Here is a 270,992-nt window from a genome sequence, read left to right as displayed (position 1 = left end):
CCTGGATCTTCCCGTAAGTCTCAACGGATTGATTGACTTGGCTCTGCAAGTGGACGCTCGCCTGCATCGTCTGGAGCAGCGCAACCGTTCCATTCCGATTCCCAGAGATTATGGTTTCCACCAAACTAGTGGTCGTGATGCGGTCAGCCCCGCCAACGATCCGGAGCCCATGCAGGTGGGTCGAGCCCGGCTCTCCCGGGAGGAGAGGGAGAGAAGGAGATCCCGGGGATTATGCCTCTATTGCGGAGGTTCGGGGCACTTCATCAATAACTGCCCCGTAAAAGAGCGAGCCCGGCAGTAGAGAAGAGGATTCTGTCGGGCGGGGTCTCCATCCAGAAACCCTCTTCCACCCTCCTTCCGGTGAGATTGCAGTGGGCAACTCAGACTCATCACTGCCAAGCCCTTATCGACTCCGGAGCGGAAGGTAACTTTATGGACTACACCTTAGCACACAGACTTCAGATACCCACCATACCCCTCACCAATAAGATTTCTGTCAACGCACTCAATGGACAAGAATTACCCACTATATCTCACTCCACGGTTCAGATAACACTCATCACTTCTGGCAATCATTCCGAAGATCTATCTTTTCTGCTCCTTGACTCCCCTACCATTCCTATTGTCCTCGGTCATCCCTGGCTCGTGCAGCATAACCCCAGGGTTAACTGGGGACATAACTCCATTTCCGCCTGGAGTACTGAGTGTTATGCGTCTTGTTTAATGTCTGCTGGTTCGTCTCTGTCCAGTTCTGTCTTGCAGGAGGAGCCGGTGAATTTGTCAAACGTGCCCGCTGAGTACCTCGACCTGAAGGAAGTGTTCAGTAAGTCCAGAGCTGCTTCTCTTCCTCCGCATCGTCCCTATGACTGTGCTATAGATCTTCTGCCAGGTACGTCTCCGCCTAAGGGCAAGTTATACTCTCTTTCCATTCCCGAGAGGGAGGCTATGGAGAAATACATTTCTGATTCTCTGACATCCAGGTTCATTCGACCTTCCTCTTCTCCTGCGGGAGCGGGGTTCTTTTTTGTGGGGAAGAAGGACGGTTCCCTGCGACCGTGTATTGATTACCGGGGGCTGAACAACATCACGGTAAAGAATACCTATCCTTTGCCGTTGATGTCTTCAGCCTTCGAGCGGTTGCAGGGAGCCTCGGTCTTCACTAAATTGGATCTACGTAATGCTTATCATTTGGTCCGCATCAGGAAGGGAGATGAATGGAAAACCGCTTTTAACACCCCCAGGGGGCATTTTGAATATTTGGTCATGCCGTTCGGGCTGTCCAACTCCCCAGCGGTTTTTCAGGCACTCGTCAATGATGTGCTGAGAGACATGGTAGACCAGTTCATATATGTCTACCTGGATGACATATTGATTTTTTCTTCGTCTCTCCAGGAACACGTTCAGCACGTCAGACGAGTGCTTCAGAGGTTGTTAGAGAATGGGCTTTTTGTCAAGGCGGAGAAATGCGCGTTTCATGCACAGTCTGTTCCTTTCTTAGGTCACATCGTCTCGTCTGAGGGAATGCGTATGGATCCCGACAAGATTAAGGCCGTGGTGGATTGGCCAAGTCCAGATTCCCGTAAGGCCCTACTGAGGTTTCTGGGGTTTGCCAATTTTTACCGACGTTTCATTCGTAATTTCGGCCAACTAGCCGCGCCTCTGACAGCCTTGACCTCCTCCAGAACGACGTTCAGGTGGTCCGATGTAGCCGAGACTGCATTCGCTAACCTCAAGAGCCGCTTTGTTTCCGCTCCCATTTTGATAGCCCCTGATCCTTCACGTCAGTTCGTGGTGGAGGTCGATGCGTCAGAGGTGGGGATAGGTGCGGTACTCTCCCAACGCTCTTCCTCAGACGACAAGATGCACCCTTGCGCGTTTTTTTCTCATCGCTTATCGCCTACCGAACGCAACTATGAAATTGGTAACAGGGAGTTGTTGGCGGTCAAGCTAGCGTTGGAGGAATGGCGACATTGGTTAGAAGGGTCGGGGGTACCTTTTATAGTCTGGACTGACCACAAGAATCTGGAATACATTCAATCTGCTAAAAGACTCAACTCCAGGCAGGCTCGGTGGGCCCTTTTTTTCGGTCGTTTTGATTTTACTCTCTCGTACCGCCCGGGTTCCAAAAACATCAAACCCGACTCTTTATCTCGTATTTTTGACCCATCCGCACGCCCGTCTACTCCCGAGTGCATTTTACCCGAGACTCTATTCATCTCCACACTCACATGGGAGGTCGAATCGAAGGTCAAGACGGCCTTAGAAGGGGTAACGCCTCCGCCCGGAGGTCCACCGAATCGTTTATTTGTGCCGGAGGGGTTGCGGTCCGACGTTATCCAGTGGGGTCATTGTTCCAACGTGGCATTCCACCCAGGAGTAAACCGCACTAGTTTTTTGGTCAAGCAACGATTTTGGTGGCCATTGATGGCTCGCGACATTCGAGATTTTGTTTTGGCTTGTTCGATCTGTGCCATTGGTAAGACTTCCAATCGACCCCCAGATGGGTTACTCCAACCGCTGTCTGTCCCTTCGAGACCCTGGTCCCAAATTTCGCTAGATTTTATCACCGCCCTCCCGCCCTCTCAAGGTAAGACGGTTGTTTTGACCGCAGTGGACCGGTTCTCGAAGGCGGCTCATTTCATTCCCTTGGCCAAATTACCTTCTGCCAAGGAGACAGCGGTGACTGTCATTGATCACGTCTTTCGTCTACATGGCCTCCCGACGGACGTGGTCTCTGACAGGGGGTCTCAATTTGTGTCCAAATTCTGGCAAGAATTTTGTAAATTACTGGGGGCCACTGTTAGTCTGTCCTCGGGTTACCACCCCCAGAGCAATGGTCAGACCGAGAGAGCCAACCAAGATTTGGAGAGAATGTTGCGATGTGTGGTATCCAAGAATCCTTCCTCCTGGGGTCAACAGCTTTCCATGGTGGAGTACGCACACAACTCGTTACCAGTGTCATCTACGGGCCTATCACCGTTTGAGTGTAGTTTAGGGTACCAGCCACCTATTTTTCCCAGCCTGGAATCCGAAGTCGCGGTCCCCTCCGCTCACGCCTTCGTCCAGAGGTGTCACCGTACATGGACCAGAGCCCGTGAGACTCTGCTCCAGGTAAGGGCGCGCACCAAGGTTAAGGCCGATCGCCACCGGTCAAGACCTCCCGTCTACGTCGTCGGTTCCAAAGTGTGGCTTTCTACTAAGAATATTCCTCTCCGTTCCGTGTCGAATAAATTAGCTCCTAAATTCATTGGCCCGTTTCCTGTCACCAAAGTCATTAGTCCGGTGACAGTTCGACTCAAACTGCATCCTGCGTACAGGAGAATTCATCCCGTGTTCCATGTGTCCAAATTAAAGCCCGTATTTTATTCTCCCATTAATCCGCCGGTCCCGGTTCCCCCACCGCCGCGACTCGTAGATGGGGAACCTACTTATTCGGTAAATCGTATTCTGGACTCAAGGCGGAGGGGACGCGGATTTCAGTATCTGGTGGACTGGGAAGGTTACGGTCCGGAGGAGAGAAGTTGGGTCCCTGCTAGGGACATCCTGGATCAGTCCCTTATTGATGATTACAATCAACGGGTAGGTTCTCCTGGGAGCTCCAGGAGGCGCTCCTAGGGGGAGGGGTACTGTCACGGTTGAGGAATTCACTGACTGTTCCTTGCGCTGTGTTTATGTTTGTGTGTGTGCACGTGTGTGGGCGTGGTCGCTGATTATCCTCCTGGAGATCAGCGACAGGTGATACTCATTTCCAGTGCCTATTTATACTCACCTCATCCGTCTTGTGTTTGTCAGATCGTTGTTTTGTGGATGTGTATTGCCTGTTCCTGTTCCTTGGGTCCCAGTCTGTTCTTCGTGGATGTCCGGTTCGTCTCATCGTCTCATGTCTCGTCTCCACGGAGGATTTGCCACACACACTGACCGTGCTTCGCTGAGTTGTCCACGCAAGCCTGCGCTGCCAACGCTTCTGTTCCTGCACTGATTCCTTTTGGGTCTGTGAGTTCGTGAGATCGACTTCATCGGACTGAGACTTTGTTCCTGTCTTATTTCTCCACGTTTCTGTGGCTGGCTTATCTGTTTGTTCAATAAAGCCCAGTTTTGCTTGCATTTGTCTCCTCTGTTCACTCCCCGTAACAGCAGTCCCTTACCCTTACTAAGGGCATCCATTTTTTTACCAAGCCCTGAACACAAAGAATAAGTCAAGTCAAGTCAAGTCATCTTCATTTATATAGCGCTTTTAACAATGAATTGTTTCAAAGCAGCTTTACAGAGATAAACATATAATTTAAGGTAACAGATTGTTTTGGCGTTATAGCGGTTCTTGAATAATGTTACTTCCAGCTAAAGTTAACTTAATAATAAAATCAATTACTGTAATCAGTGTTTCCCGCAGCACTGTATAGACCAAGGTGGTGGACTAACATTCAGTATAGGCTATATGATAAAAATCAGTTTATGTGACAAATTTGGGGGCATCTTAAAAAGTTCACTTTGTGCAATCTTCACATACATGTTATAGTTATGTCTGTCCTGTATCTGTTTTCCTGAGTCTCCCCCCGTCATTGTGCATTTGGTTCAGTCCTGTTCCCAGTTTTCCCGCTCCTCGTTAGTGTTCAGTTTATTCACCTGTGTTGAGTTGATTTGCCCCAGCTGTGCCTTGTTTCCCTATTCTATTCTTCTGTGTATTTTTTCCCTGTGTTCTTCCTCATTCCTGGTCGGTTCTCGTTTGTATATGGTGCGTTAATGTTATACTGTGTTAAAGTGAGTGTTCTCCTGAGTTTTCGATTAAATCCTGTTTATTCCTATTCTCCGGCTTCATCGTCAACCACAATCGTCTACCACTTTAACTGACAATATTTCTGTTAGAAATACTGGTTCTGTTTTCGTTCAATTGAAAATACTAACATTTTCCCATATGCCAAGGGTCGAAGAAGTGTCTAATGTCCTTTTTTTTGCTCCCTCATAAACTTCTGTACCCCTGTGTGACGGTCAGTCACCAAAGACTGGACCACAACACCTCTTTCCTCGAGAAGAGACAGGCTTCTTTCAAATCCCTCCTTCTCCATCCGTTAGCTGTTTCCAACTTCATTGCTCTGCAAACACAACAGAGATCAAGGAAAAAGATCGATCCTTTATGCTAGATGCACCTATCGATCCTTCTGGCCTCTTCGGCGACGCAGTTAATTCTGTTATCGAGAGGTTCCAGGAGGCTAAGAAGTAGGGGTGGGAGAAAAGCTCGATGGATCGATGCATCGCGATTCATTAACTAACGATTCAGAATCGATTCTCAAAAATTCAGAATCGATTCTGTGTTCAATTCAAACTGCCACTTCACCACTATGCGCGCGCGGTCACTGGCCAAACAGAAAAACCCGTTGATAGACGAACGTTTGTATGCTGGTGAATTTTCGTTTAAGATAAAATGGACAAACTACGACCTGCTCCATCAAATTTGAAATCGACTGTGTGGCAACATTTTGAATTTTCTGAAGACAGTGAAAAAGGTGTCGTTGATAAAAGCCATACTGTGTGCAAAGTCTGTGGCATCAAATTCAAATATTTCGGCAACACGACTAATATGAAGAAACATATTACGAGGTTCCACTCAGAGCTGGAGAAACAGCATTCTGTTCCAATCACGAACACTCCCGGTTACAGTCAAAGAACCCTCGAGCAAGTAGCAAAGCTTCCACCGAATTCTGAAAAGGCGAAACGAATTACCCGGTCAGTGGCGGGTTTTATTGCCAAAGATTTGCGCCCTTACTCCGTTGTGGATAACGTACTCGGTTACTAACGTAACCTCGGTTCTCTCTAGAGAGGGAACGAGTACTGCGTAATAGCTTACGCTATGGGGAAAACCTCTTTTCCACGAGATATTGAAGCCAAAAATTATCCTTAATTTTTTATTAATGTAAAACGCTTTGCAGCAGCAAGCAGACACAGGCGAGACAGCTCGCGCGCCTATTGGCTGCTCTTGCGGCAAATGCAGCAGCCTATCGAGAGAGACTCTGCGTGACGTAATGACCAATGGGGGCAATTCGCGCCCATATCGTCACGTCCCGCCAGAAAGGGCGTGGTCTCGCTCTATAAATATGCTCGTTAGGCTGGTACAAGCTGGTTTTCATCGCCGAAGCGAACCAGAGCGTATTCCAAGCACGGCAAGATACGCAGTACTCGTTCCCTCTCTAGAGAGAACCGAGGTTACGTTAGTAACCGAGTACGTTCTCTTACGAGAGTATCTCTCGTACTGCGTAATAGCTTACGCTATGGGGAACACAATGCAACACGCCGTGCGTACAGGGATCCAACACCAAAGTCCCAGGGGCCGAAGCCCAGGGCTCATACAGTGCATAATCACCATAAACTCACATAGAGTGGAGGAAGAGAGGCTGGAAGCGTCATTCCTTATAAAATAGCACCCAGCGGGGCTATCATATGACAATTAAACGCGCAGCCAGGGTGAAAGCTTTCAGCCTGATCTGGGTGGCCATACGTGTGTCAACACTCATGGGGCTGCAGTAAACTCAGCATCTGGGCCGCACAGCGGGGCAGATAGCACTGAATTCTAGACCGCCAAAAGCTTAGCTTGTAAGGCGGGCACCTCCAGGTTATAGTATTTTATAAATGTAGACGCGAGGCCCACCCCGCGGCCGTACAGATATCTTGCAGGGTAACCCCGCTAGACCATGCCCACGAAGAGGCCACGCCTCTCGTGGAGTGCGCTCTGACACCCAAGGGGCACTGCAGGCCCTTTGCAGTGTAAGCGAGCGCAATGGCATCCACTATCCATCTGGATAGGCTCTGTTTCGAGGCGGCAAGTCCCTTGGAACGCCCGCCAAACAAAACGAAAAGCTGCTCAGTCTGTCTGAAAACAGACGAGCGCGACACATAAGCTCTTAATGCCCTGACGGGGCAAAGGAGACTCGCGTCCTCCTCCTCATTGAGAACCGGAAGGGCGGACAGGGAAATTACCTGGGCCCTAAACAGTGTATTGAGGGATTTCGGCACATACCCGTGCTTAGGTTTGAGAATGACCTTCGAGTCATTAGGCCCAAACTCCATACATGACGCGCTAACTGAAAGCGCCTGCAAGTCCCCTATGCGCTTCACTGAAGCGAGAGCCGTGAGAAACACTGCTTTGAACGACAGGTGTTTCATGTCCACCAGCTGGATTGGCTCGAACGGGGCGCCTTTCATGGCCTCCAGGACCGTGGAAAGGTCCCACGTCGGGACTGAAGGGGGCCTGGGAGGGTTTAGCCTCCGAGCTCCCCTAAGGAAACGCACGACTAAGTCGTTCTTCCCCAGCGACTGGCCAGACACCGGTTTTGCAAACGTTGCTATGGCCGCCACATATACTTTGAGCGTGGATGGGGTCCTGCCCTTATCCAGTAGCTCTTGAAGGAAGGAAAGCACTTCCGAAACCCCGCAGTCCACAGGTGAAAAGCTCTGGGCTTGACACCACGCAGAGAAAACAGACCATTTCGAGGAGTAGAGCCGCCTGGTAGACGGAGCTTTAGCCTGCGCGATCGTGTTTAACACTCCTTCTGGGAGGCTAGCGGCTACCCGTTGATGGCCCATGCGTGCAGGGACCACAGCTCCGGGCGAGGATGCCAAATCGAGCCCTCCGCCTGAGAGAGGAGGTCTCTCCTCAATGGTACAGGCCATGGGGCAGTGCTGGTCAGCTGCATCAGGGCAGGGAACCACGTCTGGTTTGTCCAGAGCGGAGCTACGAGCAGCACTGGGCATCCGTCTTCCCTGATTCGTTCCAACACTTGAGGCAGGAGCGAGACAGGAGGAAAAGCATATAGGGGACAGCGGGGCCAAACATGAGCCAGCGCGTCCTTGCTTTTCGAGAAAAACTTCGGCAATGAGCGTTTTCGTGGGACGCGAATAGGTCCACTAGTGCTCTGCCGAACGTTTTCCACAGCAGCTGGACCGTCTGCGGGTGCAGCGACCACTCCCCAGCTGGAACATTGTTCCTGGACAGTCTGTCTGGTCCCACATTCAGGTGACCAGGCACGTGCGCTGCTCTTAGTGAGAGCAGGTTGTGCTGAGCCAAGACCAGGAGGCGTTCCGTCAGCCTGTGAAGGTTTCGTGACCTGACGCCGCCCTGGCGATTTATGTATGCCACCACTGACATGTTGTCCGACCGGACCAAGACGTGGTGGCCTGTCACCTGGGGACAAAAGCGCCGTAGCGCTTTGTCGACTGCTATCATCTCCAAGCAGTTTATGTGAAGGAGCTTTTCCCGTTCTGACCACAGGCCAGCTAGCGGTCTGCCCTCGAGCAGCGCTCCCCACCCCGAGGTGGAGGCGTCCGTAGACACCACCTTCACACTCGAAGCGGTACCCAGACTCACACCTGACTGATACCAGTCGGTCATTTTCCAAGGTTCCAGAGCTGAAACGCACTGTAGGTCGACCCTGAGGCGAAACAGACCCGCTGTCCATGCCCTGGGTGGAACCCGCGCTTTCAACCACATCTGCAGTGGGCGCATGCGAAGCAAGCCCAACTGGAGTACAGAGGCTGCTGAGGCCATTAGCCCCAGCATTTTCTGAAACCTTTTGAGCGGAACTATCGAGCCGTGGCGGAAGGATTTTGCGACGCGCTGAATATTTAGTCCGCGCTCCGGTGACAGGCGTGCCGTCATGGATAGCGAGTCTAACACTGTTCCCAGAAAGGAAATTTTCTGACTGGGAGACAGTGAGCTTTTCGCCCCATTGACTGTGAGGCCCAGCTCCTCGAGGTGCTCGAGTAATGCGGCCCTGTGTTCTATGAGCTCCGATCGTGATCGAGCTAGAATCAGCCAATCATCCAAGTAGTTCAGGACTCGCATGCCCTGAAGTCTCAGGGGTGCGAGTGCCGCGTCCATGCACTTCGTAAATGTACGAGGTGCTAGAGACAGGCCGAACGGCAGGACTGTGTATTGATACGCCTGGCCCTCGAAAGCGAATCTCAAGAATCGCCTGTGATGGGACGCTATTTGTATTTGGAAATAGGCGTCTTTCAGATCTATTGACATAAACCAGTCCCCGTGGCGCACTTGCGCGAGGATTTTCCTGGTCGTAAGCATTCTGAACTGGCGTTTCACAAGCGCTCTGTTCAGCTGTCGCAGATCTAAAATGGGTCTGAGACCCCCATCTTTTTTCGGTACCAGAAAATATCTGCTGTATAGGCCCCCTTCGCTCTGAGCCTGAGATAAAGGTTCTATAGCCCCTTTGCTCAGTAGTTTCGCTATCTCGGCACGAAGTAGATGAGACACTTCGTTTTTCACCGTAGTTTCGACACGCGCCGTATAACGGCGAGGGCGTCGAGCGAATTGCAGCGAGTAGCCTCTCCTTATAGTGTTCAGCACCCATTCTGATACCCCGGGAAGCTTTGACCACGCATCTGCGTGAATAGCTAGAGGCAGAATGAAATCCGGGCTCTGGCCGCGGCAAAACGGCAGCTCGAGAGCCCTGGTATACTGGGAACACAACACCGTGTTTACAGCGTTCGAGGCGGGGGGCGCGCTGATCACAGCGGGCAGCCTGGCCGCGCTCAGCTTCTCTATGGCAGATTGTGCAGAGAAAGTGAGCGGGGCAGATCCCGTAGGATTCGGCGTGTCTGTGAGAAAATGTGGGCGCGGGACAGCGGGCACATTTACTACACTGAAAACACTGTCGGTTAGAGCCGACTGCATGTGTGTTGGTTTCGTTTTTACAGAAACCAAGGGACACGCAGCGTGCAGTGTAAGCGGGCATTGTGACATGGGCGCGTTCACTACATTGTCTGCACAATCGACCTGAGCCGATTTTATTTGTGCTAGCCCTGCACCGTGGCGGGCCGTGTCTGGGTGTGGGAATGGGCACTGGGGCGTGGGCATTCTTACAACACTCATAACACCATCGGCCGTGGCCGGAACACCAGAAAATGCACTCTTTATTGGATTTATCTGGGTAGCCGTAAAAATCGGGATCTGAACACCGTCGCTTTCCTAGAATGGCTAGGAAGGCTTTGAGGCCTCGGGCTTGATCTCAATCCTCGGCCGGGGCCCGCGCTGAGGGGGGCGGCGTCCAGCAGAGCGAGAGCGCGGTCTTTGGTCTCGGGCGTGGCGGCGCTGTGAAGCGGCGGCGGCGGGCGGTGCAGGTTGCGGCTAAGAGCTGCGAGCAGACGGCTGTTTTGAGCGGCCTGCAGCGGAGCTCCAGCGCTTCGGAAGGAAGTGCTTTATAGCCTGCGAAGTCTTCTGCACCTCCATGAATCTGTCCGTGAAATCTTTGACGGCAGATCCGAAGAGGCCCACTGGTGAAATGGCCGCGTCGAGGAACACAGAGCGCTCGGCTTCCGTCATCTCGGACAGCGTTAGCCATAAGTGTCTCTCAGCCACGGTGAGAGAGGCCATATTCCGTCCTATGGCCTGTGCAGCGGCTTTAGCAGCGCGAAGAGCGAGGTCTGTAGCGCTTCTCAGGTCCGCCACGCAGATCGCTTCGGGTCCTTCCTCGTCCAGTTTAAGGAGAAGGTCGGCCTGGAAGATCTGGAGGATAGCCATAGTGTGCAGCGCTGAAACTGCTTGCCCGGCGGCGGTGTAAGCGCGTCCGTGCATGGCTGACATCACTCGGTAGGCTTTAGATGGGAGCGTCGTGTGAGCGCGCCGTCCAGCGGTGGGCGGGCAGAGATGAGACGCTACAGCTGGTTCCACAGGGGGAACGGAGAGGTACCCTCTGTCCTTCGCGCCATCCACGAGGAGAATGCAGCAGAGGCAGAGGTACGCAGCCTGGCGGAGAAGGGGGCGTTCCACGACTTAGTCACTTCCTCGTGTAGTTCAGGGAGGAAGGGCGCGGGCCTTGACTTTGACGGAGCCTCGTCTTTTCCGTGAAAGCGTCCGTCCAGTCTGTTGCGCGGCGGTTGCGCGGGCGCCTCCCAGTCGAGGCCGATGCTTTCCACGGCCTGAGAGAGCAGACGCATCAGCTCAGTCTCAATGCCTGCTCTCTTACCAGTGGTTTGGCGGGAAACGCTAGTGGAGGGGAGGTCCACGGAGCTCGCCCAATCCTCGCTATCGGATGCCAGAAGAGAACACGCCTCGGTGGGTTCGTCGAACTCGTGGACGGACGCGGCGGCAGGCGGCGGCCGTTGTCCGTCAGTGAGCGACTCGAGCGAAGCCGGCGAAGCTGGCGGGCGAACCGGCGAGCTTTGGCGGGCTGGAGAGAGCTCGGGAGCGCGCTGGGCGCGGCGCTTCTTGCGGCGCGGCACCACGGCGGGCTGTGGTGAAGGCTCTGAGAATGATGCCAGGCGAGTCCTCAGAGTCACCATAGGCAAAAGCTCGCAATGAGGGCATCCGCCGTCAGCGAGCGCGATAGCCGCGTGATCCTCACCCAGGCAGGACACGCAGATGACATGACGGTCCCCGTCGCTGAGTGGGGCGCGGCACGAGCCACAGGATGGCATCTTTAAAAAGACGCAGCTCTTTTGTGATGAGAAGTGTAAGTCGCGTCACGTAAGCGAGCTAACACTCTCAGCAGAGTAAATATACAAAGGATATAAAGGATATAGAACGCCGGAAAGCGCAGCAGGTACGGCAGTTGAAGGCGGCGAGGCCAGCGACTCCAGGAGCTCGTCCCGCTGAAAGCTTGCTTCGACGGCGCGGCTTCTCACTCCGGATCCAGCGATGCGTGTGCTTCGCTGAAGAGATGAAAATCAGCTTGTACCAGCCTAACGAGCATATTTATAGAGCGAGACCACGCCCTTTCTGGCGGGACGTGACGATATGGGCGCGAATTGCCCCCATTGGTCATTACGTCACGCAGAGTCTCTCTCGATAGGCTGCTGCATTTGCCGCAAGAGCAGCCAATAGGCGCGCGAACTGTCTCGCCTGTGTCTGCTTGCTGCTGCAAAGCGTTTTACATTAATAAAAAATTAAGGATAATTTTTGGCTTCAATATCTCGTGGAAAAGAGGTTTTCCCCATAGCGTAAGCTATTACGCAGTACGAGAGATACTCTCGTAAGAGAACCAAGGATTTCGCACGATGTTACAGGTACTTGAGCCAGGATACAGTTTGCCCTCACGTCGTTATTTTAGTGAGACAGCGGTCCCCACACTCTACAGTGAGTGTAAAGATCACATCTTAGAATCCCTAAGTAATACGGACAGAGTGGCAATAGCATGCGATGCATGGACATCAATTACAACAGAATCGTTTGTCACTATTACGGCACACTACATTACAGATGAGTGGAAGCTTGCGGCTTGTGTTCTGCAAACGCGTGCTATGAGCGAAAGTCACACAGGGGCGAATATTGCTGAACTACTGCACTACTGCAAACGATTCTGAACTACTGCACAATGTTTCAAACGAATGGAAAATTCTGGACAAAGACTTAGTTTTGGTGAGTGACAATGCCTCTAACATGGTCGTTGCAGCACAGCTCGGCAAGTTTTCACATGTGAGATGTTATGCGCACACACTGAATTTGGCTTCTCAGCGAGTGCTAAAGTTGCCGTCAGTGTCAAGGTTGTTGGGGAGGGTGAGGCGGATCATGACTTTTTTCCACCGCAGCACAATTGCAAACCATCAGTTGAAGGAGAAGCAAAAACAACTTAATCTTCCGTGTCACAAACTGAAATCAGACGTCATCACTAGATGGAACAGCGCATACGAGATGCTTGAAAGATTACTTGAACAACAGCCGGCTGTCTGTGCTGCGTTACTATCACAGGAGGTGAGAAAAGGCGCGGCTGAACGCCGGAATGCTTCAGATACACCACATCATCATCAGTCAGCCTGTGCCTTGGTTGAAGAGGAGATGACCAGATATTCCAGTACCCCACCACTCCCTCTAACAGAGGACCCCCTCAACTGGTGGCATGTCAACAAGGTGTCATTTCCTTTGCTCTCCAAAATGGCAAAGAGATACTTATGCATTCCTGCAACCAGTGTCTCTGCAGAGAGAGTCTTCTCCACTGCAGGAGATATTGTTACAGCACAGCGAAGCACACTTACTTCTGAACATGTGGATCAACTGCTGTTCCTACACAAAAACTTAAAAGTATAATATAAGATAAACTATGGTATAGGCCTAGATGTTGAATATTTAAGTTTGTATTTAATTTGTCCCCTGACGTTTTTTCTTCTGCATTAGCCTATGTTTTAAAGATTTTTTTTTTTGTGGCTCTAACCAAAGTAAACTTTTTTTTGCTTTAAAGACAATTTTTTGTTAAAATGTTCTTAAGAAACTGAAAAATTGTCACACTTAGTTGTAAATTGAGAACTGTTTATTCTTAATGATTGTTCTGGCTTACCATGTTTCATTCAGAGCTTGTTAATCCTGAATATAACTTTGTTAATAAAATAAAAGTATTGAAAGAAATCTTCATAATCATTTTTAATATGGCAATACTATAAACAAAAAGCATAGTAACTCCAATTTTGGTTAAAATGTAAAGTTCATGTTTTTGCACAGCAGGATTATTAGTTACCAAAAATGTATGTTAAGAATCGTTTTGGGAATCAAATCGTTACTCCCAAAATCGGAATCGGATCGGATCGTTAAGTGCCTTAAGATTCCCACCCCTACTAAGAAGCAGCCAGTAGTGTTGAAAAAATGTCTCCCTCGCCGTGTCCAACCCCCTGTCGTACCGAGCACAGCAAAAAGACTCTCAGCCGAAGCCTTCGAAGCAGAAGCCGGATCTGAGGACCGTTCTTCAGGCTAAGAAGGCTTTGGCTCAAAAGAAAAGGTCCTGACGCAGACCAGTGGAGCAGTGTACACCTCAGTATACGGTGCCCGTTCTATCTCGGTGCCCTCAGGGGACCGTTCTGCCAACCCTGCCACCCTAGGTGCTTCGGGACGCAGTGGCCTCCAGCAAGCTTCTGGCACATTGTCAACTCGACATTGCGTCAGACTCGCGCCCTCTGAGGGGGGTTCAAAAACAGTCAGTTCGTGTTTCAATTACACCAGAGGCCAGCCTCGAGAGACTGGTTCCCTTAGTAGATTTTCTGACAGAATGGAAGAATCTGCCAAATACACTACCGTTCAAAAGTTTGGGGTCGGTACGATTTTAAATACTTTTAAAAGAATTCTCTTCTGCTAACCATGGCTGCGCTTATTTGATTAAAAATACAACAAAAATCAGTTATAGTATTAAATATTATTCCAGTGTAAATCAGCTGTTTTCTGTGTGAATATATAGTAAAGTGTAATTTATTCCTGTGATCAAAGCTGAATTTTCAGCATCACCAGTGTCAGTGTCTTCAGTGTCAAATGATCCTTCACAAATCAGTATAATATGAGGATTTGATGCTCAAGAAACATTTATTATTATTATCAATGTTGAAACAGTTGTTGGTCTGTCAGTTGTACAGTTTTTTTTTTTTTTTTGGATTCTTTGATGAATAGGAAGTTCAAAAGACTTTTGTAACATTATAAATGTCTTTACTGTCACTTTCGATCAAATTTATTATTCCTTGATAAATAAAAGTATTGATTTCTTTCCTCCAAAAAATAAAAATAAAATTCTCACTGACCCCAAACTTTTGAACGGTAGTGTACACTCACCGGCCACTTTATTAGGTACCCCATGCTAGTAACGGGTTGGACCCCCTTTTGCCTTCAGAACTGCCTCAATTCTTCGTGGCATAGATTCAACAAGGTGCTGGAAGCATTCCTCAGGGAGTTTGGTCCATATTGACATGATGGCATCACACAGTTGCCGCAGATTTGTCGGCTGCACATCCATGATGCGAATCTCCCGTTCCACCACATCCCAAAGATGCTCTATTGGGTTGAGATCTGGTGACTGTGGAGGCCATTTTAGTACAGTGAACTCATTGTCATGTTCAAGAAACCAATTTGAAATGATTAGAGCTTTGTGACATGGTGGAAGTAGCCATCAGAGGATGGGTACATGGTGGCCATAAAGGGATGGACATGGTCAGAAACAATGCTCAGGTAGGCCGTGGCATTTAAACGATGCCCAATTGGCACTAAGGGGCCTAAAGTGTGCCAGGAAAACATCCCCCACACCATTACACCACCACCACCAGCCTGCACAGTGGTAACAAGGCATGATGGTTCCATGTTCTCATTCTGTTTACGCCAAATTCTGACTCTAACATCTGAATGTCTCAACAGAAATCGAGACTCATCAGACCAGGCAACATTTTTCCAGTCTTCAACTGTTCAATTTTGGTGAGCTCTTGCAAATTGTAGCCTCTTTTTCCTATTTGTAGTGGAGATGAGTGGTACCCGGTGGAGTCTTCTGCTGTTGTAGCCCATCCGCCTCAAGGTTGTGCGTGTTGTGGCTTCACAAATGCTTTGCTGCATACCTCGGTTGTAACGAGTGGTTATTTCAGTCACTGTTGCCCTTCTATCAGCTCGAACCAGTCTGGCCATTCTCCTCTGACCTCTGGCATCAACAAGGCATTTCCGCCCACAGAACTGCCGCTCACTGGATGTTTTTTTCTTTTTCGGACCATTCTCTGTAAACCCTAGAGATGGTTGTGCGTGAAAATCCCAGTAGATTAGCAGTTTCTGAAATACTCAGACCAGCCCTTCTGGCACCAACAATCATGCCACGTTCAAAGTCACTCAAATCAACTTTCTTCCCCATACTGATGCTCGGTTTGAACTGCAGGAGATTGTCTTGACCATGTCTACATGCCTAAATGCACTGAGTTGCCGCCATGTGATTGGCTGCTTAGAAATTAAGTGTTAACGAGCAGTTGGACAGGTGTACCTAATAAAGTGGCCGGTGAGTGTATATCTCAGTGGGTCCTGCAGATAGTAGAAAGAGACTACAGAATTCAGTTTGGTTCTCGTCCTCCACGCTACAACGGGGTGTTGCTCACGTTAGTGCATCCCGAGCAGGCTCTGGTAATGGAGCAAGAGGTGAAAGCTCTGTTCATAAAAGAGGCTATAGAGCAGGTGTACTCACCCGACAGAGAATCGGGTTTTTACAGCCGTTACTTCATTGTTCCAAAAAAGGATGGAGGGTTGCGTCCCATACTAGATCTTCGTCTGTTGAATCGTACAGTACAGAAACTCAAGTTCAAGATGCTGACACTCAAACAGATCGTAACTCAAATCAGGCCCATATAAATTTGTTTGCATATGGGCCCGGGACTGACTTGCTACGCCACTGTATATATATATATATTAGGGGTGTAACGATACACGTATTCGTATTGAACCGTTCGGTACGAGGCTTTCGGTTCGGTTTTCGGTACGCATTTTTGAACCGAACGGTTCGTTGGACCATTTTTCCTGCCGACCAAAATTCGTTATTTCAAATGTAGGCGCTTCACGCGTGGCAAGCGCGCTCATAATGTAAGAGACGCTGGCGTGACCACAACATTGCCCAACATCAAATGGCAAATGTAATGTAAGCGGAACGAAACCACTCGTTATTGTGTGGTTGACGGACCGTTTATCAGTTTGGACCAATGCAGCGCGAGCCGATCTTAATCATCAGCACTGTTAGCCTACTACACAGTGAAATCCAGTAAAGAAAGCATTTGAATTCGTCACTGAAGTAATAACATCGCTGCGAGATCTAGTGAGAAACATTCGCATTTCTCCGTTATTAACGGATCAAACAGCGCTTCCTGGAAACCAGGAAGAAACATTGTGCCATGAATGAATCCCAGTGTCAGTGTCCACAGATCAGCAACATTCACCATGAATTTACTGTAGTAACACTACTAACTGTAACCGTGGAAGTTTGGCAGGAATAGTAGGCTATAATGCTTTCAAGTAACATCACGTCGGTTTTATTTTGACATTAACTATGACATTACTACTACGGCCGTTAACACTTTCTCTGACAAGCGGATGCAATGAGACCCGTTTTCCGGTTTGGTCACGTGACGCTCGGCATAAAGCATTTTCTGTGATTGACCAGATTTTAGCAATAACAAAGATAACTGATAGATCCTTTATGATAATACATATGTTATGGTACAACTATAGTGCACTGCAAATAGTAAATATAACATAAAGTGAGAAGTAATAGTAAATAGTTTAGTCAATAAAATAAACAAATAGTATACAGAAAATAAAATAGTAATGAATAGTATAATTATATAATATCATAAGTACAATAATACAATCATAAAAATATTGATAATAGCATATAGTTTATTAATAATACTATAATAATAGCAATAGAATAAGAAATATCAATTACAGAATATACACAATAAAAAATAAGTTAAATAGTGACTTTAATATTTAACTCTTTTTGTTAAATTTCAGTTTTATTGATCAGTAATAGCCATTATAACAGAAGTAGCTTCAGTCAAACATACAGCAGGATACAACGTTAAAATAGCCTACATATAAAGTTATGAAACTTCACTTTGCCCTCAGCCAAAACGATTTACCAGGGAACCATTTATAGATTAATGAGACCAAAGATCGCCCGTTAGATATACACAAGACGAATTATATCTCATGTTTAACCACTAGACTAGAGACATCCGAGCCAGCGGCAAACGTCAGAAGAACTGGTACGGCTGTTCCAGGCGGGGTAGACGAGCGCTGTCTGAGCCCCCGGTGATGGCATCTTACAACTCCGAAAACGTCAGATACATTTTTTAAATAGGTGCTATCTTTATAAACAAACCACATATTTGAGCTTTAAACAACTACATTGTCGACTGAAAAACTATTAAAACTACATTTCGTGACACAACAGTAGTATTTTTAAATTTAACCTCTGAACGTTACTATTACTAATTAAATCATGACCAAATACAACCAAAAACAAACGTTCAGTTTTGCTTGTGAAAGGTAATTCCTCGAAAGCTGTTCTCTTACGAGAGTATCTCTCGCACTGCGTAATAGCTTTACGCTAGGGGAAAAACTCTTTTCCACGAGATATTGAAGCCAAAAATTATCCTTAATTTTTTATTAATGTAAAACGCTTTGCAGCAGCAAGCAGACATAGGCGAAACAGCTCGCGCGCCTATTGGTTGCTCTTGCGGCAAATGCAGCAGCCTATCGAGAGAGACTCTGCGTGACGTAATGACCAATGGCTCACACTTCTCTTCACAAAAGAGCTGCGTCTTTTTAAAGATGCCATCCTGTGGCTCGTGCCGCGCCCCGCTCAGCGACGGAGACCGGCACGTCATCTGTGTTTCCTGCCTGGGTGAGGATCACGCGGCTCTCGCGCTCGCTGACGGCGGATGCCCTCATTGCGAGTTTTTGCCTATGGTGACTCTGAGGACTCGCCTGGCATCATTCTCCGAGCCTTCACCACACCCCGCCGTGGTGCCGCGCCGCAAGAAGCGCCGCGCCCAGCGCGCTCCCGAGCTTTCTCCAGCCCGCCAAAGCTCGCCGGTTCGCCCGCCAGCTTCGCCGGCTTCGCCGGCTTCGCTCGAGTCGCTCACTGACGGACAACGGCCGCCGCCTGCCGCCGCGTCCGTCCACGAGTTCAACGAACCCACCGAGGCGTGTTCTCTTCTGGCATCCGATAGCGAGGATTGGGCGAGCTCCGTGGACCTCCCCTCCGCTAGCGTTTCCCGCCAGACCACTGGTAAGAGAACCGGCATTGAGACTGAGCTGATGCGTCTGCTCTCTCAGGCCGTGGGAAGCATCGGCCTCGATTGGGAGGCGCCCGCGCAACCGCCGCGCAACAGGCGAGCTCTGTGGACCTCCGCCTTCTGTCCGCGAGTCGTCAAGGAAACGGGCCAGCATCAAGACCGCGAGCCTAAAAACCGCGGCTAGCTTTCTTTACGTTATAAGAAATCTACCCCGCCCCCCATGGGCGTGCGTCACCGGCAAATGAGAAAAGAGTGTGTTTTAGTCCCCGCCGAGGCCGGACTAATCTCCATTTCTCAAACATTTCTCAGCTCCTAGTTTGAGCGGCTGAAAATGTCATTATTGCAGCAATGAGCCTGTTGTATAACACGCACACCTGCATACAAACGCCGACACACACAAAACTGTGATGACGCTCTCTTATCTGCTTGTGCTAGTGTAGTTCTCCCTGTGGCCCAGTGGCGGAACCCGAAGCTTTCACGCGAGAGACCCGTGTTCGATCCCGGCTCTCGCAGCAGATAAAAAATTTAGTCTCGCCGCGGCCAGACTTCCACCGAAACTTTTCGCTCGTTCAGTTCCAGAAAATGCGACTGTTCCAGTGTATTTTGCAGTAAACAAGCTGGTACCACGGCCCGCTTGCCTGCACATAAAGGCCGTTTCCATGGCGACCCAGAAAAATCATGTAATCATTGTATTTCTGGTTTTCCGGCCACAGCCGATGGTGTTATAAGTGTAATAAAATGCTCACAGCCCAGTGTTCATTTCTACACACAAACACAGCCCGCCACGGTACAGGGCTCGCACAAATGAAATCGACGCATGTCAATTGTGCATTAAATGTAGTGAATGTGCCCACAACCCAGTGCCCACAAACACTACCACGGTTTCTGTAAAACGAAACCAACACAAGTCTTCCTAGCCTCCTAGGAAATCGACGGTGTTTCAGTCTCGCCGTGGCCAGACTTCCACTAAAAATTTTCGCTCTTTCAGTTCCAGAAAATGTGACTGTTCCAGTGTATTTTGCAGTAAGCAAGCCAGTACCATGCCCGCTTCCCTGCACACAAATGCTGTTCCCACGGCGACCCAGATAAATCACATAAATGGTGTATTTTCTGGTATTCTGGACACAGCCGATGGTGTTATGAGTGTATTGAAAATGCCTACAACCCAGGGCTCATTTCTACACACAAACACAGCCCGCAAAAATGCAGGGCTCGCACAAACAAAATCGCCTCATGTCGATTGTGCACTAAATGTAGTGAATGTGCCTACGTCTCAGTGCCCACAAACATTACACACCACATGTCCCACGGGTTCTGTGAAAACGAAACCAACACGCATTCAGTCAGCTCAGGCCGACGGTGTTTTTCAGTGCAGTAAATGTGCCCGCTGTCCTGCGCCCACATTCACTCACAGACATGTTAAGCCCCACGGGGCTCGCCCCGCTCTCTCTCCCTCAGCAAACTGCTATAAGGGTTTTGAGCGCGGCCAGGCTGCCCGCCGCGATCGGCGCGCCCCCCGCCTCACACACTGTAAACACAGTGTCTGCGTTACAGCACGCCGGAGCTCTCTTGCCGTCACTATGTCTCAGCCAGAGCCCAGATCTCATTCTACCCCTAGCTATTCACGCGAAAGTGTGGGCACAGCTTTCTGGGGTATCAGAATGGGTGCTGAACACTATAAAAAGAGGCTATTCGCTACAGTTCGCTCGACGTCCCCGCCGTTATACGGCGCGCGTCGAGACGACGGTGGAAAACGAAGTATCTCATCTACTTCGAGCCGAGATAGCGAAACTACTGAGCAAAGGTGCTATAGAACCTTTATCTCAAGCTCAGAGCAAAGGGGGCCTACACAGCAGATATTTTCTGGTACCGAAAAAGATGGAGGTCTCAGACCCATTTTAGATCTGCGACAGCTGAACAGAGCGCTTGTGAAGCGCCAGTTCAGAATGCTTACGACCAGGAAAATCCTCGCGCAAGTGCGCCACGGGGACTGGTTTATGTCAATAGATCTGAAAGACGCCTATTTCCAAATACAAATAGCGTCCCATCACAGGCGATTCTTGAGATTCGCTTTCGAGGGCCAGGCATATCAATACACAGTCCTGCCGTTCGGCCTGTCCCTAGCACCTCGTACATTCACGAAGTGCATGGACGCGGCGCTCGCACCACTGAGACTTCAGGGCATGCGAGTCCTGAACTACTGGGACGATTGGCTGATTCTAGCTCGATCACGATCAGAGCTCATAGAACACAGGGCCGCATTACTCGAGCACCTCGAGGAGCTGGGCCTCACAGTCAATTGGGCGAAAAGCTCACTGTCTCCCAGTCAGAAAATTTCCTTTCTGGGAACAGTGTTAGACTCGCTATCCATGACGGCACGCCTGTCACCAGAGCGCGGACTAAATATTCAGCGCGTCGCGAAATCCTTCCGCCACGGCTCGATAGTTCCGCTCAAAAGGTTTCAGAAAATGCTGGGGCTGATGGCCTCAGCGGCCTCTGTACTCCAGTGGGGCTTGCTTCGCATGCGCCCACTGCAGATGTGGCTGAAAGCGCGGGTTCCACCCAGGGCATGGACAGCAGGTCTGTTTCGCCTCAGGGTCAACCTACAGTGTGTTTCAGCTCTGGAACCTTGGAAAATAACCGACTGGTATCAGTCAGGTGTGAGTCTGGGGACCGCTTCGAGTGTGAAGGTGGTGTCTACGGACGCCTCCACCTCGGGGTGGGGAGCGCTGCTCGAGGGCAGACCGCTAGCTGGCCTGTGGTCAGAACGGGAAAAGCTCCTTCACATAAACTGCTTGGAGATGATAGCAGTCGACAAAGCGCTACGGCGTTTTTGTCCCCAGGTAACAGGCCACCACGTCTTGGTCCGGTCGGACAACATGTCAGTGGTGGCATACATAAATCGCCAGGCCGGCGTCAGGTCACGAAACCTTCACAGGCTGACGGAACGCCTCCTGGTCTGGGCTCAGCACAGCCTGCTCTCACTGAGAGCAGCGCACGTGCCTGGTCACCTGAATGTGGGACCAGACAGACTGTCCAGGAACAATGTTCCAGCAGGGGAATGGTCGCTGCACCCGCAGACGGTCCAGCTGCTGTGGAAAACGTTCGGCAGAGCACAGGTGGACCTATTCCCGTCCCACGAAAACGCTCATTGCCCGGAGTTTTTCTCGAAAAGCAAGGACGCGCTGGCTCATGTTTGGCCCCGCTGCCCCCTATATACTTTTCCTCCTGTCTCGCTCCTGCCTCAGGTGTTGGAACGAATCAGGGAGAACGGATGCCCAGTGCTGCTCGTAGCTCCGCTCTGGACAAACCAGACGTGGTTCCCTGCCCTGATGCAGCTGACCAGCACTGCCCCATGGCCTGTACCATTGAGGAGAGACCTCCTCTCTCAGGCGGAGGGCTCGATTTGGCACCCTCGCCCGGAGTTGTGGTCCCTGCACGCATGGGCCATCAACGGGTACCCGCCAGCCTCCCAGAAGGAGTGTTAAACACGATCGCGCAGGCTAGAGCTCCGTCTACCAGGCGGCTCTCCGTCTACCAGGAGGTCTGTTTTCTCTGCATGGTGTCAAGCCCAGAGCTTTTCACCTGTGGAATGCGGGGTTTCGGAAGTGCTTTCCTTCCTTCAAGAGCTACTGGATAAGGGCAGGACCCCATCCACGCTCAAAGTATATGTGGCGGCCATAGCAACGTTTGCAAAACCAGTGTCTGGCCAGTCGCTGGGGAAAAATGACTTAGTCGTGCGTTTCCTTAGGGGAGCTCGGAGGCTGAACCCTCCCAGGCCCCCTTCAGTCCCGACGTGGGACCTTTCCACGGTCCTGGAGGCCATGAAAGGCGCCCCGTTCGAGCCAATCCAGCTGGTGGACATGAAACACCTGTCGTTCAAAACAGTGTTTCTCATGGCTCTCGCTTCAGTGAAGCGCATAGGGGACTTGCAGGCGCTTTCAGTAAGCGCGTCGTGTATGGAGTTTGGGCCTAATGACTCGAAGGTCATTCTCAAACCTAAGCACGGGTATGTCCCGAAATCCCTCAATACACCGTTTAGGGCCCAGGTAATTTCCCTGTCCGCCCTTCCGGTTCTCAGTGAGGAGGAGGACGCGAGTCTCCTTTGCCCCGTCAGGGCATTGAGAGCTTATGTGTCACGCTCGTCTGTTTTCAGACAGACGGAGCAGCTTTTCGTTTTGTTTGGCGGGCGTTCCAAGGGACTCGCCGCCTCAAAACAGAGCCTATCCAGATGGATAGTGGATGCCATTGCACTCGCTTACTCTGCAAAGGGCCTACAGTGCCCCTTGGGTGTCAGAGCGCACTCCACGAGAGGCGTGGCCTCTTCGTGGGCTTGGTCGAGCGGGGTTTCCCTGCAAGATATCTGTACGGCCGCGGGCTGGGCCTCGCCGTCTACATTTATAAAATACTATAACCTGGAGGTACCCGCCTTACAAGCTAAGCTTTTGGCGGTCTAAAATTCAGTGCTATCTGCCCCGCTGTGCGGCCCAGATGCTGAGTTTACTGCAGCCCCATGAGTGTTGACACACGTATGGCCACCCAGATCAGGCTGAAAGCTTTCACCCTGGCTGCGCGTTTTATTGTCATATGATAGCCCCGCTGGGTGCTTTTTTATAGGGAATGACGCTTCCAGCCTCTCTTCCTCCACTCTATGTGAGTTTATGGTGATTATGCACTACATGAGCCCTGGGCTTCGGCCCTTGGGACTTTGGTGTTGGATCCCTGTACGCACGGCGTGTTGCATTATGTTCCCCTAGCGTAAAGCTATTACGCAGTACGAGAGATACTCTCGTAAGAGAACGTACTCGGTTACTAACGGAACCTCGGTTCTCTCTAGAGAGGGAACGAGTACTGCGCATCTTGCCGTGCTTGGAATACGCTCTGGTTCGCTTCAGAGATAAAAACCAGCTTGTACCAGCCTAACGAGCATATTTATAGGGTGAGACCACGCCCTTTCTGGCGGGACGTGACGATATGGGCGCGAATTGCCCCCATTGGTCATTACGTCACGCAGAGTCTCTCTCGATAGGCTGCTGCATTTGCCGCAAGAGCAACCAATAGGCGCGCGAGCTGTTTCGCCTATGTCTGCTTGCTGCTGCAAAGCGTTTTACATTAATAAAAAATTAAGGATAATTTTTGGCTTCAATATCTCGTGGAAAAGAGTTTTTCCCCTAGCGTAAAGCTATTACGCAGTACTCGTTCCCTCTCTAGAGAGAACCGAGGTTACGTTAGTAACCGAGTACGTTTTCAATTGTGTGGCGATTTGTACAGCCCCAAGCAGCGCACAAAACAGGCATTTTTCTCAATTCCCGGTATGAGAGGTATGGGAAAGTTGCCATCCCCAATATGGCGGCGCCGTTGACGTACGCTCCAGCGGCCAATAGGGCGTCTATGTATTTATTATGTCTATGTGTCACGGGTGACAAAATCGCTCGGCAAGCGGAACCCACTTGAGAGTCCTAAGTTTCCCAGGGGAAGGTATTGTGTGCAACACGCCCCACTCCGGTGATGTAAACATGCCCGCACTGATTAGCGCTAATGCATTGCAGGTGTGAGAGAGAGAGAAGTGGCGCTCACACAGGCTTCCTGTTACGCAAGCCAGGATAAAAAGGGACCATTCAGAGAGTGTTGGTCGTTGATGTTCAGTGGGTTGTTCAGTGGGTTCGTGTTGCTCAGTGAGTTGGAAGTGTTGAAGAGCCTAAAGGGTTGACTTGGAGCAGTGTTGGATACAAGCTTCCTCAGAAAAACCGTTGGGGTGTGGAGATCGCCATTTGAGTTTGCTGGATCAGAGTGATCGTTTGTGGGAAGTCTGCTGGACTGAGCTATCGTCTGGATTGGTGCTGTGGAAGGAGAGGGAAGAGATAAGTGAACTGATTTCATCTTATGAGTGTTTAAATTGCTGGAAGAGGATGCAGTAAATGTGGATCTGATTGTCGGAAGAGCTATGTGTTTCAGAGTGTGTTGAGGAGGAATTGAGAGAGAAATCCCTCGTGGAGCGAGCGCAACAAACGGAGTGGGGCCTCTGACCAGCCTTAATGTGTGAGTGAATTGCAGTGCTTTTGCCTTATTGATACACATTGATTTGTGGCTGTGGAATAGAAGTGAACACAAGTCCGCTGTGCCTTTGCTGAGAAGTGGCCCTAGCCCCATTTACACGTTTGTGGAAAGTTACTATATCTGCTCCCCATTGGAAGTCCAGTGAGATACAGCTGCACTGAAGAGGGTACTCTGTACTGTGAAGGTCCTTAATTGTTATTTACTGTTTTGAGCCCAGAAACCTACTGCATCACTGGAGAAACGATCTTTTAACCCACTGTCTCCTTACTGTGAATTGAAGAGAGTACTGTGCAGATCCTTACCTGTTCCACTTACTGTTGAGTTCAGAGGCATGCAGCATCACTGGTAACATACCCTTTTTAACCCATTGTCTCCTTACTGTGCACTGAAGAGAGTACATTGTACTGTGAAGATTTTTACCCGTTCTACTTACTGTTTGAGCCCAGAAGCCTACAGGATCACTGGTAACGTACCATTTTAATTCATTGTCTTCCTGCTGTGTACCGAAGAGAGTACGTTGTACGGCGGAGATCCTTACCTGCTCTACTTACTGTTGAGTCCAGAAGTACACTGCATCATTTGGGAAGCAACCTTTTAATTCACTGTCTCCTTACTGCGAGCTGAAGAGAGTACTGTGTACTGTGAGGAGCCTTACCTGTTCTACTTACTGTCCGAGTCCAGAGGTATACAGCATCACTGAAGGACGCAGCATCATGGGCGAAGCAAACCTTTAACTCACTGTCTCCCTCCTGTGGACCGAAGAGTACCGCGCACTGCGAGGGATCCTTACCTGCTACACTTACTGCCCGAGTTCGGAAGTCTGCAGCACTGCTGGGAAAAAGTAAGCTTTCAAACCATTGTTCCATTATGGTGTGCCGATGAGAGTTCTCGGTACTGTGAATATCCTTACCTGTTCTACTTACTGTTTGAGTCCAGAAGCATGCAGCACCGCTGGTGAACGGAGTCCCTAAATTGTCGCCCAGGGGACGCCGTGACAGTTGCGACACGCCCGCCCGTGACAGAAGGATATCTAGAGGACAGTGAAGGCTATCCAATTGATGCCCCTTGTTTTATCGTTCAATAAAGATTGTTCCTCCTTTGAAACTTACCTGTGTCTCCGTAGTCCTCTGTTGTGTGCCTGTGGTGTCGGCTCCCCACGGTGGTGGCTCAGTAAGAGAGGGGGGGGCGGTTGGTCATCCGAGCATTCCTCCCCTCGACCTGTGTGACATCAAGTGGCGTAGTCGGCAGGGTACACACCGTGAGTTGTAGCGGCCACAGGTACGCGATGGCGGACGAAGAGGCACCCGCGGCTCGTCCACAAGTCATGCCGATCTTCATGGGAGCTCCTTGGGCGCAGCGCTATGGAGGACCGGGGTCGGAGTTAAGTTTGCAGGATTGTAGGGCGCAGACGGAGTACCTGGCTGGACTACAGGGATTGAGTTCCGCGCAGAGAGTACAGTTTGTGTTAGGGTTATTGGAAGGAGAAGCAAAAAGGGAAGTACTGGCTGCACCGGAAGCCGCACGGGCTACTGCGAAAACTATCTTTGATTTCTTGTTTGGATTGTATGGAGACTCTACCCCAGTGGCCACTCTTCGTGCCCAGTTCTTCAACTATCAACAAGGACCTACGCAGACACTTCGGGCATACTCCTTGAAGTTACGGGAGCAGTTCGGCCGGCTGAAGGGGCGACCGGATCATGGACTGGGTGAAGGGGATGCCTTGCTAAACGAGAGTAATTCGTCTAGGGGCTGCGTGAAGGGCCGGTACGCCAGGGCATACGACTCCAGCTTCGACGAGACCCCACTATGACCTTTGAGGCTCTGCGACAAGAGGCCTTGGCGTTGGAAATAGACCAGGGAGAGGTAACTCGTACCCCAGTTTGTGTGGCAGCAAGTAGTGCTAGTGGACCTGCTCCTGCCGAACCGGACGATTGGAAGCAGAAACTGAGGACCGAGCTGCTAGAGGATGTCAAGGGACAGATGGTGGAATTATCGCGGAACCTGCTGGGTGAACTTCGTCGAGGACGAGTCGAGGGCGGAGCAGTGGCGAGAGGGAGGTCGTATTCAGAGGAGGGGCGAGGCCCTGTGCGCCGCCCCCTACGTCCTGTGGGCCCCCGGTTCCAGTGGGATGATCAAGGAAGGCCCATCTGTATCAATTGCGGAGATCCGGGACATATCAGCCGCCAGTGTGGGCTTCGCCGGGGTTCTCAAGGGGGTTTTTAGTCCCACCAGCCACTGTGGGTCAAGTGGCCGGGACCCATTTGTGTGACCCTCCTTTTCCTGCTGCACGAGATAACTGGGTGGGACATTGCCCCACCGTGGAGGTTCAAGCTAATGGAGTCACGATAGACTGTCTGGTTGATACAGGGTCTCAAGTTACGTTATTCTCAGAGAGCCTGGCCCAGGAGTTGTTCGCAGATCATCGGCTCCAAGCAACAGAAGCTTCCAAGCTGACCTTACGGGGGGCTAATGGTCTGGACATCCCTTATACTGGGTACATCGTGGTAGACTTTCTTGTCCGGGGTCCCCGTCCCACAAAAAGGGGTAGTTATCGTCCGAGATCATTGTTTGGGCATTCATCGAGCACTGTTAGGGATGAACGTTATACTGGATTGCTGGGAAGAATTGTTTCGGGACCGGCCGGCTCGGACGTCTCCGTCACCGGCGAAACAGGACTGGGACCGAATTCTGGCCGATTGCCGAAGAGTGCACACAGCTAATCACATGGAAGAAAGGGAAGACATCGGTCGAGTTACCTGTCGGTATGCTCTGTCTATCCCAGCCCAGAGTGAGACCGTTCTTTGGGTCCGTGTACCCGCGGGACCCCGTGGGTCAGGTACCTGTGTCCTGGTAGAGCCTCATGAAGATTGTCAGCCAGTTGAAGTGGCTCACGGGCTGGCGGTTGTTCGCCGTGGGCGAGTCGCAGTCAAAGTACGGAATACAAACCCTTACCCTGTGCTCCTTCGTCGACACCAACGTCTGGCCCGAGTTTCCTCAGTACGTCCTGTCCAGGTGCATGAGCACCAAGATGTCTGCTTCAGACAGGTGAGCCCTGCGGTGGTGGAAGTTGCTGTCCGTCCCGTCGAGGTAGAACTGGGTTCGGTTGGAAGAGGAGTGCCGGCCCATTTGATGGGAGAGTCCCTGAAGGGTGAGAACCTGGAAGAGGAACAAGTGGTACAGCTTCAGGAGCTGCTGAAGAAGTGGCAACATGTGTTTTCAACACACGAAGAGGATTATGGCTGCACAGGGGTGGTGAAGCATCAAATACCCACTGGTGGGGCGACACCTAGTCGGGAGCGCTACCGTCCGGTGCCCCCCACTCTTTATACCGAGGTCCGCACCCTGTTGAAAGGGATGCTGGAGGGAGGAATCATCCGAGAAAGCAGTAGTCCGTGGGCTGCGCCCATCGTTCTGGTGCAAAAGAAGACGGGAGCTTTGAGGTTCTGCGTTGACTATCGCAAACTCAACAGCGTAACGAAGAAAGATGCATTTCCATTGCCACGGATTGAGGACTCGCTCACCAGTCTCACCCAAGCGGCGTGGTATTCAACATTAGACCTGGCGAGTGGATACTGGCAGGTGCAGGTGGACGACCGAGATAGGGAGAAGACAGCTTTCACCACCCCGTTTGGGTTATTTGAATGGGACCGTATGCCATTCGGTCTGTGCAATGCTCCTGCGACCTTTCAACGCCTGATGCAGCGCTGCCTAGGAGGACAATTAGTCGACTCAACGCTGGTCTACCTAGACGATGTGATCGTTTTCTCCCCTGATTTCCGCACCCATCTGCATCACCTGGAGGAAGTGTTCAGGGCCATGGAGAGATATGGGCTGAAGCTTAGGCCAGACAAGTGCCAGTTGCTGCGGAAGGAGGTGCAGTTCTTGGGACATCGCGTTAGTGCTGCAGGGATCTCCCCTGACCCGGAGAAGGTGGCGGCGGTCCAAGGATGGGAGCCACCCCGGACAGTGAGACAGGTGCGGTCATTCCTGGGGTTCGTGGGATATTATCGGCGCTTCATAAAGGGATTCTCTGGGCTTGCGAAGCCATTGAACCAACTCTTGGCTGGTACTGGACGTGCCCGTGGTAAAGGCTCCCCCTCAGTACACTGGGATTCCACCTGTGAGACCGCCTTCCAGAACCTTAAGCAGGAACTTCTGAAGGCCCCTATCTTAGCCTATGCAGACTTCACCCGGCCGTTCCTCTTGTATACCGACGCCAGCAACGCAGGGTTGGGGGCCGTGTTGGCCCAAGAGCAGCAAGGAGTGGAGAAAGTAATAGCCTACGCAAGTCGAAGTTTACACCCCGCCGAACGAAACACGTCAAATTATAGCTCCTTTAAAATCGAACTGCTGGCGATGAAGTGGGCCATGACGGAGAAGTTTAAAGACTACTTGTGGGGAGCCAAGGTAACGGTGATTACAGACAACAATCCCTTAGTACACTTGCAGACCGCTAAGTTGGGGGCAGTAGAGCAGCGCTGGGTGGCACAGCTAGCAAATTATGATTACCAGCTTAAATATCGTCCCGGCAGAGAACACGTGAACGCAGATGCCCTGTCTAGACTCCCAGCCACCCGGAGAGACGATCAAACACCCCTCTGTACCCCTGGTACTGAAGACGAGTTGTTGGTGGCAGTGGTGGAAGCCCCTGGGGCCCCGGAGCCTGTTCCGTCCAGTTGGGGGTGGGACCCCGGACGGTGGAGAGGGCTGCAGCAGAGAGATGCAGATCTGGGTCAGCTCTTGTTGTACCTCAGACAGGGAAACATGCCGAGGGCAGAGGAAAGGCGGGCTCAGACGGTGGGGGTACGACAGCTTCTGGGGCAGTGGAAGAGGCTGCAACTCCGAGAAGGAGTAATCTGTCGTTCAAGGCGGGATCCTTGCACACAGGAGATCATACATCAGGTTGCTGTACCGGAGGGCCAAGTTTCGGAGCTATTGACTGCATATCACACCCATACGGGCCATCAGGGCCAAGAGAGGACACTGTCCCTGCTGAGGAGGTATTTCTACTGGCCTAGGATGGAAAAGAAAGTTGAGGAGTTTGTTCAGAGTTGCCCACGGTGTACATTGTTCAAGCGCAGGAAGGAAGTCCGAGCTCCATTGGTCCCCCTACGACCTAAAGCACCTCTGCATATTGTAGGGATAGATTTCCTGACTCTGGGTCGGCCGACGGACCGATTCCAAAATATTCTGGTCATGACCGACTTATTCACCAAATATGCTTGGGCTGTCCCCACCGTTGATCAAACGGCAGTTACCACGGCCAGCGCTCTTTGGAGAGCAGTGATACAACCTTTTGGCTGCCCAGAAACTCTACACTCAGACCAAGGTTCAAATTTCGAGTCCCGGGTCATCCAAGAGCTAAGCCACCTTTATGGGTGCCGAAAAACCCATACGACCTCATACCACCCTCAGGGTAACAGGGGGTGCGAAAGATTTAACCAGACCTTGTTGGGGTTATTGGGGACCTTAGAGAGTGAACAACAGGGCCAATGGGCCGAGAATCTTCCCTCGCTGTTGCAAGCCTATAACAATAGTGTGCACAGTGTCACAGGGTATGCTCCTTCCTACCTTATGTTTGGGCGCCATCTCCGTTTGCCTGTGGACTTGCTCCTGGGGACCGAGACTGCAGAAAGAGGGTATAGTACCACTGACTGGGTGAATCGGCACCACCACCAACTGCTCAATGCCTACCGACGAGTCTCAGACCATCTGAGTGCAGCAGCCGCCAAGAATAAGCGGTTATATGACCGGACTGCCCGAGAGGCCCCGTTGTTACCTGGGGAGCGAGTGCTGGTAAGGGACAACCGGCGCCCCGGGAAGGGGAAGCTCAGCGATCGCTGGGAGTCGACGCCATATGTGGTGGAACAACGACAAGGGCCCGATGCTCCCGTTTACTCTGTACGCCCCGAAGGGAAGTCAGGACCAATAAGGGTGCTCCATCGAAACCTGCTCCGTCCATGTCCGAACTATCCGCAGCTAGAGGCTGAGGCTCCAGGCGCGCCACCCACCCCAGAGGTGCCCATGGTAGGGTGGGCTGTGGTCCCGAGGGACCCTGGAGTTGAAGCCAGAGCGGCTCCGCCCTCGCCACCCCGACGATCTCAGCGGGACACCCGAGGACAGCCACCTGCGAGGTATGGCGAATGGGATTGAGGAAACGCCGGTTCTAGGGACTAGAACCGATTGGCAGGGGGGGATGTCACGGGTGACAAAATCGCTCGGCAAGCGGAACCCCCTTGAGAGTCCTAAGTTTCCCAGGGGAAGGTATTGTGTGCAACACGCCCCACTCCGGTGATGTAAACATGCCCGCACTGATTAGCGCTAATGCATTGCAGGTGTGAGAGAGAGAGAAGTGGCGCTCACACAGGCTTCCTGTTACGCAAGCCAGGATAAAAAGGGACCATTCAGAGAGTATTGGTAGTTGATGTTCAGTGGGTTGTTCAGTGGGTTCGCGTTGCTCAGTGAGTTGGAAGTGTTGAAGAGCCTAAAGGGTTGACTTGGAGCAGTGTTGGATACAAGCTTCCTCAGGAAAACCGTTGGGGTGTGGAGATCGCCATTTGAGTTTGCTGGATCAGAGTGATCGTTTGTGGGAAGTCTGCTGGACTGAGCTATCGTCTGGATTGGTGCTGTGGAAGGAGAGGGAAGAGATAAGTGAACTGATTTCATCTTATGAGTGTTTAAATTGCTGGAAGAGGATGCAGTAAATGTGGATCTGATTGTCGGAAGAGCTATGTGTTTCAGAGTGTGTTGAGGAGGAATTGAGAGAGAAATCCCTCGTGGAGCGAGCGCAACAAACGGAGTGGGGCCTCTGACCAGCCTTAATGTGTGAGTGAATTGCAGTGCTTTTGCCTTATTGATACACATTGATTTGTGGCTGTGGAATTGAAGTGAACACAAGTGTGCTGTGCCTTTGCTGAGAAGTGGCCCTAGCCCCATTTACACGTTTGTGGAAATTTACTATATCTGCTCCCCATTGGAAGTCCAGTGAGATACAGCTGCACTGAAGAGGGTACTCTGTACTGTGAAGGTCCTTAATTGTTATTTACTGTTTTGAGCCCAGAAACCTACTGCATCACTGGAGAAACGATCTTTTAACCCACTGTCTCCTTACTGTGAATTGAAGAGAGTACTGTGCAGATCCTTACCTGTTCCACTTACTGTTGAGTTCAGAGGCATGCAGCATCACTGGTAACATACCCTTTTTAACCCAGTGTCTCCTTACTGTGCACTGAAGAGAGTACATTGTACTGTGAAGATTTTTACCCGTTCTACTTACTGTTTGAGCCCAGAAGCCTACAGCATCACTGGTAACGTACCATTTTAATTCATTGTCTTCCTGCTGTGTACCGAAGAGAGTACGTTGTACGGCGGAGATCCTTACCTGCTCTACTTACTGTTGAGTCCAGAAGTACACTGCATCATTTGGGAAGCAACCTTTTAATTCACTGTCTCCTTACTGCGAGCTGAAGAGAGTACTGTGTACTGTGAGGAGCCTTACCTGTTCTATTTACTGTCCGAGTCCAGAGGTATACAGCATCACTGAAGGACGCAGCATCATGGGCGAAGCAAACCTTTAACTCACTGTCTCCCTCCTGTGGACCGAAGAGTACCGCGCACTGCAAGGGATCCTTACCTGCTACACTTACTGCCCGAGTTCGGAAGTCTGCAGCACTGCTGGGAAAAAGTAAGCTTTCAAACCATTGTTCCATTATGGTGTGCCGATGAGAGTTCTCGGTACTGTGAATATCCTTACCTGTTCTACTTACTGTTTGAGTCCAGAAGCATGCAGCACCGCTGGTGAACGGAGTCCCTAAATTGTCGCCCAGGGGACGCCGTGACAGTTGCGACACGCCCGCCCGTGACAGAAGGATATCTAGAGGACAGTGAAGGCTATCCAATTGATGCCCCTTGTTTTATCGTTCAATAAAGATTGTTCCTCCTTTGAAACTTACCTGTGTCTCCGTAGTCCTCTGTTGTGTGCCTGTGGTGTCGGCTCCCCACGGTGGTGGCTCAGTAAGAGAGGGGGGGCGGTTGGTCATCCGAGCATTCCTCCCCTCGACCTGTGTGACATATGGGGATCACGACCGGCTTTTGTACATCACGACGTTGTTGATGATAGGCGCGCCGCGAGTAGATAGTAACAAGTGAATGACAAGTGACGACGTCGACTGGACTGACAGAAAATGATTGGATATTTGTATTTTTCGAGCGTTTTGATTAAAAAATGGCATCTGGAGAGGGAAAAGCAGCTAAAAAGGTGTTCTCTTGCGTTGAAGCAATATTAGAAGAGCTTGAAAGAGAAAGTGACGGTGCATCGTGTAGCGTGCATCTTAGGCCTAACGTTATATACTTTCATATTTCTATAGTCTCTCATTTTTATTTATGTTTCAATTTGTACAAGTGGTGTGTTTTAGACCACATCAATTCTACAAGACAGTTTTTTTTAATTGATTAGTGTCTCCTGAAAGGAGAATACATTTGTTGTGCTTTTATTCACAAAACACAAACAATGTTACTTGGTCTCATTCCTTTATACCATTTTGCGTTTCTCAGATAGAAAGATTAAACCTGAATGAAAATGAAGAAAATCAATCGATAATTAAGTAAAGTGCTTTAGTATGTATTAAAATTAGGATTTTTGGGGTAATATTAGTAAAAAAAAAAAAATTGCATTTGAGTATTAGAAAAATCCAAAGGATACAAATATGCACTAAAAATGATACTTTGCCTCCCTTCGGTTATATTTGAATAACTCTTGCTCAGAATGTGATGGATACTGCCACCTAGTATAGTCAAACAATATAATCAGCAGGTCCCCAGAGCACACAGTACCTGAATCACAGATTTTCAAAGACAGGATTCTATAAAAAAAAATTTTAAGTCCTATTTTTTATGTTTATCGTAATATTTTAAAAGCATACAATGCTATTTATGAAGTTTTGCAATCTGATTTAATAAATCTGAAGGGTTTTCTGTACAATGACACTAGCTTTTTAAATTTCCTACACTGTATGTGTCTAGGGTGAATATTTAAACTTGGGTGTGTTAAATTCAGGCGGAATTCCAAAATATGCCTTAGAGTGGAAGAGGGTTAATAAAAATATAATTAAAAAAATTAAATCAAGGAAATTTCTCTGGCATTTCTTTCTTTTTGGAAACGTATCGGAAACGTACCGAACCGAACCGTGACACAAGTGTATCGTATCGATCCGAACCGTGAATTATGTGAACCGTTACACCCCTAATATATTATATATATATATATATATATATATTCATGTGAAAAAGAAAGGAAACCTTTTAGAATTGTATGGTTTTATGTATCAGAACATAATAAAAACCATCTGGTCATTAGCAGGTCTTAAAGTTAGGTAAATAAAACACAAATACAACAGTTTACCTCAGATAAACAACACCAAGTTACATATTACACCGTGTCAAGGACCAGATGATTATTTATTATGTTGATTATTTTAGTTCAGGACTGAATAGTCCAGGTGTTAGTAGTCTATACTTAATCTGAGTTTCAGAAAGCCATTTTTAAAACTACGATTAACTATTCTAGATTAAGGCCTATTCTTGGTTTAATTTAAACCCTGTCCGGGAAACCACGCCTAAATGTCTATGCTAATTCTGAGAGTTTTTTCCCATGTTTATTTCTCACTTCGGGACCTCGAAATTAACAATTTATGCACTGCACAAACAATTTTAAATTCTTGCATCTATCATAAAATTTAACAATCTGGACCATAAAGAGAGTTGTATTAAAGCATGATGACCAAAAATGCTGTTACTGTTGTATAATACTAATGTTTACTATCATAATTCAGTCAGATCTTTTGGAGCAGACAGCTCTCTCAATTCTGAGTCCTGATTATGTGTTATGCAATAAGGCAAGAGCAGGATTGTCATACTGCCCATGCTTCAGTATGGAATGAGAACTATCTGCTGGAAGGCCCGCCTTTAATGACAATCAAGAAAATCCCAGCCTCCGAGGCTAAGAATTGCACAGACTAAAGCCCCATCACCGTTTACACACAAGTACTCACCCACAGACTTTTGTACACTTTATTCTCATGCATACAGTTCTCCCTCCCCCTTCCATACCATCTTATAGCATTGTGAGAGGTTTGAGTGCTGAACACAGCTAAAATTAGCCTATTGATGTAAGCTGGCGTTCCACTAACACCCGCACACACCCCCACCTCAGTGCAAGTCAATAACAGAGTGCGAGACAAAGACAAATCAGGCGGAATCGATCTATCTAAAGTTAAACTCTTCATTTGTACAGGTAGAACTCAAGACAAACACAGCTTTAACAGGTAAGACGAAGCTGGCCTTCCTTGAGAGAGTGTGTGCGATGTGTGGACATAATGATAACCAACATGTGTTATAACAATATTGGGGGTTGTGTTTTGTGGACAGTCTGACCCTTAAACTATGATAACAAAACATAGGTACAAAGAGATGGTCATTTAGAAGATTGATTATGTATAAATGTGCACTTAATAATGGATTGATGACTAAAACAGAATGAAATTTTGAAATTTGATGTCACAGAAATACAAAGCATGCAAATAGACTAATTTTATAAAATAAACTTGAGTAAGAAAAAAAATATTTAATTAGGAATAACAGTCGACCAAGACGAATCAGTTTAAGCAATACTAGCAATGTTACCAAAAAAAAGAAGAAGAGAGAATTCAGAGATTTTTAAAGTTTTAAAGTTTTTGATGTGAGCAACAAGTAAAGGATGAAATAGCAAGGCTGTGTGAACTGTGCCAAAAAAAAGTTTCTATTGGCTTTGGTCAGCCTCAGTAACCAAATCTACACCCTGGACACAATGTTCTGTCACCAGCTCGTGCATAACCATTGATTTATATCACTTCATGACATAAGATATCTTGTTCTGTATAAAGATCTGGCTTGTGGTCGGTTAGTTTCACCTTTATGCTTTAATGACCGATTATGGAAGGACATTTACAGTGGCTTAGAAAGCCTAAATATGAAATTTAATGCAACTAAAGGATTTGCTTTGGTTCCTATATTCTTAATTATTAAAATTGTATTTTCTGTTTTCTATTAAAATGTTCTGGTTCAAAAACCCCATAGCAATCCTTAACAGTTTTACACAGAAGCCCTAAATTAGAAATTTATATAAATGGATTTTTATTTCAGTTAGGCTATATTACAATGAGATTTTGAATATCCAGACATATCATGAATATTAGCAATAAAAACATACAATATTGTTACAATGATAGATTTATATTTTTTAAAGCTTATAGTCTTTGTATCCTCATGTATAACCTTCTTTTTTCAGACAGGTTCTCTCAGGACTTTTCATCAGGACTTTAGATAGTTCTACTTCAAGTATCTGTGTCCTTTATCTATTGCAGCACTACTGGGATTCTCATTTAAACCAACATGTCACAGTTCAGCACTCTTTCAGTGCGTGAGAGGAAGATGCAGGCAGCTGCCCTTTGCCATGAGGTTCATGGTGGTGCCAATGGTATAACCTTCTATCAAAACCTGCCCTCAGCACTGAATGATTACAGAGCACAGCACAAAACGTAGCTGCCAATCACAGAGAGAAAGGCCAACATTTAGAATGTGGTTCAGGGCCACAGCCTCATTCTAGCCATAAATAATCTTGTATGGATGTTCTGCTGCCTGCCAGTGGATTCACTCTGTCATTGTCATGGGCTATTTCTGCAGAAGCTAAAGTTGGGAGGATGGGGTAGGACAGCTGTGTTGGAGCTGAAATGAGAACAGAATAAAGATCATGTAGAACAAGAGAGATTCTCCTGTTTAAACAAACACTGAAGCTTTTGAATCTTTTTAGATTAGGTGCAATTTTAAATGCTTTAAGTAACATTAAACATTCTCATATTGAAACATCATTCTGTAACAATTAATGATGCACAAAATTAATGCTTTCTATTTTAGATATCATGTTTGGAATCATCATGGTAAATGCTCCTGCAGCAAAAGCACATGACATCCAATTTTCCCTTTAACAAAACTTTCACAATCATCATGTTTTACCTGTTTATAATGAATTTACGATTAAATTGAAATGTTTTTCCCATGTGACCTGTCATAGAATGTGTGTCTAACACAGGCATCCACACTCACACTAAAACCTTTTGTATTCTTGGTATTGTTATATCATGATATATGATGTGCTATTTGAATAGATGATGTATATTATGAAGCAAATGAAGGTTCACATCAAAATAACTTTAATTTCATTTAAGGCATTAACAGACAGACCTTATTACATTATAGTGCTGTAATATTCAGTAGTTAACGTCCATATAAATTGTAATAATGTCATGAGTCATGTATGTTCATATATATATATATATATATATATATATAAGCGTTATCCAAGAATTTAGATTATCCATTTTCCATTCAACTCTGTTGAATTATTTTGTTATAACAAAAATGTTATATTAATGCAGGGTTTACTATGGACCTGGGGAAGAAACTTTCCACTCCAAAAGACATCATGCTGGAGGAACTTTCTCTCTTGTCAAACCGAGGATCACGCCTTTTTAAGATGCGACAGCGAAGATCAGAGAAATACACATTTGAAAGCATTCAGAATGAAGCCAACACCATTTTAAATGTAAGTAGCATCTACACAAATACACTGGCTTGAGACTACATGCATAATGAAGTCTATTTGCTTATATTGTGCACAAATCATTATATGACAGATCAAAGGATGCAAATCAATGTAATAGCTACTGTGGTGCTGATAATAACAATAATATCAATAATAATCAACAATAATAGCCTATACTCCTGATGTGATAAATATGTCTCAAATATCTAATTTGATGTTTAATTTGTCACTTGATCACTAACACTGAGCCTAAGACTAAACTGTTCTGTTATATAATTGTGATTTGCTTGTTTGAACTGTATGTTTTGTTACTTTGTTAGTAAAGCAAGCATGTGCTCAGCTGAATGAATGGCAGACACACATGGAAGATAGCAAATGCCACGTGCCCCGTGTCCTTCCAAATGTTCCTTCTTTAGGGTCAGCAATGCTATGCGTCCCTGACAACCTACTTCATTTATCACTGTTCAAGTGTGTGTGTTTGTGTGTGTGTGCTCATGCTCACCACTGTGTTCCAAAATACATTTATACATAAATTATATCTGTACACTAAAAAGTATACATAACTGTAAATTTACATCTAATCTACGCAAATGGTAAATTCCTGTGATTTGGTAATATTTCAACTTGGATTTTTTTTAAAAGCTACATATGAGTAATTTTCTAAATACCTCACATCATTAGGCACAAAACTCCAACAAATCATATTTTCCCACCACAGGCATTATAGACCTTTTTATTATTTTCAGGTTTTTTTTTCAGATTTAAACACCTCAATCCTGTAACGGATAAAATGGAATTGGTTTAATAAGGATTTTACACAAAACTTGTTATAAAACAAACATCTACCTACTGCTCATGTCCCTCATAACAGTTTAATAACTACAAAAGTAACATTTATGATAATTTTCACATTTTCATGAGACTGAAGTTAAAAATAGACAAATTGTGTGACTGGTCTCTTTATTTTTGTACAAAATGTTTTCAATTTATATTGAAAAACTAAAACCACAATTTTATCATGATAGTCTTTAATATGTCAGGTGGTATGTCATGTCTTTCATTTTTATTTGTCTTCCGTATTTTTTTCCAAAAAAATACAGTATGAATGTGATAAGGATGAGAATAGTGTGACGGGGTGACTGTAACAGGTTTGAAGGAAGACATTGCCTTCAGTTCCCTTTCAGTTGCTCACGTTCGACGTAGTCGACGTGTCGACTGATTGGGATCACGCTTAGAGAGCCTGTCATCTTCGAGTACTATTAAAACGAGCGAATGAATTTGGTGTGTGTGAAATGCATCACACACTCCGCGCCGCAGGTATAAATACGGAAGTGGATGCATCCACTAGTTGTCTTTCGCTTCGGAGCCGATCGTCTTTGATGTCTCTGAAGAGTGCTGTTGTTTCAACGAGCGAGTGTCGGTGTTCTTTTGGAAGACTCTCCCGGTCCTGGTGGTTCTACAGCGCGAGTACAGCGGTGATCGCGAGCTTTGAGCTCTCAACTCCTGTTTTAACAGCAAGCAAATTTAACTATATTTGTGTGTGTGTTGACAGCTGGTTGAGGGCGGAAAAGTGAGTGCTTCACTATTTTCAGTTCGCTGAATTCAGTGTTGCCGCGGTCATTCCCTGTGTGCTCCGGCACTGGTGACGGGTCCCATTTCTGAAAGAGCAACAAGGGTGAGTTTTGTGTCTTTTTCAAGATGCCATTCCATCCGTGCGTTTCTGGGTGCGGTGGGGCTCTGTCCCCCTCTGAGGGTCACAAGAGTTGTGTCACGTGTTTGGGCATAGAGCACGCTGAAGCAGCTCTTGTGGATGATTCATGTTCTCATTGTGGGAACATGATCGTCTTGGTGCTAAGATCAAGACTCGCCTTCGTTCGCGAAGGTGGAGTCCCCTTCCCCAGGCCCCGCTCTACTGTCTCTTCTGGGTTACCTTCCCAGAAAATGCCTGGAGTGCCGTCTGGGCTGGGTGATCTGAAGATTACTGTGAGGGATAATCCACCCGGCAAAGCCCCGTGGATCCCTCACTCCTCTTTTCGTGTCCCGAACCTTCTCGGTTGGATGATTGGTTTATCGGAGCAGGCCAGTCTGGTTCTCACCCCGCCGCTCTGGTACCTTTCTTTCCTGAAGTGCATGAGGAGTTGACAAGGGCATGGATGGCACCTTTCTCTGCCAGAAACCACCTGAGTAGCTCTTCCCCCCTCACAACCCTTGATGAGGGAGCGGCGAAGGGTTACGAGGCTATCCCTCCAGTGGAGCGGTCTGTTGCGATGCAACGGTGTCCGGTGACCGCTACCTCATGGAAGGGGGATCCTCGTCTCCACTCTAAGGCCTGTAAGTTCTTGTCCGTTCTCACAGGCAGAGCTTACAAAGCCTGTGGGCAAGCCGCTTCCTCTCTGCATCCCATGGCGTTGCTTCAGGTCCACCAGGCCCAGGCACTCATGAATATGCACGAGGGTAGCCCAGACCGTGAGCTCGTGGATGAGCTCCGCACTGCAACTGACCTAGCCCTCCGGGGCACAAAGGTTGCAGCTCGCACGGTCGGTCTGGCGATGTCCACTCTGGTGGTCCAGGAGTGCCATCTCTGGCTCAACCTGGCGGACATGAGAGAAGCGGACAAGGTTCGGTTCCTGGACTCTCCCATTTCTCAGGTTGGGCTGTTCGGCGACGCGGTTGAGAACTTTGCCCAGCAGTTCTCGGCCGCCCAAAAGCAGACGGGGGCCATCCGGCACATCCTGCCCCGACGACCTGCTGCTGCCTCCACCCGTTCGTCGGTGGCAGATCCTGCGCCTGCTCGTTGCCGAGGGCGCCCGCCTGCAGCCGCCTCTGCTCCTGCTGGACCATCGCAGTAGCCTTCACCTAGGTCTCAGCTTGGAGCCGGCCGCAGAAGGGGCGCCCCGCCCGCTTTAGGCGCTGCCAATCCAGGTGGCAAGCGACAGCGAAAGCGTTGAACCTGAGGCGGGCCACCCAGGGATGGAGGAAAAGCTCTTGGAGATGGTCACCGGCCACTCCCTTCACTCGTAAGAGGACCGAGTGAAGTTTTTGTTTTTGTGTGTGTATTGTTCCGCCATTGGTTCCCATAAAAGTGTAGCCAGCGGTACCCACATTTTCAAAGAAAGAGCAATTTCTCCCTTCCTGGGCCCCAAGAGGGCTAGTTGGCGGTGTGTGACCCAGCAAAGCCTTGCACCCTTCAGCTCCCTCTTGTTCGCCAGCCGGCACCCTGGTGCGGTTCGACGACCCGGTCATCCGCCTTCTCAAGCATCCCCTGCCGTTCGTGGAGTCAGGTAAGTGCTGCACTGCACACTCAGACCCTCCTTCGGGTCACCTCCGGGCCTCTCGAGTTGGGTCCCTGTTCTCCACCTCGCTGCCCCACCTCGGGTACGTCTGTGGTCTCTCTGGCCCCTGGTATGGTGTGTGTAAGCCTGAAGTGCTTCCTACCGCTCCACTTGGCCCTGAGTTGACCAGCAGACTCGGCTTGCAATTCATTTCGCTTGGTTTCCGCCCTGGCTCAGTGATATTCTTCACACCTAGGTGTTGAGCTAAATGCTCCTAGAATTAGTGATATTTATCACACCTAGGTGTTGAGCGCTGCTCCTGTCCGGTGTGCGCACGTCGCAGTCCTACTGGCGAAGGACGCGATGTAGCCGTTTCCTCAGCCGATATGAAGACCGGTTTCTTTTACCCGTACTTCATTGTACCCTAGATATGTGGTGGGTCATGGCCATCTTGGACCTGTGTCAATTGAAACGGGCGCTTTTTCGAAAGCCTCCATTCAATTACTTACACAGAGATGCATTTTCAAATGCTCTGTCCCCAAGGTTGACCTGCAGTGTTCGACCTGAAGGACAGTACTTCAGATCTCTACCCTTCCGCTCCACAGACCTGTGTTCTTGCGTTCGAAGGTACGAAGTATCAGTACAAGTTCTACCCTTCAAGTGCTCCATAGCTAGTTGGGTCTTCAGGTCAACTGGGAGAGAGTAATCTCGCCCACGGGCTGTGTCTCTCTTTTTCAGTTCAGGAGATGGACTCGGTTCAACACGTCTCTTCAAGAAGAGTGTTAGGCTAGTGTTAGAAGTGAGAAAGGGTCCCACTGAAGAAATTTTTCAGAGGCTCCTGGGGCATATGGCAGACGCAGCCACTTGGCTTCCTCCATATGAAGACCGCTTCAGCAGGGTGATCTTTTACCTGTGTGATAAAAGATCACCCCGGCCTGCCGCCAAACTCTCAGCCCGTGTTCAGACCTTCAGGTCGACTAACACTGACTGAGGGGCCATGTACAAAGGGCATGCTTTAACAGAGGCCTGGACGACCTCCGACTGCATTGGTATTTGTTACCTCGAGTTGGCAGTTCACCTCGCTTTGAGCCACTGCTGCTCAGCGAGCTGGTACTGGTCTGAAAAGACAACATCGCGACCGTTGCGCTAAGCTTCCCTCGCATGTCACAACTCGCCCGTCACCTCCTCTTTGGAGTCAGAAGCTTCTGAGGTCGCTTCATTCCACTATACAAATCTTCCGGCCTGCTCAATCGTGCCGCCAACGAGCCTCACGACAGCTATGGCCAGGGAGAGTGGAGACTCCATACCCTGGCGGTCCAGCTGGGCAGGGACCACTTTGGGGCCGCACAGTTACATCTGTTGCCTCTCCAGACTCGTCCCTCTGCCAGTTGTGTTTCTGTCTGAGCGGACATCCCTTGGATAGACACTGGCTCTCAGCTGACCCCGGGGCCCCGCAGAAATGCGTTCCCCAGTGAGCCTTCTAAGAAAGCGGCTATGCGATTCAACATCGCTTGGCGCTGCTCAAGTTCAGTGAATTTAATCACACTCAGGTGTTGAGCAGAAATACTCCTGAAGCTCAGTGAATTATCACATCTAGTGTTGAGCAGTGCTCCTGTCTTGTGCGTACATGTGGCTTGCACCTACTGTGCTAAGTCAGGAGTGGAACAGGTCTTGATAGTTGCCCCTTTTTGGCCCAACCAGACCTAGTTCCCTCGACAGCCTTCCTGACTTCCCCTGAATACATTTCAGGGACGGGGCATGATGGCACCCTCGTTCAAAGAACTGGACGGGGAGGTTCAGGTCGCTATCACAAGGATATGTGGTATTGACCATCACTTCTGCAAGCACCCCCTTAAGATAAGGCAGTTGTGCTTCGCTAGTTAGAAGTGGAACCTATTCGTTGAATGAGTCTTCTCTCCGTGAGGAGATCCTGAGAGCGTTCGGTCATTTCAGTGCTCTCTTTCCTGCAAGTTGGGTTGGAGTAGGCTGTTCCTTCACCTTCAATATGATACAAACATCATATGCAGAAGTATGGGAAGCACGTCCTGATCGTCAGGTTCCTGAGGGAGCAAGGGTCATCCCTGCGCCCCTCTTTATCCTCTTGGGCCTATCTCTGGTGCTACTGCAATACAGAGACCGCCCCTGAGCCACTGCAGGCAGTGAGTTAAAAATTCTGCTTTTTAACAGTTCTCCTGCTCGCATGGTCTCTACTAGAGGGTAGGGACTTGCTCGCTTTCAGTCAACGACTTGTGTCTGGAATTCAGGCCGGCTATCTCTCACGAGCTGAGACCCCGGCCTGGATATGTGCCCAAGGTTCCTACCTCTCCCTTAAACTGGGACCAGGTGGTGAGCCTGGAGGAGGCAGACCCAGCCCTGGCTCTCTCTGTCCATCCGCTTCATTGCGGTTTTACGTGCACAGAACGCAAGCCTTAGGACCTCAGACCAGCTCTTATCTGTTAAGGAAATCAGCAGAGAGGGAAGGCTGTTTCCAAGCGAGGTTGGCCCACTGAAAGTGGCTGTCTTCATCTTGGTGAAATTCCCGAGATGCACATGTCCACTTAGGTGGTGAGCTCCTCTTAAATGAGTGTGTGCTCCCGCTTAGGCGTTGACACAGAGTGCTTCGCTGACAGATATTCTAGAGTTGAGGGCTGGGCGACACCTTAGTCGAACCGCTGCTTCCCGTGGGCTCCCTTCACATGAAGCCAGTTTCACTGTAAGCCTGGTTCGTTGTGTCGGCTTGCTGCGCCATTCCCCTCCTATGGACTGGATACGTGCGCAATTCTTGCTCCAGTTGAGTTCCCCTTTTTAGCCGAACCCTGTCGAGTTCCTCCATTCCCTTCGGCAACGGACATGGCGGAACGTCCGAACCCAGGCCTATCACTCGTATGCACTGGTGGAACCTGTGTTAGGCTGGGTCCATATGCTGTGATCCCTACGGCGATCCCATATGTGTATTCTTCCACGGTACGGCTCCCTGCGGCGAGCCTGTGTCTTCCCTTGGCAGAGCCTGCTCTGCCGTCACTGTTCGGTTGAGTCTCCCCCTGTTTAGGCTGGAGCCACCCCAGTGACATTCCATATGTTGTACTGCCCGGTCATCCGCCCAGTTCATATGTGTATTCTCCACATATTACCTCCCTTCGGGCAGGATGTGGCTTCCGCAGCGTCCCTTCCTTCCATGTTCAGGGAACGCTTTCCCAGTGGTCCTGTAGGAACAGCAGTGACTTCCCTGGCCTAAGCCCTGTCCCTTCCCCACCTTAATTGCGGGGGGATCTGGAGGCTTTTGTCTAGGCACTGGAAGGTGGCAGCACTAGATGGCGTTTTAATTGGGATCCCAATCAGTCCACACGTCAACTAGGTCGAACGTGAGCGACTGAAAGGGAACGTCTCGGTTACGTATGAACCCTCGTTCCCTGAAGGAGGGAACGGAGACGTAGTCCCGTCGCCACTATTGCTGGACCGAGTTACGCTCGGCTCCTCAGCGAAAAACAACTAGTGCGTGCATCCACTTCCGTATTTATACCTGCGGCGCGGGGGCGGAATGTATGATGCATTTCACGCACGCCAAATTCATTGGCTCGTTTTAATAGTACTCGAAGATGACAGGCTCTCTAAGCATGATCCCAATCAGTCGACACGTCGACTACGTCTCCGTTCCCTCCTTCAGGGAACGAGGGTTACATACGTAACCAAGAAGTTTTATATTTTTTATTTGATCTCTCTCTCATATTGTGCCCTTCTTTCTGGGTCAAAATATCTGCATGCACAACACAGCCTTTCTGCTGCTGATGTGGCTGCCATTTGGATGCTTGTCAGTGTTTAAGTGGACAGATTAACATAAAATATTATATTTATAACAAAATTATGAGTTGTCATGATTTTGGTATGTATATACACTACCGTTCAAAAGTTTGGGGTCAGTGAGAATTTTATTTTTATTTTTTGGAGGAAAGAAATCAATACTTTTATTTATCAAGGAATAATTAATTTGATCGAAAGTGACAGTAAAGACATTTATAATGTTACAAAAGTCTTTTGAACTTCTTATTCATCAAAGAATCCAAAAAAAAAAAAAAGAAACTGTACAACTGACAGACCAACAACTGTTTCAACGTTGATAATAATAATAAATGTTTCTTGAGCATCAAATCCTCATATTATACTGATTTGTGAAGGATCATTTGACGCTGAAGACACTGACACTGGTGATGCTGAAAATTCAGCTTTGATCACAGGAATAAATTACACTTTACTATATATTCACACAGAAAACAGCTGATTTACACTGGAATAATATTTAATACTATAACTGATTTTTGTTGTATTTTTAATCAAATAAGCGCAGCCGTGGTTAGCAGAAGAGAATTCTTTTAAAAGTATTTAAAATCGTACCGACCCCAAACTTTTGACCGGTAGTGTATTTACTGAAACATGACTATTTTATATTTTTTTTATTCAATTATTCATAAATTAGTTGAGTGTGACGTGGTTGAGTTTTTTTGTTCAAAATGGCCACTGGTCCTCATGTAGAATAATTAATAATAATGATAATTTTCCATCTTAATTTTATGTGATGGGGTTGAGTTGTTAAGCTTGACAGTACGCCTTAAAAATATTAATAAAAAGTACCCAACTTCACCCTTAGAGGAGAAACTGCTGCCAAAAACGTCTCGTTTACTAATGTAACCCTCGTTCCCTGACGGAGGGAACGGGAGACGTAACATTGACGTAATTGGGATCACCTCAGGGAGCCCTATCATCTTCGAGTGTCCACAGAACGAGCCAATGAACATTGGCGTGTGTGAATCGCGTCACAGGCCCCGCCCCGCAGCGCGGGTATAAACAGGAAGCGGGCGCACGCACACATTTTTTTTCGCTGAGGAGCCGAGATGATGATGGCCATCACAGCGATGGTCAGCAACAGTGGTGACGGGACATTACGTCTCCCGTTCCCACCTTCAGGGAATGAGAGTTACATTAGTAACCGAGACGTTCCCTTTCAGTCGCTCACGTTCGACGTGACGACGTAATTGGGATCCCATGGAAAACGCCACGGTTGCTGCCATATCCAGCGCCCTATGGAAGACTCTCAGACCCCCAATTGGCTGGGGCAGAAGGGTTGCAAAGAGGGAGTTCAAATTGCTGTTCCTTTATAACCCACACAGTGGAACTCTTGGATAATTTCCAGGGGAGAGGGACGCTCCGGAAGCCACATCCTGCCCGAAGGGAGGTAACATGTGGAGAATACACATATGGACTGGCCGGTTAGGGGCAGTGCAACATATGGAATGTCACTGAGGTGGCTTCAGCCTGAGAAGGGGGAGGCTACACTAGACAGTGACAGCAGAGCGGACTCTGCCAAGGGAAAGACACGGGCTCACCGCAGGAAGCTGGTCGTGGAAGAATACACACATGGGATCGCCTCAGGGATCACCAAATATGGAACCCAGCCTAGCACAAGTTACACAAGCATACTAGCACTAGGCGTGGCGTCGGACACTCCGCCATGTCCGACTGCCGAAGGGGTGCGGAGGAACTCTACAGGGTTGGCCTGAGTGGGGAGCAAAAAAGAGCAAAAAACTAAAAAACTCAACTGGAGCAAAAAACTCAACTGGAGCAAAAAAGCGCACGTATCCACTCCAAGTGGAGGGGAGTGGCGCAGCAAGCCGACACTAGAGCGGGAACTTCGATGTTACTGGCTGGTTGAAGCGAGCACACAGGAAGAAACCGGCTCAACAAGTAAGCTATAAAACCTAGCGAACGTGTTAGGTATCGCAAAGCCCGCAGCTCTACAGATGTCTGTCAGCGAGGCGCCGTGTGCCAGAGCCCAAGAAGCGACACTCCTAGTGGAGTGGGCTCTAAACCCGGGCTGGCAGGGCACGCTTTGGGCTTCGTAAGCCAAAGCTATAGCATCCACTATCCAGTGGGCCAGCCTCTGCTTGGGGACAGCCTTTCCCTTCTGCTGGCCTCCGTAACAGACGAAGAGCTGATCTGAGGTCCTGAGGCTTTGCGTTCTGTGCACGTACAGGTGCAGAGCGCGGACGAGGACTGGGTCGGCCTCCTCTGAAGGCAGCGCTTGCAGGTTCACCACCTGGTCCCGGAAGGGAGTGGTAGGAACCTTGGGCACGTTTTCGGGCCGGGGTCTCAGGATCACGTGAGAGTTAGCAGGGCCGAATTCCAGGCACGATTCGTCAACCGAAAATGCATGCAGGTCCCCTACCCTGTTGATTGAGGCCAATGCAACCAGGAGTACTGTTTTACAGGACAGAATTTTTAACTCCGCTGATTGCAAAGGCTCAAAGGGTGGTCTCTGAAGTGTCGAAAGGACCAGAGACAAATCCCAAGAGGGTATAGAGTGGGCGAGGTAGATTTAGTCTCCTCGCCCCCTTAGGAACCTGACGACCAGGTCGTGCTTTCCCAGCGACTTACCTTCAACTGCATCGTGATGTGCGGCAATAGCGGAAACATATACTTTAAGGGTGGAGGGAGACAGCCTTCGCTCCAACCTATCTTGCAGGAAGGAAAGCACGGCTCTGATCGAGCAAGTTCGAGGGTTCTCCTCGTGAGAAGAACACCACTCAATGAACAGGTTCCACTTCAACGCATAGAGGCGCCTCGTAGAGGGGGCTCTAGCGGAAGTGATTTGTGTCAACTACCGCGGGGCGTAGGTCACCTAGAACCTTCAAGTCCCGTCCAGGGACCAGACATGGAGTTTCCAGAGGTCTGGACACGGGTGCCATAGGGTGCCCCGTCTCTGAGAGAGCAGGTCCTCCCTCAGAGGAATGGGCCAAGGTGGGGCTGTCTCGAGGAGCACTAGTTTGGGGAACCAAGTCCGGTTGGGCCAATACGGCGCAACTAACAAGACCTGCTCCTCGTCCTCCCTGACCTTGCACAAAGTCTGTGCAAGAAGGCTCACTGGGGGAAAAGCATATTTGCGTAGGCCCCGGGGCCAGCTGTGTGCCAGAGCATCCGTGCCGAGGGTCCCCTCGGTCAGGGAATAAAACAACTGGCAGTGAGACGTGGGCGGCAAACAGATCTACCTGCTGCCTTGAGAGCTCGTCGGCTGCAAAGTTGAGCAGGCCCAGAATATAAACGGCACGAAGCGACCTCAGATGCTTCGGACTCCAGAGGAGGAGATGGCGGGCGAGTTGTGACATGCGGGAGTGTAGACCACCCTGGCGGTTGATGTACGCAACAGTCGCAGTGCTGTACAAACGGACCAGTACATGCTTGCCTAGTAGCGGCGTTTTGAAGCGGCCCAGCGCAAGATGTACTACTAACAACTCAAGGCAGTTGATGTGCCAATGCAGTTGAGGCCCCGTCCAAAGACCTGAAGCTGCATGCCTGTTGTACGTGACCCCCCCACCCGGTGGCAGAGGCATACATGGACTTTGTACTGATATGCCCGTCCCTCGAATGCAAAGCGAAGAAACGGTCTGTGTCGAGGGAGAATCGAGACATGAAAGTACGCGTCCTTCAGGTCGATCGCTGCAAACCAATCTTGGGGACGGATGCATTTGAAAATATGTTTCTGCGTGAGCATCTGGAACTGCAGCCTGTGCAGGGACCGGTTCAGGATACCCAAGTCCAAGATTGGCCGTAACCCACCGCCTTTCTTGGGTACAATGAAGTACGGGCTGTAGAAGCCAGTCTTCATATCAGCTGGAGGGACCGGCTCGATCACGTCCTTCGCCAGTAGGACTGCGATCTCTGCCCTGAGCACAGGGGCAGAACACGTCCAGAACACTGGTCCACCAGAACACGGGTGAACTGAATGCCCCTGAAAACTGGGGAATGCCCCGTAGTCTGTCAGTACGGATGAGCCAGCGAGACGGACTGGGAAGCGCTAGCCAGGCTCCCAGACGCCATGCAAGCAGGACCAACAGCACCACAGACGTACCCGGGGTGGGGCAGCGCGGCGGAATGCAGGGACCCGACTCGGACGGCATAGCGGCCTGGAGTGGGGTCTGAGTGTGTGGTGCAACAGTGAGGGCAGAGTGAGTGTGCGGAGGCGTCAGTGCATCCGGGACACAGCCACTGCTGCTCGGTGGTGATGAAAGAGGGGCTTGAGGGTGACAAGGCATAGCGTCGTCGCCAAGCGCACCCTCTTGAGACCCAGATGTTTTAGAAATTGCTCTTTTATCGAAATTGTGCCGTCGAGGGTGGCGAGGAGGGAGGAGCCACTAGGACGGCTTCTGGCACTATACGGTGCCGTCCATGTCCTAGTGAGCTCCTCATGCACTTCCGGGAAGAATGGTAGCACCAGCACGGCCCGCCCCGAGAAACCAATTGTCCAACTGAGAAGGCTCGGGACCTGGGGGAGGGTTCCACACAAGCCCGACCTTCTCGGCGGCCCGGGAAAGCATAGCCGCCCATTCTGGATCGGACTCGGGCAACGCTACACTCCCCGAAGGGGGCAACGCAGCCGAATCCTCATCTCCAGAGGACTGAAGCTCCCCCTCCGATGCTGCGATCGACATCTGATCGTCAGGTGGAGCCCCAAAGGACACGGCTGGCCGTCCAAGGGAAGGGCCAGCGCGTTCCTTTGGAGGCTCCAACGGTGGCAGCGCTTGTGAGGCGTGAGGGACCCACGAAGACTGCCTCGGCGGGGAAGCCCTCACGGTAATCCTCAGATCACCCTGGTCATGCACTGAAGTAGGTCTATTCTGAGGTCCAGAATAGACGCTAGATCGGGGGAATAGGCGAGGGGACTGCACCTTCCTTGAGGTAAGCGAGTCTCGATCTCAGCGCTGTCGTAGTCATATTCCCGCAATGGGAACATTAACTATTCACAAAAGCTGCCTCAGCGTGCTGAATGCCCAAACACGAGAGGCAACTATTGTGGCCGTCTGCTGGCGCCAGGGAACAACCGCATCCAGAAAAGCACAACTGTGTTGCTCTTGTTAGATAAAACAAAAAAAGAAAAATAACTCTTTCAGTCCTGAAGCACCCAGGGGTAGCCGCGGTGTAAACGAGGTACACACTCAGGGAAACGCCCACCGAGACCGACACATACACACACACAATGCAGTGCTGTGATAACAGCAGTTTGTGAGCTTAGATGCTCGCGGCCACCGCTGATCGCGCTGTCACACCAACACCGGAAGAAAGAGTCTTCTTGAAGAGTCTTCAACGTAGTAGCAGCTTTGCAGAACTTTGCAGAAACAGCTTTGCAGAACAGATCAACAGAAGCTTAGCTCCGAAGTGAAAGACAATGTGTGCGTACATCCGCTTCCTGTTTATACCCGTGCTGCGGGGCGGGGCGCGTGACACGATTCACGCACGCCAACGTTCATTGGCTCGTTCTGTAGACACTCGAAGAAGATAGGGCTCCCTGAAGTGATCCCAATTACGTCGTCACGTCGACGTTACGTCGGGAACAATGTCCCTTTCATGCCACTTTATTTACAATGTTAATTGAATTTAAAATAAAAAATATTCTAATATGGAAACAGTCTTTGTATGTCTTGCTACAAATGCATAATAAGCTGTCCAAACTAAAACTGACATTTTGTTCCAGAATGAAAATCAAGCAAATGCAGAAAACTCAGAAAATAAAGAAGTTGCCTCAAAAACACCACCAAACACACCAGATCCCAGAAACCCAGCAAACCCAGAGGAAATTGCACCAGGTATGTCAAAATCACAATGTTTATAATTCACAGTTAAATCATATAATATGACAATGTGCTAACAAGAACTGGAATTGTGTTTTAGAACAAATTTTATTTCAAAACTTCTTCATTTGAAAAAATAAAACTTATTAATGGGTGTCACAATGGCAGATAAGTCAGGATGATTGCAGTGCTCTTGCTTGTTATATACCCTCACATGCTTGTAAGATGTTTTAAAAGCCTTGTATCATCTATGAGAGTAAGTGCAATGGAATCAGAGAAGGTGAAAAGAGAATAAGATAGCGACAGCACACGCCACCCACAACTTACTTTCTATTTTTAGTTAGTGAATCACTCTAAGTGACTTTAAAAGGGTTAAAAGGTATGTGTGTCGGTTTCACTATTCAACAAATGCATGCTGCGTTTGCTATGTAAAATAAACTTGAAGTCCGTATTGTACTACTATGTCTAAGACAAATCTGGATTCAGACTTCAGTTTTAATCTCTCCAATTCAGTTTAGTTATAATCCTTTCATCTCAATTTAAGTTAATGCCTTTCAATTTAAATGGTGTGTTCGGTTCTACATAAGATATTTACAGAGGGCTATTCTATATCCATAACTTAGCCTGATCAAATGATAACATGCAATCAAAGTCTAAACAGCAGAAACTGTTTCGCAGGATATGGTGGTCCCTTGACAAACATTCCTCCAGAGAGGTTCAATGCAACAGCTATGCCAAAATCCTACCACTCCCCATGGGAAGAGGCCATCATCAATGACCCAACTCTGGCCGACACACTTAAAGTTCACATGCCAGTCCCAGAGCCCAAACTAGAGCTGCCTGACTACAAAAGCTTTAATAGGTATTTCATTTTTTCTTAATGCCATCATGTGAATAGTATTTCCAACAAAAATGTCATTTTAATTTTAGAAAATGCGAATACAGGTTTTTTTTTAAGGATAGGTTGGTTTATTTTAAGTCATATTTATCATTAAATATAGTGTAATGACAGTTATTTTAACATCGTTATTTTTAATGTACGACACACTGTTGAAAATTGTACAGTTATGCAGTATGTTCAGTTCTGCAATAAAGTTTCTGCACATCACAGCACCATCTTGAGGAGATGATCAGGTGGTGCAGTTTCAATATCCATTTATTCAATAATTCATACCTGAAAAATGTGTTCATGCCCTAAAATGTTGCCTCATTTATTGGAAGTCTGTTTTATTGTGTTTTTTTTGGGGGGGGGGGGGGGGTTCAATAAAAATCAGCATAACAGAAACCAATTACAGATGCCTCAGTAATTAAATCTCTGTTAAATCTCAGGGTGGCTACACCATTTGGTGGTTTTGAAAAAGCTCCACGAGGGATCACCTTCAAGCTTCCTGATGTGGACTTGAATGCGCCTCGATATCCTGAGCTCCAGGATCCTACAGCTAAGCGGCCCACTTTCAACAGGACTGCCCAGGGGTGGATCTCCGAAGGCATGTCTCTCATTTTACCCACTGTCTCTCTGGAGCCTTTCGAGATCCCTGAGTCTGAAGATCTGTAACACTGATTGAATTCTTCTTGTCCCCCAAGCCCAATGAGCTTGACTGTGTTATAAGGTGTTTGTAGATGTCATCCATAGCTTCTGATTGCAGGCCAGATTTGTGTTTTATTTCTTTTCTTTGTATGTTGAAGTGACTTTTGGACAGCTGTTCTTGGGACAGGAATTTCCACTTTTTTAAATAGGCTAATGAATGCCTCAAAAACGAAGAATAAAAAGGGAATTGAACAAAACAGTAATATGAGGCAGCATTTATAATCATCAGGATTAATACTTTTTGTACTGTTTGCAAAACAATAAGCAAACAGGAAGTATAATGTGGTGTTTGTGCAATTAGTTAATTTATTGATACATTAAGGTGTCATAGTGATTTTCACTAACATTATGCATGGTTATACTGTGAAACATCATCAGTATTCTAAGGTTGCAGTCATCTTTATCAGTAATATATTTAGTACAGCATGACATCATTTTGAGGTTATAATTTGTTTGCACTCTAGGTTCCACAAAAAAAAAAAAGCTTTTTAAAATCATTCATTTCATATACAAAATCAAATTGATCAGGGATAGATCATTGGTTGAAAATGTAATGTAAATATAATATGTTGAGTTCCTGAAATCTTGTTTGAATTTATAATCTATTAATATATATTTCTGAAAATTAGTTTTGTGATGTTTTGGCTGATGTTTAACATTATATTCACAGTGTTTGAACCTTTGCTTGTATTGTAGCTCCAAACTGTACAAATAAATTGCATATTTATTTCAAATTTCTGTCATCATTGTTTATATAACATGGTCAACAACAACAGCAACAACAACAATAATACTACTAATAATAAAAATAATACTGTTCTGCATGGTGTTTTCACCTATACAGTCTATCAGCATACTAAATCATCATCAACATCATCATCATCATCCAAAACAGTCTCTGGAAGAATCTTTCTCAGTTACCCTGAGACAGCACACAGACATATCCTCTGACACTTGCTATATTTACAGGAGTCATAAGTAGCCTTGAATTTGACACTCTCTGTGCACCAGTTACAGTAAACACAAAGAATTCAGACAGTCAGCAAATGTTTCCTTTTTGCTCTTTAACAAAACATGCATTGAAAAACATTATCTATTTTACACTAGAATAAAGACGATTAAATAATCAATAGCATTACCCAAATATACCCTATTAGAACATACCCTAAAAACAACAACCAAAACCTGTTTTAAGGGTGATGGAATATTCTTGTGATCTATTAAGGAAGTTCTTGCCTGCAGCCTGGTTTCACCTCATTACTCACACAACAATGACCAACAAATGCTAATTCTAGTCAGCAAAATATAGCAGACTCATATAAGATGAGGCAGTATATTAACTGTAAGCGTACTGAGCTGTCTTCCAAAAACAGAAAGGACAAGGTACACATTATCTGTCTGTGTACTGTTCAGTGGGAGAGAAAAAAAGAAATCAAGATCAAAATCTTGTCTGATTTATATGACAATAAAAATATAAAGACAATTAAATTATATATATATATAGCAGCTTGCTCAAACAAAACAACATATTTCATCACCTTTGAGTCATATAATTTTGCGCGTAGGCTATTCTTTTGCCCCAGTTTCGGGTAGAATTGGTTTAGTGTTGCATAATTTTTTGTTAATATCTCTGAGGTCATCCACGTCATGCTGTTTTAAGTTGGGGCAGGCTATCGTAGGCTATGTTTTGTAGTCACAATTTTCTTAAAATGCGACCGTAATATAATAACAATATTATGATAAGATCATGTTAAAACATGAATATTGTTCTTTAAAATGCTAAATGTTTGTGATGCACCAATCACTACAACAATCGAAATGTCACATCGGTTGTTTTGCTTGGTCTCGTGAGAATATGACTGAATCCACGCCCTCCAAACACGCGGGTTATTTCTGCGGAATGACAGTAAATATTGTAGCGATATGTGGGGCGGAGTCAGTGCGTCTAACTCCACATCCATCAGAATAATCTCTCCAGCTCAGGACCTGAACGGATTAAACCTCAATGTTGATGAGTGTGGAGGGGCAGGAATGCATGAACATAGACACAGCGCTGCGGTGTTATTGTATTTAGGCCTGTACGAGGATCTTTGACCATATGGATTTACTGCGCTTTATGACATGCCGAGCAATGAAGGATTCCGACAGCATGTAACTTGAGCTGGACGCGCACAATGAACTCCTTATGCATATGTGGATAAACACGCTTCTAAAACCAGGATTTGAATATACTGGACACGTGTAGGTGAGGTGTGCTTGTTTATTATCGACTGTGTCTCAAAACCTAGCTATAGCTGCCTACATGGAAATCATTTTGGGGCATCATAGGCGCGTTCTAATGCCCCAAAATGCTGCATAGAGCAGGTCACCTGAAGCGCATGCGTAGTAACAGGTGTAACGGCATGCTGAGCGAATTTCTGGTTTTGTTTATCATCTCATGTTATGCATATACTTTTACAAGACAACACAGTAATGGATTCTGTTTCATAAACTTAAAGGGAGAAAGCACCTTTTTTAATGGCTGTATCGTTGACACAATGCGAATGACATTCAGAAGAGTTTAATGCGCTTTTTAATGACAAATGAGCTCATATCTAGACACCCAGATCTGTGTGTTAACATTTCTCGGACAGTTCTGTCACTGTTTTTACTGTTCGTTTAAAATAAAAACATAAAAATAACAGTAGCCTACCACGAATAGTTAGTGTTCTGTGCACTGTTGTTTCATGATGAATATCTGCAAAGGAATTTAATAAGACTTTGCTATATACAGTATTTACAATGATGAACCCCAAAATGTTATATATCACACATGAGAACCACACTAATTATCCAGAAAACCCTTAATTTTTTGTTGTAATTTTAATTTCATTCTGTTAGAAATTCTGCGTTTTTAGTATGAAGAGGCTAGGAATTCAGCATCAGTGCTGCAGCTGCCTACAGCCCATCATCTTCATGCTGTAGCCATGGCAATGGTCCAGCATTTACAGTATACTGCGTCACTGCAGCAACAAGTTCTACATTCATCCTAACACTGGCCACTAAGGCTCTGGTTAGAGGATTGCCCCATTGCACAGAAAACCAGTCGGATTTCCTTACTCAATAGTCAGTCTCAGACATCATGACACAGCTAAACTTCTCTTTAAAGCCAATTGAAAAGGCTGGATGCAAATATAAATACTGGCATTGATTACTGTGGATCAAAGTAATATAATAAAGTCACTTTAATAATAACAAATATAATACCTCATGTGTAAAGAAATGTCTATTGACATTTTTGGGAATAATCTAAGACTTAAATTTCAAGCATCTGTCATTCAGGTTTAATGAGATTGAGAGGTGTTGGAAGTACAAGCAGTGCATCACGATGAATGTTTAGAAATGTAGTACTGCAAATGGGAGTTGATTACAAAAAACACAAGAACAAAGAAAAAGTATCTTGATTTTTTATAGAATATTTTAAACTCATATTAGAAACAAAGTATCATATCTTAATGCAATAATCATATCTTTGCCATTTCAATGGTCATGTCTTCCAAGAATGAGCACAAAGTTATAAATATTTCATTTAACAGTTATTAGAACTGTTTAAAACTCACAACTCAGAACGGCAACATTTCAAGTACGTACATGTAACTGTAAAATGATTTTGTGTTGCAAATACAGCACAGAAGATTTAGTACTTTTTGCATTGAATGTGTTAAGCAACATCGAAAGGAAATACTTGCTTTTACAGATTGTATTGATCATTTCTGTCAGGACCACTATCGTCAAATACGATTGGCAATTAGCACACAGATTGGATTGGCGGTATGGTTCTGTTCTGGGCAAGAACTCCCTGCACATCCATGCAGCTCCAGCAGCATGGATAAGAGCAGGGAGAGCAGCAATAACCCCCCTTAGGTTAAACAGAACAGAACCAACATGAATGTATTGCAGATCATTAATTCAAGATTTTAAAGTACAACATAATTCGAGAATTTATTCTGATTCAAGGGGAATCAGAATGGCAAATCCTGACTGAGGAGAGGAGGAGTTGGGGATGGAGGAGAGTAATTAGCTCCTGAGAAACGCGATAGCTGTTGATAATACTGATGAGCTTATGGATACAGTGATAGACGTCATATTCTAGGTAGATGTGGATCAGCTGAGAGTCAGCTGATGTGAGCTTGACTAACGTGACCTGCCAGAACTGACGCTACGCTTGATTTAACAGATTTTTTTTCAATGTGTTTTAATGGAACTATACATTAAAATGTAATACCATCATTTAAAATGAAACGGGTCAGTTTTTCTCGACACAATGACAGAAGAACGCTAAAGTAAGTTGAATAAGTCACTCTGCACTTGTGTGGTTTTCAGAAAGAGAGATAGTAAAGATGAATGTGTTTATTAAATCTCCTACAGCCAAAAAATTAAAAAAAAAAAATTAATGGATAAAAGTCAACCACGCAAAATACCCACCCACTCTCATCAAGTACAGTACTGGATCAGTTCAATTATGAACAGATGTCACTAAGTCTATGTCATGTAATTCTTTACAGTAGCTGCTTACAGCTATATTTCGGTTTTGTTCTTGGCAGCCTGTCTTGTTTTCAGTAGTCCTCTCTCATAGTTTGCTTACCAAAGACCCATTAGAGTAGCTGTTTTGATATTTTATATTGCCATTGTCATTGTGCCTCTCAATGAGGTGATTACCAGAGATAATGTCTAATGAAATGTTAAGACTTGGCCTGTATATACTTTCTGAGCTCAACAGTAAAAAATGAAAGTGAAAGTGAAGGCCAATGGTAACCCATACTCGGAATTTGTCCTCTGCACTTATTCAAGTTAGTGCTCACACATTTCCAGTGAGTAGTGAACACACACACACAGCAAACCATGGACACACACGCAATGAGCAGTGGGCAGCCATTTTGCTGTGGCGCCCAGGGAACGATTAGGGGTTAGGTCCCTTGCTCAAGGGCACCTCAGTCATTTTCTGCAGACCGAGAATCAAACCCGCAACCTTCGGGTTGCTAGTCTGACTCTCTAACCATTAGGCCACGACTGCCAAATGTAAAATTACCACGAGAGCGTGTTGTGTATACTCTCAAGAATTCAGATGACTGTGTTGTGACAGAGTTAAAAAAACAAAACATCCTGTCATGAAATGCAGTTGGCAACTGTGCTGAGTATGATCTAAAACCAAATATGTGGCTCTTAATTATAATAGTACCAGAGTTCAGTGAAACAGCTATAGTAATCTGAAGTAGCTTTCTATTTAACAACATTTGTTTTCCATATCACTCACCTTCTGTACCCAAACCCTTCTCTGTGTGTCTCTCCGTCTCTGTAGGTCTTCCTTTGTTAGCCTGTGATCTTCCTCAGTGCCTGTCCTGAGGAGCCTTTATGAATGACCCCCGTTCAGTGACCTCCATTGACTTTGCTGGAAATGCTGAGGAGAGTAATGGATTTGTTCTTCTATCTGCATCCATCCTCTTATTGCCAGTGTGCCTGGATGCAGATGAATCCTCACATACAGAGGAGACTCATTGTCATAGTAACTGCTGGACTGATAAAGCAACGTCCTGCAACTTGTGGCTAAAAGTCACATTATCACATTAATTGAAGAGCTACTGTTTTGAATGATTCACTATATCCCAATGGTGTACTGTAAAATCCTGCACATTGAAAAAAAAATCCAGTGCAGTATATTTTGCTATTTTTGTGAAGTTGGCCTTCTCTGTCAGGTACAGGGACTGTGGCACTAATGTTGCCTAAAACAAATGCATCAACCTCAAGTTGCTTCAGTAATTGACTCTGGTTGTTTGCTGGGGAGGGCCAGGCTCCAACCTCATGGCATGGGTCAAACTTTTTAAAAAGCCTGGAGGCAACATGGCTGGTACAGGTACAGGTACAGGTGCCTTGAGTGGAACAGGGCTGGGCAAGTCCTACCAGCCGGGCAGTATGATCTCTCTCGCTTTGACCAAAGGTCTTCTAAATGAGCCAGGCCAGAACAGCTGCTTCCTTAACAGTGCTGTGCAGGTGAGTGAAGTTATTTTAAAAACATGTGCAGGTGTATGATTTAACTAATAGATAATATAAAACATTTTCTGTAATGGGGTTGCTGATATAAGCAGCTGATATAAGTAGCAGACGTATTTTTAAGAAATGGTGTCTTTATAGGCAACTGTGGTTCCATTAAGTGCCTTTATCATCCATGGAACCTTACTATTACACAATATGATCTTTATAGTGTAAAAAGTTTCTTTAGATTTTTTCTGTTCACCGTATGGTTCTTTGGGGAGCCAAACCGGTTCTTCTATGTCGCTACTGTGAAAACCCTGTATAAACCATATGCAGTATAGTTCTTAATTAAGCAGTATTAAGGGTGCAACAAACATTTTACATGGTACACTATGACAGGCTGATTATAAACAAACTAAAGACCAGTTTCTTACAGGTTCTTTGGCAGCTTGACATCTTCAGGAGGAGCATACGACACCTATCTGGCCATTTCTGCTTGGGAGATGCCTGTATTTTCTGTGCTTTAAAGGTGCGCATGTGAAGGCTAAAATGTCTCATATTCTAGTGATCTTACCTAGACAACATTAAAAACAACATGAACATTTTCTCAACTTGTAAACATAAATTTATGGTGCCTTTTAAAGTCGCCATTGCAATCGTCATCTGAGATACTTTGATCCATTTGCCTTGCCATAACAATTTGTCTCTTTTCAAAGTCGCTCAGATCTTTATTCCTGCCCATTCCTCCTGCATTCAACACTGATTAGAAGAACTGATTGTTTGCTAATGTACCCAGACCTTAATATGTGACCTTATTAGGAGATGAACAACACTATTCACTTCACCTGTGACTGGTAATAATGTTTTGGCTCATCAGTGTGACAAAAAAATTAGGGCGGGATTTGATTTTGTCCATCGGGAATTGATTGGATTGTTAGATCATTGTTGTTTGCTAACTGCTGCACTAATGTGCACAGTTAAATCATTTATTAATATTCCATAAAAAATGTTTGTCAATTTTGATTTCATAGTGACTTAAAGATCTAATTTTGACCAAATTAGGGTATCTCAGACAACCAAAGTTAATATGACACACATATTCATAATCAGATTTGTATATCTTACAACAACTTTTTGATACTCTTTTTCACTGAACACAATTGCATTTCTGAATTGTGTGTACGGCATTGCTGAGTTTGTACATGAGGTTTATTTGGGTGTTTCTTTTTACAGAGCATTTTCTGTCAGTTCCAGCAGAGTCGAGAGCGGGCTCTGCCATCAGACACCCTGCGTCACGCTCTGGCCGAGACCTTTAAAGATGAGCAGCGCTTCCAGCTGGGCCTCATGGATGATGCAGCTGAGTGTTTTGTATGTCTGACTTCAGAGATAAAATCTGTTTATACCTCCGTTTACCTTTCAAAGTGAAACTCTACACTGTGTCATGGAGTTGACACTATGGGAATGCTCCTTGTTAGCCGGTGTCTGAAGCACATGTGCTACTCGCCAATCTTGATTGGCTACCGCGGTCAGGTGACATCACACGTTCACCAGCAGGGTATAAGGGCGTCTAGAAAGGACTTCATCAGCTTATTTGTCTTCAAGAAGCTTTGTCTTCTTTGTCTTCAGTTTGTTCACAAGCAGTCTGTTTGTTTGTCTATTGTCTGTTTGTATAAAAATGTCTAGCAAGTCATTCAGAAAGTGTGTGTTGTCGTGTCAAAGATACACCCGGCAATCTTCATGAGTTGTGTGTTATGTGTCTTGGAGTGGAGCACGCTTGATCAGCCCTCGAGGGGGCTTGTTGTCCTCACTGTGACCACTTCACAGTGAGCAAGCCCTGCTCCTGCCTGGCTCTTTTCAAGGGGGATGGGAGTCAGGCAACCGTGGCAGCCTGATGATTGCAATTATGGGGGTCGCAGATGGAGTTAGCAGATGTGCTTGAGACGGGTTTAACCCTTTCTCAGGCATCACCTTCTAGCTCCTCAGCTCTCATGCCAAATCCAGAAGCCTGCTCTGCGGCTTATTCCGATCTGGCAAAGAGCATGTTTTGGCCTGATCTAGTTCTGAGGAAGTAGACGTGTTAGGAGTCGAAGCAGATGTGTTAAGTCAGCCTGCCTCCTCCCTCACCCCCACATATGAGGTGCTTGTCGACGTAATAACCTGTGCTAAAGCCAAGATAAAACTAGATTAGTCTGTGGAGAGAAAGTAAATCGCCCCAAGCCGTTTGAATGAGTGATTCATTGCGTCCCGCTCCGGTAAGCCTTCTCTTTTATCCCCGATCTCCATAATGAATTTACGAGGTCACGGTTTAAACCATTCTCGGTGGGTGAAACTATTCCCCTCTAGCAAACAGTTACACTAACATTAGGGGGCTGGCTGAACACGGCTATGTGAGGATGCCATGGGTTGAAGATGCGCTTGCGAGCTATCTCGAACCCGGTGCGGTGTCCTCATGGAAGGCTCCAGCCTTGCCAACAAGACCGAGCTAAATGACATCGAGGTTTGTGGGCAAGGCATATGTGGTGGTGAGCCAGGCCGGCGGAGCCCTGCACACCATGTCGGTGCTGCAGGCTTATCAAGCCGACCTTTTGAAGGACCTTGATTTGGGTAAGGTAGTACCCCAGGACGAAGTCCTGGAGCTCCACCACGCATCAGATCTTGCCCTCTGGGCTATTAAGCAATCGGCCTGTGCTGCGGGCCACTCAATTGCTGCTTTGGTAGCCAAAGAGAGGCATCTTTGGTTTAACCTCTCAGGGCTGAAGGAAAAAGAGTGAGCTTTTCTTCTTGATGCCCTGGTGTCGCCCTTCAGGACTTTTTTGTACCGCTGTCAAGACAGTGGTCCAGAAGTTCAAGGAGACAAAGGTTAAGTCAGCAGTGTTCGAGCGTTACATGCCTCGCGGCAGTTGAGGTCCTACATCGCCCTCACCTGACCCTGTTGCTGGCCTCGGCTGAAGACAGGGTAGGAAGGAAACTGTCACTGCCTGTGCCCCAGGTCCTCTGAGGCGGTGACCTTGCAGGAAGCCGAGAGAGAACATAAGAGAAGTCATCTCGGCTAAGAAAAGTAAGAAGCTAAACCCCTAGACCCCTACTTAAGTAGAACATATAGTTGAGAGAACACAGTTCTCTCCTGAGGCCTCTCCTGGTCCTGTAGACAGGATCTAGTTCTTGGTCATGGGTGTGCTGTGTTGCAATGCTTTGGGTGCAGCTTACTGGGAAGTTCACAAGCATGGCGAGGAGGCATTTGTTCAGTATGGCGTAGTGGGCATTTCGTTCCCATACCGTCAACTCCATGACACAGTGTAGAGTTCCATTTCGAATGGGAACGTCTCAGATCTCATGGTTCCCTGAGCAGCGGAATAAGACAGAACGTTGGGTTTCCATACTTCCATCATGCCTGTATGACTTCCTTCAGACAATTGAAAGTTAATGGCGTCCTCTTTAGGCGCCCTTAAATACCCTGCTGGCACACCTGTGATGTCACCTGACCATGTTGGCCAATCAAGATTAGCGTGTAGCACATGTGCTTCAGACACCTGGGCTGCGTTCAGCCCTGACAAAACGTTGCACAACGTTTTTTAAACAGAAACGGTGGTGCGTTGAACACACTGTTCTGATGACGTAAGAGTTGCAACTATGGCAGCTGAGAAGGCCATTCTTTGTGTTCTTTGTGAAGAATTTTCGGAGCCTGATAAAGTGATAAAGTCGGTATAAATGTTTAATACTACAAAATATGCCCGATGTTACAGTTACACTTGCCGCCCAGAACACAAGAGAACATCCCAATCGAGTGAAGGGATTTGTGGAAACTGAAATGGAAGCACACATCTTACCTAATTCAGAGTAAAACACATCTATTTAGCCCCACATACTGACTTTATTTGTAGTTCATACTGTTTTTATACCCTGTATTTTCTTTCTAATTTTTAGGAAAAGCACTTAATTACCATTGTTTATTTCTATACCAAATGTCATACACTTGCAATGAAGCTAAAATAACAACTACATCATTATGTTTATATCCTATATTTTTACAATAAAACTTACGACAAACATGTCTTCTAATATCCTCAGTTGTTGCGTATACCGACTCCGAGCTGCATCGAACACATTCGTAAATTACTTTCCTTGAACCCATTGTGCGAGTTCACTTTAATACTGCGTGCTTTATATACATGTTGCTGCTGATTGGACTGCAGTTCTGACACACCCACCAAACAAGAGAAAACGTATCTCAAACCCCTGGAAACGGCGTGCACCGGTGTGCACGCCGTTTCCAGGAAACATGACGTTCAACCCGGAAACCATAGCAAACCGTTGCGCACCGTTTTGAACTTGAACGTGCCCCTGTTCACGAGGAGTGTTCCCATAGTGTCAACTCCATGTCTCGTTCCTCTTCTCAGGGAACCATGTTTACAATTGTAACCTGAGACGTGAGCTGGAGGTGCAGGAGGGACTATTCAGATTTTTACCTTATTTAAGGATCTAATTCCTAGTATCTTTTTACAAAGATACTAGGCCTGGTTTCCAAGGTAAATAATTGTTTTATACAAATTACTGTTGTATGGCAGTGCTTAAAGTAGTATGCATCTCTGGGAAGTTAAAGTGGAAAGGTCAAAGAGGTTTATACATCATCACTATGTCAGCTGATCTCATTTGATCAGGGTCACAAATAACCTTCACTTGCAGTGGTCTAAGCCAGTTTGTATGAGCTCTGCAGTGTCTTGCCTACATTTTTGGGTTACATTTAGTCTAAGGTGACGTTGTTACAGTGTACTTACACAGAGAAGTACTGAGTACTAATAATTAACTTAATTAGTATAAGGTTAAGGTTTGGGGTTGGTTTAGGGTTGCCTGTAATTATGCATCATTTACTATTACTACTATAGTAAGTGCATACCAGTGTTTTGCATTGTATAGTAAAAGTTGAACAACAGAATTAAAGGGATATTAAAGGAACAGTTCACCCACTAGGCTTTTATTTTATTTTATTTTTTTACTTGTAATGCCACTCCTGTCCACTTGTGTGTTGAAATATTTTGATAAACTAAATGGGAAATATGGTGAATGGGCTAAATAGTATGTATATATTGTTCTTATACCGATTTTCTATGGTATCAATGTTGTATGTGTATTAAATGCATTGTCCACTTGCTTATTGCATGAGCGATCTAATATAATGGTTAGATCTTTTTTCCTTTTCTTTCTGTGAATAATTTATATCTATTTGGTGCCATTAATGTGCTTTATTTTAAGTAGCTGTTTTGTGTTGTTTGACCTACTTTATGGTAGGTTGATGTCACCAATAATAACGACGATTGTTAAAAATAACATGAATAAGTATTAGCCTAGAACTAAGAATAACTGATTCATCACTGATCATTGTTTCTTTTATTGTTTTGTTTTTGCATCTGTTTTGTAAACTTTGGGAGACAGGAGAACATTCTAGAAAGGATACACCTACACATCGTTTCTGACTCATCCACAGAATTTTGTACTTCCAAATCATGCATCACCCACCAGAAGTTTGCCATGACTCTCTATGAGCAGGTACTATGTTGTTGTTTTCCCTTTTTTCTAACTTACTCTGCTACAGCTTAAAATAATAGTAGTCTCAGTGTTTTCTATGTTAGTCTTTGAATCATAAAGTTTTTGTTAAAAATGTTTAAAGTTTTTGTTTAAAAACCTCACTCCACCCTTACAGAAGTTTATTTCCCTCTGTAGTTTGTTTGTCGTAGTTGTGGAGCATCATCAGACCCCCTCCCCTTTACTGAGCTTGTGCACTATGTGTCCTCCACGGCCCTCTGGTGAGTGAAATAATCTACTGTAATTGATTCCTCTCCTGGAGAGCAAATCTTTTTCAATCAAATCACAATATTTTATGTCTTTATTTCTTTGTATGAATAGTGCCATCGTGAGGATCCAATTGATCCATTATAACCATCATGAATGCATTCTTTGGGAGAGACAAAACTTAAATTCTGACAGATAGAAATAGCTTCACTGAAAATTCTGACTGATAGCTGAAAGCTTCACAGAAAACAACATTGTTTGCATTGAAGGATTACTATGTGGAAAAGAGCAAAGTCTGCAGTACACTATTGCCCTGTCTACTATCTAGAGTGGTTCAGTGTCAGAAATGATCCTCTTTGTACTTTTTGCTCTTTTGTCAGTCAACAAGTGGAGCGAATCTTGGAAAAGACAGACAGACTGCGCTCAGACATGTTTGGTGAACTGCTGCAGGCAGCCAACACCATTGGAGATCTCCGCAACTGCCCTGTATGCCAACTTTTGTTTCCTTTTAAACTAGTTGCATGCACACTAGATGGCACCACATTTTTGAATAACTCTTAAGGTCACATATTAAGTGTATTTTTTGCCCTCTGTTAAGTGTGTTAAGGCATCCAAGTACATTTCATTCCAACATAGTAAAGTCGTAAAGCCTGTAAAGATGTCATTACAAATCACTGATGACATTATTTTAATCAAATTGGCTAATGCATAATTTTGCGTTAAAACACTCTTTCTTTGTTGTTTATAAATGTAAGCAAATGCACTACTTAAAAAGCCATTGTTGTCTCAGAAAAATATATTGCAGAATGTCTTTATCTAAAGAGGAATGATCAGATATTTTTTAAACAAGACAATGATCCTGCCCAATTTTCAGACAACCAAGAAGTGTGTTAAGAAGAAACCCGTAATTTAGAGCGTAAATGGAAAAAAACTAATTTAGAGGTCTTTAGAATCGCGTGGAAAGACAGTATGTCACGTTATAAAAAGGGCCTTAAAACGGCCAGGGCTGAGCACCTCAGCAAACTAATAGAAAACAACCGAAATAATCCAAGGTTTTTATTTAATACCGTGGCTAGACTAACAAATAAACAGACGTCATCTGAACAAAATACCTTGTCACAATTTAGTAGTAATGATTTCATGAACTTCTTCTTTACGATCACAATCGTAAACGCTCAATCTTTGCTCGCGCCTTATAATTCAGCCGCAATTATCACCCCGCATGAACAATTACAATGCTTTACAACCATAGAACAAAAAGAGTTAAATAAACTTATCACTTCATCTAAAACAACAACATGTTTATTAGATCCTATACCAACTAAACTATTGAAAGAAGTGTTACCTATAGTGGAAGAGCCTCTTCTCAATATTATTAACTCATCTTTATCTTTAGGTCATGTTCCAAGAACGTTCAAGCTGGCAGTTATAAAACCTCTTATTAAGAAACCACAATTAGATCCAAATAACCTAGCAAATTACAGGCCCATCTCAAATCTTCCATTCATGTCAAAAATATTAGAAAAAGTTGTGTCCGCTCAACTCGGCTCTTTCTTGCAAGAAAACGACATCTATGAAAAGTTTCAGTCTGGATTCAGGCCACATCATAGCACTGAAACTGCGCTTGTTAGAATCACAAATGATTTACTTTTAGCTTCGGACCAAGGCTGTATCTCAGTACTAGTTTTACTTGATCTTAGTGCTGCGTTCGATACTATAGATCACTCAATACTCTTAGATCGACTACAAAATTACACTGGTGTTCAAGGACAAGCATTAAGCTGGTTCAGGTCATACTTATCTGACCGCTACCATTTCGTCTACTTAAATGAAGAAAAATCGATCATAACTTCGGCAAACTATGGAGTGCCGCAGGGATCTGTATTAGGCCCTTTATTATTCTCAATATATATGCTGCCACTTGGTAATATTCTAAGGAAACATGGAATTAGTTTCCATTGTTATGCCGATGACACTCAAATATATATTTCATCACGGCCAGATGAATACGCTAAATTATCCAAATTGACAGATTGTGTTAAAGATATAAAAGATTGGATGACGCGTAATTTTCTTTTATTAAATCCAGACAAGACAGAGGTAATATTTATCGGTTCTAAAAACCGTCCACAAAACCTTTCACAGCACGACTTTAACATATTAGGATGCCCTGTTACTTTATCCGCTACAGTAAAAGACCTGGGTGTTACATTAGACTGCAACCTGTCTTTTGAAAAGCATATTTCAAATGCTACAAAAACAGCCTTTTTCCACCTTAGAAACATTGCTAAGCTACGTAATATGCTATCAGTCTCTGATGCAGAAAAGTTAGTTCATGCATTCATGACCTCGAGACTAGATTACTGTAATGCTTTATTAGCTGGTTGTCCTGCATCTTTAATAAACAAGCTACAGTTAGTCCAGTATGCAGCCGCTAGAGTTCTTACTAGATCAAGAAAATATGATCATATAACACCGATTCTGTCATCACTTCATTGGTTACCTATAAAGTTCCGTATTAATTACAAGGTATTGCTTTTGACTTATAAAGCTCTAAATGGTTTAGCTCCAGTCTATTTAACGGATCTTCTATCGCCCTATAATCCATCGCGCTCTTTAAGATCACTAAATTCGAGGCTTCTGGTCATTCCTAGGATATCCAGATCCACCAAAGGAGGGAGAGCATTTTCACATTTAGCTCCGAAGCTCTGAAATAGCCTTCCTGATATTGTTCGTTGCTCAGACTCGTTCTCCGAGTTTAAAACTAGACTAAAGACGCATCTATTTAGCCAGGCATTCATATAAATTTTTTATCTTACAGTTACTGTAAATTCGGCCTCTACTTCATAAACGCCAGAGGAGAACTGGCCCCGACTGAGCCTGGGTTCTCCCAAGGTTTTTTTTTCTCCATTGGGTCATCTGATGGAGTTTTAGGACACCATCGGGTCACTTGATGCAGTTTTTCGGTTCCTTGCCACTGTTGCCTTTGGCTTGCTCAGTTGGGGATATTCAAATTAAATGACCCATCATACCACTTATCAGCTCTACCAAACTTGGATGTCTTTTTCCAGTAATAAACAAACACTGTTAAGTTGTTTTGATTGATTTTGACTTGACAAGAGGGACAATAGGCTTTACTTTTCACCTGATTCTCTGGTGAAGAGGCCAGTTTGACTGGAGAGGAAGTACTATTCAGGGTGAGACTGCCTGCTCCGTGCAGTACAGTAGTTGGTCTTGGCCTTTGCTCTTTGCGTTTCTCAATCCTTTGCTTTGGCCATCCCTTTGGCTGAATGTTTCCCACCAGGTCACTGTTTTGACACCACGATTCAGACTGCAACCATTTGGAGAACTCTGGAAGTGTGAAGGTTGAGGCATGATTAGGCAGCATTTGTCTCTTGAAGGCAGCTCTTAAATCAGGTGGCAACTTGGTCAGCAGGCAAACTACGTGGAAGCTGCACCTCAATTCGACATCTCCATCTGGTCCCAAGGATTTCAGCAGTCCTACAAGGGCTTGAATTTGTAATGCAAACCTTTCAAATGCGTTAGGGTCTCCTGGACGGACATCTGGTGGATCCATTATTTTAGTAATCTTATTCAAAGCAAGTTGATGAGGCTTACCGAATTTCTCTGTCAAATTGTTCATTGTCTCGCTATAAGGATATGGAGAGTTAAGGAAAGAATCTGCAATCTGTCTGGCCTCTTCCAGCTGCAGATGATCCACCAAGATTTGGTACTTAAACAACTCTGACCCATTCTCAGGTAGCAGATTGTGTAGAGCAAGTTTCAGACGTGCAAACTCGCTTGGATCTTTATGCACAAGATAAGGTATACTTGGCTTATAACCTCTGTATTCTGCAGATGACTATTTTAGCTGATTGGAAGGATGAACTAGTAAGACTTTGGTCTTTAAACAGGTAGTGGCTTTGGGTGGTGGTCAGGGGCGGTTTCTTCATTAGGGCGATTGGGCGACGCACCACCAAAGTGTAAAAGTGACTTTTTCAATCACATTCACAATCTCATTCAACCACAGAGTTACGCTAGCCGTCACTATAGTCCAATCAGCGTCATGTCACGTTCTGTAGAGTACCGCCTCTTTTTGGGCGATTTCACTATGGCTGAGAATCGCCCAGAGTGTTCCCATAGACTTGCATTCAAAGATGTTTTTTTTCTAACTGCAGGCACTGCAATGCATTCTCTATGGGTTCCGGGAGGGCTCGCACTAACGTGCTTACGTCATCATACGTATCCTTAACTTGTGCAGCGATTGGTGGGAACAAACACACACTATTAAAAATCTTCAAAAGATTAAGTGACAAATAATATTTGAAAACAATTTTGAATTTGAATAACAAGAAAAAATGAAACACTACTATAATATCTTTATCAAATGTGATTAAAAAAATAAAAATAAAAAAGAACGAGAGCGAGAGAGACTGTTGGGACCAGTTGAACTTGAACAACGTCATGGCGAACGCAGTCATAACACAGTCATTTATCGTGTCATTAAAATAAATACCATTCAGCCCGTCGTAGTAATCAGCATACATTGAGCAGGAACAAGTAGCAACAGGAACAACAAGATCTAGGAGGGCCTTGGGAGAAGAAGACAAGCAGAGGCTGTCTAAAGAGGTATTTATTGCTGAACATTTTAATACTCGAGTGTTGGAAAATCTCACTTTGTTTTTACAATCAGTTTAGGAAAGGATGGTAGCAGTCTTTTTTACTCCTAGCATTGTACTTTGAAATTTGTACATTTCCATTCGAACACCAACAATCTTTATCCTACATGTCAACGATTCAGTCAACAATATTATTTGTCGCCACCTAGTGGAATCTTTAATAAAATAACTTAAACTATCTGAGTGGATTGAAAATACATTTACTGGTCAAAAACCCTTGTCAAACTCCATTTGAGCTTGAATTTTGGTAAAATGTTAATTAACGTAATAACACACACACACACACACACACACATCATCAGCGCTGTCGGACGGAAGCCTTGTATGTCCAAAACTGTTACTTTTCAGGAAACGAAAGAAAACCTGTTTTTCCCCCAAAATAATTCCCAAGCTCTTTTAATGCTTTCCATTGGTAAAATATTTGTAAAACACATTGACAGATGTAAAGGGTGACCAATAGCATTCATTTTTGAAAAAATAGGGAAATATACAATATGGATTCTGCCTGATACATTGTTGCTGTCGGGATGGAAACCTTGTATCTCTATATTTATATTATAATAAATAATTTATTTTATAACTAAAATAAATGTATTTATTTTGTCAGGTCTGCGACACAATCTTAAAGTAGAGAAGTTGCCTTTACATGCTTAAGCTGTTAATTTATCCATTGCATGGGTGGACCTTATCCTTATCAATAATCCAAACATTTGCCCCCCCTGAGAGATTTTGCAGGAGCCGCCACTGGTGGTGGTACATATCGCTATTTGATCTAGGGACATGCTCGTAGCTGCTCTGGAATCTGTCAGATGGCCCTTAAGCTCAGTCTGCAGCATACTGAGATGGATGTGCATACCACTGTGAGTCGGGGTATTCATAATGCACAGGAGGTGGTTCTGTATAAGGCTGCGGATGACTGGGTGTTTGACCTCTAGGGCTGTCATGCTTTGACGCGACTTCGTCTTTCATGAGCTGTAACTGACCCATCATTTTGTCAATCAGAACCATCATGTCTGTGGCACTGTGTGGCTCAGTCAAGGAAGCTCTTTGCTGCTGAGGGGGATAAATTGGGTCATTAGCACCACGACTCATGCCCCTGAAGGAATAATGTGAAGTCCCAGCTGGCGGTGAATAAGGATCGGAGGAAACCACATATGAAGGGGAAGCATGCAAGTCGAGTGTGGCAGTTCGTTCATGCATTGTAGGCGGAGCACTGGTACATAGTCGACTTTTGAGCGCGCTGTATGGGGCAGGCATAACGTTAGCTGATTGCTCATGGAAGGGGGTAGACACCTCAGGTAGATCCCTGGTAACAGTCCGATACTGTGAGGCTGCGAAGGAATGTGTCCTTGAATCTGCAATGTACATGTATGTCAACTCTGATGTCAGGTTTGAGTCTCTAGGTGGAGTACGATGTGCCATCTGTTGTGTACCTCCTTTGCTCTCACTGGATTCCAGTTCTCGTTTCTGCTCATACCGTGCTGTGCTTAAGTGCTGAGGATGTTCACTACTTGGCCGATCACCTCCATAGTCCACTTCAAAATCATCAAAGTAGGCAGGATGACGTGTCTGGCGTTTTGGCCATACAGACTCTGGAACCGTTCCTCTCTGATGCTCATTAACCATTCTGTCACTGTAGCAAATCACATCCGGCTCGAAGGACCACAATGTTAGGAAGAGGTAGGAGTGACTCAGTTAACTGGTAATATGTTGCATTCACTACAGGATGTCAGTCAAGTCAAGTCATCCTCATTTATATAGTGCTTTTAACAATGTAGATTGTTTCAAAGCAGCTTTACAGAGATAAACATATCATTTAAGGTAACAGAAATTGGTTTGCTTTTATAGCGGTTCTTGAATAATGTTAGTTTCCAGCTAAAGTTAGTTTTGATTGATTCACTTCCGTCGAAATTATAATTTGTTATTAAATTAGGGGCCGCTAAGACGACACCGTTCTCTCTAAACAGACATTAAACGCGAACCTGTGAACCTGTGCATTAAGAATTGATTCTATAGTTATGTGCGTTTGAATATATGTGTGCAGGTTTGTAATTCCCTACAAAGCATGCCTAAACAAACTACTTGTCTTGCCTATAAATTGATACAGATTTTTATTTTATTTTATCACTTCGGGGTAGGTACGCGAACCGAAATTTCACAACGCTTTATCTGTAGAGTGGTATAGGGATCCTCTATAGGGAGAGGCTAGTTGGCACTTCAGCACTGCGTTGTCATCAGTTCCAGGCGAAGGTCCTTCGTCAGATCTGGAAACGGCCTGGGTCCGGCAGGCTGCGGGAAAACCTCGGGATAAACAAAGACACTGAAATTAGCGTAGATGCCATTCTTCTTGTGATGTAATGAGTACATCAGGATTTAAGGTGTTCCCAGTTCCGGCTGACCTAATCTATGCAGCCTAACATTAAATTATAGAAGTCGATAATGTATTATGTGAATGCTAGGTCAAAGAGATGTGTTTTTACTAGTCTAGCTTTGAACTGACGGAGTGTGTCTGCTTCCCGGACAATGGTAGGAAGACTGTTCCAAAGTCCAAAGTCACGACTCAGGAAGACAGAATCAGGTTGATATAGGTTTACTTGAATGTTTAGGATTCAGAATCAGCAACTATGGTATGGCATACAAGGATTACTTTCAGGTTGCAATCTACACAATATGCATGTAGGTATATAAGGGTGTGGTTCTAAAATAAACAAAAAGGAGGAATAATTACTAACTGCAATAGTATCATCATCACAACAGTCCGCAAACAGTCCACACCTGACCAAAGTCTCTGGCAATTGCCTCATAACGCAACCGGAGCTACAGCTGATGCAATACTTGCAATGAACTTGAGTTAGGGTAGGCTTCCACCTAGTGGACATAATAGGTAAAACTTCCAAATGAACTATATACATACTTGACTCATAGAGTGCCTTTTGTACACAGGGAGATTTGATACATTATAGATGATTTCCTAACTGTAACTAGTGATGTGACATTTGAACCGAGGCGTCGGAGCTTGTGTCGAGAAAAAATGGGCGTGCCAGATGAAGCAGTGATTCGAGGCTTGTGCTGTTAACGTGAAAATCACGTGACTAATGACAAACGAGGCCTCAGTGTGAAAACATAATCGGTTCGGTCTGAGTGTCGCTTCCGGATAAAGGGGGTTCGAAACCCGCGCCACCTTCTGAGTGTTGCAGGAGTAGTAGAAGCAGTTGTAGTAGTGTCAGAGAGTCAGAGAGTTAGAGAACTCTCATTGGCATTGTCGTTATTGTGTCATATATGTGTTAGGGCTGTATATTATTACATTATATCAGGTTAGAATACTTATAGTATATTGTTATTAATAATTATAGTAGCTATATAATAGTCTTGTTATATTAATTAGATAACATTATTTGGATTACTTTGGATTTTTGGATCTGGACTGGACTGCTTTTTATTTTGGACTGCCCTTTTGAATTTGTTTGCTTTATGCGACTCTTCCTTTTTCCTGGTAATGGAGCCAGCAATAAAGAGGAGATCCTCCCCTGTCTGGACTCAACAGAAGCATCAGTATCCTCATTTATACCAACTGGCACTGGCATTTTTATGTTCCCCTGCATCCTCTGTTCCTTGTGAAAGGATCTTTTCCAAGGCTGGAGAGGTTTTGTCCAAAAAGAGGAATCGTCTAAACCCCAACACACTTGAAACATTTTTTGTTTCTCAATAAAAATCTATAATAATCCTTCCTTCACCCACCCCAAACTGCAGTGTTGCAGTTTGCTCCTCTATATCCCCAGTCCCATAAGCACAACACTGGACTAAAACTAGTAACCGTTCACTGCCCAAAATGGGGGAAGTCCGCTCAGGTCATTGGTTTAGAATTAATTAATTTGTCTGTTACTTCTTTGTACAGTAGCTAGGTGTCACTAGTGAGCAATGTGAGAATGAAGCTTCGAGTAATGACCCTTTGGGTGAAGCAATGGGCTTCACCCAAAGGTGTCAGTGGTTCAGGAAGCCTCATTTTGCCATCACTACCTGCAACGACTCCACTGGAGGCGAGTAGACGAACCCAAGTGCAGCTTTATTTAAATACAAACATGAACAAAATACAAACTAAACAAAGACTTGACGTCCTAAACTTAAACAGAAACTCGCCTCCAGCCTTTGCACAAACAATACTCGACAAGAGACAATGGTAACATGAGGGCTATATTATACATGAAGACTAATGACTTAACAAGACACATCTGTGAATAATCAACTATGAACCAATGAGAACATGACACATAGACAATTGAGGAACCAATCAGAACAAGACAAATGAACCAGGGAGCACATGACAGGATCATGAAGGGACCAGGGAATCACATAACAAACAGTCAGTCAAGTCAAGTCATCTTCATTTATATAGCGCTTTTAACAATGGAGATTGTTTCAAAGCAGCTTTACAGAGATAAACACACAATTTACGGTAACAGAGATTGTTTTGGCTTTATAGCGATTTTTGAGTAATGTTATTTCCAGCTAAAGTTGGTTGTGATTGATTCACTTCCAGCAAAATTATCATTTGTTATTACATTAGGGGCCACTAAGATGACGGCGTTCTCTCTAAACAGACTTTAAACGTGAACCTGTGACCTGATGGCGTTCACATGCGCATTAAAAATGTATTCTATAGTTATATTCGTTTGAATATGCACAGGTTTGTAATTTCCCTACAAAACCATGCCTAAACAAACTACTTGTCTTGCCTATACATTTGATAAAGAATTTTGTTTTATTTTATCACTTCGGGGTAAGCGAACCGGATTTTCAACAACGCTTTATCCGTAGAGTGGGAAAGGGATCCTCCATAGGGAGAGGATAGTTGACACTTCAGCACTGCATTGTCATTGGTTCCAGGCGAATCTCCTTCGTCAGATCTGGATACGGCCTGGATCCAGCAGGCTGTGGGAAAACCTCGGGATAGACAAAGACACTAAAGTTAGCGTAGATGCCATTCTTCTTATGATGTAACGAGTACATCAGGACTGTTCAGCAAGAAGCAGGAAGCTTCAACAGGAAGCAGGAAACATGACTAAGGCAAAATTACAAATTAGAAGACATGAAAACATAAACGAACCAAAACCCAAACCAACGTGACACTTCCGTTGTGTGAATAATATGTAATCATGTAATCAATAAAAAAGTAACTGTTGTCTGATAACGATTATTTTAAAACATAATATAATTTAATTACAAGTACTTTTTTAAAAATCTGTAATCAGTTACTGCAAATAAAACAGTATTATTATACTGCATCAGCATGCCTTTGTTTGACATTTTGCTCAGTGTAATTTGATCTGTAATTTGTCATTTTATCTTGTGCATTGCAGAGTAACTGTGGGCAGAGTATAAAAATCCGACGTGTGCTAATGAACTGCCCAGAGATTGTCACCATTGGCTTTGTGTGGGACGCTGAACAGTCTGATCTCACTGAAGATGTCATCCGCTCTCTGGGCCCAAACCTCAATCTTTCAGGGGTGAGGTTCAAATCTCTCTGCACGACTGTAGCTGAGTGATATGCATACAAGTTCAAAATGAACCATCTATTATGCATTATTACTTGAGTTAATATCCTCTTAGGTTCGTGTGGTGTCTGGAACAGTAACTATCGACTCTAGAGCAGTGTCCAAAAGTCTCAAAGTTTCTCTTTTGCATTTTTCTAATTGATTTAAAAATGTTTAATTGGAAATTATGTAATTTACTTAAAGATAAATGAAAAAAATTAATAGGAATGTAGAATTCTTTAGTATTTAGTACATCTCACTTTTGCTGATATGACCTCCACAAGTTTATGCAAAACATGTTTTGGGAATGTTTTAAAAGCACATCGTGGCCATTTAATTTAAGTGAGAAAATGAATTAGTACATCAAGGCCACAATTTAACTAAAACAGAAGAACAATTGAATAAGTTGTTGAATTAATTCTTAATTCGTGGCCACGATATATTGTTTTTTCTCCCTGTTTTAGCTAAATCATTGCCATGTTGTACTAACATGTTGCACTAATTTGTTCCCTCGTTTTACTTCAACCGTGGCCATGTTGGACTAATTCATTTCCTTTTTTTAATTTAGTTAAATCAGGGGTGTTCAAACTCTGTCCTGGAGGGCCACTGTCCTGCAGAATTTAGCTCTAACTTGCCTCAACACACCTGCCCGGAAGTTTACATGCATACATTTAAATGCTACATAGCCGCTTGCAAATATGTGATGCTAAAGTCAGCCATCTTTTGCCATACTCCCCTCTGCCATCCTAGACCTCAGTTTCCTCTTCAGCAGTCATATGAGTGCTGCAGGCCAATATCACATAATGTCTAGGTCACTACACTAGAGGAGACATCACAAACCTTGACACAATATGACAAAACCATCCAGTCTGAACCCCCTGAGCTGGAGGCAGTTTAACCTGTTATTTTGATTTTGAGACATCAAAGTCTGTAGATGGGATTGCAGTTCTGTAGTAGACTAAATGTGACACATTGTTAAGCACAATGCCTCGAAATATCTCCAGTCTTTCATTTTCTTCACTCTGAGAGTTTTAAATGTCAGTTTGACTGTTCTCTCTGTTTATTCTTCAGCTTTTTTATAGAGTCACTGATGAAAATGCCAAGAAAAGAGATCTCCACCTGGTGGGAATGATCTGTTACTCTAGTCGACATTATCTAGCATTCGCTTTTCACACCAAGTCTTCCAAATGGATCTTTTTTGATGATGCAACCGTGAAAGAGGTATTTAACAAAAGAACACACAGATTTTTATACATCCAGTATAAGTGAAATAGTGTTGGATGAGTGTTGGATATGGGCTGTTAAATGAATTATTGATGGTTCAAACACCACAAGGGTTGATCCATGAGATTCCACCATTGTGTTCTTGATCATGGCACTTAACATCAGCTTGCTGCAGAGAGAACTTGCATTTACTGTAAGTAACATTGGTTGAAACTGAAAGTTTTTGCTAAATGACATCAACTGTATAAGCTATATACTGTATAATGTAATATCTCAAAATATCTCAAAAACTACAAATTATCCAACAGATTATTCCAGACTTAAGACTTCCAACAAATATCTGATGCATTTTTTAGATTTATATTGCAGTTTGTCTTCGGAAATCATACAGTCATTGGCACAGTTATTGTTATTATTGTGTGAACAGATTTTTTTTTTTTTGCAGTGGAATGACTCTTTTCTCCCTCATACCAAACATCTGAGCCTCATACCCTGCTTTAAATTTTAGTGGAGTATAGCACCTGAGAATTAATTCCTAAAGCACTGCAATTTACTATTTGCAGATCAGGGAGAAAGCCACAAGGTAACCACTAGAAACAGCTAATTTTTATGTCAGTCATTTAAATATATAAGGACTAAAAATACATAATTCATTCACATTTAGATAGAGCCCTGCACATGACATGTGGGGGGGAAACAGGATATCATGACTAATTAAAACTTTGTCCCACAACTTATTAATTCATACCCTTGTTTTAGTTAAGGTGGCCATGATGTACTAATTAATGCCATCATTTTAGTTTAATAGTGACCATGATATAACTAAATTAAAACGAGGAAACAAATTACATCAAGCTACATCAATCACCTCTTTGGTATATAGTATAGGGTCTACCATACATGGTTTTGGTACTGTTATGTAGCTTTTTTTTTGGTATAAAAGTGGATTCAGATGTGGACATTTTGTTAGTGAATCTATTTTTAGTTGAAGTAATTGTAATTACCGGAATGATAATGAGGTGCATACTGATTAAGATAAGCTTAGTGTGCTGAGCTTAGTGAAGAGTTAGAACAAACACAGTCTCTACGTGATGTGTTTTGTGTGCTGTGTTAAGGCAGCTAACAGACGGTCGCTTAAGCCTGTCTGCTTCCTGGCCTGAGGCCCAGTGAGTCAGATAGGCCTATACTATTAAGATGATTTAACAAATTTAAGAGTGGCATCTTCCTATAGGCGATGGAGTCATTCTCTCTTCAACAGGCCAGGTCAGTAACACTTTATATTACGACCCGCAAACAACTGCGTAAGTAAACCGAAATTACGGTGTACGTTTCTGTAATTATAGTGTACTTCCGTGTAGGTATAAGGGAACAATATGTTAAGTTTTGGGTAATAAAGGGGCAAATTATTTATAATGTAATTATTTTAAAACTAACAGGTACCTATTCTGTTAATATATTCCAGGCAAAAATTGTACGTCTGTTGTATATAAAAGTTATCACATTTCTGGCAAAATATGTTCTTGTGCAATGTAGTTCCAGGGTAATTTTGACATCTGTGGGTTGTAAATTAAACATATACAGTATATATATATATATATATATATATATATATATATATGTATATATATATATATGGCTGTATGTAAGCACAGTATGATCACAATTTAATTTATTGGCTTTTCTTACTAAACTACTTAACGTTAAGGCAAAAAAAATAGTTTCTGCTATGATTATAATTTAGAACGTACCATGTAGTACTTAGTACTTACCTTATCACATTGTATTGCAATGACACTTAAATGTCAGGGCAAATATACTGTGTAATTAAAACGTTTTTTTATTTATTTTTTAAAAAAAAATTATAAGAGTACCTTTCTCTGTAATTACTGTGCAAATAGTGTTGTTTCATATTGTTACATAGTAAGTAGTGTTTGTTACCCGTTTCAACTGTGTATTTACAGGGTAACTGTAACTCCTGCGGGCTGTAAATTAAAGTGCCGCTTGTTACCCCCTTGTTCTGTGTAGTTACAGGGTAAGTGCAGTAAATATACAATAAAAGGATCCCATTTAATTTCTGACTTTTATTTTGCTTACATACAGCCATATATATGTATATATATACTGTATATGTTTAATTTACAACCCACAGATGTCAAAATTACCCTGTAACTACATTGCACAAGAACATATTTTTCCAGAAATGTGATCAAAACTTTTAGATACAACGGTCGTACAATTTTTGCCTGGAATATATTAACAGAATAGGTACCTGTTAGTTTTAAAATAATTACATTATAAATAATTTGCTTGTATATCTGATTGTATCCCTTTATTACCCAAAACTTAACATATTGTTCCCTTATACCTACACGGAAGTACACTATAATTACAGAAACGGACACCGTAATTTCGGTTTACTTACGCAGTTGTTTGCGGGTCGTAATATAAAGTGTTACCGCCAGGTCTACATCACAATTATTGCAATTACGTTATCTCTGAATGCTGTTTTACTGTATTCTCTTGACACCATTCACATATTCACCACCTTTTTGAATAGGACCAGAGCAGATTACAGTGTCTGACAACATCTTTGCTAGCACACACACCTCTTTAAAATTACTATTTGGATTCCCCAACACGTAAAGCCAGATGTTATCAGTGCCATGAATAATAATAGCGAGCACTTTTAAATATGCCTCTGAAATAAGTGTCTGGGTCCTAGTTTGCATTGCACTGTGGTTGCAGATGCATCTTCTAAAAACTGCTGAAACACAACATCATCACACTTCGTATACAGCCAGTGCTGTAGGTTGAAATTGCGTTCCAGGGCAGTCCGAGTATGTGCTGGTACACAAGAAAAACGTGAGGGTACGCTATAGATTAAAATATAGAAGTGTGTACTGGCCCACTTCGAACACTGGGTACAGCAGCTTGTCACTGGGCACTACACTTAACGGGACATCTTTGTACCTTATTTACCTAACTTCATAGTAGTACCTTAAGTGTAAATATTACTACTCTAAGGTACTAAAATGCACTTTTTAGGGGTTAATAAGGTACAAAGTTGTGCTTTTAGGGGTACTTCCCCAGAGACAAGTCCCTAAAGGGACAATTATTGCACAATTTCTTTCAAAATGTGGTAAGCTCTCTGATATTTGAACCTCTTTTTATGTACTGACATATTCTTGTATCCAATATCTTGTATCTAGATTGGCTCCAAGTGGAAAGATGTGGCATCTAAATGTATCCGAGGTCACTTCCAGCCACTCCTCTTATTCTATGCCAACCCGGATGGTACTGCAGTGTCCAATGAGGATGCTCCCAGACAGACCACCATGTGGTCCCGTTATAACTCCCCCCTCAATGGGAAAGGGACAGGTAAGACTGCTCATCTTGTTCAACAGTGTTTAAACAGAGGATATGATCCAAAAAATTTGGCAGATGATTTTAAATTCTTTTGAATGAATTACAGGGTTTTTTGCCCTAATACTTGAAAACATACCTGTGTGGCTTGGGGTGTAATCTTTTAAAATATATATATATATTTTTTTCACTATTAGAGTTTTAATCTGTTGGACCCAACAACATCAAGTCGATTCCAACGTTAATAAAATAAATATTAATCAATCAAGTCATTTTTCTTCGATCATTATAAAAGTGTTTTTTATTATTATGAATGATCTTTTGTATGGAAATTAGGTACAGACCACTATTCAATTAGTGCTGAAATTGTGTTTTCGTCCATTACAATAGTCTGTTTGTAACTCTGATTTTGAGCACAAATCCCAGTTTTGCAGCAAGCATTTGCTGGGTGGATGAGTTGATTTCTGCTTGGGTTTCTGAACTCTACCAAGGACAGGGATTATCACCCACGCGCACTTTCTCTATCTCTGCCTTTCACTTTATCGCTCTCTCTCTCTTCCTGTCTGTCCTAATCCTTTCTCTCTGGCCTCTGCATTGCACAGTTATTCTCTTGTCCCCTCTACCGAATTTTCCCTCCATTCTCTCTTCCATTCTTGCTTTCCTCTGACTGATGTGCTAAATGGATATTCTCCCCAGTCTGTCGTACTCACAGAGTCCTATTGGAATGGGAAAGCATGCTTATTTTCCCATGAAAAACTGTAAGTAATCATTGTCTTTCTTTTCTTTTTCCTGTAAGTTCCAACGATTTTATTTTATTATTATTTTTATTATTATTTGTGTCAATAGCTGACCACAGAAGGGAAAATAATTTTTTCTTTTTAATTTTAGTATGTGCAGTTTTATGCACAGTGGGATGCAGCACAGAGCAGTGTTGTGCATGGGTAACTATTGCAATTTGTGCACTCAATAACTTCCCTCCGCTGCTGAACCTTTGTGTGTATCTTTGGTAGTTTCTCAGTCTTGAAAGGTCTTAATGAGTTTCCTGGATTTGTTCCTCTGGTGCTTTTGGAAGGATGTTTAATGTGCGATCTGTGCCAGCTTGTTCCTGTAGTCTCTGCTGAGCTCTGTACTTTAGACTGAGTTGGCAACACTTCTGCTGAGCAGGACACAGATGCTCTCTCGGTAGTGATAGACTGCTGCAGTGCCTTGATTTCATCAAAGTTGCTAACTTTTCACTTGCTTTAAATTCTGGGCTTAAAAACAACATTACCTATTAAAGTTTGGCTTTGAAAAAGAATGTTAGTCATGCATCAGTCAAATTAGTCATTACATGTTTTGTATGATTATATATTCAACAAAGACTTAGGCAGTACTTATAACTGTAAAAGCACTCCATTTTTCATCTGATGTCAAATTCTGTTACTGCATGGTTTTAAATAATTCCCCCTGAAAATTGTAAAGAAGTGCCAGAGACATGGTGTAGTGCAGGGTTCCTCAAATCTGGCCCTGGAGGGCCACTGCCCCAGTGACAAGCTGCTGAACCCAGTGCTCGAAGTGGGCCGGAACACACTTACTTTACCCTTGCGTACCCTCACTTTTAACCCTGGAACTCGATTTAAACCCTCGGGAGTACCGGCACCCTTTTTCCCACTTTGCGTACTGGCTGTATACAGAGTGTGATGATGTTGCTTTTGCATAGTTTTGCTCAAACCCTGATCAAACTCACCCACCTGTGATTTTCTAGTGATCCTGAAGACCTTGCTCAGCTTGCTCAGGTGTGTTTGATCAGGGTTGGAGCTAAACTCTCCAGGATATTGGCCCTCCAGGGCAAGATTTGAGGAAACCTTGTGTAGTGGTAAATGCACATGTTTCCTAGTGCACATGTTGGTGGTCTTGATCCCATTCCACCTTTTCACTCTATAATTTCCTGTCCTCGCTGTCCCTGTAAATTAAATTGGCCACGAAAAAAGCCAAACATTACAAGAACATTTTTAAAAAGTATTAATTTTATCATTGTATTATTATAGTAATCATTGGTGTGTTCTCACAGTCAGTTCATGTTTTGATCAGTTCATATTAGGTTTTGTGATTAAAGTCGGCATGAGCCGTAAGTTGCGATAGTCTTTTCTTCGCTGTTGTGACGTATATCCTAGTTGCTATTGCTGTGATCTCATGTGTGTCACAGTCTTTGTCCTCACTACACTTCCCAGAATCCCTCGTGTCTCCACACCTGAACTCACTCCCTCATTACCCACCTGTTCATTGTCATCGTCATCTGTGTCACCTGTCCTCACCTTGTTAGTGTTAATCAGTGTTTGTATTTAGTTCCTTCAGGTCAGTCAGTCCTTTGTCTGTAGTTAGTCGTGTTTAGCGTGTGTTATCCTGCCTGTCTGTACCTGCCTGAAGTTTCTTTGTAAGTAAAAGTAATTGCATTGGAGCTCTTGCCTTTTCGTCTTCTTCTGCCTGCACCACGCTGTGACAATGTGAGTGACAGTTTGTCCCACCCTCGTGCCAGTAAACATGTCATCAGAGAAGAGAAGAGAAGAGATGTTGCTGCAAGTGGGAGGGGAAGTTATTTCGAATCAAGATTATGAGGGTTTTTTGGATTGTTTGTTTGGTCTATCTCTCTTCAAGTTAGATTATATTATGATTAATGTCAATTTAAATCCAAAACATTTTCTAATGTTTTTTTGGTGGTTTTATTTGTTTGATTTATTATACAGTATTAATATGTGCATATCCACATTGCTCTTCATCTATGGGGAATGCAGTAATCCATGCACTTGTTTTTTCTCTCTTTATACATCTAGGGCGGCTCACTGTGTGTCCTATATAAGCACATAAGCAAGTTTGTCCTCTCTCTCTCTCCCAGCAGAAGTGTGCAGACGCAGCAGAGATGTAATATAGTTTAGCAGCCCGTCTCTACCCAAAGCTGTTTGAGTTGCAGATTGCATTGGTTTATTTGATTACTTAACTTTCTTTGGCTGAGATACAGAATCAAATCGTAAAGGTCTTTCTCTGCGAATAAACCATGAAAATAGGTCAATCTAAAGCAATATAGATAGATACTATTAAACTGTAGTGCATTATGATACTAATCACATTATATGCCCCTTGCATGTGTTATGACTAAATAAATGTTGTTGTTACTTGCAAATACTGTATTTTGCAAAAGATTACACCAGCCAACAGTTAAGCCCAGTCATCATTTACTATCCCTTGTGTCTTTCCAAACTCGTGTTTCTTTCTTATCTGGTTTGTCTTTCTTCTGTGGAGCACAAAAGGAAAAGTTTAACAGAATGTTCTCAATGCTCTTTTTGAAAATTATGACTTTATTTAACAATAGCAACATTGCAAATTATTGACATGTGAACACTAAATATAAATACAAAGTTAGAACTTAGAGTTCTTACAGTTTATATTACTGTATTACAAATTTTTTTTGTTGTATTTTTATTGTTTTGAAACACACTGAACTAAAATGTAAATGTGATTTTTCTACTTGCATAAATACTCTGCCATTGCAAAAGTTTTGTTTAAGACTGCATTTGAAAAAAAGTCTAATTGGATGTATACTTACCCCTGTGATTTCTCTCTCTCTCTCTTTCTCTGTTGCAGACACTCAGCTGTCAAGCTCTAAGAAACTGGACAATGTGAGTGCTGGTTCCCAACGAACAAATCAGGGATCCCACAAAACACCAATGCAATCCTCATCCAAGTCATGTAAGTCATCATCATTACTTTATTCCTGTACAGTATTTTATGCTTCTACGCAATGGTAAAAGGGTTACTCCACCTGAAATTAAAAATTTTCTCATAATTTACTCACCCTCATGTGTCCCAATTGTATGACTTTCTTTCTTCAGAAAAATAATCCTTTTTTGTGAGTCCATAACACAAGTGGATGAGTTCCTTAAAGTTGACGATTCAAAAACCACGCAGAACAACCTTGACGCTAATCCACACAATCCCAGCTGATGAATCAACATCTTCTGAAGCAAAATGATTGGTGGGTGTAAAAATATACTTTTTAAAAACTTTTTTATAATATTTTTAAATAATATTTTAAACTTTCTTCACTATAAACCATAATTTAATTCAACTGTCCTATGCGGGTTCCCCGTCACTTCTCACGTGAGCTTCAGAACACGGTTATATCATGCTTTACAACATGCTGATGTAGCGCTTCGACACTCTCATGAACCCACGTATGACAGCTGGAAGTGATGGTTTATATTTAAAAAAATATTAGTTTTTTTTCTTTCACACCCCTATTGTTTCACTTCAGAAGACATTGATTAATCAACTGGGGTCGTATGGATTACCATCACATTCACGTTGTCTTCATTTGTGTTCATTTTAAGAAATAAAGTCATATACAGTACATCTGGAATTACATGAGGGTGAGTAAATCGTGAGAGAATTTCCGTATCCCTTTAACTAAAGAAAGAAACAAAGTTTGAAGGAATTGCATTATAAAGATAATTTTCTGCCAAGAGTGAGAGCTCTTTAGAGTTGTGATCCTTCCAATTTCTGCCTTTTCAATGTCTCAGTTAAAGTGCTTCCAGAAAGTCCCAGCAAATTTCGAGAGTCTTCCAGAGATTTTTCTCACCGCGGAGGAGGACAGAGGAGAGAGAGTGAAAGAAGCTACCGAAGATCAGACTCTCTCCAACACAAAGGTATGCTAATAAAAGATACATATTTATAATGAAATATTTGCATTATTGAATCTAAAATGAATTATCATCCTGTGGACAGTAGCCTTTGTAGAGTCCATTATATTTTTCTCTATAAAAAATCCAACAGAATAATGCAGTTCTAATGATCATTTACTCAGAATAAGTGTCACAACAATTATGCTCTTTTTCACTAATGCGCTCATAAAATATATACACTTTAATCATATTATAATGTTAGTGTGTAGACCATACGCTTTTATTTTTCCCTTGTAGTTTTTGAATTTTGTAGTTAATGGAGATTTGTGTTGCACAATACGGTTTCCACTGGTAATATGCATCAATCATCCTCATGCCAAAAAAGAATAGCTAAACCTTTTTATGAGCACTAGAGCCCTTAACATAAGCTGATTTTAGAATTTTATTTTGCTACTGTAGTACTTTTTTTTTTTTTTTTTTTTTTTTTTTTTTTTTTTTTTGCTACTTCATGCATTCAAATTCTCATATAAAACCTAATTTCAGAGACATTTATGCATCTTTTGCTATGATGTTGAGACAGTATAAAAATATTTGTGTATATATATAAATATTAGTCATCATACATGTATATAGGCCTACATCTAATGGTGTTGATCAATCAGACATTTTGAATCTATCAGCTATTAATATTATTAACAATTTTTAAATGCTATTGCGTCCACAGAACTATCAAATATATATATATTTTTTAATTACAATGAATTAACTAATGATGAATCAATGCAATTTTTTTTTGCTTTTAGTGAACCTTATTACTTGTATGATTTTTTTTACAAATTGTTTTTCAGCATACACAGCCACTGTTTATTTAGTTGAGATAGCAGCGTACAGAAATTTTGTGGGAGTTGGAAAACATGAAAGAAGCCATGTGCTTGTTGCTTGTTTCAGCTGGGGGCGCTTGCTCTGACAGACGGAGCTTCTAAGGGCAACTTACACACAGGAAAAAAGTTTGAGTACTGGCTAACCTCCAAAATAACAGCAAACCATCTGTCCTATTAAACAGGCTGCAGAAAGCATATATCTGTTCAAAGAGGTTTAATATTCATGTTAAAATTAATGTAACCTTATGAATGACTGAGTCTTACTAGGTTCCACAGTTGTGTTTGATAACACTTTACAATAAGATAACATTAGTTAACATGAACTAACAATTAAAAATACTTCAAAAGCATCTATTAATCTAATGTTAATTTCAACATTTACTAATACGTAATTAAAATCAAAAGTTGTATCTGTTTATATTATTTAATGGACCTGAGCTAACAATGAACAGTTGTATTTGTATTATCTGAGATTAAAAAGATAATACTGTTAATGCATTATCATTAGTTACCATAATGCATTAACATTAGTTAATGCATTAGTTGAAGGTGCTCTAAGCGATGTCACGTTTTTTAGGCCAAAACATTTGTCACATACAGGAGACATCTCCTCACTATCCGCTAGCTGCCAAAACAAACTGCGGAAACCCGCTCCCTAACCCTAAAACATAACAAACTGTTCCAGCCAATAACCGACAAGAAGGACTTGGGGGTGGGGTTTGGGGTCACCCGACATCGCTTAGAGCACCTTTAATGCATTAACTAATGTTGTTAACTAATGGGACCTTATTTTAAAACCTTAAAGCATAATAATAATAAATAAAGACATAGAGTCCCCTGAAAATGTCTGATATCTCATACTTTTACATATGTAACACTTTAGAAGATTAAACTATTAACTATTTTTTACTAATTTACTATTTTACTAGTTTGTGCTGCTCTTGGTAGATTGTGTTGGTCATTGTGTAAATGATTAGACTGCGTCTGTGTTCTTTAATTTGCACATCAGCAGTAGATAGTTCACGCGCAAAACTTGCCACTCCTATCAGCGCATTTGTGGAATTGCTCTCTCTTGAAGAATATATCAGTTTGTTTTAAAATTTGACATGTAAAACTTTTTTTGTCAAATGCTTTGGCTTGAAAAGTGTATATTTGCAATCATGCTTTAAATTATATTATGTTATTTAAGAAATTCATTCATTTAAAGTAGCTTAGGTATCCAAATATGTTTTGGACCACTGTATATTTATATTTATGTTTTTTTTTTTTTTTCGTTTTTTAGATATTACATGTACTCTATCATCTTCTCCCCCTGAAAATGGTCCGAGGTTTCATTCTGACCAGAGACAGAGAACTCTCTCCTCACGAGTCTCTCGACCTGAGCATTCTTCAGTACATGTTCGTGTATCACCCCAGGAGTTGCGCTCAAACCAGGGAATGGCCACTGGCACCAGCCGTCACATTGATTCATCATCTCTCTGCCATCGTGGGTCCACAAATCTCCCTGAGCGTGGCAAGTCCAAGCCCTCATGGAGACCAGTGCGAGAGGTCCTGAATGTGGACAGTGTGCTGAGCGAACTAGAACAACGTCAGCAGCAGCAACAACGTGGGAGCCCTCGATGTGTCCGCCGTTTTGGCCATGAGAGAGGGCTGATAAAGGAGAAACAAAAAGGTCTGATGACTATTTACGAAGATGACTCTCGTTTGGAGACTGAAAGTCAAAGCTCCCAGGAGTCTCAGCGACAGATGATGGTGACCAGACCTAAAGGTGGAGCAAATGTAGCACAGCGGAGTGATAATTGGATGATCCAGAGGACAGAGTCAGGATACGAGAGCAGTGATAGGTTGAGCAGTGGTTCCACCAATCCTGACTCACCAGGTGTTGAGAACTTCACAGGCAAAGAGCTCAAACTCAGTGAAGAAGCACAGCACCTCAGGTAGGATAAATTAAGTAAAGACTGGTGTTAAGTTTTTCTTTGGATTCAGTTTTTCTTAATGCAGTGGTGTATTTTCTCAGGGATCAAGGCCATAATAATCAAGGTGACTCCAAAATGGAGGGAGTGCGTTCTCCGCTGTATCACAGTGAGTGTTACCCATATGCCATGGCGTCAAGTCACCTTTATTTCTATTATGCTTTATACAATACTGATTGTTTCAATGCAGCTTCACAGTAATATACAGGAACATAACAAAATCAATGATGCAAGCTTCTTTATATATGAGGCAAATTTAAATTCTGCTGTAAAGTAGCTCTAAAAAGTCAAAAGTTTCATTATTCAGCTCAAGTCAGTTCAGTTTGTTGATTCAGTTCAATAACTGTGTAAATTCCATCAATTATGAAATTAGTTAACCCTCTGGGGTCTAAGGTGTTTTTAGGGTCCTTGAGATGTTTGGACATGCCCTGATATTTGTGCTTTTTTCAGTTGCTTATAAACATATTAATGGCAAAGGTGTAATTACGTGAATGATTGTGAGGATCATGCATAATGCTCTGATTCACACCTGAGAAGACAATGACCTGCATAATGAGCCTTTCTCACAGGTGTGTCACTGAGCCACAAGAAAGAATGCAAGGACAAAAATATAATATATATATATTAGGGGTGTGAAGGTTATTATATAACCGTGAGACCGACGGTTATAGTTGAACACCGTCATTAGAACTCTATAACCGCCAAAACCGTGCTATTAAAATAGTTTTTACAAACATTTTTTATCATAGAGAATGTTGAAATACTAATATCAGCTTATGAGGGAAACGGAGGTGGAGTTAATGGTGCTTCGGAGGCTGAGTGCTGGAGATGATTCGGGAGAGGTCTGTGCCCCTTTACCGATCAGAACGCACGCTGACACGGAGTAAAGCCTTGTTTATACTCGATGCGTCCGCACGAGCGCAAGGTGCGCACGGCAAAAATTACACGTTGGGTGCGCAAGACCCCATTTCGCTTGGCTGTGTGCATGGTTTTTTTTGTAACAGCACGCGCGACGCCGCATCCAAGGATGAACGACTTAAAGCAGAATCTGCCCGAGCGTGTACGTCTCACCGCACCGGCACGCAGTTTGCGTGTCTAAATTGCAAAGTTCATTGCAAAGTTTTTTTTTTTACGAACCGTCATACCCGTCATACCAATTATGAAACCGGCACACCCCTTATATATATACTCACCTAAAGGATTATTAGGAACACCATACTAATACTGTGTTTGACCCCCTTTCGCCTTCAGAACTGCCTTAATTCTACGTGGCATTGATTCAACAAGGTGCTGAAAGCATTCTTTAGAAATGTTGGCCCATATTGATAGGATAGCATCTTGCAGTTGATGGAGATTTGTGGGATGCACATCCAGGGCACGAAGCTCCCGTTCCACCACATCCCAAAGATGCTCTATTGGGTTGAGATCTGGTGACTGTGGGGGCCCTTTTTTAGTACAGTGAACTCATTGTCATGTTCAAGAAACCAATTTGAAATGATTCGAGCTTTGTGACATGGTGCATTATCCTGCTGGAAGTAGCCATCAGAGGATGGGTACATGGTGGCCATAAAGGGATGGACATGGTCAGAAACAATGCTCAGGTAGGCCGTAGCATTTAAACGATGCCCAATTGGCACTAAGGGGCCTAAAGTGTGCCAAGAAAACATCCCCCACACCATTACACCACCACCAGCAGCCTGCACAGTGGTAACAAGGCATGATGGATCCATGTTCTCATTCTGTTTATGCCAAATTCTGACTCTACCATCTGAATGTCTCAACAGAAATCGAGACTCATCAGACCAGGCAACATTTTTCCAGTCTTCAACTGTCCAATTTTGGTGAGCTCTTGCAAATTGTAGCCTCTTTTTCCTATTTGTAGTGGAGATGAGTGGTACCCGGTGGGGTCTTCTGCTGTTGTAGCCCATCCGCCTCAAGGTTGTGCGTGTTGTGGCTTCACAAATGCTTTGCTGCATACCTCGGTTGTAACGAGTGGTTATTTCAGTCAAAGTTGCTCTTCTATCAGCTTGAATCAGTCGGCCCATTCTCCTCTGACCTCTAATCATCAACAAGGCATTTTCGCCCACAGGACTGCCGCATACTGGATGTTTTTCCCTTTTCACACCATTCTTTGTAAACCCTAGAAATGGTTGTGCGTGAAAATCCCAGTAACTGAGCAGATTGTGAAATACTCAGACCGGCCCGTCTGGCACCAACAACCATGCCACGCTCAAAATTGCTTAAATCACCTTTCTTTCCCATTCTGACATTCAGTTTGGAGTTCAGGAGATTGTCTTGACCAGGACCACACCCCTAAATGCATTGAAGCAACTGCCATGTGATTGGTTAATTAGATAATTGCATTAATGAGAAATTGAACAGGTGTTCCTAATAATCCTTTGTGTGTGCGTGCGTCCGTCCGTGCGTGCGTGTGTGTAATTGGTTCACAGTTGGAAACATCTCGAAAAAAATCTGTATTTTTCCACTTGTATTTTTGCTTGCAAATTGTATAATATCCAAAACTTTCTGAAAATACAGTATGTGAATTAACTACACAATTACTATAAATGTTTACCTTGGATATGTATCCTCTCCCCAAATTTGTCACTAATAAAACACAATAAAAATAATTTAAAGAGAAGGCTTATATTGAGCTTTTAAGATTTTGTTTACATCTACCTTGTAAATATATTCTTTGCTATTTTATTAAAAAGGTTACAATTACAACAACAATTAAAATTGTAACAATATTTCAAGTGTAATCTTTCTTTGTAAAAACTAAAGTATACATTTTATCATACGTTTTTCAAGGATTCATTAATTTAAATAAAGCCTACATTGGAACAAAGACTATAATAACTCTAAAAACAAAAGCTTATTTGATGTGGCAGTAGTCTACTTGCCAGTAAAAAGTTTATAACAACTAGTCAACAAAATGTTGTCTTTCATATTTCGTCTGTAACATAGGTATATCGTTGCGATCTCATAAAAGTGCGTATCTAGGCCTATAGCACATTTAATTTCTCGTACCAAAAATAGTTTTTGCGTGCATACGCAGTTTACGCGTGCATATGATACGCACATTATGGCGTGTAATAAACAAGCACTCCACACACCTAATCCTACCTAAGGGGTTTACAATGCATATCATTTGCACGCAAAAACTATTTTTGGCGTAGAGTGGTACGAGAAATTAAATTCGTGCTATAGATACGCGCTTTCATGAGATCGTGTTGTTTTTATGATATATTAGGGCATATAAATGTTAATTTGCAGTTTAAGTTGCTTATACAAAAACATTTTGTTTCAACATATTTCAGTCGATTTTTACTCATCTCAGTATAGCAATATAGTTTGGTAAAAGCTGTTCATTCACACACAGAAAGTGATTCATATTTAAACACTATTTTTGCGGTTTACATAGGCTATTCCATATCGCGATTACAACAAAGCACTTAATAAAAAACTTACTACATCAACTTGATCCGTTGTTGCTCCTCGAAATGAATTTAAACCAGCACTTCGGATGTATCCCAGCATTATTCCTCACAGTCTCGCAAGATGATGTAAAGTACTGTAATATGATTAAACTTATTGTGTTTTATCGAGTTGATATATGGGTGTTGACACATTTGCATGTATCGCCTCAGATCATTTGCGTTTGAATAGCGTGCGCTGTCCATGGGCGTGATCAAATTAAAAGATAATGAGCTGATATGAGAACGACTGACATCTGTTTATGTAATCTATATCAAAAGAGAGAGAACATTTGTTTTTGTTATGAATCAGACCTTTTAAAAGTACACACTTAAATGATTATAAATATATATAGCTCATGCCTGGGTGAATAGTATTTGCTGAGTTTTGTTTAAGTTTAGAGACGTGCTCCAAAAAAAAGTTCACGGAGACGGAGAGACCGAAAGCACACCCTGCTTATTTTCTTTATTTTACAAAAGCACAAGGTTTTGTTTCAATTTTAAGTAGACGCATAAAAAAGACATTCAACAGTTCACTTTTTCTTATTTATTAAGTCTGTATGACCAAAAATGATGGAGTATTTTAAGTATATTTTGCTGCTATGTGAAAAAAATCGAGCAAAGCGAGCTGGCGCGTTTGCCGACCCCAGAGGGTTAAATACAAAGTTCTGTCATGAAACTCTAGATGGCGCAGGCTAAATAGGTCCTTAACTTAATCTGCTTGCAATCACATCATTCTCTATAGGGCACAGCTGATTGGTTCCTTTATCAGTAGCCAATTAGCTTTCGTGCTCAACCTTTAAATATTTAGTTAGCATTTTCTGTGCAGCATGTTTTCAGAAACCCTCCACCTTCCCCAGCTCCACCTGTATAGATCTGCTATGGGTAATTCATGTATATTATATTGTACAGCAGCAGCATGTCTTAACAGAACAGACAGTTAGCAGATGGATAGTTGAGGCTATTCATCTTGCTTATGAGGTTTCTGGTCACCATTCGCCTTTAACTGTCAGAGCTCATTCGACTAGGAGTATAATTTTGGGTGTCTCCCTTCAAGACCTTTGTGATGCGGCGGGCTGGTCCTCTCCACTCACATTCATAAGGTTCTGCAACCTGGACCTGGGTGCTTCCCCAGGTTCACAGGTGCTTATGTCCTAGTAACGCTCTCAGTATATACAGGGACAGACACTTGTAAGCATGGCATTTGGGCATTATCGTTCCCAAAGCGGCATTGATGCAGCGCGTCTCAGGTTACATATGTAACCATAGTTCCCTGTGAAGGGATCGATATGCTGCGTCACCTTGCCATACTTTCTTCGTCCCTGTGATTGACTTGCTTCAAATAATTGAAGCTAACACCGGTCATTTTGGATGTGCTTTTATGCTTTCCGGGTCGTGACGTCACCCGCCCGTGACTTTCCGTCTCGCCATTGGACTAGATGACACACGTGCTTCAGACGCAATCACGCAGAGGCGTTCCCAAAGCATCATTGATGCAGTGTCTCGTTCCCTTCCCGTCTCAGTTACATATGTAACCCTCATTCCCTGAGGGAGGGAATGGAGATGTCACGTCGGACAAATTGGGATCTCGCCTGAGAGCCCAATTACCTTCGAGTGTAAACTAAATGAAACAATGGACATTGGCCTGCGAGATTTGCATCTCGCGCTTTGCCCCTCAGCGTGGGTATAAATACGGAATAAGATGCAATGCACATTCAAGTTTTTTCGCTGAGCCGGTGACCCGGCCGTTCAGCGGTTTGACGTCTCTGTTCCCTCCCTCAGGGAACGAGGGTTACATATGTAACCAAAAAGTCAGAACGTACAGACGAATTAGGATCCATAACAAAGAGTCACTATTGCTGCCCCTTTCAGTGCCCTGCATAAGCCTTTTAATCCCCCTGCACCTTCTGGGGTGGAAGATGAGACGGGGCTTATGCCGAGAGGGTCAATCACTGCTGTTCCGTATGACTTAGTGAGACTATTGGATAACACTTGCAAAGCCCCGCCACCCCGCCCCCCCCCCCCCCCCCCCCCCCCCCCCGTCACGTTTTGGAAAATGATCCTCGGAATCCACATCCTACCCGTAGGGAGGTATCATGTGAAAATTACACATATGGACTGACCATTAGGGAAGTGTAACATATGGAATGTCTTTGAGGTAGTTTCGGCCTAGTTAGGGGGGAGTCAACATCGGCAGGGACTCTGCCAAGGGAAAGACATGGGCTCGCCATCAGGGAAGCTGTACCGTGGAAGAATTCACCGTAGGGATCACAATATATGGGCACCTAGCCTAGCACAGGGGTCAACCACTGGGCATACTTACAAGTGTTAGGCCTGGCGTCGGACACTCCGCCTTGTCTGACTGCCAATGGTGGTGTTGGAGGAACTCAACTGGGGAACTCTACTGGAGCAGGATAGCTCACTTATCCGGTCTTTAGGAGTGGAATGATGCAGCACGCGAGACACTGAGCGGGATCTCCAGTGTTACTGGCTATTTGAAGTGAGCTCACGGAAAGATACCGGCACTACACAAAAGCTATAATATAGCAAATGTGTTGGGTGTTGCCCAGCCCGCAGCTGAACATATATCTGTTAGCGAGGCGCCTGCGCCAATGCCCAGGAAGAAGCAACACTTCTGGTAGAGTGAGCTCTCAACAAGGTGCCGTCCACGATCTAGTAACCTCTTCATGCACTTCCGGAAAGAAGTACCAGGGCGGAGCACTGGTAACCAGCACGAGCCGCCCCGAGAAACAAATCGTCCAACCTGGAGGGTTTGGGACACGGCGGAGGCCTCCACACGAACCAGACTCTCTCGGCGGCCCGGGAAAGCATAGTCGTCAGCTGTGGGTCAGGCTTGGGTAACGCTACTCTCCCCAAAGAGGACAACGCAGCCGAGTCTTCATCCCCGGAGGACTCAAGCTCACCCTCCGATGCAGTGATCGACATCGGATCATCCGGCGGAGCCCCGAATGAGACGACTGGCCCCCATGGGAAGGAACAGCACACTCAGCCGGAAGCTCCACAGCTTGCGGTGTGTTAGAGGAGTGGGGGGTCAGAGGAACCATAGACTTACCCGATGTGGGGCAGTGAGGTGGAACGCAGGGCCCCAACTTGGAAGGCATAGCATCCCAAAGTGGGGTCTGAGTGCGTGGTGCAACACTTACTTGGTTCAATGGTTAGGCAGAGGGTGCGTGAGGAGACGCTGCTTGCCCACTGGCGATAGAAGAGGTGGCAAGGCATAGCGTCGCGCACCGCCAACCTCTTGGGACCCAGAGTTAGAGGACACTGTTATTTTATTTCAAAATTGGGTACCGCTGACTGTGGGGCTAGTGGCGGAACAGAAACAAAACTCTCCATCCGGCCTTTCTCCGGGGAGGAGTGATGCGGTCACCATCTCCCGAAGAGCTTCTCCCTCCATTTCTTGGTCGCCCGTCTCGGGGCTACTTGCTCTGACGCTTACCACCTGGTTTGGCAGGGGCCTGGACGGAGTGGGCCACCCTTAGCTTGTTTAGTTTACACACGAAGGCTAATGGGCGCTCAGGCGAAATCCCAATTCATCGGTTCGTTCTGATTGTGACGTTGAACGTGACTGACTGAAGGGGAACTATCTACATTACATTTCATGAATCGGCACACTTCTTCTGTGGAGAACATCCTTTTTAATCCCCTTTCGTGGACTAAATACATATTTCATTCACAGAATGAGCATTTCAGGTCACAATTGGCACCCTGTAAAGTAGCATGTGCTCAAAAGGATCTACAAATGTTTTAGTTTGATCTACAAATGAAAGTAAGCTCCATCAAACCCCAAAAGATAGATTGGCATTTGGAGTCATTCCAAAAAACTGACTCATCTACGGTTTTGTCATGTTTTTGAATACTTTATGATTTTGCGCAACTGTAATTCTCTCTAATTCCATCATAGCACATGGTAGCATGCCAAAACTGAGAAAATCTCTCTCCCTCCTTCTATGAGAGCAAAAACAGACAGAAGCAGCTTAAAATTTAAAACGCATCGTACCATTAAAGAGTGTTATATTAGGTTGGAAAATGGGGATGTAGAAGGAAGAGAGAGAGAGAGGGAGAGAGATACATCGAATTCTTTATAATGCCTTAGTTGCACCATTGTCGATCAGTCTTGTGTGGCAGTCACAAAAGCAGCCCCTTGATATCTCTGTCTTTAAAATCTGCATGTACTATTTCCGAATCTTGGTTTCCCAGAGGTCATGGAATTTTAAATCCCATTCTTAGTAAAGTAAAAAAACACACACAAAAAAAAAAAAACCTGAAGCTTATGTGCCAGTAGGACAGCACACATTCAGTAAAAAGACAAAAACAGGAGTACAGAGAAAGTGAAAATAAAAAAATATCCTCAGTTGTAAAATGTTTTCTATAACTAATGCCTAAATCTTAGACTTAGAGCACATGTTGTATCCTGTGGCTTTATCCTCACATGGAACTCAGCAGGTTGGCAGGAAAGAGATGAATAGTCTATTTATAAATAAGTGAGTAGGATGTGTCCTAGTGAGTGTGTCTGTGCCCACTGTGATCCAGATAGGGGGATTTTGGCAGTTCTGTTCCTTTGTCGCTACACACCAATGGCAGAGTTTCAAAAATCCACCTTTTTAGGCTTCATTGCCTGTTGTTCTATGTTTTATAAAATAAATTATTGGTTTGCATTTTGTTTCCTCAGGTAAACATTTGGTTAAAATTCAGGGAAAGAACTCAGAACATCTCATGAAAGGCAGCCCAAGTTCAAGGTATTTGCAGGCTTTGCCTTTACACTGCAAATATGTTGCAATATACAGTTCACATTTATAAAAGCATTTTATGGTGATATTTGAATCACAGTTTGATCACAATAATAAAAAGACAAATATAAGAATATAAACCCTCAAAGAAAGGTTAAATGCAAATTAAAAATCCAGTTGATACTAACTTGTTTTTAAGCCTACAAATAATGCATTGACATTTGCACATAGGTCAATGACATGCCTCTATTTTTGTTTTAACCTTTTTTAAAGAAATGCATTAAAATGCAATTTGTACTATGACTTGAATACATTCTTATGTTTTTAATTTATTAATTAAAATGCATTTTTTAAAGGCCATAAAATAAAAATGTGAGGGTGATGTAAATGTGTTGATATACTAATGAAGAAAAAAGCCTCATTAAAATAATGTACTGTAATTACTCACACAAGTTATACCACATGACATTTGTGATATTTGAGTCATTAAATGCAAACTTCTCAAACATGTTTTAAATTTTTCGAAACCACATAAAATCAACATCTATAAACAGTACATTTACAAAAAATTGGCACGTTTGTTTTAAACTAGATTTTCACAAGACTCATCCGCCTCTTAATCATGGACACTTTGACTCCTTTACAATCAAAGTACATAGGGCAATTGTGTAACAGTCCATTTCTGTGTTTTTTTGTTATTGTTTGTTCATTTTGTTAGTTTAAATGAGACATTTCAGATATTTTCTTAACATACTGTATTATGTAAATATGATATAATAAGGTGACATCTAAATAAGAGTGTTCATGTTTCACAGAAGGAAGCTTAGATACTCATCCTGTGGTGCCAGGAAAGGGGGCTACGCAGAGAAAGACCCATCGGCCGGCGACCTTCAAGCAGAGCAACAGGAAGTTTCCATGCGATGGCACCACAGCCCAGAAAGCCCCCTTCTACGCCGCCTGGGCAAGATCAGCAGTTCAGAGTGTAACAGTTCTGATGAACTCACTAACCCTCTTTCAGAGCAGGAAGACAGTGCTTATCGTTCTAGCACCAGTGAAGTTGCTCCACACGAATCACCGGGTCCTAATCGCACCATTTACCCTTTGCAGCCGAGGGAAGAGTCAGCAATAGCTCCATCAATGCCAACTCATTCCAAACACGCACAGCGACCGATTGAGATAAAGACTCCACCCTTCCGTCCCAGAATTTTACAGGAGCCATCACAGACAGCTTCCAGAGCATCCGACCGTGGCGTTTCATCGTTGCACACCACCGCAGTACACAAGAGAATGGAAATCAATGGCACATGCCCAAGCTCATCAGATCTGAGCTCAAAATCGTGTTCTGACCAGGAAAGAGGGGAGCAGGTGTCCAGCCAGCCTGAGGAAAGATCTTGTGGATGGGATAAGCCATCTGCCTCAGTGTCTCCAGGATCTGGAGTAGCACTGACCACTTATTTCTCTGTGGATAATTGTATGACAGACAACTACAGACTAAAGTATCACCACCAGAGGCCGTTGCTCCTTTCCATGCCTGAGCCGAGAGGAGCTGTTAAGGACGGGAGAGACACGGGACAGTCAAGCCGCATAGAGAACCAATCTGAACGTGCCAAAAATAAGTCTGACTCCGGTATGTTAGAGCTCAGCTGAGCTGTTCATTCATTCATTGATATATTGCTATATTTAACAAGTTTGTTAAACCGGTTTGGGGTTGATAAGATTTTTTATGTTTTTGCTTGTCATGGCTAATTTATTTGACCAAAAAACAGTATACACAGTAAAATTGTGAAAAATTATTTCGGTTTCAAATAACTGTTTTCTGTTATTTATTTATCTTTTAAATTGAATTAAATTTACATTTATTCCTGTAATGCAAAATTCAAAGCTGATTTTTCAGCATCATTACTCCAGTCTTCAGTGTCACATGATCCTTCAGAAATTACTCTAATATGCTGATTTGGTGCTCAAGTAACATTTATTATTAATATCGAGGTTAAAAACAGTTGTGCTGCTTAATATTTGTGGAAAACCGTGATGCAATCTTTTGTAACATTATGAATGTCTTTACTGTTACTGTTGAGCAATTTAAAGTATCCTTGCTGAATAAAAGTGTTTCTTAAAAAAAAATTAATAATAATCTTACTGACCCCAAACCTTTGAATGGTAGTGCATGTACTTAGTTACTTACTAACTGTAGTTACTAGCTTAAATAAACTAAGTTGTCCTTTTCAGGCAATAGCATCAATAAGCCCACTGCTAAATGGCACCCTGTCACTTCAAAAGGGCTAGATGAACATGGATATTTGTGAAAGTTATGGTAAGTTCTCGCCAAACCTTCAGATATTGTTTTAAACTTTAAGTACAATGCTACAAAAATGTGCAATATTATTAAGAAATGTACTTATTAACTCTTAAGACTTAACAATAAACTACTAAAGTTGAACCATAAGATAATTGTTTATTAGTGAATGCAATAGATAAAACAAACTAACAACGTGCAATACAAAAAATAACATTAATCTATCATGAATGAACAATGACCAATAACATATTTATAAACAACTGTTCAGTTCTAATTCATGATATAACTGATGCTGACAAATGCTTCTTTATAAAGTAAATGATTTATTTAATCATAATGGCTGTTCTAAATAATTATTCTCTACTTTACTGCATTTTTATTTTGTACTCATACATTTGAATTGCTCTTAACTTGAAATATTTGAGTATGCTAATTCATACATTTAACTTAAAAGTATCATGTAATCGCAATCTTAAATATTTGTAGTAGTGGAAACATGGCTAGCTGTAAATAGCTAATTCAGTAAATGCTAACTTGTTTAATGGTAACACAATACTTTTATATCATTAGTATAGCTTAGCAATTGCTGAATGAGTACAGCAAAATATAACATTTAACATACCTATTCTCAAACCAAGCTCATGCTCCACTTGTCACCATGATGGTAAACCCCCCAAAGAACCCCACATAACAAACTCTTCTATATTAGCATAGCAAAACATTAAACCCTACTAAATCTGCACTTAACATTAATCTTGCACACACAAAAAAATGATATAACACTTAATTTTACCATTTACTCTCCCTTTTGAATGTCATGGCAAATCATGCCATAGGAAATAGGAATTTCAGCCCAGTTTCAGTTAAATTTAAGTTTCTAAATTAAAAGAAACAAGTTCATAAAACTAAAAACAATTAAACAATTCGGATTACTTAATGTGTCAGTTTTGTGACCTCAAAAGAAAAAAAGTTTTAAATACTCATAAAGGTTAAAAAGATCACCTTTAATCTTAAAGGTTAAAGATACTGGCAGATTAATTTGTTACCATAGTTTGTTCATAATGAAATGAAATTATTATGCATTAGGTAAAAAAAACTTAAAATGTTACCTAAACAAATAAATGAAATAAAATAATTGTAAGTACTAAAATGACTAAAAGGGAAATAAATAAATAAAAACAAAAAATATAATTGTAAATATTTGAACAAAAATTTAAATGGAAACTGAAAATTTAAAAGCTAATTAAAAATATGAATAAATACTATAATACTTTATTAATAATACCAAAAAAAAAAGAATGTTCTATTGCCTATTCAGCCATTGATTGACTATTACCATTACTAACACTGAATAGTCTAGTTGCAATATTAAGTAATTATAAAACTACAATAATAAAAGAGAATGAATTGATGTTTCCAGATATTTGACTAGTACTTTATGTATTTAAAAACAATGCAATAATAATAAATCTTCTTTGTTATTAGGTCCTGGTGACCCAGTGAGAAGTAATGCAAGAGAATTGCCAAAGAAGTTAAACATATGGATTGTTTTTGTACTTGTAATTAAAACGTATTTGAAACTGAAGGAAGCGTAGGAGAGATTTGTCCTTTTGTACACTCTTCCTGTAAATTGTGAAGTTCGAGTATCTTATGATATCCACAACAGCCATCCACAAGAGGGCAGTATGCACTTTGGCTTAAATCAGTATTTGCTTGTGAACAGGAATGACCATTTTATGCTGAATATCAAATTTATTGATTATCTTTTACTGAATTGTGACCGATAATACAGTACTACCATTCAAAAGTTTTAGATCGGTAAGATTTAAAAAAAAAAAAAAAAAAATGTTAAAAGAAATCTCTTCTGCTCACCAAGGCTGCATTTATTTGATCCAAAATATAGCAAAATCAGTAATATTTTGAAATACTTTTACAATTTAAAATTACTAATTTCTATTTGAATATATTTTAAAATGCAATTTATTCCTGTGATGTTAAAGCTTAATTTCCGGCATCATAACTCCAGTGAGTGAGAAACTTTTGTGACATTATACACCATTCAACAAAGTTTGGGGTCAGACTCAGTAAGATTTTTTTTTTTCTAAAAGAAATGTAAAAACATTACTTTTTATTCAGCAAAGATGCATTAAATTGATCAGAAAAGTGACGGTAAAGACATTTATAATGTTACAAATTTTCTATTTCAGATAAATGCTGTTCTTGTCAACTTTATATTCATAAAATAATCCTGAAAAAACATTTTCAACATTGAGAATAATAATTTCTTGAGCAGCAAATAAGCATATTAGAATGATTTCTGAAAGATCATGAGACACTGAAGACTAGAGTAATGATGCTGAAAATTCAGCTTTGCCATCACAGGGATAAATTACATTTTAAAATATATTCAAATAGAAAACTATTATTTTAAATTGTAAACATATTTCACAATATTACTTTTTTTGCTGTATTTTTGGATCAAATAAATCCAGCCTTGGTGAGCAGAAGAAACTTGTTAAAAACATTTAAAAATCGTACCAATCTACAACTTTTGAACGGTATATGTGTATAAAATAAGTCTTAAAGACAGAGATAGCGATTGTGTCTTTGACTTTAATTTCATTGCAAATGGACCTTTGTACATACTCCCTAGAGGTTGTTTGTGGAGTGCCTTTTTTTTTTTCATGCAAAATATTGACATAATTCAAAATAAATGAATAATGTAAAATTATATCCCCTATATATTTTTGGAGATTATGCAGTTATTTTTATTTTTTGTTTAATAAACTTCAAATGTTCAATCACTGATACAATTTATTTGCATCTTTGTATGATTATTATCTAAATGTTTTCCTTTTTAAAACAATGTATCACAATGTATTTCTATTAGAAATAATTTTATTCAACACGAGTCACAACACATGCAGCATATAATTAAAACTGTTCACACAAGGACGTAATAAGGGCTTTATTACCATAAATATCAAAACTCATAGTGCAAATGACACATGATTTACATACATGCTTTGTAAACTTTAGGGCTGCCAATTTTGTTAAAACCCTTATTAGGTTGAATGCTTACAACACTTGGTTTCATATCGTCCAACTAAATGTTGGAATGCTAATGGCATTTTAACCCCTCTTGAAAATCCTCTTGGCCTCGACACCTTCATAGCAATAACACTGCAAGGAACAAAAAATCAAAAAGTGAGAACACAAGTTTAAAGCATTTAATCCAAATTTTTATTTGAGGATTTGTCATAATCCATAAGGAACAACAGCTCACCTGTACAAGTTCATCACCGATAATCTTCCTGGTTGTTATTAGCATCTTTCCATTGTCCTTGCGTGTGAAAGTCCCTTTGAGCGTGTCACCCTCCATGACCCAGGATCCCTGCAATCAGAATGTCAAAAAGTCAGACTCATTTTGAACTCAGCAGTGTGACAATGCCTCGTTGACCTGTTAGTGATGGTTTGTTCAGGAGGCTTGAATAGAGGGTGTTATGAAAGTTACGTATTTTTCTCTGAACCTTTGCCCTTGGGTTCGCTATGGGTTAAAGGTTCTTAATGGAACCATAGATGCCAATACAGAGCCTTTATTTTTAAGGTTGTAAAGACTGAAAATGCCTCTGAAATTTGAAATCGTTGTACTTACTGTGAGCTCAGTGCCGTCTGCCATGGAATAGTTAAAAGTGACACCCAGAGTAAAGTCAATTTCCACTGTGCGGAAAGTGCTGACTTCCTTCAAATTGAACTTATCTCCGGTCTGCTCCACGGTGATCTTCAGGTTGTCATGAGAAGCTAGTTTCCTTTTCACCATGTTGATGCCTGTTGAAGATATGCAGTACACATGCACAAACACCTTATAAATAATGACTCGCTGAATCACTCAACATCTTTAGAAAGAATATTTCAGCATTTGATCTTGAAACCAACAATATTCAGGCGATGCTTAATTTGTCTGTCCACTCACCCATTTCTTCCATGAACTTCTCGTAGTTCTCATTGCGGTCAACTTTCCAGGTCCCATTGAAGGCCATGATGACAGACTGCTGTGATCCTGACGGTGGCCTAACTTTACCCCGTGCCTGTCTTTTATACCTGTGCGAGTGAAGGCACGCTGTCTTATCTGAGTATTATCTTCATGCTGATGTGGCCGAGTAAAGCTCACAGAGTATAAAATTCACCCTCCCTCCAGGCTATACATTACACATCACAGCATGCCTTGCTTCATCATTGATTGTGCAAAAAGAGTGGAGGCTTCAAGTCATTCCATGAGAACAAGTACTCACTTGTATTTGATGGTCAAATATTCACCTGGCATTAGTGTCTCTGTTGTTCTCACACAAAGTCCTCCTTTTGTTTGAATTGTTTGCTGTTTAAACTGTAGTGTCTGTTACACTAGTTGTGGTTTATGTGGCAAGAACTTCTGTGGAACTCTGAGTGGTGCATTAAGCAATGAATTTTGTCTGAATCTGTTGCATCTTTTAAATTGAGAACTGTGAAAGGCGAAACTATTCTAATGGGGTTATCGATGTATTATTTTGCAGCTACAGTATGTATGACATGACTCAACAGTTCATTGAGAGTTTTTCACTGTTATTGCTTACAATGTCTTAAATACTAAGGAAAAAGCCACTGTGAGAAAAGCTGTGGCATATTCACTTATAATGAAAATGTAAACCAAAAAGTGTACATGGCCTGTCCAAATATAAAATTAACGCAACATGTAGGGTGGAAGTTTTATCTGGAGACTAAATGACAAGATTAAGAGATATCAAGACCTGAGACATGATAATCTCTGGTAATGGTTTATTTTATCATTCCCTCAGTCTTTATCTCTCAACAGTGCAATAAAATAAGACCTTTGAAGACCTTTTGTATAGTCCTTTTTCATGACCTTTGGTATCGTCCTATTGAAAGCAAACACAAGAAAAGATCTAAACTCAAAAATATTTCATGATATTAATGATGTTCAAAAATTTCATAACTGCACCTTTTACTGCAACTTAAACCATAATGTTGAACCATAGAGGCTTCAAGTGAACATACAGGACTAATAAAACCATATAGTTATGGTTATAAGTTTACATACACCTTGCAGAATCTGAAAAATAGTGATCTTATTTTGTTAAAATAAATATGACTTATTTAATCAGAAGTCTCTTATGCTTTACAAGGCTCCATTTCAAAAATACAGTAAAAACAGTAATATTGTGAGATATCAGTACAGTTTATTTTTATTGTGATCATTCAGAAATCTTTGCTGAAAACAGTATTTATTTAAAATACACTCTTGATCAATTTAATGCATCCTTGTTAAATATAAGTTAATTAATAAGTTAAAAATTAATTTCTTTAAACAAAAAGAAAACTCTTATTAACAACAAGCTTTTAAATGGTAGTTTAAATGCACTTTTTTTCAGTATAATATGTGGCTTTACAAACCATATGCTCCATTGAAGCCTCTGTGGTTCATATACTCTAGGTTGTTAATCTGCATTTTCCCTGCTCAATTACTCTTCTATAAAACACAATAGGTTGTTTATTAATCAGGATTGTAAAGTCATGCTTGATTGCTGTAATCAAATAATTTAGCAATTTGCATTTGCACTCTATCACTAGGGTATCAACAATCCTCTCACTGAATCTGAGTTCAGACACAAATCAAAACAATCTGTTTCTATGATGGTTTAATCTTTTTTATGACATAATCAGTTGTCTCACTGCACTTGGCATGTTGATGCATTTTACTAGAGGAGTAACTGCTGGCATAGTTTATTTCGAGAAGATAATGATTAACTAGACAATCTCTAATCTACAAATGAAAGTTGATATATGGAAGTGGAATTATTGAAAATATAAGGGTCATAGTCCATCAGGAAGATTTCAAGGTGAAGTAGAATTTGCTAAATTGGTATTTTGTATTAGTTTTCACTCAGAGCTAATCATTCTTTTTTAAAGTAGTTACATGTTTGTACCACAAGAAGGAGACAGTTACATTAATATTAACAGACTGAGCTGAGACTAATTTGGCAAAGTGACAGTAGGCCTATTGCTTTAGCTGCCTGAAGGTAACATTGTCATCTGGTGATGATAATACATTAGTCTGCTCATATAGTAGTAGAGGTTTTGCTTAGGTTTGTGCAGTCAACATTATGATCCATAGTAAGCTTCTTTTTTTTTTTTTATGAAATGAATGCCTTTATAATATGAATAATTTAATCTGTACACTCCTGACATTTATATTTTTGTTGATGTTTCTATTCACACAACACCACTTATAAAGAAACTGTATAAAGAGTCTGAGGGTCTGTCTGATTTTATAAAAAACAACAGTGTAAGATTTTAGATTTGACTGTTTATTTTTATTTGATTTCCAAGCAGCCAGACAGATATATGATTGTTTATGGGCATTAGAATGGACAACTTTATAAATAATTTTTAATTTTGTAACAGAAAACAAACCTTAGCAGCAATGCAACACAAACAAACAAATTAGACAACAAATAGCAAATCTTTTAAACAATATTTTAATACAAGACTTAAATATGTAGAGGTGCACATAAAAGCATTGTGACATGGGCAGGTTTCCTTTAAATAAATCTATATGTGAGATTCAATGAATACAAACTCTCAAAGTCTATCCAATTTTTAAACACTAAATATTCACTTTGAAATGTGTTAAGAATATATTCATTCACGCAATAACACATAATAAAACAATATAACAGTAGCGTATTCTAAATTGTATTCATAAAACGGCTTTATATGTACATGTTTGGTAAATTCTCTGATGCAATGTACGAGTGTAATTATGATTCTGTGCAGGCATTTTTATTATTTACAGCATGCACATTATCCTCAGAAACAGAAAACTAAATTCAGACTTGTGAATTGAATTATGGTTAAACTGAGTATTTCCAATATAATACATTGATACAGTAACAAAATGTGCTTTGATCCTGAAAATCTACAAGTTAGTACTTAATTAAAGTGCACAATTTAAACAGTTTGTTTTAGATATTTCTATGTTGAAGTGCTCTTAACTTTAAATATCATCACACAGACATACAGGACTCAATACAGTGACAAAAGAAAATAACTTATTTTACTCAGTGATGAAATAACAAAATATTCCTGGACTTGGTAGTGATCTAAATACTGTCACATCCTATAAATAAAAATGATGAAAACAAACACTTGATGAGCACGTCTGCATGTTGCATAGCGTATTTTTTCCATTTTCCAGTTGTATTTATTCAGATGTATATTTAATTAATCTGTATTAAATCAATTCAATTGTTGGCACTCAAAGTAGTATCATTAATTAATATCAAATGGACAGTAGTTTCCATATTTCTATGTAAAATGTGTACAGCTGGTCACCCTCTACTCTATAATACCCTTTCCCCCCGATTTTTTTTTTTTTTTCATTTTCTGTGAATTAGAGATAATTGGCACTTGAAACGCAGGGGTCACTGAAGAACATTCTTAATTTGGCCTTTCTCCCTGAGAGGGGGAGAATAACATGATCTTGATGAAGAAAGCAAAGTACAGTATGTTCCTTTTCATAGATCTTAGAAATGAATGAACACACATTAGCAGAGAACACAATAAAAATTGCATCGCTGCAGCCCCACAGTGTGTCTGTTAGGTCTTGCGTGAGAGAAACCACACTTTCATTGGCTCTTTTTTTCCTTTCATGGATACAGGTCCTCTGTACTCCAAATGAAACTGAGGATCAGCATTTTCCACTGACTGCAAACACCTGAGACAAAACAATAAATTACAACATTCACTTTATTCATGTATATTAATTGTTATATTGTATTAATTGTATTCAATTATATTGTATATGATATTATATTATATTATATATGATATTATATGACATTATTATATATTATACAATTAGTTCTTGTTCTCGATTCTGATTGGCTGAGAGCCTTTTACAGCCATGCGATATTCTACCATTATCACCACAGGAACCGTTTCACCGTTTGTATTGTATCACGCGCTTGCAGCATTTCTCATACCATCAAATACCATCATTTTACAAGTACTACTGTTGTTGTGTCAGAGAATGTAGTTTTAAAGAGTTAGTTCACCATTTATTTTATTTTAAATTATGTCATTCATTTCTTATCTTCATGTCGTTCCAAACCTGTAAGACCTTAGTTTACCTTCGGAACACAAATTAAGATATTTTTTTATGAAATCTGAGAGCTTTCTGACCCTCCCATAAACTGCAACGTAATCGCCACTTTCAATGTCCAGAAAGATAGTAAAGACATCGTTAAAATAGTGCACAAAAAGTATTCTTGTCGCTTCATAACTGTCATGGATTCAATCAACAACGACACACCCCAATCAGTCTCAACTCAGCGCATCTGGTCCCGCTCATCATCTCCGGAGTTCTAATCCTTTCCACCTGCATGTCATCACCACTCACCTCTGATGCACGCTGCTTATAAGCCTCAGTCATTCTACACCCGGCGTCCGGTCTCGTCTATTTGATGCCTGTGGCTCTCTCGTTCCAAACCTTCATTGTCTGGTCCTAGAATTGCCCTATCGCAAGTGTTTTCGGTATTATACTTACGACCTATCTGTGTCTCCTAAGCAGCTTCAGTGTGGTGGTTTCCCTTGAGCACCCTGGTCTTCTCATCTGTGAATCCTCTGATCTTCTATTCGCTACCTCACGGATCCAGGGAAGATTCCAAGTCTATTCGTGATCAAGCTTGCTCAAGACTGTTCTGGTTCGCATATATCCAGTATTCCTGAAGTGACCTCGAGCCTTCTCGTATCGTGGAGTTGCACTACGTGTCTAATCTACATTGTCAATCTATTTCTGTGTCTTCGTTCCTCAGTATACTGTGACAATAACATTAAGGTTGAACCACTGAAGTCACATGGACTATTTTAAGGATATCTTTACTACCTTTCTGGGCCTTGAAAGTGGTGATTACATTGCAGGGGTCAGAAAGCTCTCAGATTTCATCAAAAATCTCTTCATTTGTGTTCCCGAAAATAAATCAAGGTCTTATGGGTTTGGAACGTTATGAGGGTGAGTAAATAATGACAGAATTCTCATTTTAGGGTGAACTATCCCTTTAAGATTTTTTTAGGTGAGAATGTAGAATATATACTATATACGTGTATATAGGTGAACAAACCAAGTGATCTCTGACCCCCTAAAAGGACCCTCGTTTGTGGTCCGATTTCTTTGTGATATGTGAAAGCGATGAGCTCCTGGTCCACTTTGCGTTTCGTTTCGTGCTACAGTGCATTCTATCTTTTGCAGTTCTAGTGTCTCCGTCCCAACATACTGTACAACGTGACATACATTCACATCACATGTTAACGTAGAGTTACGCTCTTGTGACACTGCACAGTCATGAAAGATGATAATTTGCATGTGTAAATGCATAATATAACATTGCATAACATTTCATTCGCGTGCTGTTCTGAGCGTGAACACCCGAAGCGCGTGAGTACTGAATCAAGTTATCTTCCGTGTCTTATTGGCAAATACGCACAAAGTTTACATAAACACAGTCGGTTATGTGTTATGTCTAAAGTGAAAGTAGACAGTTGGGAGAAAATCGGATGCTTGTCTATCCGTGCAGCATGAGCTCTTAAAGAAACAGCAACCAAATAATAAACATGCTGCCTGCCGCTAGTCCTTAGTGTTAATAAAACAAGAAAAGAAAAAATCACTCACTGCTCTTCACTGAAGAGCTTCAGTAGCTTAAATATGAATCAATCTATAATTTATACAGTGAAGTCTATGTAGTGTTTTTTTTGTTGTTTTTTACATTTGTTTATTCAATTTTGTATTTAAATGGTGGTGTTATATCCACCTACTGTGGCTGAAAAAATAAAGCACTGGTTATTTCATTTGTATGTTATGTTGTGTATTTGTAATGTGCATCTTTATTCTTATTTTTAATAACAAAGATAAAATAATGAAATTAAAGATTTTTATCTTCGCCCACCATGGCCTACATGGTCTGTCTTTCTTTTTTCTGTTATATTTTACTACACTGTATTTTGTTATCTCTGTAAGGCTGCGTTTTTAAAATAGGGAAATGAGTTTGGCTGTAGCTTACTGGTCAGTCACTTGCAAAATATTAAACACATGAAAAGAATCGTGATGAAATTATGAATCGCGATTTTCCTGAAAAAAATTATATTTTTGCCACATCGCACCACCCCTAAAAGAGGCTATAACAAAACAGCGCTACAATGCCGTGTAAAAGTAACAAAACAAAAAAAAATTACAGAAGTACATGAGCACCAGTGAAAAAATGTGTCGAAGTGGGGATCCCGCTGAAATAAAGGATTCCTGTCTACGACCACCTGGATTGAAATTTTGGGTGCAAGCACTTGTGCTTGTCTTACAGATGTTGTCGAAGGTGGAAGTGTAGAAATGCAAAATGCACAGAAAGCTGGGATCCGAGAACAAGAAAGGGTCTGAGATCACTTCAATGCTGAAGAGGACCAAAAAAAGAACCTGGTTCTCTTTTGAGTCCAGCATATTGTAAACAACAAAAGGACTGAGGTCACTTTCGGCTGGGTTCCTTTCTGGTTCACTTTAAGTGAACTGGGTTTGGTTCTTTTAAAATGAACTATGTGAAGACACCCTTATAAATGCATTGACTCATGGGAAATCCCCTTAACTGGGCAAAGACAAAGATATCACTTTCTTCAGCGGACATTCAAACTGATTTTGTAATAATGAATATCAAAAAATGAATTCAAATGAAATTAAGGTAACGCTTCCTTTTACAGTACAGTACTTACGTGTACTTACAGTGTACTTACCTAGAAAGTACTAGCTAATATAAGGTAAGTACATGGGTTAGGGGTAGGTTTAGGGGTAGGTTCAGGGTTAGTACCTAGTTATTACCCAGTAATTATAATTACTATAAAAAGTATATAGTAAGTACATGGGTAACAGGACTGTAAAAGGAAGCGTTACCGAAATTAATATAAGTTTGACCTGAAGAATATCAGCTAGATGCAGGTAAAGCACTCGCTTAGTCGATCTCTCTCTCTCATAATACTCTACTTTACTATACATAATACAATAAGCTTCAATAAGCTTTTATTTATACCTGTGTTGTGTTGTATAAATGCAATATCACACTCGTAGACGTTCGATTTGGCTCTATATCGGCACGGCTGTGATTCTGCTGATAAAGAGCGATATCTTATTCAAGTAAAAAAAAAAAATACCCACTGAATAATCCTAAATTAACTGATAACAACAAAATTAATTTTAATTAGTTAAATCAGGTAGGAACTGCTCTTTAACATTACACATTACCATTTTTACAACGTGTATATTAATTGTACACTGCCAATTTCATAAAAATACAAACAGATTTTTGCCATTCAGATTTGACATCTCTCACCTGTATGTGTATTCAGACACATTTATCCTTCCTTTCTCTCCTGTGGTCTCTGTACGACTTGTCAGGTTGACCGTGTTTCCAAACAAGCAGTAACGGGGCATTCGTTGCCCGATCACCCCTGTGACCACCTCTCCTGTGTGGATTCCAATGGTGATCTGCTCCAAAACATAACAGTTAGATGGTAAATATGTAAATCTTGACAATATGTATACACATTCACACATAAAACATTAATAATCATATTGTCTTTAACAATGCTGACATATTTATACAGGAGAAATCGTTTTTTTCTCCAGCAAATGCATAAAACATTCCTTCTCTGATCGAGACACGCTTTGCCATGAGTACGTGCCAGAGCAGAGCTAACTGTTCAGAATAAAGTTAATGTGGGTGTATTTTTAAACACTGAAAGGAAGGATGATCTGACGGTGTCTCCCTTTGCCAGACTGTGCTTACTTTTGTGTGTGTGTCTTTGTGTGAAAGTGTCTGTCCCATCCGCCTAATACAGCATTCTCTCTCATTTAGACGCAGCAGATCTTTAACAGCCGCACATATAATAACAAATCTGTGTCTTCTGGTTAAACAAAAGACGACGCCGAGACTATTCTTTACTTGGGACATGTCTAACACAGTTTAGAAATGTATTATAGAGCTATTCTTAGAAAACACAAAACATAAGGTAAAATGTATACCCACAGGAGCATGTTTTATGATGGGGGTGTTTTATGAAGGACAGCATGGTGGGTGGGAGCTTATGTGACCCCATCAGCCAGGTATGTAAAATATGCAAGAGATTTTGTTTAATTTATGCTATGGAGCAGCACATTAAACAAGTCTAAACATTCAGGATTTATTTATACATTAAATTACATATGCAATGACCAGTACATACTTGTGTATGTGCAGTGTGCATTGGAAATATTAGTTAAGGCGAGACACGGCAGGCAAAAACAATAGTTTTTTTTTCACTGGTCAATTTTGAGATTTCGGGATATTTGTCTTCAAAAACATGTCTTCTTTCAGACTTGTGGTGAAAAAAAGTCCGAAATACACATTTAGGTCTTTATTTTACTACACTTTGTCTGTTTGCGTCTGTAGATTTCTCATAAATTCATCAAAAGTTGGCGTTGTAAATCATCCGTTGCTCCGCGATCACGATCTGCACCCTGTCATCACACACACCGTTAGAAAGCTCTCTCTCTCTTGTACAATGTTGTCGGATCCAAATATGGTAATTTCCTTTTTATCAGCAACCAATCGTGAAAGTAAAAGGGCGCAAATGCGCAATCTCAATAGCCGCGTTTCCACTGACGGGCCAGGGCCGGGCCGTGCTAGTGCGTGCCAGGGTCAGTCGCGTTTCCACTGTCACTTACGGGGCTTACTCGGGGCCAACGGCCAGGATTTCTGGCCCGTCGAATACCTTGGGCCAAAGCGGGCCAGCTCGGGCTAGAGGAGTGGTTACGAACAGAGGCGGGGATTACCTGAGTCGAGAGACAGGAGCGCCGAATGATTCTGTCAGCATTAAAGACTTTTAAAATAATTTAACTCACTTTCATGTTTTAATGCCTTCTGTTTGTGATCCGATGTGGATTCTGATCACCGTATAAGGTAGAAATATAAATACGCGATGCAAAAGACTATGCGCGCTAACCATTACCATAGTAAACATAGTAAACGCTTGAAGATACGCATAGTAAAAAAACATGGTGAACGCTTGAAGAAGTCAGACCAATCATAAAGGCTATCACAATCATGTTTTTATTTTATCTGTCAGTAGCCTACATATACTACATAGTAGTCTCTTTATACCGGACTCTACTTTTTTTCGGGGGCTTCCTGTTTCTCTGACTGAAAATATATCTGTAGCTACTGGGAGTCGAGACTGTGCTAACGCTCCTCAGGTCGTATTTTTGGTGGCATATAACATTATTTGTAGAAATTATCATTGTTTCTAAATGTGATATATGTCCTGTAACTACCAATAAACAGAAACAGCCTCGACTGAATAATGTAAGTGTGTCCTCTTTCTTTTGTGAAATAGACCTAACGTTAACGGTCATTTATTTCTGTGTGACTAATGTGCAATTTTGACATAAATTAATTCATTATGATCAATGTATCACTTTTTATTGTAAACCTGTGGTAAAACATCGATGCTTGGGTTTTAAATATTCAAGTAAACAACAAAAATGCCAGCAAACGGCCGCTTTTATCATGTTTGTTTTGCGATGCACGCTGTTTCCAGTGATTTCTTTCTGATTAGTTTTCTGATAAAACTTCCATTTGTTGGTGAAATGATGGGTTAGTGTGACGTTGTTCCAGAGAGGCGTGTTGCGGGCGTGTTTTAGTGACGCGCTGTGGAGTTTCTGGCCCGACAGTGGAAACGCAGGCCAGGTGCTACTGGCCCGAGGCTATTAGCCTGGCACGGCCCGTTTAAAGCCCTGGCCTAGCACTGGCCCGACAGTGGAAACGCGGCTATTGGCTGATGCTAAATCTTTAAAGCCCGTTTTCTCAAAATTACTTTTCTCTCATACTCAAAGTCCGAAATCTCCACTTCGGTAGCACCTATATACACTGTTAGACATTTTATTGTATTTTTGCGGTAACTTACTGGCAGCACTATTGCCAGTAAGTTACTGTAAGTTCCCCTTTACAGTAGCTTACCTGTAAAAGTGTTTTACGGTATGATGCCTTTACTGTAATTTCATTTTACAGTAAGATGCCCTTACCGCGATTTAATTTTACAGTAAGATGCCCTTACTGCAATTTAATTTTACAGTAAGATGCCCTTACCGTGATTTAATTTTACAGTATGATGCCCTTACTGTAATTTCATTTTACAGTAAGATGCCCTTACCACATTTTCATTTTACAGTATATTGCCATTACTGCACTTTATTTTTACAGAATGAAAAAGTAAATTTACTTTAATTTATATTTTACATGAATGCTATTGAATTTAAAAATTCCCAAAAAAGTGACTTGAGTCCATGTACATCAGCATATTCTTTATTCACTGTCACAATCAATTACATCCATTTTATACATTGTGATGCAACATTAGGCAAGGCAGTTTTATTTATATAGCACATTTCATACACTGGCAATTCAAAGTGCTTTACACAGTAAGGAATTAAAATAATCACAAAATAAAAGCAAGGAAAATTAAAGTGCCCCTATTATGGGTTTTTGAAAATTACCTTTCATGTAGTGTGTAACACAGCTCTAAGTGAATGAAAACATCCTGCAAAGTTTTAAATCTGAAAGTGCACCGTATATAAAGTTATTGTCTTTCAAACATAAGAGTCGACTCTGAGTCAATGAAATGAATCGTTTTTCAAACGAGTCATAAGCCGTTTCATTGTGACGTCAAGATGAAACATTAGCATATTGCCCGCCCACTTATTGCGCGCAGACACCAGGGAAGACTTGAACCTCAAACACTGCAGCTGATTCCTGTGGATGCTGGACAGCATCATGTCGAGAAGAAGCTGTGCTTTACAATGTGACCGTTAAGCCAGTTTTTTTTTTCACCGCTCAAGGACGAGCATGTGAAGAATCAGTGGTTAAAATTAATCTTTACCATGATACCACAGCAGTATAATCCTAAACTTTTGCTGTGTTCCATTTATTTTACTGACGACTGCTTCTCAAATCTCTGAGTTCAATGCAGGATTCGAGAACCTCTTGCTCTTGAAAGATGGTGTTCAAATACTTAGTTTTGAGTTTTATATTGTGTAGGTCTCCTGCTAACTGGTCTTACTGTCTTACTTACCTAAAACTGTGTCTATTAATGCAGATTGTCTGTTGTTCTCACTACTTTGAGGAAATATTAAGCATGGAGCAAGGTTTGTTTTATGTTACATCAGTCATTCACGCTAGAGCTCGGCTAATGTATCCACTGTTATTGATACAGTTTCCATGTGTTCATCGCAATAAATTAGAAAAATACTCTGTAAATAAAGTACAAGTAAAATAATCGGTTTGTTGATGGACATGCACTTGTTAAAAGGATAGTTCACCCAAAAATGAAAATTCTGTCAGTAATTACTCTCCCTCATGTTGTTCTAACCCCGTAAGACTTTCGTTCATCTTCGGAACACAAATTAAGATATTTTTTATTAAATCTGAGAGCTGGATCACTCCTCCATAGGCTTCTATGGGATTGAAACTTGCTGGGCCAGAAAAGTTATTAAAGACATCGTTAAAATAGTCAGAGTGACTACAGTGGCTCAACCTTAAGTTTATCAAGTGACGAGAATACTTTTTGTGCGCAAAAAAATAAATAAATAACAACTTTATTCAACTATTCATTTCCTTCTCTGTGGGCCTCTAGTTAGTTCACATAGTGTAACTGCGCAGCGCTTCTGGCCCGGCAAGTTTCAATCCCATAGAAGCCTATGGAGGAGTGATCCAGCTCTCAGATTTAATCAAAAATATCTTAATTTGTGTTCCGAAGATGAACGAAAGTCTTACGGGGTTAGAACAACATGAGGGTGAGTAATTACTGACAGAATTTTCATTTTTGGGTGAACTAACCCTTTAATGCTGATGCTGAGGAATTACAGTTGCAACATCTCACAATGTACCTCAAACTGAGTAGTGTATTACTGAGAAACGTCCTGCTCGAGTCGTCCTTGTGATGGAGGTTCGGGTTGAATAACGAGTTCTTCCAATGTTTCATTATTGGACTCGTGCTCGGATTGATATGGTAAAATCGATGTCATTGTTCGTCACTGTGTTTAGTTTACGGTGTAGGAAGCCTCAGGACAGCTGATGTTGTTATGGCAATGGGCGTTTTTGTTTTCGACACACACACTGTACGCGGTAAACCAATCACAACAGACTGAGCATTCTGGCCAATCAGAGCAGAATAGCTGGTGAAAAGGAGGAATTTAGAGAGATTGATTCATCTGACGAGTAGTTTGAGAATCATTGAAAAATGTGGTGATGTGCAAATGTATATTATGAGAAAATTAAACAGTTTTTTGACCTTTGATGCATCTAAACCTGTTGTAGGAGACTGCAAAACAACATTAGGAAACTTTAAAATAGCATAATAGGGGCACTTTAAAACAGTTTTATAAGGAATTAAAAGAGATATACGATACAGTTATAAAATTAATTAAAAGAGTAAAAAGATGATACATAGATAAACTTCTCATATGGCAAAACACGGGCGTATCATATTTTTCACAACTCTGAGATTTTCCCATGGTGATTATACTGTGTCTGTGGTGTTCTTTCGGCGCGCCTAAGAAATATATTGGACGTATCCAATAGACCCGATTTTTCCCTAAAATCATACAGGAGAAGCTCTAGGACTGACTCACGGTGTAACCTCGGGTTCACTGCCACATCAGTCCGCACCCCACAGAACCTTGATTTTAATAACACATCAAACTCACTACTCTACCACAGACCCAGGTCATCAGCATGGTTTCATCTCTCAAATTCCCCAATTAAGTAATTTATGTTTGTCTCTTACCCAATTCGCAGAGCCATTGAGTTCAGTTTAGAATCAAAAGGAGAATTCAAAACTGAATTCATAACAAATCAAAGCAGAGATCATGACAATACGCAAAAAAAAGCATGAAGCATGAAAAAGCATCCCAGTTGGTCTTGACTGGCCTCCATACCGGTAAACAACTGATGGCTGATCTGAAAAAAAACAAAACAAAAAACAAAAACAGAGAAAATGTGTGAGAAATGGTCATGAGTTTACAACATGTTACTGACAGTATTTTTATTTTTGGGTGAACTATCCCTTTAATTGCCTGAATGTACAATTACGTAAAAGGTACACTGAGTAACTTAATAGCCCTTCAAACTTAAATCTGAAATATAAAGCTTTTTTAGCATTACAAATATTTTTACTGTCACTTTTGGTCAATATAATGCATCCTTGCTGAATAAAAGTATTAATTTTATTCAACAACCAAAAAAATAAAAAATAATTACTGACTGAACAGTAGAACTTTCTATTTCAGATAACTTAAATGCTGTTCTTTTGAACTTTCTATTCAAAGAATCCTGAAAAAAAAGTGTACAACTGAAAATAATCAGAAATGTTTCTTGATTTACACAAGTGCTCCTAAAAATAAATGTAAGCGTAGAGCCCTTGCAAGTTATACATTACAATGTTAATCACATAATGCATCTGATAGTTAGTCAAAACATATACTTACAAAGCCAAAGATGCTCAGTGCTGTGGCTCTTAAAAGAGCCTTTGAGCTGTAGTTAGCTCCTGTTGACACAGGGAAAAGAGAGAAAAAGAAGAAACATTATTTTTCATCTATGATTATTGGCTAATATGACTATATGTTATGAACATGATAAATCACAGATCTAGGATGACTGCTAGATTGATCACTTACACAGTCAATCAGATTACAGTTTTACCAATTGACATAGAATTTCTAAAATATGTTGCAATTTTTTTTTTATATTTTTCTTTTAATCTATTAGTCTGCCTTTACATTGCTTTAAATTCGTTACTATTTTAACATGTCATATTTCTGTCATGTGCGGAGTGAATCCAGAATGTATATATATGTAGCCGTCACATCTCTTACATCGTGTACACTTTGTTATGAGAGAGCGCGAGAGAGTGCCTTTGAGAAAACGCGCAAGGCCTAAAGGGGGTCGCACACCGGACGAGAAGCGCAGCGCCGCGTCGCGCAGCGCCAGGTCTTTAAAATTCGAACACATTATTCTCTATGAGTGTACACACACCGGCGGCGCCACTCGGCGTCTGTCCGCGGCGCCCAGCTACGGCTCAGGACCTTGTTCAAAACCCTGCCGCGCCACAGAGCGCCATTTGCATAGTTTTATTTTAAATTTGCATTTATTTGTCTCAAATCGTCGTTAATGTACAGGGCTTCACCCTGTGCTGTTTTCACTCGGGTTAGCTAAACGCTAGCTAAATAAATACTATTGTATTATGTGACATAGTTGCCTAGACAACGGATAACGTTACAACAAAATAACAGACTCAACGTGATAGACACTTTTACTTGATTAATGTTCAAACATCAGCTATTATTCAATGAACATAAAAAAAAAAAAAAAAATCAAGATAAAACACACATCGTGCAGCTCTTCTACCAGGAGTTGATTCAAAATTGTGCTCGCGCGATTAGAATGTGCGCGTCCGGTGTGCGATACCTGGAGTTGTCCTAGACGTGGCGCGACGCGGCGCTGCGCTTCTCGTCCGGTGTGCGACCCACTTAACGTTAGGTCCTAAACACCACACACATTTAACTGACGAGTAAAATATGCCATATCTGGTCGTAAAAAAGACGGGAAACCATTGTTTGTGTAAATACTAGATTGGGTCCATCTAACGTTACTGGAAAAGGCAGTCAGTCAATTCTATGACATTTAAGTTAAGTTAATGGGATATGAAAACGGCGGTTTTTGAGGAAAGTTCCTTCAGATTCTCCTGTAATAGCCAATTAGATTTTATTATTTACTTTCTTCATACATTTAGCTATATTTAATTGATATTGGTAATGGTTTACTTTGTAAAAGTAATGTATAAAAGAATTTGTTCAGTAAAAAGTACTTACGTCCGAAAAACTCACAGCTGGCGTCTAGCGATGCGATCCACTCTCAGCAGGGACGTCCGTTATGAGCGCGCACTCTCGACACGTGACGTCACACAACAAACCTCAGTTTACATTCTGCCAGGTTGTCGCGGGCTTTGCACGAGAGCAACAATTTAAATTTTGTGAGGTGTAAGCAAAGTTTATATATATTTAAAATAATGAAATGAAAATAATGAAAAAATACATTTATATCACCACACGTGTGCTGTTTTACCTGGCATAAATAAATAAATAAAATTAAAATAAAATGATTGCCTGTATGGGAACCATAGATGGGAACTAGTTGTGGATTTAAAAAAATATATATATTTATTGGAGAAAATGCTAATATAAAAATTACTCTGATCTCTCACTAAGAACTCATTTGAAATCTTTCTATTCATGTGTTTTTTTATTTTTTATTTAACTTTCAGCGTGTACATATAGCTTATAAATGAGAATGCAGATTCATGATTTTCATCTGCAGAACAAGATGGGGGAAAAAAACTATAAAACATTATCATATGACATTTTAATATTCCTAAAACATAAATACAATATGCATATAGCCCTATAAGTAATACAAGTTGTGTACACAATGAACAAAAGTGCAGTCATCCCATGAATTATAAGGCAATGATTACACCTTAATTGTACAGTGCTTATATGCCCATTCATATACTGCAGAGATGCATTTACAGTAGCACTACTGCTTTTGCATAAACAGTAAAGTACTGCAAATACCCATATACAGTAAGTTACTGTAAATTTCATTAAAAATACCCAGAATGCAGTGCATATTACAGTAGTTAACCGTAAATAATATAAATGGTATTTTACTGGGCTTTTTTGCGGTGAGTAACTGTAAAATTACGGCAAAGTCTAACAGTGTACACCAAACTTTCCAGTCTTGTACCTAGTTATATTATGAAGACATTTACAGAGGGATTTGTAAATATAGTATTCCTAGCCCGATTTATATAACATTTTATTCCAAAAAACATGGCAAAAATCATTTTTTAAGGCTATTGACAGTATATTCTGATTTATAGGATAACAAAAGTAGATTTCCATAAATCCCTCTGTAATTTTTTTCCCATCTAATATGTGAACACAATGAAAAAAGAATTTTGAACCTGGCTTTATCCAATAATCAGATTTCATTTGTTGAAATATATGCAAATTAGTGCATATTTTATTAGATAATGCCTAATTTGCATATTTAAACATTAAATTACAGAAAACTTGTAATACATTTTTTTCTCATCTTAATGTAGGTAATCAACTGGGAAAGTTTCATGGTGATATCTGCTAGTTAAAAAAATTACCCTATTCACCTGTAGTGTCTCGCCTTAATTTACAAAAAAATATTTCTATGATTAATATTTGCTGTGTAAAGCATTAAAAAAATAATTACCGCAGCATCTGAATTTTTTATTCTCAAAGTACTTTTGCTAATGTATTTTCCAGAAACATTGCCAAACACACTATAAAAGGCACAGCTAAATCTGAAATTTATAATAATGGGTTTATGTGAATCCTGTTTTAAGTTCAATTAAATTAAAGGTTGTTAAAATATTTTTATGTTCTGTAAGTGTTAAAGGGGTCTTTTTTGATTAATAAGTTCCTCAAGGTTCACTTATTATGTTAATATAGTTCCCTTTCAAACTGGAACTTCGATGCTGCATCATGGAGTTGGCACTATGGAAAACGCCATCAGCTTGACAGGTGTCTGAAGCACTTGTACCAAACACTCATTGGCTGACGGCAGTCCATGACGTCACCAGCAGAGCGCCTGTGAGTATAAAAGGGTACCAGCAAAACACGTCATCGGCTTTTTTGTCTTCAGGAGCCGTTTGTTTGCGAGCGTGTAGAGAACAATAGAGAGCAGCGGCAAAACTTTCATACAGTGTGTTCCCCGTGTAAGCATAATCTTAAACTTGAGGACTCATATGAGCTCTGTGTGATCTGCCTTGGAGCGGCGCACGCACATTCAGCTCTAGAGGTGATGCACTGTGATACATTTATGGTAAGAAAGCTCCACTCACGCTTGTCTCTTATTTCTAGGGAAGAAGGAAAAGCACCTGTGCCTTGCAGATCGGGCCCTGTGGCTACTCAAGCAGCACTGCGGCTCTGTTGGTAGGGATCCCAGGTTGAACTGCCAGAGGTGTTTGGGAAAGGAGTGTTGATTTCCAAGTCTCAAGCCAATTCAAGCAATCTTTGGATTTAGAAGACTGCTCTGTGTTTTTTTCTGATCCACACTAACAGGTTAAGTTTTGTGAGAAAAGGGAATTTGCTCGTGGTCGTTTGGACAAGCATTTCCTTGCGTGCCATGATCGTCCCTCCCCTGTGAGCTGTATGCGGCAGTGGGTCAGGGTAGCGGTGCCCTGCACGCCATGGCGGTGTTGCAGAAATACCAACCTGATCTGCTGAGAGACTTGGACAAAGGGCAGGGATTGTCTTCTGATGCAGTCACTGAACTGCGCCGCACCACAGATCTGGCTCTCCGGGCCACCAAACAAACAGCCACGGCCATCGGTTGTTCGATGGCAGCGATAGTGGTTATTTAGAAACACCTGTGGCTAAACCTGTTGAGGATCAAGGAGAAACAAATCTTTCCTCCTTGATACTCCAATCTCACCCTCTGGACTCTTCTGCACCTCCGTTGAGACGGTGGTGGAGAGGTTTAGAGAGGCAAAGGTGCAGCCTGCTGCCTTCAGGAGGTATATCCCTCGGAGGTTCAAGTCTACATCTATCCCTCTGCTTTGGTATATCCCTCTGTCTACATCCAACCTTCTGAGCTGTCTCCAGAATGTTCCAGAAGACAGGATCAGAGGAGTAGAGGGCAGAAGACCTCAGGGAGTTAATTACTAGGAATCGTTCAGAAAAGAACAACTGAATAGTTATGCTAACATTGCCCCTCCTCCCTCCGAGGAGGGTTTCTGGGACACAAGAGGTTGTTAAAGCGCAGACATCAGGCTCTGTCTTGGACTTATGATGCGAGGGGTGCGTTTTTACTAATTAAAAACAACCCATGATCTGATATGGTCCATGGGCAGTCCTTGAGGTTACCACTGTTGAGGTAACTGCTAGACAAAGACGGTCGCGGTGAGATGATGAAAACTCTTTTTAATTTCAATTGCTTTTATCATGTTACTAGAATTTTCTGTCACATACTATGGTTTGGTGCTAAAAGAAAAAAGATGAAGCGCTAGCTATAACAGGTCTTAGGTAGAGTGCCTTTACTCTAGGCAGGGTTAAGCTGCTCTCCCCCAGTTACATTGTGGTGTTTAAGTAGGGCCTAAGCTCCCTGCCGTTCCCTTGGGGTTAAAGAGCCTGGGTGATTAGAGTTACTGGACAATCTGCATTATATCCTGCTCTTCACTGTGAAAATATATTCCAAATGTTGGTCTAAAATTTGTCCAAAAATAATTATTCACAAATAATTACAGAAATCTGTGTGATAAATTAGATATTTATTTTTGTAACTGATCAACAGTTATAATGTGGATCTTGTGATCTGCATATGGCTACCCTTTCTTTCATTTGCAGTTATGTGTTGTTACTTCCTGTGTACTGAAACCAGCAAATGCAATACGTTATATCTGAGTTTAATTACCCCTTACGAGTTATTATAAAACTTATGAAAGTGTGTTGTGTACGTAAAGTACTATACATCCCCCTCTAGTCGTGACAGAGCCTAGCACAGCTAACATAGGCATTCGCATATAATGATAATGTTCTCTAATGCAAGCACTGGGCATGGCTCCAGCACACAGGATCACTCATCCATTACAGTGAAATGACGAAATAGAATGCGACCCACAATAACTCATATGCATTTACTGACAAATAGTTTTTAAAGAAAGAAATCCAGTAGAACTATTTTTTAAAAAACAACCTTTCATATTTTTGGACCACATCTCTGGACATCTCATATTCTGATATGCACGAATAGGCCAATTAAATAGTTCCAAATGTAGCCAAGGCAATATTGACTGTTGGTGTTTCAGTTGAGGGAATGATTCAATGACTCCATCATAATAAACCTGTCACCACTTACTGACATAACAATGTACAATATCCATCAGAAAGAGACAATGAAAAATACACTGACAATCTGTAGGAACGTAGCGGTCAAATTTGAGAACCAGAACTAATTGTTATCAGTGGTGGTAAGTGCACAACGAATGGGAATATCCAAGAGAACAGTCTTTAATTACACATCTCAAGAGACACAGAAAATATATAGACAATAGGGGTGGAACGGTACATGTATTCGTATTGAACCGAAACGGTACGGGCGTCACGGTTCGGTGCACGAATTTACACGGAGAATACACGGTATAAAAATAAATAAAACTCGCGTGCAAATTAATTAATGTAATGCGGAACTACTGTTAGATACGCGGGTTCTTTAGGGACACATAATCTGTACCATCGGCTTAGCTCTGAACGCGCGTTCACTTCAAACGTTGGCTTTATACGCGCGTCCTATTCGCTTTGGACTAGCGTCGAACTAGACGAATTTGACGCTCTATTCGCGTTTGGTGTGACCGCATAATGAACAGGCTGCGATGTCAAGATTGCAATGCTGGAGTGTGTGTGTGTGCGCGAGAGAGAGAGATAGAGGCGCGGGCGCGAGAGAGAGAGATAGAGGCGCAGGCGCGATCGAACTGTGTGTGTGTGAGAGAGAGAGAGAGGCGGGCGCGATCGAACAGTGGAAACGTAAAAAACATACTCCGTCATTTTGTTCATACAGATCATTAAACCTGCAAAGTGTTTACTTATATTTGTGTAGCTACAGCATTGTGCTTTTGTCACACTGTAAACTCTTGTCAAACTGTAACCTACAACTGTCACCCAACCAAAATCACACACGCACTGTTTTAAAAACAAAACATATTTATCCAACTCCATTTCAAAACAGTGTGTGGGTCCCATCTTTTGAACATTCATCATATCGCATTGGTTTTTATTTTTCGTCCTCGGAGCACTAATCTTACACATTCTACATTGATTAAAAAAGATATTTTTAATGGTAGTATTATTTTACAGAAATCAATTATTTATAATTCAGATGAGAATAATGTTACATTGTTAATTTATAATGTTAATTAAAATTAAGGAAAACAAATATATTGATCTGAAATATAGCAAATTAATTTAAAATTAATTCAGGTACAATTACCAAACATATTGCAAGGTCTTTTTGTCATTTTATTAATTTAATTAATAAACTAATTATATTAAACTATTGTCAGTGCACTACAAATAAACTGGTTCTATGCCTTTATTAATAAAACTTATTTAAAAAATACAATGCCTTCTGCATTTTTGTTTTGCTTTTCCCTCCATTATACCGAAATCGTACCGAACCGTGATGTCTGAACCGAGGTATGAACCGAACTGTGACTTCTGTGTACCGTGTGTACCCCTAATAGACAACCACGCAAACTGAATTGTCATTGAACAATGAACTGAGGAAACTAAAGGGCAAAAATACAAAGGGAGTAATGTGGTAACTAAATGAACAACAGGTGAACGTAATCAGTAACTAAGAGAACTAAGTAGCAAACAGAACTCAGGCAAAGCAGAACAAGAAACAGAATGAAAACGAAGCACAAAGAAAACTAAAAGGATTAGAACATAATCCTGAAACCACAAAACCAGTCACAAGGGTAAATTTTTTTGACATTGAGATGTATACATAATCTGAAAGCTGAAGAAATACGCTTTCCATTGATGTATGGTTTGTTAGGATAGGACAATATTTGGCCGAGATACAACTATTTAGAAATCTGGAATCTGAGGGTGCAAAAAAATCAGAACATTGAGAAAATGTCTCGTTTAAGACTGAAACCGTCGATATGACGCTGTGGGAACGCTCTGCGTGATTGCGTCGTGAAGCACTTGTGAAATCAGGCCAATCAGCCTGACGCATCACTAGGGTTGGGTACCGAAACTCGGTGCCATTAGGGAACCGGTTCCGACGTAAACGGTAGTAACCAGACCGAATAAGAACGACAATTTCGGTGCCTGATTTCGGTGCCTGACTTAATTAGGCACACACGCACAGTCTCTTCTGTCTCGCATGCGCGCTCTTGCTCGCAAGGTTTGGCTGCATTTCACGTGTAAAATAATGCGTCAGAACGCCCTCTGGGTGTGCCGATAGTCTGAATCCCATATAGAATCAAGCCAAGTCATTGGCTAATGGCGCGGGCGCCGCCTCGACGCACTTATGCCGTCATATTATGTTGGCGCGCGCGCGCCATCTGCTCCTCAGATTTCTCTGCCGAAAAAGGAAGCTGGTCGGCAGCGCGAGGAGCTTGGCAGCGTCTCGTTCCCTATTGAGAGAACATAGGTTACACCAGTAACCAGAGATGTTCTCTTTCATAGGTTCACTCAACGCTGCGTAGCTAAGAAGCAGTGGATTTGTATAGGCTGCTGTATCACGTGCCATTTGAACTGACGCGCTACAGCGATCTGTCACATTTCAAAGAGCCAAAACTTTATTTATTGTGTGAATCTCGTAAAAATATTGACAGAATCTGACAGCTATGGATTTGTTCCATATCAAAAGTAACCTTCTCTGTCTTGTCTGTCGGTGTCCTCTTTGTCCGCGATTTTTCTCTGCGTGAGAAAATGGATGTGTGGTGTGAGAGCGTGTGAAAAGGGTCAATTGCGTGAGTCTCACGGTCAATGTGTGAGAGTTGGCAGCTCTGCCTGCTAGTAATCTCTATTAATCTCCAGTATTATTACATTGTTTGATACAATATTGTTTTATTTGATATTATGTAAATGTGTAAAATGTAAAATGTATTTTTTTTTTTTTTATATTGGTTTTATTATTACCATATGTTACTTGTATTTATATTGTTTAAAGATTTAAGTTAATATTGTGTCCAGTTTGGCCCTGTAAATAAAAGGGTATTATTTTTTGATAAAGTGTGTGCGGTTTCGTTTTCTTAAGTACCGTTTCAAGAACCGTTTAAGCACCGGAACCGTTTAAAAAATACCGAGTAGGTACTGGTATCGGATAAAACCCAACCGATACCCAACCCTACGCATCACACACCTCTTGTAGGGATACTCCTAATACAAGCCTAAAAAGCCGCCATACTCCTCCTGCTCCAATGCACCACGGAGGAAACCAGTTTGTTTCCTGTGCAGGGAGCTCTAGAGTGATCGTGGCCTCAACAACTTTAGTTGAGAGACCTGAGTCTATGATTTGGGCCCCCTCAGAGGCCAAACCCACTTCCAGAACTCTGTTCTCCAGAACTCCGAGAAGTAGAACAATCAGGGAAACCATGTACAGACGCAGTACAGCCATGTCTGCAACACCATATGAGCTCCATACCCTCAGGTTGGAGTCTCCCTTCCCTGGGCCTCAGCCCCTGCCTCGACAAGGTGTCTGCTCACTGAATCTGGTGCCCAGGGATGTAGTGCCTGAGCCATCATTACCAGGTGATTAAGTGGCAGGTGAGATGTTGACCCGTCCACGGGCACCGAGCGACCATCCATGATTGCTCCCCAGCCCGTGAGGGAAGCATCCGTCCTAAGCGTTAAGGGACGACAGTGAGCTCCAAGCACAGGACCCTGGGACAAAAACCAAGGTTTCTTCCACATAACTAGGGCACGTAAGCATCGCCGTGTGACCCTGATCATGCGAAAGGGGTTGTCCCTTGAGGAAAACCCTTTGGTCCTGAGCCACCACTGTAAGGGTCTCATGTACAACAGGTATCACGTTGGACGCTACTGACATCAGACCCCACAGTCTCTGAAACTGTTTCACAGTGAGTGACTGACCTAGCTTTATTCTTTTCACAGCCGACAGGTTGTACTCTATGCGTGCAGGTGAGAGGAATGACTGCATCGACATTGAGTCCCAAACCATGCCTAGAAAAGTGGTCCTCTGTAGTGGAGAAAGCACACTCTTTTTGGCATTTAGCCTTCACCCCAACTCTTTCATGTGGGCGAGAACGACATCTCGATGCCGAACCGCCAACTGATGCGACTGAGCCATAATCAACCAATCGTCGATGTAGTTCATGATGCGAATACCCTGCAGACGCAGAGGCGCCAGAGCTGCATCTACACATTTGGTGAAAGTGCGGGGTGATAGTGCTAGGCTGAATGGAAGAACTCGATATTGGTATGCCTTGCCCCTGAAAGCAAACCTCAGGAACTTCTTGTGATATGGAAGGATGGCTATATGGAAGTATGCGTCCTTGATATCTATCGTGACGAACCAGTCCTCGGATCTGATCTGTGGCATGATTTGTCTCAAGGTCAACATTTAGAATTTTAGCTGCATGACTGACTCGTTCAGCACTCGCAGATTCATAATGGGACGCAACCCCCCCCCCCCCCCCCCATCCTTCTTTGGAACTATGAAATACCGACTGTAAAACCCGGTTTCCCTGTTGGTACATGTTCTATGGCCCCTTTCTCCAGCAGGGTTTTCACTTCTTGTTCCATTACCAGAACCTGCTCGGGGCCAACCACGATGGATAGGACCCCCATAAACCTGGGCGGTCAAGACCCGGACTGTATTTGATAACCCTTTTCTATGGTCTGCAGGACCCAATGAGAAACATTTGGCAGTAGTTTCGTTGCCAAAAATTATACTAGAGGTACCAGCCTCTCGAGACTGGCTTCTGTTTTTTTTTTTTGCGCAATCAGCACAACGCCCTGTAACGGCGAACCGGCAGGGAATGACCGAACTGACCGCTCTGGAACCCTCTGGGCGGACATCCCAGGACCACTACGTTTCCGGACGGACCCTATGATATGTGCTCGCCGGAGACCACTGCGCCCCGAAACACATGAGGTGGCGGGGTTAGCATAACGGTCCCATGAGGGCACCGAAGGGCAGCGGGCACCGTATAATGAGGTGTTAACTGCTTAACTTCGGGGGAGACTGCCCTCGTTGGCCTGACCCCTCGGGCGTCAGGACCTTTTCCCCACAGCCTTCTTGGAAATAATGACGGTCCTCAGATCCGTCTTACCCCTTAAAGGCTGCGGTTGAGGGCATCAACCTGACCCCTAATCCTTTGGTGGGGGCTCGGCGTTGGCCTGACCCCTCGGGCGTCAGGACCTTTTCCCCACAGCCTTCTTGGAAATAATGACGGTCCTCAGATCCGTCTTACCCCTTAAAGGCTGCGGTTGAGGGCATCAACCCGACCCCTAATCCTTTGGTGGGGGCTCGGGAGCAGACGTTCTGCTTCTGTTGAGATATGTTTGGCAGAAGTTCCCACGCTGCCAAAAATCTACTAAAAGAACCAGGCTCTCAAGACTGGTCTAGGTTGGCAGAACGGCCCCTGAGGGCACCGAAGGAAGATGGGCACCGTATAATGAGGTGTTATTCATTTCCCACCAGGAATATCACCATTTATTTCATCAGAATTAAATGCAGCCAAAGATCAACCAGACAAGTAAACAAGATCTGGATGAAAGGCTGAATAGTATATTATATTCAGAATATACTATTCGACATCTAACTCCTCAAAGATCACATGGGTACATATTTAATTTTCTCAAAAATTCAATGCAGCCAAATATCAACCAGACAATAGAAACGGTCTAGGTGAAAGGCTGAATATAGTGTATTCAGATATCAACTCAGATGAGTATTTAACATTTAATTTCATCACAATTAAATGCAGCCAGAAATCAATCAGATAGAGAACTCACATAGAGAACGTGGTCTGGATGAAAGGTTGAATATATTATTTTCATACATACTACTTTCAAAGCCAGAAAAATATTTCATTTAATTTCTCAAAATTAAATTCATATTATAATCAAAACACAAAAAGAATATAAACACAAAAATAACCATAAATAATAGTCTGCAAACACACAATTAGTTGGCACATAATCATAAGAGAAAGAGAGAAAGGGAAATTTCTGTCTGCTCAGTTCCCTGCACATATATATATATATATATATATTGCGGACCCATTATCTACTACACGTTGCCTCGGCAAACACGAAATCTGAGCCAATACAATCTTATTGGAGAGATGCAGACAAATAATCTATGCGCTGCCTCGGCAAACGCGCTATCTGAGCCACTAGAATCTTATTGCAAATGCAAACCCATAATCTACGCGCTGCCTCGGCAAACGCGCAATCTGAGCCATTAGATTCTTATTGCAGAGATGCAGACCCATAATCTACGCGCTGCCTCTGCACACGCGAGATCCGGGATCGAGTCACAGAATCTTTATTGCAGACCCGTAATCTACGCGCTGCCTCTGCACACGCGAGATCCGTGATCAGGGCCAAAGAATCTTTATTGACTTTCTTCCCTCGAGAAGAAAGCCAACGGGAGCAGAGCTAAAACTCTCGATTGTGCATATGCTACACGTCGGGAATTTATGAAAGAACACTGTCAGCCCCCTTTTACTAGAGCTGACCGTGCATGCTCTACTCCCAAACAAACAACACATAAATCGCATGTGTCCCCACTCGTAATGAAGCGAGGGCAGGGAGGAACACACAATCCAAAATGCTGTTTGCTCGCCATTATATTCCTGTCTAGATATAAAATATGCTTGTGGACAAACAACAATAAATAGACAGAGACAGTTTCACACAGAGCGCTTGCTGAAGACACAGAAGCTGACATTGTTTGGTCTGGGTGCGCTTTATACCTTCCTGCCATGACGTCACCCGCCTATACACCATTGGACTAATTTCACAAATAACTAATTTCACCTAATAAATTTTGGCATGAAAAATATCGATAATTTTGACCCATACAATGTATTGTTGGCTATTGCTACAAATATACCCGTGCGACTTGTGACTGGTTTTGTGGTCCAGGGTCACATATTCTATAATAATAATAATAATAATAATACATTTTATTTGGCCGACGCCTTTCTAAATACCCAAGGACATCTTACATGTTTGTACAAAAGGGAAAACCATTAAAATACATTAAATTCATAGTAGGCTAATACATGTTACAAATAAGACAAATCAGCAAAATGCTAAGAACGCCAGAAGAAAGCACTATAAAAGAGTGTCAGAAGGGTAACTATGGTAAAGTAGAACTAAAATGCATTAAAGATTAAAAGCTTTCTTAAAGAGATAGGTCTTTAACAATTTTTAAAATGAATTAACTGTGTCTGCCTGTCGAATGTAGGAGGGGAGGGCATTCCAAAGTCTTGGAGCAGCGCAACTGAAAGCCCTGGCCCCCATGGTGGAGAGACGGAATTTGGGAGTGACAAGTAGTCCAGTTGAGGAAGAGCGAAGGGAGCGAGTAGGAACATATCCTGATAGGAGGTCATAAATATAACTGGGTGCAAGGTTATGGAGTGCTTTGTAGGTGATGACAAGGGTCTTAAAATCAATACGGTAGTGCACAGGGAGCCAGTGTAGAGTGATTAGGATAGGTGTGATATGATCAGATGGTCTGAGACCAGTGAGGATTCGAGCGGCAGAATTCTGAATGACTTGAAGTCTATTTATCAGCTTAGAGGGGAGACCGATGAAAAGGGAGTTGCAATAATCCAGACGAGATGTGACAAGGGCATGAATTAAGATTTCAGTGCTGGCTTGTGTCAATGAGGGTCTAAGCCTGGAAAATTTCGGAGATGAAAGAAGGAGGCCCGGGTAAGTGATTTGATCTGAGATTTAAATGAGAGTGAACTGTCCAGAATGACACCAAGGCTTTTGGCTTCGGTTGACAGAGGGACCGTGGTCTCATCTATGGTTAAATTAAGATCTTGCTGTTTTGAGAGGGTAGATTTGGAGCCGATAAGCAGGACTTCTGTCTTATTGGCATTGAGTTTTAAAAAGTTTGTGTTCATCCAATTTTGAATGTCTTGAAGACAGTTGCTGAGTGAGGTGGGTGGAAGGGGAGATGAAGGTTTAGTTGAAATATAAAGCTGGGTGTCGTCAGCATAGCAATGGAAATTAATTTTGTGGTGTCTCATGATCATCCCCAGGGGTAGCAGATATATAATGAAAAGGAGTGGACCCAACACTGACCCCTGGGGGACACCCTGAGGCACAGGCACACAGGCCGATTTATAGTGTTTGAGTTGTACGAACTGCTGACGATCCGTGAGGTATGAACAGAACCAGGAGAGTGCATCCCCCATGATACCAATGCTGGCCAGACGTTCAATGAGGAGGGGATGAGAGATGGTGTCGAAAGCCGCGCTCAAGTCAAGTAAAATCAGGATGGACAATAGACCAGAGTCAGCAGCACAGAGTAGGTCATTGGTAATTTTTACCAATGCTGTTTCCGTGCTATGTTTAGCACGAAAACTAGACTGGAAATGTTCATACAGATCATTGTAGATGAGATGGTGATGAAGTTGATGTGCCACGACCCGTTCCAGAATCTTGGATACAAAAGGAAGATTGGAGATGGGACGGTAGCTGTTGAAGTCATCAGGATCCGCATTAGGCTTTTTGAGAACCGGAGTGACAGCAGCAGTCTTAAGGGCGGACGGTACAATGCCTGTGGAGAGGGAGGAATTTACTAATGTAGTGAGTAATGGTGAGATGGAAGGCAGGCATGATTTAAGAAGACTGGTAGGGATAGGGTCTAATTGTGAAGTAGATGTTTTAGATTTGCTGACAAGTTCATTGATCTGGTTCTCTGAGGTCAAGGTGAAGTTTGAGAGAGAGATGGTTGAAGCAGAGCCCTGCAGGGCAGTTATGTAGGTCAGGCTAAGAGCTGGAGTGCTAGGAATATTAAGCAAATGGTGATGTATTCCTTGAATTTTTGCAAGAAAGAAGTTTAAAAACTTGTTGCAGAGGTCGGTTGAGGGGTCAGAGAATACATTTTCTGGTGGTTTAAGGAGCCTGTTTACCGTAGACAACAGGAGCTTAGAATTGTTATTTCCAGAGATTATTATGTTCGAATAGTAAGATGTTCTAGCAGCAGAAATGGTTTTGTTATACAGCAAAAGGTGATCTTTGTAGGCCTGTGCATGAGATACAAGGCCTGTCCGTTTATACAGGCGCTCGAGGCGTCTCCCACATCTTTTTAACTGGCGGAGATCAGGTGTGTACCACGGCGCCGAGCAGTTGAAGGAAACAGAACGAGTTTGAATAGGAGCAAGGGCATCAAGAGAAGAAGATAGGCAGTCATTGTAATGAGTGATGTGGCTGCAGGGACAGAGGGAGTCAGTAGTCGAGTATGTATTTATGAGGCTCACAAGGTCAGAAGGATTAATATGTTTTATGTTTCTATAGGCTATGGTGCGTTGATGTTTATACCTGAAAACTGGGACAGAGACTTCAAATAAAACAGCTTTGTGATCAGAAATGGGTAACTCAGCATGTGTTATATTGCAGGGAACAATACCAGTTGAACAAACTAAATCTAGGGTATGACCTTTGTTGTGAGTGGGAAAATGGACATTTTGAGAGACATCAAGACCATCAAGTAATGACATAAAATCTGCAGCAAAGGAACAAGTAGTAGTGGCATCAATATGAATATTAAAATCACCAACAAGTAATATATTGGGAGAATAGACATTTAGTGAAGTCATTAATGCAGAAAATTCAGTTAAGAAGAGATCAGATGGTTTAGGTGGCCTATAGAGTGTTAAAATTACCAACGGTAGAAAGCCATGGAGTTTAACAGCCAAACATTCAAAAGAAGAAAAATGAGGTATACTGATTGTTTTAACTTTGATCGTGTCACGATAGACAACAGCAAGCCCACCCCCACGCCCACTAGAGCGAGGTTGGCTGATGTAAGTATAACCATTAGGAGTTGTTTGATTAAGATGAAAATAATCATTAGGCTGTTGCCAAGTTTCAGTGAGGCACATTATGTCCAGTTTACCATCACTAATAAACTCACTTATCAGCAGACCTTTATTTGTAAGAGATCGAACATTAAAAAGTCCACATTTAAAACAGTCAGTAAAACTAGCGTTTGGCGTTGCCTTAGTAACTGGAATCACATGATTTGGATTAACTCCACGGCCGGTGGAGGAGACGGGACGAACTTTAGACCAAATCAAACTAATAGCAGAGGATGACTTACTGGATGTATAAGATCGTCCAGATCCACGGTGGATGTATCTCGGTCGGGAAAGAACATCACGGTGGGCAAACAGAGCCAGCGGAGTCCTGAAGTTCATTGAGTTCAGACGCAATAGCTCCGCTGCCGAGTATTTTAGTGCTGAAGTGGCACTGACAGTAGAGCATAAAAGAATCCACCAGAGACACATGTTAATTCTCATATTAACAGCAATATTTAGAAACCCCCTAGGTAGGTTGATTTTCGAAGTTCAGTAGTTTGGGATGCCAGTAAGTAACTTATCCGCGTGTCACCACCGATGAGTGTGTGTATGCGTGCGTAAAGCGCACCAGGGTAAACACACATACACACAGTGATCCGCCTCGTAGATGACCCGGTAGCAGGCAGAGCACCACAGCAGGCACAGACGTCACCAGGGACAGCTTTCACAAACCACGGACAGAGGAATGGGGACGTTTCAGTAGGAAGAACCAACAGACTCGGTGCTGAGATGCCAGTGAGTATCAGCGCGTCGCAACCGGCAGCACAGAGCGGACCGGGGAAGACACGGTGTGCGTGGGTGGATCCACCTCGTAGTTAGCCAGGTAACAAGCAGGCCCTCCAAGGAAAACACGTATTACCACATCAGAGACGAACGGCACCAGTGACAGATTTCTCAGACCAAGGACGTGAAATGAAGACGTTTCAACCGGAGCCAACAGGCAGTCAGCAGCATTTGTACGAGATGTCAGTAAATTTAGCTAACTGTTTTGCACTACTTTACTAACTGGCGCAAATAAACGTCGACAGTATTAATATTACATCCAACAGTATTAGATAGACTCGGAGGGAGAAGCGGCAACCAAACCGGGCCAGCGTGCTCTCCGACCGGAAACACATCAGAGACGCTACTAAAATGGTATGTCTCTGATCTATATCATATTATATAGAATTTCATATATTAAACAGTACACAGTATCTCATCATGTGAATTCTCAGCACCCTCAGCATGCCAACTTCTGCAGACTTGCAGAGATACTATGTTAACCTGTTAATTAGATGTTCTGGAACGAAAGACCTTAAAAGAACCTCATTTGCAATGCACTTTTTTTTATTATTATTTTTTTACTTGTAACAGGGACAAGAAAATATTCTGAGTGATCACCTGCACAGGATCCTCGTCCACTTTCACCTGTCCAGCGATCTCCATCATGTCTAGGGCCAGGTGACAGATGGACTTTGCATGGTGGGTGCAGGGCTCCGGAAGGCCACTCACGGTCATGTACTTATCACCAACAGTCTCCACCTTTCAGAGAATAGAAAGATATTTAAGAAAGTGATGGATTCAAATTTGAAACCACCAGAAATAGCTAATGTGCCTGTGGTATTATGAACCTCAAAGGATTTTCCATAAGCTCCGCTTGGATATTTTTATGTTCCCTACCCCAATTTTATATTTGAGTCATTTAACAGTTAACACTAACCTACTTAAAGCAATAATATTTGTATAGCATATAGATATTTATTTACTTAACATTTTTAATTAACATTTATTGAATAATGGATATCCAAGATAAGAAATTAATTTACTAAGGTAAATCACTAGTCACTAAAACCATTTAAAGATGTCTTGTGGCCTTGAATGTCTGGTAATAACTAGTTTGTGATATGAATACAGCCAAACAAAATAAAATGAAAATCGCAGGATAAACTATCATCCAAGTTAGCCAATTGTAGGATACTTTTGATTCATCCAAGTTTTCCTGACGACGCACACTACAGATGTTGCCAGTAAAACTCCTTGTGTTTTTTTTCTCCAAACCTTGCAACAAACTATAAAACACATCTTCAGAGAGAGCTCAGTCCTTCATGAGACTTTTGTACCAAATAGATACAGTTTGTTTTAAGTAAATATTGCTTTTTTTGGTAAGCCAGCCTTGAAATTCTACCCGTCTATTTTGTTTAGTTAGCAAAGCTACATGAAGTGCATTCTTGTCTGTACACCCTTGTTTTGAAGAGAGCAATGTGCAATGTACATTATCTGTGGTTGGAAAAGTACAGGCTATGAGGAACAGAAAGTTACAACAAAAAAGTTAGTAAAGCTACAGATGTTGTAATGTTTGTCTGTGTTCCCCCTGTCTTTGTGCTTTTGGTTCAGTCCTGTTCAGTTTTCCCGCTCCTCGTTTGTGTTCATGTATACCACGCCCCCTTGTTATCTTGTTTAGCTTGTTTGGCCTTGTATTTAAGCCCTGTGTTTCAGTCCAGTCTTTGTGAGTTCTTGTTGTTGTAACATTGATGTTGGTTGTTCTGTTCCTGAGTCTTGTGCCGTTCCTGAGTCTTGTGCCCTAGCCGAGTCTTGTGCCCTAGCCTGAGTCTTTATGTAGTTTGAGTTTATTGAATAAAGTGTGCTGCAATTGGATCCTGCTTCCTCCTTGCTTCCACCTCATCATAACAGAAGAACTCACCAAAAATGAATCCAGCAGCACAACTGATATGTCTCCGCCAAGGAGACCGACCGATTGAGGACTACGTGAGGGACTTTTTGGAGCTGGCTCACCTGTCTGGTATGGATGATTTGTGCCTAATGATATTTTTTCGTGGAGGTCTTTCTGAGCCGCTCAGCTACCTGATGCCACTGCATGACCCAAACGGGTCTATTGAGCAGTATGTCGACCTGGCCCTTTTGCTGAGCGGTTCGGCATTTACTGTGGGCTTGGCTGATGAAGCACCCTGCCAGCTCACTGTCCAGCCTGAGCCTGTCCAGTCCCGAGCCCTCGCCGCTGGTCTCGTCCAGTCCCGAGCCCTCGCCGCTGGTCTCGTCCAGTCCCGAGCCCGTCGCCTGCTCGCCAAGGCCTGAACCAGTCGCCTGCCCACCAGAGTCTGAGCATGTGTTGTCCGCCCTGCCAGAGACTGTTCATGCTGCACTTGAGTCTGCTCTGGAAGATACTGGGCTCATTGTGATGTCCATGGCTTTTTTGTGTGTGTGGGCAGCACACACATCGGCTACAGCCCATGAACTCAGCCCAAATCTTCACGTCACGCCTGCAAAGCCAGTCTTCGAGGAAGAGCCAGTCTTTGCGCCAGAGCCCGCTGATCCTGCGCCAGAGTCTGTTGATCCTGCGCCAGAGCCCACTGATCCTGCGCCAGTCCTGTCCAGCCCAGAGTTTCCTTCGCCGTTGGTCCTGCCCAGCCTAAAGCCCTCTTCACCGCTGGTCCTGCCCAGCCCAAGACCCTCTTTGCTGCCGGACCCCCCCTTTCCTGTCAATTTCCCCATTAATATTTTGGGGGGGTGCAGTATACCTGCTAGGGGGGCCGCGGAGGTCTCTCCGACAAGGTTCCCAGTGCCACCATGGCCACCTGAAAAAACGTCTCCGCCGTGGCCGCCCGAGGGGTCTTCACCGCCGTGGCCGCCCGAGGGGTCTACTCTGCCCTGGTCGCCTGCTCTGCCCCGGTTGCCTGCTCCGCCCATGTTCAATGGCCCAGGTCCGCCCACGTTCCATGGCCCAGGCCCGCCATCGCAAGACTCCGGTCCCGTTCCCTGCACGAACCTGGCCCTCCATCCCTCCCCCGGGACCGCCTCCGCTCCACCACCCTCCCGAACTATGTTTCTAGTTTTGATGGGCGTCGGGAGCCGCCCATAGAGGGGGGGCTATGTTGTAATGTTTGTCTGTGTTCCCCCTGTCTTTGTGCTTTTGGTTCAGTCCTGTTCAGTTTTCCCGCTCCTCGTTTGTGTTCATGTTTAGCTTGTTTGGCCTTGTATTTAAGCCCTGTGTTTCAGTCCAGTCTTTGTGAGTTCTTGTTGTTGTAACATTGATGTTGGTTGTGCCGTTCCTGAGTCTGTGCGCCCTAGCCTGAGTCTGTGCGCCCTAGCCTGAGTCTGTGCGCCCTAGCCTGAGTCTGTGCGCCCTAGCCTGAGTCTGTGCGCCCTAGCCTGAGTCTGTGCGCCCTAGCCTGAGTCTGTGCGCCCTAGCCTGAGTCTGTGCGCCCTAGCCTGAGTCTGTGCGCCCTAGCCTGAGTCTGTGCGCCCTAGCCTGAGTCTGTGCGCCCTAGCCTGAGTCTGTGCGCCCTAGCCTGAGTCTGTGCGCCCTAGCCTGAGTCTGTGCGCCCTAGCCTGAGTCTGTGCGCCCTAGCCTGAGTCTGTGCGCCCTAGCCTGAGTCTGTGCGCCCTAGCCTGAGTCTGTGCGCCCTAGCCTGAGTCTGTGCGCCCTAGCCTGAGTCTGTGCGCCCTAGCCTGAGTCTGTGCGCCCTAGCCTGAGTCTGTGCGCCCTAGCCTGAGTCTGTGCGCCCTAGCCTGAGTCTGTGCGCCCTAGCCTGAGTCTGTGCGCCCTAGCCTGAGTCTGTGCGCCCTAGCCTGAGTCTGTGCGCCCTAGCCTGAGTCTGTGCGCCCTAGCCTGAGTCTGTGCGCCCTAGCCTGAGTCTGTGCGCCCTAGCCTGAGTCTGTGCGCCCTAGCCTGAGTCTGTGCGCCCTAGCCTGAGTCTGTGCGCCCTAGCCTGAGTCTGTGCGCCCTAGCCTGAGTCTGTGCGCCCTAGCCTGAGTCTGTGCGCCCTAGCCTGAGTCTGTGCGCCCTAGCCTGAGTCTGTGCGCCCTAGCCTGAGTCTGTGCGCCCTAGCCTGAGTCTGTGCGCCCTAGCCTGAGTCTGTGCGCCCTAGCCTGAGTCTGTGCGCCCTAGCCTGAGTCTGTGCGCCCTAGCCTGAGTCTGTGCGCCCTAGCCTGAGTCTGTGCGCCCTAGCCTGAGTCTGTGCGCCCTAGCCTGAGTCTGTGCGCCCTAGCCTGAGTCTGTGCGCCCTAGCCTGAGTCTGTGCGCCCTAGCCTGAGTCTGTGCGCCCTAGCCTGAGTCTGTGCGCCCTAGCCTGAGTCTGTGCGCCCTAGCCTGAGTCTGTGCGCCCTAGCCTGAGTCTGTGCGCCCTAGCCTGAGTCTGTGCGCCCTAGCCTGAGTCTGTGCGCCCTAGCCTGAGTCTGTGCGCCCTAGCCTGAGTCTGTGCGCCCTAGCCTGAGTCTGTGCGCCCTAGCCTGAGTCTGTGCGCCCTAGCCTGAGTCTGTGCGCCCTAGCCTGAGTCTTGATGTAGTTTGAGTTTATTGAATAAAGTGTGCTGCAATTGGATCCTGCTTCCTCCTTGCTTCCACCTCATCATAACAGAAATACAAAACCATGGCTGTTAATGGTTGCTCTGTAAGATCCAAAGACTTACATTAACCCCTTGTTATATATAAATCAAGCGTGTCAAACACAGTCTGTGCGCCCTAGCCTGAGTCTGTGCGCCCTAGCCTGAGTCTGTGCGCCCTAGCCTGAGTCTTGATGTAGTTTGAGTTTATTGAATAAAGTGTGCTGCAATTGGATCCTGCTTCCTCCTTGCTTCCACCTCATCATAACAGAAATACAAAACCATGGCTGTTAATGGTTGCTCTGTAAGATCCAAAGACTTACATTAACCCCTTGTTATATCTAAATCAAGTGTGTCAAACACAGACCGTGGGCCAAATATGGCTCCTAGAGTCTAATCCAGCATGTGAAATTATTTGAAAGAGAAAAGTTAATTTATGCTAAAAAAACATTCACATCCAATTAATTTATGGGTATGATAAATTCATAATTTTATGTTTTTAGCTAAACTTGTTTGCATTATAGCTCACATTTTAAACCAGCAGTAGAAATTAAGCATAATATTTGGCATTAAATTGCACTTTCAGCTGAAACTGGATTTGTGAGTGATGCAACTGTTCAGTTCCCCTTCGTCAGTCACTCTCGACATACATCAGAGGTGATCTGACGATATGGGGATCTCGCTTGAGAGACCAACCAACTTCGAGTGTAAACTAAACGAGCCAATGCACATTGGCATGCGATGATTTGCAACAGCAGTCACATCTTTGTCTTTCGCTTCGGAGCCAGACGGTGAATGCTGTTCCTGCTCTGCAATCTTATCTGAGAGTGTTTTAACTTCAAAAAACGAGTCTGCTTCTTCAGGAGAACACCTCTTCAAACTGGTTTTGGTGTTACAGCGCAGACAGCGCTGGCCGTGATCTCACAAAGAGCTAGCAAAACAGCTGTTCCCTTTCGTTGTCACTCCGAGTTCCGTCGGATGACGACGAATGGGGGTTTCGCTTAGAAGCCAATCAACTTCAAATACTTCAAAACGAGCCAATGGCAAAGAAATGCCATGGGTCTGCGGAATTTGCATAGCGTAACTCCGCCTCACCTCGTGAGTATATAAGGAGAACGCTGGCAGCAAATAGGCATGTTTTCGCTTTGGAGCCAAGTTAATCCTTCGTTCCACAAGCCATTCCTGAAATTGTCAGTTCTTCAAACGAGCAAGATTCTCTGGTGTTGGTGTGACGGCGATCTTCGGCGAGCGCGCACTTCCTGCTTATCTGTCTGTGGTTCGACAGCGAGTGTGTTTCTCCCCGAGCGCTTCAACACAATCAGGTTTCTATTCTCACAAAAGAGCTTGCACGTGGCACGTCTTTTTAAAGATGCCTCGCCCGTGCACTTCTGGTTGCGGTAGGCTGGTTGACGACTCTGATGGGCACGGGTGCGGCATAGTGTGTTTGGGCATTGATCACGCTAGAGCAGCACTCGTGGATGACTCATGTTCTCTCTGTGGGAACATGACCATCGCAGCATTACGGTCAAGACTCGGTGATCTCGCAAGAGTGAGGGTCCCCTCATCCACACCCCGATCTACTGACTCTAGAAATAGAGCTAGTACTTCGGCTGGTGGCCAGGGTGATCTGAGGGTGACGGTTTGGAACCAAGCGCCGACTATCAGTCCGTGCCCAGCCGCACCCTCTCCAATGCTGCAACCCGTGAGTGTTCAGGGGATTCCGGCGAGATCATCTTCGGGTGTCCCGCGGGTTTCCTTTGGCGCTCCAGAGGAAGATGCCATGTCTATTGCAGCATCACAAGGTGGGTCGGAGTCTGCTGGAAGTGAAGACTCATCACAGCTGCCACCTTCGGGTGTGACTACAGTTGTGCCAGAGTCAGATCCAGAGATGACGGCCATGCTGTCTCGAGCCGCCGCGAGCATCGGGTTAGAGTGGAACCCTCCGCCCTGTCCCGAGCGCTCGCGGCTGGATGACTGGTATTTGGGTCAGGCTGCGGACCCCCGTCCGCGTCAGGCCCCGATACCTTTCTTCCCGGACGTGCATGATGAGATCTCGAAGTCCTGGAAGACTCCCATGTCTTCCCGTGACCGCTCGATGATCTCATCCGCCTTTCCTCCCCTCGATGAGGCCGCTGCCCGTGGGTACACTGGGCTTCCCCCGGTCGAACGCTCTGTTGCGATGCAACTGTGTCCTCAGAGCGCTTCGTCTCGTGGTGAGCCAAAGCACCCATCCAAAGCCTGTAGGTATTCGTCTACGTTAGTGGCGAAGTCCTACAGAGCTGCGGGACAGGCAGCCACCTCTTTGCATGCCATGGCCATTCTGCAGGTCTACCAGGCCCAGATGCTCAGGGACATGCACGAGGGTAGGACGGACCCAGGGCTCTTCAATGAGCTGCGTGCCGCCACCGACCTTGCTCTCCGAGCGACGAAGGTGACCGCACGCTCCCTGGGTTTGGTGATGTCCACAGCCGTGGTCCAGGAGAGACATCTTTGGCTTAATCTTGCCGATATGAAGGATGCCGAGCGGTCCCGGCTGCTCGACACCCCCATATCGCAAGATGGCCTTTTCGGCGGTGCAGTCGAGGACTTTGCCCAACAGTTCTCGACTGCGCAGAAACAGACTGAGGCTATCAAGCATATTCTGCCCCGACGGCCCGCTGCTGCCTCCACCCAGCCGACCGGGCAGAGTACTCAGTCTGTTCGCCGCCGAGGGCGCCCTCCTGCGACTCCCGCCCCTCCCGCCCGGCCCAAGCAGCAGCCTCCACCCGGGCCCGGTCGCAGAGGAAGTCGCAAGAAGGCGCCCCAGCCCTCTCCAGCCCCGCCCCCCGCTAAACGCCGGGCCAAGCGGCGCTCCTGAGACGGGCTGCTCAGGGATGACGTGTTTTTCTCAGGAGGTGGTTGCAGGACCACTCCTTCCCCCGGTGGAGGGCCGGGGGAGAATCTTTTGTTCTCCACTCCCCGCTGCTCACCCACGGGTGGGCAGTACCCTAATGTGGTTAAAGAAAGAAATAACACGTTCATCCCTGAGCACACAGAGTTCTTGGACGACACGGTGCGCCGCCCCCGGGCCGTGCACCCCTCGTCCTCCTCTGTCCCAGAGCCGGATGACAGTGCGTGCCGTCCCCGGACCGCACCACTCTCATCCCCCTCTGTCGCCAGACCCCTGGCAGAGCAGACCCCCGTGGAACGTTCGTCCTTCCCTGGTCTCCTCTGTCAGGGCGCGGTTCATGACTGCACCCCCACATCGGGCCGCTATGCCGTCCACGTCTGGGTCAGTCATACCGCCTCGCTGCCCCACCGACGGGAAGTCTGTGGTTCGCATGACCCCGCTGGTGCAGTCCTTGGGAGCTTGGTTAGAGCTTCCCAACCTGTCCCGCTGGGTCGCACGAACGATCAGGCTCGGCTACGCGATTCAGTTCGCGCGGTCTCCTCCCCGCTTCAGGGGAGTCCGCTCCACTTTGGTCGGTGGCAATGCCCCTATCATGAGAGCGGAGGTTGCTACCCTGCTGGCGAAGGGTGCGATCGAGACTGTCCCTCCAGCCGAAATGAGGTCCGGGTTTTACAGCCCCTACTTCATTGTCCCGAAGAAAACCGGTGGGTTACGGCCAATCCTGGACCTGCGCGTATTGAACCGCTCCCTTCACAGGCTGCCGTTCAAGATGCTCACCGCCAAACGCGTTTTCGAATGTGTGCGGCACCAGGATTGGTTTGCAGCGATCGACCTGAAGGACGCCTACTTTCATGTCTCCATTCTCCCTCGACACAGACCGTTCCTACGGTTTGCTTTCGAGGGACAGGCATATCAGTACGCAGTTCTCCCATTCGGGCTAGCCCTGTCCCCTCGCGTCTTCACGAAGGTCGTCGAGGCAGCCCTTGTTCCCCTCCGGGAACACGGGGTTCGCATTCTGAACTATCTCGACGACTGGCTGATTCTAGCTCACTCTCGAGATCAGCTTTGCGAACACAGGGATTTGGTACTCCGCCATGTAGCCCGTTTGGGCCTTCGGGTCAACTGGGAGAAGAGCAAACTTTGCCCCGTGCAGAGGATCTCTTTTCTCGGTATGGAGATCGACTCGGTCGCCATGTCCGCGCAGCTTACGAGCGAGCGCGCGCAGTCACTGCTGACTTGCCTGAGACAGTTCGAGGGCAAGAGTGCGGTTCCACTGAAACTCTTTCAGAGGCTCCTGGGGCATATGGCATCTGCAGCCGCGGCAACGCCGCTCGGATTGCTTCATATGAGACCGCTTCAGCTTTGGCTTCGCGACCGAGTCCCGAGGTGGGCATGGCAACACGGCACGCTCCGAGTACCAGTTACTCCGACCTGCCGTCAGACCTTCACCCCGTGGGGGAACCTCAGCTTTCTACGGGCAGGAGTGCCTCTGGAACGAGCTTCCCGGCATGTTGTTGTAACGACAGATGCCTCCACCACGGGCTGGGGTGCCATGTGCAATGGACGTGCTGCCGCGGGCTCCTGGACAGGACCCCACCGCTTATGGCACATCAATTGCCTCGAGTTGCAGGCTGTACGTCTTGCTCTGCGCCGCTTCCGGGCCGTGCTCAAGAATCAACACGTACTAGTCCGAACAGACAATACCGCCACTGTAGCGTACATCAACCGTCAAGGTGGTCTGCGCTCCCGCCGTATGTCGCAACTCGCCCGCCACCTCCTCTTATGGAGTCAGAAGCATCTGAGGTCGCTTCGAGCCATTTACATCCCTGGAGCCCTGAACTGTGCAGCCGACGAGCTGTCACGGCTTCAGCCCCTCCCCGGAGATTGGCGACTCCATCCCCAGACGGTTCAGCTGATTTGGGACCAGTTCGGGGACGCACAGATAGATCTGTTTGCCTCTCACGACTCGACCCATTGCGCCCAGTATTATTCCCTGACCGAGGGCACGCTCGGCACGGATGCTCTGGCGCACAGCTGGCCGCGGGGCCGCAAATATGCGTTTCCCCCAGTGAGCCTTCTTGCGCAACTCCTGCGCAAGGTCAGGGAGGACGAGGAGCAGGTCACTCTGGTCGCGCCGTACTGGCCCACCCGGACCTGGTTCTCCGAACTTGTACTCCTCGCGACAGCACCTCCTTGGCCGATTCCTCTGAGGAAGGACCTCCTTTCTCAGGGACGGGGCACCCTATGGCACCCTCGTCCCGATCTGTGGAACCTCCACGTGTGGCTCCTGGACGGGACGAGGCAGGTTTGAGTACCCTGCCACCAGCGGTGGCGGCTACCATCACTTCCGCTAGAGCGTCGTCCACGAGACACCTCTATGCGTTGAAGTGGAACCTCTTCGTCAGCTGGTGCTCTTCTCGCCGAGAAGAGCCCCGGAGTTGTTCGATCAGTGTTGTGCTTTCCTTTCTTCAAGAAGGGTTGGAGCGAAGGCTGTCTCCCTCCACCCTTAAGGTCTATGTAGCCGCTATTGCCGCACAGCATGACCTTATAGAAGGTAAGTCTTTGGGGAAGCATGACCTGATCGTCAGGTTCCTGAGAGGAGCGAGGAGACTGAATCCTCCTCGCCCTCCTCTCGTACCCTCTTGGGACCTCGCAGTGGTCCTAACTGCCCTGCGTAGTGCTCCCTTTGAGCCTTTGCAGTCAGTCGAGCTAAACTTCCTATCTATGAAGACAGCGCTTCTGACTGCATTGGCCTCCGTTAAGAGGGTGGGGGACCTGCACGCATTCTCCGTTGACGAAGCGTGCCTAGAATTCGGGCCGGGCTATTCTCACGTGATCCTGAGACCCCGGCTTGGATATGTGCCCAAGGTTCCTACCACTCCCTTCCGGGACCAGGTGGTGAACCTGCAAGCGCTGCCCCCGGAGGAGGCAGACCCAGCCTTGGCACTGCTCTGTCCAGTACGTGCTCTTCGCATCTATGTAGACAGAACGCAGTGTTTCAGGACCTCAGACCAGCTCTTTGTCTGTTATGGTGGGAAGCTGAAGGGAAAGGCTCTCTCCAAGCAGAGGTTGTCTCACTGGATAGTGGACGCCATTGCTTGGGCATACCAGCAGCAAGGTCGACCGTGCCCCCTTGGTGTGACTGCCCACTCCACCCGGAGTGTGGCATCCTCTTGGGCTCTAGCGCATGGCGCCTCGCTAGCAGACATCTGCAGAGCTGCAGGCTGGGCAACACCTAACACATTCGCCAGATTCTACAATCTCCGAGTGGAGCCTGTGTCCTCTCATGTACTCGCTTCAACCAGCTAGTACCGGACCCGCTCAGGTGTCTTCGCTTGCTCGCCATTCCACTCTACGGACTGGATACGTGCGATATTCTCCTCAGGTGAGCTTCTCCGAAAGCCCTGAGCTCCTCCAGCACTCCTGACGTCGGCGCCAGTGTCTCTTGCCTGTGCGTCGGCTAGGTGCCTCCCGTGTGCATGGTACCTCCCGGAGCTACCCCCACATGTGTATTCCCACTGTAAGCCTCTCTGAGCATGTGTCTTTCCCTTGGCAAGCCATCTTGCCACCCCTGGGGTTGAAATATTCCACCTGCGGCTGGATACCCCAGTGATTCCCCATATGCATCCCTCGGGGTCATATGTGTATTTCTAAGTCCCCCCCTCTGGGTTGGCAGTAATTGCATACTTCCCTAAGACCTGGGATATGCTCCCCAGTGTACCTTGGTTTTCCTGTGTTAAATAGGAGTCCTTCGTCCGTGCTAGTCTCACGACAGGGATCTCAGATTTACGCAGGGCACTGGAAGACAGCTGAGAAGTGGCGTGATTAGACTGGTATCCCCATTCGTCGTCATCCGACGGAACTCGGAGTGACAACGAAAGGGAACGTCTCGGTTACGGATGTAACCCTCGTTCCCTGAGTAGGGAACGGAGACGTTCCGTCTTCCTGCCACTTCCGCTGTACCGCGGGGATCGCCTGAACTCAGGTTGGCTCCTCAGCGAAGAAACATGCCTATTTGCTGCCAGCGTTCTCCTTATATACTCACGAGGTGAGGCGGAGTTACGCTATGCAAATTCCGCAGACCCATGGCATTTCTTTGCCATTGGCTCGTTTTGAAGTATTTGAAGTTGATTGGCTTCTAAGCGAAACCCCCATTCGTCGTCATCCGACGGAACGTCTCCGTTCCCTACTCAGGGAACGAGGGTTACATCCGTAACCGAGACGTTTTCACAGCTCAGAATGTTGTGCCTTCAATGAGAATGAGATCAGTTTCCTGAAAGAGCATACACGGTTTGACACTGCGTCTTTTTCAAGATGTCATTCAAACCGCGTTTCTGGGTGCGGCCGTTTCCTGTCCTCATTTGACGGCCATGATAACGGTTTTACATGCTTGGGCTTAAGCGTGTTGAGACTGCGTTCGTGTGTGCATGACCACGTCGGCACGTTGTTTGTCTCCCCTTTATCGTAGAGGCTTAATCCGCTCAGCGTGCCATGTGCCGTCGACCTGCCGGTTGACAGCGCGGTTTGTCACAGCAACCCAGCGCGTGTCGTTCTGAGCTCTAGACTCAAGTGCCTCAAACGAGGTGAAGTCTCTTTGCCTATTCCCCGATCTAGTTCCTCTTCTGGTGGCCACCAGAAAAGGGCTACTTTGGCTAATAGCACTGGCCACTGGTGATGTGAGGATTACAGTGAGCGTTCCCCAATGAGACCACCTCCTCTGGCCCCTCACTCCTCTAGCGCATCGCAAACATGCTGAGACTGCGTTCGTGGGTGGTTTATGCTCTCTCATGAGAGCATGACCACGCCAGCACGTTGTTCGTCTTGCCTTTCTCATAAGGGCTTGAGCGGTCACCATGCCATCAAGTTTGATGGCCACGTTCACTGTCTCGCATGCCTGGCAGCTTCCAGATGGGATTACTGGTCCTTTTCATGAGGGACCAAGCATTTAATTCGGGGCTCCAGGGGAGGATCAGATGTCGATCGCTGTATCGGAGAGAGGGCTGTTGAGCTCTGGAAATGAAGATGATGCTGAGTTCCCACTATAATTGCGTATGTGCTCATGCTGAATCAGATTCAGACTTGACAGCCATACTTTCCCGGGCTACTCTGGGGGCGCAGTGCGACACGTTTCGCCCTCCCCCCGTGCCTGCCCGGATGTGTGTGAAAATTTTTGGCAGTATGGAAGCATATTGGCGCCAATTTGGCAAGCCAAATAGCCAAAATCTGCAGAAATTATTTTCCTCTCTCACTACCCTTGGTGGTGGGGCGGCTCTGCTAATTGCAGACCGCCTCTTTCCTGCATGTGATGGTCACCCTACAAGTCTATGGAAAGCCAAAACACTCAATGCACGAGGGTAGTTCTCAGTCGGGGTTAAGCTGCGCATAGTGACTGACCGTGGTTTAAGTCACAGTGCTGGCCCTCGGTCAGACGATGTCCACCCTGGTCCTCCAGAAGAGCCCCATGGCTAAACCTTGCAGAGGTTCCACAGTTCAGAAGCAGGCTGAGGTAACCAAGATCTTGTCCCGATGTGCTACCAGAGTCACTCGTACACTGCCCTGTTCTGTTTGTCGCCAAGGGTGTCAGTCCCCTGCAAAAAAAAAAAAAAACTCTGTCACAGCCAGCTCTACTGTGACGTTGAGCCTTCGCAGGAATACAATGAAGTAGGGGCTGTAGAACCCTGTCTTCATATCGGCTGGAGGGACCGGCTTGATCGCGTCCATCGCAAGTAGGATAGATCTCTGCCCGCAAGACAGGGGCATCGCTGCTCCACACGGATGTGAAGTGGATGGCCCTCAACTTGGGAGGGCGTAGGGCGAACTGAATCGCATAGCCGAGTCTGATGGTACAGATGAGGTAGCGAGACGGGCTGGGGGCGCTAGCCTGACTCCCAGATACCGTGCAAGCGGGACCAACGGGACCACGGACGTAAGCAGGGTGGATCAGCGAGGTGGAACACAGGGACTCGCCTCTGGAGGCACTGAGGCGGCCCGAAGTGTGGTCTGAGTGTGCTGTGCAACACTTACCTGGATCCAGGCTGGGGCAGAGGGTGTGTGGGAAGGCCTGGTGGCGTCCCCGAAACACACAGTGCTGGCCGCTAGCTGGAGGGGAACGGGAGTGACTGCTGGCCCAGAGTTGGACACAGCTGCTCTTCCCTGGTGGAGGGCCGGGGGGAGAATCTTTTGTTTAATCAAATTATGTTCCGCCACTGGTGTCTCAGTCAGCGGTAACCAATTTCTCTGTAAGAGCAGCTTCTCTATCTCTGGGTCTCAAGAGGGCGAGGATGGCAGTGAGCGACGCTTCCATGCCTTGCCACCCGTTCTTTCATTATATGCTCGCTCTGCGAGGCAGAGCAGCTGTTGCAAATCATCGCATGCCAATGTGCATTGGCTCGTTTAATTTACACTCGAAGTGGATTGGTCTCTCAAGCGAGATCCCCATATCGTCAGATCACCTCTGACGTACGTATCCGTTCCCTCCTCGGGGAACGAGGGTTACCATACGTAACTGAGACGTTTTTCCACTTTGATGAATCAAATTTTGATCAAAGTTGATTAGTGAAAACTGTTGCATTTATTATAATATATAAATATAGCAGAAAAAATAATAATAGTGTGTAGATTGTTGCTGAAGGTCAAATAACTGTTTACCTTCCAGCACAAATTCATGCCTGATTACTTTATGTTGGTTTCCAACATGTAAGGCAGATGCAATGCTTATAGACCATATGAAGAGGACAGAAAACCAAATGATGAGCCATTTTTTAAAGAAATCAATATCTAGAAAGATAATTTTAGATTATAGCTATAGCTCCTACAATCCTACGAAAAGGCATCAAATTACACAGATGATGTCAAGGTTCTGCCCTGGCAGCCTTGTCTGTTTTTTTGTGGTTTCATGTTTCTGTGTTTGTCTTGTGTTTGAGCACATGGCTCTGTCTTGGTCTGTGTTTGCCATGTGCTCCTCATGTCCTGCCTCCTTGTTTCTCGTTACCACGCCCCCTTGTTTAGTCCACGTCTTGTCCTCGTTTCATTAATTGTGCTCACCTGATCCTCATGTGCTCTGGTCCCTTCATATTGTGCCTCTTTACCTCATGTCTTTGCTGGGTCGTTGTGTGTTGTGAGTATGCACATTGCAGTGTTTTCTAGTTTGTGATCTTGAAATTATCCTAGTGTTTACGCTGGTTTGTTATCATTGTTACTGTTTTGTTTTGCTTAAGCTTTAGCACTTGTGCTTGGTAATCTAGTTGGAGTTCTCTTTTGTTTAGAATTATATTTTTAGTTTTCTTTAGTTCTTATTTTCCCTGTCAAGTGGAAGTTTTCTCTTTAGCTACTCCAGTTTTTTGTCTTAGTAGTTTTCATTAGTTTGCTTTCTATATTTATTTCTCTACTTTTTTTGTTTCTCTTTTCATTGATCTTATCAGTTTAGTTTCGCTTATCTTAATTGTTGCCTAATCTTGTCTTGTCTTGAGTCTTGTCTTGTGTTTCTCGTCTTGTATGTTGTTCTATGTGTTTCTGTCCTGTATCCTGAGTTCCCTGGCCACTGACTCTCAACTGCCTGGCTGCCTGACTGGTGCACCTATCCCCTGTGTCGAGCCTCTGCTTTTATGAGCCTCTTCCTGGTGGCAAGACTGGAGCTACATCTGAGATCTACATCAAGCTGCATGTTCCTAGTGTTCCTGCCTGGTCTTTCCTTCAGAGCTGCCTCTATTGCACTCACGTCATCGCCATCTAGCTGACGGTCTCAGTGGTCATCCATCCTGCCTGTCGTTGTCGTCTGCCTTGCCCTACTGTTTTTACTGTGATTCACGCTTCACTCCCTGCTGTTTCAAGTCTTCAGTCCTGTTAATAAAAACCTTGTCTGCTCATTTGCGTCTGGGTCCCATATCTTGCAGAACCCTAACAGAACGAACCAGCCAGCACAGGACCCAGCAATGAGCATCCGTATAGTTCCCCCCGCAACTGCCCAAGAGAGACTGGCACTCCAGCAGGGGTTGTTATCGCTTCGCCAACAGGGCCGAGATGTGCGGTCTTTTGCCCAGTTCTTCTGGACTATGGCTAAGGGCCTTGAGTACGATGATGCGGCCCTCAAGGTGGCTTTCAACCACTGCCTGGATAGTTCCCTGCCTCAATGGGAGATGGAACAACTAAGAGTCCTGGACTTCTGGAACTTCTCCAATTACCTGCATCACTGTAAGGATTGGCAGATCCTGACACCACCAGAGCCTGACTGTAGTGACCACCTCACCCTTCCTCCAAGTCAAGCTCTTCTGAATCCAACTGAAAAACGAAGGTTGAGAAGGAAGAGGGCAGCTCGGACTGCTGCATCAGTTTCTGCAACTGACTTGGTGGAAACAGTCCTTCCTAACACAGTCACCCCAGAGCCTGCAGAGACCGTCACAGTCACCCCAGAGCCCGCTCCAGTCCTACTAGGAGCCCGCTCCGTTAACAGCAGTCACGTCAGAGGCAGCTGCGGCCGCTGCAGTCACTTTAGAAGCGGTCAATCACGCATTGTTGTGCCCCTGTAAGCTGAAGCCAAGGACGGCCCATGCCGTGCAGTTTTACACTCCTTGTCAGGAGACCCTAGACCCATTGGTTCTGTGTCAGGAGGCCCCAAGTCCATTGATCCAGGGGAACCAGGATCAAGAGGTTCTAAACTCTATGGTCTTGGAGGACCAGAGTCAGGAGGTTACAAGTCCAGTGGTCCTGGAGGACCCGACTCCAATGGTCCCATATCCAGTGGTCCCAGAAGCACGTAGTCTGGTGGAACCACATCCAAAGCTGCCCACTTCACCAGTAGTCTTTGGCCTAGTGAAGGAATCAGAGACTGTCAATGAAACTTTACCAGAGCCACCTCTTATTCCTGTCACCCCAGAAGAGTTTGTTCCAGAGCAGCTCGTTTCATCTGTCTTGGACAAAGATGCCAGTCCAGAGGCAGTCGAGCACAAATTGCCTTGCCCTCAGAAGTGGACGTCCCGTGTTGTTAAGTCAAATGAACTTTTAGTGGCCCCTAGTGCTTTGGTCCGGCAGGTCTCAAATCAAGTGGCTCCAGCCCCTGAGCAAGTTCCAGTGTCGGCTCCAGCCCCTGAGCAAGTTCCAGTGTCGGCTCCAGCCCCTGAGCAAGTTCCAGTGTCTGTCACTGAAAGCGCCTCAGCAGCCCCAGAGAGCATCCCAGAGTCAAGTCCAGTATATATCCTTCCAGCCACAAAGGACGTTTCTGAGTCCATGTCAAGGACCCTTCATGAATCTCCTGAGTCCATTCCCCTGACACGCACCCTTCCTGCTAGGTCTGTAATGGCCCCAGAGTTCACCCCCAAGACTGTTTCTGACACCAAGGCCATTTTCAAGCCCCGACCATTTGAGCAAGCTCATCTTCCCAGGAGGACCACTAAGTCTGTCCCTACCCCTCCCATCCCACCCTCTGTATTACCTGGTCATTATGTGTTTTCTAAACCAGTATTTCCCTGGTTTGCCTCAAACTATTCCCCTGGATTATTTTGTTCCCTCCCAGTTCCGTTTCTTGGAAGCCCCGGAACTCCAAGTTTTGTTCCTCTCCCTCCCTCCCAGTTGGTACCCCCTTTGCCCAGTGTGGACGCCTGGAGGCGTCCATTAGAGGGGGGGTACTGTCAAGGTTCTGCCCTGGCAGCCTTGTCTGTTTTTTTGTGGTTTCATGTTTCTGTGTTTGTCTTGTGTTTGAGCACATGGCTCTGTCTTGGTCTGTGTTTGCCATGTGCTCCTCATGTCCTGCCTCCTAGTTTCTCGTTACCACGCCCCCTTGTTTAGTCCACGTCTTGTCCTCGTTTCATTAATTGTGCTCACCTGATCCTCATGTGCTCTGGTTCCTTCATATTGTGCCTCTTTACCTCATGTCTTTGCTGGTTCGTTGTGTGTTGTGAGTATGCACATTGCAGTGTTTTCTAGTTTGTGATCTTGAAATTATCCTAGTGCTTACGCTGGTTTGTTATCATTGTTACTGTTTTGTTTTGCTTAAGCTTTAGCACTTGTGCTTGGTAATCTAGTTGGAGTTCTCTTTTGTTTAGAATTATATTTTTAGTTTTCTTTAGTTCTTATTTTCCCTGTCAAGTGGAAGTTTTCTCTTTAGCTACTCCAGTTTTTTGTCTTAGTAGTTTTCATTACTTTGCTTTCTATATTTATTTCTTTACTTTTTTTGTTTCTCTTTTCATTGATCTTATCAGTTTAGTTTCGCTTATCTTAATTGTTGCCTTATCTTGTCTTGTGTTTCTCGTCTTGTATGTTGTTCTATGTGTTTCTGTCCTGTATCCTGAGTTCCCTGGCCACTGACTCTCAACTGCCTGGCTGCCTGACTGGTGCACCTATCCCCTGTGTCGAGCCTCTGGTTTTGTGAGCCTCTTCCTGGTGGTAAGACTGGAGCTACATCTGAGATCTACATCAAGCTGCATGTTCCTAGTGTTCCTGCCTGGTCTTTCCTTCAGAGCTGCCTCTATTGCACTCACGTCATCGCCATCTAGCTGACGGTCTCAGTGGTCATCCATCCTGCCTGTCGTTGTCGTCTGCCTTGCCCTACTGTTTTTACTGTGATTCACGCTTCACTCCCTGCTGTTTCAAGTCTTCAGTCCTGTTAATAAAAACCTTGTCTGCTCATTTGCGTCTGGGTCCCATATCTTGCAGAACCCTAACAGATGAATGCATCAACACATGACAGTCCACTGTGTATTGGGTTATCAGACTTCTAAATGAGGTGCTGAAGTTTAACTAGGTTTAACAAGGTCTTTTGATCTTCACAGACTTGTTTTGTGTTACTCAAAGACTAAAAAAAATATTAAATCTATATGATCACTTTAGAATCATGGTTACACTATTTTAAGGTGCCCTTGTTACAGTGTAATTATATAAATAAGTACTAAAGAGTCATATTAATTAACATGTGTTTACTATATAAATAGGATTAGGATTCATGTTTGGTTTAGGGTTAGGCTAGTTGCTTATGATTATGCATAATTTACTGTTATAGTAAGTAGACTGTAAAATAAAGTTTTACCAAACTGGTTTGTTGCTGTTGGAATTGAATTGAGATGTGGGCCTGTAATTATAATTAGCCTTACAGTTTATGTAATATTAAACAAAGAACAATATATCAGTATTGTTGTTTGATTAATATTCCCTAATTACCAATTGCATACAGTACATATGTAATCTAAAGGTCTCTAGTAAATAAATTAGTAAATTCCTGTGCTTCTCTTTTATCCCAGTAATGGTTACTCAGACGAATGTGAATTGTGTACACGCTCTGGATTGCCTACAGCAAGGTTGAACAAATAAAAAAATAAACCCACATAAAATGATTCAATCTGGCACTTGACCTAAAATGAGTTTCACACCCTAATCTAAATGTAGTCATTCATTTATTGATCGAATTAGGTACATCATAAAAGATGTATTATAAAACTATGTATCATAAAAAGACTTATAAAAAGACTTATAAAAGATTTGTTGTCTTTGAACTTTGTCTGGTAGGTTTATTACATTTGTTGAAAGTGACACCTTTATTACAGTAAATTTGCTAAAAGTGACACTGAAATTAGATTTTGATATATTTTTCACCTTGCAGGTTATAATGCTTTAATTTACATTGTGGCTAACTTGCCTTCTCAGAAGCACATTCACACAAATGTATCCATGTACCTGGGACCATTTTTGTCAAGATATTTTTAGGCCAGTCACAATCATACCGAGTTGTGTCTTTTGTGTGCTGAATATCTTTGTTTTTGTCTGTGAGTTTGGCTATAAAAGTATTTTTAGATCTATCAATTTTAAAGCAATTTCAGTGATCATTAAATAAATATTTTATTTTCTTCTCAGCAGTTCCACTAAACCAAAAACAGATTCAATTTCCAGGTTAAAATTCACTCACCTTATACACATAAGGGTTCTTCCGAGAATCAGTGAGAATGTCAAATCTCGTGTAAATATCGTTGAGCAGGTTGACGATTTTAATGGCTCCCTCTGCTGATGCATGTTTGCTGCAGAATGCATTGAAGCCAACAATGCCACTAAAAAGAATTGTCACGTTGTCGTATCGTTTAGCAGGCACGGGCCGCTTATGCCGCAGTTCATTGGCTACAGACGGAGGCAGAACAGAATACAGCAACCTGAAAAAAAGAGGTATTATTATTTGCATGTGCACTCTTTAAAAAAACAACAACATATATTCATTGAATTCAATGTCACTGAACAAAAGATTGTATTTTGAGTCATACAATTTACTGTTCTGTAGTCATTCAAAGCAATACAGTTGTTTACTTCAGTTTGTAGGAAAAAAACTGTTAAAAAAGACCAAAATGAATTAATATATTTACAAAACGAATCCTTTTGTGAAATTCACTTCAACTGACCATGGGATAATGTGCATCACTTCATTCTTTTAGACACTGTACTTTCCCTGAAGGTTGAGTGCTAATTATCCACAGAGCTGTTTGAGTATTAGCTCTCTACATTTAGACATTCATCCATCTGTTCTGATCTTATTTCATACTGCCAATGGGAAAACACAAATATTAACCTCTGCGATCAAAAAGCATTTTAGAGCTCTGTTATACAACATGATAGAAAATAGTAGGGGTGGAACGGTACATGTATTCGTATCGAACCGAAACGGTACGGGCGTCACGGTTCGGTGCACGAATTTACACGGAGAATACACGGTATAAAAATAAATAAAACTCGCGTGCAAATTAATTAATGTAATGCGGAACTACTGTTAGATACGCGGGTTCTTTAGGGACACATAATCTGTAGCATCGGTAGCTCTGAACGCGCGTTCACTTCAAACGTTGGCTTTATACGCGCGTCCTATTCGCTTTGGACTAGCGTCGAACTAGACGCGAATGGTGTGACCGTGACCGCATAATGAACAGGCTGCGATGTCAAGATTGCAATGCTGGTGTGTGTGTGTGTGTGTGTGTGTGTGTGTGTGTGTGTGTGTATGTCGTGTGTGTGTGTGTGTGTGAGAGAGAGAGAGAGAGAGAGAGAGAGAGAGAGAGAGAGAGAGAGAGAGAGAGAGAGAGAGAGAGAGAGAGAGAGAGAGAGAGAGAGAGAGAGAGAGAGAGAGAGAGAGAGGCGCGCGATCGAACAGTGGAAACATAAAAAACATACTCCGTCATTTTGTTCATACAGATCATTAAACCTGCAAAGTGTTTACTTATATTTGTGTACACTCGCAATAAAACACAACATTGTGCTTTTGTCACACTGTAAACTCTTGTCAAACTGTAACCTACAACTGTCACCCAACCAAAATCACACACACACACACACACACTGTTTTAAAAGCAAAACATATTTATCCAACTCCATTTCAAAACAGTCTGTGGGTCCCATCTTTTGGACATTCATCATATCGCATTGGTTTTCATTTCTCGTCCTCGGAGCACTAATCTTACACACTCTACATTGATTAAAAAAAGAAAATCGAATGTTTTTAATGGTAGGATTATTTTATACAGAAATCAATTATTTATAATTCAGATGAGAATAATGTTACATTGTCAATTAATAATGTTAATTAAAATTAAGGAAAACAAATATATTGATCTGAAATATAGCAAAATAATTTTAAATTAATAGTACAATTACCAAACATATTGCAAGGTCTTTTTGTCTTTTTATTAATTTAATTAATAAACAAATTATATAAAACTATTGCAAGTGCACTACAAATAAACTGGTTCTATGCCTTTATTAATCAAACTTATTTAAAAAATACAATGCCTTCTGCATTTTTGTTTTGCTTTTCCCTCCATTGTACCGAAATCGTACCGAACCGTGATGTCTGAACCGAGGTATGAACCGAACCGTGACTTCTGTGTACCGTTCCACCCCTAGAAAATAGATATGAAATTACTCGCTTATACTAATATTATAAACATTACAGGCTCTTTATAAATATGCATGTATTTATTTAAGTATTTTGTGCTCAACACTGTGGCATTTATTTAATCAGACATAGAGCAAATGAAGTAATATTGTGAAATATTATTTCAATTTAAAATAACTGGTTTTCTTTCAATATTTTAATACAAATTTGTATTTCAATTACAATGTCTTTGATGAACAATCAGAATTTTTCGTGTAGTCTTAAGTGTACAACAAAAAACAGCAATCTTCTATGAGGCGACACCTACTTCATCTGCATATAAAAACAGTGTCATAAAATACATAAACTTTAAAAAAACATAAACCATATACACAAACCTTAAAGAAAATGGCTCAGACACAACTTGCACAACTCAGTGTCCTAAATTGACCAACAAGTTTTAGTGCAAGACGCCTGCTAGTGAAGAAAAGGCTGCACTATTCAGAACATTCAGAATACGGCCCTTGTGTTCACCTGTTATCCACAAGTCACAAACATCCAGGTTTCCAAGAAATGCATGTGCATCTAACGCTACTGAAAAAAACAGTATGTACATTTAAAATTATGTGGTTATGACTTCTAAGCATAATTTTAAATGTACATACTGTTTTTTCAGCTACTGAGTAATTCTTACACTTATAGCTTGTAATTTGCAACACAAATGAAAAAACCTACTCTGTATTTAATGAAGATTTTCTAAACCCTATCTAGGAACACTCATGTTTTAAATTCTGACTAGAACACACAGGCATTTGTGTAGCTCCAGCTGGTATTTATTGTCTGTGTGGATGAGAGAGAGTTTCTCTGGTGATGTTCAAGGTTCTCCACCAGATTTAATAAACAAACACAGAGCTTGCAGACTGAGGCAGACCGGCTCCCCAAGGAGAGCGTAAATACAGCCTAATTTTTCAAGCAGGAAAAGAGAGACAGGCATCTTTAAAAAGCTGTATGCAGGGGAAACAAAGTAAAGCCAATTTCATGCTTATTTTTTATCATTATAGCGATGTGACAGCTTGTGCGGCATTATATCACCAAACTATAGACTCGAAGCAGGATCGTAAGTGCTTACGGTGCCATCTGGGATAGGGCCTTAGTCATTAGACCTAAAAGTGACCTTTGTTGCATTACTCAGTGTATTGGTCTGGATCTGGGTCCTCACACATGGTCTCGCATAAGCCCGTTTCCAGCTTGCCTTGTGTAACCGCCCATTTAGACAGGAAGAGATGGTCTGATTGACATGTAATGTAATTTACAGATTACTGTACAAAGGTAATGATAACATGCAGAGGAGGAGATGAGCCTTATTTTATTTATCCGGAAATTATAGAATACTATAAACTCCACACAGACTATGAAAGGCCCTTTAGTGAAGAAGGGAAGGGAAGAACCAAAGAAATGATGACAGAAATTTAACACTATACTGTATTACATTTAAGTATGATGTATGGTATACAGTAGCCCGAGAATAGATAAAAAATCAGTTAATCTCAAAATCAGTGTTGTGGGTAATGCATTACAAGTAATGCGAGCAACATAATCAGATTACTTTTTGGAGTAACTAGTACAAAAAAATGTGGAAGGCACAGGCCATAGCAAAGACACATAAGCCCCATAGAAAGGGACTTATTTCCATGAATTCATAGGAAACCTTCTAAGAATGAACATGCATATATCCAGCCCTTTTCCTACTCAGTTCATATTCACTTGAGACACAAACAATCGTGTATCTAATTTCCCTGTGACCATAGGTTATTTTATAGTGTTTGCCTATGTATTAATTCTTGAACGAATGGGGTAGTTTTGTTTGATTAACCAAGATCGCATATGTACCATTCTTGGTAGCTACGAATTTGTATTTTGATGACCTACATGATTGGATATATTATATGTTGATACCTGTGGTTTAGCCTCCATCAACACCCAATCCAGTTAGCAAAATACCATGCTCAAAGACAAAGGATTGTAAACTTTCCCTCTAAAGGCTGATTTATACTTCTGCGTTGGACCTACGCCGGAGCCTCTATGCTATACGCGTTGGTTTTCATTTATACTTCTGCGTCGTTGTCCACGTTGACGCGCAATTACACATGCATAGGGAGCATGTGAAAGCCGGAGAGCGGTTCTAGCAGACCAATCACAGCACATGCGGTACGCGTAGAATTGACGCGTTGTTACATTTTTGGAGAGGTGCACGTCAGGGTACACGGAAGGGTACGCGCGCTACACACAGCCTACGACGTAGCTACGGCGTGAGTTCGACGCAGAAGTATAAATTGGGCTTAAAGGTTTAAGTTCCTATTGGATCACTGATCCCTTGCACGAGTGACCTCCACAAGAAGTTAAAAGCCACTGTTGAAGTGACCTTCTTTTCTCATCCTTCTTCTCCTGGTTGCTGTTCATGTAGGACCTCACCAGGCCCTAGAGCAGACGCAGCCGCGCCGGCAGGCCTCAACACATCAAGCCATGTGTAACTTCCTCGACCATAACAGAGTCAGGCTAACATTGCAAGTTCATTATAATTTCTTCATTAAACGTGGGAGAAATTGATTGCAACATCAACATCGACCACAGAGCCATAAAGACTTTCTCCTGAGACTACATATTAGGACGCTCATTTAATGACTAAAGCATTGCAAGTATCGTACAATTAACTAATTAAACAGAGGTTTAGTATAAGTGGTAGACCCCATATTACAAAGGTGCTTTGAAGTAAGAAACCGATGGTTATTTCAGATGGTTAAATCACTCTGTTCATAGCTTCAATCCCTAGTTCTGTTCCGGTTTCATTCACTTTCACTTTTCCATTCCATTAGTACGCATGTGTGATGTGTGTGTATGTGTTTGTGTAGATTAGTTATGTGTTCGTGATTTAATCAAAACAATTTTTTGTAATTTTACGATGCAATCACAGCTACATGCTAAGGAAGATTTATTTTTCTGTGACCACGAAAAATATATTTTCTAAGAGTTGATAGAAGATTTACCAATACTGAGTGTTTGCTGGACAAACAGATTAATTGATTGTAATATTAATTCAGCTACATCCAGTTAATTCTATTAACTGATCCATATATTTATAATTAATTATAATTAGTTATAATTAGCTTCCCTTTTGAGCTAATTTGCTACAGCATTCCATCCTTGTGTTTCTGGATGAGGTAGTTTCCTGGCCTCATCTGATAGCCACGATAACTACCTCACATGTCTGGGCCTTCAACACGCTGGGCGACCCAGCGTCCATTTGGAGCCCCCACGGGAGGATCAGATGTTGATCGCTGCATCAGAGGGTGGGCTTGAGTCCCTTTGGGGAAGAAGACTAAGTAGTGCTGCCCCCTTTTGGGAGAATGGCACAGGTTGAGTCAGACCCAGAGTTGACCGCCAAGTTTTAATGGGCCGCTGCAAGTGTCGGGCGTAAGTGGAACTCTCCACCCTGCCCTGAACACTCTCGGTTGGAGGATTGTTTTTTTGCCTCCTGCAAGTCCATCAGGCCACAGCACTAAAAGAGCTGCATGAGGCAAGTTCTGAGCCAGGATTTTGGCAGGAACTGCGCACAGCGACTAACCTCGCCCTTAGCAGCCATTCAGGCTGCAACATCGAGCCCCCCGCATGAAGCCGCGGCAAGCAGTTGGCGAAGCAACATCCCTGAGAAGGGTGGCCCAAAGATGGAGCACATTCTCAATAAAAGAGCAGTTTCCTCAATCTCTGGGTCACATAAGGAGCGGATTGACAGTGAGCGATGCTGCACTTCCTTACTCTCAACCCTCTCTTCTCTTGCCACAGAGCAGGAGTTTGCGGGTTCGAGGACACAACGCCTCCTCACGTATTTCTAGCCAAACATATTTTCCAGCTAAACCTTCCGTGGAGCAAGGTAAGAGTCACACCACACTCACTGCCTCTACTTCGGGATGGTACGCCTTCCGGGTTGGGCCCAAGCGCTCCACCTCACTGCTCCTCAGCGGGTATGTCTGTAGTTCCACTGGTGCCCCTTGCACGGTGTCTGGGGGCCTGGCTAGCGCTTCCCAACCCATCTCGTTGGCTCATTCAGACGATCAGACTCGGTTATACGATTCAGTTCGCCCGGCTTAGGAGCTTAGAACAGCTCTTTGTCTGCTTTGGAGGTCAGCAGAAGGGAAAGGCTGTCTCCAAATAGAGGTTGGCCCACTGGATAATGGATGCCATTGCCTTGGCGCACCAAACTCATGGCATGCTGTGCACCTTCAGAGTTAGAGCCCGCTCTAGAAAAAGTGTTGCGTTCTCCTGAGCATTAGTGTATGCCTTCTCTTTAGCAGACATCTGCAGAGCTGCGGGCCAGGCGACACTTAATACCTTTACGAGTTTTTATAATCTCTGGGTGGATCCAGTTTCTTCCCCTGTGTTAACTAGGGCTGGGTATCGATTCAGATGTTCAAATTCGATTCGATTCGCAAGCTCTCAATTCGATTCGATTTCGATTCTCGATTCGATTTCGATTCTCGATTCGATTTTCGATTCCTGATTCGATTCTCGATTCGACTATAATAAATATAGATGTAATACAAATCCTATATTTATAAAAAAGAAAGGTGGACATAAGTTTGCAAGTGGTTAATTAATACAAAGAAATTAAGAGCCACAAACCTGTATATAAAACTCTTTTTATTTTTTGGTACACACTATACACTAAATGCATACAATGAATAGACAGGATTTTGATGCAAGATGCAAAATTGATGCTGAAAATTGGACAAGTCAGAACAGTCGCATGCCTTTGATCAAACACGATAGGTTATTTTATGTTTAAGATAGATAGATAAATAATATCAGTTATCATTTTTTAGACAACTTTTTTTTTTACATTGATCTCACCTAAATGTTTGTTTTTACAATGGGGTAATTTTTTGTTAAGAGTTTATGCAACACATGGAAGCTTGATTTCAATATTTGAATTGAATTGAAAAAAGTAGCACAAATAAATACAATAGAATAAAGACACAAATAAAGAGACATAAAAAGAAAAGTTTTTGGGTAGGTCAGAAATACTACAGAAACTGAATAAAGTAATCCAATGTAAAATAACACTGGATAGTCTTTTAGTCCTGACTGAATTAAATACATGGGCTATTAATTCTGATTCCTTACAATTCATGCTATATTATGTTGTTTTGACAACAAAATGAATGGCAGACACATATGGCTGCGTTCACTTTAAGAACTAGTGCACGGATCCATTACTGTTTCATTATAACGTTACTGTCTGTCACACGCGTTTTATGCTTAAGACATAACCGACTGTCTTTACGAGGTTACTCACCAAGACCAGACTTTTGACATAATTTTGCGTGTTTTTAACTGATAAAACGATATAATCCACGAAAAAGAACTTGTGTTACTGGCGAGCTGTTTGTGAGGCGGATTTAGGCTTTACTGTATGTGCACGCAGTGAAAACATCTCTGAGAGCGCGCGAGCACTGAATAGTTTAAAAATGCTTGAATGTTTAAACTGGTAAAACTTAAAAAGACGTGAAAATGATAAACGTTAGTTACGATGCAATGCTGGCCCGATTGTGCAAGTGAATATTCCGTCATGTCCCGACTCCTAAACACGAGTGTGTATCGACGCCTGGAGCGCTTGACGCTTGCCTTGTGCAGAGAGACACAAGACGCAGCACCGCGAGCCCTGAATATGGAAAAAATCGATTTGTGGCCATTGAGAATCGATTTTGAATCGACCACTTTTTTAAAAACGATTAATCGAAAAATCGCTTTTTTCCCCCAGCCCTAGTGTTAACACTACAGTATAATAGGTAAGTGGCGGGAAAGCTTGCTTGGTGTCTCGGTTGCAGCGCCATTCCCCTCTGGCGAACCCTGGATGGAGTTTCCTCTAAGCATTCTTCGGCAGTCAGACGTGGCGGAGGCGTCCGACGCCAGGCCCAGTACTCCAGATGCATGCCCAGTCAGTCAGCCCCTGTACTGGGCTAGATGCACATATGTTGTGATTTCCCTCTGGTAATCCCATATGTGCCTAAAACTAACTTTTTGCCACACCTGCCAATGGCCGGTTACTTAAGAAAATTTACCGGCCATGAAACTGTTTTTGCTAAAACAGGCAGTGACGTCACTAAAATTTTAGATACCAGTGAAAATTCACAAATCTCTATTGCAATTTTGATACCACAGATAAAACTACTACCCTAACTAATATACATTTAAAACATTATTAAAGACAAGCAAACAGACAGTAATAAAATAAAAACAAATAATCAAATTACAAGCAAAAGCACAAATAAATACAATATAACAAAGATACACAGAAAATAAACAGATTTTTTTGCTTTTCAGATTTTTCAGGTAGGTCTAACAGTAGTTCCCTATCGTTCAGGAACTCCTACGTCTCGTCGGAGGAGTTTCCAACGAATTGGGATCACGCTAGGGAGACCAATTGCCTTCGAGTGAATTAAAACGAGCCAATGAATATTGGCATGCAGGACTTGCATTTCGCGCCCCGCCTGCCAGTGAGGGTATAAAGCGGAAGCGAGCGCACACACATATGCTTTTAGCTTCGGAGCCGACCGGTTGTGTCCTCTGAGTGGATGATCTTCAAGATTAGTAATTTATCTACACGCTAAACGAGTCTGCTGTTTTCTCCGAGACCTCTCTGTGTTGGTGTGACGGCGCTTCAGCGATCTTCGCGATCTCCCGGGTACCAGCTGTTGCTTGCCCGGGCGGCCGAGAAGGTCGGGCTCGTGTGGAATCCTCCACCGCGTCCCGAACCTTCTCGGCTCGACGATTGGTTTCTTGGGGCGGCCCGTGCTGGTTCTCAGCGCTCCGCCCCGGTTTCTTTCTTTCCGGAGGTGCATGAGTAGGTGACGAGATCGTGAACGGCCCCTCTGGCGGCCAGACACAGGTCGACTCCCTCCTCCTCCCTCACCACTCTCGATGGCGGGGCAGTGAAGGGATATGAAGGCGATGCAGCTGTGTCCCAAGACCACGTCCACCTAGGGGTGTAACCCTTTGCTCCCCTCCCGCGCATGTAGGTTCTCTTCCAGTCTGACTGGAAAGGCTTACAGTGCATGTGGAGAAGCTGCCTCTGCCCTGCATGCCATGGCGCTCCTCCAGGTCCACCAGGCCCAGGCGCTCTGTGACATGCAGGGGAGTGGTACCGACCCTGGGGTGCTCCAAGAGCTGCATACGGCGACAGACCTCACCCTACGGGTGACGAAAGTCACCACACGTTCCCTGGCTCGGGCGATGTCCACCCTTGTGGTCCAGGAGCGACACCGATGGCTCACCCTGGTGGGTATGAGGGAGTCGGACAAGAAGCAGTCGGAGGTGATCAAGTACATCATCCAAGTGGATGCTGCACATTGGTGGTGGTTGAGGAGATTCCCCCTTCCATATGAAGCGCTTTGAGTGCCTAGAAAAGCGTTATATAAATGTAATGAATTATTATTATTATTATTATTATTATCATGCCCCGAAAACAGGTTGTGGCTGCCCCCGTCCCCGCCGTCTGCGCCCTCCTGCCGCCGCCTCCGCCCCTGCCCAGCCCAAGCAGCAGACAGCTAAGCAGAAGGGTGCCGGCCGCAAGAGAAGCACACAGCCCGCTCGGAGTTCGTCTAAGCCCCCCAGCAAGAGGAGAGGAAAGCGACCCTGAGACGGGCGACCCAGAGGACGTGATGGCTGCTCTTCGAGAGGGTGCCTCTGCATCCATCCTTCCCCCGGAGGAGGGCCGGGTGGAGAATCTTCTTTTTCCTTTTGTTTCTGTTCCGCCGCTGGCCACCCGGTCAGCAGTACCCACTTTCTCAATAAAAGAGCAGTTTCCACTTCCTCTGGGTCACTCATGGTCGAGACTGGCAGTCAAGGTCGACGCTCAATTGCCTTGCCGCTCCCAGTCTCCTCTGTCCAAGAGGGCCAGAATGACAGTGCGCGCCGCCACGTTGTCTCGCCGCTCTCATTCCCCTTGCCCCAGCGCTCAGATGTCAGTGACGCCGCCACGGCCTCATCACTCTCGTCTGTCGCTGGGCAAGGAGGTGCGGAAACCAGGACCCGACGCCCCCGGGCCTCGCTCCTCGTTTCCCATCCTTCCTTCGCCTCGGGACAGCCAGCAGCCGAACGCCCCAGAGAAAGATGGGCCTTCCCTGCTGCTTGTCCCCCGGTGGAAGCAGGTAGGTGTTGCCTCGCACACCCAGACCCCTCTCTCGGCCGCAGCAATGCCTCCGGAGTCCGGTCCCTGCCTTCCACCTCGCTGCCCCTCCACAGGTACGCCGGTGGTCCGGGTCGGCTCGTTGGTACGGTCTCTCGAAGCCTGGCTAGCGCTTCCGAGGCCGTCCCGCTGGCTCATACGTACCATCCGGTTCGGCTATGCAATTCAGTTTGCCTGCCGGCCCCCCAAGTTAAGGGGCGTCCACTTCACCCAAGTACGGAGCGTCGATGCCCCTGTCTTGAGGAAAGAGATCGTCGACCCTGCTGGCGAAGGACGCGATCGAGCCGGTCCCTCCAGCCGAGATGAGGTCTGGGTTTTACAGCCCTTACTTCATTGTACCCCAGAAGAGCGGTAGGTTACGGCCGATCCTGGACCTGCGAGTTTTGAATCGGGCCCTACACAAGCTCTCATTCAAAATGCTCACGCAGAAGCGCATCTTCGAGTGCATCCGTCCCCAGGATTGGTTTGCAGCGATCGACCTGAAGGATGCGTACTTTCATGTCTCGATTCTTCCTCGACACAGACCGTTTCTTTGGTTTACGTTCGAGGGTCGGGCATATCAGTACAAGGTCCTACCCTTCGGCTTGGCCCTGTCGCCCCGCGTCTTCACGAAAGTCGTGGAGGCGGCCATTGTTCCCATGAGAGAACATGGCGTTCGCATTCCTCAACTATCTCGACGACTGGCTGATAATAGCTCACTCGCGAGATCTGTTGTGCGAACACAGGGACTTGGTGCTTCAGCACCTCAGCCGTTTGAGGCTTCAGGTCAACTGGGACAAGAGCAAACTCTGCCCCACGCAGAGGATCTCTTATCTCGGTATGGAGTTGGACTCGGTCAGTCAGACTGCGCGCCTCACCGAGGAGCATGTCCAGTCAGTGCTCAACTGCCTCAGGTCTTTTCGAGGCAGGTCAGCGGTTCCACTGAAACAGTTTTAGAGGCTCCTGGGGCATGTGGCAGCCGCAGCCGCTGTAACGCCGCTCGGCCTGCTGCATATGAGATCGCTTCAGTGCTGGCTTCACGATCGAGTCCCGAGATGGGCGTGGCAGAGCGGCACGTTCCGGGTCAACATTACCCCGCACTGTTGCCAAACCTTCAGTCCTTGGTCGGACCCAGCCTTTCTACGGGCCGGAGTGCCCTTAGTCCAGGTGTCCAGGCATGCTGTGGTTTTCACGGATGCCTCTGCCAACGGATGGGGGGCCACGTGCAACGGGCATGCAGTCTCAGGTCTGTGGATGGGGCCTCAACTGCATTGGCACATCAATTGCCAATGCAGTTGAGGCAATTGGCTAAGCTAAGCAGAGGCTTAAAGATTTTATCAAAGAATTTGCGGACTTTCTATCAGATTTAGTATTGGCTGCAGATAAAGTACTAATTGTTGGTGATTTTAATATACATGTAGATAATGAAAAAGATGCTTTGGGATTGGCATTTAAAGACATTGTAAACTCAATTGGAGTTAGACAACACGTGTCAGGACCTACTCATTGTCGTAATCATACTCTAGATCTAATATTATCACATGGAATAGATGTTGATGCTGTTGAAATTCTGCAGCAGAGCGATGACATCTCAGATCATTATCTAGTCTCATGTAAATTACATTTAGCCAAGGCTGCAAAGCCGACTCCGTGTTATAAATACGTTAGACCTATAACTTCTGCCACTAAAGATTGCTTTATCAATAATCTTCCTAATCAGTTTCATCATCTCAGCATCCCGGATAGCTTAGAAGAACTTGATATTGCAACAGAAACGTTTAACTCTCTCTTTTCCAGCACTTTAGACGCAGTTGCTCCGTTGCGCTTAAAGAAGATTAAAGAAAATAGTCCAACGCCGTGGTACAGCGAGCACACCCAGGCCCTTAAGAGAGCAGCCAGAAAAATGGAGCGCAACTGGAAGAAAACTAAACTAGAGGTATTTCGGATTCCGTGGAAAGAGAGCTCGATTGCTTACAGAGAGGCTTTAAAAGCTGCTAGATCTGCTTATTTTTCAAACCTATTAGAAGAAAATAAACATAATCCTAGGTATTTATTTGAAACAGTGGCTAAACTAACGAAAAAGAAAGCTTCAAGCTCAGAAGTGTCAAAGCAACACGGCAGTGATGACTTTATGAACTTCTTCACTTATAAGATCGATAATATCAGGGACAAAATTATAACTATGCAACCGTCTACCACAGTATCGCATCAGGAAGTGCATTGTAGTCTCCCTGAGGAAAATTTTTATTTATTTGTAGCTATAGGAGAGGAAGAATTCTGTCCTCTTGTATGTTAGATCCTATACCGACTAAACTACTGAAAGAGATGCTTCCAGAGGTCATAGATCCTCTTCTTAATATCATTAATTCATCTTTGTCTCTAGGATACGTACCAAAAACCTTTAAACTGGCTATGATAAAACCGCTTGTTAAAAAACCACAACTTGATCCTACAGAATTAGTCAATTACAGGCCGATCTCGAATCTGCCTTTTCTATCAAAGATATTAGAAAAAACAGTATCTTCATAACTGTGTTCCTTTCTAGAAAGAAATGATATCTGCGAGGATTTTCAGTCCGGATTTAGACCGTACCATAGCACTGAGACCGCTCTCATTAGAGTCACAAATGATTTGCTCGCCTCTTATCATCCGATCGTGGTTGTATCTCTCTATTAGTGTTACTCGATCTTAGTGCTGCATTTGACACCATTGACCACAACATTCTTTTAAATAGACTAGAAAACTATGTTGGCATTAGTGGAATTGCATTAGCATGGTTTAAATCATACTTAACTGACCGTTATCAGTTTGTAGCAGTAAATGAAGAGATGTCTTATCGATCACAAGTTCAGTATGGCGTACCACAAGGCTCAGTACTAGGACCGCTGCTGTTCACTCTGTACATGCTACCATTAGGAGATATCATTAGGAAACATGGAGTTAGCTTTCACTGTTATGCCGATGATACTCAGCTGTATATTTCTTCAAAACCCAACGAAACTTACCAATTCACAAAATTAACGGAATGCATAGCTGATATAAAAAATTGGATGACTAGTAATTTCCTACTACTAAATTCTGAAAAGACAGAGATTCTAATTATTGGACAAAAAACTTCCACACGTAATAACCTAGAATACTGTCTAACACTTAATGGCTGCTCTGTCAAGTCTTCGTCGTCGGTTAGGAACCTGGGTGTGCTATTTGATACCAACCTTTCTTTTGAAAGCCACGTGTCTAGTATCTGTAAAACTGCATTTTTCCATCTTAAAAATATATCTAAAATACGCCATATGCTCTCATTGGGAAATGCGGAACAATTAGTCCATGCGTTCATGACCTCAAGGCTAGATTATTGTAATGCTCTACTGGGTGGTTGCCCTGCACGCTTAATAAACAAACTACAGCTAGTTCAAAACACCGCAGCTCGAGTTCTTACCAGAACCAGGAAATATGACCATATTAGCCTGGTTCTGTCAACACTGCATTGGCTCCCTATTAAACATCGTATAAATTTTAAAATATTGTTGATTACCTACAAAGCACTAAATGGTTTAGCTCCGCAGTACTTGAGCGAGCTCTTAACGCATTATAGTCCTTCACGTCTATTGCGATCTCAAAATTCCGGCCAGTTGATAATACCTAGAATATCTAAATCGACTGCAGGCGGGAGATCCTTTTCCTATTTAGCACCAAAACTTTGGAATAGTCTTCCCACTATTGTCCGGGAAGCAGACACACTCTGTCAGTTCAAAGCTAGACTAAAAACACATCTCTTTGACCTAGCATACACATAATACATTATAGACTTCTATAAATTCAATGTTAGGCTGCATAGATTAGGTCAGCCGGAACTGGGAACACTTCCCTTAAATCTTGATGTATTCGCTACATCATAAGAAGAATGGCATCTACGCTAATATTAGTGTCTTTGTTTATCCCGAGGTTTTCCCGCAGCCTGCCGGATCCAGGCCGTGTCCAGATCTGACGAGGGAGCTTTGCCTGGACCCGATGACAATGCAGTGCTGAAGTATCCACTATCCTCTCCCTATGGAGGATCCCTTTCCCACTCTACAGATAAAGCGTTGTGAATTCCGGCTCGCGTACCCCGAAGTGATAAAATAAAACAAAATTCTGTATCAAAATTTATAGGCAAGAAAAGTAGTTTGTTTAGGCTGGGTTGTATGAATTACAAACCTGCGCACATATTTTAAAAAGCACATAACTATAGAATTCTGAATGAGCATGTGAACGCCGTCAGCGTTAATCACAGGTTCACGTTTAAAGTCTGATCATTTCGACGGAGGTGAATCAATCAAAGTTAACTTTAGCTGGAAGTAACATTATTCAAGAACCGCTATAACGCCAAAACAATCTGTTACCTTAAATTATATGTTTATCTCTGTAAAGCTGCTTTGAAACAATCCATTGTTAAAAGCGCTATATAAATGAAGATGACTTGACTTGACTTGACTAAGCAGTATGCTAAGCCTTGTGCCGCCTCAAGGGGCTGCTTCTGCACAGGCATGTACTGGTCCGTACGGACAGCACTGCGACCGTGGCGTACATGAACCATCAAGGTATTCTAGCTCCCGTCGTATGTCGCAACTCGCCCGCCATCTCCTCCTATGGAGTCAGAAGCATCTGAGGTCGCTTCGGGCCATTCACATCCCTGGTGTGCTCAACCGTGCAGCAGACGAGCTCTCATGGCAACCGCCCCTTCCGGGAGAATGGCGACTCCATCCCCAGACGGTTCAGCTGATATGGGGAATCTTCGGAGCTGCTCAGACAGATCTGTTTGCCTCTCCGGACATGACCCATTGCCAGTTGTTTTATTCCCTGGCCGGAGGATCCCTCGGCACGGATGCACTGGCGCACAGCTGGCCCCGGGGCCTTCGCAAATATGCGTTTCCCCCAGTGAGCCTTCTCGCACAGACACTGTGCAAAGTCAGGGAGGATGAGGAGCAGGTCTTGCTAGTTGCGCCGCATTGGCCCAACCGGACCTGGTTCCCAGAACTTATGCTCCTCGCGACAGCACCTCCTTGGCCCATTCCTCTGAGGAAGGACCTGCGACGGGGCACTCTATGGCACCCGCGCCCAGACCTCTGGAGACTCCATGTCTGGTCCCTGAATGGGACGCGGAGGTTCTAGGTGGCCTACCACAGGCTGTGTTAGACACCATCACTTCCGCTAGACCCCCCTCTACGAGGCGCCTCTATGCGTTTAAGTGGAACCTGTTCGTCGATTGGTGTTTTTGCCCGATCAGAGTCGTTCTTTCCTTCCTGCAAGAAGGGTTGGAGCGAAGGCTGTCTCCCTCCACCCTCAAAGTGTATGTTGCCGCAATAGCCGCTCATCACGATACAGTAGATGGGAAGTCTTTTGGAAAGCACGACCTGGTCATCAGATTCCTTAAGGGTGATAGGAGGCTAAATCTGCCTCGTAATCCGCACCCTATACCCTCTTGGGACTTACCTCTAGTGCTCAGAGCGCTCCAGAGGCCCCCTTTTGAGTCCTTAAATACGACGGAGTTAAATATCTTGTCTATGAAGACAGCTCTCCTGTTGGCTCTGGCCTCTTTCAAGAGGGTCGGGGATCTGCAGGTATTTTCGGTCGACGAATCGTGCCTGGAGTTCGGACCGGGTCTTTCTCACGTTGTTCTGAGACCCCGGTTCGGATATGTGACCAAGGTTCCAACCACTCCGTTTGTAGGTCAGGAAGTGAACCTGCAAGCGCTGCCCCCGGAGGAGGCAGACCGTGCCCTAGCGTTTATCTGTCCCGTACGCGCTCTACGTTGTTACGTGGACAGAACGCAAAGCTTTAGGACCTCAGAGCAGCTCTTTGTCTGTTATGGAGGCCAGCAGAAGGGGAAGGCTGTCTCCAAGCAGAGGTTAGCCCACTGGCTAGTGGATGCTATCGTCCGGGCTTATGAGTCCCAGGACATGCCTTTCCCACCTAGGTTGACGGCACACTCAACTAGGAGTGTCGCCTCCTCCCAAGGCGCCTCGCTGGCAGACATCTGTAGAGCTGCGGGGTGGGCGACACCTAACACGTTCGCTTGATTTTATAGCTTACGTGTTGAACCTGTTTCCTCCGTGTATTCGCTACGGCCAGTAGTGCGAGGAATTAGGTCATGTCGGCTTGCTACGCCACATTGAGGTGTGGAGGTAATGGAGGAACCTGTATTCGGCTTGCATAGTGTCTCCCATGCAGTAGAACTACTCACGTGTGGAAGGGCTGTGTGAGCAGCGATACGTGAGGATGCCCATGGTTGAAGAGTTGCTTGTTAGCTTTCTCTCCCCTTGCTCTGCATCCTTTTTGAAGGCTCCTGCCTTGAGCTAAATGCACTCACTGTGATGAGTTGCAGTGAGGGAGCTCTGTTCTGGCTTGACTCTTTTCTTAAGGAATGAGAGCCAAGTGTCTGCACGTCACGGTTCAGGCCCCAGATCTGCTGAAGCTATCAAGAGATATATCCCTCTCTGGGGGTCCATGAGGGCTGAAAGAGTATTATCTGGTACAGATGGAGGAAACATATTTCTCTCTTACTCTAGGCTCCTCCCCCTCCAGCTTAAACTGACGTTGGGGTCTGCCTTCATGGACATGCTGAAGTTTTCCTATGGAGGAGTTAATAAAAATATATACTTTTATACAGCTTTGTCGCCCTATCCACTTTTTAATGCTTGGAGATGAAAGCGAACACAGTTTATGTCTGTGCGCTTCTATTGGAGAACCTGCTTAATGCTTACATTCTGCTTTGGCAGGGGCTTAGGCACAGTGTATGGATCCGTTCTCTTTTCTGGTCCAGACAAATGCTGTTGTTCAGCATGCTCCTCTGATGTAAGATCTCCTGAGGGCCACATGAAGGTGTTGGTCACAGTTAGATGATGCAACTCCTTCGCTTTTATCTGGTGTAAAGCAGAAGGTGGCTGTGAGAAAGAGGTGATTTGGTGGATTATTTTGGTGTGTTTATAGCACTTAGCTCTGCTCTTAGGGGCTGTCCTGTAGCCGTGGCTCGGACTAGTCTAATGCAGGAATCCCAGTTTCAAAAATGGTTGAGTATGGAAGCTTTGAAGCATTTTTCCTAGCACCTATAACACTGAGCCTCCTAGGGAGCAAGGCTGTGATGTCAAAGGATGTGTCCTAATTGGTTGTTGACGCATTAAGGATATTCTGGGTCGAGGCCCATCAATGCCCACAAAGAGGCATTGGTCAGCATGGCGTAGTGGGTATTAACGTCCCCATAGCATCTGCAACTGACGCAGCACTGAGTTCCCTCGAAAGGGAACGTCTTAAAGTTACATATGTTACCCCGGTTCCCTGAGAAGGGAATGAGACACTGAGTCACGTTGCCATGCTTCGGGCATGCCTGCGCGTCTTCCTTCAGAGAATTCAAATCTGATGATGTGTAATGCAGGCACTCTTTTGTACTCTCGGGTGCTCCATGTGACATCATCAGACTGCCGTTGGCCAATATTGCCGTGAATTAACCCAATCTTCAGACGGCTTCCAGGTTCCGTGGGACGCATCCCCATAGTGTCAGCAACTGACGCAGGATCTCATTCCCTTCTCAGGGAACCTGGGTTCGACACGTAACCCTAAGACGTTATCCCCTCTGGACATACTTTTTGGCCACTACTGTATTTAACCCTCTGGGGTCGGCAATCACGCCGGCGTGATCTGCTCGCTTTTTCCTTATCAGTGCAAAAGAGACTCAAAATACTCTGTTGATTTTGATTGTACATACAAGTGCATATACATCAATCGATCCTATTAACCCTCTGGGGACCAAGAACGCGCCCGCGCGTTTTGCTGTTTTTTTTTCACATAGCAGCAACATAGACTTAAAATACTCCGTCATTTATGGTCATATAAATAAAATCAATACATGATTATAAACTATAGAGTGTCTTCTTTTTTTGTGTACACTCACATTAAAGGATTAGTTCACTTTTAAAAAAAACAAAAGCTCGCCTTGAAAGGGCATTTGACATTATTAAACTTAAACTTTGTTATTTATTTTTGAAATGACCGATCGTTTCGCTTGATATGACCATTATTCATCGTCTGGAATCGTTTAAAGCCCTTTGAACAGTTTGCAGTTTGCACTGAAACTGTCTTTTGGACCTTGAACCGTTTGGTGCCCAGCAAAGTGCATTATATGGAGAAAAATCCTGGAATGTTTTCATCAAAAACCTTAATTTCTTTTCGACTGAAGAAAGAAAGACATGGACATCTTGGATGACATGGGGGTGAGTAAATTATCAGCAAAAGTGTTTTTAAAAGTAAACTAATCCTTTAACATCAAAACCTTGTGTGTTTTTTTTAATAAATAAAATAAACAGGGTGCGCTTTCAGCTCACTCTGTCTCCGCAAAAATCTTTCTGAAACATGTCTGGAAAATGAACGGAAACTCCACTAGTACTTATCACACAAACATGAAACATACGTCTAAAGAACGCTTTAAATTTCTACTTTTAAATAAAACAATTCACATTTAAAACAAATATTCTCCTGCAATGTAATTAGTCTGAAACTAAAGAGAAGTACAGTTTCTCCTGTCTCAGCTCATTATCGTTAATTTGTTCACACCCACTCGCAGAGCGCGCTTTTCATAAGATAATGTGTTGAGGCCATTTGCAAAATAGATAAACGCCCCCAGGCAAATGCTGTAAACACACTATATTTTTTAGTCAGATTAAGATTCGTCTTGCGCGGCTATGAGGAATAATCCTGGGACATTTACCACAGAAGTGCTGGTTTATTTTCACTTCGAGGAGGAGCAACAGATTCAGCTGAGAAGTGTAAGTGTTTTATGCTTGTGCTTTGTTCTAATCGCGATATAGAATAACGTTAGTGTCTGTAAACAGAAAAAATAGCATACTGTTTAAATGTGAACCATGTTTCTCTCTGTGTATGTGTGTGTGTAAATGAATGAATGAACGCACAGATACGCACTGTTACAGACGAAATAAAAGTGAAAATTTCGTTGACTAGTTTTGGATAAAGTTTTTCAAATCAAATAAGCATCAAATAAGCTTCAAATAAGCTTCAAAATAAAGACATCAGCTTTTGTTAGGAGTTTCTGGGGATAGAAGTGTCCAGACGTATGCACTAGGGATGTCCCGATCCGATCAAGAGATCGGAAATCGGCCCCGATCACGTGGTTTCAGACTCGATCGGAATCGGACGTAACCTCCCGATCAGGACTCGGATATATATGTATATATATTCTCAGTATTTTTTTAACACATCTATAGTTATGCGGTGGCACAGAGTTAGACCCTTTTGACTCCACATAGAAACAGCAACGCGTGCGGCATGACATCACTTTGTTGCAGAGACGCTATTGGTTAAATGCCGGCAAAGAAGAAGACAGAAGCAGCTTGAAGCAGAAAGCGGGAGTATGTCTGCGGTCTGGAGATATTATAAAGTTGATGACAACAACATTGCCATAGCAAACTGTGAGATATGTAAACTTGGGATCTCAAGAGGTGGAAAGGAAAAGGCTACATTTAACACAACAAACCTGATACGGCATCCCAAAAACAAACACCCGACACAATACAGCGAGTTTACCCGGGCAACTCAGCCGAAGACGAGTCAGCTCACGCTGCAGGAGAGTTTGAAGAGGAGAGAAAAAATGCCCCTTGATTGTGCGAAGGCGCAGGACATCACAGCCAAGATAGCACAAATGATCGCAATGAGTGACCTGCCATTCGCCTTTGTAGAGAACCCTGGATTTCTTATGCTTATGGAGCACGTAGAACCTCGATTTGAAATGCCGTCTCGCCACTATTTCACAGAGAAAGCTCTGCCAGCCATTTATAAGAAGATTTCGGACAAACTACTTGTCCTGTTATCAGATGTACCCCATGTTTTGTTCACCACAGACATCTGGAGTTCGTCCGTAGCTCCCATGGCTCTACTAAGCCTTACCGCACAATGGATTGACTCAAGCTTTGTTTTACGCCGTGCGACCCTACATGTCCAGGAATTTCGCGGATCGCATACCGCTGAGCGCATCCAGCAATCGATGGAAAAGATGCTAAACAACTGGGGAATTGACAAGCAACGGGTCCACATAATTTTGCGTGACAACGCGGCAAATATGAAGAAAGCTATGAGGGATATGGGGGTTCCGAGTGTGGGCTGTGTCGCCCATTCCTTTCAACTCTGTGTGCATGAGGGCCTGCTGTCTCAGCGCAGCGTGACAGAGACCCTGGCCAACGCAAGGAAGATTGTAGGCCATTTTAAACACTCCCCGTTGGCCTACTCTCGACTAGAAGACATACAGATGGACCTAAATATGGATATCAAGCGCCTACAGCAAGATGTACAGGTGAGATTCCTCTCGTAACATTCTTTAATGTATTTTTTTATTTTATTATTATTTTCCATACACTTGATTTAGTAAGCCACTAATACATTACGTGCTCTGCATCTAATTTACACAAAAATAAAGTGAATCATGTTATCTTATGTGCAGACACGATGGAACAGCAGCCTCTACATGCTGCAGAGCCTGCTGCAACAAAAACGTGCTCTTAGTGTGTTTGCAGCTGAGCGCACTCTACCAGCAACACTGACAGCTCACCAGTGGGAGCTGATGAATAAGACTGCTGATGTGCTATCCCCCTTTGAAGAGCTGACCAGGGATGTGAGCAGGGAGACTGCAACTGCAGCTGATGTGATCCCTGCCATAACAGGTAATTTGTATTTTTATTTATTTACTTTATACTAACATTTATTGATGTTGTTTGAAACAAACTATAACCCCATGCATTCATTAAGTCATTCGTTCACTCATTAGTCCTCAGACGTGTTCTGTCTCGGAAGGATGATGATGACCAGGGAATAAAAACAATGAAGAGGACTCTGCTGGAGGCAGTGGAGAAGCGCTTTGCTGATGTTGAAACTGAACCACTCTTCTACATCGCCACTCTTCTAGATCCCAGATACAAAGATGGGCAAGTATAGTAAAATTAAAATGCACCTTTTGTACATCATGTTTATATAAAGTCAAGTTTGGGTAATTTAGTTCAACTTCTAAGGTTAGATTTTTTTATTGTGTATTAATTGAGTACATGTGTATGCAGTTGCCTAACTGAAGTGCTGTGCTATGTGGTGTCTCTTATTGTCTTATTGTTTTGAATTGTGTGTTACTTTTATCTGTTTCTAGCTTTTTCACAAAGTCAGCCAACCTGTTGCTTGCAAAGGAACACCTTATCCAGGAGGTGGCAAAGACAGAGGGGAGGAGGGCTGTCAGTGCAGTGCCAGAGGAAGATGAGGCTGCAGCAGAGCCAGTGAGCAAGGCACCACATCATGAAGCATGTAGCAGCCTGGACATCGCCTTTGAGGAAATCTTACAAGAGAGGCAGTCACAGGGACGGTCCGTGAGTATCACATCAGCAGAAACTCAAGTGCAGACCTACCTCTCAGAAAAAAACACCCCTAAGAAAAGCAACCCACTTCAGTACTGGAAAGAACATGCTAATCAGTTTCCCTCTATGGCTGCTGTTGCAATCCAGTATCTCAGTGCCCCCTGCAGCTCTGTGGACAGTGAGAGACTTTTTAGTGCCGTTGCAAACGTCCTTGATGAGAACAGAAACAGGCTCAAACCTGACAAGGTAGAGATGTTAGTTTTCATTAAGAAAAACATACATTTCCTTCTGTGAAACGTACTACTGTGATGACAGTAAGAGTTAGGAGTGCAGTTCCTAAAAGCACATTACTGCCTTTGCAAACACTGTGGCACTTTTATTTATTTTATATATTTACTGTTGCACTAAAGTCCAAAAGTGAAGAATTTATGTTTATTACCTGATTGTTCAAGCTACCTTGAGTTGTTGAATGTTAAAATAAGGCGAATTCAATAAAAAAAAAGGAACATCCTGGATCTGTTTTTATACTCTTCTTTATTCTTTTTTTATGTATTAAAGAAGTATCGGATCGGGACTCGGTATCGGTAGATACTCAAAATCAAATGACTCGGACTCGGACTCGGGGGCAAAAAAACCTGATCGGGACATCCCTAGTATGCACCCTGTATTTTAAAGAAGAACATTTAATTATTTGCGATACATTATTCATTCACAAAGAATTCAGGGACATTATTCACGTCCCTAAAGGTTGGAGTTTTCCTCATTTTTTTAATTAAGGCATTAAGATTTTTTATTCCTATTTTTAGTCAACTTTAGCATGGGTGTGTTCACTTCTAATTTTAAGCAGTGTGTGTGTGTGTGTATATATATATATATATTTATTTATTTATTTAAAAAAGCTATTTTAACCAGAAAAATCTACAATGCATGCCCAAAGTCGTGCAGCCATATAGTTTCTCTTGATATCAGTCCTGCTGACTTTAACATTCACAGGAGACTGTTATGAAAAATCAAACACCTTGGAAATGACAGGTATGTACTATGTTTCAGGAATGGGACAATGCAGTGTGACTGTGCAAGCCTCTGTCTTTAGATCAGTGTGTTTACTAATGTGCTTTTTTGTCCTTTGTTGTGTATCTTTGGATCATGTTATGTTGTAAATAAATCCAAACAATCTAAAAGCCATTCTTTTTTAAATCTCCTCATTCTTTGTGCAAGGCTCCTCGTAATGATATGGCCTGATAGCACCTAATAGGGCCATTATGGGAGGGTCTTTGTCTTTCTCAGGTGTGAAATGCCATACATATTAATGAGAGATCACGCCTCCTCGCATAAAGCTTTCTCACACTAAACACGTCATACACATTCTAAAAGACTTTATTGACTTATCTGAATGAGTAGTCAGGATGATTCTCACATAGTTTTGGAGCAAATATTCTAGACTATGTGATACAATTTTCAAAAGTCTTGTGAAGAAATAATCAATATGTGTTTTGTGGCCTTATTTCAGAAACTTTTATTTTTAAGTTTTTCAATAACCATGCATAAATAATATTCTCTCAAAAATACAAACATGTACATACATGTTGCTCACAGATTATGGTAGCCCCGTTGGTGCTATATAGAGTGAATTTACACCTTTGCCATTAACATGTTTATAAATAACTGAAAAAAGCACAAATGTCAGTGCATGTCAAAACATCCCAAGGGCCCCAAAAACCTCTTGGTCCCCAGAGGGTTAAGTGTCTATTATTTTTTTGTGGATACTCACAATAAAAACAAAGTGTTGTGCTTTTCGCCAAATAAAGAAAAACAAACATGATGCGAGTTCTGAGTTCTCTCTGTCAGTGAAGTCAATTCTGAAACGTGCCCTAAGATTAACTGTAACTCCGGGAATACTTGTCACGCAGGCATGAGAGATTTTTCTTTATGAAGCTTGAATTCTCTTCTTTTAAATGAAGTAATTTATATAAAAAACAAATATTCTCAGTTTATGTAATCCTTTGAAACCAAGGAGAGGTCCAGTTTTTTCTTTCTCCCCTCATTATTTTAAATGAGTTGAGGCCACCACGCCCCCGGCGCTATTCACATGGTAAATAGGCAATCTATGCATCGCACACGTGGCACGCCCCCCGATCAATGCCATAACAACACGAAGTAACTTTCTTCATCAGAATCACTGATAGTTCATCGCGTTTTGAAGATGGCAGCACGCTACTCCTTCAGAGGATTATGGACAGCAGGGAAAAATTCACCTTTTCCTCAGAGGAATTTGAAACTCACGACGAACGGCTGCATTTTGAAGAACGAATTGACCCCGCCGATGATACAAGCTCGGAGTAAGTTGTTTAGTGTTATATAATTCATTTTCTGATCATAGAGCTCAAATGAATTTTCAGACTATATTTTGCCTAGTTTTGGCTAGCTCTTAACATTTAGGAAATATTACCTATACGCTCGTGTAAACTTTTTGAATAACTGCTTAGGTTATAATGATTTAGTGAAATATATCGATCCGCAAATTTAGCTTGAGCACTTCAGTGGTCTAGTGGCAGATCTTTTGCCAAGCGTGTCAGAGGTTACGGGTTCTAATCCGCCCTCGGTATAGTTTTTTTTCTCTCATCAAAACCGAATATGTTCATCAGTGGTTACAGTCTATATCAAGCAGTTGTGTGCCTTTTATTTTGTGATTTCACCAGAATGAATAGTGTCCGCCGCAACGGCGATAGATTGAAGAGCGCGTCCGAGTGAAGACTGCGCGCGCGCCGCCACAAGAGAACACTGTATCAATCACACTGATACCAGCGGACACGAGCGCTTAGCTTGAATTCAAAAACAAAAAAATTTAGCGCTAGATCTCTTATTTAAAAGCGGACTAAATGAATGCTCTGCTAGTTAACTGGAGATGTTTTATTTGTATTAGGTACATCCGTGCCTCAATGTTTCCAAAAGTGGTGGGTACAAAATGACTCATGACGAAATCTGGTGGGGACGCGTACCCACCGCCCCCACCGAAATCGACGCCTATGCAAATATATGATACTGTCTAAGTAAATACAATATATTTTTTTTATATAAATGTTCAGTTTTGGTTAGTCTATTACCCAGGCTGCCAAGGCAACTGCAAAAGGCTGCAAATATAAATGGACAGATGTCAGCATCAGTGAGATGTACCACTAACTTACCTAACTAACCATCAGCCTTCAGAAATCATTCTGATATGATTTTAAAAAAATCAATGTTGGAAACAGTTGTGCTGCTTAATTATTTTTAACCTGTAATAGTTTTTTTTAGGATTCTTTGAATACATTTTTTTTTGTTTATAAAAAACAACAACAAGTTTGGTCTTTTTATGTTTGGTTTTTTGAAAGGATGTGTTAATAATAATGACTTTAAGTCTTTATGTTCTTAGGAAAGATTTCTATTTTGAATAAATGCTGTTCTTTTTAACTTTTTATTCATCAGTGAATCATTCTTAGTTCAGGCTGCCTCACAGCACCTTGATGGGCCATTGGGGGAGTGTCTTTAGTCTTCCCACCCAGGTGTAAATCACATTAATATTCATGGCCATTCACACTCCCACGCATACAGCAGTGCTGACCAAAAACTGACGTAAGAAATGTAATCGTTATATTGTTGTTTGTGAAAGAGTGGTCAGAATGATTTTCACTTCATTTTGAAGTAAAAATTCTAGCCTACAAGAATAGTAACTCAAAAGTCTTATGGACAACTATTCAGTATGTGTTAAATGGCCTTATTGTGGTGAATTTTTTTTCCCCAAAACGTACTAACCACGCATAAAAAAAATTTTCTATAAAATGCAAACATGTACATCCATTTTGCTCACATATTATTGTAGCAGAGTTTGTGCTGAATACAGCAAATTTATATGTTGGCAAATGGTATGTTTTAAGTAGCTGAAATAAGCACAAATGTCAGGGCATGTCAAAACATCTCAAGGACCCCAAAAAGACCTCAGACCCCAGAGGGTTAAATATTAAAATCTGTCAAAGACTGACCTGTCTGTCTTCTTCTTCTCATCCTCCAGGGCTCGGAGAGTGTGCTGCAGACGATCAGTCAGGATCTCCAGCTCCTGGGTCAACTTGTACTCCTCACGAAACTGCTCCCCCAGTAACACAAGGTCACGGGTGGCGTCATGGAGAGGAATGTCACTCAGGTACAGACCTCTCCTTGTAAGGTCATCCAGATTCATTACACTGACATATACGCAAATGACAAAACACTGGATTAAGCCCATAAATTATCAAAAAGAAACAAAATGTTATTCTTCAAAAAAGTATAACAATATAACTCAAATACTGTATAACCCAATATAACAGTCCCATCAGAAAGTATTTCAACTACATGTCTCATTATAAATTATCAAAGCCGTATTATTGTAGTTTCTAAGTAAAACAGCAGACGATTCAATATAAAACAGTGGGAAGGACACAGATTATTCTTGTAGTCGTGCTTGCCAGTGAAAGAGTGTCTGAACCAAGTGACCTGTTCAACTGTAAGTGGACTGAACTCATCTCAGACTGTGGAATAAGGTACTACCACACATAGTGATTGAAATGAAAAAAAAATCACTTCTGGTTGGATTTGGCTTAAAAGTAGCCTACAGAATAACTGGAATGTAAACATGTTTTAGATACTGGCTCAACTTCTGCTGTACATTGCTGACCATTAGTGTTTTTATTTAGGAGGCAATGGACTGTACTTCACTTCATTATAAATAAAGCAGAAAAGAAACTACGAGCAAGGTCGTGAAATTTCCAAAAAGTACCAATAAATTACGTAACTGATACTTTAGCATTTTAGCATTGTGTTTTTAACATGGTAACTGTAGTTTCCATAACCCCCAAATGCCACTTTATTTTCACTTTGTGTTAATTTGTATATTTTTTAAATGACTGTGGCTCAGACCAACTTACTAACTGTATTGTATTAACAAAATCTAGTTCAGGACTGCTACCTTACACTATAGGCTACTCTTTAATCATCAGCATTAAAGGGGTCATGACCTGAGAAATCAAATTTTCCTAGAGGTTTTGACTTTAAGAGGACATCATGGTATAAGAATATCCTGAAAGTTTCAGAACTGAAAACTTCCTTGTTAGTCCAAAATCAGCTTTTATTGTTACCAGGCACAGCGAATGACTTGTCCCGGAATGTGCCTCTTTATGACGTAATAAGGTAGTGAAAGACTGCCAGAGGAAAATCAATTTTGGCCCCGCCCACTGGCATTAGTGAGATGAGGAAGAGAGAAGAGCACAGGGTCACTCACTGGACTAAAAATAACATTCCAAAGGATGCTAATGCTAGGAATGTGGATATTTATTTTTAACGATGTGAATGTCTCAGTTGAGCATTATTTATTCGTATTCGGTACATTTCACTGAATTCTTTGGTAAATCAGTCCGCAAACTCGGCGCAGGCTTTGCAGGCTTTTACGATATGGACTCCACAGTATTGTATTGCCACAACATGTAAGTAACCCTGTTCATTCTAATGCCTCATCTGTGACCAGTGATTTCTGATGTAATGATTCATGTAGCTACAGTCAGATGTTCTTTATCCTGTCAGTAAATCAAACCAGTGACTAAACGGTCAACTTCACATTGTTTCTCTTAGTAGGGTCTAAATAATCTGTTATTTAAACTGATTGAATTATATATAGAAGGCGATCAAAGAACGCTCTGTTTACAATAGCTGTAGCTGTCAATCAAACAGCGCACGCAGGAGCTGTCAATCAAACAGTGTTTATCAGCGACTGAGTTCTCTCACGAGAGGTTCTATCGTATTGCGTAAGCTAGCTTACGCTACGGGAAAGATTAATCTTTTCTGAATTATTGAAGCCAAAAATTATCCTTAATTTTGTATCCATTGTCAACGCAGTGCAGCAGCTGCAGACCTTGAGCGGGCTATCTAGCGAGCTCATTGGTCGCTCTGCTGGAACTGCTGCAGCCTATGGACGGACAGAATTAACTCGCGTCCAATGAGAGGCCCTCGCGCCTTCATCACGTCCCAGCCCGCCAAACTGGGCGTGGCTAGAGTGTATATTAGAGCTGTCCGAAGGCTGCATCCCTGATTTTCATCTCTTCAGCGAAGCTCTTCCCATCTGATCCACAGAAGCCGCGTCGCCGTCTGAGGGGCATTTTAGCGAGCTTGGACAGCGCTTGAAGAAGCCGGCCGCCTTCGCCACCTTCAGCCATCCGGCAAGCTACGCCATCCGGTGACGTATCCTTTTTAGAGCTAAGCTAGTTCCTCAGGAAACTTCACAAAAGAGCACGAGCGTCTTTTTAAAGATGCCTCGCACCAACTGCGGCTCATGCCGCGCCCCTCTCAGCGCCGGAGACCGCCATCTCATCTGCGTTCTCTGCCTGGGACTGGAGCACGCAGAGCTCGCTCTCACTGACGGCGGATGCGACCTCTGCGAGGAGCTTCCGATGTCGACCCTGCGGGCTCGACTCGAAGCATTTCAAGCCGAAGCCGCCGCGCCGCCTTTCGTCTCGGCGCGCAAGAAAAAGCGCCGCTCCCAAAGGCCGCCGGAACCGATGCTAGAAGCGACCGTCTCGCCGGAGCCTCTCCCTCGAGCCTCGCCTTCACCCCCCCCGCCCTCCCCGGACGCGCAGGTGCCGCCGAGCGGCCGCACTGTTACCATTTCGGATGACGAGGCGGAGGTAAAAGACTGCTGTTCCGTCTTGGCTTCGGACAGCGAGGAGTGGTCAGGCTCTCTCGCCTCCCCCTCGGCCCGCGAATCCAGCAGGACCCGCGCCGGAGTCGAAGAGGAATTAATGCGCCTCCTCACACAGGCCGTCGACCGCCTCGGGCTCGAGTGGTCACTGCCCCCTGAGCAGGCCCCCAACAGACTCAAAGGCTGTTTTCTACAGAGCCGTCGCCGCGCGGCGCCCGCGGCCCGGGCCGCTCCCTTCCTGCCGGAACTCCACGCCGAGCTCACTAAGTCGTGGAGCGCGCCTCTCTCGGCCAGGACCAGCTCCCATGTCTCCACCTCTCTCTCTTCGGTGGATGGCGCCGCCGAGAAGGGCTATTCTTCCATCCCCCCGGTCGAGGATTCGGTCGCAGCGCACCTTTGCCCGCCCTCCGCGAGATGGCGGTCTAAGCCCACGCTCCCGTCTAAGGCCTGCAGAACCACTTCCGCTTGTGTTGGCCGCGCTTATGCCGCCGCCGGCCAAGCCGCATCCGCTCTGCATTCCATGGCCGTCCTACAGATCCTCCAAGCGGATCTGCTTTGGGAGTGGGATGAGAAAGACAGGCACACAGAGGCTGTATCAGACTTAAGGAGCGCGACGGACCTTTCTCTTCGCGCCACGAAAGCTGCAGCCCAAGCCCTGGGAAAGTGCATGGCCTCGCTAACGGTAACCGAGAGACATTTATGGCTAACGCTTGCCGACATGGGGGAAACTGAACGCGCCACGTTCCTCAACGCGACGCTCTCTCCTTCCGGTCTCTTCGAGCCCGCGGTGAGTGGCATTATTGACCGTTTCTCGGAAGTCCAGAAAGCCACCCAAGCCATGAACCCTTTCCTGCCTCGTCGCGCTAGCTCCTCTGCAGGCCGCCCACGTGACCGGCCTCCAGCACGCAGGGCTGGACTGGCCATCGGGCATACCGGGCATTTGCCCGGTGGGCCGACGTGCTTTGTGGGCCGATACATCTCATACTTAATTTTTTTTTTTTTCTTTTTTTTTTTTGAACGGCCCATAAAACTCGTACATCGGCGGCCGATTGCATTTAGTTTTGTTTAATTGGATCTTTGTGCCGGTGTAATGCATTGGACAAAAAAGTCAGCGTAGGTTTTTCTTTTTCTCACAGACCGGCGCAAGATGAAATGCGTAGATCAGTGGCCCATTGGTTATTTTCTTGATTGACACTGGGCTGGTCCAATCACATCTTTAAACTCCTCCCCCTTTGAGCTCTGAGTGAGCGAGCAGTGTGTGTATCTGTCAAAATAGTCAGAGCGATAGAGAAGAAACGCAAGGAATGTGCAGAGAAATAGCGTGAAAAAAGAAACTTCAAAGGCCCTTCAAGTGTCTGATGAGGATAGGGAGGAGGATTAAGGAGAGAAATAAATGATTGAGGAACTGTGGTAAGCAGAACTGGGCTACTGTCACAACACTAATGTTGAAAGTTGAATTAATAGAAACTAATTATGAAAGTTGCTTTTATTTTTCAGTGCATTTGTTTTACAACATATGGCTATTACTGCCATGGGATTAATATTATAACTATTATTATGTAGTAGTGTAATGTAGACACACTATATCACAACTAAAAGAGTTTTGAATTTTTCTTTGTTCAATTTGCACACTGAATATGGGTTGGAGCTCTTTATTTTTAACTCTCAAAGTGCACCAGATTGATGAATTTAACATTAAAAAGCACAAAATTTTCTTACGGGGGAGCATGCCCCCGAACCCCCCTAGAGGAACAGAGGTGCACTCACCACAGATTTCCCTAAATCCTGTGGGAAAAACCGGTATTGCTATCCCAGCTTATAGCTTTCTTTAGGATTCATCACTGTGGAGTATAGTTCAACTTAGTAGTTATTTCATCGGTTAACTCTTACTCACTCCTATTCACTTATGGCATTAGTGGTTTTAATAGGAGTTGGTATACATATTCAAGGGCGTGCAAATTTCGGTTGTGTTATATAGTGGGCCAGTCTGAGCCAAAATGCCCGGGCCGATTTTTTGTCCCAGTCCAGCCCTGCCTGCACGAGACTCTGCACAGCGCCCAGCTCAGCACAGCCAGACCTCTCAGCGTCGACAGGGCGGCCGCCCTAGATCGCGCTCAGACAGCCGCCACAGACCGCCGCCCCCCCGCGGGCCTCGGCCTCAGATCACGCTGAAACCTGAGAAACCGAAGTCCTCCTAGCTGCGCTGAGAAAACGACGGCTCAGTCCCGCCACGGCCGGACTGCCATCGAAGCTTCACCCCCTGTCAGTCTAATAATCAACGAATCTCTTAAGCCCTATTCACACGGGATAAGTATTACCTGGTGACCTCTAGTTATTTGTAATAATTGCGGAGGTTGTCTGTGATCTTAATCCCGTGCGAATCGGCCATGTCTGTAATTTGTAAAGTAAAAATTCCCCCACAAATGACCTACCATATTTCGCCGCACACCGAGGTCCTGTGATAATATTAGTCCCGTGCGAATCGGCGTCTCTGTGATTTGGCGGGATCGTATATAGTTTTTTCATGGTTTTTGTTTCATGTGCGCCTTTTTATCCATCTTTCGCAAAAAAATGGAGGCTGCGCTGGAGTGTTTTGATGGTATTTTGGGTGCTGGGTCATATCGCTATACACCATACAACTACACAATTTGCAGAAAGAGAAAATCATCAGAAGAGCAAAAATAAAAAGATTGATTTGATGGAGATGAATGACAAAGCAGCATGCGGTAAGGAACATATTCTGTTTATGTCATGATATATCATACAGCTAGACCTATAATAACGACAAGACATTTCCAAGCAATAGCCTATTGACGTCTTAAGTCAGTAAATTTGAGTAAAATCACAAGCTTCGGTTATCCCGTGCGAATGCGCCACACGAGATTCAGACGTGGGGGGGTAATTTCTAAATCACACGAGGTCCCCAGATAGTACTAATCCCGTCGAATAGAGCTTTATTTACATTGTGTTTGCACTGTTAGTTATGATGAAAGCATTCGTTAGTGTGCAGAAATTGAGTTGCAATGACGAGATCGCTGCATACATGTCTGATCGATCGGCTATGCTCATCACTGCAACCCTTAATGCCACAAACTAAATATAAAGCCATAGATCTAATTGTAATGCTATTATCACTTTTCATGAGTAGTTAACATTGAGAGCTGTAATAGTAAAAACGCCAATCACAGCAGTGGGCGTTTACACTGAAGTCTCTCAACAGAGAGACCCTTCAAACCGAGCTTTCAAATCAGACTAAAATCAGGCTAGGAAAATGCCTTTTATTTCTAAATTATGAACATTTTTGAAGTAAAAATCATAATAACATTATAAGTGCACCCCAGGAAACATTATGAAACAATAAAACAATGCAGTCAGAGACTATTAATATAGAGACATGCCACTTCATCAATCCTTAATACAACTACTGTATATAGGGAAAACCCGTAACGCCAAAGATGGCGGTTGTATGCACATGTCCCGCCCCTCCCGCTGGAAAGCCAATCGTCTACTTTTAACAGTCAAGCCGAGAAACATTTAAGCCTATCGTCTGGTTCCACTGACGCATGCGCACAGTTGAGGTTTGCGACAGCGCAAAATATGTTACTGTTTGAAAAGGCGGCAGATTCGATATGCAGTGTATGTGTGAGTTGTGTAATATCAGACATCAGAAGTCTCCCGCAGATTGATAGCGGCTCCCTGATGCCCGCAAATTAGTTCAAATCTCCCGGAATCTAGAGCGAGCGAGCAAGAGCTCGCACATACTGTGCTTCAAACTGTGTAGCGCGGGCACAACCGAGGTAGAGAACCCTTGCGCATGCGTAGTAAAAGTATGTGGGGAAAAAGGCGTTTTAAACCTTATTTTGGGGCAAAGTCATCAAACTTTTTCAGCGATTTTTATCATATTTTACTGCTGTTTCTATACATGCAGTTTTTATGTCCCGGTGACCAGTGAAACTGCAGTTCTGACTCTCTTAGATAGGAGCCTGGTCTTGTTAGTCCGAAATAGCTGCCCGGAGGCGTTGCCAAGATGGCGGCCGAGTGGCATGACTTGCCTAAAAGGACTTTGATGCAGTTCATGACCCCTTTAATCATATTCTTACTATTTATGTGCATGTTAAGTAAAGTGGGACGGTAATTGTGTGTGTTAACCATTTTTGTAAAATATATATATATATATATATATATTAGGAATTAGGTAAAACTCCTACAAAAATTGGGACACGGCTTAATGACCATGGGGAAATGGGGTCCCATGGCAAAACCAGTTGAAAACCACTGGTTTAAGCTTTCCATCTACCTTGGTGAGCACAGAAAAAGGATGTTCTCAGTCTCAGGAAGTGAAATCATCTGGCCCTTCAGTCTGAGACAGCTGATCTCTGTTCCTGTGAGTTCATCTTCACTCTCAGCAGTCTCTACGTTCAGCAGGCCCTCCTACATGAAACAAACCTAAACTTGTATTTAACTAATTTAAATGTTCATATTTCTTACAACATGCATTGTAATCCTTGTATTTGTATATGAGTGTGTGACATGTACTATAGAACTGATAAACACACTTGTGTCAGAAAATATTAACCACATTTTTGTTAATGATTGTTGGTGGTTTTTATATCAGACTATATGTAATGTGTTTTGAGGCAGACAGACCTTACTCCGCAGCACAAAGACAGTGTTGATGTGAGACAGGATGCCATGGAAACTAAAGTCTATGTGCGGCCGCACCAGAGAGAACACTGAGGACAGGTTACAGACGCCAGGCTGCAGCTGGAAGATGACACACATAACTTAACATGTTACTCCACCACACTTTATATATACTTTCTAAATCTCTCTCTTTTATATTCATAAAATAAACTATATATTTTGAGCAGACAGACCTGTGGCAGAACTCTAAAGATGGCATTTCCACACTGTGAAAGCATGAGATCCTTGTCAAACATCAAGTGGAATGGGAAAGCCTTGCAGAAGGTGTATGGACTAATCCGTGTCTCTTGAGTCCCATTCTCCTCAAAACCATCCAAGTCTTCATAAAATGCCTCTTCCTCTGAGTCCTTCTCCTCAATCAAGAACTTAATGTGATCACATTCTTCACTCTTCTGCTGAATAACCTGGTACACCCCACAAATAACAGATTTAGAGTCTCATTTGGAGAATACATTTCCAAACATTAAACATGGTATGAAGGTAACAGAATGGAAATACTTGTATGGACTGATACAGGGTTATTATAGTTAACTAAAACTATAAAAATCATTACTTGAACTAAAATAAACGTTAAATGAAATGAAATAAAATACAAAAACACCTTTTATTACAGCTTGTTGCCAAGGCAACATTTTTCATTTAGTTTAGGTTGAAGAATTCAAGAATATAATTATTTTTACTGTATTTTATTTAATTATCTATTCTAAACTGTTTCAATTATTCTTATTTCTTTTGATTATTTTAATTTATTCTATGTAAAGTACTTTGAATTGCCATTGTGTATGAAATGTGCTATATAAATAAACTTGCCTTGCCTTGCCTTGCCTTGCCTAATAGTAACAAAAACTATAATAGTATATCAATGATAATAAAACACTGGGCTGATATATCGGCAAAGTTGATTAATAGCTGATGTTTTACCTTTTTGAGATTATCTGCATGGGCCTATAAGCATGTCCGCTTTATTGACAAAAGTGCTACACAAGTGCTCCAATTGTCTATTAAGGCCATCCTTAAAAATATTTTGGTTTGCAGTAACAGCAAAAAAAAAAAAAAAAGGGTCGGTAGGTAGGTCTATATATTTTTTTAAGATTCAATGTAAAAAAAAAAAAGGATAATTTTGGTCATGGTGATTACGTCGGTATGAATTTAAACAAATTTGCATATCGTGACGTCACTGACTGGGTCTTCAACCCATGCCTTTGGGCGCACCATTGCGAACCTCATTCTGATACAGGTTATAGACCACAAACAATTTGAAATCTTTGTCAAAAAAAACATATTTATTGCATTAATTCCAGCTGCATTCATTTGGAAAAAAAAGTAGCCACTAGATTTCAATGAAAGTGGATTTTCAGAGGGAAACAAATAAATTAAAATGACTAATCTCACCAGCGCCGCGCCGACCAATAAAACAGCGCGTTTGGCACCATTCGTTTACATTTGAACCATACTGTTACAAGCCCCCTTTCTGGTCTAGGGGCAGGAAAGGAGGGTAACAAAAAGTTGCAGGGAGAGAATGGGAGATTTGACCCATAAACATCTGCTATTATTAACGGAAATCAGTGAGGTCAAATGGCTAGGCGCATTGTAGGAAACTATAGGCCGATTCAGTAGTCCTGACATATTATGGAATGGTCGATTTTCTTTTGTGCAATTTAGTACATTTCGGTATGGGATGTGCTGTTTTATTGGTCAGCGCGGCGCTGGTGAGATTAGTTTGCGCCGCTCTGACCATTGGCTGGCGCAAGCAAACACTTCTCCCTGCGCTGTCGAGTCTGTCGCGACTCGGCCCATTGAGCCACGCAGATTACAAGTCAGCGCAGCGCGAACTCTGTAACACACCGCGCCGTTTCGTCCCCCTTTCGGTGTGTTTGGCTTCCCATACTTATGTGTGTTTGTTTGTCAGAGCCTGCAGTTGCTGTGTGACGCGCGTTCACGGTGGGCATATCGTGACGAGCTGGACGCGCTCCGAGAAAAGGCCGTTAACATCGATTCCCTATTCTCCTATTCCCTATTTGACCATTAAGAATTTCGAATAATGAGCGACTAAATGTAGGCTTATACAGACGTATTTCACAAGCAGCCGCGCCGCAGCCGTCATCACCGAGCGCGAACCATTGACAGTAAATGAAACGAAGCGAACGCACAGGCCATAGTGTGACATGCGTAAACCAATGGTGTAAACATAATCATAATAGATGACGCCACGGGTTTTTATTTAAAAGAAAGAACGTAGCCTACGCAATTTATATTCACAATACTTACTATAATATAATTTATATTATTTTATTGCATTTGTATTAGTTGTTTGAAGAGTAAAAAAAAAATCGGTCGGTCTTAATGCAAGTTTACAACCGGCAAGTCGGTTGGACTAAAAGGGGAAAAATAATAATAATTGGGTCGGTCCTAATTTGACAGGGTCGGTCGGGTTACGGCAAACAAGAATATTTTTAAGGATGGCCTAAGCAAGTAGCTTACAGGCTGGGCGTGAGCAGCCCCAGCCGTCGAGCTCCTCATATTTGCGCAACAGAAAGAGAGTGTTTCATCTCGTGCACCTCCACATAAACACGGGAAAAAGGCGCAACACTCTCAGTCGAAGTCGTCTAAGTCGAAGCCGGATCTGAGGACCGTTCTTCAGGCGAAGAAGACTTCGGCTCAAAAAAAGAGGTCTAGATGTCACTGGCGTCAGACCTGTGAGGACAGCCCCGACCGAAGCGGAGCGGTGTACACCTCAGAATACGGTGCCCGTTCCACTTCGGGGTCCTCACGGGACCGCTCTGCCAACCCCGTCACCCTTGGTGCTTCGGGGCGCAGCGGTCTCCAGCGAGTCGCTGATGCTATGCTGCGGCACTGCATCGGTTTCGCGCCCCCTGAGGGGGGTTCTAGAGCAGCCAGTTCAGGTAGTTCCTGCCATTATGTTTCAGGCTCCAGAACTGGCTGTCTCGTTCATACTAGAGACCAGCCTCGAGAGGCTGGTTCCCTTAGTAGATTTTCTGGCAGCGTGGAAGCTACTGCCAAATATTTCTCGTTGGGTCCTGCGGATTGTAGAGAAAGGATACAGAATCCAGTTCGGTTCTCGTCCTCCTCGCTACAACGGGGTGTTGCTCACTGTAGTGTTTTTACAGCCGTTATTTCATTGTTCCGAAAAAGGATGGAGGGTTGCGTCCCATTTTAGATCTTCGTCTGTTAAATCGTTCAGTACAGAAACTCAAGTTCAAGATGCTGACACTCAAACAGATCGTGACTCAAATCAGATCCGAGGACTGGTTTGTCACGATAGATCTGAGGGACGCTTACTTCCATGTCTCCATCCTCCCTCAGCACAGGAAGTTCCTAAGGTTTTCTTTCGGGGGCAAAGAATACCAGTATCGGGTACTTCCTTTCGGTCTAGCTTTATCACCCCGCACGTTCACGAAATGCGTAGATGCAGCTCTAGCCCCGCTCAGGCTGCAGGGCATACGTATTCTGAACTACATCGACGACTGGCTGATTCTAGCGGAATCAGAGCAGTTGGCGGTTCGGCACCGAGGTGTTCGTTCTCGCTCATATGCAGATGTTGGGGTTGAGGCTCAATTCCAAGGAAGAGTGTGCTTTCTCCAGTACAGTGAACCACTTTCCTTGGTGTGGTATGGGATTCAGTGACGATGCGGGCCACTCTATCGCCTGTTCGTGTAGCTGCTATCCTGGCAGCCACAAAAGAGCTGAGGCTAGGCCAGTCACGCACTGTAAAACAGTTCGAGAGACTGTTGGGTCTTTTGGCAGCAGCGTCCAACGTGATACCTTTTGGCCTGCTGTACATGAGACCTTTTCAGTGTTGGCTCAGGACCAGAGGGTTCTCCCCGAGGGGAAACCCACTTCGTATAATTAAGATCACGCGGCAGTGTCTCCGCGCCTTGGTTATATGGAGGAAACACTGGTTCTTAACCCAGGGTCCGGTGTTGGAAGCTCTTTGCCATCGACTGCGATCTCGACAGATGCTTCCCTCACCGGCTGGGGAGCGGCAATGGAAGGCCGCTCGGTTCAGGGTCTGTGGAGGAGTCATCATCTTTCTTGGCACAAAAATTACCTGGAGATGATGGCTGTCTTCAATGCGTTGAGGCAATTCCTCCCAGACCTGAGGGGCCATCATGTGCTCGTCCGTACAGACAACACATCGGTGGTCTCTTATCTGAACCGTCAGGGGGGTCTGCGTTCGCGTCCGCTTTGCAAGCTGGCGCACCAGATCCTCCTGTGGTCTCTGGGGAAGGTACTCTCCCTGAGGGCAGTGTATATTCCTGGGGACCAGAATATTGGAGCAGACATCCTGTCGAGGCAGGAGTTGAGGCCAGGGGACTGGAGACTCCACCCCGAGGCGGGGGAGAAAATTTGGGAGTTTTACGGCCAAGCAGAGGTGGATCTGTTTGCGTCTCAGCATACGACGCACTGTCCACTTCGGTTCTCCCTTACTCACCCAGCCCTCCTGGAGCTGGATGCTATGGTGCAGACGTGGCCGAGGCTACGTCTGTACGCATTTCCCCCTGTTGCTCTGCTCCCAGGAGTTCTGGAGCGAGTCCGCCAGTAGCGGAATAAGCCTACTGCTAGTACCACCATGCTGGCCAGGTCGGATCTGGTTTGCGGACCTGATCCATCTCTTAGACGGTCCTCCCTGGGAGATCCCGATCAGGAGCGACCTTCTGTCTCAGGCCGGGGGCACAATATTTCACCCCCGGCCAGAGATTTGGAACCTGTGGGTTTGGCCTCTGAGGGGGCCCAACTCATAGAGAGTGGTCTCTCAACTGAGGTTGTTGAGACCATTCTAAGCTCCAGAGCTCCAGCTACTAGGAAATTATATGCGCTTAAATGGAGAGTTTTTTCTGTATGGTGTCACCGACATTAGTGGGATCCGGTTAACTGTTCTGTGAACACAGTACTCGAGTTCCTGCAGGAGCGCTTTAAGTCAGGTCTATGTCCTTCCACGCTCAAGGTCTACGTGGCGGCCATTGCGGCTTACCACGCCCTGGTGGGGGGTACATTGTTGGGTCGAGACCCCCTGATTACACGTTTCCTTCGTGGCACATTGAGGCTGAGGCCTGCAACTCACACTAGGGTGCCAGCTTGGGATCTTGCTATAGTATTAGAAGTCCTGTCTAGGGCTCCATTCGAGCCCTTAGATTCGGTTTCAGAGAAATTTCTTACCCTTAAGACTATCTTTCTGCTAGCTATTTCGTTCCTTAAGAGAGTTGGAGATCTTCAGGCGCTTTCGGTTTCCCCCACTTGCGTTGAGTTTGCGCCGGGGATGGTCAAGGCATTCTTATATCCAAAACAGGGATACGTCCCTAAGGTGCCAACCTTGATTCCGAGGCCTATTGTGCTGCAGGCTTTTTGTCCTCCTCCTTTTACATCTGCGGACCAGGAAAGGCTGAACCTCTTGTGTCCAGTGCGAGCATTAGACACTTATGTTCATCGGACATCTTCATGGAGGAAGTCCGACCAGTTACTTATTTGCTTTGGATCACCTAAAATAGGTCTTCCTGCTTCTAAACAGACGGTTAGTAAGTGGATAGTTGAGGCTATTGCACTTCCATACGAGTACTCTGACCAGCCTTGTCCTTTGGCGGTGTCCAGAGCTCAGAGGAGTATGGCGGCCTCTAAAGCCTTACTATTTGGGGTTTCTCTTCAAGACGTTTGTGATGCGGCAGGCTGGTCCTCACCGCTCACATTCGTTAGGTTTTACAGCTTAGACCTGGATGCTGCCCCAGGTTCTCAGGTGCTTAGTGCTTAGTTACAACAGACTAACAGACTAGTATTCTCATTCCCAAAGCGTCGTTGACGCATCGCGAGTTCCCTCGAAAGGGAACGTCTCAGGTTACGACTGTAACCATAGTTCCCTGAGAAAGGGAACGAGATGATGCGTCACCCTGCTATACTTCCTGCATCCCAGTGATCGGCTTGCTTCGGCAATTTTTCGAAGCTAATGCCGGTTTGCACCGGATGTGCTTTTATCCCTTCCTGGTCATGACGTCACCCGCCCGTGACGCTCATTCTTTCCATTGGACTAGTTGACATAGATGCTTCAGACGCATTCACGCTGTTCCCAAAGCGTCGTTGACGCATCGTCTCGTTCCCTTTCTCAGGGAACTATGGTTACAGTCGTAACCTGAGACGTTAAATGCCTTCATAAAATAAGCTTCATATTAAATTGCATTACATTATATTTGCTTTTTTAAATCCTTCAAAAATTAGCACCATTTTAATGCCTTCAATGTAACCTTGATTTACCTTTTTAAAGAAAATTAAGGATTAGTCCAAATGATTTTTTGTGGTAATTAGCATTATGCCACAAATGTTGTTGATTGAGATTAATTTGTATTGAACTGTATTGAAATATTCCTTTTAAGAACAAAAAAGACAGAGTCTAATGGTCTCTTGTGATTCCAAACAATTTCATCTTAAGTGCTAAGAGCCCAGGGTCAGTGAACTCATTCCTGTCTTCAGTCCTTGCAGCGTTTAGACTAAGCAAAAAGAAAGTTACAGCTTCAAGTGTGTCTGAGTGTTTAATAAAGGAGAATGTTTAGTGCATTGAGTATGAGTCAAATACAGAAATAACTTTTGGAATTTTTTACGTAATGAAGACACTCATTGCAGTGTATCACTGTTTTCTCTTTAGAAATATCACTGAAAATGATATTTTCAAAAAATATAACCCTAAAAGCTTTTTATTGTAGACATCATATCAGCTTGGGCTGAATACAGAGAAGCTGTTGTTTTTTCTCTCTCAGCTTGAAGTTAAGCCCATTTCACTGACGTCAAATCGCTGTCTATTTGCCCTGCCGTCACCATGACGACAATGGCTAACATTTTTTTTTCAACAAGTCAGGTGTTGCATTTCGAGGGTCTGTCGATTGGACTCCCTCATTTCACACTAAGCCCAGATGGAGAGAGAAGGACGGAAAGAGCAGTCTGCCATCTGGGGGATGATTAGCTCTTATTGGGAAAGGGTTTATTTGAAAATAAGGCAGAGAGTGAAGCACGGTGACAAAGGATAAACCGCAGGGAGTTCATCACGTTATGTATCGATGAGCCTTTCTGTGAGAATGAGACTAAATCTACTTCTAGTCTACTTCCTGTAATGTTTTGATCATTGCAGATTTTTGCACTTACCTTAATGTTTATGTAAAAATACTATTGTGTTTTTAAATATATATGTCATTATATATATAAATTAAGATTTTTTTGATTTTTTTTTTTTAAGTATCACCAAGGATGCATTTATTTTAACAAAATGTATTAAAAACAGTAATATTTTGAAATATTAATACTATTTATTCTCTCTCTCTCTCTCTCTCTCTCTCTCTCTCTCTCTCTCTCTCTCTCTCTCTCTCTCTCTCTCTCTCTCTCTCTCTCTCTATCTATCTATCTATCTATATTAATATTAATGTATAATCAGACCTGTCTTTTGATTAGGGGTATAAGAACTGACCAAAGGACCATCTTTGCAACCAATCTGAATCTGCCAGGCTAAAGACAATTCAAGGAACAATGCAAAATCTATATGAGAGGGTAATCAATGGACAGGCACAGAAAAAGCAGACCTTCATCTCAATCTCAGTTCCATGAATCTGCTGTGCAACCGTCTTGATGATGCCTATGACGATGTCCTGAAGACCTTCTCTCTCAGAGTAATAGTGTAGAATAAGGTTGTTCCCTTTCTCTGCATCAGTGCAGCGGAAGGATGGCGCGCGCATGCCGGGGTAGATGGTGCCCAGATGGTCATGCAATGCGTCCAGATTCTGAAGGAGAGAACAAGATGATCTTAATGTGGAGATGCAAAGAGCAGATTTTTGCTTAGCTGGAATAAGTGAATGCAAGGAAAAGGGGTGTACTAAGTTACATGCAACTCAATATTTAAAAAAGTAGTGAAATCAATCTAGTCATTTAAAAAAAATGAGAATCTAAATTAGGCTGGCAGCATCACACTCAAACACAAATTTACAACTAATGAGAAATTCACACTATATGATTAACTGCAGTAATGAGTTTAAATGAATATTTAAATACAGAAATAAAAATATAGAAATACATTATTATATGTATTTTAAATATATAAATAATAAATAATGATAAAAAATAATACATTTAAAAAATACATTACATTTTTTTAAACTAAGCTGCTGAAAAACAGCTAAGCTGCTGAAAATGAGTGTCTGTTGGCTAAACTCACTAACACCATTAGCTACAGTGATGTCAAACTTTTCTCTCATTTTTAATTTTGGCATTCACTATGAACTATGGACAGCATAGAATTTCTCACAAAATAAACCAAATAAATTACATTCTTTGAAAAACACGATCTGTAATTCATATTATTACTTCAGAAATTGGTAGTGAAAGGACATTAAGGATTATTTCAAATGTATCGCTGAGGATGTTATTGTCAATTCTGACACAAAACATACCATTTCCATTGTTCAATCTAACAAAACTGACCCAGTCTATTATTATTTTTAACTATTCTAAAAATCACCCTCACAAAAAGTACAGTACATGCAATGTGTGAAATAGAAAACAGACAGTGTTGCTTGCGTCACTTCCTCGAATTGCTGCTACTGATTTTGGGTGATAAAAACAGTAGCCTCTTACTTGTAAGAATTCACGGACATTAGAGCCCAACACTCGGAGAATGGTGTCATAGCCAGATTCCTGACAGAACTCAAAGAACATTTTCCCAAACATTTGCAAGATGCCTCCAGCATCTATTTCTAGTAGAGAAGAAATCATATTTAAATCAACAAGGAAAAGAAAAATGATCATCAAAAACATCAAGTACATTTTTACATTCAAACTAAGTAACTTGTTACATTTATTGTATAACACCAGTTAATCATGATATTGTTCTGCATCAACCTGTGAACTAATATAACCTTTATGATGAATCACACCTGTTTAAATAACACTTAAAAATGATATATTTAATTAATTAATTTAAGTTTTTAACTAATTATTATCTCCATCCTTCCAAAAAATAAAAATAAAATAACTTACTCAATACTTTGCTTGCAGCAGCCACAAGGTCATATGTTTTGGCATCTTCATAGATAATTCTGACCAGAAACTGTCCTTCTACATCAACCTGGGCCTCTCTCCTGAGAAAAAAAGATAATATGAAATATTAAGAACATCAAGCAATTACTATTACATTATCAAATTAACAAAAAAATATATATATTAATGCCTAGAAATTAGAAATTTAGAATTTTTCAGGTAAAAAACATGTGATTTGCTTGACCATATTACAAAACTGAGCTGAAAAAATCAGCATTGACCAAGAATGACCAAAGAGAAGTTCAGTCAAAAAGTTGAACCAGCCTAATAATAATAGAACTAGAAACATCATTAATCATGCCTGGTACACTGCACTGAGAGATGCTGCTAACCTTATTGTGATAATACTGAACCTCGATGAAAAATGCTGCAATAACTGAGTCCAACTACTTTAAAGGAGTAGTTCACTTTCAAATAAAAATGTCCTGATAATTTACTCACCCTCATGTCATCCAAGATGTCCATGTCTTTCTTTCTTCAGTCGAAAAGAAATTAAGGTTTTTGGGGAAAACAATAAAGGATTCTTCTCCATATAATGGACTACAAACAATGGTTTGAAGGTTAGGGTAAGTCTCAAATGTCAGTCTCAATGCAGCGTCAAAGGCTCGACACGATCCCAGCCGAGAAATAAGGGTCTTATCTAGAGAATCGGTCATTTTCAAAAAAAATTAAATAATAACAATATACTTTTTAATCACAAATGCCCATCTTGTACTATCTCTGAGATGCGCCATGCATTACATCATCACATTGGAAAGGTCACGCATGATGTAGTCGGAAGTACTACCAGTGTTTACAAGTTTGGAGTAGGAGGACCGTTCAAAGTTATTGTCTATTGAATGACACATATTTATAAGTATTTGTGTCAGTTTATTGTTTAAAATGGTCCTTACGTGTGCATATCCTGGATGTTTAACGATGTCAAGCGTGACCTTTCCAACGTGATGACGAAATGCGTGGCGCATCTCAAAGATGGTACAAGACAGGCATTTGTTGATAAGAAGTATAGAATTTATTTTATTTTTTTAGAAAATGACAGATCGTTTCGCTAGATAAGACCCTTATTTCTCGACTGGGATCATGATTCATGTCGAGCCTTTGAAGCTGCATTGAGACTGACATTTGAACCTTCAAACCGTTGGTTGCCATTGAAGTGAAGTCCATTATATGGAGAAAAATCCTGGAATATTTTCCTCAAAAACCTTAATTTCTTTTCGACTGAAGAAAGAAAGACAGACATCTTGGATGACATGGGGGTGAGTAAATTATCAGGAAATTTTTATTTGAAAGTGAACTAGGCTAATACTTTAATGTTGCCAGAACATTGAGTGAGACTCAAGCTCACGACTTGAGCCTAAACAGACTCTAAAACATATGTTTACATTAAGCACAGCTGTGACTTGACAAGACTGCTCTTAAAAGTCATGTCAAAGAGCTGGAGGAAGTTAAAATAAAGCTGAACTATTTGTGCAAGAGGAAAAAGTTGTACGCATGTGACCTCACCCCACGAATTGTTATGCGCGACTTCTCATGCTCTGAGTCTGAATTAATGAAAAAGTGCATCTGGTAGTAAAGGCTGGGCTATCACAACATCCTGAGCTATGATGTAAAACATTTATTTGGAAATGCAACTACTTTTTCCCCTATTTAGGTATTGAGGAAAAAGTGCTGGGTAAAAAATATAATTGTTGAAATGTTATTTTATTTCAGTAGCTTAAGATTTCAATTTAAAAAAAAATTGCCAGTGTCATTGTCAATAACACATTGATGTAATATAGAAGTACATTTTAACTCACTTGATGTCCTCCCACACATCTGGACCATAATTTCTCAGCACCAGAAGTTCCAGTGCGTGGTTCACAAAACCGTACTGTCAAAAAAGAGAGAGAGATACAAATGTGAAATACAAATATAAAATGTCTTTATCTGTGACTATACATATTATAATGCATTAATGCATCCTTCTACCATTTATATATAGCAGAAGAATGCATTGTTTGCTTTATTGCTTACCAATTCAGCCATCTATTTAAATATGCTGTAGTGCTTTTAGTGCGTAAATCAAAACATGAGCTGTGGTTCCCTGCACAGGTTACATTTTACCACACAATGAGGCAACACAAATAATTATTCACCTATAATACAGAATTACATATTTGAGTAATGCCTTACACAGCGATGATACTGTAACGTTAACTGCAGAGCAAATATTTAGGCTGCGTGAATAGTGGTAAGAAAACAAATACAACACAAGTACAAACGCATTCATATTGCTACATACCATGTTTCGATTAATTCGCCAATCCCTTTTCTGGTAGATTAAATCACTAAACACCAGAACTGACAAACCGTACAGCTGTTACGGTTGAAACCTCCATTCCTGAAACGAGCTCATTGTTATTGACAGAGGATGTAGCCAACGGGAGCGCGGGGATGCAGAGACTACACACAGCTGGCTCTCGCTATTTGCATTTCGCTAGATCCCGGATTCAGGAATTATTCTACGTTGACGGATTGTCTTATGAATATTGATTACGCAACATGACGTTTGTCCAGAAGACCTACCTGATTGGCTGCGAGGTAGACGTTAGTAGGTGGGCGCTAGTAAACTGGCGAATCAGCGATTCCTACTATGGTTGAAGACCTGGTAAATAAATATTAATTAGGTTACGTCTTGTACGCTCCGGGTAGGTTACCAAGCAACTCCAGCATGACCTTATTAATATTCATCGACCAAGTGCAAGTGCAATGCAAGCATTGGAGTTACTTAGAAAGATCGTAAGATTGTTATTAATCGAAATACTTTTTTTTTTTTTTATCAAATTAAGAAAAAGCTTTTATAATTTTTTATAGCCTAAAGACGTTGGAATTTTTACAGCCTTGATAGTCATCATATAAAATGGTAAGATATTCAATTTCTCTAATTTTCTCTAATTACAGTTTTTCTCAATTGCTAAAACACAATTTCTGAATCCTTGCTCCTTTTTCTGAAAACATTAAACACAAAACCTCATCTTCAAGCACTATTTACAAAACCTCTGACTCTTCTTGCAAAATGAAACTTTCGCCTCAAAACAGTTTTACTTGTGTTCAAAATCAAACACTGCTCTCAAATCATAGACAAAGTGATCAAAATGATATACACTATTAAGCAGTCAGTAAACAATACACCAAAAAATAGAAAACACATTGTTCAAAACATACAGTTCTCGAAAGATATCTACTGACGGCTATTCTGTTTGTAGACTTACCCGTGACACATTACTGTACCATCAAAATTTCAGGGAGAAGTACATTTTTAATCTTAAAACAAATTTCATATTTGTCCGTCATTGTCTTTTGATGAATGAAAACATCATAGTAGCGCAAAATTGATCAGAAATTACTACTCTGCTTTGCTCTTTTGCAATTTTATTTGTTCTTCCTCCTTGTACCCCTATTTTTACAGTACAGTGCCCTGCATCTCACAAACTTCTCCTTTGTCAGTTCTATTGTTTGATACTGTAATGCTTGTTCTTTGTTGATATGAACCTGCAAGTGCAACCAGTAAAATCTATTGAGCATTCAGTACTATAACAAATGGTACTGTTACAGTAACGATGTTCGGGGCCATATAATTTGTTCATTGTACAGTATACAGCCTACAATGCACTGTACTACAGTATACAATACTAAAAGGGACAAAAATCAAAGGAGTAAACGTGATCAGTGTGCTTCTTCTTGTCTTTGGGCATCATTTGAAACAGGTTAAATCAATGTTGAGTGGTTGTGTTCAATCAATGACATTTGTTCTCTATTTGTATTTGATCATTGCCACTTGTGTTTACCAGTATGGATGACGTGTGCATTACAGTGCAGAATATGTTTTGAGAATGAGAATGTGTTTAGCGTTTTGCTGAAAAGTCTAAGTAAGATCTGCAAATTGTGTTTTGCCATGTGAAATAGTTTAAGGTATTGACAACAGACTGCACAATTAGCTAAATGAGTTCAGGCAACTGAGAACTGTGTTCAGCCAATGGGTTTTAGTGTTTTAGCAATTGAGAAAAACTGTAAGTGCTAGCAAATGCAAATCATTTGAAACTGAATGAGTCAATTTTGGGTTTTGTAGGCCTGTTCTGAGACATTTACGGAAGCTAACCTTTGTGCATTCCTGTTTATAAAATGCTGCAATTATAATTCTTATAAATGTTACATTATATTTCAACAGTTTTATCGGTTGTAATATGTATAATAGTGATGAATGTAGAGGCAAAATGAAATAAAAAAATGATATGATTGTGTGAAATGGTGGCTACAGACAGGATTACCCCTGATATACCACCACATTGCTTTTTATAAAGCATGGATTTTAGGAAATACCCCACATGACCCATGTTCTGTTAAAAAATGTTAAGACAATGTTAAGAGACCGAACATTTTAGGATAATGCAACAGTGTTATCTTTTGTGTGGTCTCTCTTTCACTCATTTCATGGAAAGAGCACGTGGCATTGAAACATCAACAACAAACCAAACTTTCAATAAAGCATGTTTATTACAGATCTATTACAATACAAAAGAAATGTCACAATGTTTAGTTCAAGAATGATTGTGGATGGGCTCTGCTGAGGTGATGCTTTACTGTGTGCATTTCTTCGCCTTTACTGTGTACTACAATGATGTGCTCTATTCAGATTATTGAAATGATACTTGTTGTCCTTAGACTATAAATGATTCACTTTCTTGACTCTATAGCGTTTAAAGAAATCAATTATTATAGATACAAATGTGGATGACATTCTTTGCTTTTTAGATTTTTGGTATACAGTTAGGAAGTCAAAATAAACTAATTACTTTATTAAAACAGTCCAGCCGATCAAAATTACAGGACTCATACTTAACGCCACTGTGAAGAAAAACACAGTGCTCAATGAAACCCTTCTAATGAGTGTTATTTGATAGCTTTTTGGCAACATTCAACAGTTGGATGATAAACTACCTCTGGCTCAACTAAAACGATACACAGAGTGACAAGCAGTATTACTGTTTCCACTGTAACCACTGTTTCCACTGTTTCCAGCATTCGTTGTCTGCTCTGAGATATTTTGTGTTTTCATCCACTGGGCTGAGTTTCCTCTGTAGCACAGCCTCTGGAAGCAGCACTTGTCTTTTGATCACGAGCCTGGAGAAAGTAACAAACTCCAGGGATGTCAGTGGGGAAGTTGGGCGGAAGATCCTCTCTTCTCCGGGGGATAAGAATGAACTCTGGACAATCTTTTAACAATCTGAAATGAGAGAGAAGTAACAAATTGTCCTAAAGCCCACTTGCAGGTATACACAGTAAAACTGTTAGTGATAAATCAGCTGTAACAGAGTGGATTATGAGGAAAATACTTATACATGTTTTGGCTCTGCCAGAAAGTATTTAATAAGGATTACTGTATCTTGTTATTCTTTCTTAAACATAAAAAAAACACAGATCCATTTGATGGAATGTTCCTGGACTTCGTTTATGTAAAACTAATATAGTGGCACTTCATTGTACAATAAATAACTAGCTGTTGAGCTAATTTATGTGTACAATTACAACTCATTTTACTCCCACTTAAAGATTAAATACTTGTTTATATCTCAAAACTACAAAAGAATTAGAAACATGCTGATTCAAATATAATAAAAAAACATTTAGTCAAACAGACTTGCCAATATGTATTATTTATACAGAATAAACAAGCAGGACAGTTGTCTCTGTTTATACCTGTATGTGGTGGGACTGACGTTAATCTTTCTTGGCAGGCTACAGGACTCAAACTTATTGGCTAATGTGACATTATTGCCAAAAAGGCAGTATCGTGGCATTTTAACACCGACCACACCTGCCAAAACCGAGCCAGAGTGGATCCCGATACGCATCTGAGAATAAAACAAAGCAAGCACTCTGTTAAAAAATTAAAAATAGTTTTTCTTCACATCTTTCTTCTCAAATTTTCTTTTTTCAACTCCTTTATTTCAAACCATGTGTAATATTACTATTTCTGAGCCTCCTGACATCTCCTGATGTCTATTGTTTGCCAATACATTTCATGTTAAAACGATGAAAATACAGACGATTCAACCCAATCTTCAAACCAAACATAAATATTACTTTTCTGCAAGATCATTTGTTAAGATAAAAATTATCATATTTTTATGTCTAAAGCAGCAGTATTCGTATTCTAATTCCAATTCTGATCAATTATTCTGGGTGACAATTGCACTGTTATGAATAATATGAACATACCTATTTTGGAGCCTAAAATAGGATACATTAAATGTGACCTTTCAAAAATTATTTTCATTGTAGTGTGAGGGTGTTTGCACAATAATGTACAAGCATTCATGTGTAAATGAGTCACGCATCGATTTTATTCTACCATCGAACATTATTGTTGAAAGAGTTGCATTATTTTGTTTAATATCTGCAGTCTAGTAAAGGTTTCCATGACAAATGAGAGAAATTTAAATAAAAGAATAAAAGACAATAATAAGTATATTTGACTCATTACATATTATTCATGCTATAACTGTATAATATAACTCATAATAAAAAATAAAAATAAAAACTGATGAAACACTAACCTTGATGATCTCCCCCATGGGAGTCATGACCTCATCCGACAATTCCATCATCTTCAGAGCCATGAGAGCAATCTGGACAGCATGGGTCGGACACTCTTTGTGTAATCCTCCAGCTACACAGTACGCATCGCCGATGGTTTCCACCTTGAACGCACAAATGAGGACATATGAAAGGTTATGAGAGCAGAGTGCTAAATATTTCATAACACACCTCTGAGTATATTCAAGGTTCATGGCTGCCGTAATATTCTGAATTGCCTCTCTTGTGACATTCATGTATTAGTTCAAATCAATTAACAGAACCGATGTGCATTTAGACAACAATTTAATTATGATTAATGAATCATATTATATTATTACATAATTATTATTAGATCATATTATATATATATAATTATATATATATATATATATCAGATCATAATTTTAATTATTAAAAGCTCACCAGTGCATTCCCAACCATGCACCGGATTAGGTTAGCTGACTATTTGATGTAATTTTAAACAAAAAAGAAATAAAAAATCATCAGTTTCTTACAACGTGAAAGCAGAAGTTTCAGTGTTGAAAGTAAGCTATTTTGAAACCAGCTATAACAAACTAACTTTACGTTAACAAAATGGAACAATTTTGACAGCTTGAGAGACATTAATTCCCTGTTATTGCACATTCAGTATGGAAATGTTTGAGACACACATCATGAACCAGCTGAGATATGTTGGGAGAAGCCAAGAGAGGAATCTATTTAAGGATATAGCTGTCTGTAAGAATGTAAGCAAAGCCAGACACTAAGCTAAACTTTACCTCCACTGTCTTTTACAAGAAATTAATCTCTGCTGCATGTGTATGGGAAATTCTGCTACAGATTACATTAGCCAACCTCCCAGCACTTTATGAGCCTGCATGTCAGAAATTATGAAAAATGAAAAAGATTTCGGGTGAATCCCAAGGGCCCCTAGATAAAGTTAAAAGAACATATTTTGCAAACTCCAAATAAAAAAAAGCCCCTTTTTTGCTACTTTGAAGCTAAAAGACCAAAAAAGGTTTCAATACACTATGCCAAAAACAGTCGAACCAAAGGACTATTCATCCATGAAGAATTCAACACTTATCAGTAGTGAGTAGCAGTGAAATGTTCTACACAGTGTTATTTATTTGTTCGGACCAAAGTACAATATCACTCACCTTATACACATCCAGCTCACCGCAGTGGTGATCAAACCTAGTGTAGAGCTCACTGAGCATGTTTACCACCTGCATGGGCGTACAACGTGAACAGGTTGCAGTGAAGCCCACAATATCTGAGAACAGCACGGTGACATGATCAAACTTTTTCGCCTGCACAGGAAGTCCCTGCCACAAACGCTGGGCGACGTTCCCTGGGAATATCGTGAAGAGCAGCTCTACCGTTCGCCTCTTTTCTTCTTCCAGGGCCTGGTGTGCCTGTTCCAAGGCAGCTTTGGCTTTGCCCAGGCGTTTTTTTAGTCCATCTTGGGCCTTGGTCTGCTCCCCAACCAGAACAACATCTCGTAGTGCATTGTGGATGGGAATGTCAGAGAGGTAGAGGCCCCGGCCTGTCAACTCCTCCAGCTTATCCACACACGGAGAACCGAGGAAGAGGAGAGCACTCATTTCTGACATGAAGATCATCTGCCCCTTCAGGTCCATATGCTGAAATGAGAGGGTTGGGAGGATGGGAATTAATTCAGAGGTTTGGACAAGTTTGCTATAAATGTGACCAATGTATATTAATATATTATGTTAATACATTTTTTATAATACATAATTTAATCAAGGCACTTTCATGTTTATGCTTACTATTTTATGCATTTGCGAACTTGTATGAATTTGTACGATCTCATTCATACGATTTCATTCAATCTGCTTAAAGGGTTAGGTTAGGTTTAGATGTGTGGTTATGGATGGACTTTTACTTGTTCTAAAAAAAAATTTTTGGACAAAACAAATTGCAATAATTCATATGAATTCACCACCAATTTTTACATTTTTTTGCAATTTTCTCTTGAGAACGGGTTGAATATAATGTAATTTATCTTGCTCAAAGGGATTTGATTTGCACTTAGTTTACACATTGTTTTGAAGTAAGCTTCTAAACGTCATCCTGACCCTACCACCCACCTAAGTTCATAGTTTTGTTTAGGGAAATGATTTCTTTGCTGGCTGATGTCCATTTATCTTATTTCAGTCAAATCGTATAGTGTACACTGGAAATATTCCATTTTTGTATTGTATACCCAAAAGATCTGACCTACAAATTATGTGGGATATCATAGGGGATATTTGTTTTTTTATGACCCTAGAAGTTCAAATAAACTATCAAAATGTTTTAGATATATGAAAGCACTAAACTTGGTTAATTTATCTGATAAAATTATTTGGCAAAAAAAGACAAACTACAGCTACAGGTTTTATTTAAATAATATTTAAATAAAAGGTGAAGATATACATTTTCCAAGGTCGGACATCACTTTCGGCTACTAGTGTAAATTAATTTGAGTTTTTGAAAAGACCCAAAGCATAATATTAACTGATATTTAGTCTGTGTAAATAAAATGAATGTGCCATTCAGTGCAGTATTTTTTAATAAAATAATAATATCTTCCTCTATTTTTCCAAAAGATTACCTATTGGGTAAAGCTGAAATGAATTCTACTTGATATAGATAAATGTAACAAATAAAGGAAAGCACATTAGACTAAACATTATATGAAACATGGATCCAAAAACTCCTTATAATGCCTCCGTGCCATCAATGTATATTATGTGTACTGTTTGTTTCTTAAATTAATCTAGATATTAGTTTGCTGTGCAATTCCTTTCATGTGATCAGGTAGATCTCATTAATTGTGCCTTTGATGGGCCTTCCACGTCTTGACATTTGGCGCCATGTTCATGTCATTGTGGTACAGGACTTTATTGCATTGCCCTTATTATACTGATCATCTGCAACCTGATATTTGCCAATATAAATTTTCCTCAACCACCTCATAAAAACTCATTTCAGATCAGCACGAAGATAAACCTATGAGTAAAAATCCTACTAATTACTTTGTACTGATTAGTTAAATCATGTTGTGCTTTTTAATTGTCTAATCAACATGAAACCCAAAGCAGTCTTTGATTCTTCTTATTCTTTGATGCATGTCGATGTGATAAAATGACACATAGACCTTCAGAGGTTCACATTGTGAATGCAAACTTGCATACATTGCATTCAAAGTTGCAAACATAGATGTTTTTCCACACTCTGTTTAGCTTGTCTCAGCTAAGCTAAGCAATAAGCTTGACATTTTAGAAAGTCCCAGGTAAGCAGTTTCACACATAACTGGTGGTCCATTGTTAGCATCAGCATTTCGATATATAGCATGCAAGGCCACCCTTATGACAGAGGGAGAAAATGGAAAACAAAAAAATACCTTTCCAGGGCTGTCAGCAGAGCTCGCTCCATGATGTTTCACCCGTAGCACGAACTGGGTGTTAAGCATGGTCAAAATATCCTGGAAGCTGGCTCGTATCTCGGGTGACACAATGGCAAAGTGCTCATTGAAAACGGGTCTCCTTTGACCATCTCTGTATCGGCCAAGCCTCCTTCTCAAACCATCTCCAATCTGCATCAGGACCATTTCCTGATCCAGGAGAACGTGGAAGGGAAAAGTAGAGTAGAGCAGCGAGAGGGGGATGTCTCCAGACGAGTGTGTCCTCATGGGGCTTGGTGTGAGGCTCCTGCCATCTCTCACTACCACCGAGTACAGCAGATGGGGCTGATGACTGGCCTGTAGAGCACCACTGTCTTTACCCCCAACATCCATTCTGACCTCCACCCGTGTGCAGTAGAGCAAACACGCTGCCGCCTGGATGATACCCGAGAAGAAGAGCTCAGTGGTGGGGAGGGGGTTGAAGTAATAGACTGTCAGGAGTCCTGGATCTTTGTCCAGGCAGAGGATGGATGCTTGGTGGATGTAACGCTGTACCTCAGGGGTGGGCGGTGTGCTTTGCTTTAAGAGAACATTAAAGCTGTTGAGAAAATCATGGAGAGCTCCCCCCACCACTCTGAGAATATGACCATCCTCCTCATAACAGTCTCGAAACACCTCCAGACCCAGGGAGATCTTTAGTGCATCCATGGGGATACCTTGGATTTAATGTGAAAAATACAATTCATTAAAAATGTAATTAATATTAATGAATATATAAACATTTCAATGCCTCTTCCTACCTGTTTTAAGTGAGTAGTTTCTCATGACATCGGATAATTGGTCGGCATTGTCCAGTGTCTGAGATCCATCAGAACTGCATGCTACAGGGCTTTGGACACATATTAAAATATAGTCAATAAATTAATATGCAGAATGGAACAAGGAGAACAACATCAAAGCACTTTTGAACTTTAGGTTGAAGCCGGAAAATATTATATATTATAATATAATATTATGTTATATAATAATTCACATTGACAACATTATAGAACATATAATTGAAAATATTGTATGTAGTATAAATATAAAACAATGTGGAAAACAATAATGAAATACTTTGTCATAAGAATGAAAACAATATTCAAACGATCTCTACAACAGTAAATGGTCGACAAATTGTCAAAATTAAAAATAGTATGATACAAGGACAATATTATAATTCATTGTCAACATTAACAGATGTAAGGCAACCTATTATAATGAAAGGGAAAAAACATCTTACCAACTCATGTCTATCTGCTGTTTCATAACTCTGAACAATGCATTTCGTAATTTCTCGAACTAAAAGAAAAAAATAACATTTTATATAGCATAGCATATCGTGTGTGCATTTGATAATGTAATTATTAACTGTCGTTTGCCTTGCACATTTCTCTTTGGGCGCTTGCAAGCAAAACCCAGAAATTAAACCGATTTTCCAATCCAACGTATTAGAATCTGCTGCAAAATATCATCAGGTGAATTAAACATGAATTTACCTCCGGGCACACCAGCTTTCGGATGCTCTCGCCCAGTGAATGCAGATTAACTTTGCTCCGGCTTATTTTGCGTCTGGGCAGAATGTTTGCGATATTGCCCTGCACCTCTCTGGATACTGGCACAACATTCACCGCATTGCTTTCCTCAAAGTCCGCGGGTTCCTCTTTTCCCACGACCATAGAAAAGGGGCATTCACCCGAAATCTTAAGATCCTTTAGTTTAGCGCAAAACATAATTAGCAAAATAGTCCTCACCAAACATGCAGCAAAAATATCTACATTGTGAATATCCGACTGAGACCATTCATGCCCATCCGAATACAGGATAGAAGCATCCCAATAGGTGATGGAAAAAATCTCAGCCCAGCAAGGAAATATATTTTGCCCGCGCGCACACGTCTTATCCAGGACCAAGCTATTTCAAACTTATCAGCAGCTATTCCGCCTGCATACAATATTCATAGTAAATTACAGGAGCAAATGATGAGCCAATGATCATTAAGTATGGCCAATCACAAGCACTACTGGAAACCTCCAGCTAGCCAATGGATGCACTGGCAGCCAGAGCTCCTAAAAGATGTATAATACTCGTCTGGAGATGCGTGATATTCTCTTGGAGATGCTGCGTACCATGCGGATCATCCAATGGATTGACTGGTTATTTTAGAGGACTGCCGTTCTGCACCGAGTGTTTGCTCGATCCTCAGCTCATTTGATATGCTTTTAGCGACGTCTAGCAAATATTTAAATGTCACATACTGTATAGTTTAACCCTATCAGTTGGATTATTATGCAACATCACGTTTTATTTCATTCGGATTCCAACTGAAACGTTTCCAAAAGGAAACGCTTTCAACATCTTGCACTTGGATCTGTGTCATGTATCATCTCAGAAACGAACAATTTGGGCACATGCTGCGCTTTGGGCCACCCAGATGTCTGCCCAGTTTCTCGCCAACATAAATTGCCATGTTACTCATTACAGGCGCAAATAGATGTTATGTAAGTGTCTCAAGGCATTGCATTCTTTCATGGGTCCCTTTCCCCAACAGACAGCCAGGACTTGTCAGGCTATAATGAGGAGCATCGAGTTCAAGAGATCATGCTAGATTCCAGTTAAATGAACCTAATTATTTGGAGAAACAACATATTTGATTTCATAACAAACAAATATGTTTTTAACCACAAAAAAAATCAAATATTTTTTCTATTTTAGTCTAAAATAAGGGCAGATATTTCACACTATTGCATAGGGGGAGAGTGGGGCACAACACATTTTGATTTTCTCAGTTTGTGTAAATCCATATAAAGTTTTTATTTTTTCCCCACGTTATTTTCACACATGTCTTTTACAATGTGGTTTTGTTTCATGAATACAGTATATGCTTTTTTCTTTATTTACCCCAAAAGAATGGAAGTGAAATGTGACGACATGATGGGGTATTGTAACATGTAACCCCACTTTTTCATATAGAATAATGGAATTTTTAAATAATTAAAATAAACTCATTTTTGAGATTGACACAATGATTTGAGATTTGAATGAAAACACAGCTACAGCATAGTTCAAAACATAATAATAATAATAATTAATAATTTCTGAACGTTGACTCAGTCTTTATTCACCTCTTTCTCATGGTTTCTCAAAATAATTCATAAAAGTTTATTTGAATGATATCATTAACGTCATAGAATAGCATAGTTCTAGTGGCACATAACACAGTGTTACAATGTTTTGTACCTTTACTCTACTACTAGTAATGTGAATGATTTTGTAGGCAGGTTAAGACTGGACTTAGATTGTTTAAATGTACTGTTTATTAATTATAATAACAATAATTGCACGAATATTTAAATTTGTTGCATTTCGCAGGTATTTTAAGACTGTATTTAGATTTTTAAAAATGTACTGTAAGGGAATACTAATATATTTTTGTTTTAAAAGCTATTACAATTATTAAAAAATGACATGTTTTTGGTGAGTTTATAATGTAATACATTTCTCTGAATGTAAAAGTTGTTATTATATTATGAGCTCAAGATTTTATTACGTTTTGAGAAAATTATTACATCATGAACATTTTATTACAACAATAATGTAATACTACTACATGATGCAGTTTTTACATTTTACATTGAGTTCCTACACTATCTCAACTGTTAAATAACAAATTTTAGATTAAAATAATAGCAGATTTGTCTCATTGTATTTAAACTCTAAAAACTGAGATGAAAAATGAACTTCAGTAAGAAATTTACTTTTACTATGGTTAAATAAATGTTCAATGATATCTTCCAAAGATTTTTGAATTTTGGTGCAAAATTTTTCTCTATATAGTGTTGATGAGTGTGGAAACTTTTAAACCATGTGTGTTACAATAGCCCCACGTTAGGATGCCCTGCTCACCCCTACACATATTCTTGGTGTTCTTATTCTCTGTGACAATGATTTGTTTTCGATGCAGAGTCAGACACTGAGAGAGGTGAGGAGAGTCCATAGTGCAAAACCGATCAATAGCATGTACACAGATCAATGAAAACTCAGAATTCAATTATTTTTTAAATATTTATTACTTTTACTTTCACTGGATTTTGATAAAACACAATGATCAATGACATATTCTTAAAATGATGTATTCTGAGATTGAATGGAGTGGGAGAACACCCTAACATCATGGTTGCCTTAAAATGTCTCAAATACTTTTGAGTCTTAAAGTTGCTGTGGTGACGCCATATCTTAAAAAAACAAACTTGGATCCTTCGTCTCTTTCCAACTTCCGTCCTATTTCTAATCTACCTTTTATTTCTAAAATCATTGAGAAAGTTGCACTGACTCAATTACAATCATACTTGGCTGTAAATTCTCTGCATGAAACTTTTCAATCCGGTTTTAAAGCTTTACACAGCACTGAAACTGCCCTTTTAAAAGTTTCAAGTGATATTTTCACAGAAACTGATTCTGGTAAATCCATTGCTTCAGTTTTATTGGATCTGAGCGCCGCATTTGATTTAGTTGACCATGAGATCCTGTTGCGACGTCTGGAGATATCTGTAGGCTTTCGTGGCGCAGTCTTACAGTGGTTTCGTTCCTATCTGACCAACAGATGTTTTAGTGTTCGTATTGGTCATCAGTCCTCCTCTAGTCTACCTCTAAATTGTGGAGTCCCACAGGGATCAATCCTCGGCCCGATATTGTTTATCCTGTATATGCTACCTCTGGCCTCCATTTTTAATAAACACGGAGTATCCTTTCATTTATACGCTGATGATACTCAGATCTACTTTCCGTTAAAACATAACGACAAAAATGGTTTAAAATCCCTGTTGGCCTGTTTAAATGAACTTAAGCTTTGGCTGTCAAGTAATTTTCTAAATTTAAATGAAAATAAAACCGAAATCATTTTATTTGGGCACAGGGAAAACTGTGTTCTTGATGCTGACCGTGGTCCACTTGCACCTTGTGAAACTCAATGCGCTAGAAATCTGGGCTTTCTGTTCGATCATAACCTAAAATTTGATAAACAGATCAGTGCTGTTGTAAGATCGTGCTTTTTTCATCTTCGCCAACTTTCTAAAGTGAAACCTTTTTTAGCAAGAGTAAGTTCCAAACAGTGATCCATGCTTTTGTTACATCACGTTTAGACTATTGTAATTCTCTTTATGTTGGTGTCTCTTACTCTTCCCTCTCCCGTCTACAGCTAGTGCAAAACGCAGCTGCTAGACTTCTCACTGGGACCCGTAAGTACGAGTCGATCACCCCGGTTTTATCATCACTGCACTGGCTACCTGTCAACTTTAGAATTGATTTTAAAATTGTATTATTTGTTTATAAAGCACTCAACAATTTGGCCCCTCAGTACCTTACTGATCTACTTCGCCCGTACACTCCCTCTAGTCTGAGATCTAGCGACCAATGTCTACTCATCGTGCCTAGATCTAGACTTAAAAAGCGAGGTGATCACGCCTTCGCAACTGCGGGCCCCAAACTTTGGAACAGCCTACCTCTCCACATTAGATCAGCCTCGTCTGTTTCCTCCTTCAAATCTTCTTTAAAGACATATTTATTTTCCTTGGCCTTTAATACTGCTTAATTTAGGTAATTATGGTTTATCTATTGTTGTGTTTTCCTTTGTTGGTAGTTTTTATTATTATTTTGTTTTATTCCATTCTGTACGGCACTTTGGTCAGCCTTGGTTGTTTTTAATGTGCCTTATAAATAAATATTGTAATATTGTACTTTTGTTTAATTGAAATTTTGATGTTTTTGTACAAGGAAAGTAAATATATACTGTATATAAAATTTAATTTTTTCAATATCTCATTGCTTTTAGACAGCTGTGTAATTAAATGGGAAGAGAATTCCAATTCCCACTTTTTTTTCTCCTCAGACAAAGTACCTAATCTCGGATATGTCTGGTCAAAAGAGATCTCAAAAGTTTCACAAACTGTTCTCAGAAATCTTAAAGAATTCAGCAAGTCTGAGATATCTTATTTCCCAACAAATTATTCCAATATTCTTAGATAATGATGTTGTTTCTAATTATATTTAGTCACTAAACAAAAGAATCGGAGCCAAAACTGATATTTAAATGTAAATATCAACAGATTTCCCCCCAACAAGCTTTTTACCTATGTATAGGCTTTCATTTGCACCTCAGTTGTGTTACATGTAGAATGAAAAATATTGAACAAAAATTATATCCATTTTCCCCAATTCTGTTCTTATCAGTATCTGATAAGATACTGTCAGCTTATTTGAACACATATTCAAATAAGCTGAAATCAGCCACCTTACAAAATAGTTTATGCAATAAACAAACAGGCACAGGGATCTGTAGAATTTTGAATGAGGGGAGTTCCAGTTTCTGTGGAAATCTGCAGAGTTTTCAGTGAAGTTCTGTGGGCCACAGAATCTTTGTGGACATGCATGAACATTTTTCTCAAATTACCCAACTTTTTCTTACTCAGTAAACTAAATATTTGCTCTCAGTATTTAGGAATCAACTATAAAGTATTGTATCGTGATATTATTATACATTCTTTTCCCATTCAAACTGAATTTAAATGGGGCTAAAAAAGTTCCAACAGTCTTGATAATTTAAAAAAATAATACATGACTTATAACATTGGTGTACCTGACAATTTTATTATTAAAAGGCAGTTCATATTGGAACCTGTTATAATCATCTTCCTCATCTTGTGACAACTGGAGTTTTGCAGACCCTTAAATCCATCATCAGTTTATGGGACTCAATTAGCTCCACAAGAGCTCACTGATTAACAAACAAGAGGAATCACATGATCAGCTACTGTGGAGTGCAGTGATCATTCCTCTGATTAACATTAATGGCCACCTAATGGCCACCGATTTGTCAAAACATGATGCCATGCCAGTACTTTTTTTAAGACACTTTGAGTGATGCATAAGCTTTTCGGTGTTTTCTGTGCACATTCTGTATGTTTATGTGATATTGGCCTTGATTATATCTATGTGATCATTATGTAAACACTGGCTACTCATTAGCATAAAAAAAAAGAGTTTTCTTCTTATCAGCTTGATAAGCCAACACAGAGCCCAAGTTTCACATGAAGCACAGAGAAGAAGGCATAGAAAAAAGATAAAGAAGGAAAAGAGAGATGAGACATTTGTTTTCTTGTTAGTTTATCCTCATTTGTCGTTGGTGGCACTTCTTAGTTGCGTGATGTCAAGCTCTGATTCTGTCTGTGCCCACATACTTTAAAAGCCAAATAGCGCCATCTCTGTCCTCTATTCTCTCTCTCTCTCTCTCTCTCTCTCTCTCTCTCTCTCTCTCTCTCTCTCTCTCTCTCTCTCTCTCTCTCTCTCTCTCTCTCTCTCTCTCTCTCTCTCTCTCTCTCTCTCATAGACAAATACTCAGTATCATGCTAAAATAGCACTCCATTAAGAATTCATTGCTTTAAAACCATTAAAGTTTGGAGCAAAACGGATTCTTGTTAACCTGGCAATACAAACCTCTGTTTACAGATTTAACCCAATTTTGCACTAGCTTTGATTTTAATTCTCTTTCCCTTAGAATAGCAGTGGTTTGATTATGTGTCTTTTCAATAAATGTTAACGCTGCAGCTAAAATGACAGATTGTTACAAAGGGCGCTGACACATGAATACAAATATTTCACCACCAAATGTCACTAAATAAATTAACTCGCCAATCTCCATGTCTGTTACAAGCATGACTCATTTAATCATGCCATCAGTTCATTAGCCTACGTCATGTTTGGTACAAGTTTATTATTTTCCCAGTGGTGCTGGCATGAATAATTAAAAAATCCATGGGTGCTGTGAGACATTTGCCATACTGGAATCACTGCTCTGTGCCTAATATAAAAGAGTGATAGAATTGATTTAGAAGTTTGTTTTGGTCAGTGCCCTCAGGGAGGTTGCTGATTGGCTAGGTGGCTTCCATAGCGATGCATCAGGTCCAAAATCCTGTGTAAGGCAGCGTGACTCATTCTTCAGAGGTGGCAAAGGGAACAAACCTTTCTGCAACTGATGACACAAACAGCTGAGAAAGGGCCAACAGAACAAGAGCAGGTGTGTGTGTCTTTATGTTATTTGCTCATTCACAAAAGATGTATATAAATTGTGGACATAATGAGGACATATGAGTATGTGGACAACACACACACACACACACACACACACACACACACACACACACACACACACACACACACACACACACACACACACACATAGCAGAATATTATCCTCAGAAACCCTCTGGCACCGTCTACTGCTTTTGAATGTATTCAAAGAACATCATAGGTGTTCCCTCAGAGCCTTTAAATTATTTTTCCTACCTACCCATAAATGACACATGACACTCTCCCCCCAATTCCCCTTCTAATAGAAGAAGATTACATGACCCAAGGTCCTCGTAGCTGAAAAGGATGTTTGTTCTGAGTCATTGCCAATCTCATAATCCAGAGTGGATGGCTGAGCAGGACTCGTTTTGAAAGGGAGTTTGCCATTAGGAGCCCATAACAACACAGAAAACAATACTGAACATGAAGGCAGCACTCTGAATGATACTCCAAGCCAACACAGCATGTTTATTCATTCATTTCATCTCTTCATTCTTGAGAATTGGCCACAAACTGAGCAGTGGATTTCGCAGGCAGGCACATAGCACACAGTGTTTTGACCTTGGACTAGAAATTGTGTGAAAACATGGAATGAAATACACTGTGGCATAAAATGATGTTTAGTTATCTTCTATGGGGTGAAATGATGAGAGAGATAACAGAAGATGAATGTATTTCAAATGTTTCAAAATAATGAATGTTACATAAATCTTATCGATAAACGTTCATTTGTGTGTCAATATTTTGCCATATTGCTCCAACCACAATTGAAAAAATCAATCAGAGGTCTGTGTACAGTAGATGAACTTTACAGACCGAGTGCAAAACTGTTATTTACAGACTTCCACTCTTCCACAAGATTAGTCTCTGCAATATCCAGGGAGGGAGTCTGAATCATTATGTAATCCTGTCACGTATTTATGAACGCAATGATGGTTTCGAGCAGCACTGGGAGTTTGTGTATGTGTGTGACTAGAATGTCATAGCTCAATGCCATAGCAACACACTCTCCACCAGGAGAAATGTTTAACTGAGTCCAATAATGTGACTAAAATATTCTTTCTCCAAGGAAATATTTTCTCACTAATTGTATCCCTTCTTATACGCTTGCATGATTACTACCATGCAAAACAGTAGCATGGACTGACCAACTTTTTGAAAGTGCAAATGTATGTAAACCACAATGTTACATATATACAGTACCACACATCGTAATTTTGAAAGCACTCATTAAAACATTGTTGTATACCTCAAAGGATTTTGATCCTATTTATGGGACCCTTGCTGCAATCAGTTTTGCAGGAGCTCATTTATTCTTTAGAGCAGCAAAACAGCATGATGAGGACATTAATTAATGTGCTGTAGGCAGACTGGCCCCTGACAGCTCAGTTTATTACAACACCAATACTGTTATTATTTTTAGCACTTGTAGTAGTGGTAAAAGTAGCTCAGTCTAAGCACAAAAATGTCTTTAGGTGTGATCTTTTTTTTCCCGACCCACATAATGTAGAGGTCTAAAAATACTCAATAATTTTACCAAACCATGCATTGCAATGCAAAGTCAAAGTGCTGAATATGTGAACCTAAATCAAATGACGGTACAGTAGTTGCATGCCCAAAACACTTATCCATAGATAAATTGAGGGCACTTGGCAGTGAGCACTGCAGGAGACCTTCCTCTGGAGCATTCTCACGCTGAAACATCACAAACACATTTAAAAGCTTAAATAATAGAGAGAGTTGAGGAAAGGTACTGGTGTGGCTCTTTCTCCATCTTTCAGGCCTTCCTAATAAAGCCATGCATGCAGCAGAAAAAAAACAATCAGAGCTGTTCTACAAGCACTTGAATGCAAACTTCATCAAATATGAAGGACAACAGAGGACAACAGTGTCATTATTCAGCTCGTTCAGTGTTCATTCAGTTCAGTTCAATAAATGTATAAACTGTGTTTGTTTCAGCTAAAAGCATCAGAACAATCGTGTTGCTATTCAGCTTGAGTGAGTTGTTGACTCAATTCAGTCAATTATAAAACAAAGTCAGATCAGCTATAGAGCTGCTCTGCAGAAAACAACGGTTTTGTTGGTGTAACCTAATAAATTTAGGTTGAATCTGTCATGATTCTGCCATCTTGTCTTTGATTTCACTGGTCTTGTGGCAGGATCATGGCAGACCCATGTTTATGTACAAGCGCATGGTCTGTTATTTGGACCATGTGCTTGTGTTGTCTCGTCTCGTTACCCCGCCCCCTTGTTATCCTCGTCTTTCTGATTATTGTCTAGTCAGTTTCACCTGTCCTCGTCATTAGTGTTCCCTATTTAATCCTCTTGTATCTGCTGTCTTTTGTCGGTTCATTGTGATTGTTACCTGAGTGTTAATCCTTGGTCAGAGTCTGTGAGTATCTCGTCAAGAGTTTTAGTCCTGTTGCGCTATTGCCTGTAAAGGTTATTTGTGTTCTTATAGTTATCTGTCTCAGTCTAGTTAGTCTTCATAGTCCTGTCTTGTTTTGCCCCCTCGTGGGTTTTGTTTTCCTGTTTTTTGTATCAATAAATCCTGTGTTCATTGCATCTGCTGTCTGCGCTTGGGTTCACCTTCCTCCACATAACAGAATCAGTGATATAAAATAATATTGTTGATTTGAATAAAATCAATTAATTTAGATGTTAACAACTAATCCAGATGTAATATTTTAATGTTTTTAAAAAATTTGATTTGACATTTGATTTGCTAAACCTCCATTGCAATTTAATTTGTGCATCAAAGGGTGAATCAAATCCTAGGGCCACATTCACACAACATTTTAATTTACTAGAGTTCTCCTAAATAACAGTAAAAGTTATTAGGTAAGTGTTTCCTCTTAAAAACTATTCACAAAGCTGCTGAGACCAACTTTTAACAGAGAAGAAAAGAGAGAAATCTCAAGCTAAGGGCGGGGTTTCTCTTAAATCGGCAAGTTGGGAGCTACTTTTAGCCTTAAGATGTTTTGTACGGCCCCTGGTCATTTTGTATAAGAAACTTGAGGCTTGGTGAGGGATTCACAAATTAACATTAGTATTTTTCTCATAAATTAAGTGAAGTTTAAACAATGATTTGAAAAGGGAATAAACCACATTGTTTCATTTGGCTCCTAATATGGCCATCCTGAGCTCAGTATGGAAGAATGTACAACGCAGTGAAGAGGAATATCAGTATATCAGATGATGCTTACTTTACCACACATTTCCCTCCTAACAAATCAGCTACATAGGCACCATTTATGAGTCACAACACATTTTAAACATAAACTAAACCCTCTGTAAATGAATTCCCCTTTTACGTCGTACCTGTGCCGCTGTCACTGTGCCATGGCATGTTTACACATATAGAAGAGGGATTTATCACATTTTCGTTTCACCAATGTTACAACCCCACGTCATGTGTTTACAAAAAAGACCCACGACTGCCAGCCCATGCTCTTAAAAGGTAACCATGATAAACAATCTTAGGTTTCCCACAGCGTTCGGCCCATGAACCAGACCTTTTAAGACTGGAGCACTGATGCTGTGTTTACTTGGAGGAGAAGGGCAAAGGGAACCACATGGAGAGTGACAACTACACATCCAAATAGCAACCTGAGATGCAAGGCTGCACAAGAGGAGAGAGAGAAAAAAAGCTGTGATGGTCTGTGTCTATGTGTGGACACAGCTGTCTCTAGAAGCACAAATACGAGGAGTGTTTGTCCAGCAAACTGTGAGGTGCCATATGGTCATAAGGAGCACTACAGAGAAGAAAAATACCTTCATTTATCAGGTTTGTCTCTTTAGAAAATAAATAAAATATAACAGTTGAATGCTCAGGTAGTAGCTTGTATAGCTACCTGAAAACTATTTTTTTCTTGATAAATGTTTGTGTCCTTAAAAAAAATTGTGGCAGATTTGCACAAAAACCGATTTAAATATTGTAATAATTATCTCTATTCCACAACAAAGGCATCCTTCTGGACAAAAATGTCATGTTGAGTGTAAGACACAAGGGAATAAAGTGAGACATCATACATCAATATCAGCCTCTGTATAAAGGCCCATACACAAAAAGCAATAACTATGACTACAACGATATTAGCATCGACACCAACGAACGTTAATGATCTGTTTATTATAAGTGCACTGTAATTTTGTTGTGTACTGCTTTAATTGGCAGTTCGAAAGGTATTTATCAGCTGGGATAAACTTTTCCGAAAGTTCGCTTTGGAAAGCCGTTTCGAAATCCAGATACAAACTCTAAATGAACAACGTTTTGGCCTGAGTTTGTTCGAAATGGCATCACACCAGTTCGTTAAATTTTGCTTGAAGTATAATTGGCCTTAACTTGTTCATGTTCTGAGGAGTACATTGTGTCCAGTTCAAAAAGTCTAGGTTCATTCATGATAGGTTCAACCAATGATAAAGCAACCGAGAGGGATCCTTTAGAACAGTGGTTTTCAACTCCGTCTGGGGACCCACCACTTTGCATTTTGTGTCTCTCTTTATCTGATACACTCAGTTGAGTTCACAGAGCTCTCTCCTGATGAGCCAATCATCTAAATCAAGTGTGTTAAATAAGGAAGACATACAAAAGTGTGACTGGAGTAAAGAACCACTGTTTTAAAAGCTGTGGACAAATTGGCACTGACATCTGATCTAGCAAGGACATTGATATTCCAGTTAGTGTCCTCTTATGTATCCTCAATCTGCACAGGCTGGATTCTCTTTATCTCTTTAGGAATTACCATTTATAAATGGCAAGACTGCTGGAAGCATGTTCCCACTGATGAATTCAGTCAATTTAAAAGCAGCAGAAGGGCTGGTGTGTTGTGTAGTGGCCTGAAGTCAGAGTATCACCACAGTAACATTTAATTGCCAATCATTGAAAAAAAAATTCAAACTGTTGAGATATAGTTTGCTAAAGTGGCGGAACAAATACATTTACAGAGGCTCGAGTTTAAAAAAATGTGTCTAACTAATCACTAATTGCTACAATAATAATCGGCTACAATGTTTATTTTGGTGATTTAATACTTTCAGGCAAATGCACAAATACAAAACCATTTAAATTTAATTAACAACTTAATATATTCTTATAATGTCATATTCAGCTAAATAAATTACAATGTTTCTTTGTTCAGTTGATGGCCATTGATGGTTGATGGTTATTAAAATGATTACTTCATTTTATTCCACAGGGCCGTTGAATGCTTGGTTCTGATTGGTTAACAAACATTCTAAAGTGTGCAATTGTTTTTCAGTAAATGCATGGCTATGGAGTAGTTTCAGGTCTGTCAACTATTACAATTCCATATGTCACTTTGCCAAATTATTTCAAAGATCCTTATAGCCTACATCAGCAAAAGAACTGGAAACTACAAAAGAAACTGACCAAGCAAACAAATATGACGGCAACACTTTATATTAGGTGTCTTTAACTACTTTGTAATTACATCCAAAAATAAGTACAATGTACCTATTCTTTTGAACCCTTGTGCATGCAATTGAGGTGGGATACGGATAAGTTAAGGGACAGGTTTGGTGGTATGGGTAAGTTTAAGGGTGCTTAAAAGGGTCAACAGTGTAATTATAGCAGTAATTACAGAAACTAATTACAGATGTAATTAGATGCAGGTAATCATTATAATAAAAGCATGTAAAAAAAAAAAAAAAATTGTATGTACATAAGTGCATTGTATTAAATTATTCATTTAAATGTTAGAACATAGGAGACACTTATAATATAAAGTGGGGCCAATATGATTAACAATAGGATAAAAATGACAAACTATTTCTGTTTCCCCAACAAATGACATTTTATCTATGAAAAGCACATTTTCTTTCTCCGACTGTCTTTGCACAAACACACAAAGTACAGATCTCTGAACTTACAGCTTCTATGAAATAGAAAATATGATTCATTCAAAATATGCAACCCTGTGTTAACGCAGATTACAAATAAAACCCCGGAAAACCAGATAGTTTTAACAGTTGTGTCGCTAACATATACTGTATTGCATTTTATTACATCCTATCTCTTCAGCTCCAGCACCAGTATTATTTATAGCTTTATATTTCATTGACAAAAACCATTCAGACTTTGTTGGTGCTCCAAGGCATCTGCCAGCAACCTGATTTTTTTCCCATCATCCCTTTTTTTGGTTTGACACAAACCAGCAAGCAGCTTACAACTCACAATGCAAACATACTGCAGGCATTTAAAAAGTGTCTTCCTAAGAACATCTACATTTGTTAAAGCACACGGCTGGTGCATTTAAAATGTTCCAAGTTTCAACTGTGCAAAGTAAGCAATTCTTTTGAACCTGACAACCAGTACCTACCTCCTTCAGACATAAATCTGTTGCTGAATTTAGAAAAAGGGTATGGGTGGTTCTGGTTCATGCTGCAATTAATTGTTTTTTCCCCCCCTCAAGTGTTTCCCCGAAATAACATTGCAGCAGGCGTTGACCCAGACCTAAGGTCAGGTAAGCTTTTGTAACAGGTTATTCTGGACTTAGTCAGAATATACAATCAGATGCTATTATAAAGGCGACTGAAAAGTCTAATATTCTCAGGTCTTCTACAGTGAAAAAATAAAAAATAAATTCCCGGTAACACTAATAAACAGTAATACACAGATATAAAGGAATTACTGTGATAGGGTGAGACTGGTGTGAGGCTGTAGATTCATATATTGTGTAACCACAGTGTTTTTTTTTTTATCCTGCACTCTTAGAAATGAAGCATGGGTGTAGTTTAATTTAAATACTAGTTTTATGGTAAAATTACTAAAAGTATTATGTTTATACAGTAAAAATAAGCAAGTTTCATAGCATTAAATTAATAGTATAATATTTCAAGTCTACAAAATGTCACAGATTTAAACCAACGTAACCAGATTATTTTAAACCTACTAGCGGTTGAAGATTGTCCCAAAGCGCTTTCCGTACTTGCAATCTCGCACATGATGCACGACTCCGAGACGATAATAGCATTTCCATCTGTCCTTGGGCAACTTTTGAATCCGTTATCATCCATAAATGACTTGGTAAGTAGAACGTTTTTTTTAGTAATATATTTTACAATTGTACATTTGTGACAACAGATTAGCCGTAATCACGGCGCTTAGCCGTAAACTTTGTTGATACTTTAAAACGATTTCTTGTTAGCTTAATTTACACAGAATTAGCCTGTATCCTTGTCATAGTTAGTGTTCGAAGTGGTCCTTAAATTTCCGAAATATTGAGAATTCTGTGTAGTTATTTTAGTTTAGTTGTAATTTAGCCTTAAACATTGTACTTTATTTTTTTTAATTGACATTTAACATTAGCCTAACAGAACACATGGCATAGCCATGTTCTTTTTTAGTTCCAGTAGGCTACAGTATTAAACTAATATTGTTTTGATGTTTTTTTAAGCTCTTTTTTAAATTAGTTCTGCTGTCTGTCTGTTATGCCTGGTTCAGATTACAAGATTTTTTTGTCTGTTACGATATAGTCACGGTGTCAGAGTACACGATTTTGTGAGCCAAAATAACAAACAAAACAGGGGCTTCCTAAAGTTTAAACCCAGTTAAATTCCCTAACAAAAAAAAAAAGGAATAAAAATGAAATACAGTTATCTTACCTCTCTCCCTGACTAACGGAATATAAGCAGGAGAAAAGTTCAGAAGTGGATAATCAAAAAAAAATTGGCACCTGCCTCCCTTCACGGTTTAACTTTTTAAACCAGGGGTGGGGAACGTTGATCCTGGAGGGCCACTGTCCTAGAGTTTAGCTCCAACCCTGAAAAAAAACACTCACCTGCCTGTTACTTTAGCAATCCTGAAGACCTTGATTAGCTTCAGGTGTGTTTAATTAGGGTTGGAGCTAAACTCTGCAGGACAATGGCCCTCCAGGATCAACGTTCCCCACCCCTGCTTTAAACTCACACATTGTCACTGTACTCAGACAACAGATTTCACAGATAAGTTACAACTGCAGTTAACACCAATGTGTCTGGGATAGCTGAAGAGCTGAACACAGTTTCTTTGCTGCTTTATACACGCTCCTACTAATTAGCATCAGCTGTGGATGGTTTGGAGTGCTGCATGGCGGAGAGAGAGAGAAGGAGGGGGAAAAAACATCACCAGCACAACATGCACACTAGGCTAAATATTAAGTCATGGCACGTAACACACACTCACTGTCGCTCGCTCACACACTCACTGTCACTCGCGCACACACACACACACACACACACTCACTGTCGCTCGCTCACTCACGCACACGCTCACTGTCACTCGCGCACACACACTTGATCACTCGCGCGCGCGCACACACACACACACACACACACACTGTCGCTAACTCGCGCGCACACACACTCACTGTCGCTCGCTCACTCACACACACGCTCACTGTCACTCGCGCACACACACTTGCTCACTCCCGCGCACACACAAGCACTGGCGCGCACACTCACTATCGCTCACTCACTAACTCGCGCACACACACTCACTGTCGCTCGCTCACTCACGCACACACGCTCACTGTCACTCGCACACACGCTCACACACTCACTTTCGCTCGCTCACTCACGCACACACGCACTGGCACACACACTCGGTGTCGCTCGCTCACTCACACACACACGCTCACTGTCACTCACGCACACACACTTGCTCACTCCCGCGCACACACACGCACTGGCGTGCACACACACACTCACTATCGCTCACTCACTAACTCGCGCACACACACTCACTGTCGCACATACACTTGCTCACTCACGCGCGCACACACACTCACTGTCGCTCACTCACTCACTCGCGCGCACACACACTCTGTCGCTCGCTCACGCACACACACGCACACTCACTGTCGCTCGCTCACTCACACAAGCTCACTCACTCGCGTGCACACGCACACAAAACCAACACATGTCGCTCGCTCACTCGCGCGCACACACACGCTCACTCACTCGCGCACACTCACACGCACTGGCACACACACTATTATGGTCTTTAACCACTGTCGCTCACTCACTCATTCGCGCGCACACACACTTACTGTCACTCACGCACATACACACGCTCACACTTTCGCTCACACTCACTGTCACTCACTCGCACGCGCACACACACGCTTGCATGCATACACACGCTCGCTCACTCACTCACTTACACACACGCTCACTCACACACACACACCCTCGCTCACTCACTCGCGCACACACACACACGCTCACTCGCATACTCTCGCTCACTCACTCACTCTTGACAGAACCCGTCATGGATGACCAATTTTTTTTTATTTTTGGCATGATGTCATGAAGTATGTAGGTTGTCGCCCACTATGACACACTATACAAGATGAAACGATCGAATCTTGCGTCCCAACGCCCATTGTTGTTTACCACTACATCCTACCTCAAACGGATCGTGCTAAAATAGTGTAATCTGAACCAGGCATTAAGGCGGGCATACACTGCGCCCATCATGAGATGAGCCAGTGGCTCAAATATAATTGATATAGATTTGGAAGGGACTCTGTATCATTAACACTTTCATGTCTTTTTTTTTAGGCTCTGAATGTGGAGGTGCAAACAGTGTTCTGAAAGTAAATCTACAAGGTACCAATTACTAAAACACTATAAATTAATCCATGGCAATTATGGTCTAGGACACTCCAGATATCCATGCACATACTATGAATGCCCATGCTCATTCAAAACATGGAATGCACTTAAAACTCATTTGAGTCGATCTCATGTTGATGTTTTACATTTAAGGACTACAGAACAAGTAATATTGACATGCCCTTTGTGTCCAGGAAGTGAAATAGCATCTAGTACAGAGTACTTTTCTCATGTAAACAACCATCTGAGGAGTTATGAAACAGTAACTTGTATGTTTGAAAATTGTTGTTTTCAAACCAATATATATGCTACTTTCAAATCCCATAAGAATAGGAAGCATGCACATTGCACTATAAAAGACTTTAAAGTTGGACTATTGAAAGGATGTGATACAAATGATGAGCTTCAACTATCTGAAAATCATTCAACTGCTGAAATTGCTTCTGATTTAGATTGTGACAATTTGATTGAAGCTGAGGCCGAAAATGAGAACTTGCAAGACACAATAATTAAAAAATTGGCATCAGTCCTTCTGAAATTAGAGACTTTGTCACATGTACCAAGCTCTACAATTGATGAGTTACTGGAAGAGTTGCATTTCATTTTTACATCTGCTGCAGTGCCTGTATCACACAGTACAGCTTTTGACATTTTCAATAAGCATAACCTTCAGGTTAATCAGTTAATAATTAATGAACTCATCTTAGCCATTTCTACCAATAATCCTTTGGTAATAGCTATAGCTAAGGGTGGTCCATTAGCCTCAGCCTTCAAACGTAAACAGTTCTATAAGGAAAACTTTAAGGTTGTGGAACCTGTTGAGTATGTACTAGAGGCAAGGTCCAACAAAACCTTTCAGTACGTTCCCTTACTGAGTTCTCTACAGCAGCTACTTGGACGTAAAGATATAGTTGATAAGCTTCTTGATAATCATGCAGTTTCTTCTGCAAATGTAAACCAGTATGCGTCTTTTCAGGACGGTGAGTACCACAAAAACAACCCTTTCTTTTCAGGTGAGGATTTAAGGATTTCCTTATGTTTGTACATCGATGACTTTGAGATTTGTAATCCGTTGGGAACTTCACGCAAAAAACACAAACTGTGTGCAGTCTACTGGATTTTAGGTAACTTGCCTCCTGGTAGCAGCTCAGTCCTGTCCTCAATCTACTTAGCATTGTTGTGCAAAAGTGATCATGTTAAAGCTTATGGCTACAAACAAATACTTGAGCCTCTATTGCATGATATAGTGACTTTGGAGCAGCAGGGGCTGTTTATTCCACAACTTGGGTCATTTATCAAGGGCACAGTACAATGCGTTGTTGCAGATAATCTGGGGGCTCATGGGCTAGCTGGATTTGTCGAGAGTTTTTCGGGAAAATATTTCTGTCGGTTTTGTACAGCTCAGCATTGTGAAATTCAGGTGAAAGAAGTGAAATCAGGGGTATTTGAGCGTAGAACCAAGGAAGTCCATCAGCTTCACGTAAAGACGGCTCAAGAAAAAGGGGAAAGCTGCTTTGGTGTAAAAACTCCTTGTGTTTTAACCGACAGTCTGTCTCACTTTAATGTGACAAGTGGTTACCCCCCAGATATTGTCCACGATCTGTTTGAGGGCATAGTTCCAGTAGAACTAGCACGGTGCATTAATGTGCTTTTATCTAAGAAGTTCTTCACTCTTGAACACCTTAATAATCGTATCCTTTCTTTTCCATACAAAGAGGGGGATAAAACAAACCGCCCTCATTTGCTACCTAAAACTTTAAAAAAAAAAAGCACATTGGGTGGCAATGCCCACGAAAACTGGTGTCTTCTTCGATTACTTCCTTTTATCATTGGTAAACTTGTTCCCAGTGATGAACCTGCTTGGCAGGTGATTTTGGATTTAAAGGATATTGCTGAATTGGTTGTTGCCCCTGTTCATTGTCTAGAATCGATTGCATATTTGGAGTGCAAAATCTCAGAGCATCGAGAACGTTATCAGGAACTCTTTCCTGAACAGAAGTTGTTGCCTAAACATCATTTTCTGGAACACTATCCAGAAATGATTAAATGTTTTGGTCCCCTCGTGTCATTATGGACTATGCGGTTCGAGGCCAAACACAGCTTTTTTAAGCAAGTTGCTAGGCATTTAAATAACTTCAGGAACATAACTCTGTCATTAGCTACCAAGCATCAGTTAATGGTTTCCTATAATATGCTTTGTCCTGACAATGAAAAGCCTTCCTTGGATGTTGCGAAAGTTTCAAAAGTCCCCATTGAGGTCCTTAATGAGGATGTATTGAACACAATTACCCAAACATACCCTGACATCACTGATGTAAACCTTGCCCAAAGTGTCACTGTTAATGGCATAATCTACAAAAAAGGTATGATAGTTGTGCATGGATCATGTGGGGGTCTTCCAGAATTCTCTGAAATAATTCAGCTGTGCATTATAAAAGAGGATTTGATTTTCATTGTTAAAAAACTTATCTCATGGTACAGAGAGCACTATCGAGCTTATGAGTTGCATCCAACAAGAGAGCTTGCAGCTGTTGGTTTGAAGGAGCTTGCTGACCAGTATCCTTTGGCTGACTACAAAGTTGGATCCATACGAATGGTGACTTTAAAAAGATTTGTACATGTGACAGGTAAAAATTTTATGTGGAGGCTTTACTTTTCTAATTTATTGGTTAATCAGATAATGTTGTGTAGCAAAAGTGTGCTCAAATTCATAATACAAAAACTAATTACATTTTATTATTATATAGGGCTATCATAAAAATATATGTATGTTAATCGGAGGGGGGAAAGGAGGTATATAGGCCTTTTGAGACACAAAGTGAATTATTCTTAAAGAAACTTTCCTTTTGTTTTGCAGAATGAATACAAGATGTCTGCAACTCTGAGAATCATATTTGGAGTAGACAACGCATCAAAATTAATTCTCCCCAATGGAATACCCAATTCCATAGAGGACCTTAAAGGAGAGATTGGAAGACACTTCGGCCTGTCTGGAAATTTCAGGCTGCAGTATAGAGACATTGATTTCGACAATGAGTTTATGAACTTAACGGACACTTCAGAAATCAAAGACAAGAGCACAGTTAAAGTTATTAACTTGCCAGATGAGACAATCACACTCACACTCACTACTGTTCCGCAAGGGGAAGATGATTTTTTGCTGTCCTCAGCATCAGACACAGACATACTTTCCTCCGCTGAATCTACATCTTCAGGCACTTCCCTTAGGTCACTGCCATGGCCCACAAACTTTGAAATACCTCAGTTCAGTTATGAGGTACAGATTCAGTTAGAAAAGGCAAAACAAGCCTTCTGCAGCAGTGGAACTCTTCTTACAACAAGTAACAAACTTAGGTCCGATATACTAGATGGTTTGGCATCAGAAATCATCAAATACAAAGTTTATCCTTCTAGTACAGAGCTTGATGATGTGGCTCAGGCTCTCATAACAAAGTATCCCTTTTTAAGGGAGAAAGGATCTGTCACTGGCTTTTATGGATGGAAAATTAGTTTGAAGTACAAAATGGCAAACTACCGCACCAGACTAAGGAGCATTGGCTGCCCCGAGTTGAGCATCAACGCTGTAAAAGAAAAGCGAGGTGCCATGAGTCATGGACCTAACCAGGTAAAGAAGCCACGGAAAGCAGAAGTCAACTATTGTCCTGATTACCCTGCAGGTGAAACTAAAGAGAGCCTTGAGGAAGAAAGGAAAGCACTTATATTGGAGGTGAAAAAGAAGAACAACCAACAGCTAATCAAAAGTAAAATGGAAAGAACCTTTGCCTATAGAAGACAGGAAGTCGTTAAAGATATGCCCTTCATAGCAGAGTTCAAAAACAGATGGCCAGCCCTGTTTTCTGAGAGCCAGGTAAAGTATTACTCATCATCTGTATTTAATTTAAATAAGTGGAATTAATGTCTAAATAATGTATTGGGGTAGAAAACAAATGAGTAATATTTAATTCACAAAGGTTTGGAGGCAATGTGGTAAGAATCCATGCATGTGGTTGTTCTAATCTATATTACAATGCACATTACACATACATCCATATAAAATGGTTACAGATACATTGAACCACCAACTAAAAACATTTAGCCAAAAGCAAACTTATGTTCCCTCTACACCAGGGGTGTCAAACTCAAGTTACAGAGAGGGCCAAAATTAAGAACTGGTACTGTAGTGCTGTCTCAATATTATTATTAAGGGCACGCCAGCTCCACTATCGAGGCTAACTGGATATAATTGTACCACGGCCAGATGTAGCCCACAGAGTTTGTGTTTGACATATTTTGTTTTAACTTAAAAGACTCGTAGTGAATTTGTGTTTTAATACGTTTCAGGTAAATGCAGAATTCACCCTCATCACCACAGTCCCCCTGTTCTCAACCTTTATGTCCCAACTGGATCATTACTCCAGCCAGCTATTGAGGGTATTCAAAAAGAAGGGGGGAACAGCAAGACGTGATATCGACATAATCCTTGCAGAAATGGACAAGGTACGTGTTTTAGGTGTATTTTGGGCTCTGGCCCCTGGGGGTTTAACATTTACTCTAAACATAATTATGCTTTTTTGTATTATGGTCTTTAACCTTTCTATGGAAAGATAAATTATTTGCAAATACCATGATCCAACTGACAATATTTGCAAATACCATCATACAACATTCTATGATTTGTACAAATAGATGTATTTCTGTAAATATTTTTAATTTATAAAAAGGATGCTTTATATTCTGTGCAAATTATCATGAAATGTCAGTTGTACATCTGCAATTCTGCTTGTGAAATGTTGAATCTGCTTTTCTGAATTGCCTGATGCAATTGTTCATTCGTCCATTCAATAATGTATACTTTAGTTCAAACTGAACAATACTGCCTCCTTCAATGTGTCAATTGTATAAGCTTGAGAAACACTTGAGCTATTTGTGTAAATTGTGGCTCGCTAAACAGTGAAATTATTTTCTCAAAATGATGTCCTTAAAAGGAATGAGTGTGGATATCAGGCAGTTGACTAATGCAGATTCAACACCACAAGCTGAACTACAGATTTACAACTGACATTTCATGAAAATTGCACAAATCAGTTAATTAAAAGCTTGGTAGAATAAGGTCATAATAGATTTGTCAATGTGATAATGGCAGTTTCCTCAATTAAATTGTTCAAAATCAGTTGTTGGTTTCCCACAGAATCCCAGTGTTGAAGTACGACGGACATGCATCCTAAAGGCGTTGTGCGTCTACTTAAATGAAAAGCCTGACAGCCTTATTAAGGAGTACTGGGTAAGTTGCATTCTTTCTGGAGTACCCCCAACACTGCATGTTTTCTTTGTCTCCCTAATCAAACACACCTGATTCAACTCATCAGCTCATTATGACAGGTTTGGGAACCAATGGTGTAGGCTAAGAACATGCATGTTATGCTATATAAACATAATGGACAACAATTTCTACATTAGTATATAAAATTTTGTAAAGTTAAGCCAAAAAAAAAAAACAAAAAAAAAAAACCTCTCTCGTCTCAGTGCGTGCGCTCAATCACTCGCGGCGACACTTTGATAGCCCTGTTCATTCATTAGGATCCAAACAGAGATGAAGTTAGAAGCGACCAAACACCTCCACGTTTTCCCTATTTAAATACAGTTACACGAGTAGTTACACGACCAAGTATAGAGACACAAAATCATCACTCCGATGATATTACTGCGCCGAGTCGAAGTGCTCCCAAGTCCTATTCCGCCATACATTATAGTTATCCATTTTACCCGCTTAGAAAAGCGCCACGTTTTATTTTGTTTCACCATACTTGGTCGTGTAACTGTATTTAAATAGGGAAAACGTGGAGGTGTTTGGTCGCTTCTAACTTCATCTCTGTTTGGATCTTAATGAATGAATTGGGCTATCAAAGTGTCGCTGCGCGCCAGAGCGATTGAGTGCACGCACTGAGACGAGAGAGGTATATATCAACTCGTCTTAATTAAGGGAATAACATAGTTTAATATGAAAAAAACGGTGGAGTGTTCTTTTAACATCTTTTTGGTTTGTTACTAGTGTCATAGATGCATAATTAATAATGGGTGTCTTTGTTTGTCATAGGCTATTGAGGATATTGGTATTGAGGCAATGACGGAAATGGAGAGACTGGCTTTGGGTCTCTACATTGTTCGACATGATGGAGCAGATGCTACAGATCCACCTGAGGATGTTGGCGTCGTCATTGAAGGCTGTACAGTGCTGCGAGATCTGAGAGAGGTTACAAATGGATGTGCAGTCCTGTTTGGCTTGATCTACTGTTTAAACTTGAGCTATCCCAAGGAGCTGCGATACACTTTCGAATTTTTTCAGAAAGTGTTCATGGAATTGGATGGGAACAAGCTCTCCACTAAAGTGCAGGTCCTCAAAAACAAACTGCATGAGTAAAATCACCTGCACCAGACAAGACTGGACCTGGCGTTGGACTTTTAAAAGTACACTGTGATCAATGAATGTTTGAAATAAGCAGACAAGACTGTAGTTGGTCATCGACTTGCTTGGGGAGGCTCAGTTCTTTGGATTTTGGACTGCTGCTAGACAAAACATCTAGCAATCTAAACACAGAATGTTGGTTGTGGTAATTGGCATTTAAACTTCACTTATTTTCTGATTTCTAATTAGATCAAAACATTAAATACAACGTACACTGGTTTGTTATTATAATGAAGCCATCTCAAACAATTTAAGGTGAATATTGTTTTTGGTTACATAAACGGCATTTATTAGATTGCTGATTTTCTTTTTCTCCTGTTGATGCAAACGGTAAACCTTTTATTTTTCATAAAAACGTTCTCTAAGTCAGCATGTATGTAAAGTCTGAACTTAGTATGTTCTAACGGTGAAGTGAGAATTTTCTGCAGCATAAATCCTCTTGCTTGTAAACTTCAGTTAATTTAACCTCCTTCCATATAGAAAACAATAAGGATTTGCCTCTTTTGTTTTTATTTCGGCAGGCAACACCTGTTAGACATTCTTGATGTCAAAGTTCAGATTTATTTTTGGGACTATAAAGCTATAATGGGATTGAACATTATCGGATGGTGAAAGATTCACAGACAAGTTTTATATTTTAGAATTTTTATTTATATTGCTCTATTAGAATTTTTTTTTTTTTTTTTTTTTTTTTGGAATTCATCCATTTGATGGGAATTTAAACGTGAATTGCTTAAAGGAGAACTCCGGTCAATTTTAACATTGAGCTCATTTTTTTGTACATTTGGAGTGCTGTCAGTACAGACAAAAACGACAAAAATCGGTGTTACCTACACCGTGTTATCCTCTTTTTAAAATTCGCACCCTGTTGACTTCAATGGGGCAAGTTCTAAACCTGCTATTAGCCTCTTAACATCCTTGATTTGTCATTACAAGAGCACAGCCATGTGAGTGGTGTTAAGAGTGACCACGGTGAATCTGACTCCAGTAAATGTGAAAGATATGAATAAAAACGATGTTAATTCAGCCAGCTCACATACCTGTTTTCGTTCGAAGTCCACAGCAGTCGATTGTCGAGTTCACGCGCGCGATCATTAGTTATATTAGTTACCAATGATCACCCGCGCGAACTGCAATCGACTGCTGTGGACTTCGAACGAAAACAGGAAGTAAATACAGGTATTTGAGCTGGCTGAATTAACATCATTTTTATTCATATCTTTCAGATCTACTGCAGTCAGATTGACCGTGGTCACTCTTAATAACACCACTCACATGGCTGTGCTCTTGTAATGACAAATCAAGGATGTTAAGAGGCTAAAAGCAGGTTTAGAACTTGCCCCATTGAAGTCAACAGGGTGCGAATTTTAAAAAGAGGATAACACGGTGTAGGTAACACCGATTTTTGTCATTTTTGTCTGTACTGACAGCACTCCAAATGTACAAAAAAATGAGCTCAATGTTAAAATTGACCGGAGTTCTCCTTTTAAGTTTACTGAGGCCTCAAGGTAAAAAATGTATTTGTTTAAAAATATATTTTGTTCTTGGCAGGAGTTTGGCTCTCCAAATTTCCACTAAAATGGAATGGTTAAATATATTAGGCTACTGCATATACATGATTATTTAGGCTCATTGTGTTTCTGACTGTTTAAAAAAAAAAGGATAAATTACTGTATATCTCATTGTTCCAATGCCAATGATGTATTTTGTGATCAAATTTGATGAGACCGAAAATCTGGCACATAGTGGACATGCAGTGCAACAATCATTTATCCATTTAGTCTGTTAGTCCGAGTTGTCAAATTGTTTTTTTCTTCCTTGAGAAAAGTTTATAGTTAAAGAAGTTTATTAAGCTAAAAAAAAAAAAACTATAAGGATTTGCCTCTATTTTTTTTTATTTCGGCAGGCAATACATGTTAGACATTCTTGCCGTTGTCAAAGTTCAGATTCACTTTTGGGACTAGCTATAATGGGATTGAACATTGTCAGATGGTGAAAGAGATTCACAGACAAGTTTTATATTTTAGGATTTTTATTTGTATTGATCTATTTGCATTTTATACTTGGATTTATGTTGGTGTCTTCAATTTTATTTGTACACTTTGTATTTGTATGTAAGTTTTGCTTACATATTTTTCATAATTGTGTCAGTCATGACAGTCCCAGATATAGTAATGCACATAGAAGGTCAAAATTACTTTGACTAATTATATTTAAAAACCAAAGGTGAATAAAGTTAATTAAAGTGACTTGAGTAGTTGTTGTTTTTTAACAGAGGAGCAACTAAGTTCCAGTCGTTAAGTACAATCAACACAAATGGATTACATTAGCAAAGCTTATTTCTGTTTAATAAATTGAACTTAATCAGGTCATGTTAATTCAAGCTATAGTCATTAAATTCAAGACAATAATTTACATTTATTCAAAATAATTGTGTAATGTACCATTTAATTAACACAGTTATGAACGATTTACTTAAAACATTATGTTAGAATTAATTGTATATTACCTTTTCCATTTAAGCAACTAAGTTTTGTGGGACCGGTTGACATAACTTTATTAATTAAATACAACATTTCATTTCTTAGAGTGTGGTGTAACAGTTGATGGTCACAGATTCCAAGTAAATTGCGTAAGTGGGTTTCCTCAACAGTGCCTTAGGCCACTGATGCTCTTCTGTATACACTCTACTCTCCGTATGAAAATTATTACAGAGCACCAATACAGTAGTCATCCTCTATGCACTTTAATCTGAATCAGAGGCAAAATTGAAAGAAGATTCAGGGTTCAATACAAAAGTTAAGCTCAATCAACAGCATTTGCAACAAAATGTTGAGTACCACAAAACATCATTTTAACTCGTTGCTGTTTACGATGAGGTACTTATAATGGGGGGAATGTAAAGTTAAAAGCAGAAATGTAAAGTTAGTAAATTAAATGTAAATTAAATTATCTTGTTTGACTTGGCCCTTAAGTTTGACTACAAATGTCAGGTCAGTATTTATATCAGCATGAACTAGTTGTCCTGGCCATATGAGATGTAAGAAAAGAGTTGAAGGAATGTTCCAAAGTTCCACTGAGAATGTTCCAAATTAATAATGTTAATGGGGTATACTAATATAAGTCATTATGAAGTATTACCAACACATGCAGTTGATATAAACAGCTCCTGTCCAATCACAGCTGATGGGAGAGGTGTGATATCACAGACAATTCCTCTGAAAAAAAAAACAAAAAACATGAAAGAGTAAAAAAAAAGTTAAAAAGAGAAAAAGATTGTGATGGAGAAATAGATGGTGTCATACAAAGGTCAGGATCTTATTAAGACGACATTTGTGGTGCTTGCAGGTTGTTGATGAAGATACAAGAGCAACATGGACCACTGGCTGAAAGACTGAATACTTTTTTTGTGTGACAATTAAACATAGTTCTAAAACTAAAGAGTTTATTAATATGACTGACATTAACAATTGTGAGAAAAGGCCATTTTCTTGAAATGCTTTTTCATAATGGCAATTTCTTTTCTTTTTTCTTCCTTTTTTTAAATGATTAAATAAACACAGAAACGTTACAATACAATTAAAACTTAAGAGCACTTTTGTCCCCTATAGAGTATCTTTTCCATTGACCTGGCTTGATCAGTGAGCTAATTTAATTGCAGATCTCTTTTCCCAGGACAGGAACATTTTGCGATGTCTACCTCCCCCTGGTGGGAATATATGGTATTATATTTTCAGATATAAATTCAGCAATTGGTCCTGCCATGACAAAGGGACAACTATTACAAAAGGTGCAAATATTTACTGATGCTCAAGAAAGCAGGATGAATAACAGGATAATCAGTGTAAAATGTTCTTATTTTGCCTAGGCCTATATATTTTTTTTATTTATTGTCCTTCAGATGTTATGTGTTCAAGACAAAATACATCCTGTTAAAAAAATTATTTCACTTTAACACAAAATAGGACACACGCCTATGAATATTCAAATATTTCAGAAAATGAATATTTCAGAACACCATAAGTTTGCGCTGAAATCATGTATGTTGCCTGTTTGGGATTCCACAGGGATAAACGCTGTGTGATGCATAGATTTTAGATCAGGCAATGTCCCTGGAGCGCCACAAAAGAAAAGAAAAAAAAACATGCTTTAGTAAATGTTAATTATGACATACTAATGCCAGGCTCAGACTACAGTAGTTTTTAAATCTTAACCGATTGTGAAATCCGGTTGCATTACGCACACAAGGAGAATCTTCACAGATTTTCTTCTTTCAAATCTCAAAACTGCACACGCAAGATTTGAAAATCGTGGCGCATCACACACTACAAGATATTCTTAAAATTATCATGTCAGATTTAGCACCTCAAGTGATCTCACAGGAAAGCAGATGTAAACAAAATGGATACTGTGTCGCAGCTATTTGGGGTATCAATAATTATTCTTTGTAGCGTGAAAAAACTGGTGTGTTGTTGCCACATTTTGACCAGCAGTTCCTCACCGTGGCAACCAGATTTCACAATCGGTTAAGATTTAAAAACTACTGTAGTCTGAGGAGCTGGCATTAGTGGACCCGTTTAACTGCTTGTTTCGCGGTCGCCATTTCTAAAGGTCATTTCACTTCAGTCTCTTTGTAGACTTGTCTTTCATTGGCTATTGTTGAAGTACTGACTTAATCATATGATCATCCCGATTTAAATTCCAAAATATATATATTTTTTAAAATCATCAGAGTCTGCCAATGATTATGACATACTGAGAATAAAAAACAAAATTATTACATAAAGTTAAAGGGGACATAACATTCGCAGTTTCTGACAATCTCATGCTAATATACCTGCTATGGAGTGTTGCATCCTTCATAACTCCGAAGAGTCTTTAGTTTGATCAGGTTTATAAAAGACGCTGTACAAAGTCTTTCCGAAAACAGCTGAGCTCTTGGAGGCGTGCCGTGCAGCACTGCCGACGACTTCCGTAACCCGAACGAAGCATGTTTGGGAGTGCTCTTGCTCTGGGGTGCGTTTCCTATACAACGTACGTAACTGTCAGGGTTTGGGATTGAGGAGATGAGGCGAGGACTCAATCGCAGAAGTATGAAGGCTTTTATTATTTAAAAAAAAAAAAAATTAAATTACCCCAAGGGGGAAGACTCACAAAACAAATCAAATCACAAGCCATGTGCTCACACAAAAGAGACATGAACAGCATCCAATGAGAGCACTCATAAGCCACGTTCACACAAACTCCTGTAGTCTAATGCCGCGTTCCAGGCAACCTGTACCCCGTGTTTTTCCAACCTTATACCAGTGAAAGTGCACTGGAACGGCAGTCAAACCCGTGACTTCCCACCCGTGAACTCGTACTAGATCGATGTACTCCCAGTCACGAGCTCTGACGTCACATAGCCCGCGAAACCATACAAAACAACAATGGCAGCCCCTAAGGATGCAGCATGGGCGTCGGAAGCAACTAAAAAGTGGGTGGGTCCTCCCCCAGAAAATGTTACTGGAGTAAATGCCATTTCATGTATACTGTGCCTTTTAATTAAACAAGTAAACTAAACTCCGCTTCACATCGCGCATTAAATGCACAGCTATTCGTGGATTATCCCGCTGATACCATGGTCATTTGGCATTATTGATTATTATTGGTCATTACATGCAACGCAATATTTGACTGGAAGGGTACAACGGCTATTTTTGTCAGTTGCGGCTCGTTGACAAATATAATGATTCAGCAGAAATGGAGTTAAATTGACTAGGGCTTTTCTCAAGTGGAATGGATTTGACTGACGGCGCTCTGAAAAGCGAACAGACATATGCGCTGAATTAGAGATGGTTAAAGTGAGTGCATGGGTCCAATATCATTGGTCTTAAAAAGTGGGTGGGTCTTGTCCCACTCATATACAATGGTTCCGACGCCCATGGGATGCAGTGTTTCTGCAGGCGGTACACGGTGAGAATACACTTTAGGACACATTAGGACAATATAACGTTGCAGTCAAATTAATAATAATATAATAATAATGATAATAATACACGATTATGTATTTACAATGTTATGTGTCTGAAAGTTTTTCCTCCTCTGTTTCCCTCAAATAAACAAGGAGTAAGCACCTTTGGCGACAGAAATGATTACAAATGCACAAGCCCCGTAAGGTTGAAATTATGACATCCTAAATCGAAATTATGAAATAGAAGTTGGTTTGTTTACATCTAGCTAGATGTAAACATGCTGGTTTGTTTACATCTAGCTACAATTCCTTGCGCTCAGGTAGTTTGGCGTGACTGGCCTGGAACGCTATACAAAGTCGTGAGTCCTGGTTTGAAATCGTGATTTACGTGCTCAAAAACCTGCCTGGAACGCAGCATAAGCCCGGTCAATAAAAATTCAAAATTATGTCATAATTTCAACTTCTATTTCATAATTTCGATTTAGTATGTCATAATTTCAACTTTTTGTGACATTATGTTTTTTGTTGAATTTTTAAGTTTTAATTTAGACTTTTTATGATTTACAAAAGCATGTTTTTTTTTTCTTATGTGGCGTAAATGTAAATGGGCTTCCATAGGTTTTCAAATCTAAAAGCCGCTCCAAGTTAATTCAAATTGGATGAATTGGTCAAATTTAGGGCATTCATTGTAAAAAGCGTTTGCCATAGTATGCTACAGAGGAAGCTCACAAAGCAACGCCACGCCCTCGTATAAGTTTAGCCTTCGTCGTAGTAGGTTACGTACATTCTCATCCGGTAGTTGCTTGGTAACTTGCGTAAACAAATGGCGTCCATGATGATTTGAGCAACGGCTGCTACCTCACATTGTTTTTAAGCTACGGTAGGTTTTATTTGTTTTAACGGTTGATGGTGGTTAAATGCTATATCGATAATTTGCTTGTTAATTAACAAATGATTGCATTTAAACAGCCCGTTCGATAAGATGAATGACGAGCCTTTTTCTACAACGCTTGCTTACACGAAAAGCCCTAAAACATCCAGAAGAACAACTTTTCAGGTATTAGCGTCTAATCATTAGTGTGCTCTTAAGTGAAATCTTTCTTTAGATTGTCAGACACATCAGCCTTTGTCTGAAAGCTTAGTGAGCTGCCTAGTTTCGAATCGAACGTTCGTTACCGTATTAATGCTCTCTAATGTAAGTCAGTAGCCTGTCTATAACACGTGCATGTTGTTGAATTTCAGGATGAGCTAAAGAAAGCTGTGTCTGCTAGAGCCAACAAGCATAGTTACTCCGATGACTTTGAGGATGATGATGAAGAAGATGGTAAAAATGATGATGATGATGGTAGGTACAGAATGGCATGCTCTACTAATCATTCAAAGCATGGCTGAAGTTCATGGTATAGCCTACTCAGGAGGCCTGGGACACACTGCTGCGTGGCGTGAGCGTGGCGTTTCTGTTGCGTGTCAGCTGCGTCGCGTTTTCTGTGTCTTTGCACACCAGAAGCGTGTCTGACGCGGCGCTGCTGCTGATGTACAGGGAGTTGTGGAAGCCCTATACTTCATGTTAAGCATAAATATAAAGCCTACTGATAAAGACACTGTCAGCAGTATTGACGGCAAAATAGACTACATAATATTTCGTTCTATATTGACAGGTGCAATATTTGAAAATTGATCATTATTTATTTTTAAATTATATGTATATCTGAATTTATGTCAAAACCTAGACTTCCAACCATCAAAATGTAATTTATTAATATGAATTCGTGTACAAAATAACATATAAACACATTTTCCTATTCTATTTTACTTGGAAACGCTTCCAACACGCTTGCGTGTCGCGTGAAAAATAGGCGTCGGTTCTATTTCTAGCATGCACGCGTTTTTCGCGCGGCTCAAGCCGCGCCTGAGACGCGCGTATTACGCAGGCAGTCTGCAAGCTCTAACCTGTATGTCACATATAGCGAATATGTATTTGTGTACGCCACGCAGCGCCGCGTCAGACACGCTTCTGGTGTGCAAAGACACAGAAAACGCGACGCAGCTGACACGCAACAGAAACGCCACGCTCACGCCACGCAGCCAGTGTGTCTCCGGCCTAACAGGTTAGAGCTTGCACACTGCCTGCGTGACACGCGCGTCTCAGGCGCGGCATGAGCCGCGCGGAAAACGCGTGCATGCTAGAAATAGAACCGACGCCTATTTTTCACGCGACACGCAAGCGTGTTGGAAGCGTTTGCAGGCAAAATAGTATAGGAAAAGATGTTTATATGTCATTTTGTACACGAATACATATTAATAAATTACATTTTGATGTTTGAAAATCTAGGTTTTGACATAAATTCAGATATAAATGTCTTTTTTTTTAATCCCATTATTTTTGCCTATATAATTTCATGTCATTTTATTTTTTAAACAGTCGAGTCCTGGTGTCCACTACAGAGGTCATAGCATATGAATAAAATATAGCCTATATATATTTTCATTTGTTTATAATGCTCTTAACAATGTGATTACATGAAAAAAAAAAAAAAAGAATTCTTTGAAAAAAACTTTCTGGGCCTCAGGAGGATATAAAGTTAGGATAGGCTACAATAACATCGTAGTGTGTCTTCTGAGTGACGGTCCAACATCAGATAGGCTAAATATAGGCTCTTTAAAGCTACACAAAATTTGTAAATGTTATTGAAATAAACAGACAGCCGTATGTTTCCCTATTTTTCGGATTTTGGAAGATGCGTGATAAAAGTTGAAATTGTTGTCGTAAAGGCAAGAGCAACAGTAGGCTAATCCAAATGTAGACTGGTCTGTCGGCGCCCTCCCTCTATGTCACATATAGCGAATATGTATTCGTGTACGCCACGCAGTGCCGCGTCAGACACGCTTCTGGTGTGCAAAGACACAGAAAACGCGACGCAGCCGTCACGCAGCTGACACGCAACAGAAACGCCACGCTCACGCCACGCAGCCAGTGTGTCTCCGGCCTTAACATGGGAGCCGAAATAAAAACGGACACGCTACGCAGCTGAGACGCTCACGCCACGCAGCCAGTGTGTCCCAGGCCTAAACCTTAACGTTACATAGAATCAGTTTGGTTATCCCCAATAAACAGTAATTCAGTTTCAATTTAATGTTGTTCTTTGCCTTATATTGAAACACTTGAATTGTTTCAGCAGACATACTGAACAAACTTCTTAAAAGACAAAAACAGAAAAAGGAGAGATTTAAAGCTGGGAAGACAAAAGGCAAAATCAATGATTTTAAGCTTTCAGATGATGAAGAAGAAAATGTCAAACCCAAAAAAGTGTCTTTCATGAAAACCAAAAGAACCAGCTCACCTGTGCATTTTGAACTGCTAAACTCCATGGGAAGTGCAGATGGCCCGATTAGTTCTTTCCATTCCACCCAATCCAGGAATACTTCTCAAAGTCCAAGCGATTCTTACACTCCAGAGAAAAATCAACAGTCAGATTCCCTTTTTTCCTCTGTATCTGACAAGTTTCAACCAGAATTCACTTTACTTCAAAAGGATGAACAGTCAAAATCAGTAATGAGGTTGAGGAACCAAACAGAATCTGTGGTGAGGAAGAGCCTGTCAGAATCTCCACTGCCACTAAACTCTGAGAATAGCCTATGGGAATCTTCCACCCCCCTTACATCAGAAGGCTCCCAGAGGGACAGTCTAGTACCATTGCCTTCAGAAAAAGATGCGGCCAACCAAAGGATTGGTGAAGATGGTGACCTACCCATTCCTCAACCCAGGGAGAGAAGTGTTAAACCAAAACTCTCTACAGGTCAGGGCTACAGTTTTTGCATGTGTGCTGCTGTTTAAGATCTGTGGTATTTTGTAAGACCAATTATTACTACTGTTTATTATAATGCTGTTTTGGTGCTCAATTATTAATAATGGTTCTTAATACTTTTTGATGAACAGAAAGCTCAAAATAACAGCACTTATTTGAAATAGAAATCTTTTGTAACATTATAAAAGTCTTTACTGTCACTTTTAAACAATTTAATGCATCCTTGCTGAATAAAAGTATTAAATTATTTTCACTGTTGTAATAAGAAATGTTTCTTGAGGACCAAATCAGCATATTAGAACAATTTCTGAAGCATCACGGGACACTGAAGACTGGAGTAAAGATTCTGAAAATTCAGCTTTGCAATCACAGGGCTAAAATCCATTTTAAAATATAGTTATTTTAAAACAGTTATTTTAAATTGTAATGATATTTCACAATATTACTGTTTTTGTATTTTCATCATATAAATGCATCCTTTGTAAGCATAAGAGACTTCTTTCAAAAACATAAAGAATCTTAATTATTCCAAACCTTTGACTGATAGTGTACTTCTGAAAGGTTTCCTGTGCTAGACAGATTTTTGTCTGTAAAATCGTCTCAAGAAATGTCAGAAACTAACAAATAAAGTACACATTCTTTAATTAAAGGTTATGTTGCCCAAGACATGTCACCCAGACCCAAGCCCAGACAGAGGACAGCAAATATGTGTGACACTGGTCAGTTAGAAGAGGAATCACAAGCAGAAACTCCTGGCTTCAGCAGAACAGCCACATCCTCTATGTCTATACCCTTCTCCAACAGATCCTCTTCTGAGAAGAGTCAAACCTCTACCACTGAAAGTGTTCAGGTGAAAATGTGTAAATGATAGAAAGAGAAAATGTGAAATGTGATTTTGGGTAGGCTGTGCCTGATTTGCCTCCCCTGACGAGCTGCCACTGGTTAGCGGTAGTTAATATCTCACAAGAGAAACAAGCTGATCAGGTCTAAATCCAGATTCAAGCAAATTTTTTAACAGATCCTTGTTTTTAACCCTCCTAATGCATTAAAAAAACGTTATATACCTTTTGCAATCCAGGGTATGTTTGGACCCGGTGGAACATAAGCTTATAGAACAGTCTAAGGCTGCGTTCACACTGCAGGGGCTTAATGCTCAATTCCGATTTTTTTGAAAAAGATAGATTTTTTTGCAAGGCCCTTAACATTTTCAATTAAATGCAACCTTTTGTGATCTCCTGTGTGAACGTGAACATGAAATGACCCAGAAGTGACCCGCATGTGCAGAAGAGTACTCAACGGTCAACTACGTCACTTGTTGTTTGCGGAAGTAGCTAAACATGGATGTCAACAGTGGAGCTCGTTTAGCAATATTAAAGTTATTTTCCCAACAGAGCCAGCACAATTACAATCTTCTCATTCCCGCTTTCTTCAACGCATAATTATGACGTTTGTCGCATATCAATGACGTGCGGGTCGGATACATGTGACCTGGCCGTTCAGATTGAAGTCGCATTTCAAAAGATCGGATACATATCGGATTTGGACCACATACCCAAGTGGCCTGGGTCGCATTTGAAAAGATCGGATCTGTGTCGTTCAGACTGTCATGAAAAGATCAGATACAGGTCGCATAGGGGCAAAAAAATCGGAATTGGGTCGTTTCAGCCTGCAGTGTGAACGTAGCAGTGGCGTAGGTTTGATTTTGAAATTGATGGGGACGGGGACAACAATATATAAATATATTTTAAGTTTTGATCGAAATTATTGCTAGGGATATATCAGTCTCACTGGATATTGGTAGGGACACGTCCCTAGCGTCCCTACTAAATTCTACGCCCCTGGAACGTAGTGTTTTTCAACTAAAACCATATTGTATATCTAATCAGTAACTTCTCATTAATGAATGAATGCACAAAAGTTTTAAGGTTTTAATTGTTGTTAATTGTTACCATGTCCAAACTTTTTTTAAATTTAGACTACTTGGTCTATGAACTTTTGCTCTACAAACACATTAAAACATTACCGTAATTTGTTTGTAATTTTATTTTAATTTCAGAATTATTGTGTGTGCATGCGCGAGCATGTTTATAAACAAAATACTGTACCAGTGGGAAGGGAAAAAAATGTGTGTGTCAGTGTAGGAAAGAGACTAAATGTATTTTACAGAAGTAATTTCAGACAAATCTAAATAATATATGTAAAACAAATTAAATAAATAAATAAAAAACAGCATAATTTCATGTGTAAAGACAGTCTTAACACACCTAAAAAAAAATCTTCTTTGTACTAAAAATGATGGATTAAAAAAATTATAATTATGTACCTGAATGCAATAGGTAACCCTATTTTTTACTCCAGGGTCCAGATGAACACCAGGCCATGTCAGAAAACTCAATTACACAGTCTTGTTCAACTGCAGAGCAAGTGTCTGAGGCTCCAGCCACTGCAGACAGTGGTATGTGGGAATGAATTTAGACTGTTTTAATGTTCAGACTTTTACTGTTGTAAAGAGATTACATTTTGGTATTGTTGATCTGTGACCTAACATCTAATATTTTAAAGTAAATTATAGTTAAGTATTTTATTAATCATTTCAAATAAATTTGAAATTTCATTCTAGTTGCCTCAGAAGAATGCAAAGAGAGAAATCTCTCAACATCATTTGAAGAAAAGCATGTAAGTCTGATTAAGAGTGAAAAGATCTTGTTCTTAACGATTATTCTGAAAGATGGCTCTCTGGAAATTGCATCTCTGTCAGCAGTGTAATTAGAAATAGCTTCTTTTTTCTGTTACTAAATGATGCAGCACCCTACAAATTAAGGTCAATTAACTGCCTTGTCAACATTTAAATGCTAATGTAATTCTTAATTAAATCTGTTCACACTTGTAGTAATTCACACTTTTCCAATCAGGAGAGTTCTCAGGATGACCTTGACTACACGTCAACCACACAAAGCCACATGTCTAGAAAATCCACAGACAGGTTAGTGAATTTGTTTAATACTTAATACTAACACAGGCAGTGATGTGCATGTGGTGAACTTCTGAAATATGGAAGCTAAGTTTTTAAAAAGTGTAAATTCATGTTCCATTGATGTTTACACATCATCTGGAGATCCATTTTACTGTACACTTAAATGGATAGTTCACAAAAAAAAGAAAGAAAATTCTGTCAGCCTCAGCCTCGTCATTCCAAACCATTACGTCCGCTCTGCCGCTTCTGGATATATAAGGAAATGTGCAAATACTCCCATTAAGTTTTTCGCTGAGGAGCCAAGACGGGGTCCCGAGACGGGGCCGCCGCGGAGGTACAGGAGTTGTGGCGACGGGCATTAATGTCTACGTTCCCTCCTTCAGGGAGCAGGGATTACATTAGTAACCTAGACGTTCCCTATCAGTCAGTCATGTTCAATGTTAACGTCAGTGACTGACATATTGGGAAGAAGCCACAACTTCTGCCTCTTCCAGCACCCTGAGCAAGCCAGCTGGGGGCAGAAGTAGGACAGGGCTGTGCACAGAGTATGTCAATGATGTTCCATTCACCCTGAACAGTGAGACTAAGGATAACACCAGGAAAGCGTGCCTATTCCAACTGGAAAGGAACGCTACGAAGACCACATCTTGCCCATAGGGAGGTAACGTGAAGTTACACATATGTACTGGCCATCATGGCAGTGCTCTGTAACAGTTTTTTTGCTACAGAGATGGCAGAGTGGACTCTGCCAGAGTGGACCCCCAAACACCTTATAAAAGTGAATTTTGCATAATAGGTCGCCTTTAAGGAAAACATTTTCGATACCTATACCTTGACTTCGATACCGGTTCCTGAACGATACTTTTTCCGATGCAAATTTTATGAAATCTGTTTTATCAAGATTAATGTGTTGGGAAAAAATAGCAAGGAGACATTTTAATTGTTTATTAATAAACTAGTGTTTTCTGAGTCAGTGTTGGCTGCAAAGATTAAATTGACGTTGCTGACTCGTCATCCAGTATAGTGAACATGCACTCGCGCGCATCTATAGAGAGAACTTTCATATGGATTACATAATCAGAGAGTATTTGTTTTCGATTGAAAATTCGTTTCATTTAAAAGACATTTCAAGCTTTCTATATGCCTTTTTCTCATGCCTCCAGTTCTTCTTGGAGTCAAAGACTGAGCAACTTTCTGCCCTTAAGTTTATTCTGTGCACTGTCAAGTCCTTCATCAGATTTGTCGTGTTGCCGGTCTTGGCTGCAATTATCTTGTCGCAAATATTGCATCGTGGGCTGTTGGCATCGAGCCTGGTGAAATGTAGCCACACTTTTGATCTTTTCCAAATCTATGGAGGTTGGGACACTACACACTACAGGGTGTGACCGGCGTAAACTAGTGTTTTTCCTTGATGCCTTGCCACAGACAATTATGCTGCAAGCTTATTGGCTCACTGACGTTGACGAGATTAAACCCTTAGGTATCCAATATCGGTCGTAACCCACCGCCTTTCTTCGTCACAATGAAGTATGGGCTTTAAAATCCTGACTTCATGTTGGCTGGAGGGACCGGCTCTATCGCGTCCTTCGCCAATAGGACTGCGATATCTGCACGCAGAACAGGAGCATCCTTTTCTACCACTTAGGTAAACCGGACGCTGCTGAACCTGGGGGGACGCCGGCCGAACTGAATCACATAGCGAGTCTGATCGTCCGAACGACCCAGCGAGATGGGCTGGTAAGCGTTAGCCTGGCTTCCAGACACTGTACAAGGGTGACCAGTGGGCCAACAGACGTACCCTCGGTGGGGTAGTGTTGTGTAGCACAGGGGCCCACCTCAGAAGGCGCAGCATCCCGATGCGGGGGCCGTTAGTGTGGTTGCAGTTACCTGGCTCCACGATTACCGTGAGGGAGTGGCGGGAGACGCGTGAGAAGTCGTTGCGTCCTTGAACCGCATACTTCTGTCTGTTGAAAGAGAGGGGCAACGTGGGGACTCACCCGGCAAACGAACCCCCATTGTAATCCTCAGATCACCTTGTGAATTAATCGAAGTGGCCCTGTGTGCATCAAGGCCAGAACGGGGAATAGCAGAAAGGACTCCACCTGTTTCCAGGTATCTCAGTCTTGATCTCTACATAGCAATGGTCATTGTTGTGAATTCTTTGAAATTTATGTCTTTAAGTATTATTTACTGCTGTATTCTATATCCTTGAATCCTTGAAGGAAGTATTATGTAGAAAACTTAATGCATGTGGAAAGTACGTAGTGCGCAATTATATTGGATGCTGTTTTGGCGTAAGTGACGCGTTCTCAGTTACGCATGCAGAGCAGTCAGAATATGACGCAATTATCCACCCGTGCAGTATCTCTGAGTGCAGGACAAAAGTTATTGACGAAGTGAGTTTATTTCCTGACTTTATATTCGTAATACTGGATGTTTATACTGCTGAGTTTATCTCTAACATTAAGCTTGTAAGTCGCGGGTGTTTCGCGATCTATTTAGTTTGACATGTGAAACGCACGTTCGTGGCTTATCTTGCTAATATTGGCCATACTTCGTTTAACTTTGTCTATGCATCTGTATAAGATATTCTATATTTGTTATACTTTAATACCATAACGAGGACGTATAATGTACCTTTAGTTGTTTATATGCTCTGTTATTCTGTTTGCTTGTTTCTTATTCTGCTAAACACACTTTGAGAGAGCTGTTAAAATTGTTTAATTGGTAATGTACTGTTTATCACAACAGTATTCGGGCATGTATGTTTAACATTTAGTTATTCACTTCTGTTTATTTGTTTATTGCAGAAACTACCTCCAATCCATAGTTCATATGTTTATATGGTAAAACCCCGCACATAAATAAAAGGTGTAAAAGATATGATGACTCCTACTCCCTGATCAGAGTACTGAAGTGGTTACGAACATTAAAGAACCGGCATTCAGTGGGGCAATCCCCAACAAATGGTCCTTCGAGCCGGATCTTGACTGCTTCAGAATGTCATCAGATGACAAACCAGCATCACTTCCCCATACGGATGTTCAAGTGAGACAGTCACGTCGACGTCAAACCCCCAAGCGCCTTGAGGATTACATCCTTGACTTACATCACCGACCTGCCCTTTCCTCCAGTCCTGTTCAGAGGGAGTCAGAGGAGCAGAGAGGAGCAGCAGCCGCAGTGTATACTAGTCAAGCAGATGCTGCCTCCAGCCAAGGTGGACATCGAGACACGCCCAGTCCGAGTCAAGCGGACGTACTGAGTATGGACTCATTGACAAAACTCATGGAATCCATGCATGAGAGGGAGAAAGAGGAGACATTCGAAATGGACGATCTTCTCATGAAACTAGAGCGGCTTAAGAAACGTAAGCACCGCCGAAATGAGATGATGGAACACATCAAATCATTCTTGAGGGAAGAAGAGGAAAATGAGGACAATGAACCAGAGCAGGCTATTACATCAGCACCACAGTCATCTCCGACACCTTCTGGTTCATCAACCCCTCCGCCTATACGCTCACATGACATGGTGTTACATGTCGACAAACAGGCTACTGTATGTACATCAGTGAGACATGAGGAAAAGTCACATAGAACAGGTGCTGTTCCTAGAGCAGAGGTAGAGAGTTGCATCCTTGGATTCACTCCACTCCATCCAAACCAATCAGGAACTACAGGTTTAGTGTCTTCTCCTATCTCCTCTGGTACAGTATCTCCAGTCTCTCATCTGTGACTACCACCACTATCTGAGCCAGTTCCATCTCATTCTGCCAGATTTTTGCCCCTTCATGAACAAACTGTAGTGAATAAGGCTGAACCATCAGTCCAGCCCGTTGAGCAGCAGCTGATTTCGCCAGTGCCAGTTTATCAGCATCCCATGAGACCTTACGGCTATCTTGCAGCACCACATTCGCAGATACAGCCAGTGAATGCATCTACTTCATTCAGTTATGGCCCTCCATATCAGAGAACGTCAACGTTACCCTCTCAAAACATGATTTCTGGTTTACTCCCTTCAGTGAGCCCTGCTGCATTTGTTCCCCCTCCACAGCTGATACCAGCACAGACTGCCGCTCCACCGGGTGGTAATATACCTCAGCGGACATTATATAGCCCCCCTAAACCTAAAATTCCAGACTTCACATGTGACAGTGAAAGGGAATTTGCTAACATGAAGCTGGCATTGGACAATTTGCTTGAGCCTTACCCAGAACTAACAGAGAAATATAAATATCATGTCCTGTTGGAACATCTTAAACTGCCTGAAGCTCAGATGATCGCGCAGTCTTGCCGGCATCACTTATATCCATATTCAGCAGCTATGCAAGCACTTCAATTACAGTATGGTCAGCCACATCAACTGGCTCAAAGTGAGATAGCAGCCATCCTCACATCATCAGATGTCAAGCCCAATGATAACCACAGCTTTCAGAGCTTTGCTTTGCGAGTTCATCTCCTGGTCAGCATGCTGCTGTCATTAGAGGGACCCAGAGGGATGGAGCTTAATTGCTGCTCACATGTAGACCGCCTACTCAGCAAGCTGCCAAAGTATCTACGGGATGGCTTCATCGAGTTCCTTCAACAACAGGGGAAGCTCAACTCCATAAGTCTTAACCCTTATAATTTGCAGGACTTCGCTGGATGGCTACAAGTCAAGGCACAGCAGCAAAGACTGTCTATTCGGTTAGTACAGCGCTACCAGCTTGAGAAACTTCCAGGAGTCGGAAAAGAGAAACCCCCATATAAAACAAAGGGACCAAGTCTAGTCGTTTATCACGGTGCATCCCCTGCCGAAACTGTGCTTTCTACGCGTCCCAAAGAGCTCAAGCAGAAGAAACCATTCAAGGTACACTGCCTCTTTTGCAACAGTAAAGAGCACTACATTACTCGCTGTGATAACATCAGAGAGCAGTCGGTTGCTGACCTACAAAGATGGATTACTGATGGAAAGCTATGCTGGCGATGTGCTCGATTACATGTCCCTGATATATGCAACCTTAAAAAGCCATGCAGTGACTGTGGGGGAATACATCTCCAGGTGCTTCACCGTATAGCCCGTGATGATCCAACAAACAGTACATCAAGCACATCAGAGAGTCGCATTTACCTCACCCCTTCTAGTGCGACCTGCAGAGTGCTTCTCAAAGTGGTTCCAGTGTTGCTACACAGCAAGTTCAGGTCAGTGGAGACTTACGCTGTACTAGATGACGGAGCGCAGAGAACCATGATCTTGCCAATGGCCGTCCACAAGCTTCAGTTGGAGGGTGAACCTGAAACACTGGCTCTACGCACAGTAAGATCCGATATCACTCACCTTTCCGGGTCCAAGGTTAACCTGGAAATCTCTCCAAAGAGTGAACCGAAGAGGCGCTTCCAGATACTTGGGGCCTTCACTTCTTCGGGTCTGGACCTGGTAGAGCAATCATATCCAGTGCAAAGACTACAGAAACGGTATGTTCACCTCAGAGAGCTTCCGTTACAGTCATTCCATAACGTGCGTCCACTGGTACTGATTGGATCAGACAATGTCCATCTTCTCACAGCGGATAGGCCAGTCCGCCAAGGACCTAAAGGTGGTCCAGTTGCAGTGCACACAGCTCTGGGGTGGGCCCTACAAGGAGCCGAGGAGGGCACACCAAGTATCAACTCAGTGCAGCAGTGTCTTTTCGTGTCAACCGCTTGTCCCAATGACTTGCTCTGTCGTAATGTTGAGAAGTTATGGCAACTTGATGTGCTGCCTTATCGGAATGAGAAACTGGTGGTTCGATCCAAGGAAGATCAAGAGGCAATTAAACTTCTTGAATGCCGAACGCAGAGGATTAAGGTTGAAGAAGTTCAACGTTATGCCACCCCGCTGCTCCGCAGACCTGGTGCTCCAAAACTCATAAGCACGATGCAATCAGTTATGCCTAGTCTGAGGAACACAGAGAGGAAACTTCAGAGAGACCCAGAGAAAGCTGTTCTATACTCTGGAGAGATTAATAAGCTCATTAAGGCAGGCTATGTTACTATGCTCCAACCTGAAGAAGTTACCAAGTCAAAGGAAGCTTGGTACATTCCCCACCACCTGGTGTGTCACAATGATAAACCAAGACAGGTCTTCAATTGCTCATTTAGGTATCAAGGTCTGTCTCTGAATGATCAGCTTCTGCCAGGGCCTGCACTGGGCCCATCATTGTTGGGGTTCCTTTTGAGATTCAGACAACACCACGTGGCTGTAAGTGCAGACATTCGTGGAATGTTCCATCAGGTTCGCCTGTTGCCTGAGGACAGACCTCTACTCCGCTTCATCTGGCGAGATTTACACTGTGAGAACTGCCCAGACGTTTATGAATGGCAGGTCTTGCCATTTGGTACAACCAGCAGCCCATGTTGTGCCATTTTTGCTGTGCAACAGCATGCTCGGAATAACCAAGAGAGTTACCCAGGTGCTCTACAAACAGTGCAACAGAGTTTTTATGTGGACAACTATCTGGCAAGCTTTCCAACCGCATCCGAGGCCAAGCTAACAAGCAATCAATTGCGCAATCTCCTGTCAGAGGGTGGATTTGACCTCAGACAATGGGCCAGCAACCAGCCATCAGTGATATCACATCTACTCACGGAAGCAAGGTCTGTGGCTGCAGAACAATGGCTTGGGCAGAACAGGACTGATCCAATGGAGCCAACTTTTGGTCTCAGGTGGAATTGTGCTGCTGATACATTAGGATACCACTATCGTCCTATTGAACATGCAGCACTGACCATGAGAACAGCCTATCAAGTGCTAGCAACTCAGTATGATCCCTTGGGATTTATTGTGCCTTTTACCACACGAGCAAAAGTGCTCATTCAACAGCTATGGTCCAAAAAAAGAGAATGGGATGACCTAAACTTACCTCCGGATCTTCGTGCTGCCTGGAACGCATGGGAAAGTGAATCACAGCATCTTAGTGCCGTAACCATTCCTCGCTGTTATGCATCGGTTCCTAATGATGTACAACGGAAGTATGACCTCCATGTGTTTTGCGATGCGTCAGAGAGGGTGTATGGGGCAGTAGCTTACTTAGTAGAGTACAAAGAAGATGTTGTCCATACTTCCTTTGTTATTGCTAGATCGCGAGTTGCTCCCAAGAGGCAACAGTCCGTGCCTCGCTTGGAACTATGTGCAGCATTAGCGGGAGCACAGCTAGTAAAACTTTTGAAAGATGAGATCACTCTCAATATCCAGCAGACAATTATCTGGACAGATTCTACAACTGTGCTGGAGTGGCTTCAGTCAGACTCTTGTAGATTCAAAGTCTTTGTCGGAACACGAGTCTCAGAAATACAGGAGTTGACAGAGCACAGTGCTTGGCGGTACGTGGACACGCAGCAGAACCCAGCGGACGATATCACTAGAGGTAAACCACTCTTAAGTTTTACTGTGCCTGGTCGGTGGAGTCAGGGACCATCATTTCTAAAACTGAGTTCCGAATACTGGCCGAAGAGACCTGAACAGGCAAGGTCAGAAGGGTTACCTGAATTGAAGAGTCTCACTATCTGCTGCCTAACCACTACGCAACCAGATCAAACCCTTCCGCATGCCATTTAGTTCAGCACATGGAAGGAGTTAGTGGAGGCAACTCGACTAGCATGTCAAAAAGCGACAGATGATTCAACAAACACCCAGCTCATTGATCATCGCGAAGCAGAACTGATCCTATTGAGAGAGTGTCAAACTCAGAGTTTTCCTGAGGAAATAGCAGCCCTCAAAACACAAAAACTTATACCAAACCACAGTCGACTTATGTGTCTTGCTCCAGAATGGGATCCAGTGACTAATATACTAAGAGTTGGAGGACGTTTAAGGAGACTGGAAAGCCCAGATGTTGAGCAAATTCATCCGATAGTGCTAGATCCGCAGCATCCAGCAACAAAGCTTCTAATTAAAGACTTCGACGAGCGCTTGTTGCACCCAGGTACAGAACGGGTGTATGCAGAAATACGGAGGCAATACTGGATGTTGCGGGGACGTCAAGCTATTAAACACCACCAGCTTAACTGTTCATCCTGTCAACGATGACGAGCTCAGCCTAAAGTACCACGAATGGCAGATTTGCCACCAGAGCGGCTCAGGCTTCTCTCTCCCCCATTTTATTCTACAGGAGTGGACTGTTTTGGCCCTTATCATGTTAAAATAGGCAGAAGGATTGAGAAACGTTGGGGTGTCATTTTCAAATGTCTCACCACAAGAGCTGTCCACATAGAGCTTCTCAACTCCATGGATGTGGATGCTTTTTTGCTTGCTCTTCGGCGATTCATAGCCAGACGTGGCAGACCAAAGGAGATCAGGTCAGATTGTGGCACAAACTTCCGTGGTGCCGATCGAGAACTGCGAGAAGCCTTTGCAGCTATGGACTCCCAATTAAAAGAGCAGTTAGCCAATTACCAGATCCTCTTCAAGTTCAATCCGCCTAATGCTCCTCATTTTGGTGGCGTCTGGGAGCGAGAGGTCCGCTCCATTAAAGCTGCTCTCCAAGTGGCAGTTGGAAGTCAGTCCATCTCAGAAGAGGTCCTGTCTACTGTCTTAGTAGAGGTAGAGGGCATTTTAAATTCGAAACCCCTCGGATATGTCTCAGCAGACATTGCAGACCTCGACGCCATTACACCAAACCTTCTCCTCATGGGGCGGCGGGATGCATCGCTTCCACAGGTGGCGTATGCCTCAGGAGAAATGGGGCGGCGCAGATGGCGGCATTGTCAAAATCTTGTGGACCAATTCTGGACTCAATTTACAAGGAACTACTTGCCTACGCTCCAGACACGCCAGAAATGGCACAAACCATCAGAAACTCTGACAGTAGACTCAGTAGTCTTGATAGTTGATCCACAACTTCCCAGAGCTCAGTGGCCTATCGGTAAAGTGGTTAAGACTGTTGTCAGTAAAGATGGATGTGTGAGAACAGCTGATGTTCTTGTCAAGGATAAGGTGTACACCAGGCCAGTTGCTCACCTTATTCTGTTGCCAGCCTTAGAGGACAACAAAGACTCTTAAAGATTTCTCCTAAATTGCACATTTGCTGCTCAAATGTGGGGCGGCTGTTGTGAATTCTTTGCAATTTATGTCTTTAAGTATTATTTACTGCTGTATTCTATATCCTTGAATCCTTGAAGGAAGTATTATGTAGAAAACTTAATGCATGTGGAAAGTACGTAGTGCGCAATTATATTGGATGCTGTTTTGGCGTAAGTGACGCGTTCTCAGTTACGCATACAGAGCAGTCAGAATATGACGCAATTATCCACCCGTGCAGTATCTCTGAGTGCAGGACAAAAGTTATTGACGAAGTGAGTATATTTCCTGACTTTATATTCGTAATACTGGATGTTTATACTGCTGAGATTATCTCTAACATTAAGCTTGTAAGTCGCGGGTGTTTCGCGATCTATTTAGTTTGACATGTGAAACGCACGTGAGAGTGCCGCTAGCATCGTGGCTTATCTTGCTAATATTGGCCATACTTCATTTAACTTTGTCTATGCATCTGTATAAGATATTCTATATTTGTTATACTTTAATACCATAACGAGGACGTATAATGTACCTTTAGTTGTTTATATGCTCTGTTATTCTGTTTGCTTGTTTCTTATTCTGCTAAACACACTTTGAGAGAGCTGTTAAAATTGTTTAATTGGTAATGTACTGTTTATCACAACAGTATGTGGGCATGTATGTTTAACATTTAGTTATTCACTTCTGTTTATTTGTTTATTGCAGAAACTACCTCCAATGCATAGTTCATATGTTTATATGGTAAAACCCTGCACATAAATAAAAGGTGTAAAAGATATGATGACTCCTACTCCCTGATCAGAGTACTGAAGTGGTTACGAACATTAAAGAACCGGCATTCAGTGGGGCAATCCCCAACAGTCATCTTCCTGCAGTGGATGCATGACTCATCAACAAACGCCACCTCAGCGTGCTTACGGCCCAGACATGTGAGGCAGAGATTGTGGCTGTCAGACGGGGCCAGGAAACGACCGCATCCAGAAATACGCGGGTGGAAAGACATCTTTAAAAAGACGCGTTTACTCTTTTAGGGCCCAGGGGAACAGCCGCTGCATTTGACCGTGCACTCACTCAGCAACGTGACCTCCGCTGGAACGCGCTGTCACACTAACGCACACAAACAGCTTCCCTCTTGTTCCGTAGACACTGAACGATGATTAAGAGCAGGGTGAAGACAAACGTCTGCTCGGCTTTGAAGCGAAAGTTTAATGTGAGTATTTGCACACTGCCATTATACCCGGAAACGGGAGTGCGGCTTGCGATGCAAATCTCACTCGCCAATGCACATTGGCTTGTTCTGTTACCACTTGAAGGTGAATTGGGCTATCAGGCGAGAATCCCAATTTCTCAGTCACTGACGTTAATGTCGAACGTGACTGACTGATAGGGAACTGAAGATATTTTTAATGAAACCTGAGATTTCTGAGATTTCGAAATGCATAGTGGAAAGTAATCCATATTAATAGAGAGACGAATGTATAACCTTTAAGGCAGTCAACAAGAAACCACTACTATAATATGGATAATATCATTTACATTAACATACTTTATTGATACCAAGCCACATGGAAGTCACCAACTCAACACTTCTGTTAATTATTTTCTCATGCTATTTTTTCCCTACCTTGTTTCCTTTACTCATATATGTTATTTTTATATATATATATATATATACTGTATATATTATAATAAGGAAACAATTACTTGGTGCACCTAAAGAGTGTTACTTAAATGCATCAAACATTGAAAGAATATCTTTTGGATGTTAGACCTTCAAGCTCCCGGTCATCCAGTTCCAGAAAGTCCAAAAGCTCATATATAGTGGAGTCTAAATACCTGGGAACATTGAAGATTTTGGATCAAAGGACACAGGAAATCCAACAAGTTCCAGAAGCAGCAGATTCACTAAGAGCTGCTGTGTACCAGGTTAGATTAATCATTTACTAAAAACATCATAATAATTAGTTACAGATAGAGGCTGACTAATGATTTTTTTTTTTTTTATATATTTTTAATTTAAATTTGGGAAAAACATTTTCTTAACAGGAATGGCTAAAAAAGAAAGAAGAAACTTTAAAAATAACAAGCAGGGCAAAAAAGCAGGAAGAGAAATTGAAAGAGGAGAAAATGCAAGAGGTAATTAGCATAAACCAACGCTGCGTCCGAAATCGAATACTTCTCTACTATATAGTATGCGAAAAACAGTACGTCAAAAGAGTCCCCGGCGAAAAGTACCCTGATTTCCTACTACCGCCGAGAATCTGAAGTGCACATTCGATGAAGGCTTTACTATCCCACGAGGCCATATGGGAGAGGATTATTGAAAGGCAGTGAATCGATGCAACTGACGTTTGTAGGTCACATGACAGTAACAACATACATTCATACTATATAGAAAGTACTTTTTTAACCGTCATGAATTTTAACTTCAAATGTAGTACTGTAACTACTTAGACAGTACGCGATTTCGGACGCACCAGAAAATGTTCAATACACATTTTTTCTGCAATAAATTCATTGAATTCTTTAGTCACCACAGCCATGTTATGATTTATTTATTGTCATTTCCCTTTGAAGGAAAAGCTTGCTAAAATTGCAGATGCAAAGGCCTCTTATGATGCTTGGAAAGAGAAAAAATCTGAAGTCATCAGAAAGATAGACCAAGAAAAACAGAAGTCAATCCACCAACAACAAATGGAAATGGATAAAAATCAAGAAAAAAAGGAAACCGCAAAACAGGTCAGTATTTTTCATTGGTAATTATAAAAAAATGTGGTTTATTTGAAATATTGTAAACCGTTTACTGTATTAAAAAGAAATAAGGGATTTGCTCTAGACATTTGTTTGTAAATTATCCACAATTATGCACACGTTAGGTGTGCACGACACCAAAACTGTATTTTAAAACAGCCATACTTTATGGTTAAAAAAAAAAGATAAAAAACCCCTCTTTGCTTTCACATCAATAGTAAGCATTTCCAGAGAGAGAAAAATACACTCCATTCCACATAAAGTCCAAGGTGGCACTGATCTGCCCAGACTGACAGTTGCTCAACCCAGTCAAAGTTGTTAGAATATAATAATGGTTTGAGAAAAGAAATTATATTTTGTCACACTAAAAAAATATTCATACTGTAGCTCAAATACATGAAATGCATCACATTTCTCTTGTATAGTTTATGTGGTTTGCTGTACTGGCCTGTAAACTGTGCAGCAGCCTTGTGAACCCTTTGCTAAAAATATTGTGAAAGGGACCTTTGTGGAGGTATTAAAGGGATAGTTCACTTTGGAATTAATTTTTGGTATGTTTTAGCTTACCTCAAGGGGATCCAAGATGTAGGTGTCTTTGTTTCCGCAGTAGTTTCAATTTTGATATTTTTAGGTCAAACCGTTCTTCTCTGTTAGTCATATAATGCAGGTCTATGGTAACTTCCTCAAAGAGCATGCACAGAGAAGTCCAAATTAAACATGATTTAATGACTCGTAAATGTAAGTACACATTGATGGCCTAAGACACGAAACGAGCAGTTTGTGTGAGAAAACGAACAGTATTTATATCGTTTTTACCTCTTGTAAACACAGCCACGTCCAAGTGATCTGAGGGCGCGGGCGCTTCGGTCTTTTCCGGCAAGAGCCGGAAAGCACCGGAAGTGATCTCTCGCGTGTGTACGTGACAGCACAGCACAGCACATGACAAAATGAAAAATGATGGTGATTTATATAAAGGTAAAAAAAATGAGAGAGAGAGAGTTTTTTGAGTTTTAGAAACACTCATCATTAAGTACAAAACACATACCAACTTCACAACACTATTCAATCTCAAAAACATTGATTGCATTCATCATCTTGTAATAATTGAAATCAACAAGAATTCTTGATTTGAACATATTCTTAAAAACTGATACAATGTGTTGTCCATTTCTCTGTTCTATTTCATTTCTTCTCTGAAATATAAATCGCTAATTTGGCTTGACCAACAATAAAGTTAATTAATTGACACTTATATGTCTGTAGTTTACTATACTTAAAGCCAAGTATAAAACATTGCTTTGTAAAAAAAAAATCCCTAATAAAGAAAATAAAAAATCTAAAAGATCAAAGCGTGGAGAAAGTCTGTCACAATTCATAAAACAATGGAATGTTGTTTTTCTCTCTGAACAGAAATAAAAAAGGACAATTGTCATTTACAGTGGGATTCAATTTCGTCACAAAAGCGTTAACAGCGATTGCACCATGAAAGATTCTCCACTGGAGATCGCCTGCCCATTTAGTCAATGGTGGTTTGTATAGTACTCTCCACTCTGGTTTTATTTCCTGTACGACTCCCAGTGTGTCTCTCCATACGGTCAACTCTGTCTTTTAACGTATGTTTATTTATTATCTTCACAATACATTTATATATCACCTTTCCTTTAACTGTACAAAAATCAACATTTTCATTATTATTCAAACACAATAGTGGACTATTATATGAGGATTTTTCAAGATCAGGTATAATTCTGATGTCTGGGAAAAAGTCATTAGCGTCAGGGGAAATATCACCCATACTGTATCTCCCGAGTAGAGTTATTTCCTTGGGGTTTAAGTTTAAGTCCAGTTTGTTCAGAAACTTTCCAGCAAATCTCACTGATCTGATATCCAGATGTATAGCAACAGTTTCTGCATTTTTTAGTCCAGGTCCTGCTTTGTCAATGATATCTTTCAATTGCAGTAATTTCTTTGACACAAGCAAGTCTTATAGCCCTGGAAAGTCATCTCCTGACACATCAAGGCGACTCCCAAACACCACAGGTTCCTCAAGCAACCAGAAAAGAGATGTAGCTGACTCTGTCCACTTATGTTTAGTCTCCACACTTTAAAAATACTTTTATAAAAAGAAGGTAGTCTAGTCAAATCCAGAAGAGTATGATCCGTTAAGAAAAGAGCAGCATGAAGTCCCATTCCATTCACCCCACATAAAATGGTCTCCACACTAGATTCTGAGGTCCCATCAGTAATCGCTGAATGAACTGTAGCCGATAAGTCGCTCCTCTGCTAACAAGATTTACCAAGCCTTGACCTCCTTCATCCCTTGGCAGGAAAAGAACACTTTGAGGTGTCCAGTGCAAATTGTCCCAGAAAAAGTTAACCATTTCTCCTTGAAGCTTTGGCAAAAGTCAGACAGGCGGATCAACACAAGCCAGTTTATGCCATAAAGAGGAAACCCACCAGATTGTTGATTATAAGTGTACGACCTAGATAAGACAGTTTGGGAAGTAGCCATTTTCATTTCTGTAAACGTCCTTTGATTTTTTTCTAGCATACAAACCCAATTCTTTTGAACAAAATCCTCATTACCTAAGAAGATTCCAAGATATTTAAATCCGTCTTTCTTCCCGATTAAACCTCCAAACTTGGAGTTCCTCTATTCCAATGACCCATTAAAAGGGCCTCACTTTTTTCCCAGTTAACTTTTGAAGAAGAATTTTTTTTAAAAACGGTTAACAATAATCTCCAATTTTTCAATATCATCAGCATCAGATATAAAAACAACTACATCGTCAGCATAAGCAGAAAGGTGCAACGTGACATTACAGTGTGGTATAGTAAACCCACTCAACTCCGTTCTTAATTTATGAAGCAGAGGTTCAATGGCCAGGGAGTATAACATTCCTGACATAGCACATCCCTGTCTAACTCCCCTCTGAATTTCAAAAGGAGCACTTAAACCACCATTGACTTCGAGTATACTCTCAATGTCACGATACATGGCCTCAATCATATTTATAAAACTCTGACTAAAACCAAAGGCTTCTAAAACATCTCTCAAATATGCATGTTCTACACGGTCAAAGGCTTTTTCCTGGTCTAACGAAATTAGACCACCATTAACACCAAATAACCTTTGAACAGTCTTCCCGAAAATCATGGGTTCGGGCCTTTTTCGCCACACAAACCTCTGACCCTGAGTCATCATCCGACTGTGATACTGTAGACTCTGGCACTAGCCGCAGGTCAGAAGAACGAGTCGATAGATCGCTTGCTCATTGCTCAGACACACATAGCAGGTTGTGATATTTGTCTCCGTCTCCTCCTTTCCACAGACGTTAAATTACACGCGCTTGATTATCTCTATAGGACCCTCCCCCTCCACACATTAGCCACTTACAGTGGCCATTCCCTATTCTTGTCACACTCATTGGCCTGCCACTCATTCCGGATTCATTGATGCGCCCCTTCCACGTTTAACGTGTAAAAAAAAAAAGGGCAAATTTACTAGTCACACATGTAGACTGGATGTAAAATTCAGTCGCACACTCACAAATTTTGGTCGCAAAATGCCTTTCCATTTTCCATACTCATCATAGCTGTGTATAATTCATTTTGTGACAAAGATTGTTCAAGCATAGTATTAAGACTCCTCATCAATCTTTGGAAGATCATTAAGAAAAGTGGAGTCTTCATCTTCTCTTTAAGACAATTCACATTTGTATAGGTTTGAGTAGAAAACAACAGCATGTTTGGTATTTCACTAGGCTCAGTAAACTCCTTTCCTGCGTCAGAGCGTAATGAATGAATAATGCGACTGGCCATTTTTTCTTTCTAAATTGAAAAAAAATTAGATGGTGCATCCATTTGTGAAATGCTTTGAAATCGTGAACGGATTAACACCCTTTGAGCTTTCATACTCAATAAGTCTGCAAGCAATTCTTTTTTGGATTTACTGCTTTCAAAACAATCACCATCACCTGTAGACGCTGTACTCAAAAGTTCTATAATTTCATTTTCTAACTTTTTCATTGACTGGGCCATTTCTTTAGTGACATTAAGAGTGTATTCTTGACACAATTGTGGACCTTTCCACAAACCCACCATTGTTGTAGGAAGTATAAAACTGTTTTTGTTTTTGTTTCCCAAAACAAATTAAAAATTTCAATAAACTTTTTATCATTTAAAAGGGATGTATTAAAATGCCAATAAGCACTCTTTAAATGCACAGAATTAATACCAATATTACAAACAACAGAACAGTTATTTTACATTCTCTAGCAAGATTTGCTTGATAATTAAACACATAAAGCCTATCCAGTCTTGCCTCGATTATCTCTACTATGTGCCCAAGTATATTGTCTGTGGTTGTGATGCACATTCCTCCAAACATCACATAAATCAAATGCTCTTATCAATTGTGTGAGAGCTTTTTGTGAGGCAATATGTGGCTCTAAGTGATTCTTGTCTAATTTATCATTTTCAGTACAGTTAAAATCTCCACCAAGGAACAATAATTATTCTGAGCTTAAAGCTATAGGTAACTTTTGAAAACATGTATTTGCTAAAACTGTCATTATGTCCTGACAGTAGAATATGAGACAGATAATCTGTGTAAAAATCAAGCTCCTCTGGCTCCTCCCAGTGGTCCTATTGCCATTTGCAAGAAATACACGCTCCCGGTCAGAAACAACCAATCAGAGCCAGGAGGCATGTCTTAGCACTGTCAATCACGCTCGTGTACGCGCTGATCACACCCCTCTCTTGCACAGCGCGAGCGCCGGAGCGCGAGCCGTCGTTCAAACTCAAGATTGCCGGCGTGCTGCAGCTGTGCTTATGACGGAGAAACAACCTAAACTGCCAATTCTCGAGTGACACCTGCTCATAAAACAAAGAGGTAAAAGGAAAAAGACCGATGACGATAAACAAGCGAAAAAGAATTACACAGAGCCCATTTACTCGGTGTCAAAACTCTAGCCGCATAACATGTAGATAAAATGTCACGCACTCTGCTAAGCAACAATTGAAACCTGCTAATTCACTGGCTTGTCATGTTGCTGAAATAATGTACTAGCACACCTTATCTAGCATTATATATGGCTAGAATAATTACTTACATACTGTAACCTTAGTTACCGTTATATTAACGTTATCTTACTAGCTATTTATTACTTATAGAAAGAGTGCAACGTTATAAAGTTACATGTAGGCTATTGGAAAATACATAATGATTTGAGGACCAAGTTTGTAGTCAAAGTATGGGCAGGCCATAGTCAATGTAAAGCATATTATTGACGTTTAGTCCCTATTAGTGAATGTGGCATATAACTTTTTATCCGCCGTCATCGGTGGCCCTGTTTACTAGCCTGCACGTTCACGACAGGCTCCGCTGTGGAGGACGAGCTGTGGAGGGAGGGCTGTAGCGCAGCAGAGAGCAAGGGGGTGGGACCTGTAAGTTGTGCTTGTTCAAATTTTCAGGCTAAGTCAACGTTTTCTCAAAACTCCCTACTGCAGCTTTAAGTCTTTGTATTAAAAAAAAGCTATTCTTTCAGCCCCTTTTGTGGGAGCATAAATATTTTAAAAAGTCATTATAGTGTTTTCAAACTTGGCTTTAACTTTTAAAAAACGGGCTTTAACTTTTAAAAAACGTCCTTTAACTATTTCTTGTATTTCATAAGAAATTGGTAGTGATTTCTTTGAAAACAGAACAGCTACTCCTCCACTATTAGAAGACCTCATTTTTTAAGTCACTGTGTGATTCTTGAACAAAGGTAACATCAAAATGTTTTTGTTTTATAAATTCTGACTGTCTCTGGCACCATTTAAATTGAGAGTTCCAATTTTAAAATCTCTCATAAATAATGATGTTTTAAAAAGACATAAGTAATGAAAAGAAACAGTCAGCAAGGCAAAGACTTCTACCAGAAAAAAAGAAGCATATCTTACACCATATCTTGTTTTTCTTCATTAAGGGGTTGCTTCCTAAGTTTACTCACAATTTTCCTGAGACGGTAAACTTCTTTATCTGCAAAAGCTCCTTCTTTCATTACAATATTTGCATCATTAATAAAAGTTGAGCGATCAGGGAAGTAATCTTCAACCTGAACTCCGGGTAGGCCTTTAGTTTCTTTCAAAAATGTGCTAATTTCCTCAACTTTATATACTATTGTCTGATTTTCATTTTCAGTTTGCGATGAAAGATAAGAACAATCAGAATTATTGGAATCCGTAGAATCACTGTCATTATCTGAGACTAAGCTTTCAGACTCATCTTTGTCTTTTTTTACTTGTTTAATGACCTTGCTCTGGTAGACTTTTTTCCTTTTAATAGGGACTTTGAAGATTGATTCTGTTTCCATCTCCAATTCAACAACACCCTCACTGACCTGTTTATCAGTAGGTGTCATTTTATCTGTAGTTACAGTGATATCACTGCTTAAATTACCCGTCTCATAAACCATGAGATCAGGTACAGTGAACAGACCTGCAGTAACCTCAGCCATAGTGGGTTTATTCCCAACCGACCCACCAGAACCTGACTCAACAGCAGCAGGAGCCACAACATCATCTGTGACAGACACAGCTTCAGAATCATTACTGAAAGTTTGTCTGTACAGTAGCATTTTCATCTGCTTTTTCAGGACATGCACGTATCAGATGGCCAATTTTGCCACAACCAAAACATTTCATTATGCTTTCAGACGTTGCATAAACCGTATAGCTAAAGTCCTCGACTTTAACATTAAAGGACAGATTCAGCTCGTCAGCATTGTTTTTCAGAATCATGTAAACTTGTCTCCGAAAAGAAAAAGACACTACGTGTTTCAGCAAGGGTGATTTACAGATAAGAGCAATCTTCCTAAAAGGAGAGACTATCTTAAAGAGACCAAAGGAAGACAATTCTCAGCAATACTTGCATCAGAAACAAAAGGAGGAACATTTGTCAAAATAATCTTTCTGGAAGGGCTACTAAGAGGAAGTACTGGTGTAAGCGTATCATTAATCACGACTCCCGTTTGAACAACCTCATTAGCCTTTTCGATTGCGTTCAAAAATAAAACAAGTCAAGTCAAACTTTATTAAGATCCCTTATGGGCAATTTTGATGCAGCACAGATAGACAGACACAAACTGACACATACAGTACATCATAATAGTAATAATATCAATACAGATTACGCATTTCAAAATATAATAAATACCTAAAATATAGGATAAAAAAATATAAGTCCTTTAAGACTTATTTAGTAGTCTAATTGCACTTGGAACAAAAGAGTATTTGTATCTATTATTTTTAATCTTTGGTAATCTATAACGACGACCTGAGGGCAGCATAGAGAACTCTGGATATAAGAAGTGTTCTCTGTCTAAAATCACAGAATGGACTCGACTCAAAACATTTCTGTTAAACAGACCTGTCAAGCATCTTTGCTCTTTACCTATGATCTTCCCACTGTTTTTGACTAATTTATTTAGTGCATTTTTGTATTTCACACTAAGATTTCCAAACCAGCAGCTAATGGAAAAGGACAGCACTGGCTCTAAATAAGGCTCTATATAAGACTTATAGAACAATTCCATCAGTGTCTTGTCTATGTTAAATGATTTCAATTTTCTAAGACAGTAAAGGCGCTGCTGTCCCTTTTTACAAAGAGCCTCTGTGTTCAAATCAAAACGCAATCTTTTATCAATAATTGTCCCCAGATATTTATAGCTTTCCACACATTCCACCTTCTTATTCTTAATAAATGTGTCTTGGGAAGGATGTGTTTGTGTTCACTCGTGTTGTTAATTTTAGAAGCAGAAACAAAAGCGTTGTAACCAACTACATTGCCAACCGCTAAAGCACATTCCTCTATACTGAATTTACACAAAATCTTAATCCCATGACACCGAGTTAGACCATCACTACTCGTAACACCTGAAACAGCCATGCTTCCCGGCAAAAAAGCCGCTGGGAGCACTCCCACAACTTTCTCTAAAGAAAACTGCTCTCCTACACCAAATAACACACAAAAACGTCTCGGTTACTGATGTAACCCTCATTCCCTGAAGGAGGGAACGGGAGACGTGACGTCGACGTGACGACGTTAGGGGATCGCTTCAGGGAGACCTATCAACTTCGAGTATCTAAAGAACAAGCCAATGAACGTTGGCGTGCGTGAAGGCGTCACGCACCCCCGCCCCGCAGCGCGGGTATAAAACAGGAAGCGCGCGCGCGCACACACTGTTTTTCGCTGAGGAGCCGAGATAGTGACGGCCGTACAGCGATGGTCAGCAACTGTGGCGGCGGGACGTCACATCTCCCGTTCCCTCCTTCAGGGAACGAAGGTTACATCAGTAACCGAGACGTTCCCTTTCAGTCGCTCACGTTCGACGTGACAACGTTAGGGGATCCCATGGAAAATGCCATCGGTTGCTGCCACATCCAGCGCCCTACGCAAGACTCTCAGACCCCCAACTGCTGGGGCGGAAGATCTGCGTAGAGGGAGTCAACTGCTGTTCCATATACCCATACAGTGAACTCTTGGATAACACTGGGAAGCGTGCCTTCCCCGGGGGAAGGGGACGCTGCGGAAGCCACATCCTGCCCGAAGGGAGGTAACATGTGTAGAATACACATATGAACTGGCCGGTAGGGGCAGTGCAACATATGGAATGTCACTGGGGTGGCTCCAGCCTAAGAAGGGGGAGGCTACACCAGACAGTGACGGCAGAACGAGCTCTGCCAAGGGAAAGACACGGGCTCACCGCAGGGAGCTGGTCGTGGAAGAATACTCATATGGGATGGCCGCAGGGATCACCACATATGGAACCCAGCCTAGCACAAGTTACACAAGCATACGAGCACTAGGCCTGGCGTCGGACGCTCCGCAACGTCCGACTGCCGAAAGGGTGCGGAGGAACTCACAGGGTTCGCCTGAGTGGGAAACTCGACTGGAGCAAAAAGCGCACGTATCCGCTTCGTGGAGGGGAGTGGCGCAGCAAGCCGACACTAGAGCGGGAACTTCGGTGTTACCGGCTGGTTGAAGCGAGCACACAGGAAGAAACCGGTTCAACACGTAGGCTATAAAATCTAGCGAACGTGTTAGGTGTCGCCCAGCCCACAGCTCTACAGATATCTGTCAGCGAGGCGCCGTGTGCCAGCGCCCAAGAAGAAGCGACACTCCTAGTGGAGCGGGCTCTCAACCTGGGCGGGCAAGGCACACCTTGGGATTCATAAGCCAAGGCGATGGCATCCACTATCCAGTGGGCCATCCTCTGCTTGGAGACAGCCTTTCCCTTCTGCTGGCCTCCGTAACAGACGAAGAGCTGATCTGAGGTCCTGAGGCTTTGCGTTCTGTCCACGTACAGGCGCAGAGCGCGGACGGGACAGAGAAAAGCCAGGGCTGGGTCTGCCTCCTCCGAAGGCAGCGCTTGCAGGTTCACCACCTGGTCCCGGAAGGGAGTGGTAGGAACCTTGGGCACGTATCCGGGCCGGGGTCTCAGGATCACGTGAGAGTTAGCCGGGCCGAATTCTAGGCACGATTCGTCGACCGAAAATACATGCAGATCCCCTACCCTCTTGATGGAGGCCAATGCAACCAGGAGTACTGTTTTACAGGACAGAATTTTTAACTCAGCTGACTGCAAAGGCTCAAAGGGTGGTCTCTGAAGTGCCGAAAGGACCAGAGACAAATCCCAAGAGGGTATAGAGAGTGGGCGAGGAGGATTCAGTCTCCTCGCCCCCCTCAGGAATCTGACGATCAGGTCGAGCTTTCCCAACAACTTACCTTCAACTGCATCGTGATGTAGCAATAGCGGCAACATACACTTTAAGGGTGGAGGGAGACAGCCTTTGCTCCAACCCATCTTGCAGGAAGGAAAGCACGGCTCTGATCGAGCAAGTTCGGGGGTTCTCCTCGTGAGAAGAACACCAATCAACAAATAGGTTCCACTTCAATGCATAGAGGCGCCTCGTAGAGGGGGCTCTAGCGCAGTGGTTCTCAAACTTTTTCGGTCATTCCCCACTTTGGACAAGGGGGAATTTTCAAGCCCCACCTGCCCCCATCGCACCGACACAATGCTAATGAAATACGTAACAAGCTTAAAATGTTCCAATTTATTGAAGTAACAAGTAGTATCAGTATAGTAAGTTGTATCTTAATACAAACTAACTATCTACATCAAATAACAGCAAGTTCAAAAATAAAGAAAATGAAGTGCATCTGTGTCATAACTTGCATGAAATTCAAAAATAGAGAAAATAAAAGTGCCTCAAAAATAGAAAAGAAATAAAAGTGCCACTTTGCAATCTGTTAAAAAAAGAAAAGAAGACAAATCCATTTGGCAAGACAGGTCTATTTATCCCTGCATTAGTGACTGCAATGAGCCTGTTTTGCATTGCACAATTTCTCAAAGCAGGGTTGCAGGCTTGATACTGCCACTCTCAAATCATGTTCAATGTTCAGAGAAATTTCATGTTTTGTCATAAGCCACAACATAATGACGTCACATATTTTCCAACCCAGCCCTCAGCCCCCACGCATGAAACAGCTTCCAGTGCGCCTGGCTACCCATCGGCGCGAAACATAGGCTACATATCTATGGGCGCAAAAGTTTGTTCCGCTACAATTAATATGCCGACGTCACGTCAATCATTATTTTGGGGGTGGGGAATTCCTGTTACTTGTTGTCGCCCCCGGGGGTGATCGGTCTAATAAGCGGCAACACACAGCTATAAGGACGGTTTGCTCTCACACGCGCTGCATTAATAGTCACACACACACACACACACACACACACACGCGCGCGCGTGAGAGACGCTAGTGAGAGTAGACTCTCTACTCTAGTGCGCGGTCTTGTTCCAGATTCCGGGAGATTGGATCTCATTTGCGGGCGTCAAGGAGCCGCTATCAATAAGCGGGAGACTCCCGGAACTCCCGGGACATTTGGGATGTCTGGATAAAGATATAAAGGCATAAAAAGGAAACTTTCCTCCCGTTTGGCGCGCCCCACCTGTCACGTCTCTATTCCCCACCAGTGGGGCGCGCCCCACACTTTGAGAACCGCTGCTCTAGCGGAAGTGATGGTGTCAACTACCGCTGGGGGTAGGTCACCTAGAACCTCCGCGTCCCGTCCAGGGACCAGACATGGAGTTTCCAGAGGTCTGGACGTGGGTGCCACAGGGTGCCCCGTCTCTGAGAGAGCAGGTCCTCTCTCAGAAGGATGGGCCAGGGAGGGGCTGTCGCGAGGAGCACTAGTTCCGGGAACCAGGTCCGGTTGGGCCAATACGGCGCAACTAACAAGACCTTCACCTCGTCCTCCCTGACTTTGCACAAGGTCTGTGCCAGAAGGCTCACTGGGGGAAACGCATACTTGCGAAGACCCTGGGGCCAGCTGTGTGCCAGAGCATCCGTGCCGAGGGTCCCCTCGGTCAGGGAATAGAACAACTGGCAGTGAGACGTGTCCGGGGCGGCAAACAGATCTATCTGTGCGGTCCCGAAGCGCCTGAAAATCAGCTGGACCACCTGGGGATGGAGTCGCCATTCTCCCGGTAGCACCTGCTGCCGTGAGAGCTCGTCGGCTGCACGGTTGAGCAGGCCCGGAATGTAAACGGCACGAAGCGACCTCAGATGCTTCTGACTCCAAAGGAGGAGATGGCGGGCGAGTTGTGACATGCGGCTGGAGTGTTGACCACCCTGACGGTTGATGTACGCAACGGTCGCAGTGTTGTCCGTACGGACCAGTACATGCTTGCCTTGTAGCGACATTTTGAAGCGGCCCAACGCAAGATGTACTGCTAACAACTCGAGGCAGTTGATGTGCCAATGCAGTTGAGGCCCCGTCCACAGACCTGAAGCTGCATGCCCGTTGTACGTGGCCCCCCAGCCGGTGGCAGAGACATCCGTGGTGACCACAGAGTGCCTGGACACTTGTTCTAGGGGAACACCTGCCCGTAGGAACGAAGGGTCCGACCACAAGCTGAGAGTTTGGCGACAGTGCAGGGTTATTTGGACCCGGCACGAGCCGTGACCAACGGCATCACAGACGTAGCCGGGGTGGGGCAGCGCGGCGGAATGCAGGGACCCGACTCGGACAGCATAGCGGCCCGGAGTGGGGTCTGAGTGTGTGGTGCAATACGTACCTGCTTCCGTCGAAGGGCAGAGTGAGTGTGCGGAGGCGTCAGTGCGTCCGGAACACAGCCACTGCTGCTCACTGGCGATGAAAGAGGGGCTTGAGGGTGACAAGGCATAGCGTCGTCGACCACCAAGCGCGCCCTCTTGGGACCCAGAGGTTTCAGAAATTGCTCTTTTGTTGAAAATGTGGGTACCACTGGCCCGTGGAACAGAAAGAAAAGGAAACAAAAGATTCTCCGCCCGGCCCTCCACCGGGGGAAGGAGTGGCGCCTTCACCACCTCCTGAAGAGCAACTTGGTCCACCTCTGGGTCGCCCGTCTCAGGGTCGTTTGCACCTGCGCTTGCCTCCTGGTTTGGCAGCGGCCTGGATGGGCGTGGTCGACTTCCTGCGGCCTGCTCCACGCCGAGGCCTGGATGGTGGCTGCTGCTGCTGAGGCTTAGTGGGAGCGGAGGACGCCGCAGGAGGTCAACCTCGGCGATGAGCGGACGGAGGGTCTGCGGCCGGCGGACGGGTGGGAGCAGCAGCGGTCCGCCGGGGCAGGATGTGTCGGATGGCCTCCGTCTGCTTCTGGGCGGCCGAGAACTGTTGGGCAAAGCTCTCGAGCGCATCGCCGAATAACCCAACCTGGGAGAGAGGGGCATCCAGGAACCGATATTTATCAGTGTCCCTCATGTCCGCCAGGTTGAGTCAAAGGTGGCGTTCCTGGACCACCAAGGTGGACATCGCCTGACCGACTGAACGTGTGGTTTCTTTCATCGCTCGGAGAGCGAGGTCAGTTGCCACACGGAGCTCCCGGAGGAGCTCTGGGTCAGAACCACCCTCGTTCATGTCCATGAGCGCCTGGGCCTGGTGGACCTGTAGAAGCGCCATGGCATGGAGGGCGGAAGCAGCCTGTCCACAGGCTCTGTAAGCCTTCGCCGTAAGACCGGGCGAAAACTTACACGCCTTGGACGGGAGGCGTGGATTGCCCCGCCAGGAGGAAGCGGACGCCGGACACAGTTGCATCGTGACGGCACGCTCCACCGGCGGAACATCCACATACCCCTTAGCTGCTCCGCCGTCGAGGGTGGTGAGGGGGGAGGAGCCACTAGGACGGCTTCTGGCACTATACGGCGCCGTCCACGTCCTGGTAACCTCCTCATGCACTTCCGGAAAGAATGGTACTGGGGCAGCGCGCTGAGAACCAGCACGGCCCACCCCGAGAAACCAATCGTCCAACCGAGAAGGTTCGGGACGTGGTGGAGGGTTCCACACAAGCCCGACCTTCTCGGCGGCCCGGGAAAGCATAGCCGCCCATTCTGGATCAGACTCGGGCAACGCTACACTCCCCGAAGGGGGCAACGCAGCCGAATCTTCATCTCCAGAGGACTGAAGCTCCCCCTCCGATGCTGCGATAGACATCTGGTCGTCAGGTGGAGCTCCAAAGGACACGGCTGGTCGTCCATGAGAAGGACCAGCGCGTTCCTTTGGAGGCTCCAACGGCGGTAGCGCTTGTGAGGCGTGAGGGACCCACGGAGATTGCCTCGGTGGGGAAGCCCTCACGGTAATCCTCAGATCATCCTGACCATGCACAGAAGTAGGTCTATTCTGAGGTCCAGAATAGACGCTAGATCGGGGCATAGGCGAGGGGACTGCACCTCCCTTGAGGTAAGCGAGTCGATCTCAGCGCTGTCATAGTCATATTCCCGCAATGGGAACATGAACTATTCACAAAAGCTGCCTCAGCGTGCTGAATGCCCAGACACGAGAGGCAACTATTGTGGCCGTCTGCTGGCGCCAGGGAATGACCGCATCCAGAAACGCACAAGCGGAATGACATCCTGAAAAGGACGCAGGGTCACACTTGTGTTGCTCTTTTAGTTGAAAAACAAAAAATATAACAAAGAAAAAATAACTCTCTCAGTGCTGAAGCACCCACGGTGTAATCGGGGTACACACTCACGAGAGGAACGCCCACCGAGACCGACACACACAGACACACACACACACACACACAAGCAATGCTGTGAAAACAGCAGTTGTGAGCTGTAATGCTCGCGGCCACCGCTGATCGCGCCTTCACACCAACACTGGAACAGAGTATTCTCTTTTCGAAGTCTCCAACGATGCAGCAGTCTGCAGAAACTCAGAGTCAAAACGAATCTCGGCTCCGAAGTGAAAGACAGTGTGTGCGCGTGCCCGCTTCCTGTTTTATACCCGCGCTGCGGGGCGGGGCGCGTGACGCGTTCACGCACGCCAACGTTCATTGGCTTGTTCTTTAGATACTCGAAGTTGATAGGGCTCCCTGAAGTGATCCCCTAACGTCGTCACGTCGACGTCACGTCGAACGTGAGCGACTGAAAGGGAAACATAAACAAACAAACTACAGAAAAGTTAGTAATCACACTCACTCACCACACTCTTCTCACTTGCTCGCACATGCGCACGAGAGAGAGAGAGAGAGAGAGAGAGAGAGAGAGAGAGAGAGAGAGAGAGAGAGAGAGAGAGAGAGAGAGAGAGAGAGAGAGAGAGAGAGAGAGAGCCCAGCAGTATATACTACTAAATGCAATTTTAGTACTGTTATTCACATAAAGATATCACAATCTGATTTACAAAAGCAGGTTTTTGAGAAGTGGAAAGAGGAGCATGAGAGTATCCTTAAAGACAGGATAAAGGAAAAGAAGCAGACTGAGAGAAAAGAAAAACTACAGCAGGTCAGAGAGAAAGAGGAAAGAAAAAAGGACTGCACCTCTGCTTTCACTGAATGGTAAGAAAGACATTTAAATTACATATGATACCCTAATTATTCCTTTAATCTTGTAAAATAGCTCACATTTGATCATGCTGAAGTTATTATACAATTATGTATTGATTAATACATTATAGAAAATGTATTATATCTGTTATACATTTGAACATAAATGTGTGTCCGCAGTGTGTGTACACAACCACCCTATAATGGTAAAAATCCACTCACTTATCTGTTTTTAATCCCCATAAATCATTAGCAGTGTCTCAGAAGAAGCCATTTACAGATTCTTGCATACAGTATGTGACATCACAAATTCTTAGGCACCGCCCACGACTGTGACAGACTCTGCCCTATTAGCATAGACCCCGACCTGAGTGAGCTGTACACAGTCCTCCATGTTTATTTCATCTCCAGAGCATTTAACGTAGGATTGCCACCTATCCTGTAAAATTTGGGATCGTCCATATTTTACGGTTCCCTGGGTGTTCCTGATTTTGCCACAGTGGAGGTGGCAACCCTATTTAACAGCAGCATTTAAGTTAGAAATGTGTTCTTATTAAAGCTTCTAAAGTTAATTCAATTTAAGAGCAGTGAGTGATTTTCTGTTTTTCTTTTGTTGTTTGATTCATATTAACAGTATATATACTGTATATTACACTGCTTTCACTTTAATACACAGATTTAACATACACATGCGATTTCTTTACTTGCTGTTTACGATCATACATAACCGACTCTGTTTATGTGAACTTTGTCAAATACACAGAAGGTTATGTCAAAAACACACAGTTTAAGCGCAATAACACGTGAAAGAGAACTTAGATACGTGGACAAAAACAGCATGTTTTTCCTTCCACTCAAAAATGGACATTTACAACATGATATAAAATATTACCTGTGGGGTAGCTGAAACTACACAGACATTTTGGGGACACCTGAGTTTTAAATTAATCTTGTAAAAAGGGGCATAATAGAACCCCTTTTAGATGTAAATGTGCCCTTTGTGAAGCCTCAGGTTACAGATTGAATTTAATGACTGTGCCGTCTTGAACATGAATTTCAGTTAATTATTTTACATATTACATAGGAGTGACCGAAAAAGGGATGTCATTGAAAAGAAGGTAAGGGCAGAACTCAGGAAGGAGAAAGAAAAGGAAGTGGAGAAGAAATATGAAAAGGAGGAAAATGAAAAAATGGCCTTGGAAATGTACGACAAATGGCTGGTATGTTACAGGAAATTTATTTACACACAATTTCCCAATCACACATATCATTTTGCACTGTAAAACAATTTGTAGAAAATAAATTTCCATGACATTGCTGTTTATTATTTATTAAAAAGTTTGTTCTATAGTTCTTGAACTCTTCTTAAATGGCATTTGCCTTTAAATTTTTGTCATTATGGCGTATGTTATGTGTATGAAAAGGGCAGATCAATCATATTTCTATTAAGTGGGGTTGTTCAGTCCTCATTTGTCAGGCCAAGCACTAAAGATTCCTACGTATATACACACATTTAAACAGATGCTTTGAGACTAAGACTTTTTATGTATTTAAATCACATATTTTTTTAATGAGCAAGCTGTAAACAAAAGCTTTTCATTGTTTTGCCTCTGTTGAGTGATGTTGAATGTATGTGGTCCTGGTCCTTTTATTACAGAGAAGAAAAGAGTTTCAACAAAAACGAGAGAGAAATGAAAAAAGGATACAGACTATTCTTCAGGATGAGCCCCCTCCACCCTGGAGCCCACCTAATAAAACCATCCCATTTGGAAAATGAGATTAATTTAATTTAACCTACTTTTTTGACATTTGATATAATTATTTCAGGAATTGTTGAAATGTAAATAAATCAAACTAAAATTCCCTTAATGTAATGCAGTAACACTACATATCATTTTCATCAAGAAGTCTATAAGTTATAAAGCGATGTCAAGATATTTTTCTAAATATCATAAAGTTGATCATAAACATGGTAAGATAAGAGAGATAGCGATAAATACGTGCTGTTTATTTTATCATCACATTATAGGTTTATCAAAGCCTTAACCTTATTTACAATAAATGTGTGTTTTGTTTTTAAATCATGTTCAATTTGTTCTTTTATGGAATTTGTTTACTTGTTGACAAAACATTCACAGTTTGGACCTTTTCATTGTTCGTTCTGATGTTAAACTTTATTGTATTATTTATCTCATAAAACATATCTTGAAATTGTACATCTGTGTCTTATATTACTTCTCTCATACTCCAGTTAATCAGCCTTCTGAGCCTTGCAGGCACTTTGCTGAAGTGGTCTCTTCAAAGGTAGTCAAAGCCTGGGATCTATCTATCTATAAATTACAGGAACATCTGTCTGTCTGTCTGTTATTCGCATATCTCTTGAACCGTTAGTCCGATGGATTTCAAACTTGACAGGTGTCTTGCTACGGGCACGAGTAAGTGCAGTGCCAAGTTTGACGTTTGGATTAGAAATGCAAAAGATAGCGCACATTGAAGATGTTTAGAAGGTTGTGGTTTAAAAATAAACATTCTGACATAAACACTCTGTCAGCTAAACATTAAGTCAGCTACACTGTTAACTTCTGAATATTATATTTTATTCACAGCCATCATTTGTTGTAGCCTATTCACAAACTGTTTGCTCAAGCGTAGCGTTTTTTCGTATTTCACTGTGTAGCCTGCTCCCTGAATCGTCATTCATTTGTGGATGTTAACTGAATCTGTAAGTCAGCAACACTGTTTACTTATGAATATTATATTTCATTCTGATGTGCTTAACGTTGTAGCTGTTTAATAGTAGCCTATGCTATTCACCAACTAAACATATTCTATGTTTGCTCAAGCATAGCCTGGTCTCAATGCTAAGTTATTACTGTGTTATGCACGCTGAAGTTAGCCTGTAACTATGTGATGTTGAATATGCTATGTTACATAGTTGCCCTGCCTATTCAACAGGATAGCTCATGTAGGCTATATGCAGGCTTAAACAAGCTTTACTCTCCTCTTACCGATCGTGGTGGCAAATCCCCATCTTTTCAGTGTAAGCCATCCTTACTTTTCATCATTGAAACAACCAAGTTAGCTGTTTATGTGTTCACCTTTGTTGTGCTTAACGTTGTTTTATCGGTCGTTAACTGGATAGTAGTAGTAAACAAGTCAAACATAGCCTGATCTCAATGCTAAAACATGGCTATTATGCCTACAGTCTGTTCTATGAAAAAGTTTGGAGTTAAAAAACTTTAGTACATGTTGAATACTGTATATCTCCTGAAACGCTGCGCTTATTCATTTGTGGATGTTAACTGAATCTGTTATAATGTTACACCATACCACTTCATTAACTGTATACTACTGTCTACACTGCACTATACTGTACTGCACTACCTGTCTATATTGTTCCCATTGCACTTTTCTGCATTTTTACACTTCTGGTTAGACGCTAACTGCCTTTCATTGTCTCTATAATTGTAATCTGCACAATGACAACAAAGTTCAAACGCATGTAAACCTAATCTACTCAAATCTAAACTCCTGCTACCTGTACACAGAGACCCAAATACATGTCACCTAATATCACCATGATAAATTGTTATGCAACCATGTAGTTAAATTTTCCATATTTATTGTATGTCATTATGCCAGTATCAGTATTTGCTTTCTACCATGCACAAATAAAAATGTCACTGAACTTTTGCTGTGTAATTGTAACAATGAGCACTCAAACACACCAAACCAACAATTATTAAAAACACACACAAAAACTGATTTTGCTTGGGCACTGCACTAGTCTTTATAAATGGTGCTTTAATATTTGATGACTCATGGGCATGAGTATACCCATCAGCACCCTTTGCCCTACCAATCAATGTCCTGCTATTGTATAAAGTATATAATAACCCTTATTTATCCCTGTAGGAGGGGAAATTGTGTTGCGTGTGGCATCAAAGACTTTAACACTAGAGCAATGGAAATTTGGCATCCACAGTAAAATAAGTGAGGTGAGTACTAGGAACTACCTTAAACCTTCTGTGTCTGGAATCCTTAGCGGTATAGTGGTAATGCATATGCCTATAAGCTTTGAGGCTAAAAGCCATCTGCTTGAAATAAAAATCCCTAATGCAATAATGTCTGTAGATAAATAGTTTTGTGCAGAGACAGGAATTCAATTGTGAATTGTAGATATAATAAAAGTGGCTTTTGGGACATTCAAAGACGGGCACAGTCATTGACGGGATCAATACTTTGAGACCCTCTTATTCTATTTTTATGTTGTTGTGCAGTGAGTATTGATTGGTCTGTTCTTGTCAGTTGATTGATCTTTCAAGGGCCATTGGCTATCAGTATTAGGAATACTGATCTTAAGGAGTACCATTCCATTTGTAAACCATATTTATTTATTGTTTTAGTGTCTGTCTGGTGCATGGGCAAAAATTTGCAATCCCTCTCTATATTACAACTTAATAAAAAAATCTATTTTATAATGCTTGATCCTTGTCCAATATGGAATCTCCATAAGATAAAAGTTGAGACAACATCCCACCAGAGAGACGTCCTGTTTAATGAACTTAAGACATCATTTTATGAGAATATTTGTGTTTTAATGATTATTCGGTTTTTAAAAGGGAACACTTCGCTCTTGGAATCAAAATGGTGTAGTATTTCATTGCTTGTGATCCTAGACATCTTATTGTGAACAATGTGCAGTATTAGAGAGCATGTAACGTCTAGGTTACATATGGTAACCCTCTTTCCATGAAGGAGGGAACGGAGACGCCACGTTGAGACCTGACAAATAGGAATCTCATTAGAGAGGCCAATCTACTTTGAGTGAAACTAAACGAGCCAATGCACATTGGCGTGCAATCATTTGATTCAGCTGTTCAGCCACGCAGCGCGGGTGTATTATGAGCAGCAGGTGCGATTGCACTTCACTGCTGAGGAGCCGAGCCGATTAGCTGGCTGCCCCAGCGGGCCACAGCAGATGTGGCGACGGGACGTGCCGTCTCCGTTCCCTCCTTCAGGGAACGAGGGCTACCATATGTAACCTTGACTTTCCTCTTCAGTCGGTCAGTCAACGCCACGTCGAGACCGACGATAAGGACGAATAGGAATCCCTACCAAAGGGCCACAGCTGCTGACCGAATCCAGCACCCTATGCAAGCCTCTTGCCCCTTCTTCCCTGGAAGGACGATAGGAGAGGGCTTACACAGAGTATATCTGTCACTGTTGTTCCATCTTGCTGCAAGAAGGAAAGCACGGACCCTATCGAACATCTTCGGGGGTCCTCTTGGCGAGAAGAACACCACTCGACGAACAGGTTCCACTTCAAGGCGTACGCATGTCTCGTAGACGGCGCCCGCGCTGAAGTGATGGTGTTAAGTACCTAAGTACCTGATGGGGGAAAGTCACCTAGAACCTCCGCGAAGGCCCTGGGCCAGCTGTGTGCCAGTGCGTCCGTGCCGAGTGTTCCCTTGGTCAGGGAGTAAAACAGCTGGCAGTGGGTGGTCTCTGAGGAGGCAAACAGGTCTACCTGAGCCTCCCCAAACTCTCTCCAGATCAGCTGAACCACCTGGAGGTGGAGTCGCCATTCTCCCGGGAGCACAGCTCGTGATAGCTCGTCGGCCACACGGTTGAGCACATCGGGGACATATTCATGGCCCGAAGCGACATCAGATGCTTCTGACTCCAGAGGAGGAGATGGCGGGCGAGTTGCAACATGTGATGGGAGAGTAGACCACCTTGTTGGTTGATGTACACAACGGTCGCAGTGTTGTCCGTACAGACCCGCACTGCCCTGCCCTGTAGCAGCCTTTTTAAGCAGCTCAGAGCGAGACGTACTGCTAGCAACTCGAGGCAGTTGATGTGCTAATGCAGTTTGGGGCCCGTACACACCCCCAACACTGCATGCCCGTTGTACGTGGCACCCCAGCCTGTGGCAGAGGCATCTGTGAACACCACAGCATGCCTGGACACCTGTTCAGGCACTCCTGCCCGCAGGAACAAGGGGTCTGACCGAATCCAACTCCATACCGAGAAAAGAGATCCTCTGCACGGGTGAGAGTTTGCTCTTTTCCCAGTTGACCTGAAGACACAACTGGCTGAGGTGCCTGAGCA

At 42.7% G+C, this 270,992-nt stretch overlaps 7 protein-coding genes across 10 annotated transcripts; 4 read left to right on the top strand and 3 right to left on the bottom strand.

Moving 5' to 3' along the window:
* The first annotated feature begins 34,756 nt into the window (after window positions 1-34,756).
* Window positions 34,757-51,801, top strand: myoz2b (myozenin 2b). 3 transcript variants are annotated; one of them, XM_056265118.1, is made up of 6 exons: window positions 34,757-34,892; window positions 35,894-36,082; window positions 37,041-37,207; window positions 49,997-50,108; window positions 50,772-50,955; window positions 51,423-51,801. In XM_056265118.1, the coding sequence occupies exons 2-6, from the start codon at window positions 35,998-36,000 to the stop codon at window positions 51,646-51,648; spliced, it is 774 nt and encodes a 257-aa protein (XP_056121093.1). In that variant the 5' UTR covers window positions 34,757-34,892; window positions 35,894-35,997; the 3' UTR covers window positions 51,649-51,801. The 3 variants fall into 3 exon arrangements, with proteins under 3 accessions (XP_056121093.1, XP_056121094.1, XP_056121095.1); XM_056265119.1 differs by having other exon boundaries at window positions 34,758-34,892; window positions 35,970-36,082; XM_056265120.1 differs by lacking the exon at window positions 35,894-36,082 and having other exon boundaries at window positions 34,761-34,892.
* Window positions 51,802-57,344: 5,543 nt separating this feature from the next.
* usp53b (ubiquitin specific peptidase 53b) lies at window positions 57,345-98,140 on the top strand. Of its 2 annotated transcripts, none has more exons than XM_056265112.1 (17): window positions 57,345-57,708; window positions 58,127-58,219; window positions 58,924-59,058; window positions 63,121-63,234; window positions 63,409-63,491; window positions 63,858-63,963; window positions 73,514-73,660; window positions 74,759-74,908; window positions 78,121-78,289; window positions 81,893-81,997; window positions 82,834-82,953; window positions 85,093-85,747; window positions 85,828-85,892; window positions 93,953-94,019; window positions 94,826-95,637; window positions 96,240-96,324; window positions 97,795-98,140. In XM_056265112.1, the coding sequence occupies exons 1-16, from the start codon at window positions 57,520-57,522 to the stop codon at window positions 96,314-96,316; spliced, it is 3,087 nt and encodes a 1,028-aa protein (XP_056121087.1). In that variant the 5' UTR covers window positions 57,345-57,519; the 3' UTR covers window positions 96,317-96,324; window positions 97,795-98,140. The 2 variants fall into 2 exon arrangements, with proteins under 2 accessions (XP_056121087.1, XP_056121086.1); XM_056265111.1 differs by having other exon boundaries at window positions 82,828-82,953.
* A 1,122-nt stretch (window positions 98,141-99,262) lies between these two features.
* fabp2 (fatty acid binding protein 2, intestinal) lies at window positions 99,263-100,391 on the bottom strand. Its single transcript, XM_056265121.1, has 4 exons — window positions 100,283-100,391; window positions 99,965-100,137; window positions 99,596-99,703; window positions 99,263-99,492 (listed from the first exon to the last, which is right to left on the bottom strand). Exons 1-4 carry the CDS (start codon window positions 100,347-100,349, stop codon window positions 99,442-99,444), a joined length of 399 nt encoding a protein of 132 aa, XP_056121096.1. The 5' UTR covers window positions 100,350-100,391; the 3' UTR covers window positions 99,263-99,441.
* Window positions 100,392-102,826: 2,435 nt separating this feature from the next.
* gucy1b1 (guanylate cyclase 1 soluble subunit beta 1) lies at window positions 102,827-193,711 on the bottom strand. The gene is made up of 13 exons (XM_056265115.1): window positions 193,516-193,711; window positions 193,031-193,104; window positions 191,175-191,275; window positions 190,773-190,891; window positions 189,725-189,922; window positions 182,324-182,554; window positions 182,094-182,210; window positions 181,744-181,877; window positions 174,766-174,963; window positions 149,207-149,444; window positions 130,489-130,629; window positions 107,730-107,884; window positions 102,827-104,080 (listed from the first exon to the last, which is right to left on the bottom strand). The coding sequence occupies exons 1-13, from the start codon at window positions 193,516-193,518 to the stop codon at window positions 103,963-103,965; spliced, it is 1,827 nt and encodes a 608-aa protein (XP_056121090.1). The 5' UTR covers window positions 193,519-193,711; the 3' UTR covers window positions 102,827-103,962.
* A 2,037-nt stretch (window positions 193,712-195,748) lies between these two features.
* gucy1a1 (guanylate cyclase 1 soluble subunit alpha 1) lies at window positions 195,749-203,384 on the bottom strand. Its single transcript, XM_056265114.1, has 8 exons — window positions 202,803-203,384; window positions 202,547-202,605; window positions 202,065-202,153; window positions 201,265-201,980; window positions 199,013-199,498; window positions 197,831-197,974; window positions 196,971-197,125; window positions 195,749-196,497 (listed from the first exon to the last, which is right to left on the bottom strand). The coding sequence occupies exons 1-8, from the start codon at window positions 203,034-203,036 to the stop codon at window positions 196,326-196,328; spliced, it is 2,055 nt and encodes a 684-aa protein (XP_056121089.1). The 5' UTR covers window positions 203,037-203,384; the 3' UTR covers window positions 195,749-196,325.
* Window positions 203,385-216,417: 13,033 nt separating this feature from the next.
* Window positions 216,418-225,492, top strand: LOC130099451 (uncharacterized). Its single transcript, XM_056265157.1, has 5 exons — window positions 216,418-216,475; window positions 222,750-222,913; window positions 223,387-223,542; window positions 224,234-224,326; window positions 225,140-225,492. Exons 2-5 carry the CDS (start codon window positions 222,812-222,814, stop codon window positions 225,461-225,463), a joined length of 675 nt encoding a protein of 224 aa, XP_056121132.1. The 5' UTR covers window positions 216,418-216,475; window positions 222,750-222,811; the 3' UTR covers window positions 225,464-225,492.
* Window positions 225,493-232,405: 6,913 nt separating this feature from the next.
* On the top strand, window positions 232,406-267,094 carry map9 (microtubule-associated protein 9). The gene is made up of 13 exons (XM_056265122.1): window positions 232,406-232,518; window positions 232,704-232,806; window positions 234,641-235,258; window positions 235,918-236,117; window positions 237,626-237,722; window positions 237,888-237,943; window positions 238,180-238,250; window positions 249,047-249,203; window positions 249,324-249,413; window positions 249,855-250,016; window positions 264,745-264,890; window positions 265,963-266,098; window positions 266,536-267,094. Exons 1-13 carry the CDS (start codon window positions 232,444-232,446, stop codon window positions 266,653-266,655), a joined length of 2,031 nt encoding a protein of 676 aa, XP_056121097.1. The 5' UTR covers window positions 232,406-232,443; the 3' UTR covers window positions 266,656-267,094.
* The last annotated feature ends 3,898 nt before the right edge of the window (window positions 267,095-270,992 follow it).

Source organism: Rhinichthys klamathensis, unplaced genomic scaffold (assembly GCF_029890125.1).
Source record: "Rhinichthys klamathensis goyatoka isolate OS25496 unplaced genomic scaffold, OSU_Roscu_1.1 h1tg000229l_1, whole genome shotgun sequence".
NCBI lineage: Eukaryota > Metazoa > Chordata > Actinopteri > Cypriniformes > Leuciscidae > Rhinichthys > Rhinichthys klamathensis.
This window is presented reverse-complemented; position numbering and strand designations above follow the sequence as displayed.

What these genes read in the sequence shown, in the direction of transcription:
- myoz2b (XM_056265118.1), top strand. Translation starts at nt 35,998, where the DNA reads ATGTCACAGTTCAGCACTCTTTCAGTGCGTGAGAGGAAGATGCAGGCA. An exon ending in CCCAGAGGAAATTGCACCAG is followed by an intron (nt 50,109 to 50,771) that starts GTATGTCAAAAT and finishes ACTGTTTCGCAG; the next exon opens with GATATGGTGGTCCCTTGACA. An exon ending in GACTACAAAAGCTTTAATAG is followed by an intron (nt 50,956 to 51,422) that starts GTATTTCATTTT and finishes GTTAAATCTCAG; the next exon opens with GGTGGCTACACCATTTGGTG.
- usp53b (XM_056265111.1), top strand. Translation starts at nt 57,520, where the DNA reads ATGGCATGGGTCAAACTTTTTAAAAAGCCTGGAGGCAACATGGCTGGT. An exon ending in GAGATCTCCGCAACTGCCCT is followed by an intron (nt 63,964 to 73,513) that starts GTATGCCAACTT and finishes TGTGCATTGCAG; the next exon opens with AGTAACTGTGGGCAGAGTAT. An exon ending in GAAGAAGCACAGCACCTCAG is followed by an intron (nt 85,748 to 85,827) that starts GTAGGATAAATT and finishes GTATTTTCTCAG; the next exon opens with GGATCAAGGCCATAATAATC.
- fabp2 (XM_056265121.1), bottom strand. Translation starts at nt 100,349, where the DNA reads ATGGCCTTCAATGGGACCTGGAAAGTTGACCGCAATGAGAACTACGAG. An exon ending in GAAGTTCATGGAAGAAATGG is followed by an intron (nt 100,138 to 100,282) that starts GTGAGTGGACAG and finishes TATCTTCAACAG; the next exon opens with GCATCAACATGGTGAAAAGG. An exon ending in TCGGTGATGAACTTGTACAG is followed by an intron (nt 99,493 to 99,595) that starts GTGAGCTGTTGT and finishes TGTTCCTTGCAG; the next exon opens with TGTTATTGCTATGAAGGTGT.
- gucy1b1 (XM_056265115.1), bottom strand. An exon ending in TGGACGAGGATCCTGTGCAG is followed by an intron (nt 107,885 to 130,488) that starts GTGATCACTCAG and finishes GTTTTGGAGCAG; the next exon opens with ATCACCATTGGAATCCACAC. An exon ending in GTGTCTGAATACACATACAG is followed by an intron (nt 104,081 to 107,729) that starts GTGAGAGATGTC and finishes GTTTTGTCTCAG; the next exon opens with GTGTTTGCAGTCAGTGGAAA.
- gucy1a1 (XM_056265114.1), bottom strand. Translation starts at nt 203,036, where the DNA reads ATGTTTTGCGCTAAACTAAAGGATCTTAAGATTTCGGGTGAATGCCCC. An exon ending in CAGCAGATAGACATGAGTTG is followed by an intron (nt 202,154 to 202,546) that starts GTAAGATGTTTT and finishes ATGTGTCCAAAG; the next exon opens with CCCTGTAGCATGCAGTTCTG. An exon ending in GTCAGTCCCACCACATACAG is followed by an intron (nt 196,498 to 196,970) that starts GTATAAACAGAG and finishes CTCTCATTTCAG; the next exon opens with ATTGTTAAAAGATTGTCCAG.
- LOC130099451 (XM_056265157.1), top strand. Translation starts at nt 222,812, where the DNA reads ATGGAAAGAACCTTTGCCTATAGAAGACAGGAAGTCGTTAAAGATATG. An exon ending in CCCTGTTTTCTGAGAGCCAG is followed by an intron (nt 222,914 to 223,386) that starts GTAAAGTATTAC and finishes AATACGTTTCAG; the next exon opens with GTAAATGCAGAATTCACCCT. An exon ending in TCCTTGCAGAAATGGACAAG is followed by an intron (nt 223,543 to 224,233) that starts GTACGTGTTTTA and finishes GGTTTCCCACAG; the next exon opens with AATCCCAGTGTTGAAGTACG.
- map9 (XM_056265122.1), top strand. Translation starts at nt 232,444, where the DNA reads ATGAATGACGAGCCTTTTTCTACAACGCTTGCTTACACGAAAAGCCCT. An exon ending in CATCATTTGAAGAAAAGCAT is followed by an intron (nt 237,944 to 238,179) that starts GTAAGTCTGATT and finishes TTTTCCAATCAG; the next exon opens with GAGAGTTCTCAGGATGACCT. An exon ending in ACCTCTGCTTTCACTGAATG is followed by an intron (nt 264,891 to 265,962) that starts GTAAGAAAGACA and finishes CATATTACATAG; the next exon opens with GAGTGACCGAAAAAGGGATG.